At 42.4% G+C, this 288358-nt stretch overlaps 6 protein-coding genes across 6 annotated transcripts in view; 4 read left to right on the top strand and 2 right to left on the bottom strand.

Moving 5' to 3' along the window:
- Positions 1–6534: 6534 nt before the first annotated feature.
- On the top strand, positions 6535–7322 carry LOC308109546 (C-X-C chemokine receptor type 2-like; the record flags this gene model as incomplete). Its single annotated transcript, XM_080463160.1, is given in 2 exon segments — positions 6535–6937; positions 6940–7322. Coding segments are annotated over 2 exon segments (786 nt in total), but the record flags the coding sequence as incomplete, so codon positions are not given.
- Positions 7323–27628: 20306 nt separating this feature from the next.
- Positions 27629–56996, top strand: adcyap1r1a (adenylate cyclase activating polypeptide 1a (pituitary) receptor type I; the record flags this gene model as incomplete). The annotated part of the gene is made up of 14 exons (XM_080460424.1): positions 27629–27772; positions 36274–36367; positions 41444–41554; positions 41629–41729; positions 41805–41902; positions 44167–44299; positions 47563–47716; positions 47982–48042; positions 49416–49485; positions 50573–50664; positions 51734–51817; positions 53084–53213; positions 54015–54056; positions 56793–56996. Exons 1-14 carry the CDS (start codon positions 27731–27733, stop codon positions 56994–56996), a joined length of 1416 nt encoding a protein of 471 aa, XP_080316550.1. The 5' UTR covers positions 27629–27730.
- A 7494-nt stretch (positions 56997–64490) lies between these two features.
- LOC308115334 (pituitary adenylate cyclase-activating polypeptide type I receptor-like) lies at positions 64491–89750 on the bottom strand. The gene is made up of 13 exons (XM_080472780.1): positions 89498–89750; positions 84854–84956; positions 77267–77374; positions 76608–76708; positions 75840–75937; positions 73495–73627; positions 72168–72321; positions 69520–69580; positions 69371–69440; positions 68565–68659; positions 67805–67934; positions 66454–66495; positions 64491–65347 (listed from the first exon to the last, which is right to left on the bottom strand). The coding sequence occupies exons 1-13, from the start codon at positions 89645–89647 to the stop codon at positions 65213–65215; spliced, it is 1380 nt and encodes a 459-aa protein (XP_080328906.1). The 5' UTR covers positions 89648–89750; the 3' UTR covers positions 64491–65212.
- A 20509-nt stretch (positions 89751–110259) lies between these two features.
- Positions 110260–221006, top strand: piezo2b (piezo-type mechanosensitive ion channel component 2b). Its single transcript, XM_080458208.1, has 54 exons — positions 110260–110873; positions 118219–118314; positions 124558–124683; positions 134310–134352; positions 138377–138539; positions 140906–141173; positions 142747–142960; positions 150148–150322; positions 155273–155389; positions 156506–156541; positions 157861–157978; positions 158823–158992; positions 161352–161582; positions 162630–162747; positions 163844–164037; positions 164556–164704; positions 166077–166250; positions 170601–170899; positions 176061–176221; positions 177349–177525; positions 178006–178128; positions 178840–179040; positions 179108–179312; positions 179775–179876; positions 180915–181080; positions 184363–184606; positions 184724–184841; positions 185591–185747; positions 188642–188731; positions 189323–189447; positions 189661–189729; positions 190841–190944; positions 194312–194432; positions 195281–195361; positions 195451–195617; positions 196747–196940; positions 197014–197181; positions 201347–201533; positions 201711–202141; positions 203352–203610; positions 204962–205141; positions 205700–206006; positions 207315–207447; positions 209484–209631; positions 209721–209932; positions 210666–210824; positions 212175–212322; positions 212842–213030; positions 213193–213285; positions 214383–214552; positions 214735–214854; positions 216411–216490; positions 217332–217539; positions 219145–221006. Exons 1-54 carry the CDS (start codon positions 110810–110812, stop codon positions 219395–219397), a joined length of 8805 nt encoding a protein of 2934 aa, XP_080314334.1. The 5' UTR covers positions 110260–110809; the 3' UTR covers positions 219398–221006.
- A 2649-nt stretch (positions 221007–223655) lies between these two features.
- napgb (N-ethylmaleimide-sensitive factor attachment protein, gamma b) lies at positions 223656–229440 on the bottom strand. The gene is made up of 12 exons (XM_080488446.1): positions 229255–229440; positions 229054–229121; positions 228892–228976; positions 228148–228165; positions 228035–228065; positions 227844–227953; positions 227682–227748; positions 227523–227593; positions 227373–227451; positions 227003–227082; positions 226775–226904; positions 223656–224631 (listed from the first exon to the last, which is right to left on the bottom strand). Exons 1-12 carry the CDS (start codon positions 229308–229310, stop codon positions 224488–224490), a joined length of 939 nt encoding a protein of 312 aa, XP_080344572.1. The 5' UTR covers positions 229311–229440; the 3' UTR covers positions 223656–224487.
- A 26578-nt stretch (positions 229441–256018) lies between these two features.
- The window catches only part of LOC308114709 (ephrin type-B receptor 1-B), a 195261-nt gene continuing 162921 nt past the window's right edge, over positions 256019–288358 (top strand). Inside the window, exon 1 of the mRNA XM_080471806.1 lies at positions 256019–256248. Coding sequence (XP_080327932.1) covers positions 256188–256248 — 61 coding nt within the window. The 5' untranslated portion in view covers positions 256019–256187. The remainder of the gene's footprint in view (positions 256249–288358) is intronic.

Genomic DNA, 288358 nt, shown 5'->3' on the forward strand with positions numbered 1-288358 from the left:
CCTCCACAGGGTTCAAAGCATGTAAAAAAAACAAAAAAAAAACGGCTTATCATCCGGAAAGTACTTTAATCATACGAAGATGAAGTTTTATTGGTGGAGGTAGAGTCTGAGGTAGTGCTGCTGTCTTCCGTTAGTTTTTGCCGCAATGCTTCACATTTTGATGCCGTATGCGGCGGTGCGACTCTGGTGGCTGCTGTTTCCAGATTGGCTGTTTTCCTCCTACATGCTAAAGCCCGTTTACGATGAGCTTTAGCCGGGTTATCACTGGAAGGCTGAGAAATCTGGCAACTCTCTTAAACAACGAACTATGAGAGCGTCGTTCACTAACACCAGAATGAGCGCCGCTCACAGTGACGTTCATCAGGCAGAAATACAGAACGTTCAGTTCATGTTCACCTAAAATATGAACGAGTTCATGAACGGGCGTTCACTGAACTCGTTCAGTCACAACACCGAAGGCAGGACACTGACTCCCGAGGCCCGGAACTATGGATCAAACCAGACACTAACCGATTCTTCACGCTTAATCTTTCAAATCTTGCGTAGTCAAACATGACTTCAGTGTAAACAAACTTGACATGTTAATGTAAATAAACGTGTTGCCAGAAATCAACCAGGAGCCTATGATACCACGAGGGATTTTCTCTTATCGAGGTAACTTCAGGGATTAACCTTGTGTTTTCAATACTGCGGCACAGATTCATGTCTTAGATCATAACAGCATCGTCTCCTGACCAGTTAGATCTTTTGGAAGAGATTCTTTTTTTTTTTTGAATATCCTGACTGGTGAGTGGATTCAGCGCAGAGAGGAGCAGAGCAGAGCCAGGGTGTTTAGAGCAATTATTTTGACAGAATAAAATAAAGTCTTTCCATTGAGGATGGTTTTGCTCTTCTTCTTAACTTGTTCCTTAGTCTGTTTAGCTCCACGAGGTTTGATCCAAAATAATGAGGTTAATAATAATGGTCACGCCTGATATAACCGCAGAAACATGAATTGATGGAGCGCACATCTACTCATGCCATCAAATCGTGGAATTACTGTAATATTCCAACATGAAACTCACTCGCACAAGGAAAACTCAGCCACAAAACCACTGGAAAATACAAACTAGAAGAAGATAAAACGACGACGAAGACTTTGAGGTATCCAATGTCTTCTTTTGGATCCAGAGCAGGGCAAACCTGGAAGACATTGTGAGCCATCCAACAGCTACTGTCTTTGAGGCATGACCTCCTGCGTCATTAGCTTGAGGCAAACGGTATGAACAAGTGTCCATATTATCACTTAAACTCTTCCTGTTCAGTTTTTTATTTAGATGCTGCATTTGAGCAACCATGGAATTATACATATCCGTGGAACGAGGAAGAATCATCTACTCCCTGTAAATTGATTGTGCCTGGATTCAATTCTGGCACAATCTGGCGACTTTTCAGCACATGTTGGCGACTTTTTTGTGAAAAGCCGACTAGCGACAAATCCAGCAACTTTTTCTGGTGTTATTGGTGACTTTCTAGTGTGTTTGGCGACTCTGACGTGAAAGCACGTATCGTTCTGCAGTCACTGTCGTTAATGAGCAGCGGGTCCTGCTGTGAGCCCCTCCTCCATCCAGAAGCATTGACAGACCAGCGGTCAGTCAGACAGTCCCTCCCTCCCTCCTGCAGTCAGACCAGAGGAGACCCTCACCACCATAGACATATACACTTAGACGCCGCGCAGCCTGTGTCCGCCCACCGCTCCGATACGTCAGAGCGGCCGCCATCTTGTGAGGGGCAAGTCTGACCCGTCAGCCTAAACAAGTCTCTGTGACAGTGATGTGTTTTCTGAAGAAAACCACGCAAATATACATTTACATGACTGTGAAGAATCATTGCTTTCATTTTTAATTTATTAAATTAAAAATTATTTCATTTATTTATTTATTTAATGTAGCATACTTATAGAAAGTATTGAGAGGAAATGGAAGAAGTTTGCAAATGGGACATTGGGACGCTGTCCTCTCCTTTTAGAGCAGCAACATGATGGAGACATGACAAAAATATGCAAAAGCGTTTATTTACACACAATGTGACATTTATGTACAATGAACATGTACATTAGGGCACAAGTTATAACTTTTTTGTGTAACAAATTTAGATTTTTTTTTTACATATTTACACACAATAACATATTTACCAATTATACTTTCACTCATTTTTACATAGTTACCTTTAATATTACATAGAAAATAATTGTTACATATTTACCTATTACATATTTATTTATTGTTACATGTTTATCTATTATTCCATATTATATGACATATTCTCTTTCAGCTCTCCATTTATTAGATTTTTTGCTCTCAGTTCCTCCAGAAGACCCCCCACTGTGCTCTTTGCCCTCCGTTCTCCATCTTTTCATTCCTCTTCTCTCTTCTCAGACTCTCCACCTCGGCCATGGCTTCACTGAGTCTGGCTGTCAAAGCATCAGGACATGTGGGCAGTGAATAGGAGTGGTCCTAGTGGGGGGAAAAAAAGGATTGACATGTTCAGAGTTCTGTGTTATTACATTAATGCATTGCTTGTGCAACGTGCAATCAATTGATCTGCTATCCTAATCAATTTATATAATAATAATGTTTGTGTACATGTCAGTATGTCTACAAGGAGTGAGGTGTGACATGTTGCTCAGCTGTTTGAGCACAGCCAGACAGTACTTCCTACTGGGATCAGGCTGAGGTTCTCCTGCTGGAACAGGCGGGGAACAGTACACTGACTGGTTCTGAGCAACTGATTTCTTTTGAAATGTAATATTCTACACACTGCAGCTAAAATAGCCTCCGTTAGATGAACCGAAAAGACGTTGATATTGTTGTTGTTGTTTGAGGGCGAGCTTGAGCCAGGGAATAGAGAGCACCACGGCTCTAGCTCATCTATGTCCCAAGTTAATGTTATATGATCTAAACACAACGACAACAACAAAAAATATGTTTTTCCTCCCTGTGGAAGGTAATCCCACGCTGTCCATTGTCCTTATTTTGTCCGTTTGTACAACCAAAAGCAGAACAGTGATGCGGTATCGTTGCTGAAGTCCCGACAAATGCCCCTCACAAGATGGCGGACGCACTGACGTATGTTCCCGCCAGTCGCTGAGGCGTCTAGTGTTTATGTCTATGGTCACCACACTGCGTCCACACTGAGAAGGAACCGCGCATGCACTGGTTTACTGAGAGACAAGTAAATATAAATATTTTTTTCAATCCCACTGAAACAGATCCAATAAATCACTGCATTTGACTCACACAGTCCTTTTTCAATGACAAAAATAAAAACAAAAACACTAGAATCAACAGCACAAAGCTCATCTGCAGTGCTAAACATTCAAAAGCACCTCAAAAGGCTAGAAGAAACAGATCATTAAAAGCCCCGGAGGCAACTTTGCAACTTTTGAATGTTTTTTTTTTTCCTTTATTGTCTTTTTCAAATAACCACAAGCTTATTTTAGTTTTATGGAACCAATCCATTTTGACAAAACGGTGAATTTGGAAGTTTGTTTGAAATATGTTACCACCTTTGTCTTAGAGACGGGTGTGTGTGTGTGTGTGTGTGTGTGTGTGTGTGTGTGTGTGTGTGTGTGTGTGTGCGTGCGTGCTGGGAGCACAGACACACTATTGCCATGGAGATGCTGCAGCCAACAGACAGGAGCAGAGCTCTGTCAGTTAAGGGGATGTTATCAACGGATGTTGGCAGTGAGAGGCAGGCATACAAAATTGCCTCTGGAATTTTATCGTAAAAAAAAATGTATAACTTCAACTGTGTGACAATGGCAACAGAAAAACGTTTCACTATATTGCCAGTCATGCCTGCATCGCGCCAATCTGCCCCGTAGAGTCTTTCTCATCACCTCCTTGCAGTATTTGTCAGAAAGTCCTGTCGACCTGTGAAGGGAAACAGATGTGTGACACCTGATATATCAATTCACACGCAGACAAAAGCCCAGAAACCTGCCCGTACTTACACAAGCTCTCTCAGCTTCTTTTCTTTGAGCGCATCAATGCGTAGCTGCTTCAGCCGGACCTCCTCCTTCTGCTGGTTGGCCTCTAGGAGGAGCTCTCTGCGCTTCGCCGTGGTCAAGGTTTTGCGATCCTGGATCCTCTTCTGGACGGCCTCCATGTTACGATGGTCTTTCTGATGCTGCCTCTCCTGCTGCTCCTTGTCTTTGATGATCGCTCCTTGTAGTGAAGCTGCTCCAAGCGTGCCGCTCTCAACATCTTATCCTCCTGTAGTTTCTTGGTGGCCTTCTCTTTCTCAGTTCTTCTCCATTCTCTTTCCATAGTTTCTTGCTTATCCTTCAAAACCACACATAGATCAAAAGATTATTACATTAACAGGCCAGATTTTTACATGGGTGACATTCTGAAGTCATCTTTCGGGATGGTTCCTGACCTGCTCTGCTTTGCTGTCCTCGGCTCTTGTTTGCTTGGCCCAGAGTCGAGCAGTTTTCTGTTCTTTCTGCTTCTTAATTCACTGTTGCTCTGCTTCATACTTTGCCTTCCGTTCCTTTAAAGATAAAATGTAAGCACAAAGAAAACATGACAAAACATGTTCCTCTTCTGTGTCATAAGGTCAACTTTCTGATTTGCTTTTCATCGGACCATTTTCTTTTGAATATATTTCAAATCTCTCAGATCAGCCAGCTTCTCCTGCTCTTTCTTCAGCTTCTTGGCGCTCATGGCCTCAGCATTGATGGGCTTGATCTCCTCCTGCGGGAGCTTCTGCTCCTCTCTTTTCTTCTCTTTTTGGGCCTGAGAGTAGATAAAGTCATCGAAGAAAACTCAATCCAAGGTCAACAGTAGTTGGCACATTTATCAATTTGCCTATTGGTACTGTCTCAGTTTATTTCAACATACCCTTAAATCTTCCAGCTTCTTTTGCTCCAGTTTTTCTCTGAACTGCCGTCTCTCTTGGTTATTCATTTCTTCTTGCTTTTGCCTCTCCAACTGATGCTGCTGGATCTGGTCTTTAATTTGCTTCCTTCCCCTGTAACAAAAGACATGCAGGAGACAATGCTCAGAAATCATCTCTGCTCATCAGTTGTCTATCAAATATGACAAAGGTCTCAGGGGATAGAATAATGGACCCTCCTGAAGGCTCCTTCAGCTGGACCCTGGCACAATCAACTCAATTTTACTTACAAAAATAGAAACAATAAAAGACAAAACAAGAAGATATTAAAGCTGCAAGGAGTGTTGGTCGGGACCTCGGACCTGGCGGGACTCTGGCCTGTCGGGGTTGGCCCAATCATACCCTCTGGCCCCTTTAAATATTGATAAGATTTTGAAAGTTTTACCGAAAAAGGAGTTTTATTTTGGAAAATTGGGGGGGGGGGGGCTTTTATTTTGAAAGCCAACTAAACTCTAATGTAGCTTGAGGCATATAGGCCACCACCTAACCCCCCAACCCGAATCCTAAGTTTTCTGGCTTCCATAGATAAGGATCTATTAAGCCACTTTCAGCGAGGGTTGGCAGGGTACAAAGTGGGCGGGACCCACCAATTGATCCATAACCCTATCTGCCCCATTAGACCACCCCCCAAATATCAGCTCAATCGAACAAACTTTGTTAGCATGTTAATTAGCATGCTAGGCTAATACCTGTGATCAACCTGAAAATCACACAGGTTACTTCCCAGATGTCCCTGACCTGGAATCTGGTCTTATCTCACATGCTAATCTGCTAAGCTAGCTAGCCTAGCATTAGCATTAAAAGGCATCAAAAGAATTAGCCTTATGTCACAGTGCATATTAGCATGTTATCTGGTCCACAAAGCACACATTAGCCTGTTAGCTTGTTAATGTCACAATGCACATTAGCATGTTAGCTAGCCCACAAACTGCATGTTAGCTAGTTCTTAAACCGCATATTAGCATGTTAGCTCATCCACAAAGCACACATTAGTACGCATGGTAGCTTGACTATGTAGCACATGATAGCAGGTCAGCTCATAGACAAGGACTGTCATGGTATTGTGCAATCTTGGGTGTGAATTACACAACACTGATTGAACATTCCGGAAGTTATTGCACAATCCTGGGTGTCAAATTACACAGCCGGGTCTGATCACCTGCAATTAGTGGTGTGAACAGAGTGTGAGAAGATTGATTTTATGAAAATATTTTGGAAACAACTCTTCTGAATCCATAGTTTTCGGGCAAATCTTTTGGTAAAACTATCATTTCTTGAGAGGAAAATTTGTCGTCTTTCAGTCTGTGTGGGCAATCAGACGTAAACTTTAGACACTAGGAGTCACTGTTTGACGCAGCCGCACGATTTTGCTCCATCTGATCCAATAATAAATGTGGCTTGAAATCATGGGTGAAAAAAATATGACAGCATTGTTCTCTCTCGTCAAGTAGGCCACGTTGTATGGAATTCGACAGGTTCTTAATATGTCTTTGAGACATTACCTCCTGTGTCATTAGCTTGAGGCAAATGGCATCAACAAGTGTCCATATTATCACTTAAACTCTTCCTGTTCTTCCTGGGCATGCTGATCATCTACACATCATTGTGTTTGTTGTCAGCCTGGTGGGCAACAGCATGGTTGTGTATGTGGTGTGTAACATGAAGAAAACTAGCAAAGAGGTCTACTTGTTGCACTTGGCATTGGCAGACCTCCTCTTCGGTCTGAGCCTCCCATTCTGGGCTGTTGATCTTCATCATGGTTGGATCGTTGGCGGCTTCTCGTGCAAGCTTCTCTCAGGATTTCAGGAGGCGTCGGTGTACAGCGGCGTCTTCCTGCTCGAGTGCGTCAGCGTGGACCGTTACTTTGCCATCGTGAGAGCCACTCAGGTCACGTCCTCTCACCAGCTCCTGGTGAAGGTGATATGTGGCGTTGTCTGGCTGATGGCTACCGGGCTGTCCTTACCAGCGATCATTAAGAGGGAGAGCATGTATGATGAAGACCTGAGTCAACAGGCGAGAGCAGCGGCCACTGGAGAGTGAGCATGAGTGTCTTGCAGCACTCCACGGGCTTCTTCTTGCCACTGCTGGTGATGACCGTGTGCTACGGCTGGACCGTTGCAACGCTCTTTCAGACGCGTAATCAGCAAAAGCACAAGGCCATGTGTGTCATCCTGGCGTTGGTGTTGGCTTTTATCCTGTGCTGGCTGCTCTATAACGTCACCATCCTGATTGACATGCTCATAAGAGGAGAGTGGCTAAAACTGGAGTCATGTGAGACTCACTACATGGTGGAGATGGTTCTGAACGTGACCCAGCTGCTGGCCTTCATGCACTGTGCAGTCAATCCAGTGCTGTACGCCTTCATCGGCCAGAAGTTTTGAAAGCACCTGGTCTTGGCTCTCTCCAAACATGGTCTCTGCCAGATGTTTCAGACAGCTAACAGGAAGAGCAGTGTGGGGAGCGCCAGATTTAGACAGATTTGTGAACAATATTTGACATAAATACATCTTTTGTGTATATAGAAAATGTTTTAGATCTTTGAGTTCAGCTCATGAAAATGGGAGCAGGAACAGGGGTGTTGCATTTGTGTTTTTGTTCTGTATATTTTAAATCTATTCAAATGATGTTGCCATCAGCCATGTTTATCCATTTTTTATTAAGTCCCCAAATAGCATGGTGAAAACATCCCTTCATCAATTCAGATATTATAAGTGGTGTATAGGCTAACAACGATCCGCGGGGTGTCCGCGGGGTCTTAAACAGTATTAAAAGTTGATAAATCAATTGTTAGAAAATTCAGGCCCTTAAAAGTATTAAAACAAGTCTTAATCGCGATTCTATCAGGTATTAGATTTTATACGCTTTGACTCGGTTGTGTTCTCGGACCGAGATCGCCTCGTACGGGTTTGACGTCATCACGTCACAGCGAATATTCCGGCGCAAAAACAGACGAGAAGAAATTTCTGATCCAACCTGCAGAGATTTCTGATCCATGAAGCCTCGTCTGCTTCACTGTTACTGAAATGACTCCACAGTGTTTTCCCTGCTGCTGCTCTGCTCGCTGGCTACAAACTGTGCACTGGATTTCCTGAAGGGAGGCGGGTCTCAATGAGACGAGGAGGAATGAGTCAGGAAATCCATTCCACAGTTTGCAGCCAGCGAGCAGGCTAGGGAAGTAGCACTGTGCTATCCAACTTTTCATGACAACATGTTGCTGTTTGGACAGATTTTACGCTCAAAGCATTGACGTGGATGTTTCCAAAGCCGTGGTGCAGCGAGGCGGTCGCTCTGCCGCCAGACGTCACAGCCAGCTCCCCGAGGAGAACGGCACTGACCGCGGCATCAAAACAATGAACAGTAGCTCCTCCGCCTGAGCAGGCGAGTCACACCTCCATAATGCTGCGTCCTCCTCCGTGCAAAACTCATTCTGTTGGTGCTGCCTTGCTAAAGAATTTCCCCGGGATTAATAAAGTCATTCTGTGGTTTTAAAGATAGAACTAGTTTATTATGAGATGATGACGTCACAGAGACCCCCACATTGTCCTAATTGAACAAAAATAGTTGCTGCTTCCTTTTCTGTCCCGATACTAACCTCAAGTTGTCCTTTGAGAGAGTACATGCATACATTAGTACATTTGATACTTTACTGTAGAGAGGAGTTTATTACAGCCTCATATAAAGTCAACAATCATGATAATAACAATATTAAAGCAAACAGCTCTGGTATCAGAATCGTATCGGCAGATATACAAATTTGGGTATCAGGATCTGATTCGAAGTGAAAAAACATGGATCGGTGCTTCCCTACTGCAGTATAGATGAAGCTGTCCCTCCATCAGACACCTGGAATAAGAATATGTTAATGTTCATGAATTGTGCTTCAATACGTGTTTTGAAAATATTTTAGTGACAAACTGGATACACATTTAGTCAGGTTGTGTTCTACATTACTGGACTCCGTCATGCATCAGTTTTGTGTCTTTTTATTGGTGTACTCTAGTCACTGAATAATATCAGTTCATGTTTGATACTACAATTTATTTTGTGTCTAAAACTAGTCAATAATTCTATGGTATGCACAAGAATTTAATTCTTCCCTTTAAATCATTAATGCAGTACTTGTATATAATACAGTTGTTTTCAACTATTCTAAGGTAATTGAAATTACTCTGTTAATATGTGAATACATTAAATATGTAAATGAACTCTGATAGGCTAAATGTGTAAATGTTTCAGTACTATGTCAGAATCTGCATGGATACTCTCATGGAAAGAATTTAAACTGTAAAAATAATTTGTGAAATTATGTTTGTCTAGTCATTTTTAATTGAAGTCAAATATACCTCAAGTTTAGTCAAACAATTACAGAAACATATGACAATGTATTTATGGGTCGAATTTATATATTACCCAAGCGTATAAATTTCCATTAAACTTTGGGGAAGAAAAATTTGTCCGGGAAAGTAAAAAGTTGAAAGCACTTACCCGAGCATCTTTCTGTGGTCCAGCAGCAACACCACCACCTGGTAACGTGACGGGTGAGCTAGCCAACACAGCTACGACCGCGACCTCCGCTTCATCCTCTGCTTTATCCTCTGCTGACATCAGGGTGACTATGGGCGGAACACCAACGCTGTGTTCAGAGGTTATCTGGTGTCTCAACACAGCAGCAAATCACCCCTCATTGAACTCAAACGAAGGTAATGCGGTTGAGGTTGAGGTTTTTAAGTCGATGTTTCCGGATTGGGACATTGCTAAGACATTCACCTGTGGTAAGGACAAACTGGATACGTCATAAGATTGGGGTTTGCACCGTACTTTAAGCAGCAGCTTGTTGACAGCATCAACAAAGCTGGACCCTTTGTTTTGATGTTGGACGAGTCTTGTAATAAGTTCTTGTTTTCCGCCAGTTGGCGTTGAATAGCTGTTGTTACTTGTTGTGACTGAGGGGAGCGTCAATAAACCTGCCGTTAGTTTAATTCATTCTTTTGAGTTTTATTCCTTCTCAGCTTACCTCATTTCTGTTCAATTGTAAACTACAACTGTTAAAGATGTGTCGCTAACAACAACTTAAAGTGGCGATGAGGTCTTAATTTCTTTTGAAAGGTTTTTAAAAAAGTCTTAAAAAGGTATTGAAATTAACCTCAGGATTCCTGCATATACCCTAAGTTAGTATACTTGATTTTTTTTCAGACTTCTGGGACCTTTAGAAAGGGTGGTACCCACAAGCCGTGTTGGGAAAGTTCAGTTTCTACATGAACTAGTTCAAAGTTCAGTTTACAAATTTTAAAATGAACTAGTTCAGTTCATAGTTCATAATTCACAGTTCAAAAAATTAACTAGTTCATAGTTCTTTTTTTTTTTCCCAATATGTTTCTGCAAGCTATTACCCTCACAATACTGGCATTTCTCCATTGTTGCACCCAGTCAGTCCACACTAGTAGCAGCTGCAGCTCCCCACCCCGACAGCATATTCTCAAAAACATGAGGAACAACTTGCTGCTTGAATGGTCTTTATGAATGAGGAATTAATAAAACAAAATAAAAATGGACAGTAATCCTTAAGATGCAAAGGAAAATATACCAGGCAGGTTCTACAAAAAAATTACAACTTAAAATAGTAAAACCCTCAAGGAATATTTTAGTTACTCGCACATACCTTGAAAGGCGAGCCGGGTTCAATGTGCCGTCTCAGGTTTGATGTAGAAGTTGGTGATGTAGAAGTTGCTTCTTGAAACCCGGCGGGCAAAGTTTACACAAAAAGGTAAGATTTTCTTCACCGACTTTTTCATAAAATAATTATAAGTACTGTAATTTCCGGACTATTGGGCACACTATGAGCTTCAGCCACCAAATTTAAAAAGGGAAAAGAAATGATGGAGTTACGTGATGTACCTGAACGCATCACCCATGTATCAGTGGCATGAAGCTCATTAACCCTTAAACAGTCAAGTCTTCCGCTGCAGAGTTCAAAGCATGTAAAAAAAAAAAAATAAATAGTGGCTTATCGTCCAGAATCTACGGTAATCATACGAAGATGAAGTATCAATGGTGGAGGTAGAGTCTGAGGTAGTGCTGCTGTCTTCCATTTGTTGTTGTCGCGATGCTTCACATTTTGATGACGAATGCGGCGGTGCGACTCTGTGGTTGCCAGATTGGCTGTTTTCCTCCTACATGTTAAGGCTTGTTGACGGAGTGCTTTAGAAGGGTTTTCGACTGGAACACTCGGAAATCTGGCACCCTCTTAAACAACGTTGAACTGTGAGAGCGCCGTTCACTCACAGTAACATTCATCAGGCAGAAATCCAGTACGTTCAGTTCATGTTCACCTAAAATATGAACGAGTTCATGAACGGGCATTCATTGAACTCGTAGAGTATAAAGGCCAATTCATACTCCATAAGGAACAAGACGAAAGTTCTGCCGAACAAAATGACGTCATTTTCTTCATCCAGCTCCCTCTGGCCGAACAAATTTCTTTCAGCTGTGCCAACCGCCTCGGCCGAACAATGTCGGTGCTGCACTGCCCAAAACTTCTGCACTGCCATGTGCTGTGCATGCATGTTCCAGTTCGATCATGACTATCAGTCATATTTTAATCATATTTAGCTTGTAACATCGCTACTGTACGAGCGCCGCAACTCGTTAAAATGTCAGAGTGCAGGCTTACGTGATGCACCTGAACGCATCACGAACAGCTGTCAGCTCCTGCGGTTAAAACCAGACCAACATGGCGCTCTGACAGAAACTCTCTTTTATTACTGAAACGGATCAGAGAAATGTATTTCTGAAAGCACTGGAGGCCAGAAATAAACTGCAGTTGAAAAGTTTAAACGCTGCATCACAGACGTGTGGCTGCTACGAGGGGGCGTGGCCTGTGGTGAGGGGGTGTGGTCTGCTTCTTATCGGAGAATGAACAGTCCTGCCAAAAAAGCTTTTTTTTCGGCAGCTGGCTGACATCACTGCCAAATTTTCTTCTTGTTCTTATGGGTTCTAAAACGGAGTATGAAGGGGCCATAACTGAGCCATCAGAACAGCTGAACGGTCACTGGAACACACTGAAGGCTCCAGCTGCTAGAACAAAGCCTGCAGGTCATACAGCTGGCTTCCACTTGCCTTGTAATTAGTTCTGTAAAGCAGGATGATGCACGGCAACTGTTAATCAACCAGGAAACGCTGCAGCCATCAGGCTCAGAGACGCTCCAGTCTCAAGATATTTGGGGTCGATCGTTTGCAAGGCCCACTGCCCCAGTCTTCATGTAAAATGATAAATCGAACAGACTTTTAAAAAAAAATTTAAAGCCAAGTGATGGTAAACATCATGTTGTGAAAAACAAAAAGGAGAAATTTTGATTCAACACAATATAGATTATCTGAATGAAACAACTTATTTCCCACCAACAGTGGAAATTCAGGTGCACTTGGATCCATTATTATGAATTTACTGATTGCCTGTCTGGAAATATAGACGGTCTGAAACACATTCTACACAAAACACCATTTAAAGAAGCACAGGATGACATTCATTTTATTCAATTAATTCATTTCAGGCATGTGGCGTTTGCAAACATTTGTGCAATCACATACCAAGACAAGCCATATCAGTCATATTAAAGCTGCGCTGAATAATTAGCTCTGTGATAAAGATTTCGCTGTCTTCTTTCAGCTTTGATTTACCACTGAATAATCTTATAATTATGTCTACTAAATGAATAGATTTTATCAGGACTTCCTGAGCTGTGTTGCATGTTGTGCTACGGTCCCGGTGCATTATTTTGCTGCTGGTGTTTTTCTATGAAGTTAACTGATGATTCGCTTTACTGAACCGTAAAAAAGCAGCAGAGACCGGAGACATAAAGGAAAATACTAAAATAAACAGACACAGTGAATTAAAATTAGAGATGCACCGATACCAGTATCAGGTATCGGTCCAATACTGCACGGAGTCAACGCACAGCCTCTGCGTTGACGCTCCAGCAGCAGCAGTAGCAGCAGCAGCTCCAGCAGCAGCAGCTCCAGAGCGTAGCATCTGTCTACACGCCGTGCTGTGCTTACTGGAGACTGAGGGGCCGAGCTCGCTGTGTACCTCCATACACTCTTTAAAGTATGACGTAGCGTGTAGCATTGCTGGTGTGTGAGCCTGCGAAACTCTTCAGCATGTAGCATGTAGCATGTAGCACGGTCGGAGTTACTGAGCAGTTAATCTACTGAGGGACATCGGGCGAACTCTGCTGCTCCAAATGTCTCCGGGGAGTTCTTATTGAAACTGATGAGCATCAGCAGTGTTCAATTAATGTTATCGTAGATGTTTTACTGCTGTTTGTTTCTAACCACTAACATCTACATTATAAAGTGATGAAGTTACACACACACACACACACACACACACACACACACACACACACACACACACACACACACACACACACACACACACACACACACACACACAGTAGCAACAAAAATCAAATGAAGCCTTTCGGCTTCTCGTAATATTCTGCATCGATTGGCAATAAAACGTGATTTGATCTATATCAAAGTCACAAGAAAACACAAATATGAAGTGGTTAATAAAATATCACACAAAATATGTCATGTCCTACATTATATCCAACAAAAACCTCTGAATTCTGCCAAAAAATCACATTGACCCTCCGCAACCCTTCTGGTGATCTGTATTGTAAACAAATGAAACTATCTGGATATAAAGTGTGTGTTTAGAAGTGACTGCCTGAGTTTTACTGCTGGGGGCTTCAGTGCTGCTCTACTGGGAGTGTAAAACAGATGTATTCCTTGTGTGTATTGTTCATTCTGCTGGTCACTTTTTTCACTTTAAGGTTGGAACAACAAGCTCAGATTGAGCAATCATCTTGTTTCCTTCACTTTTTCATTGTTAATTATCAATGTTTATCTAAATCAGAAGGCGCTACGCTTCATTCAGTTCAATAAGATATTGATCCTTGTTTGGATATTAGACCCCAAAGAAAAGTGTAAAAGTAAAGACCCTGAACTTTAATAAGTTGCACATGTTGTTGTGATTTTCAGCGACAATCTTGAAACCAGGAAGTTTCTCATTTGGCTCTTTGCTGAGGGAATCAGGAAGACGTGACAAAGCAGCACTGTGCAAACACACACACACACACACACACACACACACACACACACACACACACACACACACACACACACACACATACACACACACACACACACACACACACACACAAAAACATCTCTTTGTTTTTAAGGAGTCTGAAATCGCCGCTAATTGAAAGCAGCTTTTCATCGGATTGAATCAGCAGAGAAACATCTTGGTAGAGAAGATGAAGATTCTTCTGTCTTCTTCACACACACACACACACACACACACACACACACACACACACACACACACACACACACACATACACAAAGAGTCTTGAGGGCCCCCTGCGGAGCCCCCGCCCCCCCCGGGTGTTCGTCAGCCTTTGCTCCCACACTAACTGAAGCGCTGCATTACATCATGTGTCATCTGCTGCAGAACATTCTCACTGAGCTGCTCCTGTCTCCCTGCAACAACCTGCAATTATATCAGCACGCTCACTCCCGTCCACCGCCACCGTCAGTGTGGCATTAAAGGCAATCAGGGGCTTTTCAGAACATTCAGGAACAAAATCGAGGTCTTGGTCACTCGCTGCCACACCGACAGACTCCCAGATCACATAAAGGTACTTTTGGTTAAATATTTACTATTTAGTAGCATTTGCTAACTACTCTGCATAACTGTAGTGAAACTTATTATCAATTCAACCCAATTCAATCTTATTTGTATCGCGCCAAATATAACATCGTCATCTCAAGACACTTTTACAGAGAAAACCAACAATTAAACATGAGCAGACATAGAAGATGGAGGAAAGAAAAACAGCCTTTAAAAAGGAAGACACCAGACTGAGAGGTGGAGACTTTCTGCACAACTCGACTCAAAGAGAACGGTCCTCCAGTGCACAGGCAGCAGCAGGTGAACGTCACTGTGCTGCCCTCCGAGGCCTGCAATTAGTACTTCCGAAGCAGAAAACTACAGCTCATCCAGGCCTTTATGTCTAAAAACTAATATACTTGCCCTATGACAGAAGCAGGGCCATTGGTAGAAATATGATTGTAGTGTGGGACCAAATAAGAAATATCAGGGACATGTCCTCTCTGTGTCTTCAGTCCAATGTGGAGCAATGACTCGTTCTCGACCGGAACAAGCAGCCGGGGGGATTTTAATGTTGCTTTATGGCAAATAGATCTTTATAACTCGCACGAGGTACTGAAGACATTTGAAGAAATAGTTGAGAAATTTTGAATTACCACTTCTTTAAATACCTGCAAATCAGAAGCTTCATTAAAGCACCACATTCAAATCCAACAGAATAACTAGAGACCACGAATTGTTCGGGGAGGAGCCTGATTTCCAAAATATATAAGTGTGTGGTGGACAGATGTATAGAACATCTGCGGAGAGGCTGGAGGCATGGAGAGAGGACCGAGCTGAAAATATCTCTGTGGAGGAGTGTTAGGAGGCACGTCTTTAAGCACATTACAAAACTAATACTCGCCTGAGATTAATGCAATATAACTGGTTGATGCAAACATACATGTCTCCAGAAAAACTCAACAGATATAAGAGAACATACTGGACATCTGCACCAAATCTGAGAGGGAAAGACGGAGACTTTTTCATTGTATAGCAGAGGCGGATTTTTCTATGGGTAAAGTGGGTATAACTGCCCAGGGCGCAAACTCAACAGGGGCAGACCGAGCACCGGCTCAGACCCCGCCTTGTGACTCCGCCCCCTGTCTGCGCAGACAGCTGTCAGCTCCTGCAGTTAAAACCAGACCAACATGGCGGCTCGGACACAAACTTTGTCTTTTATTACTGGAACAGTTCAGAGAAATGTATTTCTGAAAACAAATAAGCCAATAAACAGTTTTTCACACAAGGCCATGTTGTTTTGGATTTTTTTTTTCTTCCTCATTAATGAAACCCTTCATTTAAAAACTGCATTTTGTGTTCACTTGTGTTATATTTACTTATGTTTAAATTTGTTTGATGATCTGAAACATTTAGGTGTGGAAAACGTGCAAAAAAGTAAGAAATCAGGAAGGGGGCAAACACTCCATCACACCACTGTATTATTGGCAAAAAGAGTGAAATCACATGCTTATTGGTCAAGGTGTCAACAACTCCCCCTTCACAGAAAATGACATACACAATCAAACAACAGCAGGATAAATTCCGTCAAATATGGAGCCTTTTTATCGACTACATATCAGGAACAGACTTATTACAAGCCAGTGACACTCCAAACTGTGTCATACCAACGTTTGTCCACAACATAGTCATTTCACAAACTGGCTCAAACCGGCTCTGAAAATGTAACTTGGGAACATTTTATCTGCCTCTTCTTTTCTGCAGACGGACTTCAGGTCACATGACTGTTGAGTTCCTCCTGACAGGAAGACAAAACATGGCGGAAATCCATTCTATGTTCAGTGGAAATTGCAATATAATAACATAGTTTGTGGCTTTAGCTTCATTTTGAAAGCTTTTCTTGATATAAATGTCACTTTATTTTGAAAGTGTCCTTTCGGTTTAGGTGTACAAGATGTGTTGAGGGGTTTTTTCCGCCCATTTGTCGATCCAGAGGAGCACAGACTATGTTTCTACCTCCAACTCTGGCTCAGGTGGTCGAGTGGGTCGTCCTCAGGTTGTTTGAAGTTGTTTTCGGGAAAGACTGAGGGGAAAATCTCAAGTTGCTCCTGAAGCTGCTTTTTCAGTTTTTGCGACGAATCATATTGAAGCACAATGAACAAAATAGTCAAAACCGATTACAATGCACAGTGAATCCTCACGGCATTATTGGGGTTTTCTTTGAAAAAAATCCTTGAGATGATCGTGTTGTATTTAGAGCTATGACAGTAAAAGTATCTCAATATGTGAAAGAAACAACAGGAGTGTGTATAGATCAGTGTATGAGCAGCATAAAATAAAATCTGTGCACAGGGACAATCTGAAGGCAGATCGTGTTATGACAAGACAATTGGTCCTCATATGGATTCTTGTAGGACGGTTGAACGACTGAAAGCTGGATTGTGTCACCTGTCTCTCTCCTACAGACGAATAATAATTTAAACCTAATCTGGGTCCTCTGCTGGAGTGTGAAGCATGTTTACATTCACTATAAACTGTTTTCAAGGGACAAACGTGTCAAATTCAAACTGGACCTTCCTGTTGGACAGTGACGGTTGTCGTGCAACAACACAGATTACTACAATTAAATCGACAATGCAGTATTTTCATGCAGTAATAAACATGGTGACGCAACTTTAAATATTAATTTTCTAAAGTTGTTCATGGCATTGTTTTGTAACAACTTCTCCACCACTGGAAGTGTACGAAATGGTCTCAGCAGATAATACCATCACTGCTCTGCCTGCAGTGTTTCCCAGGAGTGTGCTGAGACACAGGAGGTGATTCCACACTTGATTTTATTTCCAGGGGAAAACGATGTTAAGCTACAATCCCGCTGAAGGCAGAGCTGAAGATGTTTTTTTATTTACAAAACGGTGCAACTCAGCCGGACTGCAGGAAGGATCTGACATGATCTGAGGGGATCAGAGCGGCCGGGGGTCGGGGCCAGGAGTGAGGGGGGGCGGGCCACGGGGGTATCAGGAGGAGAAGGCGGGTCAAAGGGCAGAGCAGGTGAGCATGGCAGGACGAGGAGGAGGCAAAAACAATGTGGTTAGAAATAGCTTTCATGAAATTAGACATCCAGACTGGCTGGTCCATTAGTTACCACTGGAAGGTCAACAACACACTGAGGACGGACGGAGGCAGAGAAACAGTCCTCATGCTGCAGACGGTGAAGGTGGACATCAGAGCTGATGATTTGCGGGTGTTTTCAGGGGCTGAAGAATGAGGTGACTCCACCGAGCCAAACTAAACACAGGAGAGGGAAAAAACAGAAACACATACCAAACCTGCGTCAGCGCTGCTCACTTCAATGCTACTGTACAACACTGGACTTTTCTTCATTTGGCTTTTTGGGCATCGTATTTTCCAAAACCATTCATTGATTTTTTTCATCCGTCTTTGCCCATCCTCATGACTGACGAGATGATCGATCGCCCACGAGGGAAACACTCAGTGGGGGAGAGCACATTGGACCGGAGTGAGGACGAAGGCCTCGCTGGTTCCCCACAGCGGTCTCTTCGAGTCGAGGTTGGTGGGTAGGCTTTGCGCTCAAACTACTCGATGCTTCCCTCCCACGTGCTGTCGAAGACGAGTCTCCATGGTAATCTGATGGTCTGATCAGTGTGCGATGGCAGACGGGGTGAGAGAGACGTCCTGTGAAGAGCTTCGTCAAGTGCTTTTCCAATGAAGTAAACACACTTTCAGGAGCATGAGACTTTGTGTGTGTGTGTGTGTGTGTGTGTGTGTGTGTGTGTGTGTGTGTGTGTGTGTGTGTGTGTGTGTGTGTGTGTGTGTGTGTGTGTGTGTGTGTGTGTGTGTGTGTGTGTGTGTGTGCATGCGCGAGTGTTTGAATGTAATTCAGCAAATCTTTGTGGTTTGCGTGAGGAAGTAGAGAAGCCAGTTACCATTTTTTCAAATGCTTTCTTTTAGACAAAGTCTTTGAATGTCAAGCAACATCTTCATTTTCCTACAGATTCTTGACAGTAGAACCCAGTTTTACCTATTAGAACCAGGGTGTCATATTTTAACAACCTCCTGTTCAATTTGATTCGATACCATTCATTTCAATTCAATTCAGTTCAATTTCACTTCTCCAGTACTAAATACAACACACTCATTTCAAAGAAGTGTTATAGAGACTCATGACATGGCAGCTCATCCATTGTTCATGTTGGAAAGACAGAAACACGGAGAAAATGAAAACAACTGTGATGCAGAGCGTCTGTGGTGCTGAAACCACTCTTGCACGTCTGCTCTCCAACTTCACAAGAAAGTAGGAACAAAGTTCTGAGCTTTCCTTTGCTGGAGGTCTGGTAGCTCAGGTGTTGGTCTCCCATCTTTTAAAAGCTGCTGTTTGTCCTCAAAAGAAAGTTGTGAAAATGTCTTTGTCGTCTGTAGCGCTGTCATCCTGCCTGTTAACCCGCCAACTAGCTAGAGAGCGTAGCAGCGCGGTATCAATTCACTAATGCACTGTGAACGTACGTATAGCATTTAGCATAGCACGGTTACGTCCAAAGGCAGCGTAGCGATCTGCCTTTTTATGTAAATGATTTTCATATTGGGGAACTGACTGCACATGGGCAAACATTCATACACTGGATATCAGTGTTGGGAACATTCAGTTTCTTCACAAACTAGTTCAAAGTTCAGTTCATAAATTTTAAAATGAACTAGTTCAGTTCCTAGTTCTAAATTCAACAGTTCCAAAAATGAATTAGTTCATAGTTCTTTTTTTTTCTTTCAATATGTTGCTGTGAGCTATTACCCTCACAATACTGACTTTTCTCTATTGTTGCACCCAGTCAGTCCACACTAGTAGCAGCTGCAACATGCACCTTAACGCATCATCCGTATCAGCAGCATGAAGCTCGTTAACCCTTAAAAAGCCGAGTCGTCCGCTGCAGGGTTCAAAGTATGTAAAAAAAGAAGAAAGAAAAAAGTAGCGGCTCATCATCCGGAAAGTACGTTAATCATATGAAGATGAAGTAAAAATGGTGGAGGCAGAGTCTGAGGTAGTGCTGCTGTCTTCCGTTTGTTTTTGCCACAATGCTTCACATTTTGATGACGTATGCGGCGGTGCGACTCTGTTGGCTGCTGTTGCCAGATTGGCTGTTTTCCTCCTACATGTTAAGGCCCGTTTACGATGCGCCTTAGCCGCGTTTTCGACTGGAAGGCTCAGATATCTGGCAACTCTCTAAAGCAACGTTGAACTGTGAGAGCGCCGTTCACTAACACCAGAATGAGCGCCGCTCACAGTGACGTTCATCAGGGAGAAATACAGAACGTTCAGTTCATGTTCGCCTAAAATATGAACGAGTTCATGAACGAGCGTTCAATGAACTCGTTCAGGCACAACACTGCTGGATATGACTGGCAAAGGCAGAGCAGCAGTGTGCCTTCAGGAGGGGGTGTGGCCTTTGGGAGAGGTTGTGGCCTTCACAGTAAGACAGTGCAGGGAGTGACTTGTGCAGCCTCTCTGCCATACCAGGAAATAACGGTGTTGAGTCATTTGGGCTATGAAAAGTACAAAATGCTGACACTTTCAAACCTATAGGTACTGTAAGCTACCAGAATTCGAAAAATAAATGATAATTAATTATATTATAATTAAGACAAATAATCATAATGAATACTTCATTCATTTCAATTAAGCCCTGGGGAGGCACTGCCTACCCTTGACTGCATGCCACTGCTGAGTGTCTGTGTGTTTTCGCATTTTTTTTATTTTTCATGATTATTGGTTTCTGAACTCTGCTTTGACATGTGACTATGCCTTAGAGATCATCCACCTCTGCTTCACACATCTTTATTAAATGTCGTCAAGGACTCTGAACTCAGTCCATGTCTGCTTCTGGGTTCTCCTCTGCACCGTGACAGTGGGCCCATGCAGCCCAGGACCCTCACGTTGGCGACTTGGTTTCCAGGCGCTGGTTGACGAACTCCAACAGCAGGCCTGGTCCAGCAGAAGGTCCTGGTGACCTTTGTCCTGACAAAGTACCTGCTGGCTTGTGTTTCCGTGCTATGCGGGAGTTTTGGGCATCTGGGCCTTCACTCCAGAGCGCTAACCACTGCGCCACCATGCGACTATTATCATTTTTATTATTATTAGGGGCCGAGCCCAAAAGGCCTGGAGCCCAGGACCCTGTCGTATTTCGCCCGTTTCTTATTCTTTTTTCTTTGACTCCTGACGCCTCTTTGAGCCCAAATTTTATCCACTAAACACTCAAATGTTGACCAAATTTGGCACGTTCATCAAAACTGGCAAAAAATGTATGTAGTAGGTTTATGTAATAGTAGATTTATGTAATTTCTCTAAAGATTAACCCCCGGAGTGCCAAAATGTGCTGCCATCTGTCGTGAATCTGCTTTTGGGTTCATCGCTCGCTCTGGTACCTTCACATGTATGTGTTTTTAAGACCTACTTTGGAAAAGATGAAAGCAAAATACTTTGAAAGAAAACTCGAGGTATAATGAACTTAATCGAGTCGTATCCAGTAGCCGAATCGTAACGATTACATTTGAACACATGAATCTGCATTATTTAACTGAAAATCCTTCTGCATCAGTGTGTGTGTGTGTGTGTGTGTGTGTGTGTGTGTGTGTGTGTGTGTGTTTGTGTGTGTGTGTGTTGACGTCAGAAGGCGTTTACTAGCCTGAAGGTTGTTGCTTTGACCTTTGACATGAGCAGATTCCTCCATTAAGCATCAATCTTGTCCTTGAGCAAACACTGGAAACCTCAACCCGATGATGTTGAGCTGCGACCATCATACAGGCGCTGCAGTGGAAATAATGAAAAGAAAATGAATCCACGTATTTGTGAACCACATCGTCTTTTGATGCTGCGCTCGCACTCATTGGTCAGATTGTCTGTAGAAAGCTTGAACACTGGAAGCCTCTTGAACATGAAGCTGTTTGCCATGGAAACAAAGCTTCAGCCGTCACCGTCACCTGCAATTATGCTACAGAAATAGTCTACAAACTACCGACTGCAAATTGTACAAGTCTCTGTTTCCGTGGATGTCCTTGAGGCCGATCTGGTAGCAGCGTTAAAATGCTCCTGAGAAGCCGCAAACATCCGTGGCTCCCGCCCAGCCGCTGTTTCAGACCATGTGATAAGACGAGTAGCGTCACTCCTGTTAATGTTTATCTGTTTCCTGCAATTTTTATTTGTTTGCAAATACTTTGTGTTTGTGTATTTTCATTTTGCCGTTTTGTATCGATGAGCATCGCTCCTGCTTTTGTGTGTGTGTTTTTTAAATTGTAGTATTATGTTTGATCATTGTTCATCTTACGTTTGATCAGTATTAAGTTTGATTATTTTTCTTTTATTCATTTTGTATTAAAGAGGACCAAGTACGATGACAGAGAGTGATGCAGTAATGCAATAGGAAGATGTTTTTCCTATATTTAAACATTCAAACATTGTACGCCAAGCAGAATTTCAGACATTATTGTGACTAAGCACTGATTGTTCTGATTTATTTGTTTTGCCGTCCAGTGTCACTGATGCTGCTCATGTGATTGGTTTTCCTCAGTCATAGTGGCATGATGGAGTTGAGGTGAATTGGGCTTGAACATGTCTGAGGTTGGTGAAGAGATACTTGAGCCTCCACGGAGCCTGTCTCGCGCAGCAGGGGGCCGGACGAAGCGGCTTCAGGCGCGCAGGCGCACAAAGGTCAGAGCTTTGAACACTTTTCTCTCTGGAACAAACGTTCATCTGAACACAAAGCATCTCTACTTCCTGCTGAGTCGGAACATTTCCAGTCCAAATGATTTCACTTTATCTCTGATTCTGGTGCGACTCGAACCCGCGAAGGACCGGCCATCTTTATCTTCCTCACCTTCTTCTCCCCCCTCTCCACTCCTCCTGCTTCTCCTTATCTTTCTCCTCCATCCCTGCTCTTCCTTCATCTCCTCTCCTCCTCCTCCCTCTCTTCCTTCTCCTCCTCCTCCTCCACTGCCCAACCCCCCCTCCTCCTCCTAACCCCCCCCCCCCCCTCGCGGTGCGGCAGCAGCAGCATCGCAGTGAGTCCTGCAGCAGCAGCAGCAGCAGCAGCAGCGTTAACGACCGACCCGGGTTGAAACGACACCTGTCGTGTCCAGGAAAAGACAGAAGTGTTTCAGAAGTGGCATCAGGGAGAAGCTATGCGGGCGATGCGGGGATGGCTTCACGCGTAATTTGCGCTTCTGGGAAGAATTACGCATCGGTAAGTTGCTTTGACTTGTTCTTTTTCACGGGGCGCTGCGCTCTTCTCCTTGCATGTCGGAGCGTTCCTTTAGGCATTCCTTTATAAGTCCAGTTAAAACCCCGTCACGGTTTCCTCTGAGACACTTAAACATAAAATGGGTGAAAGAGAAGACGCATGGAGAGGCGAAGGTCACCCAGAGACATGATGACTGGAGGAAGAGGCTGATTCTGCACCACCAAGGCGGGAAACCAGCCGAGGCTTATTGATTACGTTAATTTGACGTTACATAAATCAGATGTGATTGGCTTTATGCTGTGATGGACTGGATGTACCTGCAGTCAGTCAGCGGGGAGCGGACTCAGCACCCCGAGATCCCGCTGGGCTGGATGAGGCGGTGTCGATCATGGAGGGCTGAAAGAGCCACCCTGGACTGAAGCAAAGGAACAAGGGAACAACAACCGAGCGGCTCTGGACGGCCGCGGTGCACCGACACACACACGCGCTCAGTTTGTGGCTGATCGGAGGCGCACGCCTGCGTCTCACCGCAACCGCTTCAGTCGTGGATGAATATTAATGCATGGCAATGTGGAGAGATCCGGCGCAGCACTCGGGAGGAGGAGGAGGAGGAGGAAGAGGAGGAGGAGGAGGAGGCTGTGTGGAGACACATCTTTAAAATTCACTTCACAGCGGACATGAGTCATTGACGAATCGGCGCGCACCTCTCATTTCTTATTTTCTCTGCGTATCTGCGCGCGCGCAAACACACGTTGTAAAATCTGAAATGTTGCTTTGCAGAAGAGTCCATGTCATCAATTCGTTAACATGAGCATGACTTCATGTTTTCTTCTAAAATAACCACACTGGAGTACAATATAGGAAGACACTGTTTGTCTTCTTATTCACATAGGTGTTATTGTGATAGTATTTGTAGTAATTGCAGAAACAAGGGAATGACTCACTTGCTTTAACAAATCAGCACCATTTCCCAGCTTGTGACCTGATTAATGCAGTCAGTCATATTAGTGTTTTTCTCAGATGCCACATTGCATAAACAGCAGCATTCAACACTATATAACCCATTTAAAGTTATTTTGATGTTGAAATACATGTGGGAAGTCAGTTTTACGCCACTTTGAAAAAGATTGTTCACTTTAACATGGGATGTATATTTAGACCGACTTTAAGCTTTTAAGCATATATATGTTCTTGAACAAAACCTTGAAGTGGCTTCAAATGTTCAGTCCACCTGTTTCACGTGGACTGCTCCCCTGCCCAGGTGAAACTGCCTTCACTCACTGTTAGCGGGATGAGATTACATGGTGATCAATCTGACCTCCAGTGAATGACAGCATAATAACCTCCTGATCCCAGGAGAAGCTGCAGACCTGCTCTGTGATTCATGACATCACAGTGAAGCTGAACATCAGTGGACGCGTCCACAAAGCACAACCCTTCACAACGAAAGCAAATTCTGTTTTCCCAGATCTGCTCGAGATACTACAAAACCTTCATTGTGTTGTTTTCTTTTTCATGTTTAGTTTCTCCAAGATACCCAACACTTGTATTTGAGAAGTTTTCATCAATTCTCTAACCAGAAGGCTGGATTCCAGCTGTGAGTCCGGGATCAAACCAGGGTATTCTAGTGGAGCACTGAGCTCTCTCCACATTTAAATTGCTGCTGAAAAACTTTTCAATTGAAGATATTTTGGAGACTGGCTCGACTCCCTCTAACTCAGGGGTGTCATTCAGCTCAGGTCCATCTTCAGTGGACCGGACTGGTAAAAAAGTGTCATAATAACCGTTGAATTTAAACTTTAAAGGTTTTCTTTGTTGTGGTCCAGGGTATAGTCTTATATATAATATATATACTATTCTCCTTGTAAATAGTGTCTGTGTTGCATGTTAAACTCACTCTGCTCTGCTACAGCATCACTACTGAGCCTAACTATATATATATACAGTATATATATATATATATATATATATATATATATATATATATATATATATATGGGCAGTTACCTTTATATTACTTATATATATAATTATTTCAGCTATCTGTTTAATTCTGTGTGGAGCCATGTCATAGAATTTTCCCCAAGGATTAATAAAGTGATTCTGATATATATGATGAATATTTCAATATTTACAAAAAATTACTGCAGAAAATGACTCCAATCTCAACATGAAGCCAATTTGACTGAAACCTTCTGGTGTGAAATACAGTGAAAGGTCAGAAAACTTTTTACAAACTCACCCTGGCAGCGTGGCGTTGAGGCTGACGCTCGTTTCACGGCAGTCTGAGCGTTGTGCTCTCTCTGCAACTCATAAGAAGTGTATTAAAATATCCTTGTTTTCTTTGAAATTCTTAGCATTTGATTGGTGGTTTGGCCGGATTGGAGCCTCTTGTGGGCTGGTTTTGGCCCACAGGCCTGATGTTTGACACCCCTGCTCTGACTGACACACAGCGCCACCACAGGGCCTGAGACTGTGTGTTGCCCTGCAGGAAGGGGTAACAAGCAGCTGTTCTGCTCTTTCACTATGGAGCCATCTGGATGTGTGTGTGTGTGTGTGTGTGTGTGTGTGTGTGTGTGTGTGTGTGTGTGTGTGTGTGTGTGTGTGTGTGTGTGTGTGTGTGTGTGTGTGTGTGTGTGTGTGTGTGCCTGCGTGTTCTTTAAGAACATTTAAGAATCCATCCTGACAGTCGAGTCTCAGCCCTTCTTGAACTGTGTCGTTCAGGATGTGTGAGCTTTTCCTCTGAGCTGCGACTCTGAACCGTCAGCCACTTCTTAATCTCTTAAATTTATATTAGATTATTGGCTTCACAGGTTAAAGTCAGATGATTTTTTTAAAATCACATTTTAAACCAGATATCAGTTGAAATGACTCTAAATTACTGAGTTACCGTGTAATTCAAGGTAAAAAAAAATGTCTCAAATGCAGTCATGTTGTTTAAATTATAAAGATAAAATTGAATCTTTCCATGAAATGAGCCATAATTCTCATGAATCTTGTGTTCGATGTGTAATCAGGATCACGTTTTATTCAGTTGATAATCAAAGTTGCCTCTACTTGCCATACATGAACTGCTTTTGTTCATTTTTGAAAAAATTGGTTCTTTATTTCTTTAAGATGCGTCACCGCCACACGTCTGTCTGGAACAGAGAGAACAGTCGTGACCATTAGTGGATAAAATAATATGAAATGTTTAACATGGCATGGAAATCTAAACAGGTAAATCAAAGTGGAAAGCAGCACGATGATGTCCTGGAGGAACCAGATAGTCAAAGATGTTTCAGTATTTAATGTTTTTACATTTTTCATTTTATTTATTTATTTCAGTCAATTATGTCTGACAAGCGGTTCAACATCTCCAGCAGATCCATCATCAGACAAAACTCAGTCAACTGAAACGTGTGTGTGTGTGTGTGTGTGTGTGTGTGTGTGTGTGTGTGTGTGTGTGTGTGTGTGTGTGTGTACTATGCTGTGTTACACTGTGTTACGATGTATTATGGTACGCACTCATGCACACACACACACACACACACACACACACACACACACACACACACACACACACACACACACACACGTTATTCCAGGTTTGGTAAAACCTGCTCATATCTCTGTTTTGGGGTTACAGTAGTTTTTATATTTATGGGATGTAACAACACCATCAGTGTTGCTGTTCGGATCGGCTCCAGTTTGAAAAGGTAAAACCTTTTTGTGTGTATTTCTTGTTACACACCACAGGCACAAACACAAAGTACAGCCTCGTCTCATAGAAGTAGAAATAATTAGAAAACATTAATCAGTTAAGTTTCTATATGGTTTAAATTTTTCTCAAACATTATTTCTTTTATCAATGTTTAATATTTCAAGACCTTTTGAAAACCTATACATTTTCTCTTCTTTAAACCATACACCATAATCTCAAATTAAAAACTGAACATTTTAGAAATAACTGACAAAACAATTCATACTGTAGTGATATTCTTTTTTTTTAAATGTTGCATGTTTTTAATACTTCCAGTTGCAATCTGTTATGATTTAACAACTTTATCCATCAATATGAAAAGTTCCTAACTAAAAATTCATCTATTGAAAAAAAAAAGAATTATGTGAAAATAATGTCAAGTATGACTGTTTGACAAAACAATTAAAGATGTTTTACCATCTGATGAGATTCCTGCTTTCGTGGATAAATGATAATTGTATTTGATTTATTCACTGAAGAGCTGCAACAGTCATTTGATTTGATTTACGAGACGTCAGGTTTCATCAGAGAAAACAAGGTGAAGGACATGAAACTAATCATTCATTAACCTTTATTTATCCTATCTGCCTTTAAAGCACATCTCTAACAAACAATGACGCAATGGTAAATTAAATAAATACTGTTTAAAGCGAAATAATCAATATATTAATGACAAAATTGTGGATTAAAAGTTTTGAGCTTTGATTTTAATTGTGACTCAGCGATGACGTCTGTACAGAGGTGAGGTGGATTACATTTTGTAAACTGAGTAAAATTACAATTTTAAAAAAGCCTAAAAATATTTTCTATCAACAGCTTTAGTTTCTGACACCCTATTCAGGCATTATATAAAACAACCAACTGTTAATGCTTCTACAGCATTAACATCATGTGTATTAAAGGTATTAAAGAGGATTTTCTGTGTTTTTCATTATAATAATAAGAAACTCTGTTTTCTGTGTCGCTCCTGTCTCTTTCTGACCTTCTTGCTGACGTTGAGTTTTCCTGTTTCCACTTCAGGCCAGGAGCCGCTGAGCTGAGCTGAGCAGAGCTGAGCGGAGTCACTGTGAACAAACCCCAACGTTCTGGAGTTGTGAGGGTCTGAGCGCCTCGCTGGAGACCATGAGAAGCTTCCTGCTGTCTGCGCTGCTCCTGCTGCCTCTGGTGAGTCTGGACACTGAGCCGGCCCTGAGGCCTGGAGCAGCCTGGATGGACACTCCTCTCCGACATGGATGTTTTACACGTCACATAATAATTCATGCTCATATCATTTATGTGGTTTATAAATTTCCTGTCTTTTCCAAAGTGAGAGGCTCAAACTTCTTCACTCTATAATTAAATGCAAACAAAGAATTAGGAAAATAAATGTTTAGATTCGACTTTTCCTCATTCGTGGAGAACTTATCTATTACGTGACCGGCGATATTCCCACGTTTTTCACAATAAGACGATCCTCTCCAGTGGGTGGAGGCGACGTGGTGGTGCAGTGGTGAGCACTCTCAGTGAGAAGACCTGAGCTCTTTATTGTTTGTGTGTTAATGATGCTTTTACTGAGTCTCCATGTTCTTCCTGAGGGGAAAATGTGTGTCCAGGCTGGGGTCGGTCCTTCCCACGTGTTCAATTTTCTTATTGTGAGCCGACTCTCCATGGAAACGGACGTATGTTGGAACAACACAGCAGCATATGCTAGTGATCCTGACTCTCCGTGTGTTGTGACTCACTTCTGTCGGTTCTCATCGGAACCAGAAAGCAGAGTGGAGCAGTTGTGCGAGCTGCGTGGGAGGAGTGATATTGAGCATAGCGGCACACCACAGCAGCACTCTCCTCAGGGAAGACACACACACACACACACACGAGAAAATAAAACACCGTTGGCGATCTGAAATTTCCAATTGTAGCGTTTATCTGCAGCTCAGCATTGATTTCTTCACACTTTCATAACTGCCAGAGGAAGGAGGCAGCAGCAGCTGCTGATGACTGCGGCGGAGGTGGAGCGACCTTGTCGTCACAAACATCCCGCTAACCTTTTAGCAGCTTCGCCGTGAACGTACGTGGCGCTCTGACGCGGAGCGCTGACCTTCAGAGGCCGATGGGCTGATATGTCTGTGATGTACTTATTGTGGGATGGTTGTGTGTGTGTTCCGGCGCTCTGCGACATCAAATGGGAGTTTTATCATCTGCTGCTGCCGCCGTGTGCAGAGGGAGCGACTGAGTTATCTGCTTCTTGAAAATCGCCTTGGGGAGAGTGAAAGTGTGCAGCCTCGGAGTCTGGACGTCTGTTTCAGGGCAGAACGCGCCGAACATTGTTTTTTTTATTGATCTGCTCTGCGTTCCCCTCAGTGTTGTCATGGTGCCTGTTTTTATGCTGCAGCTCTTCAGTCCTCAGACTATTGCAGCAGTGGTTCTCAAGCTAGGCGAGTGCTCTGCCTCGTGGTGTATGTTTGTGTTTGTTTGGCTTCACTGTGACGTTTGTGAACAGGAGCGACACTTTCTCCAAAGTCGGATGAGACGGAATCTGTTTTCACCACATTCAGTCCTTCACTGACCTCAGGTCCCGTCCACACGAGACAAATACATATTTTTTCTCCTCGTGGTTCTGAATAATTTTCCCGTCCACACGAAACCATGAAAACACTCAAAAAGATGTAGTAAATATGCCAGGGCTCTAGGGGGCACTGTAACTCTGCCACAGAAATACACCAAAAAATAGAGAAGAAAACGCGGAGCATACAAACATCCTTGTATTCGACAAATCCAACATGGCCTTATTAAAGTGACGAGCATCAGGAGCTTCTGCTGCTCGACCTGCAGCAGGTGGAGTTGCCATTGTTAGGTGACGTCATGGCCTCTCAAGAGGCGGGGCGATGACGTCGCTTTCAGCAAATTACATCTGGTATGTACATTTACAATGTACAAATGAAATGTTGCATGAAACAGCGCCCTCCGGTGGACAGAAGTTCAGTCTGTGAGCAGGAAGCTGGAGGTCGGTGGCGTTGGAGTGGATGTGGTCAGACATCGAGATAGCAGAGAAAGAAGATTTAAAAATAAAAACGTTTTTATTGAGCTGAGGAAGAGTTTTCATGAAGAGAACGAAGCTGGTGAGGACACATCCTGTTGGATTGAGACAAAAAGATGTATTTACATGTCTGCTGTGGACATGGAGACAGGAGTTCCACACCAAGTGGACGGAGATGTTTCAGTAGAGGAGCCAAACAGGAAACAGGAAGAGGCAGAAGGACGGGTAGTGTGTGTGTGTGTGTGTGTGTGTGTGTGTGTGTGTGTGTGTGTGTGTGTGTGTGTGTGTGTGTGTGTGTGTGTGTGTGTGTGTGTGTGTGTGTGTGTGTGTGTGTGTGTGTGTGTGTGTGTGTGTGTGTGTGTGTTGAAGCGCTGAAGCTTCCTGGTGTTTCTTCAGACCTCTTTGGTAAGATCTGATGCATCTGATGCTCCTGATCCTTCAACACACTTTGGTTACTGGCGGAGCAGTGCACAGACGAGCAGGACCAAAAAGAGCGACGGAGACAGAACAACAGGCAGATTTCTTAAGAACCCAGGAAACCGTGGTTTGTTCCACATTTTGAGATTTTGACCTGCTACTTATTTCTTTTTCACAATCACGTTTTCTTCCTAGGGTCTTGTCAGTTTATCAGTCTGCCGTCATCCTTTTTGCTGCCTTCCAGGTCAGACGAGTCACTCACTACGCCACCTCATGGTTGGTGTAACAAACAGCAGGTTCGTCACCGATGTAATCAGTAACGACACTCTGCACCCGGCACTTCCAGGATAACACGAGTTCCACATATAAGAGATTACACACGGGTGTAACTTTAAAAGTATTTATTGGAAAGAGTTGTTGTTGCCGTTGGTCCAGTCGGGGGACGTCAACAGTCTGGGGAGACAACAAGACAATGAGTGTGGTGCAATGTATGTGATATGAGAGTAGCTGTGTGTTTTCGGTGTTGATGGGCTGAATGTTTTCAGGTGTGAGTGGAAGGTTTGAACTCACCTTCTCCTCTTGTGATGAACAGACGCCTTTAAAATGGTTCTGGGCTGAACCAAGAGGGAGAACATACTCAGGGGTGTTGCACTTAGTTTTAGTGGGGGTTTATGATTTAGTTTATTATTTAGCTGATTGGTTTTGAGGTTTAGTTGTCAATATGGGCTTTCTTTACATTAATCCATGGTTATGGTTTTGTATGGGAGTATTTTAACAAAGGTGATGTTTCTGGTTTCACCTGTGGAGTCTTTATGGTTTTATCCAATTGAGTAGAATGGATTTAAGGCGCCTCTCAACATCATCCTCTGTTCTGCTGTTGGAGAAGCCACACTCCTCTTAATCCTCCGCTGCACTTTATTGCACTTTTTGTTATTTTTGCACTTTTGGAAATTGAAGACAAAAAACCCCTAAATACAAACATGGACCACCACAAGCTGTCTCGTTCGTCTCCTTTACTGACCCAACCGCTCTCCGGCCAGCGTGGGCCACATCGGGGAACCGAAAGGTCACAGTTAAGGTTCGGAGAGTTGGTTGTCATCAGCAAAACAAATCTTATCGATGACCTGATGACTTGTTTCAACATATCCTGGAGTTTCTGTCATTTTTAATGATTTAATTTCACATTTTTCACCTTCAGAATCATTTTTCATCCCCTGGATGAAAGATGATATTATTCATATTATATATATTTTATTTTTTACTTAAAGTTACTCGACCATAAATGAAAATCTTTAAACTTTACTTCTCATAAAAGGAATCCCCTCCATCTCACCAAAGTCCATATGTTTACAAACAAATCAAGTTTTTATCCATCAAACTGTGTTCATGTTTCATTAAGTGACGTCATCTTGGGAAACCTGCCCAAAGGATTCTGGGATATCAAAGATGTCGTCGCGGCAGCTCAAGTGAAAATATCAACATTTGGCAGATTTAGCTTAAAAGAAATTCAGACTTTCCCAAAGAAAGAGTCTTCAAGCAACTAGAACCGTCTGAAATGTTGTGAAACGGACTGTTAATTGTTTTTCCGGCGAGACTCGAGATCTCAACAGATCCAGTGTACAAACGGGATCTTGCTTCTGGAACCTTCAGGAGTCTCCGTGACGCTGAGACGTTCCGCGACGAGGGATTCCTTTTAGAAAGGTGTTGACGTCATATTAGAGGTGGACTTCAACAACTAACACTGGATCCTAATTGTCTCATTTTTCCCGTGTGGATTCTGGGAGAGTAACTTTATGAAGACAGTCTCTGGTAGAGTGAACTTTAGAATATGTGATTGAAAAGATGACTTTGATTTATTTTAAACCGTTAACATATATTACTTCTATATATACTTCTTCTTTGGTCTTCATGAAAAAAGCAAACATGTTGCAAACTGCCAGACCAGCTGTCCCTCAACATGTCCAGCAACACTCTCTAGCCTGTTTTGACGAGACATAGTGGGACGTCTGTGCTGTCGTGTTTCTGCTGCAATGTTGAGGTTCAGTGACGACGTGTCGGTTCCTCTTCTTCTGTGTCACTTCAACGAACCACGAGAGGGAGTTGGCCTGTGATTGGCAGAGTGGAGGAGGGGGCGGGTCAGACTGCCTCTGTGTGTGTGTGTGTGTGTGTGTGTGTGTGTGTGTGTGTGTGTGTGTGTGTGTGTGTGTGTGTGTGTGCGTGCGTGCGTGCGTGCGTGCGTGCGTGCGTGTGTGTGTCCGGTTGGAGGAGAATGAAGGAGCGGCAGGTTCAGTTTTATAATAAAGCGACTCACCCGCCCCCTCCACCCCCACCCCCTCACCTTCCTTATCTTCCTCACCTTCCTCATCTTCCTCACCCTCCTCACCTCCCTCACCTCCCCCACCTCCCCCACCTACCTCACCCTCCTCACCCTCCTCACCTTCCTCACCCTCCTCACCTTCCTCACCCTCCTCACCTCCCTCACCTTCCTCACCCTCCTCACTCCCTCACCCCCCTCACCCTCCTCACCCTCCTCACCTTCCTCACCTCCCTCACCCCCCTCACTCTCCTCACCTTCCTCACCCTCCTCGCCCCTCTTTGTATCAGCAGGCTGCTGGTAACATTATTATACATCATAGCTTTTGTGTGTAAAAGCTATGGAATTATTTATTAACATTAGATATAAAAAACAAACATAATATTTACAGCTTTTTAATTTCTTTGATGGATTCATGATGCTAAAAGGAGATGATGAAATAATTTATCTACTGAAGTTAAAAAACAGAACCAATGTGAACCAATGACAGTTCTGGTCTGAGGTGATTTATAACAGATATTTATGCCTACAAAAGGTTCACTCGTGTTTTTATGTTTCTTTCTTGATTCAAACATTCATTTATCCAGGAGGGCTGCGGTCATTCATGTGCTAAAATGCTGCAGACCTGAGGAAGTGACTCATGATGAATAAATTAATATTGTTCGATGTAAAAATCTCCCTCACAAGCTGATTTCAGATCAACAAAATGGTTAAACTCGTTGGAGCTGAAGAAAAGGTGAAAATTAAAAGTAGAAAATGTAATTATAGAAGAAAATCAATACGTAAAACTACGTGAATGAATCACTCGTCTGGTCCTGTCATATTCCAGGCTGTCCGCATTCACGCCAAACAAATATTATTCATCCGCATCCAATTATGTTCTTCTTTCTGGGGAGCTTTGGCGACTGACTCCTGGCTGGTTACCTGCTGCTTAGCAACATGGATCCTCACTGCGCCGACAAAAGACGTCTTTCTTTCAAACAATGCCAGCACTGCTCGTATCAGACCGTGCCCGCGACAACATGGAGACGAAGAGGCGGAGGAGGAGGAGGAGGAGCCGCTGTGGTCCAGACGCTCTAATGATGTCTCACATGATTCCTGTTTTAAAATTCAGTTCATGTCCGGCCAGAAAGAGAAAAGAAGTGAATCCAGGACGTCTCCGCAGTCATTCCACGCTCTATTTCATCTATTGAGCTCCATTCATATCAGGATGATCGGAGTGATGAGTCAGCCAAAGCCTGAAATACATTACAGACGGTGGAGCGGCGGTGGAGCGGCGGTGGAGCAGTGGTTAGCACGCTCCACTCACAACCAGAAGGTTCCCCTGCAGGTTCCCTGTGGGTACTCCGCTTTCCTCACACAGTCCAGAAACATGCATGTGAGGTTAACTGGTGACAGTAAATTGCCCGTAGACGTGAGCGTGTGTGTTTGTGCGTCCCTCGGTGTTTCCACTGCACAGGACTGAGCGCTGGAGACGAGGGATGGACACTCAGCAGGGTGCAGGAATTCTCAGGGTGCAAACATTCAGGCAGGCTTGGAGTAACTCCATTACCTCCAGAGTAACTGCACCCTGCAACCAGACGGCGCTTTAAATTCAATTCAGTTTCACTACTACTTCACCAAATACAACACGGTCCTCTCAAGGCAGTTTTACAGAGAAAGACCAACAAGTAAACATGAGCAAGCAGAGGAGCCGGAGCAAAGAAGAAAATCTTCTGAAAGAGACAGAAGTTTAGAGACATGTAATAGTGAAACAGTCTGTGGACTGAGAAAGGAAAGAAGCTCGGTGCAGTGAAGGTCTCCCAGCAAGCTAAACCTACAGCAGCTTGACTAGAAAATGTTCCAGAAAGGTCCTGCACCAGCTCTAACTGTGAGCTTTATTAAATTAACCCTTTATTGAATTAAACAGAAAAGTCTCAAGTATCACCTTCAAAGTAGAGACAGTTTCAGCCTCTCAAACTGAAACGAGGATCTGGTTCCACATGAGAGGAGCCGGAGCGCTGAAGCTCCGCCTCCATCGTCCTTGTAGTAAACCTAGGAGCCTCAAGAGGGCAGCACTCTGAGAACCAAGTGTTCTTCTGGGTCAATATGGAACAACCAGGCCTTTAAGATATGATGAAGTCTGGTTGTTAAAAGCTTAACAGGTTCAAATAAGTAGATTTAACAGGAAGCCGATGAAGAGAAGCTCATATTGGAGTGATGTGATTCTGCTAGTTCCTGTCGGGACTCTCGCTGCAGCATTTTGAATCAGTAACAGATTTTTCAGGCAGTTACTGAGACACCCTGATAATAATAAGTCGCAATAGTAACAAATGTATGGATTCGTTTTTCAGCATCACTCCGAATCAACATCTTTCCAATTTTAGAAATATTATGTTTGAAAAAAAAGGCAGACTTGTTTAATGGGTTCGGTGATTTAAAGGAGTTAAAGGATCAATTCTGGTCAAAAAGAACTCCCAGGTTCCTCACAGTGGCACAGGAGGTCAAAGCAATACCATCCAGTGTCCCTGTATCAATACCTTCTGTTTAATCTGAGTTCAGAAGCAGAATATTACAGCTCATCCAGGCTTTATCTCTATAAGACAAACTTGTAACTTGACCGGTTGATCAACATCATCAAACCAGCACACGTGAGAAAACATGGTGTCATTTCAGACATTTGTCAATTAGAAATATTGACTGAAGTTAACAGCCCTGATCTGGTGATTCCGACTCGATGCTGTTGTTACTCGATACTGGAGGTTTCTTCTGGCTAAAAAAGATGGCGGTGTTAAGAGGTGGACTGAGGACAGACTGGATCAGACACATCCACCATGTGGGAGACCAGTGAAAACATCTTGTACCGTGAGAAAAGTTCTGTGGAGCAGAAAGCTTTCAGTCACATCAGTTTGAAGATAATTAATGTGGCTGCGAGGAGTTCACATTTTGTTGTTTTTCCTAAAAGTTGGACAAAATACATTTAAAAATGGCATTGAGTGCAGGTTCCTATAGATTATTGTGTTTTGCTGGTCCGAGTATCAAGGGACAGAACGTGTGAAGAAGTACAGGACCTAAAGTGTCTCATAAGTCAGGCTTTGAATATCCCAACTTTTATTAAATAAATCATACAGTTACTGAAAAGAAGAAATTGGACAGTGTGAGAGCGGTCTGTGTGGAAATGGTGAAGAAAATGACTTTTGTAGACCTGAGAGTATTTAAATATAGAAAATGCAATATTATTGTCATCAACACAAATCTTCACATTACTGATATAATGTAAGGAAATAACATGTGTGTATTAGGTTTTACAAATATTCACTACATCTATCCTAGCCAGTAGGTCCAGATCTGTAGTACCAGTTCTCTCCACAAGGTGGTGGATCGACTCGGAGTTAGCAGTTAGTCCTGAACAGAAAGTATTACAATACATATTACTTCTGTGCTTAGCATTTAATGTTTGTATTCTCATTTTATTTTTGTATTTGTAATATTTATTGACATTTTCACTTCAGAAAATAACAAATGACAGCAATTTGAACAAAAACAGAGAAAGAAACATTAGACTAGTAACAATTTAAGTTTATTTTTCATTCAGTAAAAAGTAAAGAAATAAATGATTATTATTATTGTTATTAATAATAATGATGATAATAATAATTTGATAAATAATAATAATATTCAATAAATATGAATAATATGAAATATTGCACATGGTTAACTTTTATATATTTTACCTATATTACATGTAATTATTGATCTTTCATGTAGTATTGTGTCTTTTCTGTCTTTTCTATGGTGCTGTGTTCTTTAATGCTGTGCAGATGTTTCTGTGTTTATGTTGAACACTCTGAACTAGAAGCTGCCTCTTAAAAAGAGGTTTTTACAGTTTTTGGCTTCCGTCAGAGTTTCTCATCAGTGTTTTGTTTGTGTTTCCTGCAGGCGGCCTCGGAGTCCGAACACTGCATCATAAAGCGAGAACACGAGAAATGTATGGAGAAGATCTCCACACACAACCTCGAGGAGGAGGAATTCAGTAAGTGTGTGTGTGTGTGTGTGTGTGTGTGTGTGTGTGTGTGTGTGTGTGTGTGTGTGTGTGTGTGTGTGTGTGTGTGTGTGTGTGTGTGTGTGTGTGTGTGTGTGTGTGTGTGTGTGTGTGTGTGTGTGTGTGTGTGTGTGTGTGTGTGTGTGTGTGTGTGTGTGTGTTTAGACTAACGTGGCGTGACGCTGCATTTCACGGCTCATCTGCAGACTGTGATCAGTAAACAGGTCGGCTGATGAGAGTCGTGCATCATGTAAAACCTGCAGGACTAAACAGGCGACTGGCCTGTTTTCACACCCGACGTTCTTCAGATTTTTCAGCTTTGATAAAACTCGTAACGTCACACTGCACCGTGCAGGAAGCCGGCGGTGTGGTTTTCCTGGAAGCGGTGATTTTCTTGGCCGGGGACTGTGGCGTTCATTAGTGACTGCTGCAGGACTCCTGCTGCTCACATTGACTCAGACGGGAGGTGACTCACTGCTGACAGAGGAAAACAACTGGAAGACGAGTGCAGCTCACGTCTCACTCTTGAAATGTGTCTTTAGTCTCCTGTGGCCCGGAGGGAGTTAAAGAGAAACTGCTACAGACATAAGGATCAGCATCCGTGCGTCCACTGTCATGGACACTATCATGCTTCTGGTGGTAAAATTCACACAAATTCTTTAAGGTAATTTACTCCGGCTGCCGAGCGTAAAGAAAACCTCTTCTAGGACGGAAACATGTATGTCTGTGAGATAACGTTAAATCAGAGAAGACTGGACACAGATTAAATTGTGGTGAATAAGTTTTCAATGTGTGTTTGTGGTTAAATTTACTATTGTAGTTTTAAGAGTCGTGACGATGCATCAACTTCCTTCTGGCTCGTCGTTAATAGCTTCCATAGCAACGCCATAGCAACCACAAAAAAACTGAATGAATGTATGTTGAAATGAAAAAAGTATGAATCGTATACATGAACCGAATGGATACTAGGAAAATAAAGTTATATTTTTTGCTAGAAAAGCGAATAAAATGAAGCTGAAGCCACAATCGCTCTTCAAATACAGTAATTATCACTGAAAATCGAGGGAGTGGCCGCCAAGTTTGGTCTTCCTGTCGGAGTAACTCTTCAGTCACGTGACCTGAACTCTGCCCGCAGAAAAGAATCGGCTGATGAAACGTTCCCATGCTTCATTTTCCGAGCCGGTTTGTGTCATTTCGTGAGACAAAGACAATACGGTGTGAGACTGGGTGTACATGAGGTTGTTGACTGTTACACGTTACGCTCAAACATTTTGTTGTGACGTTGTTCAGCGTTTTGTAAGAAAACAAAAAATCTTCAAAAGAAAACGGCCGATGTGGTGGGAGACATGGGTCAAACCAGAATCTGTAAATGTTAAATAAAATCTCCATTTTGCTGTTTGAGCTGGTTTGTTTGGCTGTTCTGGCCATTTTTACCTATATATTGTTAACTGTTTTATAATTATCTTCAAATTAAGTTTCATACTTTTCATCTTTTTTTGTTCAGATCTTGGTTTTACATGGTTTTTTGGAGGGGGAGGAGCTTGGAGAGGAATCGTCCTCACGTCCCTTCATAGGGACTTTGTGCTGACAGAAAATCACTGGGGGGGAAATAAAAAAATGCCTCGTCAGCACAAATCTGAAGCGGGGGGTGCGAAGAAGAGGCAAAAAAAGAGGAAGGTCAAAAATGAGAAGAAGAATATAAGAAGTCAGACAAAGGATAAATAAACTGTCAGTTGCTTCTGCTTTTGCCTGATGAACATCCGGTCCAAATCTAAGAACATTTTGTGATTCATCAGTTTCTCTCCCTGTGAATCTGTTTCATGATGAATTACTGTGATTCCCACCCAGCTGATTCCACCTCCCTCAGATTGAACGTGTCTCATTAGTTAACGTCTGAATCGTCTCCCCGCAGCAGATTCTACCGGCTGAATGAGGATGAATTTGACTGGAATTAGTGGCTGAGATTAAACACTTGACCAGACTGTCACACAACATGAAACAGCCTTTTATCATCTCAGAGTGTGTTTTAATGTCAGCTTCAGTAAACGGAATTCAGCCGGTTGTGATTAAAACAGGCGAGATTGGCTGCCTCTTGATGAGACGACAACATAAAACGGTGTGATTCTGGAATGTGACGATTCAGGGTTTTTTTTTTTGTGTTTTAAAATGAAAAGAACATTAGCGGCCATATTGGTCCTCCTGATATGGATACTAGTAATAAGATACTGTGTTTGTGACTGCCTCAAACTGTGAATGCATAAAAGGTTTTAGATCAAAGAAGATTTAAATATATTTAAGATTTGAACATATTGAAGATGATGCCCTGACTGGAGTTTGAAATGAGGAGTTTTATTGTCTATTCCTGACCAATGAAAACATATGAGATACTGTATTAGACCCTAAAATCTTTAAAAACAAATTTACCTGAAAAGAGATGATGCATCCATCCATGCATCTATCCATCCATCCATCCATCCATCCATCCATCCATCCATCCATCCATCCATAGAGAGCACTGAGAAATGTTCATTCTTAAAGGTTGGACATTAATCATAATTAATTAAACTTAAAATCTAATCTCAGCCCTAAATAATCCATCAGTGAGACTCTGCGGCCTGGTGAGATTCTCCTCTCTGGGATGAGTGTGATGCAGCTTTATTAGGTCTGTTGCTCTGCAGCTCGCCGAGGCTCATTTAGCTCCGACTTGCCCTTTAAAAGGTAATTATTGTCCTGGTGTCCAGCTGGCCAGACAGAACCAAAACAGATTAGAGAGTCCAGCACAATCCACACACACACACACACACACACACACACACACACGCACACACGCACACACACACGCACACGCACACGCACACGCACACGCACACGCACACAGCTCTATAAAACCTCCTGTGTAGAGACAATGATGTAACCCGAGGGGGGGGGGAGCCCCCTACGCTCTGTGTGATTTTCAGCCTCACGGGTGAAAGGGAGTCGTGGCAGAATGTTTGGTCGCGTCTCTAATCGGTGGTCGTTCGAGGACGGACGACGTTGCAGTCGTAACCCTGCGACCGAATTCAGACGGTGTCAGATATCTGAGGCGGTCTCGCTGGTGCTGCAACCTGCGTTTGTTTGTTTTACGTGAAGTCTGTTTTTGTTGGGAAGTGAAAGACCACCACAGTAAATGCTAATGCATGCTAATAGATGCTAACAAGCGTGAACTTCGAGCTTTCTTTGCAAAATGAGCATCCCAGGGTGTCCTCTCTCTCCGAGCCGCGACCACCACATATTCTCCTTCTTTTACTTTATTTTAAATTTGTCTTGAAACAAATTAATTTAAATGAGTTATTGCTGCGCAGTCACACGGACTCACATCGTAGGCTGAGATTCAGCTCACGCTCATCGTGCAATCTGCTCACAGCAAACCTCATGTCGTGGCGTAAAGGCTGTGACTTATAAGATTGTTAGAATCCTGCAGTCTGCAGCAGCTTTAAGAAGCAGACAGACGAATAGTAAGAGATTAAAGTGAAACAGGAGGTAAGAAATGAAAGTGTGTTGGACGCTGTCGCCTAAGAACCTCTAATCTTTATCAGTTTGTTAGGAACAATGGTTTAAGTTGCTGTACAAGGAGCTTTAATGTTGTGAAGAAAGCTATGATGAGCAGTGGAGAAAGATGTTCACAGTAAAATATAAACAAATAAAATAATTACTTAGAGGCAGAAATGTGTGAAAAGTGAAGGCGTTTAATGGTGCTTTATTGTCACACTCGTGTGTGAAGATGTGTAAAGAAGAACATGTGTGATGAAAACAGATGAGAGTGAGATCCCAAGAAAATCAAGTCTTTGTATCACTAAACACTAAACACCAGCGAACGCCGAGGTTATTACTGCCGTTTGGTTTCAAATACACAATGAGAAAACTTCAATAAATAAAAATGACTTCATAGTGGAAACAAATGTAGGTTTATTAATTCAGTCATCGGTTACACTGAAGTTTAAACTCCATCCATCCATCCATCCATCTATCATCCATCCATCCATCCATCCATCCATCCATCCATCCATCCATCCATCCATCCATCCATCTATCATCCATCCATCCATCCATCCATCCATCCATCCATCCATCCATCCATCTATCATCCATCCATCCATCCATCCATCCATCATTTCAAAATTTCAAAAATAACTTCATGAGTCGATAGTGGCTGGGTGATGCTCTGCTATTATTTAATGAGCATTCAGCAGGTATGAATGAATCGACAATCTGCAGTGAACTTCTTTCTTCTGACCCTGTGTTGCTTTGTATCCCGTGTTGCTTTGTATCTTGTGTTGCTTTGTATCTCGTGTTGCTTTGTATCTTGTGTTGCTTTGTATCTCGTGTTGCTTTGTATCCCGTGTTGCTTTATATCTTGTGTTGCTTTGTATCCTGTGTTGCTTTGTATCTTGTGTTGCTTTGTATCTCGTGTTGCTTTGTATCCCGTGTTGCTTTATATCTTGTGTTGCTTTGTATCCTGTGTTGCTTTGTATCACGTGTTGCTTTGTATCTCGTGTTGCTTTGTATCCCGTGTTGCTTTATATCTTGTGTTGCTTTGTATCCCGTGTTGCTTTGTATCCTGTGTTGCTTTGTATCCCGTGTTGCTTTGTATCTCGTGTTGCTTTGTATCCCGTGTTGCTTTATATCTTGTGTTGCTTTGTATCCTGTGTTGCTTTGTGTCCCATGTTGCTTTGTATCCCGTGTTGCTTTATATCTTGTCTTGCTTTGTATCCTGTGTTGCTTTGTATCCCGTGTTGCTTTGTATCTCGTGTTGCTTTGTATCCCGTGTTGCTTTATATCTTGTGTTGCTTTGTATCCTGTGTTGCTTTGTGTCCCATGTTGCTTTGTATCCCGTGTTGCTTTATATCTTGTCTTGCTTTGTATCCTGTGTTGCTTTGTATCCCGTGTTGCTTTGTATCCCGTGTTGCTTTATATCTTGTGTTGCTTTGTATCCCGTGTTGCTTTGTATCCTGTGTTGCTTTGTATCTCGTGTTCCTTTGTATCCCGTGTTGCTTCATGACTTCTTGGTGGTTGCTGTCCGTCTCGCAGGCTGTGGCTGGATGTGGGACAACCTGACGTGCTGGCAGGCGGCCGAGGTGGGCGAGGTCGTGGTGGTGAACTGTCCGGATCTGTTTCATGAGTTCATGACTCCAGATGATGGTGAGCGAACGCATCAGGGGACGGCTGAACTTGGTGCTTCAGGCCAGTTGCTTGACGTCGGTTTTCTCTTCCAGAAATGGGTAAAGTGAGTCGTAACTGCACCGAGTACGGCTGGTCGGAGCCGTTCCCGCACTACGTGGACGTCTGCTTCTTCTACGACAACACCACCAAACCCGTATGAGCTCTTGGTCACTTCATGTTCTGCTAACACGTGTCTGCTGATGACTGACTGTGTGTCTCTGAACGTCAGGACATGTACTACGCATCGGTCAAAGCTCTGTACACGGTGGGCTACAGCACGTCGCTGGTGTCTCTGACCACTGCCATGGTCATCCTCTGCAGGTTCAGGTGAGTTCTCCTCCGTTCACGATCTGCTCACTCCAAAACCACGGCGATACGAAGACATTTGTTCTGCCAACAAATGAATCTGGTTTTCACCTGCAGGGTTTCCTTCACTCAGCAGCACGTCTTAGAATTATCAACTTTGATAATAAAAGAATCAGAATGGAGGTTAGAGGAGCAGACTCCGGATTGGACGTTTGCCAGTTTGAATCCCAGAGCTCACCACTGTGACTCTCGGAGAAAGACCCTTGAGCCTCAGCATGAGGACGAGCGGATGAATGCAGAGAAACAATCCAGAACAGGAACTAATATGATTTAGAGCTGCCGACTGAGAAAATCAGCCATCGGATGGAAAGTTGAGGTCTGCGGATTTTCAGTGGAACTTGCAAACCACATAAAGTCAGTTTTTATGTACTGTATATGTAGTACAGGCGTCCTTCTCTAAGCAAAATATATGGGTATAGCCCAGTAGTGGGCGCTATAATACCAGCAGCTTAATGAAAATGGCCTTGCGTCATTATTACAGAATCGAGCAAAACTTCACAAAACAAATCCAACTTTTTCAGGGTGGTAGAAAGTAACTTGTGTAGAAAGCACAGAATGTGTACTTTCCAATGATATATTGGTTGTTGTTACTTTGAAATCCCTTCTGGATATGTTCCTGAGAAGACTTGAATTCAGAATGTTCCCAGTCGCACGGGAGCCAAAATATTGCAGACATCATGGTAGCTTGTTTCCATGGCAACCCAAATATATTTTGACGAAAAGGTACTTATTTTTGTCCTAATTCATCGTAAGAATCAGATATAAAAAGTGTAATTGCATGGTTTATGGCTGATCTTCTCAGTCAGCAGCTCTTAATTTGAAAACCATTTTAATATGTGACACTGTGGCTGTGATCAGAAACTGAATGGATTCAATTCAGGGAAAAACATTTAAACCTGAATGATCAATAAAGGGAACAAAAAGCTAAATAACAGCTATACTGGAATCAAGCATTAAATGAAGCTGTTAGTTCAGGAATGAATTATTTAATCATAATTTAAAAATTCATTAATAAGTGACACATTTAATATTTTGTTATTAACACCCCAAACCATCACCTGAGAAAGTTCCTTTCACTGGAAGGAAAGCTTCTGTTTAAAAACTGAGATAAGAGCATATATCCATGAAGAATTTACGATTCACCAGCAGGCGCTGGTGAATCGTAAATTGTAAATATTTTTTTCTTAATGTACCTTAAGTCCAAATGTTGAAATGATGCAGCTCAGCTGTGCCTGTAGCTTCGGCCACAGTGAAACCAGGAGAAAGCTTGGAAAACCAATCCAGACTCATTTTAATGATCCTGAGTGTTTTAATGTCTTCTATTATCTGATATGGACGCGGTGAAGCACGTTGTGATCTTTATCTGTGAAAGATAAATACATTTTACTTACTTACTTACTTACTTACTTACTTACTTACTTACTTACTTACTTACTTACTTACTTACTTACTTACTTACTATGATCAATACATTCAGATTGTTTGGGGTGAAGTTGATTTTGAAATATTTTATAAGAGCGACACTAAGATAGGCCTATTTGAACGTTCACTGAGGTTTAGTGGTGAGGACATGAAGACTCACAGTATTTGAGACTCTTATCCCTAACCAAGGGGTCTCTAACCCTGGTTCTGGAGGTTCTGGAGGTCGTGGGGGTTCTGGAGTTTTTGAGTTTTGAAGAAACACAAAAAACAATTTCTAGAACTGAAAAAAACAGGCCAACTTTTTCACATAATTTATTTATGTTGATGAAGTAAGATTGTTCTTTATTTGAACTAAATGAGAACAATAAAGGAGAATAATGAAAATTAAAATCCAAGTGAAGTGAACTTTGTGTTTTTCCTGCCTCAGATCCTGAGATAAAGTAGAGTGTTTCTTTGATAGATTGTTCGTAGTCCATCTTCCACTCATACAGCAATATCCCGCCTCTAATTAGTATTAGAGTATTGTAGTATTTGGTGTTTTGAAATACTGCATTAAACAGTCAAGATAACAGGATTTAGTTTTGTTGTGTGGACGAATTTAAAAAGTTTGGGTCACATTACTTAGATATTCATGTTCAGAAAATCAACCCCTCAGAGTGTCTTGTATTTTGAACAGTTATTTATACTAGATATATTTGGATAAAGATACTAACTAGAGTTCCTATTGTTGCTACCAGATTGAGTGAAGTTGACCGTACCCGGAGTGAATGTGTTGTGACGTCTGCTCTCTGTGATCTCGACAGGAAGCTCCACTGCACCAGGAACTTCATCCACATGAATCTGTTTGTGTCCTTCATCCTGAGAGCCATCTCCGTCTTCATCAAGGACGGAGTGCTGTACGCCCAGGAGGACAGTGACCACTGCTTCACACACACAGTCAGTAACCACAGCGTCTCCTTCTGCTGCACGTGTGGACGTGACGTCACGTTTCACACTTTCACACCGTCGACCTTTTCTCAAACTTTCGTTTGTGAAAAAACTTTGTTGCAATTTATATTTCTGAGATTTTTTTTTATACTTACGGTCACATTAAGAAAGTTTAGGACATAGCAGATAGAAGTCCTTTTTTTTATAAAAATTTATTACTACTATTAAGTTGTGAATTAAAATTTCCGATTGTGTTTGAATATCAACTTTTATTAGCAACGTTTGCCTGTAAAGGGTCAGCTGTACATGTTTAGTTATGAATACTTGAAGTAATCAATTTAATCAAAATGCCAAGTTACTTAGTTTCTTTAGCATGGTGAGTATCCACAATCCTTCAAGCAGTATAGATGATGGATGAACAAATATTCCTTATTCATTAAGGCAAATATACTGAATGTAAAGTGTGTTTTATTTTGCTATGAGACTTAGTCCTCAGTGTTTTACATTTATAAATCTTACTCTAATGTTTTTAGACGCAAACCACAATGAGTGAAGCAGCAAAAACAAGCAAATCCTTTCAAATGTCCAGAAATGTTGCCAAATGCCTGCACGTATTGATAATAATAAAAATAACTTTATTTATATAGCACTTTTCAGAACACATGTTGCACAACAAAAAAAGGTTGGGTGAGACGGAGAAGATGAGCAACCAAACAGACGGGTGTCAAACAGAAAGATATTGATATTAACTCACGTTTTCTGACATCGTGGCTCTAAAACCAGACGTGAACCAGGTCTCATATTTTCTGTGTTTGCTCTGTTAATGGATTTATAAACAAAAAGAAAAACAACGGGACTGTTTGTTCAGTTTTCAGTCAGAAATTGGTCAATCTTTCAATGTTAATTGTTCTAATTTCAATTTGGAAACTTCTCCACTGTTGACATGAGTCATCAAGAAACAAACAGCAGCACGAAGACACAGACCAACAAAACAATTCAAGCAATATTTTACTTTGAAACGCCACGTAAACAAAGTTGTCAGTGATTGGGCGTCCTGCTGACGAGCAGAATCCAGACGAGTGTTGAGGCTGAGGGTTCACGGTGACGGAGGCGCTGAGACGAAGGACTGAAGCAAAGTGTCGTTTCTGAATATGAGAACATTCGCGTAAACCCTGACGATCCCTGCTCAGTGCCAGACGTGTCAGGCCCCGCCTCTGCTGTTTGATATCCAGCTTTAAACAATCTTCAATCACATGCAAATTTTGACTAAAAGCAAACACGCTATTAGATGACTAATACGGCCCGATTACAAAGCAGAAGAAGCTCTTGGCCTTCGTCTCTGCTCCCGTCGTCAGGCAGCCATGGTAAATAAACCTAATCAGGAATGCTAATGTCTCCGGCGAGGCCGTGGAAGTCCCCTCGCACAGGTCCATTAACATTTCAATGGGGACGTTGGCCTTTTTGGCGGTGACCGCTGACACGCCGCCGTCGGCCCGCTGATCACAGCTCTTTGTCCCGGCGGCTCAGAGGATCAGATCGCTGCTGTTCCCCGTGTGGACGCTGCTCATTAGATTACACTCACCTGACATGAAGGTGGCAGGCAGCTGCTGTACGCTTGTCACACTCAGCTGAACTTTTCTGGTAATTAGAACATGACGCACAGGCGGTGTCGCAACCCCGTGACGCCTGTTCACGTCCTGGACGACCAGACGAAGAGACAAGAGGACGGAGATATGTTGTCTCAAGCTGTCAAATTTGGATTTGTTCCATAAATGCAAATACAAAAAAATATTAAATCGTATTTAAAGTGCGTTGGATTTAAGAAGCGTATTGGCTGAGCGGTGAGTCTCTGTGGTGTCCAGTCTTCTGCTGTGTCCAGGCGTGCTCCTGCCTGCTGCTTCATCTTGTGTCTGATTACACCACCGTGTGGCACAAAGTGGAATTACAAGTAAAGACGTGCTGGGCCAGATCTATTAGCATTCTAATCTTTGTGAATCTCTGTGCAGCACAGTGAGACCCTTCATAAGGTTTTAGGTCAGTAGTTTCCCTTCTGTTTTGGTTGTTTTCTGTTAAATAAGGGTCCGTTCAGACCTGCGTTAACACGCGGTTCTGGTGATCAGATCACAAGTGGCGAGCCGTAAAGAACAGCGTGAACCAAAGCGATATCACTCAAACCGCTCCCTGAGGCGCTCTGGGACGCATCTGACCACGGAGGCTTTGTAGTGTGAGCAGAGTGCATCACGAATGCGTCTCAGGAAAATACGTGCTACGTTAACGACATCAGTGTGCGTCGTGTTTTGGTTTTAAGAAAATGCACCAGTCTTACAGTCTTTCCAACTTCCCAGAGAAGCTTTGGAAAAGAACATGGACGTCCGTGCCTGGAGGTCTACAGAGACACGGCGCCTTATTGCAGCCTGGGCGGAGGATCCGTCTTAACCTGTGTCCCTGGACAGACTGAGGTCATATCTAGGTGCCAGGCATGGCGACGTTTTCGTGGAAGTGACGGCGAGGTAGTGATACAGTCCCAAATCAAGCGGTTAGCCCGACACGCAGGGTACGGACTAGTGTAAACAGTCAGGACTCGCCACATGTGACCGGATCAGCGAAACTCAAGTTAACGGCAGTAACAGGCCCTGGCAGGAGCAGGCAGACTAGATGGTAGAGTGATTCACCACGCCATCCTGTGGTGCAGGGCGGGTATGACGCTCCACTCTAAAGTGAGTGACTCACTGCGACATCTTGTCTCACAAATGATGAGAGACAGCGCTCACCAATCCGTCACGCGTTCTGACAGTTTTATTGCCTCTAATTGTTTCACTGCCCCTGTTGATGCAGGACAGAAGACTCCTAATGAAATCTTGTTTGTTGGGCGGATCCAGAATCTGGATCAAACCCTTCAGTCGACCTTTAGCTGCTCTTCAGAGGAGACGTGGGCTCTGAAATACATTCACGGGTCTTTGACATGAAAACACATGTTTCTTAGAAGAATCAGCGAAATCATTTGTTTGGGGTTTGAAGCGGCTCAGACAAGATGCATCCTGATATTTTGCAATCATGAATTTCAAGCGTTTCATAGATCACATGAAAGAAAAAGAGGGAGACTCAGGGACCCAGAGTGACTGGCCGTACAGCAGTCAAACAAACACCAGCCACACCTCCAAACAGTAAACATTGAAATACAGTCCACTGCATTAAAGATGCCCGACGTCAGTGTTCCAGATGTGAAACCACAGAATAAGCCCTGATGGATTGATTCCTCCTCCCGCCTGCAGGTGGCGTGCAAAGCAGTGATGGTCTTCTTCCATTACTGCGTCATGTCCAACTATTTCTGGCTCTTCATCGAAGGTCTGTACCTCTTCACTCTGCTGGTGGAGACTTTCTTCCCAGAGCGGCGTTACTTCTACTGGTACACCATCGTGGGATGGGGTGAGTCACTTCTGCATCAGACTGAGTTTTCTAAAGAGTATTCAGCAGATATTTGTTAATACATGTAATCCATAAAGAAGAATAAATCCAGTATGTCACAGTCTCTACCCAGTGAGTTAAACATTTTGTCTGTTTGACAAGTATTTTTGATACAAAGGTTACAACCAGTAAAACATCAATACAGACTTTTTAAATGAGAGGTTCTGTACACTCTGTTTTAATTTAATTCTATTCTATTGCTTACTGATTTTATTTTTTGTTGCAGGAACTCCCACGATTTGTGTGACAGTCTGGGCCGTTCTGAGGCTCCATTTTCACGACACAGGGTATGTATACTCCAAACTCTTTAGAAATACCTTCAACTCTTTAAAGATACTCTCAGGTCTTTAAATATTCTCCCAAATCTCTAAATATACTCTGAACTCCTTTTAAATATATCCTCAACCCTCTAAATACACACTCAACTCTGTAAATAAACCCCAAATCATTTATTATGATCAAATATACTCCACTGCTTTATGTCTTAAGCCTTTGGAGTATTTTCTCTACATGTATTAAAGGTACAGTATTTACACTGTAAAACACTGTGTTAGTCGACACCCTGCAAACACACAGATTTTTGGTCGTGATGTAAAATCTTGGTAAGCAGCGGCTTCGTTCCATGTCGGTTAAAGATGCACCGACACCAGGGTTTTAAAGGAGAAGTACGAGTACTAACCTCTAGTTACTTACCGATACTGAGTACCAATAGGTACTAATTGATTTCAAAGTGTTTCATGCCAAATCCGTTATTTGTCACAAACAACAATTATACATACTCCAATGGGCAGTGAAATGTTTTAAGTACCTGTTCCGCACCAAAACAAGAGTTTTTATGGGATGAAAGAATATAAATAAAAATCTAGAACACACACATAATAATAATAATAATAATAATAATAATAATAATAATAATAATGATAATAATAATAATAATAATAATAATAATAATAATAATAATAATTATAATAATAATAATGATGATGATGATGATGATGATAATTATTATTATTATTAATATTATAGCACACAAAATAACACACTATATGACAATAATAATACATTTTTTTGATCTGATTAAACTAAATTTTAAATAACATTTACAGTCATTTGCAAAAGTATTCATCCTCCTTGAACTTTTCTACATTTTGTCACATTACCACCACAAATGTAAATAGATTTTATTGATTTTATGTGATGGACCAACACAAGGTGAAGTGGAAGGAAAATGATACGTAGTTTTCACATTTAGTTGACTGAGCGTCACCTCGTGTTTACAGTTTGTTTATGTGTAAGTAAGTCATCAATACTCAATACTACTGATCCGTGTCCATGAATACCGGCCTCATAAATCCTAACAACTCATTCGTAACAAACAACCATGTTTCTGTACTTTAACATGATTTAACATGATTTTAGCGATAACAAGTACACAGATACAGTATATTATATTAGAATAGATATTAAACACAGACTACATTATAGTAACCGAGTAAAATATACTAATATATAATTTGATATAAAACAGAAGTTTAACCTGTGTATCATTGCAGTAATAAGTTGTAAATCTATTTCATGCCTTCAAACCTGTCCTTGACTAATGGTGAGTAACTGTATTGATCTCCTGTGATTATTAAAAGTCCCTGTTGTCCTCGTGCAGATGCTGGGATACCAATGAGCACACTGCCCTCTGGTGGGTGATCAAAGGACCTGTGGTGGCCTCCATCATGGTAACGAACACCATCACGTCACTGTGCAACACAACACACTGAAACACACTGAAACACACTGAAACACACTGAGACTCACTGAGACTCACTGAAACTCACTGAGACACACTGAAACACACTGAAACACACTGACACACTGAAACACCTTGACACACTGAAACACACTGAGACACACTGAAACTCACTGAAACACACTGAAACACACTGAAACACACTGAAACACCCTGACACACTGAAACACCTTGACACACTGAAACACACTGAGACACACTGAAACTCACTGAGACTCACTGAAACAGCCTGAAATACACAGAAACAAATTGAAACACACTGAAACACCTTGACACACTGAAACACACTGAGACACACTGAAACTCACTGAGACTCACTGAAACAGCCTGAAATACACAGAAACAAATCGAAACACACTGAAACACCCTGACACACTGAAACACACTGAGACTCACGGAAACACACTGAAACACACTGAGACACACTGAAACACACTGAAACTCACTGAAACCCTGACACACTGAAACTCACTGAAACACACTGAGACTCACTGAAACAGCCTGAAATACACGGAAACACACTGAAACACCCTGAAACACACTGAGACTTACTGAAACTCACTGAAACACACTGAAACTCTCTGAAACTCACAAAGACTCACTGAGACTCACTGAGACTCACTGAAACACCCTGAAACACACTGAGACTCACTGAAACACACACACACGTTGGTTGAAGAAGTTGTTAAAGGATTTATTTATTTATTTATTTATTTATTTATTTATTTATTTATTTATTTTAAATGAATGATTTAAAACAGTGTGGGTTGGTGCTCTACAGTCAGTTTTCACCCTTTTATCTTTCCCACCTTTAGAAAAAATAAATAAAAATGTATCGCTGGTACAATTAGCTGCTGCAAAATATGTTTGGTTGCTGAAGATTTCCTACAATTGGATTGTGAGACACTTCACACAAAGTGGCTCTCAACCACTGATTCAGTTTGTCTGCTCTGAAGTGCAGATCTGGAAAACTGCGGAGGAGATAGTTACTGTAAATACCACTTTGTTTTGTGCAGATCAACTTCGTCCTCTTCATCGGAATCATCATCATCCTGGTGCAGAAGCTGCAGTCTCCCGACATCGGAGGAAACGAGTCCAGCATCTATCTGTAAGTGAGCGTCGGCTCGTTCAGCGTCACCAACCTTCAGTCTGAGTGTGACGACTTCAGAGCTGCTTTTCTTTATGTTCTGCTCAAGAATTAACGTTTTGATGTATTGTCAACAGTTCCCCTCACAATACTAGAATACTAGAATACTCAGTATAGATACACACATACTGTCCAAATACTGTAATGAACCCTGTTAGAGGCAGAAATGTAACAACATCCCGAATTGTTGTAACATTTAATGTAATAAAACCCAAAACTTAATAAAAGTGCTGAGCCTGAGATGTAATAAAAAAAAAAATATTTAAAAAGATTAAACAAGAATTTAAATGTAATCTTAATATGTTTAATGCTCATACATTATTTTCTACTGATGATAAGGAGAATTAGATTACAGATTATAAAGAACAGACAGTAAATATAAGACTATAAATGACTTGGAAACAGCAATCTTACATAAATACCACAAACTGTATGTACTGTAGATATATGTATAAACAAATAGTCCAAACTTTTAGAACTTATTCTTTCAATGTTATTCAAGTTGAAGCAGGTCAAGTTCAAGTCCAAACCAGAAACATGATGTAATAGAATGATTACACTACGAGGGGGAACATATATTTTCTGCTCCACAATGTGAGAATCAAGGTTTTATTACATGATGGACCACCTGTTACGTTTCAGGTTTCATTCCATTATATTTCATAACAGTTCGGGTCGTTGTTACATATCATGAGAAGCCACATTATATTTAATGAGTCATGGGAACAAATGTCTTTTTGGACTTTTTTAAATGAAGCATTTGAAGTGAAAAAGCTTTAGAAGAAAAGTGTGTTTTGAGAGATGAAGCTTGATCCTGCTTCACTACATGAGGGAGTCACTTCAGCTGGATGCTCCTGGCTGAGCCTCGCAGACTCTCCTCCTGCAGGGCGGCGACGTCCAGCAGATCATCTCGATCTGCTGCTCAGACCGAGCGTGTGAGCGAGAGTGAAGCTGTGTGTGAAGCTGTGTGTGTCTGTGTCCCTAAAGGCATTGTCTCTGTTGTGTTGTGTGTTGTCTTTGTGTCGTGTAGCAGCTGTGCTCAGAAATGCTTCAGTGAGCCCACTCAGGCTGTTCAGCATTCGTGCAGGATGTCAGAGTTATCCACCATCACACTGTAAGTGTGTGTGTGTGTGTGTGTCTGTGTGTCTGTCTGTCTGTCTGTCTGTCTGTCTGTCTGTCTGTCTTGTGTTGACTGCCTTTATACATGTGTGTGTTTGTGTTTTGAGGTTTATTTCTATTAATATCAGTGGTTTAAGCTCCCGAATGTAAAATGACAGAATAAAGAATTGCAGCTTTTAATTTTGACCGTTTTTAAATGATTTACCAGCAGAATTCTTCACTTTGGTGTGTTTCTGTCTCTTGTAGGAGATTTAAGATTTCAGTGTTTCCACAAGTGTTGGTGCAGTCAGACTCTTCTCTGGGTGGGAAAAAGGCTGAGTGACACTCTGCAAAAACTTATGGGACAAATGACGTATCTGATCTTCACAATATTAGATTATATTTTACTTTGAAGAGATAAAGTCCAGTTTTGGGAAGAAAAAAACCAAACAGAAAACAAACATTTCTAATAATCCTAAAAAATATTTTTAAAGAATTTCCCTCTGGGATTGATACACTGTTCTATTCTATTCTATTCTATTCTATTCTATTCTATTCTATTCTATTCTATTCTAATAATAGGAGCTTCTGTTCTATTTTAATTTCAGGAGCTCGTCTGTGCTCAGAAATGTCTGTGTTTGAGATTCTGATGGGTTTATGTTGTTTATTACTTGAGACTCATGAGGGATTTTTACCATTTAAGAGTTTTAATGAAGGAGATTGTCCCGTTTGCTTAAATAAATTGTAGCTGACTGTCGAGGTATTTCCGTCATCTGGGCCTGTCCGGGAAAAGTTTTATGTGTTCATGATGTATTTCTATATTTCCTCAAACTTTCTCAGATCAAACTGAAAGTTGGTTCCATGTACAGGAAATATGCACCGACCAAAACAAATAAGAATATTTTATTTTGAAAGCTGCTCTACTGGTCTGACGTGCCTCGTGGCCGTCAGCCTCGTCACATCAGACCAAACGTTGTGTTCCTACGAGGACGATTCAGATAATCGTCGTCTGACCAGCGCAGCTTTGTTCTAGGGAATCTGGATCATTAATTGAAGATCGAAGTTTGAGTAAAATTATTTCCACGTTGGTTTGATTCAAACTAAACCAGGACGAAGAAGCAGCTCAGTGAAACACTTTATGGGTGACAATCAGAAAAGGAGGAGTCCTTTCAGCAGCCTGGTCCCTGAAAAGTTGATGTTTGACCCACATTGATTCCAAACTGTGAAGAAGAGTGTTGAAGCTGCGTCTTTAAAGCAGATTAAAATGTCCTCCTGTGTCCAGACGTCTGGCTCGCTCCACCCTGCTGCTCATCCCGCTGTTCGGGATTCACTACACCGTGTTCGCCTTCTCGCCCGAGGACGTCAGCCAGAGGGAGCGGCTGGTGTTCGAGCTGGGACTCGGATCCTTCCAGGTACGCTCACAGTCCACATCCCTGGTCCAGGTCCAGGTCCAGGTCCAGGTCCAGATCCAGATCCAGACAGCAAGTCTTTCAACTGGATCCAGCTTCTGTGAATATGATTCTAAAACTAAATCCAGCTCCCTGTCCACACCTGGTCTCATTGGACTGGATCCAGACTGGATCCAGACTCTTTAGATTAAAAATAAGTTTCACTATAAAATCAGCAGTTTTTATAGTGAAACTTAAAAAAAGAATAAATGGAGTTAAAAACCAAAACTTATTTTTCCATCAGGAAATGTTTAGAATGACTGATAATCATTATAGTTTATGTTTGAAATAATCCTTCTTCCTGTAGATAAACTAAAATGTTTAAAGAAAGTGAGAAATGAAACGTTTCTCTAGTTAAACGTTCCTCCTGATACTTTCTGTCTGAACGACAGAAACAAGTTTGATATTCGATGTTCAGCTGGTGAAACTTTCTGAGATATTTTATAAATCATCTTCTGATCAGTATCGGATTGAAGGAGTCAGACCTCCTCTGATGTGTTGCTCCTCCTGTCTGCTCCTCCTCCTGCACCTGTCTCCCCATCCTCCTCCTCCACCGCCTCCTCCTCCTCCTGTTTCCTCCTCCTCCTTCTTCCCCACCTCCTCCTGTCTCCTCCTCTCTCCTCTTCCTCCTCCTGCCTCCTCCTCCTCCTCTTCCTGTTTCCTCCTCATCCTCCTCCTCCTCCTCTTCCTGTTTCCTCCTCATCCTCCTCCTCCTTTCTCCTCCTCCTCTTCCTGCCTCCTCCTCCTCCTCCTCCTCCTCCTCAGGGTTTTGTGGTCGCTGTCCTCTACTGTTTCCTGAACGGAGAGGTAGGTCTCTGATCTCTTTTCTTCCATATTGACTTGTGAAATCACTTTTATTACTCAAGTTGTGACACAAAACAAAATCAGCTGAGACGTCCTGAATCTCTAAACCTTTGAAATAAACGTTAAAACAACATCGTTCACTCAGATGTTGTATTTTATCTTCAATTTTCAAGTTCTAGTGAATTACCTGGCTGAATGATAAATATTAAGCACGTTTCTATTTTCGAGTTCCGCTTTTCGTTTGTCCAGATTGTGAATCACTTGTTCACAATTCATTCACTTCATAGAAGCTGAGAAAAACAATTACAATATTTTATTTAAAAAAAAATAAATAAGATTTGTCCAGAACAGATGACTCCAGTGAAATTGTTCAAAATGTAATCTCATGACAAGCAAAACACTTTTATATCTTATTTTTAGCGTTATAGATGATTTGGCTTCTTTTAAAAGTTGTTTACTTATTTTTAGTCCTTGATTTACAATATAATCTTAAATCAGGATTTAAAAGATTCTTTATCAAGTAAAATGTACTTGCTGCATGGGCAGGTAATTTCACTAGTTTTAGGCAATTTCCTTCTCAAATTTAGTGTTTATGTCTTTTATATTATATTTTGACTACGTTTCTTTAACTTTTTTAATATCTTAGGAATGGGTGAGTCAGTATTTAATTAATGTATGTCACAGAACTACTATATTTAAGTAATCAAAAGTGTATTGTTTGTTTGAAATATATATATATATATTTTTAAGCATTTCAAAGTGTCTGCAGTGTTTAAACACAGAAGCTATTAAAGTAAAGCAGCAGGAGAAAAAACGTAGGAGTGAAAGAGGAAAATGACAGAAAGAAAAAAACAACTTACCAAGAGAGTCATATAGAAAATGGCTTCACTGAAACAACGGACAAGTTTATTGTGAAAAACTGCAGAATGAAAGTTTGAACCGTCAAAGTGAAGCAGCTCCAGATCATAAAACAAACGCTGAGAGTTCCTCCTCTCTGAAGATTTCAACCTGTTCAGGTTATTCAAAGACCATTAATAAAATGAGCTGAATAACCTGTTGTCACTGACAAACTAAGGAAAACATTTGGACTTGAGATTATTATTATTTATTTATCATTTGAACACTTTTTCCTCCCACTGGAGGATGAGTTTCACTCTCTACATTATTAATGAGAAGTGGGCTGCTGTCCAACATGTGTAGGGATACAAAAAGTAGAATTTTAAACTCATATTAACAACGGTTGTAGGGTTAATACTTAATAGTAAAATCTTTGTAAAATAGCAGCCTTGAAAGACAACGCGACAGCACACATATGAGCTGAATAAATACTAATCTCTGGAGCTCCAAGCATTCAATAAACACATTGTGTGTCCCAGCAGAGCTCAATATATATTAATTATATACATGAAATATGGCATTGTCTTGGTATCAGCATTGGAAAAATACATTTTATGTAGTGTGAAACACTACAGAAGAGTTTTAGGGCCACTGAAGAAGAAAAAAAGAAACCTTCATGCGCTTCAGAAAAAGTCAAAAATCAAAGTGGAGATTTATTTTTTTTCAGGTGGAAAAAAAGTTTTTTTACAAAGTCCGTCCGTCCACATGCCAGCGCGTGTGACTGCTTCTACTAAATGGCGGTTTAATGAAGTGATGAAAAGATGCTTCAGGACAGAATGGAGCTCATAAACACGGTCAGTTATCATCAGTATCAGGACCAGAAGAGACAGAGCAGCCTGCTGCCTTGTTCCGTAGAGGAAGTTCGTTGAATACGAAGGACAAAGGCACGGGTCTTGGGCTGCTTATTTAAATGTGTTTTATTAATCAAGGAAATCCTCTGTAAAATCAAATGTCCATAAGCAGTCAGCAACACTATATAGTCAGAATTAAGGGATTTAATGTGATTTTACATCTACATCTAAATGATGAAGGATGGATAGACGTCTCTCCGTGAAAAAAAAAATCTCGACTTTGATTTTCGACTTTTTCTGAAGTGCATGAAGGTTTGGGGATTTTTTGCCTCCGAAATTATTTTTTTTTCTTCAGTGGCCCTAAAACTCTTCCGTAGAAACACAAACGTGTCCTAAAATAAGGAAAAAAAACTTCATGTTTGGTTAAAATTAGGTCTCAGAAGAGAAAGAGAACTGTTATTTATCGACAGAGACATCGTGATCGCTGTTCTCAACAACATAATCTCATGTTTCATTGACTAATACTGTGCAGCTATATTATTAATGTTTATAAATAGCACATGTAACTGATTTTAAGCTGTTTGTTTTACAAGCAGACAAATAAATAAATGTTGTCGGATATGATGATCCATTTAGTGCTTCAACCTGTTTGTTGCTTTTATCGTCGTCTATTCAACTCAACCATCAGTTTCAATACTCCAATAAACTAAATAAACTGTGCATCCGACCCGTTGCCACGCTGACACACAGTCACACCCCTGGCCTCATCACCTGGAGCTTTACTTCCTCCTGACAATGACCCAACCTCCACCTAGTGGCTTAACATAGGAACTGCACATATGGCCAGTCTCTACGGTAAACAAAGAAACTATGGATAACCAGTAGACTTCGTGGGCTCTACAGCTGTTTGCATGGTGTGACCGTTGGAATGCTAATGCTGTCTCTTTCAACAGTGGTCCGTTGTCCGTGTGTGAATTACACGTTACCTTTTGGAGGAGCTAGCGCAGCTTAAAGTACATTAAAAATGACCTTGTGAAGTTTCTCCCTGAAGGTGCAGTCGGAGATCAAGAGGAAATGGCGCAGCTGGACGGTGAACCGGTACTTTGCGGTGGACCTGAAGCAGCAGAGGCATCCGTCGCTGGCGAGCAGCGGCGTGAACGGCGGCACTCAGCTGTCCATCCTGAGCAAGAGCAGCTCCCAGATCCGCATGTCCAGCCCGCTGGCGGAGAGCGCCAACATCAGCCTGCCGACCTGAGCGTGTGACAGCGCCGCTCCACTCCACGGCGCCATCCCTCACATCAGACTCGACGAGCAGGCCAGCGTGACCCCGCAACACTCCCATCCTCCAGCAAACCTCTCTGAGAGCATTTAGCGCGCATCCATGGACGTCACACGGTTATTTCACCACTTCACTGTTGCAGTCGATCCTGTCGGTCGCAGATGTTGTGAATGAATGAATGACACTTGTAGATCATTTAAACTCCCTCTGTGTTACTGTGAATCATCTTCAGATGGAGCCGGTGTCAAAAGCTTCGACGCCGCTGGTGGAGGAGCCGAACCGTGGGGTCACATTTGGTCACATTTGTTCACATTTGGTCCTTGGTGTCAGTCAATGTGCTTCAAAGTGCCGTCCAGAGTGTGTGCCTGCAGCTGAGTGCAGCCCAAAGCTCACATCCAACATCCAACATCCAACATCCAACATCCAGCAGCCCGCCGACGCCTGTACAAACGCTCATCTGTGTGTGTGTGTGTGTGTGTGTGTGTGTGTGTGTGTGTGTGTGTGTGTGTGTGTGTGTGTGTGTGTGTGTGTGTGTGTGTGTGTGTGTGTGTGTGTGTGTGTGTGTGTGTGTGTGTGTGTGTGTGTGTGTGTGTGTGTGTGTGTGTGTGTGTGTGTGTGTGTGTGTGTGTGCGTAAAACAGCTCACGGATTGTGTAAATACGGTGTCTTCTTCAGCATCACGCAGCATTATAACAACCTTTTTTCAAACAAAAGGACCTGGAGCCCAAATCTGTAGATGTCATCACAGAACATCCTGGAAAATGTGTTATAGATAGATGGATAGATAGATAGATAGATAGATAGATAGATAGATAGATAGATAGATAGGATGAGTTCTGTAGATGTGTGAGGATCAGTTAAACTTTGTTTCCTGTGAATTAAAACCTTTTCAGTGGTTTTCTCCTTAAAGAAATCCTGACGATTTGGAAGTGCCACTATGAAGAAAAAAGCTCCAAACTCTGCTGATTTTTAACTTGTTTTGCAGACTGTGAAAAGAATCGTGGCCCCTGGGTTCCTCCTGACCGGCCCTCAGAGGGTCGATGAAAACACAACCAGTCTGTGTACATGATGCATGCAGCGCCACCTCTTTCAGGATCTTTATTTCCTCATGTGTACAGCTTGTTTCTTAGCGATAGAAAGGTGCAGAAGTATTATAGAGACGAAGGACTTTTGCACTGCTCTCCAAAGTACCGGTGTGTGTTTATCTAGTGGAGAACGGGATTATAATCTGAGCCCCTCGGACTGAAGCGGGGGAGATTAATTTACATAAAGAGTAATAGAAGCGAAGTCCTGTTGAGTCGCTCCTCATCTTTTCTTTTGAAGCAGTCATCTCCTGTGCTCATTCCCAAAGTGCCTTGTCCGTCACAGCTTCACTCCATGTCCATCCAGCCATCAGCTGTGAGAATGTACAGAGTGTGTTCATCGTGTGACAGCCGACTTCTTCTGAGCTTCTTTTTCACGCAGTGTTTGTAATATTTTAAATATATTTGTGCATTATTGCTGTCGTTTTATGTTGTTGTTGTTTTCTTCTTTTTAAATCTTTTTGGTTGTGTAACAGCTGATGTAAAAGTGTGACGGCTCTTGACAATCCCAACCGTTGTTTGCTTTTCTCTCTTCTTTTGCAGCCGTTAACAGAAAGTGTAAAGTGATTTTACTAAGCGAGCTGTAACGCTGTGTATTCGTCTGAGAATGTAGCGTCTTAAAACAATGAACTCTGAGCAGAAAAGGATGTAAACGTATTTATTCTGAAGCAGTGCCATGTGTACAGTGGAGGTGGTTTTTCCTCGTGGTGCCATTTCATTGATATTGAATCTTTTGGTGAAGTGCCAAAAAAAAAAAAAAACGTGTTGTGAGAAGCTGTGGTGCATTTTGTAACTCTCAGGAAAGACGGAAAACACTAACTGCTGTCAGAGTGGCCGAAACACTGGAAAGGAAAAGAAAACCCCAATAAGGAAGCAGAATTTGTTCCCGGCATTTTGGTGTTTTGGAAGAAGAGCGACAGGTTAAAAGTGCTGCTCTCGTGTTTCCATCACCAGCTGCTGAGATGGAAACAAAGCTGGTATCTGTGATCAGAAGAGAAGAAACTTCTTACCTGATCATCTCTTTAGTTCTACCACAAGGAGGCAGCGAGGGTTGACTGGAGCCTCGGTTTGGATTCTGGGTTAAAGGGGTGTGGGATGGTTCATCAGAGGCACTGGATCGTTTTCTTTATCTAATCTTAAGATTTTATCACATATTAGTTGAGTTTTTTTAAAACAAATCCCAGCTCAGATATTCAAAATTGGACAAGGACCAGCCAGATTTAGTCACTTTACAACTTCAGTCAGAGAATCAAAACTGTGAATTTTCCAAACATTTACTGTGGAGCTGAGAGGAAATCTAAGGAGTCGGTTGCACTTCGTGCCGCTAAATGACTTCGTCGTCTCTCCTCACAAGCAGCTCTTGCACTTATCGGAGCATCACGGTAACACGTTCATTAACCTCAAAGGCAAAATGGGATAAATTACCGATAACTACATTTATTTACTTTCCTGCTGAGATTCATGTTGGAAGGTTTGATCTGTGCTGGACTTGTTGGCTTGAGAAGCAGCTGCTGGCCCTGCAATGAGAGAACAACCCCTCAAACGGACTGAAGCAGTTTGTTCCTCGTGGCTTTGTTGGCGTTAATGTCGGGTTTCCAGTCGCCTCAGTGATTCTGAGCCTTTAATGAAACAAACCGCCGCTTCATGTGTTTAGATGATAAACAATGTTGGCACACGACCGTCAAACTCATCTCGGTTCTAAACACGAGGTCTGGTGTGGAGTGAATCTCAGTTCAGTCACTCAGTCATGTTTTGTCTCTAAAGATAAAACTGGAGAAATACTGTTATAAAAAATCTCCTAATTTAATCTAATTTCTTGCTACAAATCTTGAAAATGATTTTGTTTTTGTTAAATTGACAGTGTCAATAAGCAGCTTTTGTTTACAGATTGACTTTTCTTTTTGTTTTGTTCTTTTGCAGTGAGAAATAGCACAAATGATTCCTTCAGTTTTTACAGATTCCCCTCCACAGTCTGGCTGACGGTCAGAAGCTGTTGTGCTCAGTGTGTTTGACTGATCAAAATGAATCACAAACAGCAGGAACATTCAGAGAGAAATTAAATACGATGGTTATTTTATCACTATCCAACCTGTGGAGCAGAATGGACCTTGTTGGAGGGCCACATGTTTGACTCCCCATTGTTAGGATGAACATTATTGGAGTTCTTTAATGTTGGTACAGCTCCGCCACAGCATGTATGTATGAAACAATCTGTTGTGAAAGAGGCGACGTTTTGATTTGTAAACACTGAAAGCAAAGACTGGAAAGGTTTTATTAGACACAATCGGGATGTCAAGGTATCAGCTTCACCGTCTCTCCCACATGTTCGGGGTTACAGGTACAAACCTCCACATCTGGATCTCAGCAGGAAGAGCCATTAGGTCTGTTCATGAGCCCGTCTTGTTCCCGGGCGGCTCGTCTCTGTGGTTAGGTGCCCGTAGCTGTGCCTGCTGGGTTGGGTTTGAACCCCTTTTCCTTGTGTGTGACTTCTATTTATTGCCAATGAATCTCTGGATGTATCGTCGTTGCTCAGCTGCTCCTAAGTGTTGCCTGCAATGGATTTGCCATGATGTACAAAATGATGTCTTTTCCTTGATCATATATGAAGTATTTTTTGCACACAGGCGGACCTCTTGACGACGACCTGTAATGTTTTGTGACTGTGTTTTTGTATCTTCATGTTCTCCTGTACCAGTGTTCAGCGTGTGGAAGCTTGAGAGTGGGTTTTGTATGCATGTGTTTGCATTCATGAGGATAGAACTTAGCTGGTCGTTATAAGAAAAATGTATAAAGTTTCATCTGAACCTCGTCCTGTGTGTGACCACATGTCATGTGCGAGAAGCGTCCCGGTGGTCAACATTCATGTGGAAAAAAAAGTAATAAATCTTATCTGTGCTGAGTTGTACTTTGTGGACACTGTGATTATATTTGAAACTGTTTTATTGATGAAAAGTGAGTTAAAGAAATCTATTTGTAGGATGGAACCCACATTGATTTGTCTAACTTCGATGTGTATTATGCTGCTTCATCAAATGAACACAAGAACAAAGGAAATAATATTCATGACTCAAATGGGAATTACAGTTCGTTTTTTTAAATCACCTGCAAATATGAGATGAATCTTGTGCCAGCAGGAGGGAATTAAATGTATTGGTTTCAATGTGTATCACAATACAGTTGAAACTATTTCATTCAATTGAAAAATGCAGCTCCCAAATTCATTCAGTATAAAGAAACGCAGCTCCAACAACCGACAACTGCAGTTACCCCCGTCCCATTTCTAATCTATCATTTCTCTCTAGAATTCTGGAAAAAAAACTGAAGCATTACAAACTCACTCTCACCTCTCCAACAACAATCCCATTCATTTCCTTTATTAATTTGTTTTAATGGGACAGTGCATATTGATGAACAGACACCCGGTGCTGTAATTATGCCTGATTTAGCTCAGAGCTCATTTCCATCGGCAGTCCCATGGGATAAACCCAAACCACCAAACACAAACATACACAGGCACTTTTATACATGTAAAACATACCACTCATACCCTCTAAAGATGGTTCGTAGGACATCTTCTCCGGTTAGCGTTATTTGTTGTACCCACATCTGAGATGGTCGGGCATATAGGACTGAAACAGTCTCGGCCTGGTTTCTGTCCTCACCACAGAACAGAAACGCCTCTCATTAAAGTCACTAATGACCTTCTGGTGGCAGCTGACTCTGGACTTTTATCCATCCTCCTCCTCCTCCATCTGAGTGTAGCGTTTGACACCATCTCTCACTCCACCCTCCTCCACAGATTAAAAACCATTGGCCTATCTCACACACTCCTGGACGGGTTCAGATTTCACCTCTCTGGTCGCTCTCCCAGCTGTCTCCCCCTCTCCTCTGGAGCCCCCCAGGGCTCTGCCTGGGGCCCCATCCTCTTTATCAATTACCTCCTCCCCCTTGGCCATATTCTTTAGACATAGAATGTTCAAGTTCACTGTGATGCGGATGACACCCAGCTTTACTAATATGTATAGTAAATATGACGTGTCCAGTGGTGAAGTGGCCAGCTGGCAAACTGGGACAAACCCTGGGGGGACAACACCATCACTCTCTAGTAACAGCAGCTGTTGAAGTAAGACTCACGAAAGGTAACTACAGGAAACCAAATGTTGTTCCCCTGAGACATTTATGGATTCCTGTCAGGTTTTCAACAACTGCTCTTACTGGTCATAACAACAACACTGAAGGAAATTGGTCACCAGTTAACAGGGAAACCAGTTGATCCATAACACCGGTCTCCGGTGCCAAAAGACTAAACTCCAGCCAAGTTCCCCTTTTGTGAAACGATCATTCAGTCAAATGCTTATGAACTGAAACGTTGCTCTGTGTTCTTATTCGTGTCAGTTTGCACTGCAGCTGGACGTCTCTGGTCAGTAGGACACTGCAGGTCCAGAGGAAGGGGGAACATACTTAACAGGTGTCTTGCTGACCTGACATCCTCAGAACTGTCTCCCTGTCAGACATAAAAATAAAACAGTGTGTTTGGAAAGCAAGAGTGTAGCTCCTCTAATTGCTCTGTCTGCCCACTAACTATACTAACAGGCCAGTACAACACTGGGAACATTGTATTTCCAATAAATAGTTGTATCAGAGGTGTTTACACCAGGAAAAGAACATAAAGTGTGCTGCTGTTGTAAAATTGTCTTCCTCCCTTCTGCGTTTAACTAGTTTTGCCTGAAACAAGGTTCTGCATGGCACAAAACATTGAATCGAAAAACTGGATTCGAAAGAAGAAAATGAAACTGACTGGTTATTATTATCAACATACTATTTCTCCATATTTCCACACCATAACTCAGACATGGAAGAATGAGGGAGTTATATAATAAGCTGAGTTTATTTTGATCTACAATAATTCTGGAATCGGATTTTACACATTATACCAATATTTTATATGCGGTTATATGTGGCTTCCAGCCGAGCTTTTTATCAGAAGTAATTCCTAGAAATGTATTTATAGTATCGTCATGAATGCGTCATGAAGATGAAAACAACACATGAGTTGCTCTGGACTATGTTGCGTTTATTTGGAGATGTAATAACAGTTTTCTTTGTTTGTTTTTTTTTAGTTTGAGTTTTTTAGTAAACTATGTGTCTGTGTGTAAAAAATACATTACTAATTATCCTATGTCACTGAAATGTTATAAATAATTCACTGATTATAATAAGTCTTCTATCTGGGAATCGTCTATCTGGAAAAACTCACGTTCATCGCTCTTGCGCGCACTTACAACATACGAGTGAGCAAGGACACCGTACGTGAGCAGCACGTGTAAGTACGGCCTCCGTACGATAATGTGGCAATCGCACGGAGATAGTACATTGTAAGCACGTTGTAAGCATGTACAACTCACTTACCACGTGTGCAACGTGCAGCGCACGCAACCGCTCACAGCCAGGCGTGGCATGCGTACTTACACCTTGCGCGACCCTGCGAGTGACATGTGTTGACGTAGTCCCTCCCCACGTTTTCAGAAAAACGTGGCAGTCGTGGCCTCCCCAAAAAACGTAGAGACTAAAACACTGTGGGTTGTGACCAGGCCTTAAGACACATCTGTGCAATATTCATGCTGTCTAATCAGCACCTTGATATGCCTCACCTGTGAGGTGGGATGGACGATCTTGGCAAAGGAGAAGTGTTCACGAACTGAGATTTAGACAGATTTGTCAACAATATCTGAGAGAAATAGGCCTTTTGTGTTTGTAGAAAATGTTTTCGATCTTTGAGTTCAGTTCATGAAAAATGGGAGCAAAAACAAAAGTGTTGCGTTTATATTTTTGTTCAGTAATATTAAGAGAAACCAGGTAGATTTCTCATTATAGGAAAGTTTTATTGATTCTTAGCAGAAATGAACATGCGATAAATCCCCAAAGAGTTTGGACTGGTGGTTGAACTGTTATTTACAGGCGTGGAGTCAACCCTCTGGTTGAGTGAAGAAACAGGAAACTGATCTGATGATCCTTCCCACTAAACAGGAAAAGGTGCCAGGATGTCAGACTAACAGAATTAAAACCATGCTGAGTTCAATCTGAAGCAGCGAGTCACCCGGTGAGAGAACAAACGTTTTGTGACGAGACAAGGAGCTCATTCTTACGGTGACATTTCCTTCAGATGCTGGCAGATGTGCTGATTCAGTGTCACTCTGCTTTCTGTGTCCATTTCAAACACATTCCCTCGTTACTCTCATCATGAGAGGACCAGTGGAGGAAGGGTCTACGAGGATCGTTCTCTTCACTGAGCTTGGACAGCAGCTGCTGGAGGGGTCGTGGGACCAACTGAACTCATGGTGGCTTTGCTTTCATCCGTCCAACTTTAAATATCTACTCAGACGCTGAGCGGAGGAAGAGAATCAGTTTTATTTCATGATTTCTTGTTGCAGAGCTGCTGAGTGTCGCAGTCTGGAACTCTGCAGCCACATGTGGCTCTTTATCTCCTCTGCAACACAACAGTGTGTCAATAAAAACTCAATAAACAATTAAAGGAAGAAAGGTTCAAATGGAATATTCATCACATGCTAACATGTCGCCTGCATGCTGCTCCTCATCACAGTTTCACGGTTCGATTCCCTGCCTGGACCCGTCCTAAGTCCTTGAGCAAAACACTGAACCCTGAGAGAACCTGTGTGTGTGTGTGTGTGTGTGTGTGTGTGTGTGTGTGTGTGTGTGTGTGTGTGTGTGTGTGTGTGTGTGTGTGTGTGTGTGTGTGTGTGTGTGTGTGTGTCCAGCGCCCTTGAACAGGATAAAATGCAGTCAAAACGCTGAATGGATGAAAGTTTCTCTCCAAGCAGTTGTTCAGCCAGTTTCTTTCTACTCTCTCTCTGTTTCCAACCTGTAAACTCAAACATGTAGAAACCTCCTTTTCTCCGGTGGTTTACCACCATGAGAGCAGAGACGTTCCGATCCGCAGACATCTGATGTTGATCTAATGCCTCCTGGCATGTTTATTTCCCACTGGTGATGTTTTTCTCTTCCCACAGAGGTTCTGTTGGAGACTGTCACCAGCTGGTTGGATTGGAAGCTTTGATTCTGCTGACGTCCTCACATCAGGTCCGGTCACACGTCACACTGAGGAGACGTTGGCGCTGGACGGAGGCAGTCTGAGAGGAACGGCGGTCTGAGTGAAACTCCTCTTGGCTGGCATGAGGCGATTCTGATGGTGACACGTCCACATCCACCTCCTCAGCTCAGCTTGGACCTGCAGACACACACAAGGGGAGGAATATGAGCCCTGAAGCGAGGAACCACAGATATCTGGACACGTTAGAAAGCAGTGATGATGCCTTCTTATTGCTCTGTGTGGTTTCGCTTTCCTGTTCCCATCATTTCTCTCTTTGTTCAGTCCTGCTGGTTCTTCCTCCATCTCTACTCGCCTGGTTCTTGTGTTTGGTTCTGTCAGTCTGTTGGATTTCTGATTATTGTACAAACATTTTTCTGTCCGTGACTGTTGAATCTGACAAAAAGTAATAATAATAATAGCTTGGATCTATATAGCGCTTTTTTCGCGCTGACTCAAAGTACAGAGACGATTATTCATTCACACCAGTGATGCTAAGCTACGTTGTAGCCACTGCTGCCCTGGGGCTGCTGACAGAGGCATGGCTGCCATTTTGCGCCAACTCTGACCACCACCAACATTCATGCACCATTCATACGAGGCAATGTGGGTAAAGTGCCTTGCCCAAGGACACAACGACAATGGCTTTTTGATAGAGTGGGATTCAAACCGCCAACCCTCCGGTTATTGGACGACCGACTCTACCACTGAGAGTAAAACCTTGTTAAGTTTGACCAGGTTCTGAACGTCTCACTATCCTCCTAAAAACACGTCTGAAACCAAGTTTAAAGTTCAAATCATCACACGAATGACAAGGTGAGGAAACGGTGACACTGACATCAGTCAATTGGTATAGAAGTGTGTCTGCTCTCACAGATTACCAGATTATTACAACCTGATGTTTATGTGTGCTGCCGTCACTCAGTTCTCAGACTTTTAGAAGATAAATTCATGATTCATCCATTCATCGACCTTCTGTACTACTTTATTTGGGTTTGACATTAAAAAAAACATTAAACAAACAAGAAACATATAAAATCATGTAGCTCTTAGAACGGTTGGCGCTTGCGTGCACATAATCCGACATGCTTTGGAGGAGTGAAGGAAAAGGTAAAAACAACACACACAGATCAGTGCGACTTCTTTCTGATAGAAATATTTGTTCGAGAAGTGGCTTATTCCTGGATTTACAGTTTGACACAAACTGTAGATAAGACAAGGAGGTTACAATATAAGTTGTCACCTACCTCTCCATTCATGAAACAGTAGAGAAGAGCCACCACGAAACCCTGAAACAGACCACAGCTTTAATATAAGAGTAGAAAATCACCATTGTCAGCAAATTACTAAGAAAAACTGAACTCAGCTATTGTAGAAAAGAGAATAAAAGTGAAAGATCTGCACTGCATGAGGTTCACAGTTCTGATTATCAAAGAAAAGCTCAGCCGGTTAATCTCTCGTTTCAATGAGGAGAAATTCAGCGAAGAAAGAGTTTGGATTCAGGACACATGGTGCAGAAGAAAAGAAAAACCTGAGATGGAGTATTTTGATTACTTTAAGTACTCTGTTGTTGCTCACAGACTCTGCTAAAGTGGAGTTTGGTTCAAAACTAATCTGCAGGTCAACATCGGCTCCCCGGACGTCTCTGTGGTTTTATCCACAGCTGGTTCCTGCTTCACTTCTCAGGCCAATACACACTTATCCTTTCTATTTCGGGTCCAGCAGGCGATGACATGATCGACAGGTTAGATCTCGAGTGTTTTATTCAGCAGTTTTTAAGTGTCATTGTGTGTTTGTTCCTCGGCTGCACTGAGTTCTTGTTACATAACAGATGAATATATAATTTCACTAATTAGACGCTGCAGCAGGGCTCCAGGAGGACTCAGGTAAGCTGAGTGGTGATGTAACACCCGGCCTGTTTTCATCCCGTATCTGATATTTATTTGATCACTGTGACGTGTTTATTTCAGCTTTGCTTTCCGAAGTGAGCGGGACTAAACACACGTGATGTGAAGGCCATTCAGTCGTCAATCATGCACGTTCATTCTTCCTCTTTCGAGGTTTTACTCTTGTTTGCATGCAGCCGCTCCGTTCTGAGCCGGTCAGTTTTAGGCTCCGTCCACACGAGCCAAAATAACCTTTTTTTCTCCCCGGCGGTCTCAAAAGAAATTCCGTCCACACATGACCATGAACACGGCTCAACATGATGTAGTACATGTGCCAGGGCTGTAGGGGGTGCAGAGTGTGAATGATCGGCCAAAACAACGCACTTTTTGTGAAACCGTGTTCTCGTGTGGACAGGCCCTGAAACCTGTATAGAAATCCACAATGCACAAATAAACCATGCTAACAATAAAAAAAGATGACAAAGGTGAATAAAATCCACTTGAATATTTCCGTGGATCGAGCTTCTTCTGAGGACGAATGACGAAGAGTTCTGGGAGGAACGTTTGGTGGGAAGTTTGAGAAGTGCATTAAATTAAACATGATGTGGCAGAGGTAAAGAACAGTAACAAGAAAATCAGCATCAGTTCTTTCCCTCTCAGAAGAATCTTCTTTACGCTCTAGTGAAGCTGGTGTGTTTTGCCGGGCTCCTACCTGGAAGGATCCCAGTCCCAGCTCGATGTAGAGTCGGGCCGAGACTCCGGTGTTCTCCGGCAGGAAGGCGAACACGGTGTAGTGCATCCCGAACAGAGGGATGAGGAAGAGGGTGGATTTAGCCAACCTCCTGAAAGAATCCACACCACGATGTGACGGATGAAATACATCTGAGCTTCAGTCAACTTTAATCAAGGACAAACTTTTAATGCGCCGACCTTTAAAGCAGCATCGTCATCAGGCCAATCAAAACAAGTACGAAGAACAAAACTGCTTTCCGGACGCCTGCTGAGCTCGTAATGTCATGGAAATGTTGACATTTATTCATTCAAATGAAATGATGGTGTTTTCAACAACTTGCTTCATTGACTAAAAGCTGATTCACGCATTCTTTTGTTTTACAGTTAGACGGTTTGAATTGTTGAGATTTCCAGTAAACTGCAATAGAAATGACTCATGCAATGACAAAAACTACAAGAGAATTCAAATCTGTGTTTCAGGCATGTGGGGCTGCAGGACAGACCAACATGAATTTACTACCAGACTGAAGATTTAGGATTTACACTGATTAAAAACATCAAATGTAACACTGCATTATGAAATAAAACACATTTTATAAAAACTCAACAAAAAGTCACAACTCAGTAAAGCCTTTATTAGAACAAACTGAAGAAAGCAACAGAGAACTGAAGCTCTATATATTATATGTCTATATATTTCATTAAAGTGGAGCGACTGAAACAGTTCTGGTTTGACTCACATGAAGTGTCCAGTGTCGTTGTTTCCTGCCATGGCTGAAGATTTGAGCTTCTGGACCAGGATTCGGATCACGTTGATGAAGATGATGATATTGATCTGAGAACGAAGATATAACCACACAAATATCACACATCCGGTCTAATCTGTCCAATCCAATCCAGAGAAGGGACAGGAGCTATTATTAGACCAGCGATTAGAGGGCGGGGTCGTGTTAATTAACCTTTCGTACATTCAAAGTCGACACAGCACACGAGGAGCACCAACTCATTTAAAACGTCTTCAGTTATTAAAGTGACAGAACGTTTTCCTCTTTCTGTGTAACAAGGTTTGATATTTTACATCTACACACACACACACACACACACACACACACACACACACACACACACACACACACACACACACACACACACACACACACACACACACACACACACACACACACACACACACACACACACACACACACACACACAAGACAAAAACTTAAATGACTTGCAGATGGCATCTATTTTCCCATTAGTTTTTTGGTTTTGTTTGTTTGTTTTGGACGGTGTACATTCCCTCATAAAGTGGGAAACTAAAGGGAAGAGTTGATGCATGTAAGTTTGTAACATCTCATTATTCACATGTTAATATTTCCTGGCAGTGCAGTAATCAGAAAAGGACCAGAAGCGGTTCAGTAGATTCACCTGGATGTTTTCTCCTGAAAACAAGGACTTCAGTTGTAATATTGGGTAAAAAGTGAACCATGTGGACAGAAAGCTGGACAAGGTCAGTAAAACGAGTGATAAATGTCTGACTCACCAGCAGAGAGACCGTTATTGGACCTTTGATAATCCACCAAATACCAACATTGTCCATGTCATCCCAACAACTGTAAAGAAATCCACATCAGAACAAGAATCAGCGGCATGTTGAGTTAACACTCTAAAATATCAAGAAGTCTCTCCTACCCTCTGTCATCGTAGAGGAATCTGGTTAAAACCCAGAGGAGCAGGACGGTGGACGGGAGCCCTGAAAACACAAACACTCATTATGTTCATGTGACGGAGGCTCAGTCTGACACCACAGCACAGATATTCAGGCCCATTGTGGAAATCTTCATATTATTGTTGGTTTTGTTTTTTTTTTCTTTTTTTTCTTGTCAGGGAAAATTGTATTACATGGCCTGAATGTATTGTATTGTATTTCATGAAAGGAATTAATAACCCTGTTAAAGAAAGTGAACCCTCAAGTCACTGCAGGTTTATATCAGTTTTAATCTATTTTCTATATAAATGAATTCCATTTATTTACGTTTTGTTCACTTTTTCTCACATTTTATCGACAGTAATTTACACATTAGAGCTACAGATACTATTAGATACTACAAATTATTTGGCCAAGATATAAAAGCTTGTTTTTAGACGTGATAGATATTTTGCCTTGTTTGAAAAGTTATTTACTAATTTCTTTAGTACTTGATTTTACAGTATACTCATAAATCTAAAAAAGAAAAGGGTTAGGGTTAAGATTTCTTATCAATTAAAATTTAATCACTGCATGGACAGATAATTTTAATCATTTAAAAAATTTTCTCCTCTGATTTAGTGTTTATGTTTTGTATTTGGACTATCCTTTTTTTGCAGTTTAGGTGTTAAAATCACATTTAATAAAGCCTCATTTTAGAAAATAGCTATTTCGGGACTGTGTTTAATGTAATGGAACATGTAGTTTTCTGATAGAAAAGATAGAACTCATATCGAACTCTTTAAAGGAAAGACACACACACACACACACACACACACACACACACACGCACGCACGCACGCACGCACGCACGCACGCACGCACGCACGCACGCACGCACGCACACACACACACACAGAAGACACAAACTTAAATCTATTTTCCCATTAGTTTTTTGTTTTGTTTGTTTGTTTTGGACGGTGTATATTTCCTCATAAAGTCGAAGAGCTTTGAGAATTTTCCCTCGGGAATGTTCAGTTTGATCTCAGAAACTTTGAGGAAATGCAGAATAAACGTATAAATACATGAGGTTTTCTTCTCTGCAGTTTCCTAACATGAACAGAAGACGAAAACTCGACTCTGAACAGGAATAAAATCCGGCACAACACAAAAAAGGAGCAAACGGGAATAAGAGGACCACGGCACCGCATGGTGCCACAGAGGGAGACGACATGAAAAATTCATAGAAAGTTCACACAAGCAGAAGATTTGGGACACAAAGTGAAACAAACGCTGATCCGACCAGAAGAAATCAACTTTCGCTATTTTAGCAGATTCACATGAATATCAGAGGAGATGGAGGAAGAATACTGAGAAAACCCTCTGATATCTCGTACTGTAATCCAAACATAACGTTATGACCGCTGTGAGGTGAACACTGAGGGTCTGTTACATCTGTTACACTGTAGAACTATAAATGTTGATGATCTTTGGTTCATGTCGTTCTCTGGTATTGAAGGACATTGATCGTACCATCAGACTGTCGTTATAGTTTCTGTTGTAAAACTCTTTCTGGGTGTGTTTGGGTTTTGTAATGTCATGTTTTACAACAACATAACAACTTGTTTATTACAGTGCTGGAGATGTTAGGTCGTTAAATATTCAGTTTGACCCTGATTTTGAGGATTTGGTTTATTCACTGACAAGTAGTGATTGCTAACATGGCTTCTGTCTGATAAATATGATCAGAACCAATTTAGTGCTGTACCTTTAAGCCCGATGATGTGTTCTAGCCTCTGTAATAGGATGATATGATCAATAGTATCAAATGCAGCTCTGAGATCTAACAGGACCAGAACAGAGACCAGTCCTTTGTCTGAGGCCGTGAGAAGATCATTAGTAACTTTGAGGTGCTAAGACACCTGGGTCAAGGGTGGGTTTTTAGGAAGAGGTTTAACAAGAGCACATATCCTGTTATTAGAGATAGGTTGATCTGATCCAGTATTGATTACTAATCAGGGGGAAAATGTCTTTAAACTGTTTAGTCAGGATTGGATCTAACAAATCCACATAAAAGTAAAAACTCTCCACTGTGTGATCATGTGACCTGATGATTTTAATTGGACTGGATTTGATTGGATGACTGGTGTGTCCTGATGTTTCCACAATATATTTAAGACTTCATGCAGCAGCTGTACAACAAAGTAGGAGACAATGAAGCTGATTTAAAGAAGCAGTGATGGTTGTTGTTGTTCGTACAGACATGTGGAGCTGTTTGTCTCTTCTGATTCTCCCTGGACTCATCCTGACACTTTCACTTCAATCTATTTCAGCTTCACACAGTTTCACAGGTCTCATAGAGCGAAGCTGTGAAAGAAGACAACCAGGAGAAGACCAACAACTCAAGAACAAATAAAGAACAACTTCATTTCATTCTTTACTTGTATGCTATTTATTCTGTGTTATATTCTATGTGGAGTTGTGTTACAAGAATTTCCCTTTGGGATTAAGGAAGTATTTCTATTCTATTCGATTCTATTCTATTCTATTCGATTCTATTGTTGTTTTAGAGGTAGGTTTATGTGTCTTTTTTCTTGTGTTGATCCTGTACGTGCTCTGCAGGATCGATATCCCGAGAGTCACAGTTACTCACCCCACCCGATCAGGATGTACCACCTGAAGTATTTCCTCTGTGAGATGAAGGTCAGAGCCAGCAGGGTCTGCAGGTACATGCCCTCCACCAACAACCAGAAGTAATTGGCCAGGATGCTGAACTGGAAGAAAGCCACGGCCGCCTTGCACACTGTCTGAAACACAAAAGTACAGTCCTATCATGAAAGTATGAATTGGATGTTTGTGTCTAATTCATATTCAAGATTCAGTTATTGTTTTTAAATAACTGTACTTTTAATAATCTTTTGATTATTCATGTTTTTATTGAATGGTGCAATATAATATTCATGTTTTTATTGAATGATGTATCATAATATTCAGTTTCATTCTATGTTTTATCAACTTTAGTCTTGTATTTTTTAAAATATAATTTGATGTTATTCAACGTTGATGTTAACTTTGATATTTTTACTTTTTTTAGTTTGGACCAATATAACCAGTGATCAACCCACTGACATGTCTGGAACAATAACCCTGGAACTAACTTTATTGTAAAGACACATGGCCAAGAATGGTGGCAATATGTTATATCACATTTTATCAAACCCAAATTCCAAATACATCATGTAGATGACTCATCAGGTCAGTATCAACAATTATGTATGCAAAGAAGAAAAGTGATAGAAACAACATGGAGAGAAAGCTCTTATCTGTGGTCTGAGGATTTAAACATTTGCGACATCGTTTGTAGAAGAAAAGAGGAGGGGGACCATCCTTCATGTTATTATCACACAGTTGATGGTAAGAAGGCAGCATATTTGATAGTAAGTTACATTAGTGCAGATGATATGAATGATTTCATATTTGAATAGTGTTTTTTAATGCTGGACATTTGCAATAATTTGCAATGTGTTTTTGGTTTGTGTGTGTGTGTGTGTGTGTGTGTGTGTGTGTGTGTGTGTGTGTGTGTGTGTGTGTGTGTGTGTGTGTGTGTGTCAGAGTCATCACAGACATCTAGAACCGCCTCGAGGCCCGGCGTTATGGTCAGTTATAACGTTATAGTTCAGTGCTGTGTTCCTGCTGTCGTTGTGTTTCATGTTGTGGTTTTAGTTTTCTAGTAATTGTCCATGTCTCCTTTCATATCCTGTGTTCTGTTCAGTGTCTAAAGCTTCCATCGTCTCGGAGCTGCTTCATCTCTCCTGAGTACCACCGGTTGTTTTTAGCTGTACTTCCTTATCCCACTGTGTTCATATGTGACAAGTCGACTTGAATACAAATCTTCCATTTTACCTGACCTTCCCTCTTCTCATCATCACTCAGACATCGAATACAGGATTCATGATTCGTGTTGACTGTCGCAGGCTCACCGTGGACATGGAGCAGTGGTCCAAGGTCTCATCGGCGAACAGCACCGTGTCTTTGATTAGCACTGCACTGGCTCTCAGGACAAACGAGGAGAACAGGTTGATGTGGATATAATTTCGGGTGCAGTGGAATTTCCTGAAAAAATAAGAGTCCATGTTATCTACTGACCAGCATCTTTTACATGAGTCACATGACAGTCAGATTTCTCTCTTTCTGATTTCACAGCTGCTCCCCCTGTGTTCAGGGGAGATGGGTGGCGGTGTGTCTGGCCTCCTGAAATCCACCACCATCTCCTTAGTGGTTTTCATCTTGATGCAGAGTTTTTACTGCACCAACTCTCCTGATGTTCCACTTCCTCTCTGTATTTGGACTCATTGGTGGTGATGCGTCCCTCCATGTGAAAAGGAGGGGGTCGGCACACATCCCCGGGGGGATCCAGTGCTGAAGCTGATGGGGGAGGAAAATATGTCTAGGAGCCTGATGGTCTGTGGCCTGTAGGTCAGGAAGTCCAGGAACAAGTTGCAGAGGAATGGGCTCAGTCCGAGAGCTTCCAGTTTCTCTACCAGGGTCTGAGGGATGATGGTGTTGAAGGCCAAAGTCAAGTCGAGGATGCAAAAACAAACGGATGTGTTCTTATTCTCCAAGTGGGTGACGGCTGTGGACCACTGGTGAAATAGCTCATCAGTGTAGCAGTTCTTCCTGTAGGTGTACAGGTGAAGGTCCACAATGATGTTGATGGACTCTTTCGTGTGGAACATAATCAGCCTCTCAATGCACTCCATGACCACCGGGGTGAGGGCTCCCAGCCGTTCGTCAATCAGGCCATCACTGTGAAGCTCTTAGTGATGATGGAGGCAGACGTGAGGCAGGTTAGACCAGCTGCCTGTGAGGAGAAGGTGTTGTAGATGTCTGTCAACACCTCAGACAGCTGGTGAGCACAGTCCTTCAGTACCCGCCCAGGGGTGTTATCAGGGCCTGCAGCTTTGTGGGTCTTGATCCTCCGTAGGGTCGTCCTCACATCTGCTGTGGGTGTCTCACCTGTTGGTTAGGTGAATTTGTTTGCTGGGGAGGTGCTCTGGGTCTTCAAAGAGGGCTTAGACCTTGTTGTAACTGTAAGGCAGAGAGGAGTGTCTTGGGCATGGTGTGATCCTAGTGCTATAGTCTTATGCTCTTCCACATGGGTCATTGGTGGCAGAATGACCCTGGATTTTCTGTGCACATGTGGCTTTGCCATTCTTAATGCCTGATCACCGACGTGAAGGCAGCATCCCTGGCTCTCAGCACAGCTCTGACCTCTGCATAAAACCAGGGTTTCTGGTTTGGGTGGGTGGTGACATCATCAGCATATTCGGAGGTGAATCTGATGACAGATGATGTGTAATCCAGGAGCTCCACCTCTCCCTGCCGTGTGGCTGCCTCCATGAAGTCCTGCCCGTCTTGGCACTGGAAATGTCCTGCAGCACAGGGGCAGAGTCACTGGGCCACACGGTGATGGTCTTCTGTGTAGATTCACTCCGAGTCAGCAGGGGGCGGTAGGCAGGGACCACCAGGATGGAGGTGTGGTCGGAAAGGCCTTGCCGCAGCTCCTTGTTTCAAAGTGTTGCTATGGTGACGTGCTTGTAAAACCTGGGTTGAATGTCCGTCATTTTTACACGATTGAAGTTTCCTGCAACCACGAGGAGCACCTCATGGTGGTTATAATGAAGTGAGCTGATCGTATCATAGAGCTACTTTAGCGCTTCCTTGCCATTTGTGATGTAAACAGTAATGAAGTACACTGCCACAAACACATGTGGCAAATAGTGTGATCGATATCTAACAGTCATATACTCTGTTGGCTTGGAGCAGAGGCTCTTTACCAGGCTACAGTTTGTAGACCAACCTTTGTTAACATACGCACAGAGTCCACCTCTGCAGGTTTCCCCGACTTGGACGAGTTGCAGGCTGGAGATCTGAAGGACTGAGTGCAGCATATGGTTGTTTCGCCAGGTGTCTGTGAGGCAAGGCACCGCAGTTTCTCACCTCCTGATAAACCTCCAGCCTCAGACGTAACAGGTCCATCATGTTGTCCAGGGAGAGGACATTCTCCAGGAAGACTGATGGAATTGGCAGTCTTGTGGCGTTGCGCTGGGCCAGCAGTCTGACTCACTTGTCCTGCTTAGTTAGTTCACCTGAGCCGCATCAAAAGCCTGTTCATCCCTACACTATCACATAAACTATGACTAAAATTGGACATTGTCCTGGTAGCTGGAGAATCTGCTGCTCTGGTGTCCACAGTCATCCCGTATATTCTGGGTGTTAACTACAAAGAGAACAAGCATCCTTTTCCACATTTTATTGGTCTCACCTGAAGGCTGCAAACACCACGATGGCGGTAATGAGGGAGATGAGCGAGGTGGCATACCCGACAGTGTAGAGCTGTCTGAAGGTATGAAGGTAACTGGTCTGGAGACAGAAACAGGCAGAGAGCCAAAAGCAGTGCAAAGGAGGAAGAAAAACAAACCATGACTTTAATCAATTCAAGCAGTGAACCTGCCTGATGATACAAATAAGTAGTTAAGAGCTTGAACCTTCTCCACATGAGTGAAAGTTTGGCTTACACGTCAGTAATCACATTAGCGGCGGTAGATACAGTGAACCATTCTTAAAATTTTATATCAAGACAAAAGATCAGCGTGCATTTCCATCAGTGTCATGCATCAACTAAAAGAACAAACTACAACACAAATACAAAAAAAAAAACCTGTTACAAGCGAGAGAAGTTCAACAAAAATGTAAAAGTTGGACTACAAACATGACTTCTGAATTTGTGTTGTAATCCTTGAATCTCTGTTGTAATCTTTTGCTTTGTGATGTGGACTTCTTTGACTTTTCAGCTTTTCACTGTGGTGACTCTTCTGAGCTTCCTCAGACTTAAACGTTGCATGTTCCAACTTCAGTTTTTCAGATTGAAAGCCGTCTAGCACTGCACATATCCCCCAAACGTTTATTGATTTATATTAGAATTGGTCATTGTTAAGTGCTGAGACAAGTTAAAGTATTTCAGCTCTAAAACGGTCTTTAACAGAGTGTAATCCAAAAAGTAAAGAGTTACAGTGGAAGTGTGTGTGTGTACCTCAGATTCATACTTGCTGTCGTTGCTGAACAAACAGGCGTCCTCGTAGGACGGATACATTTCCGACCAGCCGTTAACCGTGCAGTTCCTGTAAACATATCCTGACGTGTGAGCAGACAGAAGGACACAAGAAGCAGGTCAGCTTTAAGTCAACAGGCACACACTTTTCTGTTTCTGAGCATGATGACTGACCCAAACCTTCGTGTTCAGACTAATTCGAAGAGACACTGCTGCTTTAAGTTTTTTCAATGACGTAGCTCAAACTGATCTCTCAGCGATAAACACTGTTTGCATCTTCACTTCAGTTGTGGTGAAACTGCAGTTCAATGACATGATCTTTTCTCCACAGATGATTGTATTTGCCGTCAACACCTCAAAGCCGAGCCAGGGTTTTAGAATATCCCCACTCTGGGCCCCGTGTTAAAAAAAAAAACTGTTTTCGGCCTTCTAAAACGCCGCCTCGTGTGGAGGATTGGCCAAAAACGGTGCATTTGCTTGAACTGGCGTTCTCATGTAGACGGCCCCTAAGTCTCTTTTTTCTTCTTACTTGTGGATTAGCATATTCCACTGAATTACAGCAAAGAATGGAGCTTCTACATAATCTTCTTGTATTTTGATAATTCTATGAAGTTGTTGTTGAATTGGACACAGGAATGCACCTTGATTGCTGGAGAAATGCTGGAAGACTTGTGAGCAGGAAACGTTTGCCAACTGGCCGACTTCTGCACGAGGCCAGCAGCCGATCTCGTCCCATTCTGTTTTGCAGACTGCGAACACAAAAAAAGCAGTAATGTTAAAGTTAAATTACTATCTCAGTCGCTCCTTCCTCTTAACACATTAACGGTGCTTTGTTCTTCGCCTCCATCACTGGAGGTTTCTCAGTAGGAAAGTTTCCTTCAGGTCATCCGATCACCCTGGAATGACTCTATAATGTTTTCAGAGTTAACTAAACTACTAATCATGCTTTATTAATCGCCTGGGGGAAATTCCTTTTTCCACATTAACCCATCCTTTTTCTAGGATGGCCCATGGGCATCATTTGACGTGGCATTCATTCATTCATTAGGGCTCCTGTGGGGGGGTGGGGCGTGCCGTCCCTGTGCGTTGAGCCTACCAGATGAACCAGTTCTTTCCAGAGCTGACGGTCTTGTGCTAGCTGCTCTGCATTCTCCACAGCAACTCCATGTTGTTGGAGGCCGTCCGTAACGACGTCGAGCCATTGGGTGCGGGGTTCGCCTCGTGGTCGTCTCCAACCTGCGGCCCTTGGGTCAAACTGGAGATTGGCTCTCGTTTGATGGTCCGGAGGAAGGCGGAGGACATGGCCAAACCAGTGGGTGCGACGTTAGGCAGCCAGGCTGGATGCTCTGGGCTGGCATGTGCGGGCTCTAAGCACTTCGTTGGAAACCCGCTGGGGCCACCTGATGTTCTCGATGGTTCTGAGAGCCCTGCTATCAAAGCCATCGATTCTTGCAGCCAGAGTCTTGTTTAAGGGCCAAGTGTCCGAGCCATGAAGCAGGATGGAGAGTACTGCAGAGTTGTAAATTCAGAGCTTTGTTTTGCGTGAGATAATCAGGTGCCGCCAGAGTGGTTTCCAGAGAGACAGCAGAGCTGATGCAGCCAGGGCTCTTCTGCGGATAATCTCTGTTTTTAGGTCCCCGTTGTCTGTCACTATGGATTCCAGATACACAAAGGACTTGACAGGCTCCACAATGTTGTTACCGAGCCGTAGGGGAGGTGGATCCGGTCCATCACCGACATACATGAACTTGGTTTTCGTCCAGCTCACTTGGAGGCCAAGTCTCTGCCGTTAATAAGGACACAGCTCTGTGCATTGCTGTAAAGCAGCTTGAACTGGGCAACGATCTTAGATGGTGCTCCAAGGGCCGGTAGGATACTCCACAGTGAAGCATGGCAGACGGTGTCAAAGGCAGCCTTCAGATCTATGAACCCGATGTAGAGATGGCGGACTATACGGACTTCATAGGTCCGCTCTATCAGCTGACCCATAGAATCGAATCGAATCGAATCGAATCGAATCGAATCGAATAGAATAGAAAACTATGTGTTTTTTTTAAGTGAAGTTTTAACTGGAGTTTCTGGATTCCTACATTATGCCAATAAAGATGAGGTTTTGTATTTTAGACCTTCCGTCTTACATCTGATTTTTGACCGTCTGTGGTAATAAAAAGCTTCTGTGATATGTGTAACAGTCTTGTGAAGATCAGGGGGGAAGAGGATAACTTATTGCATTGAAAATAACTTATTGTATATTGAATCTGACGAGGATTAGCCAGAGGTTGCTGATTGTCAGCCAGAAACACAGACTGGTTCAAAACATTGTACATTTAACCATCACGACAGCTCTCTGACGGAAACCTGATACTTGGTTTACTCTGGAGTTTCCCTGATTCGTCTTGTAGCTCCATACTTGTGTTTTTGAATGAAAGATCTCAGCTGTTGGTCTAACTTTTCTATAATGAACCAGTGAATATTTATTGGGCTGACAACAGAAATGCTGAGCCAACACGAGGCATGAGTGAGGGAACCTTAAAGATAAATACCAGGTGTAAAATAACAGTTTTCAGGCTATTTCACTCATTAAGTGGCCTTGTAATAACATCAACAGTCAGTCGATCAGAGAATTAATCAGGGAGAGTTTGATGTTCTTCTTAAAGCACCATGATGGAGGTTTATAGTGGAAGAGGACAGTTATATTGGGGGTATTTTGTTTGCTCATTTCTTCCAAATGGGGAAAATACAGATAAATATAGTTGAAGCATTTAAAAGAGTCGGACACGTGTAGAGCTCCTTGTGATGCTGGTGTTGCCCTTGTAACTACTCCTATATCTATATGGAGGACATTTCAACCCTGAAGGATTTAAGTAACAAATAAAATGAAACTTGAGTATAAGATAGCAGCACATTCAACTAAACCACAACAGGGAGAAATGAGAAATTCAACAAAAGAACTAAAGGTTGAGGTACATTTCAGCCACAATACTTGACAGCGATGGGAATTTCAACGAGAACGATGAAAAATGAAAAACATTGAACTGTGGTAATATTGGGGGACAGAAATGTCAACTGTAATATTGCAGAGCGACAAAATTAAACACAACAGAACAATAAAAACTACAACAGTGAACAGCATTCAAAGAGGAAAATGAAAATCTGAAGTACAATTCCACTAAAAGGAGAGACCACTGTGGGGGGAGCAGAGGAGAGGAGGTGTCACCAAATAACTTCAAACGTGTTCTTGGACTGTAAGAGGAAGAAAATCCATTCAGACTCAAACCCATGATCTCCCACAGTGCTAACCACTGCACCACACACACACACACACACACACACACACACACACACACACACACACACACACACACACACACACGCACACACACACACACACACACATACACACACACACACACACACTGTGTTGTCAAAAAGCAGAAATTCATCTGCGCTGTTTAAAAAGACATGTCCTGTGAAGACATGATGGGGAATTGAACTTGGTTCAATTTGTCTTCTTTACTTTACACGGTTTGAATGATTTAAAAGCCCTGTAGTCATGATCCAAACAACAAACCAACTGAACTTCAATTTATCTTCTGTTCTGCTTCACTAGGTTTCGGATATGTCTTTCTCATGCTTTATTTAGGTCAGGACCTGCGGTCGTCCACGTGGGACATGAGCCACCTTTTCATCACCGGTTGATCGGTCGACAAAAGAACATGAACTCAAACACTCCCACAGAGAAATGAGGTGTTTTTATTCATCCACCATTTCTGCAGGTATGACTGCTGTCATATCAGCCATTAATTCCTCTATGATCTAAATCTACTTTATAAAAGTAAGTTCAGATCCCAGACGACTCAGGACGAGTTGTCAGTTTAGTCTCATCATATGTGAGATTTAACATTAATGATCGGCTGAGTCAAAGTCAAACTTTATACCAGGGGAGTTTGAATACTTCAGTCTGTATTTACTCACTATATTGTTCCAAACTGAACTCTTACTGTCTCCCAGCTTGAGGAATATCACCAACCACGAGTTTCACTTTCCCACTCAGATGTTTGAAGACATAATTAGAGCTGTGATGTTCTGCTTGAGAAGGTTTCATTTTGAGCTCAATGTGAGAGGCTGGTTTATATGATGTGTGCTAAGAAAGTCTGTGTTCAGTCTTCCACATCACAATAGCAGATCAGCGAAAGCCATGAATTATGGAATCTGATCCTCCTTCACTTGGACTGACAGCTTGAATCACAGGGGGCTTTGAACAACCGTGGGGGGAGTGGGGGTGGGGGTGGGGGGGGCTTCCATTATCACCTCACGACTGGTGACACGTCGAGCCTCCATAATTCATTACATGTCACCAAGTAAACCATCCAACTGCTTTAAAATTCAGTCCACTTAAGCGAGTACAGCTCCCTGTAACTTTCTTCTGCTCCGGAAAGACGACAAAGTTTGTTCAGAGACTGAACTACAATTAATGGATTCCTGTTCAGTTTCAGACTGCCGTGTTTGAATTAATATTTAAAATGCTTAGTTTTGTCTGAAAATCGTACCTAAATTTCTGTGTATGATCAATTCAATGACCTTTATCTTTCACACATTTACTCCACTGCTGTTTAAATCCCCAAATATTACAAAACGTTTGAAACATCGTGGTCGCTTTAAAATCCCATCTTAAACTCACATTTTTAAACAAGCATATGTATTTCAAACAATGTTGGTCTGCTGCAAATACCTGAATGTTTTTTTACCACAACTAATGTGTTTTTAACTGTATTTTAACATGTTTATTGTACAATGGCAGGGTGTCCTGAAAAATAATAATAATTATTACTATCTTTCTTCTTCTTCTTCTTCTTCTTCTTCTTCTTCTTCTTCTTCTTCTTAGTAGTAGTAGTAGTAGTAGTAGTAGTAGTAGTAGTAGTAGTAGTAGTAGTAGTAGTAGTAGTAGTAGTAGTAGTAGTATTATAACATATCTGCTGTAGCTGTTAGTATTATTTCAACTAGATGTTACAGTAAAGTCTCTCGTTGAAATATTTAAAATGTTAAACTTTAAGAAGAAGAAGAATTAAAGACATCTCGTTTTCACATGTAGAGTAACACATATTAACATGTCAAACATATTGAAAACCAAACTTTTACTTTGCTTTAGATTTAATTAAATTCCTCTCAGCCACAGTCCTGAAGGACTGAACTCTGAAACCTAGAGTCACAGTTTTGATCCTCTTTTTACATGAAGTTTCTTTCAGTTCTGTGTTAACTGTGTATTATTTGCATGTCACCTGCACAGTTTGCTTCCCTGTGATGGACACACAAACACACCTCCTGTGACAGAAGCTCATCGCTGGACATGTATCTGCCTAATGGGGATAACGCCGCTCTGAAGGGTTGTGACGCATCTTCAGAGCTGATTACAGTCAAATTAGTCTGAAAATATTAACGTTCGTCACTCTCCCAGAGGGGATCTGCTGGATAGGTGCAGTCTCTGGTTAAACATCCTCTGCGGGTTCATTAGTCCACGATACTGTGGTGGAGTCAGGTGAGAGCAGCGGGCTGACCGGGAGGACGAGCAGGAGAGGAACAAGGTGAACTCACACACATCTCAGTCACCGTCGGCTTCCTCAGGCTTTCAAAGTGAGTTACAGTCAAATTAAAGCTGCTAATTCAGTTACACACTTATTCTGTTTGTTCATTCGCTACGATCACGAGTGAAACGCCAAACTAAACAGGTAAAATAAGAGTAAAAAGTATTAAAATCTACACAGAAATCCAAGTAGAACAACTCATCATTCAAACGGTCTTATTCCAGTTGATAATAATTTACAAGTTGTTTCAAATGAGAAAAAATAACGGCCGTTATGTTTTGGACTGAAGCTGTAAACAAGCCCATAAACAACCTCATAGTTCTGTAAAAGTACATTTTGTATTTACATTTTCCAGTGAATCATCAGTCTCTTGTTTCCATGCAACCTGCTGTTATCAGATTCAACTGTGATTTTTACACTTCCTCAGGAGAGTGAACAGAAATATTGTTTTTCTCAGTAAAAGTAAATGGATCTACTTCATTTTCAGATTCTTCTTAATAGAAGAAACATTGTCCTAGTCTGGTTCTGCAGAAAGTCTCCTGGTTCTGCAGGTTTGTTCCAGTTAAGGGAGATTTTCTTTTCCATCGTCTCTGAGTTAATGGCTGTTACGTTTGAAGCTATATGAATAAAATGTAATTGAATTAAACACGTAAAGCAGCGCAGAGTAACAGAAATAGACATTTTATTTAACAAGACTGGTAATTAATGCTATGATAGTGCAATTGTACTTTCAAATTCTAAAAAGCAGACACTGGACCTGCCGATGCTTAAATAATAATCAAAGTTACTCAAAGTACTTTTCTGACTCCTTTACTTGCACAGTAAATTCAAATATATGAAATATATAATACAGGCAGATCTTTTTAACCAAAGTCAGAAAAAGTCAGAAAAGCTCAACATTTTTCTTCATTTTGTTCATCTATTAATCCAGTAAGAAATGAAATGAAAGCTGTTATTTTGTTCTTCTTTGATTTTGAACAGAGGAGGAAATAGCTTTCACCTTTATATCACGCTGGAGATTTAAGGTTGTTTTTGTTTTGTTGATTTTAGACAAAATATAACATCTGAGAAGATCATATGAATAGATTTTTTGGGGGTGAACTTTGAATAGACTTCCTCTATCATTTAAGTCTCTTGTGGTCAAAGTGTTTGATTGAAATGAAAGTTTAGTGAAGATATCTCATGACGTTAGAAAGCGAACCATCTCACCCTGACTCCATTGTTACTCTCTCCCTCAACACCAAACGTGAAGACACTGGAAGATCCACCAACACTAAACACGATTAAAACTGGTTTCACTGACTGATACCAAACAAGACATGACAATGAGGAGTCAGCGCTCTGTCTGTCCCGTCCGATCCCCTGTGATCGTGTGTGTGTGTGTGTGTGTGTGTGTGTGTGTGTGTGTGTGTGTGTGTGTGTGTGTGTGTGTGTGTGTGTGTGTGTGTGTGTGTGTGTGTGTGTGTGTGTGTGTGTGTGTGTGTGTAAGCAATATGCAGCAGATTATTACAAAACGTGTCATGACATAATGAAGCGAAACTATGACAGCTTGAGTTCTTATCTAATTTGGTGTCATTATGCATTTTGTTCTGTCCCTCAGATGTCGGCACATTTATATATATTAAGTTTTTAAGTTGATTTATTTGGAATGGATGTGTAATCCTCTGTTTGTTCATAAGAAGTCACTGGTTAGTCAATAATTCCGTTTTTCTAACTTCTTCTATGGTATTTACTTTGTTTGTGTTACTGCCACCTATTGGCCTCCACCTGTAAGCAGCAGGCTAAGGACACCATTTTGAGAGCAGCACTGAAGGAGTTCATATGCAAATCGCTCCTCTGTGCACTTTTTCCTGAGTTACCTTGTCAAGGCATAATCTGTAAGTTACCAACTACTTTTAATGTTTTGCAGTGCTTTATCACTTGTTGTAAATGTTTATTTACTTGATGTCTACAGAAATGGTTTGCTATGCTGAGTTTAAGCTAAGCTGTTTGGATGTGTGTTGGCTGTGTTATGCACATAGGTTTTCTGCTGTGTCTAAACTAAGCTAAGCTGAGCAATTTTGAAACATGTTATGTGTGTTATGTGATATGTGACATGTATAATAAGTTATACACTCTTTTATTTGAGTTTACAAATTTAAGAGATGGTCTACGGACATAAAAGACACCCTGAGTCTTGTCGTTTCTGGGGCCATTTCTTTTGTGTTAAGCTCGCTGTCTAAGTTAAGTTAAGAAACACTTAGCTGATGGCAGAAGACATTTATAAAATAAAAAACAAAAAACCTTCAGTAAACACATCTTCTTACTTTTTTGTTTGTGTAGTGCGTCTTTTATTCTAAATTTGGCTCAATGAGTAGCGGCAGAGTGTCGACTCCTCATGTTTTCTGCAGTGATGTCAGGATGCAGAGAGACTGCAGCTCTGTTTTCTACCTCAGTCACTTCACCAGCAGTCAAATACAACAAAGGACGTCTGAACCCAAAATAGATGAGAAAATATCACCTCTGTGCTGATTTAGCAGCAGAGATGAAGCTGCTAGGGAACGGGAGAAAAATGTTTGAGAACAGAGAAGGACTAAGTCCTTAAGAGATCGCCTGTAGCACTCAACACACACACACACACACACACACGCACACACACACACACACCTCCACCCTGGCTCAGGTTCTCGCTCCTCCGGGCCCGGCTGCACTCCTCTCGGGTCCTCAGGTGCTCAGAGATGATGGCGCAGTCCGGATGAATGGCTTCCACCTGGAAACACCACACAGGAGTTTTTATTAGAGGCTGCAGCTGCATGCATAAATTAACAGTTCTTGAAGGAGAAAAGCAGATGTTACATGTTCCCTTCTCTGATCATCACCACTTGGTCCAAGTTTAATGTTTGTGCCAGGAACTAAAACGTATGTTTTGGTGTCGACAGTGAGGTGCAGTCAGTCACTGCCTGCCCGAGGCTGAAAGGAACTAATGATATCATTCCTTTTTTCTAATTTAATAATTACTTCTGATTTTATTTATTCATAGAAGACCGCACCCTGTTCTGAAGTCCACGCCCTCTCCCAAAGACCACGCCCTCTTCTGAAGGCCACACCCTCTCCTGACGGCCACACCCTCTCCTGACGGCCACACCCTCTCCTGAAGGCCACCCTCTCCTGAAGGCCACACCCTCTCCTGACGGCCACACCCTCTCCCGAAGACCACACCCTCTCCTGAAGACCACACCCTCTCCGGAAGGCCACACCCTCTCCTGAAGACAACAGCCTCTCCTTGATGCCACACCCTCTTCAGAAGGCCACACCCTCTCCTGGATGCCACACCCTCTCCTGAAGACCACACCCTCTCCTGGATGCCACACCCTCTTCAGAAGGCACACCCTCTCCTGAAGACCACACCCTCTTCAGAAGGCCACACCCTCTCCTGACGGCCACACCCTCACTCTCTCTTTACCTCTCATATCATGCCAACAATGTTGGTTGGCGCATGCGCAGTCAACTTCCCATGTGATAACTATTCAGGTAAAAAGGTAGTTGACTAAGTCCGTACTTTTCAAAGTGAATGTAAAAAAGGAAGGATTGACTCTGTGGATGTGTTACACTGACAAGGTCTGGATTAAAGCCAGATCTTGTGATTTGAACAACTTGCCGTAACCATAGACAAACATGAAACACCGTTGGTCCACATTCGGAGCCAGATTGCTCTGAAAACATTTGGCCGCAGCAGAATGGACCTGGCTTTGGACGAGCAATAGTGGCTGGCCATTAGCATGCACAATGGTTGAGAAGAACAGTCACATGTTGTGTGTTTCCTCGCTAAACAAGAGCTGGCTTCCAGTGGGAACAAAGACAATGAAAGTTCATTAAACCAGGGAAATTACACTGAACGGCTGCACCTGCCATCCAGACGCAAATCTTTCCTCCCACTTGGCATCATCTATGTTTTCAAACAGATCTTCAAACAGAATTCCGAATGACTTGATTGAGACGATTGCAGATGTTCTGCGGGACAACATAAAAGAAGGACTGAGTGCGGCACAGCTGTGGAGGTAGGTGAAACTACAGACGTCACAAATATGACTCAACTCTGTTATTTTGAGTTCCTGGCAGTGAGGTGAAGGAGGGCAGTGATGACAGGAGAGTGAATGTGATCACTGACTATGCCTTCGGTGTACTGGACATGTTAAACTGTGCACACAGGTTGGTAGCATAAACACACAATGGTGCATCAGTTACGACATCGCAGCGAAATGAAATCGGGCAAAAATCTGGTAAAAAGTACCGGAAGCTTTGTTTCCTCAATGTTACAGGCACAACCTGAACAACCTGAAGTATTTTGAGGCTCTAGAAGGCCTTGAAGCTTAATTCAGCAAGTCTACAAAACGCAGCAATCTGCTGTGGTGAAAAGTGGTAAAAAGGCACGTTCCACATGCAGCAGCTGCCACACGGAACTCAAACTCCAGGCTTGTTCAGACCATCATGTTCTACTAGCCAGAGCTTTGTGAGGTGTTCAACCTTATTGGAGGAAACCTCAGTGGCTCAGGTGGAGCTCTGACTGTGGCCTCAGGATTCAGCATCTGGTTCTGCAGAGCGGTTTTCACAGAGACAGACGCATTGTTCCAAGGTCCTCAGGCCAAGGTGATGGACAGACAGTTCTGCTCCCTTTGGGGCAGTGACACCTTGAGCGCCTTGAGCTACCACCTGAACTCTTTCAAGAGTCATGCAAAGCGATAAACTTGGGCCCCATTTACACGACAACAAATACGAGTGTATCCGCAAAACTTTCTTCACTGTTGGGGGGTCCGTTTACACGACACCGGTGTGCGGATCCACTGTATCCGTCAAGTTTTCATCTCGGCTCCCAAAGTGGAAAGATTCTTTCATGGTCACGATTCCCTCCTGCAGAGACTGATGGAGGTGACGGCTGTTACTGCACATGTGCATCCCTCCCCCTGCCTTCCCGTTATGAATAGTCCCTTCTGCTCATGTGCCTGTAAACAAACATGGTGGACCCGTAGTTTCTTTTTTTGGTATTTTATTGAACAAGAACATTTACAAACTCTCGTGGTGGCGAAGCAGCAATCATCCATCACAAAGAGAACATAGAAAAAGCAGATAAACAGAAATACAAGGGGGAGAAGCAGTCAAATATGCGTAAACAAACTAATACAGGTTAACAATCACAAACATATTAATCTTGGCTTTTTACATTCAAATTAAATCAAAAGAGAAAGAGACATGTTTTTGTATAGTGGAAACAGCTCTTTCCACTTAAGAGATGAAAATAGAGTATAAACTCATTTTTAAAACATTTGAAGGAGGGTTTCTTATTCCTCCATTTACTACAGTGTAGTAGATGATGTTTTCCCAACAAGAGAAGTATTTTAATAAAATTAGATAATGCAGGGTCTGAATGCTTTTCCTAGTACAATATGTCAGAGAGTAGTTAACATCATTAATCTTGAGAGGAATACAATCTTTAATTTCACCCCAACATTTTTTTGATAGAGGACAAAAGAAAAATAAATGTTCTAAGGATTCTGGCAGACCCGTCGTGGTTTGACAGGAGGTCTGTATTCTAGTTTCATCGTCCATATCAGAAGTTTTACAGTTGAGATTCTCCCCTTATAGCATGGGATTCGTCATCCGTCCATGCAGATGTCGGGTTCTCTCCGTTTCGTTCACATTGATAGCGTATGGTTCTCTGCACACACGGCTGTGTGGTTTCATTGCAAAAACAACCAACAGCGCCCTCCCTTGGCCCGGCATACTAACTACATTGTTGTCAGTGTGTCCGCTGCTGCAGTGTAAACCCAACACTTTTTTTTAACAGATTAAGTGTCACATGAAACTTTGCTTGGCCCTTGGTGAATAGCAACCTGCCGGCCGCAGAGGAGAGACAAAAGCTGTGTTACAGAATCCTGGACAACATCAACTTGTAAATAGAGGAAAGAGTCAAGAACTTGGTAGAGTTTGAGCTTTAGCTATTGTAAAAACAGCCCACTGTGACGATACAAACCTGCAGAGCCTCCATCAATATGCTGAGCGTTGTGGTTTTGTGAGGCTAAAGGTCGACCTCAGACTTTATAGCTCACAGACAAGCCAAAACAAATCACCTCATGAACTTCTTGCTTTCATGGATGACAACGACCTAGAACAGACGGTGCCAAAGGCAATGAAACTGCTGAAGTTGGTGATGACTATTCCAGTCAGCACAGCATCGGTGGAGAGATCCCCTTCTGCCTTAAAATGCATGAAATCATCCAGGACAGAGCAAGGACGACTTTCATCTCTCGCTCTGATGTCCACTGAGGAAGACAGTGTCTCTCTCTCTTTCTCTCTCTCTCTCTCTCTCTCTCTCTCTCTCTCTCTCTCTCTCTCTCTCTCTCTATCTCTCTCTCGATGTCGGTGTTCATCGTATATTGTGTAACCTCTGTGGTGATTATGTTCAAACATGTCAATGTTGTTTTCTGGTTTGAAGTACTCGTCATTTTTCATCAAATGTGTATCAGCGATGATGATAGATAGATAGATAGATTGATCGATACCATAGCGGCATAGCTCAGTTGGTTAAAGCGGTATACTCCCAGTCGGAAGGTTGCAGGGTCGGTTCCCATCTCTGCCTGCCTTTATGCCTAAGTGTTCTTGGGCAAGACACTGAACCCCAAACTAACCCCTTTGGAGTGACAGTGCCTTTCATGGCTGCAGCCTCCAATGGTGTGTGAATGTGTGAATGTGATGAGCTATGTAAAGCGCTTTGGGGCTGCTGTCAGCTAAAAAGTCAGTCCATTTATTTATAGCGAGACGCCACAGAGAGCTGCGTCCCAGTTGTGATATTCTCTGTCTTTATGTGTCTCAAAGCTCTGAAATGTGTTGTCATCCCATATAAAGTTAATGGGCAGAGTCTGGGGACTACACTTGAATCATTAAGCTTTTTGATGCTGTCTTACGATGTTGATTTTGTTGTCCTTACCTGCCGACATATAGAAATTGTCATTGCTTTGTCCGTGGCAGTGTTCGACTGCCTGCCTCCCTAAACCCAGAGCCCACAGCACATCACTGGCTGTCTGTGGGTGTAAACCTTTGGTAGGCAGAATTATTTCAGGGTTGTTAATGTCCACACCTTAACCTTAGAAATAAAATGCCCCCCCCCCCCCCCCCCCCCCCCCCCCCCGTAAATTCATCAGATTGATTCATTCTGGACCTTTCCCTGCTCTGTAGATGTAGATGATCTTAGCTTTTGGACCCAGATGTGACGTGAAGATTTTGCAGCATAAATAAGAGAACGAAGTTGCGGCTCACCTCATATCTGGAGCACAGCTGGAGGTAGAAGATGAGCAGGATCAGTTTCTCATGTCCTCTGAGCCGCTTCACACACGTTTTCAGCTCCATACGTGTCTCTTTCAGATCCCTCACCTGAATGTAAATCCAGCTGTGTCCAGTCTTCTGCATGTCCCCAACACACACCTCTTCCTCCAACACACACTTCTTCCTCCAACACACACCTCTTCCTCCAACACACACTTCCTCCTCGGTGAGAGCACACTGTCAGAATGAATGAGAGAAAACCGAGATTCTCTGTCTCTCTCTCTCTCTCTCTCTCTCTCTCTCTCTCTCTCTCTCTCTCTCTCTCTGAATACAGTTGTTTTTTCTGGGGGTTTTTCTGGAACTCTGACATCTGGGTCACCAGACAGGGTTGCCAGATCTGACATATTCCAGCAGATATAAAAGCTGCCTCGCTCAATAAAAACAAATGAAAAAAACAGCAATGCAATGTTTAAAGGACATGTCAGGAGCGTCACAGCCGCATTAATAACATGAAATAAAAGTCAGCAGCAGGTCTTCAACAAACTGCAATCATGCAACCAAACAGCTCTAAATAATCTTATAACATCTAAATGAACTCCGTGGCTGAACACGGTAGCCGTTTGTCTTTTATAAAGTTCAGCAGGAAGGTAGAGGAGCATTTCTACATCCGACTGAAGCAAATGATATTTTATTACACCAACAGATAACTGACACTGAATTCTTAATAAACTTCATCAATGTAAAAAAGTTTCTCCTGCAAAATTGAAATGCTGTTGATTCAGTAAAACTTGAAAACAAAACAGAAAGAAAGAAAGACTTGACTTTATTCAAAACACAAACATCAATAGTGAACGACGTGTTTATCCATCCTCACAAAGTGAACAATAATATGTAGATAGGTAGACATGTAGAAACCAGAAAACGGGTTGTACACAGTGACCAGGTATGAAATCAACACAACCTCACATACAATGTTAAATATTCATGATGAGACGGTCTCCCTTCCCGAGGAAGCAAAGAACCGGCCTGATTCCCCACAGCAAAATAAAACCAGGCAAGATTTTCCTGAGTGCATAAAAGCTGCGACCAGACCTCTAAAAACATGCAGAGGACCATTAAAACATCTTATGAAACCTGCTTCGTATGGTTTCCATAAGGAGTTACTGAGTTTCAATTTGATAATATGAGTTTTGGGAAGTTTTACTCAAAGTTGTAAGCCAATTTAATCAGGTGGAGATTTCAATACGTGAAGATAACTTGTCCATATACAAGGCTGCAGCCAGGTTTTTGTAAGGGTGGGGAGGGTGAACTCAACATGTGGTTTGCATTATATGTGCGTTAGGTTTAATGGTATTATTTCAAGAAAAAGTTTACTCAAATTCTAAATGTTCCAGTAATGGACGTCCAGAACTATCAACACATACAAAATGAGACTGAAGGATCAGGAATATAAAAGGAAAGTAAATCAAACGGATTTTACTGTAGAGTAAAATCCTCCTAAAGATGAGCACAAGGTAGAAATGTGACGTGAATTTTAAGTTACCGTCCAAAGTTTGACCAGAAAATCACCACAGAGAGATTAAAGATGGTATAAAGTGAAGTTCGTTTCAAAATTGAGCACAAATAGATGCAATCAGCCCCAAAGTTTCCTCGTCTCAATGTGTCGCGTCCCATGAGAACAAGACTCGTCACAAATCTGTGTTTTGAGTCAGAGGATTTCTGATGTGTCCTTTGAATCTCCTCATTCATTCATGTGACTCTTCAGGTATTAATCAGCCTAAAAAGAGTCTTTTTCTCACAAAGATGCCAATTATTCATGACCGTATTAATTTAATTATCTGGGATGTTTCCAACATAACCTAGTTTCAGGAAATTGACTTGACATTTGGTCAGGTATTTACAAAAATGGATCATTTCCCCTCTAACATCATACAGTTATGAGTCATTCATCTTGCGCCGGATGGTAACTTCTGCCAAACTTTCAGCCAGGGACTTCATTAAACTTTTAAAATCTGTGGCATGTGAAAACTTCTTTTCCCTGCCTTATACCAATTTTAACCTGTTGGCATTCATTATAACAAGTAATAAGTTTGTTGTGTTTTTCTGTTTGTTCAGATTACCATACAGAAGCATCGGTTTACTGACATTTATATCATACATTCTGGAGCCATATAAAAGTTTGAATAAAAAGATTTGTAATAATGATTAAATAAACAAATTATTCAAAATAGAAAATATGTACCACCTTAAAAAGATTATGAAAATATTTCTTTTAGATTATTATTCCATGATAATGTCCTTTAACTAACTACAAATATGACATTTCATTGTTCATTTTCTTAAATTTATAACCAGAAATTATAAAACAAATGGTTAATTTAAAAAAAAAGGTTTTGATGCCTGTATTTTCCACCAATTCTGGAATTATTTGTAAAAACCTGTGAGCAATGTTTAACAACCAATAAGGGCAAATGAAATATTGTTCCCAGTTAAGAAAATTAAATTGAACAAAATTCAAACAAAAAAAATTCTTTCCAATAAACAGTCTTATTTTTAGCTACTTCAATAACGTAATAAAACCAGCCAATATTTAGAAAATATTGTGGTATTGTGTGAAATATTTCAGAGCAGTTTTGATAAGTTTTTGGTTTAATTCCTTTTGGATGAGAGTGAGTGTGGTCACTAGGGGGCGCCAGCTGCAAGGCACAGCCTGCTTTATCGTTCATTAAACACAAAAATGAACGTTTGTGCTTTTTCCTTGAATGAAGAATGAATAAGAGATGACTGGGAATAAAAACATCCACATTCAGCAGATTGACATGGAAAAATGACACATATATACCGGAATAACAAGCTTTTCAGTGCATTTATGTAAAATAGTTGTGGGTTTTCGTTTACTATAGTGAGAATATAGTTTATTTACTTGCTTTAAAAGACACTGTGTGTGTGTGTGTGTGTGTGTGTGTGTGTGTGTGTGTGTGTGTGTGTGTGTGTGTGTGTGTGTGTGTGTGTGTGTGTGTGTGTGTGTGTGTGTGTGTGTGTGTGTGTGTGTGTGTGTGTGTGTGTGTGTGTGTGTGTGTGTGTGTGTGTGTGCGTGAATAAACACTTGAAACTTACAGAAGAGGAGTCAGGAATGAAGCTCATGTCTGAAAACACAAAACTACTTTCAGTCACCAAACCAGCCAAGCACTGTTTTTAATTCATGAATTGTTGATACCACTTTCTAAAAGGATGGGTACAAGTACTCTCCTATCCCTGTCACAGTGCACATTTCTGTCCTGTCTGTTTCCTGCTTTATTTTGTAGTTCATGGTGTCTCTCTTTTCAGGCTCCTTGACTTCCCGTCCTCATGTGTGAGCGCTGCTCCCCGCCCTGGTGTCTTCCTGATTGTCTTCACCTGGTGACGGCTCTTTAAGTTGGGCTTCAGTTCTGTGTCTTGTTGCCAGTTTGTCTGTGTGCTTCCACCTTTTAACCTGTTTCTATTCTCATGGTGTTTTTTTATCCTTTTTCTTTTTCTGACTTTCAACGCTTCAGCGTGTTCCACCTCCCCTTCTCCCTTACTGTCTAATGAAGAGACACCGTCTCACAACCTGCTGTGTCCGGTCTTTGAGTCCACACTTCACCGGTGACAATCCCGAGTACCGATACAAGCACTTATCAGATGCGATCCACCCATCTTCTAATCCGCTTATCCAGTTCAGGGTCACAGGGCACTGGAGCCCAGTCTACTGTGGGCGAGGGCAGGTTTCACCCTGGACAGGTCGCCAGTCTGTCATAGGACAAACACATAAAGACAAACAACCACACACTCACATTCACCAGGGGACCTCACATGTATGTCTTTGGACTGACTTGAACCCACAACCTTCTCGCAGTGAGGCGAGAGCTCAGACCAGATCTGTTGAAATACAATCTTTTCAAATACAACACAGTCATCTCAAGGCTCCTTTATTATACGAACATGTGTTTATTAGTTTTATGGTTTGCAAGTTACAGCAAATCAAACAGCAAGATGCAATAACCTGTTAATACAATGAAAATCAATCAATCAATCAAATCAAGTCAAGTCAAGTCAAATCAATCAATCAATCAATCAGTAAATCAATCAATCAATCAATCAATCAATCAATCAATCAATCAGTAAATCAATCAGTAAATCAATCAATCATCTATATGACTGAATGAGTGTGAAACAACTATTGGCATCAGGGCTGTGATAGTTCACGGTGAGGCGTCGTTCCAGAGGCTCTCTGCTGATGGTGGCAGTAAACAAGCACAAGAGGAGGGTGAGGTCACACACAATGGACCTGGAGGCCGGAGGCCTCGGCTCTAACACTTTGGTGCAGCTGTCTCAGCTCAGGTGTGTGTTGAAGCTAAAATCAGGCCTGGAAATGTCGTTACAAAGCAAAGCCGCTATTCAATAATCATCTGAAGAGTTTGCTGGAAAATTCCAGGAGATGCTGATGATTTAGACGACACCTGCAGAGATCATCAGCTGAGTGGTGAAGCCCTGCAGGAGGAAGTGAGGAGGATATTAGGTATATATTCTGTACAATATTTATATTTATTTGATTATATGTATTACATTTTATTGTTTTACATATTTAATGTTTTTCATGAGAGCACTATTTTCACCTTATTTAATAATAATAATAATAATAATAACAATAAATCCTTTCTTGTTGGTTTGCGAGTATTCATAAATATACATATATAATAAATATAATATGTTTAACGAACACACTAGAATTGCCACCGACATTATGAAGGCGCTTTTCATAGGTGTAATACATAGAAACAGCCAGCAGATGTCACTATTTGGGCTTTTTTTCAAATGTTTGCGAATGAATTGGAGGGAAAATGAGTCTCAAACTTGTTCACAAAGCTTCAGTTTTAGGATCAGACGAGTGTCCTGTACTAGAGTACAAACACAGGAAATTACAAGTTCTGAAACACAAAGAAAAGCTGAATTTATTCCTCAGCCACTTCATCACCAATCATAAAAGTGTGTGGCCACGTCTAGTGGACAGCAGAGCTGAAACAAAATATAAAGAAAATCATACAGAATATAAAATACATTGTAAAATAGACAAACAATATATCCCGGGCAAATTCAGATATTGTGAAATGTTTTCCACACAAAGCTCATCCCAGCCTTGTTATTTATTCTGGTGTCTCATCCTTTATTTATTAATCCCAAAGTCTGTTATCATACAAGCCTTCTGTCTCCACCATCACGTCCTCATATGAAGTCTGATCTCAGGGTTGATAGTGATTTTACACGTTTTATTTCAGGAGTGTTTACCTACAAACATTCATTTGCACCCGTCCACAGAACAGGACAGAAAGAATTAGGATATTTCACCTGAGCAGCTTTTTCCAGATGAATCCAACAACCCAAGCGCTCCTTGAGAGTCTGATCCAGATCAGATGGTTCTCCAGGACTTCAGGTGGTTTGACCCGACGCTCTGCACACTCACACACCAGGTGAATTCATGTGTTCACGTCACAAACGCTGCTCACCAAAACCTGGACTGGACAGGACATGGATTCTCGTCCCTGAGCTCCACTGCAGCTCTCTCAACGCACGGTCCTGAACCCTGCTCCGAGGAATGTTCTGGTCACACCCAGACAGCACGGAACCAGAACCGTTCTGCAGCGGGTTCTGGAGCTCAGCTGGTCCAGTGGGTGCTCTTTCAGTTCTAATCACTTAATCACTATAATCTGCTCTTTAACTCGGCTTTAACTATATTTTAGGCTGCAGTAACGTTAACGCTCCTTCTCTCCTCTGACAGGCCAGCATGTAAAGAATTTAAAATACAAACGCTTCTAGTTCATTTTAGATCAGAGAGGCATTTAATCCTGGTCCTGGATTTATTTTAATTCATATGGGATGGTCTCCGTCTCTCCCGGGTGCAACACACCTGACTGCCAAGAGGAGCTTCTGTTTGGGCTCTTTGTACAGCTTGATGAAGACTTCATGATTAGATTGAGGTGGATGAAGCAGGAGACAATCTGTCTTCAGATTATAAGTCAGATTGTGTGTAATTATGTGTTGTTTTATTTCATTCGTTTTGTTTTGTCATTTTCAATCATTTTCTCTACTCCTGGTTGTGTCACAATGCATATAATGCAACTGTATTTTAAAAGTAGTAAATAAAGATATCTTTAAAACCTCCTGTTTTCTTGTTGCACCTTCACAATAATGTGAATTTTGTTTAAACGTGATCCGGTCCTCTGATGAAAGTGGAGCATGTGAGCAATCCTGTTGAATTGTACCACTCACAAGTGATTGACTGAGCTCCTGGAAGAAACGTGATCATGTTATGACATGTTTGATCAATGGACAGACGTGGACTAAACACAAGGAGGGGACAGGACGGAGCAGACTTTGCATCCTCAGCAGGAAACTTTTGAAATAACTCACTTAGTTCTGGGTTACAATCACATTAAACGTAATGCAGTGCAGGTTATCGGGGAGAACTCGCAGCTCTTAACAAGGTTATTACGTTAGAATACAACTTCAATCAGCCTCTGTGTTGTGAGTACTTCACTTTGTACACACACTGATGAGAGATTCGACGTGCATTAGGCTCCTAATGAGTCTCCAACTGGAACTATAACACTGGATGTTTGCTGCATTACCCAGCTTCAGTCCGTGCTCTTCGTCATGATGATGGTGATGATGATGATGATTTCATTCGATTTTACTTATACAAAACAGACATCTTACAGCCCTGTTACAGAGAAAATCTAACAGTTCCACACAAGAAAGACGATGGAAAGAAAAACGACCTTTGAACAGGAAGAAACCTGCAGAACCAGACTCAGAGGAGGAGACTTCCTACAGAAACAGAGTCAGAGGAGACTTCCTACAGAACCAGAGTCAGAGGAGGAGACTTCCTGCAGAACCAGAGTCAGAGGAGAAGACTTCCTGCAGAACCAGACTCAGAGGAGAAGTTTCCTGCAGAACCAGAGTCAGAGGAGGAGACTTCCTACAGAAACAGAGTCAGAGGAGACTTCCTACAGAACCAGAGTCAGAGGAGGAGACTTCCTGCAGAACCAGAGTCAGAGGAGAAGACTTCCTGCAGAACCAGACTCAGAGGAGAAGTTTCCTGCAGAACCAGAGTCAGAGGAGGAGACTTCCTACAGAAACAGAGTCAGAGGAGGAGACTTCCTGCAGAACCAGACTCAGAGGAGGAGACTTCCTACAGAACCAGAGTCAGAGGAGGAGACTTCCTGCAGAACCAGACTCAGAGGAGACTTCCTACAGAACCAGACTCAGAGTAGGAGACTTCCTACAGAACCAGACTCAGAGGAGGAGACTTCCTGCAGAACCAGACTCAGAGGAGACTTCCTACAGAACCAGACTCAGAGGAGGAGACTTCCTGCTGTTCAGATTGGACACTGGAGGATGGAAATAGAAAAAAGAAGAAGACAGACTATCATGAATCTCTTCGCTACAGACGTGATGGAAGGTCAAACCAGGAACTTTCAGTTCAGAGAACCAGCAGGAGGAGACGGCCTGAACATGAGTTTAGAATATTTATTTATTTTCTTAACGATAATTTATAAAGACATTAAAAGCCTGACTGGATTTCTTCTGCCCCCATCTAGTTAGTCATGCGTCTTTGATTCTACATCACTGGAAGTACATTTTAACTGTATGTTTATGTCTATATGTGTTTATTTCTTGGTTTGTATGTATGCATCTAACCAACTTTTCGCAAAAACTATTAACCCGAATTGCATGAATTCTTTAGGGATGATTTCTGATCATCCAAGTACCACCCATCCCTTCTCTCCTGTTTCTCCAGGTCACGGCGGTGACAGTCTGAGCACCGTCACCGAGATCACATTGCCCCAATTAAGAACCTTTCCTGTGGGTGGCGAGCCCTGGGGAAGGTAGCGCCTGGCGTGGGACCTGAACCCACTACCATGAGATTGAGAGTCTCATGCTCTACCAACTGAGCTAGCCGGGGCCATCCAAGAACCAATTGATTAGATTTTGGTACGTTAACGCCTCGTTTCCAAATAAATCCCCAAAAACTGCGAAAAAATGTCCCATACAAAGAACCTAATGGAAGAGATTGAAGGAGATCAGCTTCTGTTGCCATGGAGACATACTGAGAACTGCAGCTGCAGCACACTGCTGACTCCGCCCCCCAGCCCCCTTTTCCACTCTCAGCCAATCACAGGCCAACTCCCTCTAATGGTGCCTTCAAGTAAGACAAAAGAATGAGAACCAACAGAACATCATGTAACCTTAACATTACAAGATGGCGTTGGAGATGGTATGTGCTCCGCCCAGTGATCGTCCCGTTCTAGTTCTCTGCTGTCTTTGAAGATTCATTTAGTTTGACCACACTTGAAAATATTTACAAATGGAGAAATATGAGACTACCAAAGATCAAGCAGAACCCCCCCCCCCGACTTTGAACAATAATTCAATTGGTTTGATTGATAATAACCTGTAATAATGTACAGCTCTGAGTTCACCTTGTGAAACACATCATACAAACAAGAAAGTAGTGGTTGAATTCAGATTTAGGGGAATAATGCAGTAAACTGATATTTCTCCCGTTGACCTTTCACCCCTGACATCACTGGTACCACTTTAAACGCAGAGCTCTTTCTCCTTGCCGTGGGATTTCTTGAAAAGCACAAACATCCCTCAATAATGCAAAGCCTTCCAGCACGAGAAAGACGCTCGGTCAGGCTGCTGTTAATTTTTCAGGATGCGATGCGATGTTTACCAACAATCTGTCAACATGTCAGTTCTTTACGACGAGGCCGACATCCTGGATATGTGCATTAACATGAGCATCTTCCTGCCTTTTAATGCTGAGACGATAGAAGCCTTGATGACACACTAAACAGATGCAATTATCCTGCATCAATCTGCAACGATAAAACGGAAGCTGCTCTCCTGCACACAGATGGAATGGAAGCCATGTTGTTGTTGCTGCTGTTAGATCTTTTCTGTCTGTTTCCACTCTGCAGAGTTCAGGTGTCACGTCTGTAATGGACGCAGATCGATTGTGACGTTTCCCTTCTTGAGCTAAACATGATTGCTGCACATTCGATGTTGACTTTTCTAACACTTCTGTGACGGTGACAGTTTCAGAAGCTCCAAAGTCCAGAAAGATGTTTCAACATGACTGTTTGACACTTTGCTTGAATGTTGAACTTAAAATAACATCTGGGATTTTATTTGCTTTTAAACTTATACTGCTTTCATACATTTTAACTTTAGATCCACTCAGAGTGTTTTGTTGAAATGTTTTTTTTATTCCAGATGCATGTTATGGTGCAATGGTTTCAATTTGTTCTCAATCAATCAATCAATCAATCGATCTTTATCCCCCGGGGAACTTTTCATACGAAAACAAAACGACACAAAGTGCTTCACAATACAAACGAGTCCGTAACCTCTCCAACCAGAGAGGAGGCGCTGGAGCTGAGTCAGGCATTGGAAAGGTCAAAAGGTCAGAATGAAATGTCACGGTCAAATACTAATCTAATAAAGAAATATAAATAATTGAGCACAACAAGGCGTTCAAATAAAGGAAATAGAAGAAATCAAGACTAAAAGCAAACTAATCATATGATACTGGTAAAAAGTATGAAAAGTGAGTGAGATAAATAGTTAATGAATAATGTAAAGAAATTTAATTAATTTAAAAAGTTGGAGCTTAAGTTTGATTTTAAATGTCTTGATGGTTTTAGGTTCCACAAGGTTTTTACATTGAGAACAATAAAGGACAGTAGACTGTATCCTATCAGAACTATTGTATAATTACATAGATAACATTTTAATACAGACGTTTAAGAATATGTCAATAACTTTTTAGAGTCACCTCCTAATAGGCAGAATTGCATTTTATCTCTGTGTCATAAAAATCTGTGTTGAAGTGTAAAACCTACCAGCTGCATCGTATTTCCCAAACTGTGACTGAAAAAATGTAAAAGTCACACTGGATAAGTTTTCACCTGTTTACTGATCACCACATGGTGCTAATGTCCTTTAAAAAGTGTGTTTTAATTACTTAACGCTACTTAACTACTTCAAATTGTCTCAAACAAGAAAGTTCAGGTGTACCGTAAGGTTACATGTTATTGTAGAAAAAACTTTAATGAGCCCAAACCTGCGATAACAGACTCATCAGCAGGATTTCAGATGACCAGAGTTCTGCTGAGGGGTTGATCACTGAACCGCCAGGATGGTGTCGCACAGTTTTTGCAGTTTTATTATTGAAAGGTTTCTAAATGTTAAAATGACTTTAATGAATTTTTATTTCAAACATAAAAAGAAAAAGAATAAGAAAAGCAAAATAAATGTAAGCGATAGCACACTCCAGTTTTCATACTTGCCACCTGATTTAAATGTTTAAAAGCAGGTAGGAAAATGGAAAATTCTAAATAGTTCAAACTCTTCTGATGCGTTTCATTTGGACGATGCTTTCTATGAAATGTCTGCTATACTAACCGCTTTGCACTAAATTTCTTATTTATTATCAATATCAAACTGAAAGACGTTGGTACTACATTGTTTGTATGCATGACACTTTTCCCTCTGACGGCCCAGAAACCATGTGGTGTGATGAGATGAGATGAAGCTGGAGACTCCCCAGCAAGCATCCCGTCAGGACACAATCAGATCAACTCAGTCTGTCGCTGTTCTTCTCATCTTCATCTTCAGAAAACACCGAATCCCCAAAGAATGAAGACGTTAAAAACTCCATGGGATGAAGCGACTGGACCACGTCAGACTGAGCAGATCCAGACTCTCCTGCTTTTGCACTGCGATCACAGTTCTCCTTCTGAACAAACCTCCCGGAGGTGCAGAGACACTTGTGCCAGTAGAAATTGGATTGAACCCTGGAGCAGGTTCCCGCAGGACGGCGGAACTAGACGTCAGTCTAAATTCCTAAAGAGGCGCTTTGCCACAGCCGCCACACAAAGACAGTAAAAAGCCCACTTAAGCTGAGGCACCTTTAGAGTGCATGGAAAGTGCATCCATGTAAATATTGAGTGTGCTTACAGTTTGGATTTCACTGGCAGATCAATATTGAAGTAATCTGGACGTTAATCTCATTTTCGCTGCTGTTGCCTTCTTGACCGAAGCAGCTGCACACGAACAGCAGAAGATCTCTGGAATCACAACCAAATTTCTGCTTTTGCTCACATGAATATTTTATCGCGGCAGAGTTTCTGTGCTATTAGATTTTAGAGAGCGAATCAATACTCTATTTATACATGTAACTTTCTACTTTTACAAGTATCCGTCTGACAGACTGAACGCCAAGGAGAGAGAGAAGGAATCAATCTGCTGATGACAGTCTGATAAAGGTGAAGCCTTCAGTCCACTGATCAGCCAGAACATTATGACCGCTGACAGTGGAAGACAACATCCTGATCACGGATCCTGTTGATGGGTGGATACGCAGTATTTGGCAGTACAGGTATTTGCAAGCTTTACAAACAGCTGGATGTGGCTCACACATTACAGGACATAAAGATCTGATGTGAAACATCACAAACACCAAACGCCACAGTGCAGCTTCAGAGATCCAGTGGACTCCAGTTTCACGGCTGGTCGATGTGTCTAAATGGTCAATGTGTGCGATAAATCTAAAGACAATTTTAGCCATAAAACTTCAACCACTTTGACAGACAGAAATCTTCTGTGTAGAATCCGTCTCTGTGTATTTCAAAGACTCGCGAAAACTGTTTAATTTAAACACTTTTCTATTTGGGCAGAAGTTTCATCATCAAGAAGGAAATGGAATTTTACATCGAGTAAACACACACACACACACACACACACACACACACACACACACACACACACACACACACACACACACACACGTTCAAAGATTTAAAATCACATTTTTAGACATGATGCTTAATTTGACTTGTTTTAAAGGTTATTTATTTCTTTTTAGTCCTTTATTTTGCAGTATAATCTTGAATCCAGATTACAAATCTTATTTCAAGATGTCTTCTCTAGTAAAATGTATTTGCTGCATGGACAGAAAATTTCACTAGTTTTAAATATTTTTCTTCTCAAATGTAGTGTTTTTACTTTATATTTGGGTCTTCAGATTTTGCAGTGCACTGTTATCAAGTGTATGCTAATCACATATATATAGTACTGTAATATTACATTGCATAAATAGAAAAACAGAATTGGTCTCTTTTCTTTATAAATAAATTCATGGGGTTATTATATTTGCAGGAGTTGTTTTGTTTCTGTCCTCACATCATAAGTGTAATAACCTGATAAATATCAGTTATTTGTTATTATTAGTTTGTATTTTCAAGTTAAATCCTGCAGTTTAATTTTTGGGGTCAAACTAAACAGTTAAAAAAACATTTTGTATTGACAATTTAAAGATGTGAATACTGTTTAAATATATATATATATATATATATATATATATATATATATATATATATATATATATATATAAAAAGTCAGTTCTATTGATTGTATTTTTTTTTTTACCAGGTATAGATCATCTGTTGTTTATTTGTCCCTGACGACGCAACAGGGAGGGACTACTTTGTTGTTTTAAGGGAAGTGCGGATGGATACGGTGTGCGCATGGAAAATATGGCGATTTATAGATAAATAATAATAATAACATTAACATATTACGTAGAAAAGAAAGGGTACATAACTACATTTCAAAGTGGTTTCAGAAGAGGGAGAAGTACTTTGGATCCAGCGGTTTGTTTACAGAATGAGTTGAGAAAGGCACAGATAATCCGACAATGTGTGGTAGCAGTATTTTTAGATGGAGAGAAGGTATATGATATGATGTGGATGGAGTGCTTGTCAATAAAACTTTGGAAATGAGGGATTAAAGGTCATATGTGCAGGTGGGTCAATTCTTTTTTATGTGGGAGAGGAATACAAGTTACAATAGGAAATAAATATTAAAGGAAAATTATTATTGAAAATGGAACACCTCAAGGGAGCATAGTGAGTACACTGTGGTTTTCTGTAATGATAAATGATATATTGATGAGGATCGGAAATGAAATGGGGGTATCACTCTTTGCAGATGATGGGGCGAGTTGGAAGAGGGGAAGGAATGTGGGAGTTATTGTTCAAAGCGTGCAAAGCTCAATCACAGGAATGGTGGAGTGGTCCTATAAATGGGGTTTTAAATTCTCAGTGGATAAAACAAAGGTGATAGTTTTTACAAGGAAAAGAATTGGGAGCACAGTTAAATTGAATTAATACAATCAAGAATTGGAAAAGGGCAAAGCACTTTAAGTTTTTAGGAATTTGGTTTGATGAGAAAGTCGCATGGGGAGTACATGTTCCAAAGGTGGTGGACAAATGTAAAACAGTTTTATATGTGATTTGGTGTTTGGTGGGATACGACTGGGGAGCAGACAGAAGTGCACTAAAGGCAAAATTATATTGTGGATTGATTAGGTCAGTGATTGATTAGGGGTGTGTAGTATATGGATCAGCAGCAAACACTCTCCTGGAGAAGCTGGACAAGATCCAGGATCAAGCTCTGAGGGTCCGTACAGGGGCATTTAAAACAACTCCAACAGCAGCACTACAGGTGGGAATAGGAGAAATACCATTAGAGAGGAGGAGGGTGTAGTTATCACTGGTGTATCGGGTCAATCTACAGGGGCATAGTCAAAATCATCCAACAAAATGCACTTTAGAACCGTGTTAAGAAAAAGGGAAAAGGAACACAAAAGGTTTTGGAAGGACGATGACACAGAAAACTAAACAAATTGAAATAGCGCTTCTAAGTATCAGTCCAACGGTGCCACTGCCAATTATACCACCTTGGATACTGCCAAGTACCACAGTCGACCTCACGCTGTTAGAAAAAGAGTAAAGATAAAGAATTTGTTTATAATCCTGAGAGAGTATAGTCACACATCGATGGACGTATGATTGGAACAGTTACATCCAGATATATACAGACGCATCAAAGAACAGGGTGTCAGGGGGAGCCTTTATTGTGCCGGAATTCCAGGTCACAGTAGGGAAAAGGATCCGTGGGGAAGTGTTGGTGTATACTGGGGCACAGTGGGTGGAAGAGACAAGACCATGAAGAGCAGTGATTTGTTCTGATTCAAGTACATCACTAAGACGTCTCCAGCTCAGTCACTCAAACAGCAGCCAGATAGTTTGATAGAAGTACAACAAACATTAAACAGAATTCAAATGATGGGGATCACAGGGGTGTTTTTCTGGGTACCGGCACACATTGGGGTGAAAGGGAATGAGGCAGCAGACAACAGGGTAATTGATTTGGTAGTCGACATTAGTAAATCAGAAATCAAGAGCATAATCAAGCAAAGATTGAGGAGTAAGTAAAAGCAATGAGAGGAAGAGAAGTCAAGATGTTGGTTCTACACAATAACAAAGGAAAGTCGCGGAAATGCGAAGCACAAGATGGAGCAGAAGAGAAGAAGCAATAATATCAAGACTCAGGTTTGGACACACGGCACTGAACTACACCCGAGCCAGAATAGGGAAACATAATACAGGCAATGTGGGATGTGTGGGCAACCGGAAACAGTGGAGCGTGTCATGGTACATTGTCAGGGATATGAAACAGCAAGACACAGGTGGATTAGGAATAAAATGAAATGGACTAACTTAACTCCAGTGGGGGCAGTATGGGGTTCAGTGTCTTGCCCAAGGACACTTCGGCATGGAGGCAGGCAGAGATGGGAATCAAATCAGCAACCTTCTGATAAGGAGACGGCCGCTCCACCAACTGAGCGATGGAGTTGCTGCGGTTCTGAAACTTGGATGAAGCCATTTTTCTCTTCACGAGCGCCAACAAAAAGCCAACGAAGAATAAATACTTAGAGCGTGCACTCTGGTTGATACAGACTCCTTTCTGATGGATCTATTTTATTTTCACTCATTTATTCTTGGTTCATTGAAAGTGTTTATTCAAATCATTGTTTCTGTGTTCAATACAGAGTTGGATTTTCTTCATTGCGATTGTGATATTTCTATTTCCTGCTTAATGTACCCACATGGCTGAGAGTAAGTATAATTTAAATATTACTCCAAGGTACACCCTGGTAGCCTCAAAGTCCCTATATTGTAAATGAGACTCATATGTTACTTTACATTGAGATGTCTCTTCCATCAATGAGTTAATAGTCTTCATTTAAAGATGTAATTACTTTATCAATTTATTCATAAAGTTTTCCTCTTACTAACGAGCCTATGGTGAGAGGATTACATAAGATTAAGATAATAAAACAGACCAGTGAATTTATTTCTTGATTTATCTGAAGACATAGAATAATGATGCAGCGATGGAAACCCGACTGAGAAGGAAAAGCACCAGGTGTTGGTGAAGATGTGAGGAAACACTGGAGTCGAGGGCCGAGCCTCTTCGGAGGCTCAGCGTGTTGAAGGAAGCAGCTTGAAGAACATTTACAGTTTGAGGAGATTTCTAAGGTTCGTATTAATTCTACTTGTGCAAACATGTTGAATGAGTACCCTAAAAGCATATTCTTCCTTCAGATGTGTGTGTGTCTTCGTCCTCCATGAGAACAGGGGTGTGTTGATTCGAGGCCGGAGCGTCGACGCAGCTCGACCCGGCGCCCCAGAACGGTTGAGTTCATCGATACCCCCGCTCTCAACGAGCGGATGAATAATGGAACAAAGACAAACGTTACTTAAGATTGTCATCCATCTCAGGGATTAGATCAGCAGGTTGAGACTTCAAGCAGCAGAAACAAATCAACATGTTTTGAGGTCGGGTATTGATTGTTTCTGGCTGCAGATCAGGAGCGAGTCTCGCTGCTCCATCATGGCCGCCGCCGCCGCCGCCGCCGCTGCACATCATCTGTTGTGGATCTGGTCTGAAGAGGAGCTTCAGGCGGAGGCAGAGCGCAGCTGTTTACTTTTCTTCTTCTTCATAAACTGAATCTATTTCTGGTGATTGAGCCAAACGATGATTCATCCCGTCACGAGCTGCGTTCAGGGGCTGGACTCGTTTCCACGTGGCGGTCTGAGCAGGTCGTCTGGCTCGGCCCTGCAGCTCCCATGATCCTCTGCTCTCCTCCTGCATGATGCACGTCGGGGGATCCCACATCCCGCTTCATTTCCTCGCCGACGGAGTCATTAGACTAATCAAGGCATCCATTGATTGGTATGATTCTGATGTTTGTGATGCACAACAAACAGGAAGTCAGCGTCCTTCACTCGACCCGACAGACACTCAAACTGCCCGTGGGCATTTTCATGTTTGGGATTAACACAAGCTTTATTAGATTTTGTTAAAAGGAGAAAACTGAAAAAAGACATACAGCTTCATGAATGGATCAATGGATAATTAACATACAGATCATTTAGCACTTTTAACAGCCTGCAGGAGATTAGAGGATTATCAAAATAAAATCTGAGCTCAATCTGGAGGCGCACTGTCTCATGTTGCTCTAGACTCGGATCGAGCGTTCTGCGTTCAGATCAGTCTGCATGTTCTCCCTGAGTGTGTCTGTGTGTCTTACACTCAGGCTCATCGCTTACGACTCATCAATAACTCATCCATGAAGATAATGAGCGAGCAAATGTGAGGAGTTCAGGTGTTTCCACACAGAAACAGTCAGAAAGGATCCATCAGGCTGAAGAGACGTCACATTTTTTTGTGGCCTTGTCCACTGAGCAGAACCATTTCTTGAGCCTTGAAGTTCCATCTGGAGTTTTTGTGAGGAGCAGCGGAGCAGTGTGTCTGAGCCGGTCGTCTCACTGCTGTTTCCTTTAGGAGGTCTCATTCATGCACTCACTCCTTCACACTGTCATCACCACCACCGCCCTGCAAATGACTGGTACCTGCACTACAATCACCTTTTAAATGTGCATTCTGTTGGGATTCTCCAAGTGTGAGGATAAAAATGTGAGACATCATAAAAAATCTGTTTTTATATCCACAGTTGAACCAAAGGGAACTGAATGATCGATTTGTTAAATCTAGATATTAAGAGCCTGATGTGTCTTTCTCTTCTAAAGATTAAGAATCCTGGTTGTGATGAGGTTTTGTCAACTTTCCTTTCTATGTTTGGAAGTGAGAGGACGAAGAGAGTAGAACTCAGTTGTTCATATTCATCCTCTGCTGGTCATGGTTTCACTGCACCTTGAAGCCTGAAATAAGCCGTCAAGCAAACCTCCACAATATTTGCACAATTGAAAATAGCAGGAGTTCTCCTGTCTATTCCCCCTCCCTCTAAACCTGCTGCAAACGTAACGTTTTGTCACTTTCCACCAAATCAAATCAAAGTGGAGCCGCAAATCATGAAACGCTTCAGGTATAGTTTTGATAAGATAAGATAAGATATCCCTTTATTTATCTCACATGTGGTGAAATTTGCAGTGGTACAACAGGATAGTAAAGAGAAAGAAGCACACATAGCAGGAACTAAAAAAGCAGATAAAATACAATATACTAAGAAAATATGCACACGGTGCCTATAAGTGTGGACATGTACAGAATATGGGGGTGGATGTATTGCACATAGTAAATAGTAAAAACGTTTTTATAGATTATTATTGTTATTGCACCACTTCTTGCCCAGTCTGAGTGGAGTGATATTGTCCGGTGGTGGTGTGCAGTGGTCTACTGGGAGCAGGCTTGGTTGAAGAGTCTGACTGCAGCAGGGAGGAAGGACCGGCGGAGTCTCTCCTTCAGACACCGCGGGTGGAGAAGCCTGTCACTGAAGGAGCTGCCCAGTGATGTGACGGTACCATGTAGGGGGTGGGAGACGGTCTCCATCAGGGATGAAAGCTTCTTCAACATCCTCCTGTCTCCCACCACCTCCACAGGGTCCAGGGGGCAGCCCAGGACAGAGCTGGCCTTCCTCACCAGTTGGTTCAGTTGGTTCCTGTCTGCAGCCGGAGTGCTGCTGCTCCAGCAGACCACTCCATAGAAAATGGTTGATGCCACCACTGAGTCATAAAAGGTCCTCAGGAGTGCCCCCTGCACTCCTGAGGACCTGATGTTTTCATTAATGAAGTTTCAGTTCCAATTCAGGAAACATTTCATGACATTTTCTGTTTCTGGATTTTAGCAACTTCACTCTTTGATTTCAGACTTTTTTATAAAGACAATCTTGACATTTCAGCTTTTTAAACATTTTGCTTCTCTTTTAAACAGTTGTGCATGTGATTCCCTCATTTTTTTCTTTCTTTTAATACTTCTAGCCATTTTTGTTTTGTTAAGAGCTGTCTGAGCATTTTACCCCATTAATGGTGGTTTTAGCTTAATTTCTTTTAAATCTTTTTTCTTTTTTCTACAGCCCAGACAAGAGTTAGTGTGTAAATAGGCTAAAAAATAAAATCAAATGTTTATTTAGGTCTAATTTTGCTGAAAGCTTCAGGGAGCCACTACAGAAGAGATAAAGAGGCACTGAACCTTCCAGCATCGGGGAGTCATCACAAGACAAGCAGGAGGGACACACATTTACATTTTAGAGCGCCTGTTCACATCAGATCCATGTTTCTGCACCGTGAGAGGAGAACCTGGAGAAAACACTTGAGCTCACAGGAAGAACATGCAAGGCACTGAATCCCGGTGTTGAACCTGAGAGACTCTCACCTCTGCACCAACTCAGCTCCTGTCGAAATCAGGGGTTTCAAACTCACATGAGATTCAGTGTTTAGTCGAACAATCATTTCTCAACAGGCGCAGGCCTTTTCATTTATTCTTCACCTCATTTAAAAAAGTTTCTCACTGTTCACACGTGACAGCGCTCATATTTTCTTCCCATTTAACCTGTTTAAAGTGTTTACACATTATTCTATAACAGCAAGTGTATTTTTTTAAAACCTCTTCTGTTCTTCTACAAACACTTTAGTGTCTGCAGTTTGCTTTTTTTTTATTGAGATTGTAAAATAAATGGTTATTTTGATTGAGGGGTGAAATAAACAAAGTACCACACCGCTTTATGTTTGCATATTTTTATGTGTGGCACATTAGATGGGAATTAGCCTTGTGCTACGGCCGGTTTATTTACAGCCTCCTTGTGAAACCTCATGAGATTGTTTGTATATTGATATGCACTGTCCCGTCCAAATAAATATACAAATCAATAAGATCACAGGCCAGTTGTGTGCGGGCCTCTTCTGGTCCACGGGTCGGGAACTTGAGACTTTCCGGGGACAAACAACAAAACTCTTAGACGTGTTTTTGTCATTGATTCATCGTCTTCCTACGTTCACATAAAAACTTCAATGTCGTGGTTAACAATCCTGTTTTCCATGTTTTCATCTCATGTGTTGGAGGATAAAGCTGCAGACAGCTTCACTAATGGCCTCTCAATCTGAGCACAGTCACAAACTTTGAAGTTATTTCTGAATAAGAGACAGTTTCTGTCCTTCGTACCACTCAGACATTTTAAAGGGGAGTTTCATGGTTTTACTTTTCAGTCTGTGCAGAACAAAATAAATAAATCCTCATTAAAGAGCTCAACAGTTGCTGTTTGGCATCAATTGATATTTTGAGTTTGAAGAGAGTTTTATAAGCTGTTTGCTCCTGTTTCTACACTTATTGCTATGAGCTAAACTAAGTTCTGTCTGACTGCAGCTCCGTTGAGGTTGAAAAGAAATAACGAATTATACCAAAATGTCATTTTGAATAATTTGGGCTTTTAAAATTCAAACTGTATGCTTAAATGTATTTTTTTGTTGAAATGGATCTTTCTGCTTTACTTTATGTTCTGCTTATTTCTGACTGATAAATTACTGGACCTTAGTCATCTTTTGGGGTACGTTTACTTTTATCCAAGTTCTGTAATCTCACTCATTCTTTCAAGTTAAATGCGTCATCCTATCCATCATCTGTGTGGCTTCTTTTTTTTTTTAAACATATTGAAACTGAACATGATGTGAATTTATAACCAACTATTGTCTAACTATTTTTCAAATAAAGTATCTGCTTCAATATTAGAATTAAATCATTAGAAATGTTAAAAAGTAATCAAGATCTTCGAGTTCTCTATAGTTACTTTTCTGACAACATTACTTGAACTTTTTACTGAGTAAACACAGTAACAGTAGTTTTACGCTTGAATCTAAACATCCAACATGTAGAGGTGATGATGGTTCACCAGCTGTGGCGTATTTTTATTTACTAGGATTTGATTTCGTGTCCTTGCTTGTCATCGAGAGCCTTAATCCGAAAGGATAAACTCAGGTGGAACTACTTTTTTCCAGATCAAACATCCTGCTGCATTTCCAGGATGTTAAAAACAGAACTGGGGCCTTTGGCTGGAGGTTTACTCTGTCAACAGCTGGATCTCATGTAAACACAAAATATGCCTCTTCTGCGTCATTCAGAATTATTTCAAGAAGCAAAAACAGAATAAATTTCGCTGCCTCCCAGCGGACAGACAGCTGTGTGTAGCAGACGTCCCGCCAGCAGGCGGCGCTGCTCCTCTCCAACGCATCTGGACCAGAAGGATCCAATAACATGTGAGGACTCATCAAACCCTCCTGCTGCCGGCTGGAGGTCCGGGGCTGTTAGTTTGCAGCTCAAAGTGCCTGTTCCTGCAGGAAGCTGTCCGAAACAGCAGTTTGGGTCTGTTTTCTTGGAGGATTTGTGTTATTCCCAGCATCTCCGCGTCCCGCCTCTTTCTTCCAATTATCCCAGTGGGACGGTCCGGCTCCGAGACGCTCTCTCCTGATTGGCTGATACCCGTGTCAATCACTCCCCTGTCCCGCAGCCTCCTGTTGGTGAACACAATCTACACCAGAAGTCAGAAAGTCAAAATTTCACCAAGGGGGTAAAGGCGGCAGGACGCACTCATTCGGTCCTTTCGCAGTTTTTATTCCGGCGATGCCCATTTGAAAGGTGTGATTTGACGTCAGGTGTGCATACGGATGTGTTTTTGTAGTGGAAAGGTTGGTTAATTGGACTTTAGGACTTGTTGGCTGCTTTGTGCAGCTGTTTGACGCGCTGTGGCGGCGCGAGGCGGCGCGGCGCGGCGGGGGCGCACCTGAGTCCGCTGCGCGCTTCGTGGAGCGTCAGGATGAGTCCGGCGCGTCCGAGCCGCTGAACTACCATGGTGACATTATCCAGCGGCGACAGAGCTGCTGCTGAGGCGGTGAAACCCGGCGGATCGCAGCCCCTCACTGTGGAATAACGGGAGCCCAGGTGCCACCGGGGGGGAGCTGATGTGGCCGCTCGGAGCAGCCAGCCTGGATTCGACAGAGCGCAGGAGTTTGGGATGCCAGAGAAACCTTAGAGAGACAGTCCTCGGCCTCTTTCACCTGGATCCGACACGGCCTGAGCGCAGCCATGGCCTCTGAAGTGGTGTGTGGGCTGGTCTTCAGGTTGCTGCTGCCAGTCTTTCTCGCAGCTGGTGAGTTTTCCTCATAAAAACGAACTTTTTACGCGTCTTGATTGGCCTCGGCTGTTGATTTGGCTCACGGATCAATCAACAGTTCATCCGTCAAAGGCGTGAAATTTTGATTACTGCTGTTTTCTTTTAACTTGAAACAAACACGGCCAGAATAATCAATATTATTTGTCACATTTCTCTCTGATATAAATCTCGCGGTGACATGAACTTGATGTGAAAAGCAGTTAAATTCAGAGCTGTGTGAAACTTTGATTGATTTTATTTTTATTATGGTCATTTGTGTTTGACCTGGCATGCTGGAGGTCATAGTTAACCCCTCATCACGGCTCTGAAAGACACACACACACACACACACACACACACACACACACACACACACACACACACACACACACACACGTTCTAATCCTGTTTAAGACTCATCAGTGTTGGTGTTTGACTGTTTAACTAACATTCTTAAATCCTCTTATTCTTTCTCTTGCTACTATTTTTTCAGTTCTTTCTTTCTTGTTTGCACTAATTCACTGTTTTTTGCATCGATCTCACCAGAACAAATTCCTTGTATTGTGAAAACTAAAAAACCTGCACTGTCAGCTGACAGTGCAGGTTTTTTTTTTTTTTTTTTATAAAATAAACTCTGACATGGCTTTGTGACTGTGTCACTTCCCCCCCAGTTACAGTAAGCAGCGGGTTGTTCTCCCAAAGTTTGGGTGTGTTTACTGAAATTGTGTCTTTGTTAAGAGACGTGCTCCACACAGTTGAGATTGTGGTCACGGTGTTATTGGACGTGTCGGTTTGATTCACTCCTTTGCTATGCAGACGCCCAAGAGGATTCTCCCCGACGTTTTAGGTGCTTTCAGCATCTTCGGACATTAAAACCATGAGAATGTTGATTCGCGGGGAGTGGCGACGAAGCCTGAGGTGTGGTCTTCAGATTAAATGCAGTTTACTTTTAGTTTTCAGCTGCAGTCTTGTGGTCGGCCGCAAGTGAAAGATGATTAGTGTCTTACTGCCACTGAGGTTCCAGTGTGGTGTCTGTCTGCGTAAGACTTACGAGGTCGAGGTACTTTTAAAGCTAACAGCATGCTTTCTATAGATAAGACCCACTCAGTCCCACCATAATGCATCGCTTGACAGCCTGACGCCCCCTTTATTTCCAAAAGCAACCGTGAGGCCATGCATTGTCTCCATTAATTCGTGGAAAGTCGTTTTAACAGTATGAATTAATAATGCGGTTGTGAGGGAGAGAAGAACTGCCTTCCCTTTTATCGTAAACATACCTTTTAATATTTTATGTTTTTTCAAAGTGCAAATGAGCACTTGTCATTCACTGCGGCTGCACACGGACTCGGACAGGATGCAGAAAGTGTAGCGAGGAGGACGTGTGCAGGAACATCACCTGATCAGCGGTCGAGAGAAACCTTCCAACACCTCGCCAGGGCGGCGGCTCGTCCTCACAGGAACAGGATACCTGGTTTGAGGCCAGGCTGAGGCAGAGTTTGCATGTTCTCCCCGTGTCCATGCAGGTTTTTACACGTTTGTCAGTGTGAAGTGGTGAAACTAAAGAGTCCAGTGTGTTTGCGAGTGTGTGCTGAGGTTGGCTGCAGCGCCCCACGACCCCGGACAGAACACAGTTTGGCTTCTCGGCGCAAAACAGAGGGAAGACAGGGCAGAGCAGCGAAGCGCCGCGTCACTGCGAATGTTTCAGTTGTGTAATAACGGGATGCAGGCTGCTTCTCTTCTCGCGTCCTGGTGAAAGACGTGGTTGCTGACGCTACAGAGTCTGTGCCTCCTGTTGGCCATCTGACAGCACCTCTATTGAAACACTGCAAACCGCTGGGCACTCATGTGTACACAACACACACACACACACACACACACACACACACACACACACACACACACACACACACACACACACACACACACACACTGTTACAGTGATCAAACAGGCCCTCTGTTTATGTGTTTACGGGCAGCGTTCGAAGTGGCTTCATAATTGTGAGCCTGCAATTTCCCAAATGTCTGGTGTGGAAGTTGTGGCGTGAACGCAGCGAGTCAACAGTCAAACAAAAGCAGGTGGAGCTGCCGGGAACGTCATTGTAACCTGGAGGCTTTTGACCAAAACCAAATGGATCCAAAGAAGCTCTGCTGTTTGAATATCAAGCTTTTTACTTAAACTCCCATTTAAAGACTGAACTGATGAGATTTAATTTTTTATTTTATATAAGTTTGAGGGGGGAAAAGTTTATTTTAAGTTTTACAACTAAATAAATTCAGTCTGCCTGGATTTGTTTTGGAGTTTATAACTTTGGGAGAAAAAAAAAAAGAAATGGGTGCTTCTACCTCTTTCTATAACTTCAACATTTATTCCTGCTGTGTGTTTTTATCTCAGTGTTGCCAGACGTAGTGAGAATCTCGTGATTGTTCCTGTCGTTACTGAAGACTTTATCGTTGGTACTCTCAAAGAAGAGAAGGTACCTCCTCCTCCTGTTTCAACATCCTGTCCCTCCGGCTGTCCGGAGCTGAAAACACGGCGGTCCCGATGCTTTCTGCTCATGTCAAAGTCATGAGGAGGAAACGGCTGCAACTCCTCAGACATCATGGAAGGTCTTGTTTCATGCATGTTTCAGCCGTGACAGGGTTGAGGTCAGAGAGAAAGAACATGCCGCAGGTTTTAAGGTGGTCGGTCCATCCTCGGCTCGTCACGCCGCCTGAAGAAGCTTCTGGAAAAGTCCCACACTCGTTGCTACTCACTCACAGATGAGCTGATAGGAGGCGGTGTGATCCTAACACACTGGGTTTGGCTCAAGATTTCCAGCTTCTTAAAGGGTTGAAGGGTTTTACGTCGCTGAGGTTTGAACACTTTACCTCCCATCCAGAGCACTGAGGTCAGATAACGAGCTGCTCGCACATCCCCCAATCAAAACACACGGTGATGGAGCGTCTTCAGTTTCTGCCCCCAAGCTTTGGCATAACCTCCCCTATCAAATCAGAGCTGCCGAGGCCACAGATCAGTTAAAACCAATGATTAAAATCCCCAGTTGATTTCTGCCTTTAAACATTTAACACAGTAAAATCCCATCCTGTTTTGGCGTCGGGTTTATGTTTCTATTGTGAAACCCGATGTGCATTTATTTTTATTGCATGTGATGCAGGTCGAGTTTAAATGTTGATGTGAAATCGAACCATATTTATTTAGTGGAATTATGCTAAAAATCTGGAAACTTCACACTTTGCAAATATTTTGTAAGTCAATTGGGAAAAAAATGTGAAGTTTTGTATTTTCCAGTTCATGATGCCAGTTTTTTTCATGTTTGGCTCGTCATGTGACTTTAATTCAGAAACGACTTGAATTTGAAAATATCCGGTATATTTCATCTGTGACCACTAGATGTCACTGTTTGTCAACAGGAAGCTGCCGCCTTACCCTAGAAAAACCTCAATTACGTCTCGATTTAACTAAGAGAGCAAGAATAACGTCCACAGTGCACACAGACACAGAAAGCAGAAAGAGTTCGGAGTGTGTGAGAAACTTTTTAAAAGAAACTGTTACCGTGATGAAGAAAACAAAGAAGGCGAGTCGTCGGCTAAAAACTGTGGAACAAATTAGCAGAAGTTTCTGGAACAACTGGAGCAGAATCATCGTCGATCCAGACATGGAGAATAAATGTTCTCACACGCCAGAGAAACTTCTGTTTCTTTGTTATTCGTGACGTTTTATTTTTCCTCACCTGTGACTTATAGTCCAGAACTTACGGTAACTTCTGGTTGGTTCCAGGCCTGAATGTGAGAAGCTGCTCCTGCTCAGATTGTTTGTTAAAACATCTCCAGAGCTGCTGCGAAATTAATTTGTCTTCTAACTTGATTTCGGCGGAGGTTAATTTATTGACCACTTTGACTTTAGTTTCCTGCTGTGATGGAAACGGTTAAATTCCTGCGTTATCTCCAAGCCCTCCCTAGTCCTGGCACCGCTTCGTGCCGCCGTCCGTCCTCGTATTTAAACGTATTTATGAGCTCAAACCGTGTCGGCCTTGACCTCGCATTAGAGGAAGATCTGGGTTTCTTGTCTTCGGGCTTTGAATGTTTATAATAATGGCTCCAACCGGAGAGACAAAAGAATGATTCAGACAAAAACAGAGTGTTTTTCTTTTTTCTTTTTGAGAAATCTGATGTCTGAAAACAACTGCCGTTTATTTTCATTCCTTGTGTAAAAATCCTGGGATGGTGAGTCATGCAGCGACGGGTGAGGGAGGCTGTGGTGAAGCGTCTGCAGGCGAGCGGCGGGAGCCGGGCCGCGTTCACACAAATACATTTCCTGTATCCACAATGGGTTTAGACGCCGACTGCTTCAGGTTTGTCAATGGCTGCAGCTCGCTGTGTGCTGCAAATATGCAGAACTGCTGAGATCAATGGCTCATTATCAGAGATGAAATGAGTTGTTTGGGGAATATGAATGTAGTGTGAGAAGAACGGCCTCACCTACACTCTCATGGAGGCCGAGACAAATGACAGCTGACGTGGTCGCTTTAACCTTCACACACGCTTGACGGTAAATCCCGGAGATTCTCCAGATGTTTGTGATTTCCCCGGTAAGATGACAGCCCACTAACGTGTGTTAGTTTGCTTTGGTGTGGATGTGAGTGCAGAGGAAATCAGGAGCTGCGCAGTGCGGCGCACGCCGAGTCCCGGCCAAGTCAAATGTCAATGAATGGCTCCATTGAACGTGCAAAGATAAATAAAAGCACCAATTTTAGCGGTTAAGTGTAATTTTTCAGTAGTTCAACACTTGAAGCTGCTGGTGCCTGTGACTGCGACGATAAGTCCTGCAGCCGACCCGGTTGTAAACTCGGAGCATGTTGACATAACCGCTGGGGAAATCTAGGAGGTCAGACTCCTCGTCCACATTTCACACAAAGTCACTGTGTCTCCTCTTCCTCCTCCTCCTCCTGATCTAAAAATGTTTACAGACCTCTCTGAAGATATGGAGCTTCAGGAAACGTTGTAAAAACTGTAAATGTTGATCTGGTGTAGCTCTTCTATTGCTGTCATGTTGACACAGTTAAACATGTACAGATTATGATCTCTAGAAAACTCTGAAAGTACCACAGATCACAGCTTTGCAGACGTATCCATGAGTCCTCCCTCAAATCACAGGTTCACCTCAGAAACAATCACAAACAAGTTATCTTGATTAACTGAAGTTGAATTTCTCTTTGAAATCAGAAGCACTCACTCATTGACAATTGATTTGGCCGTGAAATCAAAATAAACCCGGCAGCTTTCTTATAAATGCGGTTGTAGGAGAGTTACTGACTGAAGTACTTTTAGGAGAGACTGCGGCTGAGCTCCAGCGGCTCATTTTGGACGAGTTAATTGATGTTTGGTGAGCCGGTGATGTGAGCTCTTTAACTGGTAAAAGCTCTGATCGGGGCGGATGGTCAGCCTGACGCGGGAAATGAGGTGTGCTTCAGATCAATACACCAATTAATGGTTTTTGGAAGTCATGTTTGCTTTTAAGTGTTTCAACTTTCACCACAAGTCCACAACACTTCCTCTGTGTGTGTGTGTGTGTGTGTGTGTGTGTGTGTGTGTGTGTGTGTGTGTGTGTGTGTGAGAAAAGACTCTATATCTATTAGGGCTGCTCCATTATGGGAAAAATCATAATCATGATTATTTTGGGCAAGATTGAAAACACGATTATTTACACAATTATGTCTTTGAATTTGGAACATCATTTATTGAACATGTTTTAAAAAAAAAAAAAAAAAAGACTCTCCTGTTAAATATATAAAAATATCTTGTAATGTAGTAGTGAAAAATAAACTTGTACTGCACGCAATCTTTTGAAAACAATAAATAAATAAAATACAATAAGAGATAGATATACTTCCACAAATAAATCCAACATAAATACTTTGATAAATAAGGGGAACTTTATTTTGTAGAGAGGCGGGGTTTCCGGTCGGAAGTATTTTGGCGTTACACAGCGTGTGCGCTCTCATGTTGGAGAGAAAGAGGAAAGAGTTACTGAGAAGTTTGGTTGAAGGGAGGATAAAGTTTGGAGTTCCTTGCTGCCCCGACTCCCGTTCATCGGCTCTACAACATCATCGTTTTTCCTCGATTACATGAATTTTGAGATCGTCTGGAGCCATAAGCGTAATCACGATTAAAATTAAATTAATTGAGCAGCCCTAATATATATATATGTATATATATGTGTGTGACCCCCTAGACTTCCAACCACAAACAGGCTTCACACATCTGTAACAGTCAAAAGCACAAAGTGATGTTGGATTACTGCGTAATGTTGAAGTAGTCGTGGACAACTTCACAGCTTTACAATAAAAAGCTGCCTGAGTACAATGGACCTGTGTTCATCATTAACTGACCGGCCAGTGGACAAGTTGTCTCTGTTCAATCAGTTTCAACACAAAAACTATCAAACTGTAACTGTATTACCGACACAACTTCAGATACATAAAAAAAAAAATCCTGCTCTTTAATTTTTCATTAGGCCTGTTTTGTTTTAGATCAGAGAAATAATTCCAGCTGCTCTGTGGACGATGTTAATGACGTTGAGGTTTGTTCCTCCCGTTAACAGTGCTCTTTCTCTTTCCTCTAATCCACAGCAGCTGGGACTGGGCCGTGCCGGTTTTCCCCACATGTTCATTCACTTTTAGTTTTTTGTTAGTTTTTCTGTTTTTTGGTGAAAGTTCATTGATACTTTTGCTTCTGACTGGGATTACCTGGTATGGAATAATTAGGGCTTTCATGATCGTTAACAATCCGTTTGTGTCATCTTCAGAATGTCACAGTGCATAAAAACACAATTTCTCCCAGCTTAGTCTTTTATATGTTTAATGCACGCAGTCGCAGTACATTCATTGTATGTGTGCTGCGTTAACACATTTAAACTGCTCTTGAAGGACGTCTGATGTGGGACTTTTAGAAGAACTGTGTTGAAATGATTAAAAGATGGTTTAGTTTGAGTTGAGACACTGATGGTTCCACAGGTTAAGACCCTGAGCTGCTTGGAGGGACACAGATCCAGTCACAGGCTGCTCGCACTCTTTTCAGTGTGAGGAGACGATTAACTCGGGTCATTACTGAAGTTTAAAACAAATGTCAGCTCCCTCAGAGGCTCCAGAGGAAGAGCTAATGAGCTTAGTGAGTGTGAAGTTCACTTGCAGGAATGTTCTGGTTTTTAACGGCTTTCACCACATTCTTCTCTCAGATCTGTTTTCACGTCATTCTGTCTCTGCTGCTGAGTGTAACGTGACGTTTGCAGAGGGACGTCCTGCTCATCCTGCCTCTGTGTGTGTGTGTGTGTGTGTCTCCGCAGCCTGCCTCTTCAGGTACAATGCCCTGTCCTTCGTCTACCTCATCTACCTCCTGCTCATCCCACTCTTCGCAGAGCCCACAAGCACAACCATGCAAGGTAAGATCTCCGGCTCACTTTAAAGCCTGGCGCTTGCCATCGCGACCCCCAACGTTTCCCACTGGCCTGCAGCCTCCTAATGCAAACCATCCGTCCTCCAGGAGACTTGAATTTCCTTGAGATGAGGATGGATTTGGCACAAAGTTCTGCCCATGAAAGGTAATATGGATTAGTGCGGGCACGAGTCCATCTGTAATAATAAAAATGATCCACGACTGGTCAGATCGGCGATAGAAAGGTGTGTTGCATCAGGCTGAAAACTCACCTTTTAGCTTTATTTGCACAAATAATCGCCTATAAACGATGAAAATGGAGCCCAAGTATCTGCAGAGTTGAGGAAGAGAAGCCAAGAGAGCTTGTAAAATGTAAAACTCAGGATGAGGGCTGTTTTTGATAATAACCACTTCAATTACGGAAAGGGGTTATAAAGATTTCTCCCAAGGCCTCACTGATTCCTTAAGTGCATTTTATACAGTAACGACAGGATCTGCCAAACGTTAGACAAGTTCAGGTAGTTAACTCAACCAAGCTGTGGTAAAGTCCCTTTGTTTAACCTTTTTGGTTTTTAGATGAGAAACACTTGAAACCTGCAGAGGAGCTTCCGCTAAACACATCCGAACCACAATGCAGCGCTGCGGCTCAGCCTGAACGGCCCTCACCACAAGACACTAAACAACACACCTTCTGCAGGAGACCACAGGCACTGTTTAATAATACATGGAGCTGTATGCGTGGAGGGAACAACTTCCAGTCTGAGCTGGTCTCTGCTCATCTCCAGCTGAAATAACAATCAGGAAGTAAAAGGGGGAAGAGGAGTGGACCACTTACAGCCTCATCAATAGATAAAGAGAGCGGTCTTCTAGTAAAGCTCCGTGTTCGTGCATCTGATGACCGTCGGCTTCAAGTCGTCGACACAGAAACGTCTCCGTCGGGTCGCCGGGGACAAACTCCACCTACTGAGTTGATTCTGATCTCGCGCTGACAGGAAGTAGAAACCCTGCAGGCCGACGCTCATACCTCTGAGCTCCAACTGAAACCCAATGATTCCATTAGTATCTTCACAAAGAAATTCTTTAAAACCTGTAAAATTTTATCCAAATATTTACACTGGAGTTTTTCTTTTTTTTTTTTACTTCCAAAGTTAATCCCATGTAAACATGCAGTGACGGTGTATCAATGACTTTATTACTGTGTATATTTACAATACAGAAGGATTATCATAACCTGACTGTTGAATATTGGAGAAGGTTTATTGCATTAAATACGTTTTACTTCTTTCAGGCATGTTAGAAATATGCCTCATGTATGTAAACATGTATTTATAGGTGTAGTTATACTTGGATATAGATTAGTTATTTGTGTGAATATATGTTCATAAAATACAAATGTAATTCTTTTTATAGATGATCAACAAAGGGTTTATATATGTATGTGTATGACTATATGTGTATCTGTGTATGTTCTTGCACATACGTTTAGTTTTGACTGAAATGAATGAATGAATTAAAACATGGGCAGTTTGAAGTTGTACGAGCAGAAACGACAACAGGCTCATTCTTAAACTACCGAGTACGACCCAACGAGGGAGGGTTTCTTTGTGCGCTGAACGGTTATTCAGACGCTTTCTAAATCAGTCAATCCAAAAAAACCTTGATGGCTGGAAATAGATTAGCGATGTCCCGATCGGATCGGTGGACATCGGATCAGGACCGAGATTAGCGTTTTTTGATCGATCGGGTAGCGGTAAATCCAACTTTTCTTTTCACGTCGCTTTAAGGTGGAATTGGGACTTTCTGGTCAGTTTTATTGATTACTGTTTATGTTGTAGTAAATTAAAGTTTGTGTTTTAAACAAACTTTCATTCTTAGCAGGTTCATGTTTATGAACTTCTTGTCAGAATTCAGGTGAAGTTTCCTAAACTGGTAATGAGATTCCATATCTGGCACCTTTCAGCTGCGTGAGCAGCCCCGAAGCGCTTTACATAGTTCATCACGTTCACACACACATTCACACACACATTCACACACACTGCCACTGCAATGGCAGAAGTTTGGGCTTCATTGTCTTGCCCAAGGACATTTCGGCATGTAGACTATATAATAAACACGTCCTCTTCTTTCTGAGACGGCACAGAGAGGAATAGTCAGTTTGGTTGTTGTGACTGAATAAAGTTCTTCCATAATTCTGAGAAGAATTTAGATTTTATGAGTGAGTTTTACAATAAATCTAGAAACAAAGCTTCTTCCAATGAAGCTTTTAGCTTTGGCTGTAATATAATATAAATATATTCAGAGTGAAGCAGTAGCAATGGAAGTATTGGATCAGGAAAAGATTGGTATTGGCCGACACTCATCTGAAAACTTTTATCGTTATCGGGGCGGGGGAGGGAAAGTGTGTTTGGGTAATTCCTAATGTAGATATAAGTATAAAAGTAATCTGGGTATTAATTAGAGCATCAAAATCTTCTTTCTAGGACTTAAATTTTTTGGTTTAAATTACCAGATGTTATTTGTAATGAAGGCGCACGTTACAACAGTGTTTCTAATAAAAAAAATTATTATTATTGGTCTATAATTCTTCTTGTGATGTGTTCGATGTCTTTATTTAGAGATATCTCAGTGTTCAGACTGCAAGTGTCAGAACTGTTTCACCTTATTTCATGATTTTAGTCTCGTTTCAGTCTCCAAATGTGTTTTATCTTCTTCTTCCTTTCCATTCAGATTTTATGATCCAGAGTGCAGGCTGTGCGGAACCAATGTTTTTCTTTCCGTTTCTGCACATTTCAGATAAAGAGATTTTAATCTGATTAGGAAATGAAAACATGATAATATTATGTTGCATGATTAAAAGCTCATAAACGAAACATAATGTGCAATTAATATTTATTTATATTTACAAGTGATGATTAGATAAAACTTTAACTATAAGAATGTTAAACTGTTTGTCATCTTCATGACTGATCCATGTATACGTTTAAAAAAAAAAAAACTCAATTAAAACTTAAAGTTTGTTGTTGAAGAGCAGCAGAGAAACACACCTGGGAGGTTTCCGCTGCTTTCAGAGGGATTATGTCGAGCTGAATTCACTGCCTGGTTTGATGGTCTGCTTCATCCTGAACCTTCGAGGACATGTGGCAGTTAAATCTGTGAAGTTAATTCAAACCAAATGTTGGACGTGAATAATTCATTCGTGGTAATTTGCTTTCGAAAGCCGCCTCGGCTCGAAGGTACGTCAGCACAGGAGACTGCACTTTCAAACCAAGACAACTTGTTGTTGTTTGCGATTTACTCTCTAATGTTGTAATTGCAGTTTTTGGCCCCTTCAAGGGATTTAATTATCAGCGGAGGCGAACAAAATATAAACTGTTGCTGTGGTTTGGAGGCTCGCAGTCGATGCTGCACACCTGATTGAAGGATAATACCATGAAGAGTCCTCCAGGGCTGATGCATCAATTAGATCTTATGATTTTTATTTAATTCACATTTCCTCTTGCAGACATTGGATGTGTGGTTTCAGCATCTTTGAGAGGTTTTGCTTTTTATTTTTTGTTTGTTCAAATCGACTTTTGATGCATTTAGTGCTTCAGTGACTTCCTCATTCACTCAGTCATTCACTCACTGGCCTCCAATAGTGACCGCGCTCATACAAGGTGGGATTGAACCATGAACTGCTCTGCTCTTTTTTCATGTTTTCATTCCTGTTGGTTGGTTGTTTTACTGGACACATTTTCATCAAAAGTATCAGGATAATAGAAGAACTGACAAAACATTGATGGAGATTTGGATCAGATTCTTGATTCAGAGGAAAAATTGATCAGCAAAAAAGTTTAAATGATCTAGATCCATATGAATACGATCCAGTGTACATATGAAGCACGGGTGGAGGTATAAACTCTTCTTTATGTTGAGCTTCAGTGATCTTGTTGTCCATTCTTTGCGTATCATTGTTCTCAAATAGAATTTTTTATTTTTTTTTTGGGATTCTTTTTAGTATAAACTGAACTATCTATCGATAAACCCATGAATCTCCTCCGAGGTCTTCCTCAGCTTCTTCTTAATGCTGCTTCACATTGAGATTTTCCACCGTTCCCGACAAAAGATGGCAATCGTGGGAAGGTGGTGGCGATATCGTTGTTCTTGGCTCTGATTCGTGGGCCTGCGACGCACTGAGATGGTTCAAGGTCGACATTGTCATGGTGACCAAAGATAACCTGCCATAAAATTCAGTGTCAGATATTTGAGGTGGATGGAGGTGACTGCTGCTGTGACCTGTTTATGTTTAGTTGGAGTTTGTCTTGATGGAAAATGAAAGTCTATAGCAGTAAATGCTAATGCTAGTTGACGCTAACAAATATTTACTTCAACCTTCTATTGCTAATTTATCGTCTCAAGTTGTCCTCTCTCCCCGAGCCGCGCTCGCAGCCATGTCCTCCTCCTGCTCCTTTTTTTTTGAATTTCTCTCCAAACACCTAAACGCCACAGCGGCGAGGCTCCGTCTCTGTTTCTGTTTCTGTTTAGGACGTGTCATTGTTGTGCAGTAACACATTCTGCAGTCTGCACACAGCAAACCTCATGTCGTGGCCCAACCTTCACTAGATCGGTGTCATACAGTGTGACGAGCTGTGAACTTATACGATTGTTAAAATCACACCGTCTGTAGGAGCCTTTAAATCTTTATTCAACATGTCCACCATCTCTCCTCTGCAGATTTCCAACCTGCTCGGCCTGATTCTGTCCCTCCGATCTTCTCCTGGTCAATCAAAATCACCTCCTCAGGACTGAAAGCCGTTTATTCACAGTACTTTTTTTTAATAGTTTTTGATATTCACTCTGTCTGATTGAAATGTTAATGTTAAAGTCTTCACTTTTCTAGAGACACACTAATTTGAAAACATGCCGCCCGCCGTCAGCTGGTGGGAGCTGCAGACTCTGAATCACATAAATCTGCAACAAGGATGGATTTTCATGCAAGTTTCGAAAAAACTGATCTGTGAGGCTCAGAACTGTGATACCAAACCGTCTCATCCTGGTCTCTTATTACTTTCAGGCTGTTAATTCAGGTCCTTATTAACTCAACATCTTCACTTCTGCCACCGAGGAAATAAACTGAGTGAGAACTTTTTGTTTTGCAAGCGTTTAAAAAGCACTCCCGAGACGTGGTTTTGAGCCTGAATAGTGACGTAAAGTGAGACTTTCAATGCGGGGGTCGGGCAGCTACGACAACAGAAATGTTATAAAAGGTTGAGAATGCAGGACAGAGCCAGAGCGGGTGCTTTGTTGAACGCCTCAGGAGCGACTGTGGACGCGGGAGCTTGGTAAAACTTCTCGAAACTCGCGTTTACAAGCATTCTTCACCCTGGTTGTGAAAGCCCGGGGAATTGCAATGGGAAATTAGCACAAATTGTTTTCACTTCAGCATTTAATGAGCCTGATGTGGCGTGTTGTTGTGCACATTGTGATACCGTGGGCTCTTGGTGGCCCCCAGTAGGGCCTCACCTTTGCCAGGATATTGTGTAGTACTATTGTAAGTAAAGTAGTTGTGGATGGCTGCAGTGAATCTAATGAGATGTCGCTGTTGAACACATGAAGGATCTTTCACCAGACTGAGCTGATGTGGTTTGTTCCAGCAGAGCTGAAGCCTCAGCAGGAGACACTTTGGTGATTTTGTCATCTGAGAGTTCCTCCGCCCCTGAGGAAGAATATCTTTTATTTTTCTAGCAGGAAGTGGTCCGAACAGTCCGACTGTGGAGGATTATCTCCATAACAACTCCTGAAATTATCCCAAATACCTGAAGGTGCTCTGTAAACAGTCCATGTGTGGAGCAGCTGTGGCGCTCCTCCGGTGATCCGCTGCCGTCTTTACCTGCTTTAAAGGACGCCGCCGCGCCGCTGCACAACGAAAAGCTCCGGCCAACAAAACCAAAGGCTGTGGATGAATTAGGGACTTAAAGGTCTTGTCGACCACCAGAGTGTTTATTTGGCTTCTCAACAGAAAGAAGCTTTGTTCTGAGGTCGTGTTGCCAGCTCCTCTCCAGGGAATATCCATGTTATGATCCATTGAAATCCCTCCTCCAGTCACATTCACTTTCCTCTGCAACTTATTCAAAACGCCGCCTGGCTGAAGTGATCATGACTTGTTGCTCGCTGAGTTTTCCTCTGACTCCCACCATGTTTTAAGTGTGTGGATGGCAGAATAACAGTGTGGGAATCTCGTGAACTGACTGCGTCTTTTCCCCTCCTGCAGGCCACACAGGGCGTCTGCTGCAGTCCCTCTGCTTCACCAGTATGTCCTTCCTGCTGCTCCACATCATCTATCAGATTACCGTCAACAGCCTCCTGGCCGGGAACTCCATCACCTCCGACTTCAACTGTGAGTACACTGCAGCCTTTATGGCGCGGCTCTCGGGGTGGGGAGGCTTGTTGTGCGTGGAGAAAGCAAAACGCCTCCAAGGTCAAGAATCGGAGGGGCAGGAGCGGAGAGGATTGATTGAGCCTTGTTGAGTTTTTTTAGAAACCTAAAAAAAGACGTAGAAGCAGCGTCACTGAAAGTCACTACTCCATTACATTATGAGATCAAAAACTACTTTGACAAGCAGTGGACACTGAAACTGAAATATTCTAATAAATAGTACCTGACATGCATGACATATCAGAGCTTTATATCATGATATCAACGTTCACAAGATGCATGAAACTGACTGAACGTCTGTAAATTAAGTTTCTGCATCTCAACATGTTTGACCAATCAGAGCCAGATCTTTTTTAACATAAACATTACATCAAAACTGGTGGCAAAAGCACAATCATTCTCAAGCGTGCTCATTCATTCGTGTTCATTTTATTTGATTATTATTATTTGAACTCAAGGGACATGCCATGACAAATCTAAACAAAATAAATTAAACATTACCAAATAAATAAAACGAAGCAAAATAAATACAAAATACAGATACTGTATGTCAATAAGAAATCAAACATCTATAAATACAGTCGGCCCCCTGTCTTAAAACATTACTCCCAAACAGTCTAAATAAAGTTGTCGTTCTTCTAAAGACTTAATAAAAAGTGCAGACGATCTCGCTGGACTTTGGCCTTCGTTCAAAGCAGCACAGGAACACCTTTTTCTTTTTCTTTTTTTTAGAAAAAGTGGCTTGTAAGACGACTCTATTTCGTGAAAATCCTTCCACAGTAAGTTGCTCATTGTCACATGATTTTGGTTTAATTCAGCAGTTAGTGATACTTTGTAAAGACCCGTCCTGCTCTGCCTCTGATTGGCTCGTCAGCCCTCATGCTGCTGTATGAGCCAATCAGAGGCAGAGTGGGCGGGTCATGACTTCATCATCCTATAGGGGAAAAAACTAATTTGTGGATAAGGCCCAGTGGTGCATTGTAGGATTTAGAAGAGGGTTACGCAATATGTTGTATACCCACATATCCCCTGGACTACTCCTCTGCTCCCGTTGTCTTTTCCTTTTTCATGAGCGCGTCTTCAACAGCCCCTGTTTTCTTTTCGGATATTTGTTTTAGTTTTACAGAGTGTTTGTCACTGGTTGACCTGAAGTACTCCTGTACTTTAGACACTTTTGGACTCAGTCTAGGACTAGAGCTGGTCTCATTGGATACCGTGCTTGCTTCCGACTCACCTGCCGGCGGCATTTTAATATGAAAACGGTGAAGGGGGAGAAAGAGGACAGCGGGTTTAACCAGCAGTGCGAGCACAGCGCAGAGGGGTGTGGAAGAGAATTACTTGAAACCTAGTGAACCGTTTGAGACGGGAGACCAAATAGGAATCGGCGATCTATAAGTAAAATGATGAGTCGACAAAAAAAAAAATGCTGTCAACAAATTTTCAACTTTGACTATCCAGTTCTAGTTCCAACATCCTTCATCAAAGAACAACAAGGGGAAACTTCAAGTCTTGTTCTCGGGTTGTGTTGTATTCCTGTGGCAGTGTCACAGCGCCCCTACAGGCCTGGGATCAACACCTGGTACTTTAACAGACAGTCACAATACAGCCATTTTATTTCTTAGAAACCATGTTTGTGAGTAATGTTGTCCTGCAGGACGGCACAGAGCAGAGGTAGCTGTTGGCCAAACTCTTAACCACAGAGCTAAAAATGAAGCGTGACAAACTGTAAAAATATTAGCTCTGCTTTATTTGCCGTGAGCAGATTTGTAATTGGAGCCCTGTTCAGCAAACAGTGATGTACAGCAGCAAGTCCTTCTCCTCGACAGAGCGACGGGACCGAAGACGTCTCTGCTGGTCGGCTGATGTTTGTGAGGTGTTGTGCCCACGTGTGTCCGATCACACCTGAACTCTGACCTCAGGAAAGCTTTCACCCAAAACACTCCGTTAGCAGGAGCCGGTAAAACATGAGTCACAATTTGTAGAAATATTCTCGGTCACATTGTGCAGATTTCTGAATTCGACACATTCCTCCATGTAATTAGCTTCCTCGCGCCACATGGCCCAGCAGAAAAATCTGATGCTGTCTGCCAGTAAAGCAAACACTGAGTCAGTACCGGGAAGGTGTTAATGTTTGGCCTCGGGCTTCAGCTGTGAAGTTTGAAAGTGTCCATACGGGACAGACCCCGACCTTGTGCTCGAATGACTTTTTTAAATGAATGTAATTCACTTTCCTCCAAGCGCAGCCGACTCAAAGGGCAGAACCAGCGCTATCGCCCCGGGCTCAAACAGCTCCAAACACTCAGGGGCCAAAGGAGCTGCGGTTTATTACAGCCCAGATTATAAAGTGACAAGATCCCAAATTCTTCCATTCACTCTTTTCATCTACTAATAAAATCCAAGAGTTTTATCTTTCACATATTTTAGCTTTAAACAAACTGACATTTTGCAGACTTTTTTGTGCTGTTGTTCTAGATATATAGTGGTAATGATTAGTGCTGTCAAAAATAACGCGTTAATTTAATTAATTGATTTGAAACGTTTAATTTGTAAAAAAAATTTTTTAACGTAATTAACGTAAGTTTGTTTACTTTCGTTGTTTGTTTTTTAAACTCCCTTACCAGAGCAGCAGCATGTGCAGCTTCTCTGTGGGCAGCACCGCGACGACAGAGCAGCACAATACAAAAAGTTACCTGACGGCTGATTGAGAAAGTGAAAGTCATTAGCTTTACTTTGAAAAGCCAAATTTAACGACCACAGAAGTAATTCTGCAGCAAAACAACAGGTTGCCATGTTGGCTGACCAGCAGCCACCAAACTGCTAAAACTAGAGGAAATACTGGTAAAATATAAATTTCTCTTTCTTTCTTTCCCTGGCTGTCCTGTATTGGGATTGTGTGTGTGTGTGGGGGGGGGTGGGGTTCTGTGATGGACAGCTGACCTCAGCAGGATGTGACCTGCCCTCCACATTGTTCCTGTGTTTGCCTGCAGCCCCCTGGGACCCCAAGTCATCCTCTGCACTATTCTAGTGGGCAGACGGCCAAGTTGGATTGTTATTATGGTGACTGTCAAAATTAAAGTACCGAGTCCCAGGAGAATAAGGACTGGGAGTCATGACACCACGGAGGAGACATTGTCCTTATCGTCCATCTACTGAGCACGTGCAGAAAGAACTATTGACCATGTCCGTGGTGCACATGAGCAGTAGCAGCATCTTCAAAAAGGTGTTTTCTGAGCTCTGCTGTTCTCGTGTAAAAATAAAACACAACAGAAGTTTTGCTTTTGTGCTTGAAAACTTTGCACATCCTAACACAAGCGTTCTAACTCTGCCGAAATGGCACAAGTGGGAGACGAACAGAAAGCTTTGCCATAAACAGCCTGTTTTTAAATGATTGAAGTTTTAAGTGAATGAAGTTGGACATGCTGCAGAACTGTTCATGTCTTAGGTGAAGCTGCTCTGTTGAAGATGAAATGAACCTTTGTGGTGATGATCTGTGACGTTTACCTGCAGGGCTCCTGCAGCTCATATAAAAAGACCTGATGAAAGTTAATTTAACAAAGTCGAACCAAACGCTCCTATGTCACCAGCATGATTACGAGCTGCAGCTGTCATTTTCTATACAATGGATTCTATTTTCCTCTGCGTGTGGTTCTGTGTACATATTGTCTAGAGGTTCACTTCCTGAAGTTAATGTCCTGTTTTCCTCTTTGCTCTTGGAAGTGAGGCATCGCTCCATGTCGCCTTGCTCTGCCTCTTCCTATCTCAGGTTTCTGTATCTGTATCCAGCGCCTTCAACACCCTTTTCCTTTTGGCAGTCGAATGTAAACACGGAGAAGCGGCGAACCCCCCCCAGATAACTTCATATGATTTCCTCCGTCGGTTGTAGCCAAATAGAGCATTAGTGCCGTAAACTGAGACCCGTTTGGAGGAGCGAAGCGGCTCCAGCTGTTGCGGCGGGTCAGTGAGTGGTCACCAGATGAGTCGTCGTCTCTGCAGGGCGGGACGCTGAGGAGCTCCTGTATGAACCACCAGGCATCTCAGTCACACTCGAGACAGTCTGGAGGGACTCAAGTCATCAACTTTCCTCTGATTGTTGGAAGTTTTGAGCCATTTTTTATCCTGAGTGACATGTGGCAACAAAGTGGGTTAAAAAACCTAGAAAAAACAAACAAACCCCAAAACACAATAATTTGGTTTTTCACCAGTTCAGAAGAGGTACATTTTTCTTGAACAGATTTCTATTGCAAACTCCTCGCAGATTGTTCCCATTCTGTCACCGCCGACAGAACCAGAACTCCCCAACACAAAGTTGAAAAAACTACCAGACAGCAGCTCTGTGTCCACGTTCTCCTCGGTGCAGACGTCTAAAATCCTTCAGCCACAGACAAGAGTCACACTTTAACGTAAAATCCACAGTAGAAAACACAGTGAAGTTATCCTACAGAAAGATCTCCTTCAGAACATGTATTATACAACCCTACAGCCAGCAGAATGCCACAATGTCAGATTTTTTCTGCCCTTATTCAAAGTTTTCTCAGCTTTAGTTTGTAGATTTTGTTGTTTTTGTTTATTTTTCAATGATTTCTGCCCCGTCACCACCCGGTAAGAAATAATCCAGGCTGTCAGGTACACTTCTCAGTTAATTGGGCTGGTTTTGTGAATTAATCATGAATAATTCAGACGTTACTCTCATATTGAAACTCTTCTCATTTTGAATTTGCATAGTTCTACGGAGACACAATTTATCACAACTCAGGCAGTTTGGCATCCTAATATGACAAGAATGACCTGAATATGATTGAACCCATGAGAGGATGAAGACTTTTCCAGTCTGCTGCTCGCCTGACCAGCAGACGGGTTCTGAACTCGCTCAGGTTTTGCGGTGTTGGTTATGACGAGGTGAAATGTCGATACGGCTTCTTCTGAGTGTGTCGGCCGGCCAGAGGAGACGGAGGAGAGGCTCTCGGAGGTTCACGGCCCAGCAAGTACCGAGGCTGTTTTATGAGGCTCTCATAAAGTGTGAGGAGGTATTTCTGGTGCCCAGCTGGGTGAAATGTGGCCTCGCCCCGACGGGCAGCGGCTCTTCATCCACCAGATCAGGCTGTTACACAATATTCCCTCAGAGTGCAGATCTCACTGGCCTCACTTCACCTGCAGCATTCCTCCAGTCTGGCCTCAGGCTCCTCTTCTTCTTCATCCTCCTCCTCCTCTTCGTCATGCTGCTCCTCCTAACACCACCATCCTCCTCTGCCTTTCCTTTTCCTGCTCCTCCTCTTCTCTCTTCCTGCTCCTCATCACTCTTTCTCCTGCTCCTCCTCCTCCAACTCCTCCTCCTCCTCCTCCTGAGAATCTGCAGCAGCTTCTTTTCTCTGTAGAGTCTCTGCTTTTGTGTTTGAAGATTTAAATGGACCCTGAAGTGAGTTGTGACCTTTCTCCACCTCTGTGAGAGATTATGAAGGATTACATCAACACCAGTGGTCTTTATCTCCTCCTGTGCAACTTCCTGACACTGCTGCTCTTCGTCTGATACTCTGACATGTGGACGGTCCAAACGCACCGTGAGAAGCTCCCTGGTCTCATCACAGATGTTTGGGGCGTAGACATGCCCTGATGTCGGTGTGTGTTTCTTGTTTTGACTCTGGAGCTGTACCGGCCGTTAAAAGGTCTTTAGACCAGAGGAAAATAAAGGTTTTGGGGTTCAGGTTTGACGCGTCGCCCCCAGTGAAGGACCTGCGTTCAGGGCTTCTCTGCGTCTCTGCTACTGAACGGCTGCTTTCTCTGAGCCTTCGTGCCACAAGTGGCACATGTTTCATATCGAGCAGCGGCTAATGAGAAGCAGCCCCGGTCTGTGGTTTACAGTCTACAGTTACAGCGCCGCAGATCTGCGAGGCTGTAGGACACACACTTTACTTTCACAAAGCTAAATCAACAGATTTGCTGATGTTTGTAAAATGTCACCTTTGATAATATTTTTTTTTAACAAGAAAGATTCTGTGTTTGTTTTGAATGGACACCTCAGACGTTTACTATTGGACGAAGTAAATGACTGCTGGGGCGTGGCCTGTCAGAAGCCCCGCCCCCTCAGCTCATAAATATTTCCTTATTTATAACTTCTTAATATCAATAGAAATACAATAAACTTAAAGGCAGAATCACTAAAATGTTTTTTTTTTTATGTTAAATGTATTTGGAGGCCATTTTGGTAGTTCATTTGTAAAATGTGAAGATAAAACAACTAAAAAACATTGTAAAATTTGGTTTTGGTTCTTAATTGTCATTTTTCAATTTGAAATGAAATTACTTTTATATTCATGCCATTATAGTCCGACCCGGAGGAGATCAAAATCAAATGAAACTATATTAATATTGCACTTTTTGTACAAGTTAAAAACCAAAATAAGAAAGGAGTAATTCCTAACCCCCTGCCATTGTATATACAAGTAGAAGAGGCTTAAATGAAAATAAAAGACTCCAAAATCCTACAACAGGTTAAAAACATTAGTTAAAAGCTCTTAAAAACATGAACATTGTCTCCCAGGCTGTTCCATAGAGGAGGAGGTTCTTGTTGACTGTGGGAATGATTCAAAGGCCAGAGCCGGAGGACCGGAGGGTTCGTCAAAGTAAATCTGTAAGATAAGACTTTGAAAGACTTTGTATTGGCTCGCCATGTTAAGGTTGTTTTTTTTTATTGTTTTTAAAACTGCTATCATGTGATCCTGCTTTCTGGTCCTCGTCAACACGAGCAGCTGAGGTCTGGAGAAGATGAAGGTGTGAGATGGTGTTTTGGGGGAAAGATTAGAAAGCAACACATTGCAGTCGTCAGTCTGACTTGAGAAAAAGCATCAGATTGTGTTGGTCCCAGACAGAAACAGACAGACTCTGGATATATTCCTAGGATGACAAAAAACACGCCTTACATGTGGAATAAAACTTCGCTCAGTCGAAAACACTCGGGTGCTTTACTTGATCTGGTTTTTTTAAAGATGGTGCCTGTAATTTTAACAAAAGTTTCTTTCTCCCACCAAAAACTACAACTTCAGTTTTGTCCTCATTGAGCTGAAGGAAGTTTTCTGCCATCCATGATTTAATATCTAAAATACAGTTAAAGTAAATCAATTGGCTGCGTGTCTTCAGGAGACATGGTATTGTAGAGCTGTGTGTCGTCAACATCGCTGTGACAATCAACGCCATGTCCCCTGATGACATCACCAAGGGGACACATTTCCAAGTTAACAATAACCGGACCTGCGATTGAGCCTTGGGGCACATCAAATTCGATTTCATGAATCTCTGAGGGGCATGTAGGTCAGGTAAAGACTCCAGGTCAGGCCTGGAGGGGGTCAGGCCTGGAGGGGGTCAGGCCTGGAGGGGGTCAGACCTGGAGGGGGTCAGACCTGGAGGGGGTCAGGCCTGGACGCATCTGCATGAGTCCCCTCACATCCTGAGCGAGGAGGATGTGTGTGGAAGTGGACAAATGAGTGTCCACACAGATCCTCCTCACCCAGGGGGAGGGCAGAGCCAGAGGAGGGAGGTGGTGGGTGGAGGGAGGTGGTGGGGGTATCTGTGGAGGTGGACAGATGAGTCTCCACAGCTCAGACGGACTCTGGTTCAACCGTTTGAAGTCAGAGGTTAAGTCAGAGGCCAGTCATGCAGCCTCCGCCCTCCACACATGTTTTTGTCCTTTCAACAATTCTTGCTGTCGTCTGTGTGAACATTGTCTCTCCTCCACGCACTTGAAGGAAACATTCTTGTAAGCAAGAGCATTTTTAGGTGTATTTTTGTAGATTTGCCAAAACACAAAGGATTTGGAGGAGTTCGGTCTGCTGCAGTGAGATAACTCTTTTTAAAACAGCAGCATGCGAACAGTTTTTTTAAGTCTTTCATCTTTGATACTCAGATTATAAGTGAAGCTGTTTCACTGCGATCGTGTGTTTTACACCAAACCTACGACTACCCCACTCCACACCACAGAAATATGGAGTCGGAAGTGTAGAGAAAGATTTCAATATTGTTTACACATAATATCACAAATGTTTTCATACATGCAACCGTTCAGTTTGTTTTATTCTATTTTCAAATGAGAACTGTTTATATAACAGTTTGTATAAAAGATAAAGGATTTATATAGTTATATAAAATTATTATTCTCAGGAAACTGGACAGCGTCTCTTTCTATCCAGAAATGTGAGACTTTACAAACTTTGTTGTACTTGAAATATTGAAATTGTTCGGACTTGTACATGGTTGACTATAGTTCCAGTTGGAAGTCGTCTTTCTTCTCCACACCACCACCCTCTGCAGCTCATGAATGAGTCTCCCCAACAGGCAGAAAAATGGTGGCTCCATCAACGTGTCGCTGAGTCGGTCCTCATGTCTCAAACGTTTCTTTGGCGGTCGAACAAAGGACCAAACAACCTGAGAGTTGAATACGTGGAAACCTCTGTGAGGCGCCGGAGCGATGTCCAGGAACACTTCAACTGGCCAGAGCGAATCAAGTGTTTGATTTTGTCAGAGCGCAGAAAGACGGATGGTGTTCTTCACGGAGGAAATGCTTTGTATGAATTGTTACTGGAACCTGAAACGTCAGCAGATTTAGTCTTTGTGGAAGTAGCAGTGAGGACGTCATCAGATGTTGAGATAAAGACACAGAAAGATCTTTATGCTGGGCTTTTCTCTCCACTGCCTCTAATGCCTGTTTTATAAATTCATTCTCTAGCTACACTTGTATTTCCTGTATTTTCCAGACTATAGGCTACATGTTTTTCTATGTTTGGCCGCTGAGGAGACTTGCATTAAGAAGTGAGTTATATATCAAAATGTCCTTATAGATACCCTCTGTGACCACTAGGCGACGCTGAAGTTGGCTTCAGATTCACGGCTTCCCGTTCAGCAGTTAAGGGAAAAATAACTTGACATGCGGAGCGACTATTTGTCTATTTCGTGTTTTCTACTTTCACAAGTAGAATAAAGGTTTCACAAATCTGAAACTGTGTTTTAATGAATATTCAGCCTCTGCAGGATAAACTACTTCAGAGTTGAGGAGTCCAGGAGGAATGGTGTTTCATCTGGACCTGGTCTAATGTGGTCTAGGTGTGAAAAGAATGACCTGTGATATCTCCCCTTTAGCATTTTCCCAAATAGAATAAATGTTATATAAATTCAATATTGGTTGTTGGGCAAAGTTTGTGTGTTCGCTGAAATGTTTTTACATCAATACATTACATGGTACAGAAAACATGATGAATACAGTCAAGTCATTTTCCACTTAACTTTCTCCTTCAGTGCCGAATTGGAATCATCTGGTGACTCTGCATCAGAAGTCGTTAGAGACGCATATAACTTCATAGTAAAGTATCTTGTGTGCATAATTTATCTTGTTCGCACAAGATAAAAAAAAATACCACCTTATGGGACATGAGCAGCTCAGTAGCGGCGCCTCCTAGTGGGAGACCGGTCCACTCTTCAGAGACCACGGCTTCATTTGAACTGGTTTGATCTGAACCAGCAGTAATAGTTCCACATTTATCTGTTACACCCTCTCTGTAAGTTTTAACGACTTGACTAAGCTGGGATTTTGTTTTTTCCTCCAGGTTCCACGTGGGAAAAATCCATTCGGCAAATTGGCTTTGAGAGGTAAGATAATGTCTCTATATTCAAATTATACAATTTTATTGATTCCATCATCAACCACAGTCAGTAAAGGAAATATCTGTACCATTTAATTTAGTCAATAAATGAGACGGATGTGAGAAAAAAAGTTTTAAAAAAGAATGAAATTCAGCCATTATTATTTTCTAACTTTATTCTCGTCTCCTTTAACATGGCTACTCATTGTGAAATTCCAGACAGAATAGATCGGCTCATGATGATAACTTTGTGGTTTAAGATCTTCTGTGAGATGGCTGAAAAGTGATTTTGTTCCTCGATCGCAGTCACAGCTGCTTGAAAAAACATAGAAAAATACCTCAAAATGAACATTGAAGGGACACATGAGAAAACCGTGTGCATCTATTTCCATATTGATCTTTCTCCCTGCGTTTCAATGAAACAATAGATTGATTCTGGGTTATCTTTATTAGTCCCCTGAAGGCACCAGCAGGCTGTAAATGACATTCATCAAGTCCAGGTCACAGTGTAGCAGGTCACACATTTTCAACAATAAGAAAATCACACCGTCTGAGACGACAAAGGATATTCAATATAACATTTTATTCAAAATCAACAGTGAAAACCAACAAAGCGTAAATTGCGACATGTTCTTTGTTACCGTCTGCTGCAGGTAAAGTTACATTAACGCTGGCCAAAGTGTTCTAAATAAAGAAACCACACAACAGCATTAAGCACCACTTTTTGCCTTCACTACGGCGACGAGCTGAATAAATGCTGCCGACGTGTCCCCGTGTGGATTCCTGATGAAGCCTAAACCCAGTTAGTCCTGACAATCAGTTGACAGGCCGATTTTTCAAAGCTTTTGCTGTTGTGTGTGTCTGCTCACATCCACATGATCATATTAGATGTGGTTTCCTGAGTACGGGAATGTCCGAACTCAGCCACGTCCTTTTTCCAGTACTCAACAGCCCTCCGTGGATCGTATACTGTAAGTGGAGGAAGTGGAGCCATAAACATTTATCCCGCCTCCATTTACCTGTTTGTGTTGAGGATTACACTCGGTTAGTGTGTGTGTGTGTGTGTGTGTGTGTGTGTGTGTGTGTGTGTGTGTGTGTGTGTGTGTGTGTGTGTGTGTGTGTGTGTGTGTGTGTGTGTGTGTGTGTGTGTGTGTGTGTCTTTGCTAAAGCCTGAGTCTGTGTCGACATTTTTAATGAAAATCTCATATCAAAAATACGTCCTTTGTTGGCTGCAAAATAAAGTAAAAAGTTAAAATACTCATATTTTCTCTTTGAATTTTGTTGCATTCAAAACGCAACAAATTACTTGACTGCTTTATTTATTTATTTATTTATTTGATTCTGTTATTTTTTATTTTCTGCTTATTTTCTTTAGTTTAATTAGTTGTTTTTGTTGTTTTTATTTACCTCCTTTTTCATTTTAGATCAAATGTTTTTTTTTTTAGTTTCAGATTTTGGTTCTTTTCTTTTTCAAGTTCTGATGCAAAGTTGTCTGACAAAGCATCAGGTGGAGTTCAGAGATCAGATGGTCAATGATCAGTCACACAGTGGAACAGTCGGTAGAAACCGACGAAGCGTTCAGGAAACACAAACGTTAAACTGAGGACTTTTGGTTCTTTAACAACTGAAGCAGATCGACAGTCCATTTGATGCAGAACGACACAGAACCTGATGTGAAGGTGATGGAAAGTGAACCCAGAGGATTAATCAGACACGTTTAACATTCAAGATTTGCTTTTCCACTTTAAATATGTCTCCATATTTATTGTCCAGCAGGTTTTTGGTCGCCCGTGTTTTACCTGTGTGTTGAGGTGTAAAACTGCTTGAAAACTTTTTAAGTATTTGCAGGATTTTCAATTTAAGCTTTAGTTTTTTATTCCAATAAGAAAGAGAAAGTGTGGAACAGATAAATGTTCTGATCAGTGTTTATCTGTGTTATACCTTAGGTTATTTTTAGTTTTGCTCCCGTTTATATTTATATTTTTATTTATATTTTAATGAGGAAAGTTTTCTTGTTTTTTGTGACTTTGATATTCTTGGTTTGTCTTAAGCTGGTGTGTTTTCACCATCAGTGATCTGAGCGGCTGCAGAGGAGGAAGTCAGTCTGACTCTTTGCTTTGTCTTCATGTGTTTGTTTCTGGAAGCTTCTGACCACCAGCAGAACTATGAAGCAGTAAAAAGTAAAGTCATTTGTTTTTCAGCAAAACATTTCTCAGAAAACGAAAGATTACTCCAGTACTCTCAGATTATCAGATTACCCTCCTGTCATATGTTTTTATAAAAGTGAGTAAAAGTGAATCATTAAGCTCTGATGGTTTACTTCTCTTGTCAGAGGAAGTAAGTAAGTATTTATACTTTTTTCATTTGTGTGTGCGTGTGCGTGGCCCCGTCATGAGTCATCATGTTTGAATAAACTTAAAATTCCCCTTTGACTTTAGTACTCGAGTAGTTCTATATTTTTACTTTTCCCCGGTGAAGAAGTGAATATCTGATTTTCTCACATTAATGAAATTAAAACTAGTTTTATCTCGACGTGAATCACATCCGAGGTCCGACCTGCTGTTAATGGAAATATGTGTCTAACTTTGTGGATTTCTAAATTTGAATTTTAGATTTGACATTTCCAATTTGTATTTACATTCTGAGTTACAGAACCGGTTTGTGAAAAACGTCTGTGGTTTAAAAAAAGGAAGAAAAAACTTTTCCCTGTTGACGTTTCATGAATTTGTGCTTTGAGTTCAGAGGTAATAAAGAATGTCAAATAAAATATGTCAACACAGTCACACCGAATGATGAAGTGCAGTTTAAATATGAAGCCAAGAATCAAAAGCAGTGAAAAAAGAGCGTCAGGTGAGGAGTGTTGGTGTTTTTCAGATTTCCTTCGTGTGACTTCGTTTCCACGTCCCGACTGAGCTCAGATGTTTTAAAATGAGCCGTTCCTTCACCAACACTCGGCCTGCTGCTCCTTCAGAACATGTCGGGTCGACGGCAAACGGTTAAATGACCTTATTCTGTTGCTCAAAGAAAGGATGCAGAGTGGCCGCTGTGAAGCTGAAATAGAATCGGGTTCGGATGATAAAGGAGAGTTTGAAACCTGTTAGCCATTTCCAGGACAGCTTTTATTCGCTGTAATTGTACGAGCAATCATGACACCTCATAAAACGTGTCCCCGGGCTGCATAAACACATCACACCAGGTTATATGAAGCTGAACGTTGCTGTGGTCGTCATGGCAACACTTCCCCGCCTCCGGTCAGCTTCCTGGTTTTCTGCTCCGGTCCAGATCATTCTGTTCCACCTGTGTGTCAGGTTTAGTTGAATAAAAAGCTCAGCTTGTGCAGAACCGAGGTAAACGTGTTGTATATGATTTGTTTCTTTGAGTTGCTCCAGGTTGTAGGTAACTCGGATTAATTAATCTGTGAACTCAGAAGGAGGTAAAACAACAGGAGCGACTGCGTCGGCGGGCTCGTTATGAAGGATAAACCTTTCAGAGGGAGTAAACATGTTGTTCACGGCTGAGGTCAAAACAGGAGAGAAAAAAAGATCTGAATGGAATTTCACTCACTTCTTAATAGCAATACATTAAACCCGGCAGGCCTGATTTCATTAAAGAGGGTGGCGCCCCTTATAAAAGCTGAGGCCCTCAGCGCAACGCGTATTAAAACAACGGTGGAGTAACGGAAAAGTCCAGATTCCCAGGCGCTCCTGTGAGCAGGTGGAGTTTTCTGAGTGATATGACTAATGAGTCCTGTTCTCATGAGGCGGAGGGAGCGGGGCGGTAAAGCTCCTGTTGTTTGAAACGTGGCAGCGGCGGAGGGATCTGGGTCACGGGGTCAAGCTCAGGACAGCACATGTCTCCGTGGGCTGCTTGCCGCCGCGGTTCCCAGAAGAGCTGCTTCATGTTAGAAGTGCCAGTTTCGAACAGCAGGTTGTGAGCCCGTCCCGCGCCGCCAACCAGGTCACAGATTTGGGAGGTTTTGGGGTCCGTCTGCTTTCTGTCAAGTGCTTCTTCTCTGTTTCGTTTGCCTGCAGTGTGATCGGCGCAGATGCAGGCAACGGCATCCGGGTCTTTATCCCGGACATCGGCATGTTCGTGGTGGGTTTGGCCATCTGGCTGCTGTGTCGCAGTCTGGTCCAGAAGAGGCCGCCTGAGGACATGGCCCAGTACAACGCAGACTTCGACGCAGAGGAACAGGTGGGTTTCATTCCCATCGACACGCGTCCGTCCGTCTGATAAACTCTGCTTACCCCCATTTGAATGGAGAAACAAGCTGCAAAATCCGTTTCGCCTGTCTTGGGACCCCAATGGGCCCTCCGAATAACCCCCAGTGGGCCATCTGATTGACCCCCTGGTGGGCCCACTGACACCCCCCCCCAGTGGGCCCCTGCTGGATCCAGTGAGAGGAAACAGTGACGGCCTCGGAGGACACGAGAAAATTGTCACATGCAGCTGTTTTGATTTAGTTTTGTCCTTCTGAAATTATATTTCACTCAATAAAAACGGAGCCAGATTTGCTCTCGCTGGATAAATGTTTTTGTTTTGAGGCAGAATTGAGAAACAAACCGTGGAAACATACCGCTTCATCTGTTTACAGTCGCTCACACGAGAAGGTTCGTGCTCATCACTGCTCACAGTTTCCAGATGAAACATCGAATCTCTGAAGGAAAGTGATGGAGGGAAGCTGAACAATGTCATTGTGTGCTGCACCGACTTAGTGTTTCTCTTCCTTTTAGGAGCAAATACAGACTAAAACACTAAAACAGCTTTCCCACTTCAGTCTAAACTGAAAATGTCACTGGAGCGTAAAGAATAGTGGTTCTGTGGAGAAGAGAACAGATTTTGGGATCAGTGTGAGTTATTCATATTTTAGTCCAGGACTTTCAAAGTTTATGTTAAGTTAGACATTTTGTTCTGAAGTAAAATAAATAATTTAGTTTCAGACTGAAAACTATGATGGAAGTTAACATGGGGATGTTTTTACACACACATAAATACACACACACACACACACACACACACACACACACACACACACACACACACACACACACACACACACACACACACACACACACACACACACACACACACACACACACACACACACACACACACACACCTCCTCAGTAATGAAACTTTGAATTAAAAAGCGGTTCAACCTGGAATCGTATTAAAGTGCGTCTGTGGTGTCTGAAAGTCACTAAGATAAAAATAAACTCCAGTTATTTCGATTAAAATCTGTGGGAAAGTGTCAAACCAAACTCATAATCCCACTTTATTGAAATTCCAGACATATTTCACTGGATTCCTTTAACGATGAATAAAATCCTGCTTTCCACATTGTAAAAATAATTTATGAGCAAAACCTCTATTTTTAATAACTATTTGATGATTTGATTGTGATCAACATACTCTTTGTTAATTGGAGGAAATTTGATTAAATGCAGTTCACATAAAATTACTCATTCATTGAACATAAATGATTAGAGTCAGTATTTATATTATTTAAATAAAAACCTTTCAGACAATGAAGTGCTACAGGTCAAAGTGTTTCACAGAAACATGATTTCAAACAGAAAAATCCAGGACAATAAAGACAACAACCAAAGCAGGGTTGACAAGATTTCACTCAATATGATGTATTAATGTATTTGTTTTGCTAAACTTGGAGAGAAACAGCATTCACTCAAAGCTAAAAGGTTAAGTTATAAAAATTGTCTTTGAATTTAAATATAGTCTCTCTGTGTTGAGTCAACATTAATTCTGTAGTTTTCCATGAAAAAATTCAGTCTTAAGTTAAAATATGTGATTAATCACAATTAATTACAGAACACTGTGCAATTAATTAGTTTATTTTTGTAATTGTGACAGTAACTAGTTTTCTTGAAGGATTAACATAATTAATAGATATACTGTATGCATATAGGTGATGCTATAAAAAACTAATCAAGAGAGAATAAAATACATGATTGTTTCTAAAACATATTGACATATAAACAAATACTAAACACTTAACAGGAGAATTCACTGAAATATTTAAGAAACTGAAGTTAATAAAAAAAAGTTACCTCAAAATAATTGTGCATACAGAATAATTGAAATACAACACACAGTTTAGGTTTATATAGGGACTTTATTAAGCCATTAATGTGTAAAAGTGAGTCTCAAACGGCTCAATTAATCCGGGGTTAGTGGAGCAGCTGGTCTGATCTCCAGCTGGATGCACAACTTGCTGTTCACACTGAGCTTCTTGGTCCTGCAGGAGTTTGAAGAGATTTCTCTTTATGACTCTGTGTTAATTAAATCCACACTCAGTGGCGCTTTGCTGCTCAGGCTGCTGCAGCGCTGCTCCTCCTTGCCCGTTTGGTGTCCCTCCCGGTACCGTACTGGAGCCTGACTGCATTCACAAGAAGAAAACACTTGAGCATGTGCAGACATGTTGAAACGCTGTCACTCGGTCAGGTGTGGAGGTGACGGAGGAGTTGTTACTGTGACCTGCTTTAAGGTGTCTTCAGCACCACGGAGAGCTCTGACCTCTGTCACCTTCTTCCTCCTCACAGGAGGAAGAGGAGAAGCTCAGCCTGGACGACAACATCCTGCTGGAGGAGGACTTTGAAGCCGGGTACGAGGCCGAGGAGGACGAGGACGATGAGGAGCTGGGAGAGGAGGAGGAGGAAGATGAGGAAGACGAGGAAGAGGTGAAGGAAAGTGCAAAGATGAAGGTCCTGCGGTTCGTGGCTGAAGTGGCGTCCAAGGTGAAGGAGATCATCGGCAACCTGATCACCACTGCGGGGAAGGTGGTGGTGACCATCCTGCTGGGAATGACTGGTGAGCTTCCTCTTCCTCACTCTCAATATTTACAACAGGCAATGACACGGTCCAGCTAACGGTGACTCAGCACTTCTGGAAATTTTTTATCATGAGCGGGAAAATCAATTCAAGTGACCCGAATCCATTACTACGATAAACAGAAGGCTTATGATGAATAATCCAGCCTGTTTAACTGCTGAGGCGTCTCCAGTTGAGTCCAGTTGGTTCTGCTCAGCACTTTCTGGTTCTGAGTCGCCACCTCGCTTTATTTTGGGCTCATTTATTGAGCACAGGGAGGCTCCTGCTCTCTGCAGTGTGGAAGCACTCGTACAAACACAACCTCTCTTACATGATCCGTACGAGTGATTCAGCAGAAAGTTTTCTGGTGTTTTTCATCTTCTCGCTAACGGATTTGTCCAATTGTTTTGGTTTTATTCATGTTTTGTATAATGATTTTTATTTAAAGGCGCCTTTCTCACGCTCAAGGACACTGCACAACACAACAATTTACAGCATTAAAACAATACAAGACACAGCTTTCTTGTATTGGCGTCAAATGGAATATGCAGTTGTGAAAATGTGTTTTGAGTTGTGATTTGAAGTAGGGAAAAGAGGGGAATGAGCTTTTGGCAGTCTTGTGCTGATGAGATGTCTTTTCGCATTATTTTCATCTCAAACTCTCACATTTAATACTGTGACCGAAAGGAGACCCGGTGTAGGTTTTGTCTTTCAGTCCTGCCGATGCTGCTAAAATCCAAATTCCTTTTGTAATCGCCAATAACTTCCATCTGCGAAGCAGTACATACATTTATTCTTTGTTTGATGGTATTTCTGTGAAAGAACACTTAGTGAAATGTGATGTAGTCCAATATGGAGTAGGCAGGGGGTTTACGAGTGTCTGTCATCAAGTTCAGGGATGGGAATCGAAAACTGGTTCCTGTTGAGAACCGGTTCCCAGTGTTTCAGATCCTTCAATCCTTTATCGATTCCTGTGGCCGTCATTGTGTGGCGACGTCATTCACCAGGGCAGCCGGCAGGAAACGAGACGCCCAAGCGGCACAAACACTCAAAAGTTTGGTTCCATTTCAGGAGAAAGAAGGACAACAGAGCAACTTGCAATACCTGCAAAGCGAATATTTCCTCAAAGGGTGGAAATACGACCCAATATATCACGCAGTTTGTGATAACTTTGAATGAATGTTGCTTTTCGATCGGCTCAGCAGCGGCGACGTTAACATGTCCTCTGCTGTTGATACTGCAGGTTTCATTTCCAAATGAGAATCGATAAAGAAGCGAATCGTTAAGCAGAATCGAAAATTGGAATCGGCATCTAATAAATCATATCCATTCCCCTCCCTGTCCATAAGTTCTCCTCAGTTCTGATCCATATCTTAATGAATTCTGTTGCTGCTTCAGACACTTTCTTATATTTAACTCATAAAGCTGATTAAAGTAGTTTTCTTTTTTGCAGGAAAATAAAGCTGCAAGCTGCCACTTTTAAAATAAAGCAAAGCTCTCAGGCTGCTTTCTTCCCCCTGAGGTGTTGTGGAACGAGTCGTCTGCTCACAGTCTCGTCTTCTTTCGTCTGCAGGAGTCATGTTGCCCTCGCTGACCTCGGCTGTTTACTTCTTCATCTTCCTCTTCCTGTGCACCTGGTGGTCCCTCTGCCGGACCTTCAACACGCTCATCTTCAGCTGCATGTGCGTCCTGATGGCCATCTTCAGCGCGGGACACCTCATCGTGCTCTACCTCTATCAGTTTCAGTTTTTCCAGGAGTCCATCCCACCGGATGACCACTACATCAGGTCAGGAGTTCAGCTCTCTCACATCCTGTCGCCATGCGCACGTCTCACAGCCATGACTCTGACTTCATGACATGCAGAGAATCAAAAAAGCAGCTCACATATTTGTACCCGAGTGTGGACGAAAACAAAGTTTTCGTCCGATAACTGGCATATATTAAAAGTTATTTTGAAGATAAAGCATCAGAAGTTACTCATTAAACATTTCAAACAGTCCAACAGCCATGACATCCAAATAAATCTTTTCAACATAAAGAGAATTGTGGCCATAAGGGAACAATCTGATTGGTCACAAACTAAAATGTTTTAATTTGGTAGGAGTCAACACTTCTGGATAATTTTCTCCAGTCTGATTTGCATTAGTCTGGCTTGTGTGTCTAAACAGCAGTGAATGAAAGTTAAACTTTCAGTTATGTCTCTGTTGTCAGTGTGACAAATGCTTGTCTTTTTATCGTTACGCAGCACAAGCATCAGCTCGTGCTGCCTGACATCTTAATAATGTGAAGACACTTGGTCTGAGCGTCCAGAGCTGCTCCAGCAACACAATATTTATCGCGCCCGAGGCAGGTTTGTTTAAAGCGAAGTAAATATTTAGTATTGTAACAAACAAGAAGGCAAAAGAAAAGGCAAACGCAGCTGGAGGGTGGATCTATCAAACGCCTACTCACAGCTCATCACTTCCTGCTTTATTATGCATGATAAAGCGGGAGATCAGCGGTCTGGCTGCGGCGCTGAAGCGCCGGCGGTCCCAGCGAAGCCGCGTCGCTCTGCACGTTGTTGGTCACAGATGTAATGAAATCTGACTCAGTGAAGAGTGAAAACACAACAGTTGCTGCTCTACAACTCCTAGATTAGCAACGACCTCTACTTATAGTGTACCTTTAACATTTCAGCAGAGACAAAGTGGTTCACATGAGCGGTCACATTCACCCTTTCACTCACATGTTGGCCGTGCATCGTGGTCACACCACTGAGAACAACTTCAGCTTCAGTTTGTTGCTGAAGGACGCAGCATTGCATACATTCAAAAACAGGGTGAAGGATCAAAACGTAAAGCCACCGAATGACTCACCTATGGTAAGTGGACGTCACTTATATCGAGCTTTTCGACTGTGTCGGCAGTCCCGAAGCGCTTTACATCATTAATCACATTCACACACACGTTCCCACACCAATGGAGGCTGCTGCCATTCAAGGCGCTGTCATTAGGAACAGTTTGGGGTTCAGTGTCTTGCTCAAGGACACTTCAGCGCGTGGAAAGGTGGAGATGGGAATCAAACCTGTAACCTTCTGATTGGGAGCCGACCGCTCTACCAACTGAAATGATCTTTGATCTATGAGCTCCGTATGCACAACAACAGACATGTGTATTAAAGGGTTTAAAGGTTGCTGGTTTCATGCGTCCATGAGTTCAGTGCATTGGAATGAATGTTTCACCTTCACTCCACAAGATGGCGCTGCCCTAAATCAACGTCCAGGCCAAGAAATGACAAGAAAGTGTTAACTATAATTATGACATGTCTACCAGTGGTACTGCAAGTGTTGGTCTGTGTCCGGAGACTATCAGTCTTCTATACTTTTCACAAGGTAGCAGGACGCTGGAGTCGAGTCCAGCTAACGATGAGCGAGGACAGAAACAACGGGACAGATGGCCCGTCCATCCGAGGACACACAAAACACACAACCGCACACGCATTCACACTAATTAACCTCACCTGCATCTTTTTGAACCGGAGTAACCCGGAGGAAACCACACACACACACACACACACACACACACACACACACACACACACACACACACACACACACACACACACACACACACACACACACACACACACACGGAGGGAGAACATGCAAACTCCACACAGAATGGACCCACTGGTATTTGAACCCACAAACCTCTCACTGTGACGTGAGAGTGCTAACCACTACTCCACCATGTGGCCTTTTATCTGTGTCTGTGTCTGGACTACGTATCTAATGTGGAACATAAATGAGCTTTAATTCAACACTTGATCAATGAATCATTAAACTCTGGGTTTTACCTGCAGAGCTCTTCAGCTTCTTTGATATCAAATATCAAGTCCACTTTTTACAAATTCTGGAGTTAGTCTTTTTGACCCAGCTTCATTATCAATAAATCAGCAGATCGTCTTAAATCAGTATTGTGTCTTTCATCAGCTCTGGTCGAAGTCCAGTCCGGAGTCTGTTTACTTTTACTTTGAACAGTGACTTCTTCTCATAGTTGCCGGTCTTGGACAGATGGACGAAGCATCTTCTGGTGGTCTCTTCATCATGGCTCCTGTCCTCTCCATGACCCATCTTCATCTAACGACTGATTTGTGTCCAGAGTCTCCAGCTGCTGAAAGTTTCCGGTTCAATTAGTTGAATTGAGTTAGTTTGGTTGCGGCAGCGCGAAGTTCCCACTGACACGAATCACATTGGAGGGACATTATTCATTTTTCACAATTTGCTGTAAACAGAGCCTCACCCGATCAGAAAGCTGACGGAGAAAGATGAGACCCATTGAGGACTCCTCCTGTCAATTATTTTGTGTGCCAATACTCATCTATGGTTCGCTGAACACGACGGTTACTAACGACAGCTACACTCTGCGTGTCAAACATTCAGCCGTCATCGCTGAAACACTGCAGCTATGTCCACTCCTCAAACACAGAGGGCAAATAGTCTTTAAAAATCAGCTTCGGATACATCTGGAATCTCCTCTCTGTTCACCACGATGTGATTTAATGTCACAAGTCAGGAAGCAAAACTGAATTTAATAGACAGGAATGTACTGAAAATACTGATAACAGAAGTTACACTGCATTTGAACCTTCAGACTATCATGGAACTTTGTTTTTTAACGAAGTTGTTGTAACTTTTTGATTGAAAACTGAATTGACTTTGATGCATGATTAGTTAAAATATATTCATAGATAATGTAATGGCTCTGAAATTAAAACAAAAAATATATTGATGCATTTTATGTTAGTCTTATATTTTATAATAACGTGTTAGACACTGTCTCCAGTTATTTCATCAGTATAAATCTCTGCATTAAATAAATTTGATTCATTATTGTACAAACAGTGCAATTCCACTGAAATTCATTTTAATCTGTATCACATTTATTTGGCATATTAAACCACAATTGTTTCATCACATTCAACATTAAAGTTAAATTGAACCTTCAAATCGAACAATATGGACCTGATAAATCGGTGTCATCAAACTGACGTTTAAAGTGTAAGTCTTTGTACCGATGGGGTAATTACTGTATATTTCATTATTGGTAGAATAATTCAAATTTTCACGATCAATACTACCAACGATGATAATAATAGTAATACACATCACAACGCCTGGTCACAAATGTGCAGGAAAGTAGTGAGAAGAAATATAACTTATTTACTGTCACTGTTCTCCATTTATCTTGAAAATAGTTTGATCCCGAGTGTCTGTGTGAACTTAACTAGATTTGACCTAAACTCACACATTTCTATTCTATTCTATTTGATTCTATTCTATATTCATGTATTCAGTGTTGCTTGCTGGGTCTTGTGTTTTTCATGTCGTTTTCATTGTTGAACTACCAGGATATCTATTTTAAATCGTGTTTTGTCGATGTCACTTTAACATCGATTGTATACTGAGGGTGGCGCATCGGGGGGTTCATGCCGGGGCGTGGCTGTTAAGTCTCTCACTTCAGTTCATTTGATCTGTTTTATATGTTTCATATTGTTGGAGGGGTAGATATGGGATTAGATCTCAAGGTGAAGTCCATCAAACTTTTATCTCAAAACAGCTTCATTGTTTGGTAGCTGTCACAGCAAAATTCTTTATCCACATTGATTCGACACATAAAGTGACTGTAAATCACAAAAAACCTGCATCCCCACCTGCTTTGCAAATGAAACCACAAATAAGTTTACTGGAATGAAGGTCTGAGGAGAGAATCAACAAAAACCAAACCTTGTGAAATGTAAATGAAAACATGATGTATGTTGCCGTTAACTTCTTCTTGACGCCGCCTCAGGCGGGGCACCAGCTCGGGGCTGAAACCTCCGTGCCCTTGGTGTTGCAGGCTTGTATTGATCTCTGGCTGTGTGTCAGGAACGAAGCCATTTACAGCCCAGTTTAACTGAAGCTGCCTTGAATGAGCCCCACCTCCACCCCCCCGCCTCCGATGGCAGATAAGGAGGTGATTACACTGCTCCACTGACACCTTTCACATGAGCAAACTTACTCATTCGAATGAATGGAGCCCTGTCACTGTTTCTGCAGGGGAAGTTTGTTCAGCCTCTGCTCCTGCAGTTGCCCCGTCGTTAAGTAACTGCCCGGACAAAACCCTGTGTGACCAGGCAACATACTGGGAAACTCAGTAACTCCACAATATATCGAAGGGTTTACAGGGATTTTTTTTTTTTTGTCTTTTCCAAAATGGTGGTGTAGTTGTGAGGAACCTATTTTGAATCTTTCCCAGTGAGTGAGAGAAGTGAAATGAGGCTTCATTGTGTCCGTCTGCTCTTTAACCAGCAGCTTCTGCTCTTCCTTCATGAGCTCCTTCCTGTTTGACTTCATTATTTTTGAGTTTAGTACGTCTGTCCACTGCTCTGTCGCCACAGGTGGGAGATAAATAATGCTGGATTATTACTTTTTTATAATTCACTATTTACAGTTTATTATGAATTCATCACAATCAGGGTGATATCAGGGTCTGTGTTGTGTTGGGTCTGTTAGTTTCAAAAAATCTATTAGAAAAAAAATCTGTTTTCTGTGATATTTCATTTCGGTGGTTTTGCCGGATTGGAGGCTCTTGCTGGCCGGTTTTGGCCCACAGGCCTCATGTTTGACACCCCTGTTGTCGAGAATGAGTGCATTCAAGGATTCTTTTTTTTTTTTAGTTGATCGCAATTTAATGATATTCATGCATGTTGATAATGCATTTGCAATAATTTGCAGCCCTACAGGATACTGTTATTTTCTCTGGTGTTTATATTTAACATTGTGGGATCAGTGGACGCTTTCACTCATCTGTAAGATCTTACATGAACAAAAGAGGAAAAATACATTTAAGTTAATCAAGTTTTACATTATCTTACAAAACTAAATGAGAAGAAACACGTGAGAAAACCTCAAACCCTTGTTGTCTTTCAGGCAGTTTAATACTTTAATAATGAAGGACGCAGCTTCTGGTCTGGCATGATTTGAAGTCTGCTTTAGTGAATAATGATAATTGTCCCCACCAATGTTATGCAAGTTACTGTGGAAATAGTAAGTCGTTTCTGATGACTGATTACTTCCCTGCAAAAGTAATCCAGTTACTTTACTGATTATTTTCAAAATTACTTAGTTACTTTACTTCTGTTACTTTTAAAAAACATGATGCACACTGTACTTTCAGCCTCATTCTATTTCTTCTGCAGAGTCCGTCATATAAAAGTGAATCAAATGAAAAAGTCTATTTTTTAAACCTGCTTTGTTCATTTCAGTCATTTAACTTTATGCACACTGCATCAAGCAAAGGCTAAATCAAATGCAACTGTCTCCAGCTTGAAGGAAATTGTTGAACATTTAAACCTATTTTCTGCTCCATATTTTAATGAAATATATAAAAGTATTTCTTCTGTTAACTTATGTTTTGTCATATTCCAGCAGACAAAATAAAAAAACTTTTTGTGTATGTAACGGCCCATCAGTGCAGACCACACGATTCTATTTTCCCCAACTAATGGCAAATATGAGCCAGTTGTTTACCTAAACATTCATTAAAAACAACAAAAAAAAAAAGCAACTGTTTACTGTCATACTGAGCAGATCTTAATATCAATAATGCCTGTCTTATTTCCTTTTTTTTAACTTCTCATTTTGAAAAGACGCTGTTGTTCACATTAACGTCTACTTTTGGAACACACACACACACACACACACACACACACACACACACACACACACACACACACACACACACACACACACACACACACACACACACACACACACCCTCCTGTTTGATCGTCTCCTGACACGTTGACTGGAGGTATTTCGGTGTGATGATAAAAGTGAGCCGCTCTCCTCGAGTCTTCCTGCCCGCCGCCTTCAGCCGCCAGGGTGAAACTCGTACCATCGTAAACTCGTACCATCGTAAACATGCGGAGCGGCGACCGGACAATGGGGCCGTCTCGGCTGTAATTGTCCCTGTTGACAGTGGGTCGGCCTTGCCGCGGCTCTGGTGCTGAGTGAGGCCGTTGAGAGGCCGGCTTCCACTCCACTTCCTGCCTCCACACCTTACAATGGGCGACCCGTCACGTGAGCCACCGGCTGAAAGAAGAAACCCTCCAGGAAGTGTGCGGGGTCACTCCTCCACACAGCACGGAGGAAAACAAGACTCGGGAGGCTCCTAAATCTCAGCGTTGTCAGTGGAATATGTCAGTTTGAGTTCCTGAGAAGACGACCTTTGTCCTTCTCCGGAGGAAACGGACCTCCAAATGTGACCTCCTTTGTTTTCCAAACAGAGTGTGACCTCCAGGGATGGTTCAGACCAGGTTCCCCTGCCAGGAAACACATCGACTACAAAGCCTGTATTAAACATTTGAAAACTAATCACGATCAAGCAATTGTTTGATTTTGCTTTAATGAATCTGATTTAAATTTCATGACTCAAGAGAAGAGAAACTAAGAGTTTTGATCTTTTCGGGCTAAAATGGGTCAAAGTAAGAAAATACTGACATTTGCTTATAAAAATACAAATAAATGTGCTCAGTAATCCCCAGTCTAGACGGTCACAGATTGACAATCACAGATTCTTTAAACCACAGACAATAAAAGCTGCCTTGAAATGAAGATTTTAATTGAAGAACGGGATGCCCGAGGCCAGCGGAGTCCAGATAATGAAATGTCCTCCAGGGCCGCCTCAGATCCATGTGTCAAACTGGAGAAGCTTTTGAGGAAGAGTTTCAGACCGCACTGGATCAATCAGTCAATTAGCTTTACGGAGGAAGTTTCACACGCTGACGGTGGAGATACGAGACACTGACTGACGCGACTCCACCCGTCTGTCATTCTTAAACACATTGACTCTTATTTAATTTGTATGAAAACACTTGGAACATTCAGGTTGTGATCACTGATTCTGGAGCTGCGTTTCCCTCTGACACCTTTGTGTTTCTGTCTCTCCGCAGAGTGTTTGGCATCTCCCCCATCGTTCAGACCAACTGCTCTCACACGTGGAAGCTCATCGTGCACCCGGAGCGTAATTGGTACCACTTTGTGAGCCCCATCATGCTGCTGGTGCTCTATTACACCCTGGCCACGCTCATCCGCCTCTGGCTGCAGGAGCCCATCGACCAGCTGATGGTGAGCACAGAAACAAAACTCACTTCTTCTTTTTCCTTCTTTTGTTTTCAGTGATTGGTCGGCTCCACATTGAAAAACACTCGCAGAATAGAGAAAAGCTTTTCAAGGAAATGTGACATTATTTTTGAGATTTTCAGCAGGATGAGAGTCACAGTGTTTCATCCATCAGAAATAAGATGGATTCTTTATCTCTTTTATTCACATCACTTCTCATCATGTGTCCATATCAGTCCTATTATTAAAACAGAGGCTAAAATCTGCCTCTGCTTTGTCTCTACCTTCCATCCTCATGCAGGTTTAGAATTCCAGGAAGCTATTACACCCCAAAACAGGTTGAATGATGAAATTAATACCTTTTGCAAAAGACTGATTATCCTTTCATTCATTTTGCATTAATAATAGTAGAAGATTGAAATATGAAAAGAACAATGTATTGTGCTTTTCTAGTAAAATGACAAATAATTTTTTAAAAAGAGGCCTCATTTATCATCAATGTGTAGAAAAGGTTCTAAAAACGATGCTAAATAGAGCGCTTAGGTCTGGTCCCACACACCGTAAACCTGCGGTGGCAGTGCATTTGAAGCTCTTCCACTTCAGCTGAGATGTGTCGACTCCGGTGGTACTTTTATTAAGCAGCTAAAAACATTTGTGTCCAGGCAGGCCTTTGACCTATAGCTGCTCAATTTAAACTTTTTTGTACAGCTATGTATGTTTTTCTTATTCCTATACGTTAAATGATGTTATCTCTGATTTATTTTTTCAGTTTTCAGAGCTGTAAAGCACCTTCACGTCTGTGAAAGGTGCTATATAAATAAAGTTCTGTTCTATTCTGTTTTAAATTCTGTCTTACAGATTGAATTTTGAGTGTCTTTAAATACAAAAATATGTTGATAAATCCTACTTGTTCTTACACACCATGATCGTGCTCTTGCGGGATCATTGGCCTTCAGAAACACGTCCAGTTAACCAATTATAGTGACAATAAGCCTCGTTATGAGTATTTATTTTTTCCTCATCATTCATTATCGCGGGAAGGAGGATGAAAATAAGGACCTTTTCTCAAACTGAAATTGAGGGACGAGTTGGAGAACCAACAAAAGAAAAAATGCTGCACGGGATAAGGTAACCATCGCAGTTAACTCTGTTAACTCTGTTAACAACTCTGACAAATCACGGCTTAAATCCATTGATAATCATCTTGGGAAGCACAACCAATAACGTAGGCGCCACCAGTCACCAAAAAAATTTACAAAACTGAGGCTTTGCTGGGAATCGAACCCTGAACTCCTCGTGACAGACCAGAGTTCTACCGTCGGATTATCAGCTCATATGTGAAATGAACTCTCACAAGACTTTTGTAAATAAACTGAGTGACGCTGAAGCCGCTTTGCTCTCAGCAAACCGATCAGAGCACTTTGAAAAGAGAACCCGCTTCCCCAAATCTTTCAACAGCACAAGGTGAGCCATAGAACTCACGTACATTTCAAATATATCTGTCTTCTATAGCCTTTCACTCCACTTGCAAAACGTCTTTCGTCTAACGTCGAACTAGATGAAATTGATCATTTTTATATCAATTCAACGGGGGACATGTGGTGTTTGAGTTTGCTGAGCACCTGCTGTGACTCAGAGTTGTGCTCGAATTTACGCACATTCCTCAGTACAAGTTGATCAATTCTATACTTTGTGTGGGAATGTTTGTACTTACCGATAATAACCCTGAGCCACAACAGTCCAAACAAACAACAACAAACACACTGCTCCAGTTTTAAAATATGAAAGGGTCATTTATTTACACGATTAATTCACAAAATAATAACAAGTCAATGAATAATGCTGTATTAGAGTGTCTAGGGTGAAGTAATGCAGAGAAACGGAGCGCTTAGTATTTAATGTCTTTACACAGTTTCTGCTGTGATGATTTGAGATGATTTGTTCTGTCAGAGACGTTGAGATGAATTCAGAAAGCATCAGCGGACGGTGACCTGAAATAGATCCAGATTGAATTAAAAGAGCAGGCGGTGGCCTCGTGATCACACAAACTTTATTGATGGAAGATTTCAGGACAATCGATGGCTGGATGTGTGTGTGGCTCAGGTTATATTTTTGGTCTAATTTTGGAAGAGTGATGTCATTCTGGACGTTTCTGCACAGTTAGTATATCGGAAACTCCGAGAATCTGAACAGGTGGAAAACATACAGAAAGTTTTTATTTCAATTAATTTAAATAAATAAAAAATATTCAAAGCACAATTCTTAGACAGTCGATACAATATATGAAAATCATACTGTGGCAATAATTTTTCTATTAATAGAATAAATGTATTGGCTTCAAAAGGTTTGAATGTTTATTTTTAAATGTGTTTATTTGTACATCACACATGTACACACTCATTTACATGAGCGAACGCTTAAACTTTAAATCTACTGTTACTCAGGACGGCATGGTGTGGGAAGTGGGAAGAAGACAAACTTATTAAATCCTACCACTTCTCCATAAACAACCCAATATATCATTTATGTATGTATTTATTTATTTATTTGCTTCCCGTTATTTAACAATCTATTAATTTAAACATGTTGGGCTATTATATTCAGAAAATAAATTACATATATTTTTGGGATAATTATATATAATATACGATAAATGTAATAAAGTATAATCATGATTATGGAAGGACATTATTGAAAATATATACATTAATTCTATTACAATAGTCAAAATAAATCTATATTTGGTCTTCATCCATGTGTGATTTCTGATCGTATCAAAAATATACATACGTAAATAACTTCAAATATCCAAATATACCATTTACATACACAGAAATGTTTATACACATATACCCCACATTTAGAAATATACAGTATGTGGGATCATACTTTTACACTCTATGTTTGGAGCGGTCTGAAAATGAAAACGTTTGGTAAATTTGGACATACTGACAATGTTTATTAATGGTTAGATAATTTTAGATGTGGTTGATAAGATCAAAAGCGTGTCCAGGAACAGAAATCAGAGCGTTCAGTAGTTTTGGCTCCATGATCTCAATGGATGTAGTGATGTTCAGCTTCCGTTGTCAGGAGCTGCAGAAGTTGTGTAGGAAGTGCGATTGACCTCGTGGAAGAAGAAGACCCTCTTTTTAGAAAGCAGCCGGCCTCCTCGCAGCTCCGGGCTCTGCTCCTCTGCTCCTCTGCCCTGTAATGGAGTTATAGATTAGTGTTTTTATAGAGGGGTCAATACTTCCCTGTAAACCTGTAGGCCTGTATACATTATTGATCTGTGTGTGTGTCTTTGTGTGTCTGTGTGTGTCTGTGTGTGCGTGTGTGTGTGTTTTCACCTACTCTTCCACTTTAGATGACGCTAATAATAAAAACAGATTGCAGCTTAAATCAGCCGCTGACAGCTTTGTTAGATGGTGGAGATGTTGGATTATTGAAGTTTTCCCAAAATGCAGGATGGATTGAAGGAACCAGAACCATTTCTCAGCAGTTAACCTTCACTTTTTTCTTAGTTTTTGTTTATTAATAAAACGAATGAAGCTTCAGAAGCAGCAGTGTAAATCCAAGATACAATTAAAACAAAAACAAAAACTATGAAGCTTCAGTTAAGTGAAAACCGATGAGATTGGATAAAAGTAATCATTTACTTTAACAACCAGCGCTAAAAGGCTTTTTAACCCTTTTTCAAGAAATTTTAAGATGCTCTCAAATTCTACAACTTTCTCACATATCACACAATTCTGTTAATTCTAACAAATTATCAATATTTATAACTATTGTGAATTTCTGTTTCATTCTGTTCCGACAATTATCCAATTTGAATTGTGAAAAAAAGATCCATCCATCTTCTATCTCGCGTATCCTGTTCAGGGACGCTGGAACCCAACCAAGTGTACTGTGGGCAAAGAGGATATCATGTTTAATTAATCAATTAATGTAATTAATATATATGCTTTAATGATATTTATCAGATTCATTTCGATTAATCAGTATTAAATATAATGTTTGTATTTAAATGAATCCTGTTTCATTTTGCATTAACATACAGACTCAAGAAAGACGACAATTTATTTGCATTTAACATGTCACTCAGGGTTCGTCTGCTCCGGGACTTCAAACCGGACCAACATGGCATCTCGGTCACACACTTTCCCTTTTGTTTCAGCGAAATGTATTTCTGAAAACATTTGAAGCGAGAAATAAGCAGTGAACTTGTTGAATCCGTCCTCGTTTTGGCTCCACTTCAGCTAGTTTTGACTTTTTGCAGAAGCTCTGCGTTGACATGAGCTCCCTCAGCCTCATTTGCATAGAATTGGCTGGATTCTACTTGATTCAAGGACGCGTTTCCTCTGGATCCTGAAAATTCCCACATCCCATTCATTGTCTATGTGAAACTAACTGCAGTGCGTGCTGGGTGCGGTGCGTTTTGAGCTGCGTTGTGTCTTCCTGGAGCTGCCACCAGCTCATTTGCATAAAGCAGAATGTCCACAACATTATGCAAATGAGGTGCTGAGCTCCGAAACGTTGTTAAAAAAAAAAAAAAAGATTAAAATCGATATATGCAGTGTTATCTTCATTATTTTTGTGTTAGGAGGGGTTTGTGGCTCCCAGTGTTTCTGTTCAGTGTTCAATGATCCAAATGGCTCTTTGGGTTTTGAAGGTCTCAGATAAATACAGTACCTTCATTCTGCGCTGCAAGATGTTAAATGTTAATTGGTTAGTTGTACATACTTGCGTATATACATATATACACACACACACACAAGCAGTTGGCTCATCTTTGTGACTATTTTCACCAGGAGACTTCAGTTTCCAATCTGATGCTATTTCCAGTAAAAGATTGTTCTTGCCAGAAGCTGATTAAAACTGCACCGTGTTGGACAGAGCTGAACGTGGAGAGAGTGAAGTTGACATCAAACGCTGGACGGTCTATCTCTGTTTTTCCAGGACGACAAGGAGGATGACGTGTGTGAGGAGGAGGAGGCAGGAAACCGGTCCAACAGCTCGGCCAACAGGAAGCGGCAGCTGTGGTGGGAGTCCCGCCAGGGCACGGATGAAAAAAATGTATGTATCTCACAGTGTGTCCTCCAATCATCATTGTTAATTTAGTAAAAGAAATCTGAGGTGAAGCCAACGGCTTGAAAACATCTGATCATTTATTCTGTTTAATATTTACAAATTAGACTATTAGAAAGCAGGATATTTCTACCTTCAAGAGTGTTTTTGAAATAATTTACTCCTTTTTATTTTCGACAACGAAAAATATGTTTTTGTCCGCGTGTATTTATTTATTCATTTATTTATTGGTTTGTTTGTATGTACATATTCAACCAACTTTTCGCAAAAGCTATTGAATTGCATGATTTGACTTTGTCCAAGGATGGTTCCATTAAATTATGAGAGCGATTGGGTCAAAGGTCAAGGTCTAGGTCTGTTTTAATCCCATACATGCCAAAATGTTCAGTTTTTAGTTCCCTATCCTCTGATGTGCCACATGATGAGGTGACGTCATTACCCTGGTTAGTGGCTGGGGGTCAAAGGTCGGGGTGGGGGGTCACACAGAAATTGTGAAATGCATGTACATCAGTGTCAGACAGTGACAACATGAAGCAGTTCAAACAACCATGACTAATGATGGAAGTAGAGGTGTGGTGGATCAAATAACCGTGTAATCCATCGGTTTCCACGGTGACAAATGCAGCGTTGGCGAAGGTATTCGCTCTGCTGAGTGCCCATTCTACTTTTCTGCTGTTTTTACTCCTTAGAATCTATTTCAGGACTTTAACATCAGGAGTTACTACGAGTGTTGGGAGTTTTCTCACAGCTGAGGTCTGAAGTGAAGAGAAACCTCAAGCTGCAGCTGTTCATTGTTTTCACAAGGTTACATCTTCTTTTACCAGAGCTTTCATCTTTGTAATAGACTCATCACACACACACACACACACACACACACACACACACACACACACACACACACACTGACCTTGTAGTCTGCCTCCTCCTGAGGTTTAAAAGCTTTTAGGTGTGCAGACACAGATGAGTGATGAGCTCGATTTACAGAGTAGTGCTGCTCAGCTTTGTTCCTGCTTATCAGCGACTATAAAGACCAAGACGGCCTTTGACTCCAGCAGCTCATCGATAACACACCTTGCCTTCTTTGCTGTTTTTGTTCCTCCCCAGCTCCTCTCCACCCTGGACGGGATCAGTACGACTGAGGTGGGGCTTCTGTGGATACGTCCTAAATCTGTGCATCCCAGTCTTGCTGCTCGATACTTTTCACGCTGCATACTGATTGAACAATGCTATCTTCAACCTGTGTGTCCATTGGGTTCAGTTAATTACGAGCTCTAAGCACATGTATGCACAGCTTTTGTGGCTCATCCACTTCCAAATGGCCTCTATCTGTTCATGCTTATCAGCTGATGTCTGATTGAAACCTTTCTATTCCGCAAAACAGACATTTAGAAATTTCATTCCTGTCCCTAAACTTGTTCATGTATACGCAGACGGCAGCGTTTACTGCATCAGTGATTCTGTTGCTGAATGAATCCCCTTCTGCTGTGTGCAGGATGTAAAACAAAACTCTTGTAAAAAGCCAGATTAAGAGGATATCCTTTAATTTTCCAACTTATGTGTGTGCTTTGTTTGGAAGGGAAATGCCGTTGGGAAGAAATCAAAGGAAAGAGAATTACACTGGAAGGAAGGAAGATTTAGAAACGTATCACTTCATTTGTCCAACACAGGCTGTATTTTTGTACAGAAAGTGGATTGTGGGTTTTTTTCACCCAGCATTTAGATTTTAACCCCGTCATAAACGGATTTTGTCAGGGGCGCCACGCTATGAAGAAGGAAAAACTTCAGCCACTACAAACTGTTCTTTTTAGCAGCTCGTATATCTGAAGAAAGCTCCAAAACAATACGATTTTCTTTGAATTGAAAAGCAAATTTATTCAGAACAGTGGTTTTCAAAGTGTGTAGGCTTCCACCTGGCAGCAGGAAAAATCAGGACTTCAGGGCGATGCCTTTTCCAAGCATTATTAGAAATATCACAAAGAAATGGAGGGGGAAATAATATTAAAACATGTCAGAGAATTGTCTTTAAGTTAAATTACTCTGAACGTAACACCTGCAGACGCCATGTAGAATCTTAAAATGTGTAAACCATGAGGACGTCTGACATTCAGCACTTTGAAAACCCTGTTTGATTGATAAAATGTGCAGTGTGAAAACTGAACCTCTTCAACCCCACAAAGTCAAGTTGTGGTAATTGAATGATTTTTGAAACCAACCAAAGACCCTGATCGCTGCTATTTTCTGATCCTGTTGATGAACCAGCTGAACATCAGTTGCCCCTGTTGGTCTTTGTGGGGTAGTTTGTGTCTGTATGTTTGTGGAGCCTTGCATTTTGCTTTTAGGCTTTAAAATGCTGTTTTGTGTGTTGCTGCTTTATTCTACTCATCCCTATTCATATGAACTTTCCCTTTACGTAAATGCATTGATAAACACATTTCCCTGTATTTTACTGTATCTTGCAGGCTGTTCCGACCTCAAACGGCACCTCGTTTGAATTTGTCACGACTGAGAATGGACCGGTCTGTCTGGACTTGTACTCCACCCCCCAGTACAAAATGGACCATCCCGGTAACGGGACAGGTGAGCGCGTCACCGGGACACTGACACATGACAAACATGGAGGTGATGTAAAGGTTGTGTTCTAAGTTTACAAAAATGACATTAAAATGTGAACTGCTTTCGCAGTCATTTATAAAACTGTTTAAACTAAAGAGCTTCAAGCATTTAAAAGAGTTTCAAGTCTGAACCCCCCCACCCCGCGTGCCACTCACATCACCTAACGCCGCCGCTTCACTCCCACCCTGATGTGATACAATCCCCCAAAGTGCAAACCACAGTGGGTAAAGTGAAAGCTTGTTCATGATTCCTGCGTTTTTAGCTACAGAAGTTGAGTGAAAAACCTTATAACTCAATATCAATTGGAAAAAAAAACATTTTTCATACAGAAAGTAACGTACTATTATGTTATATAATACATTTTCTTGTTTCTTAAACAGTGATGATAAACTATATTCTCACTATGACTGTTAGAATCTATTAGATCCAATAGAATATTTTTTATTTTCTCTGTCTACTGCCTCTTTTTAGTTTCCAAGCTGCGAGTAGAAGATTTTCTCCTTCATTGTCACTGTGTTCAGAGAAACGTGTTAAAAGTGCTTCTCACCAACTTTCCAGTCACGGGGAGTTTAAGAGTCTGAGACTACAGCTGCTTAATGTCTTCTGTGGCATAAAGAAACTTTAGAATGTCCAAGAAAACTATTAGCTACGTTGGAAGTGTGATCTGGTTTTGGTGGTTTAGCTCAATGCTGCATTAGAAACACTGCAGAGTCTTTCAGGCTGGTGGGGGTCGAATGATGGTTGATGGTGAGCTGCAATAACATCTAATGAATGTTTTAGATAAAGTTAATCTTCTTTGTCCAAACAGAGAAGAAAGAAGAGTGTGTGTATGAAGTGTGTTTGCCCCCGGAGGATTCACCACTGAAGGAGTCTGAGAGTGAAGAGAACGAGATCAAGAAGAAGGGACTGGGTGCCATGGTGAAAGCCTTCCACTTCATCATGAAACAGAGCTACATCTGTGCCCTCATCGCCATGATGGTGAGTGACCACATGATGGTGAGTGACCACATGATAGTCAACATGATCGTGAGTGACCACATGATCGTGAGTGACCACATGATGGTGGGTGACCACATGGTGGTGAGTGACCACAGGTGATGAACATGATGGTGAGTGATGAACATGATGGTGAGTGATCACATGATGCCGAGTGACTACATCATGGTGAGTGACCACATGGTGGTGAGTGACCACATGTGATGAACATGACGGTGAGTGATCACATGATAGTGAAAATGATGGTGAGTGACCACATGATGGTGAGTGACCACATGATGGTGAACATGATGGTGAGTGATCACATGATAGTGAACATGATTGTGATTGATCACAGAATGGTGAGTGACCACATGATGGTGAGTGACCACATGATGGTGAACATGATTGCAAGTGACCACATGATTGCAAGTGACCACATGATGGTGAGTGACAACATGGTGGTGAGTGACCAAATGGTGGTGAACATGTTGGTTAGTGATCACATGACAGTGAGTGATCACATGATAGTGAACATGATGGTGAGTGACCACATGATGGTGAGTGATCACATGACGGTGAGTGATCACATGACAGTGACCATGATGGTGAGTGACCACATGATGGTGAGTGATCACATGATGGTGAGTGATCACATGATAGTGAGTGACCACATGATGTTGAGTGACCACATGATGTTGAGTGACCACATGATGGTGAATGACCACATGATAGTGAGTGACCACATGATGGTGAGTGATCACATGATAGTGAGTGACCACATGATGTTGAGTGACCACATGATGGTGAATGACCACATGATGGTGAGTGACCACATGATGTTACCACACTGGTGAGTGACCACATGGTGGGGAACATGATGCCGAGTGATCACATGATGGCGAGTGACCACATGATGGTGAGTGACCAAATGGTGGTGAACATGTTGGTTAGTGATCACATGACAGTGAGTGATCACATACTAGTGAACATGATGGTGAGTGACCACATGATGGTGAGTGACCACATGATGGTGAGTGATCACATGACAGTGAGTGATCACATGATAGTGAACTTGATGGTGAGTGACCACATGATGGTGAGTGACCACATGATGGTGAGTGATCACATGATAGTGAGTGACCACATGATGGTGAGTGATCACATGACGGTGAGTGATCACATGACAGTGAGTGATCACATGACAGTGAGTGACCACATGATGGTGAGTGATCACATGACGATGAGTGATCACATGATGGTGAATGACCACATGATGGTGAGTGATCACATGACGGTGAGTGATCACATGATAGTGAACATGATGGTGAGTGACCACATGATGTTGAGTGATCACATGACGGTGAGTGATCACATGACGGTGAGTGATCACATGATGATGAGTGATCACATGATGGTGAGTGACCACATGATGGTGAGTGATCACATGATGGTGAGTGATCACATGATGGTGAGTGATCACATGATATGGAGTGATCACATGATATGGAGTGATCACATGATGGCGAACATGATGGTGTGTGGCCACATGATTGTGAGTGACCACATGATAGTGAAACATGATTGCAAATGACCACATGATGATGAGTGTCCACCTGGTGGTGAACATGATGGCGAGTGATCACATGATGGCGAGTGATCACATGATGGCGAGTGATCACATGATGGCGAGTGACCACATGATGGTGAGTGACCACATTATGGTGAACATGTTGGTTAGTGATCACATGACGGTGAACATGATGGTGAGTGGCCACATGACGGTGAACATGATGGTGAGTGATCACACGATGGTGAACATGATGGTGAGTGATCACATGATGGTGAGTTGATCACATGATGATGATCATCAAAATGCACATTTGCACCATTTTTCATGAAGATCAGCTCTTTAGTATTTGAGACATCTTGATAACTGACAAATAAACGTGGGTGATTTTATAACCTCCTTGGCAGAGGCAATAATGTTGAGGTGCAGAGTTCTGGTATAGCGGTTGAAAGGAAAGCGAAAAGTTTCTAAAGTTATTTTCTGTAAAGTTGTATTGTAGGATCCAGACAAAATCCAAAGCAGGACCATAATAAATGTTAGCAGTGTGGAGGTTACAGTCTTCACAGTCAAAGCCTTTAACCAGCGCTTGTTTACTGAAGATCAGCAGAAATGCTGGAAATCCGACATTCAAACTAAATTCACGGCGAAGGTGTGAGACGACTCTGCTTCTCATTAAATGACTTATTATGCCTTACAGGTAACTGTGAGTAAAGATGATAACATTTGTTATGCACAAACATACGCGTTGTCCTCCCGGGTTTTCATCGCTCCTTTGCTGCGTGTCGTCCTCAGGCCTGGAGCATCACGTACGTCAGCTGGCTGACGTTTGTTTTCCTCATCTGGTCGTGCACGCTGTGGATGGTGAGGGACCGGCGGCGGTACGCCATGCTGACGGCGCCCTTCATGGTGGCTTACGGCAACCTGCTGATCGTCCTGCAGTACATCTGGAGCTTCGAGAACATGAGTGAAGTGTCAGGGTTCCTCCTCAAGAAGGATAACCCCTTCCACTCGCTCTCCTCCAAGGTTTGGAAGTGAATCTGATCCCTGAATAGAGTAGATTAAATTATTCTCTCATAAAAAGAAACTTTTAGGTGATGTTCAACTTGCGGTGCAACTCTTAACAATTAAATTAAATTTAACTTTATTATATAGCACCACATACAACACGGTCATTTCTAGGTGCTTTTAACAAAGAGAAACCCAACAAAACATTGGACAAAAAGATGTAAACAAAACACAACAGCGTTGTTCTCAGGGATGAATGCAATTTATTGCAAGTTGCATCACTGATAGATTATTTCCTTCCTTTAAACTGTCAAGCAGCCTATAAATAACAGTTAGTGTGCAACGACTTTACTCATGTTTATTAGTGAAGCTTCACCAGTCTTCTCTGTGTTGACAGATTTGATCTTTTATATTTGAAGGCAGAAGTAAAGACAGATGCAGGAACATGCTGTTTTCATACCACATGTGGTCACATTGAGTAGAATTAGGTAGTTTGTGACTCGCCCCTCCACAGCAGTCCTGGCTTTTTGGCTGAATTAACTGACAGTCTTTGCTTTAATGCACATAAACAAGTCTAAACAGCTGCAGGTATTCCTCTGCTGAGCACATCAGTTATAATAAAGTGCAAGGAAACAGATCTTTAACACTTCCTCGTGTCCTCTGTTATGAGCTGAGTTCATACTGGCATCAGACATGAACTGAACTTCATCTTTGCAAACATAGTAGTTTTCATTCATTCTGCTCATGTCATCAGGATACAAGAATACAGCATTCACTCTTCCAATAATGTAATTTATGAGATTTATTTGTTTTAACTGCACCAAATGTGACAGCTGTGAGCTGAACATGAAGAAGAAATGTGGGGACACACGTTAGGAAAACTGTTAAAACAAGCTTCAGTTCCTGTTCTGACATGTTTAGAGACGCTCGCAGCCACTGAACTGCCACTGATATACACTGTATTTAGTTGCGGTCAGACAGCCAAAGTAAACTGTGTCTCAAACGTCAGTTCATATTTTCTTCCTGGCCAGTCGTGTGTAAGTAAGCACTTTATTTTGTGTGTAGATTCTGTGTCTGCTGAGCTTCTGGTTGCTGCTGAGACAGACGCTCACAGAGAAACAAGAAAAGCTCAAGGAAGACAGCGCCGGACTGTCTGATGTTCACGTGGAGGAGGAAAAAAAGGGTAAGCTCGTAATCTCCAGGTTATATCAATAGATCCAACACTACCATTTAGTTTTGTCTGGGAATATAACAGCCAATAGAGAAGGACAGTAATTAAGTATAACCTGGGTCCACGACTCTGTCCTCTTACTTTAATCCATCCAAATAAACTCTGTTGGATGTGGTTCTTTTTGCAATAGAGGCTGATGATCGCTTCAATAGCAATTTATTAAAGATTGTAACAAATAAATACATTTGGTAGACTCATTGTTAAGACTTAAAAATAAGATGATTCAACATTTGTGACCTGCTGGAAGTCGCCATCACAACAACACGCTGCTGCTTATTTAATGACGGCCTTGTTCAGCCTGTTTTTGGCAATAAGGAGCCGGACAAGCTCTCACACCACAAATAAATGTTTCCATGCTTTCTTGTTGCTTGCTCTGAAAGGTGACTCTCCCGACTGAATGTTACAGCAGAAATTTAGACGAACCAGACCAGGAGTCATGATGCAGTCGTCCTCTTCTACACAGGCGTGTGTTTGATGCTCTGCCTCTGGAGCTTGAGGGTTTCATGTGTTGTGCATTCTGACATGATCTTTTGCTCACCTTGGTTGTAATCAGTGGTTATTTTAGTCTTTTTTTTTTTCTTTTTTTCTTTAATAAATTTTTCAATATTCTACCAATAACAAAAGAATCATCTCAATACATCTTCAGATTTTTAGAGAAAATCCAATTATTCCTCATGAGGATGGAATGCTCAGCATAGAAAAGGTCTCCCAGTAGTCTTACAGCAGCTTCACTAGAAAATGGTCCCGGGTGTCCTGAACCAGCCTGTAAGCTGAATTAGATAGAAAAGGTTTAACCTCAAAAGTCGAGACTGTGTCAGCATCCCTAACTGAAACTTGGTAGCTGGCTCCAATTTGACCTCTGACCTAAAGAATCTGCGTTCTGTGAATGTTTTCATGTAAACCCAGGCGACCAGCAGTCTGGCAACAGGAGTTGATGAGCTTGTTTATTAGTGTGGATACAGAAGCTGCATTGTCTTCATGTCTACACACACTCAACAGAGGAGTTTTTAAAGAGAAAAAACTGAAACGCTAGAAACTGTTTCTATAGAGGAGGAGGAGCCTGAGGATGGAGGGGAGCCGGACGTCATGCAAGTTCTGGGCAACCTGGTGATGGCGCTGCTGGTCAAATACTGGATCTACATCTGCAGTGGCATGTTCTTCTTCGTCAGCTTCGAGGGAACCATCGTCATGTACAAGATCATCTACATGATGATGTTCCTCTCCTGCGTGGCGCTTTATCAGGTAACTCATTAGAGTTAGACACTGAACTTTCTCTCTTTTAAATTCTCTACATTATTACTAAAGTTGAGAATCATGACTGTGCTGATGTGATAAAACTCATAGATATTTACATCAAGGCAGGTTTATAATCTGTGGCACATATTATGTGTATTTTATTTTCAAAGCCTGTTAAAACTGAAGTTTGTGCTCAGAATAATGTGTCAGGTAAAAAGAAAACTGATTACTTAATGTGGTTTTGTGTGTGTCGCCCCAACAAAGTATACGAGCCGCATGCTGTAAAGCTCCCAATTCGATTTTCCAGTGACAGGACGGTCATAAAGTGTGTGTACCGCAGGCGCATAACACACAACATATTCTCAGCTCGTTTATGACCACGGCCACAAACAAACTGGGAAATCACCCAAATCCAAACGTCCCCCGTGAACCGTCTTTAATTAAAAAGCTCTGGCCTGCTAATGCCAGATATTACACAAGCAGGTAAATCACAGATATTGTAATTGCTCCACTGCTCTGTGTAGGTGCACTATGAGCGCTGGAGGCGGATACTCAAGTACTTCTGGATGTCGGTGGTGATGTACACCATGCTGGTCCTCATCCTCGTCTACACCTTCCAGTTCCAGGGCTCTCAGAACTTCTGGTCAAGAGCACTGCGCATGGACAAGAAGAGGTCAGCACACACACACACACACATATATACCGCTTAGTTCCCAATAGAGGTGCAGTGTGCTAATGTAAGCCTCAGGGTGGTCATCTAATGGGAACATGTATAGTTTTATGCAGCGAGTCATCCAGCCGTCATTTGAAGGACAAAATAGTGCAGAGCTGCTCAAAGCCGTCTAGAATATGTGCAGAGTAGAACGTCGGACGAGCGGACCGGATAAGAGCAGACACATTGTTGTGCACGAAGAGGTTTTAACTGTTAACGCACCTTAATGAGCGCACAGTGGACAGCACGATGCTGCTGTAAAGATTCACTTTACACCAGGGTGTCAAACATTAGGCCCGTGGGCCAAAACCGGCCCGTTAAAGGCTCCGATCCGGCCCCAAAAACTACCAAGCAAGTGAATATATAAGATTTTTTTACATTTCACGTTTTTTTGCACCAGAATGTTTCGGGAAAATTGACTTTATATGAGATTGGAATCAGTTTCAGGAGTAAATGTTTGATCTTGAAAAATTATAGTTATTATACATCGAGTGTATTGTGTCGCATAATATTGTTTTAAATCGGAAGCTTCTCCATTATGTGCACGACTGCGGTGTGCGCATATTGTTGGAGCTACAGTAGAATATTAACACGAGATCCCCAAAAGCACCGTCACTGAAAGATCGAGTTCCCCCAAAGCACCAGTAGAAACAAATCTCTGGCGCCGCCCCTGAGTTCAGACCTGGACATGCATAGCCCTGAGGGCCACGATTAACTGGCCTCTGACCGTCCTTTAGAAAATCTAAGTCAAATAAAAGTAAATTTCACATAGTATATGCGCTTAAACTTTTTGGTTGACTTAAAACTCATCTTGAATGTGTTGAATCGTCATAGAAAACCTGCAGAAACACGGAAGAAGCTCACTGATTCAGAGGACCAAAGTCACTTTGTAACCACGAGCCTGAACCAGGGAATCGCCTGTTTTTCAGAATAAATTAAAAGTATGAATTGAAGAGATTTGATGAAAACAGCAACAAAACAGTTGAGGTAAACCACCAACAGGCCGACTGCAGGAACAAATTGATTTTAAGCTCGATTTATCTAACTGCAGCAAATACAGGTTGTAGTGTCCTTTTTCTTTCTACTTAAGCTTTCTGCTTTATTTGTAAGTCAACAGATGATGAAAATAATAATAATAATAATAATAATAATAATAATAATATCCACATGCAGCCCTGATTTTTACAAAAAATTGTTACTATTATGAAAAATGTCTGCAGAGAAATGATTTTAATATTTTCCTTGAACTTTCCACCCTGTTGATGTTACGAGGTTTGGATTTGGGTTTTAAGAGGAACTCAGACCTTCTCTTTCCGTGTGTTTTGCGCTGCAGCCTGAAGGACCTGGGCCTGGAGAGCTTCAGCGTGGCCATGCTGTTCACCAGGGTCTTCATCCCCACCTCCTTCCTGCTGGTCTGTATCCTCCACCTGCACTACTTCCACGACCGCTTCCTGCAGCTCACCGACCTCCAGGCCGTGGTGGCTAAAGAGGAGAGCACCATCTACAGGTGAGGCATCACCTTGACTGACCGACTAACCTGCAGCCAATCAGCTCCTCGCTCCCTCAGCAGAGCTGCACAACATCAGACAGACATGCAAAACTGTTGAATATTGCAGTAACTATATGATTATGTGACAATTTTTTCATTACATGTGCATCTGCAGCTTTTATTTGGTTTATTTGGTTGTTTTTGGTATTTTTCTTCTGTTTTTGTGCTTCTGATTTTTGGCCCTGTGGCCAAAAAAATCATACCTGTCAGTCCTTTCACATTCCTTATTGATTTTACTATCTTTCACTACCTTAGCAGAATTTGCAGAACATGAATGCACATTTCATTAAAACATAATCAGTCTTTCATGATGTGTATATTGAGTATGTTGGTATCCCTCTAATGATTTAATAATATATCCTGCAATTCCAGAAAACCGTGATTTCTTTAAACAAATTTCTCGAGAGTAGCAACACAACACAACGCTGAGACTCCAGCTGAGAAGTCGCTGATGCTGCCATAAAAGCTAACTAGCATTAGTCTTAAAGCCATGCTGTCGGAGGGGTGATTGTACATTTTTTGTACATTTCGCTGCATTTAGCACAACAAGGTTTCATTAAAATTGGCTTCATGTCATCGTCTCGTAGTAAATGTTTGGTTTTGTGAAAATATGGACATTTTCATCACGTATACTCACATATACAAACTGAAAAGATAAAATTGAAAGGTTATTATGGCACTATTTTACTGGTCCAGCCCACTCGAGATGACATTGGGCTGAATGTGGCCTCTGAACTAAATACAGTTTGACATCGCCGACAGAAACACATGAAGGTTGTTTATTGATTTGTTTTTTCTCACTTTTTTCATTCTAAACTCTTTCACTCAGTGACACTGATGTTTGCATGTTAGACCTTGGTTAGTGTGTGTGTGTGTGTGTGTGTGTGTGTGTGTGTGTGTGTGTGTGTGTGTGTGTGTGTGTGTGTGTGTGTGTGTGTGTGTGTGTGTGTGTGTGTGTGTGTGTGTGTGTGTGTGTGTGTGTGTGTGTGTGTGTGTGTGTGTGTGTGTGTGTGTGTGTGTGTGTGTGTGTGTGTGTGGCTCTTCATTGTGGTGTTGTTGTGAATCTTTTCACGGCTGCTCGCTCAGCGCCTCTCCCCTCTGCTTCTCTCTGTGACCCGCTGCCATCTCTCCTCCATCACAGCCATGCTAAAGTCAATGGGCGTGTCTATTTGATCATGAATAGGTGGGTATCTGCTCGCTTTCTGTGGCATCCATCACAGCCCCACCTCACCTCCGACTGTCGGCGTCTTCCTCCTGTCGTCCCCGTACTGACTCTGTCCTCTCACCCTGTGCTTTAAGACAATGATTGTGTTTACATTGAGACTCTTCTGAAAGTGTTCAGGTATTCTATCTACGTGACACGATTGGCTCTCCTTTCCAGGTTTTGTGTGTTTTTGTGTTTTTGCCTGAAGCCTCCTCCAGTCTGGATCTTTTTCTTTGAACCTTTTCCAAAGACAACCTGTCTTTTTCACACAGACAACTATTTAGTCAAGCATGATTTAACCTACAGGAATTCTTTTATTCTCACATTCCCCCACAGAAACCCCCCCTCCCCCTCCTCCCCTAAAACACTTGGGTCCGGTTGCCAGTTTTTGCACATTTTATTGAACCTACGTGGATATTTTTTGACGTGCTTTTAGATTTCAGGCTTCCTTTGTCAGTTTGTCTCCACACTGTTTATTTTTTACTTCTGTGTAACTTTATTGTCCTGAGCAGCATCAAAGAAAAAATTCCCAATCAACCGAGCAAGTAAGTGTTGAGCACTGGACAGAGAAATGCTTGCTTTGATATGCAGCCGGTTCGTGCAAGCCAAACCCAAACTTTGTCTCCATTGCTTGAGAGGACGTGAAAGGGTTAATGCTTCCCTTCAGTTATTATTTATCTGCTGCAAGGAGAGACACCGTAAAAACCTCCACAGATTGTTTCAGGAATGCAGAAGGAATGTGCACTGCTTTTGGACCACAATGCCTGATGAAACATTTGCTCTGCTGTTCGGTTAGCGGAGAAACGGAAAGACAAGAAATGATGATCCCCATCCTAACGTTTGCATCGGATCCTATTGTCAATGACCTGGACCGTGTGTGTGTGTGTGTGTGTGTGTGTGTGTGTGTGTGTGAGAGCGTTTGCACTATTTATATACCTATGAGGACAGAAGGCTTTGAAAAAGAAGCACAGAATTGTGGATTTCTTTGCCCGTGTTGAGATCAGGGAAAATTAGGAACCAAAACGTGTCGGGTTCGGTTCCAGCTGGTTCGTCGACTGTTTAGGGCAGAGGTCTGCAACCTTTATCCAAATCAAATTTACCAGGCGCTGCAAAACACGTTTAAGCTTTAAAATGAGGGGTTAGACAGCTCTTAAAGTTTCGTTTATCGTTTTGATACCCGAACATAAACTGTGCCGTCTGTTGCAAGTGAAGTTTCAATTCTGATTTAGGTTGGTAAAAATGGCTTTACATTTTCAGCTGTTTTTAAAGGTTTCATCCTTCTTTTTCTGCATTTTATTACACTATAGATAGGGACACCCAAATAAAAGAAATGTTTAAAAAAATGTTCACAAGGTGGACTGACCATTGAAGCTGTGACGATCATGATGATTCTGATAATATATGTAGAACATTTCCAAAAACTTTACAAGCAGCTCAACAGTCAATGGTGAAAAAAAAATTTGAGACACAAAACTAGAAATGGACGGAACAATTAATTGTTAAAACAGAATAGAAAATTACATCTTTTTTATATTCTTATCTTTGAGCAAAAAAGGGCAGGAATGAAATGAGAATTAAAAAACAAAAACATTCACTTTGCAGAAATCTAACAGAAATATACTGACCAAATGTGTTAGTAAGGAGTAACACAATGTGAAATGAAAAATGTAATCCATCTATCAAGTAAAATCTAATTAAATATTAGTCTTTAAATAGATTGCAGTCAAAGTAACAGCATAAGACTATAGAATTATGTTCAATTGTTTAGTTTTGTAGAAGGAAAATTCATATTTAAAAAAAATTCTAAAAACCTTTAGTTGCAGAAAACCTGGTCTGATCCTTCATAAAGAAATGTTCACACCACCACACTGCATCAGCATTTACATAAACTTCAGCATTAGCAGCAAAGACTCAGGTAACGGAAGTTATTATTTGCCATAATCCTTCATAGGTTTGGCAGCTCTTTAACAACACTGTGCTGTTCCAGATAATTTCTCTTTAATAAAGCCAGAGATGAGCATCAGAGCAGAATCATGTCTGACTGACGGGGTTAAAGCAGCAGTGACGGATGTGCAGATTGAATGAATGAAGCTCTTTCTCTTCACATCAGGGACTCCACCTTAAATTGCACTTTTTTTTGCTTCATCAGATTAGTTGGACGTGGGAGAGTTTATAATTGCTGTAAATTGTTCGGTTTTCTGTCTACACAGAATAGGTGTGACTAACTTTCAGAATTAAAAGTCAGAATTTGTGGTTTTAAAGTCGTCTGCCGGGAGAATTGTGGGATTCGACGAGAAAGAAACAGACTGAAACTGTGACTGATGTGTTGTGTTGGGCCAGGCTTTGCTTGCATTTATCACAAATCATATAATTATCACAATGCTCAGCCCAGATTAATACATTTTAAATACTGAACGGACTTTAGTGTAATAAATTGATTTTACTCCCAAAACTTTCTGATTGAATAAAGCCAGTTTAAACTATTAAACCAGTTTTGGGGTATATATGACCATTATTTCATAATAGTAGATCAAGGTGCCTGATGTAGTTTTTCTCTGATGCTCAGCAGCCGTTAATGATTATATTTTACGATGTGGAAAACATTTGGAGGTCCAGGTGGGATGCTGGGAAAGCACAGTGTAGTTGAAGATCTGTGGGGGGTTTCTTCATCCTAACACACTTTAAAAAACACTCTATTGTTCAGTTTTGTACTGATTTCTGCCACAGGACTTTTTTCTTCTTCTAATTTGACATAAAATTCTGTGTTTTTCCTCCCCCTGTGAATGCCTGTTAAATTTTGGATTACTGCATCTAAATAGAAAGTGAAGGACAAGCTTCCTCTAGTTTTCAGTGTTATTGTAAGGAAATGAAATGGCTCCTAGAGAGGGTGATTGTTTCTATTCAAAATAATTCAAAGAGGCAAAACGTGTTTCCTGAGTTTTACTAGTTTCAACAGTGGATTCTAAACCAAAAGAAGAGTCCCTGACACCATTACGCCAGATGTGAAAAGTCATTAAAGGTCCTCATGAGTATATGAATAAGAGTTTTGTATGTCTGCATGCACCAGGGTCCTGTCCTGTAATAACTAACTGTGGTGTCTTCAGGCTGGTGCACCAGGATGGCAGCCTGGCCGACCTCACTATGCTCAGCGCCTGCTCGGTGGACACAACGCTGTCCAGGAGGGAGGAGGAGCTGCAGGACCAGGAGGAGCAGGGGGGGTGGGGCACGGACACCGAGAAGGAGAAGGAGAAGGAGAAGGACGGGGCTCTGGTGGTGATGATGGACGACGCCGACGTGAACAGAGAGAAATCCAAAAGCCTGTCGGACCAACGGCAGTCCAGTACTGAGGAGAGCCACCGCAGTGCAGCGACAGAGCCCGAGCCCAGCACAGAGCAGACCTCAGGTACAGAGCAGACCTCAGGTACATACAGACCTCCGGTATAGAGCAGACCTCAGGTACTTACAGACCTGAGGTACAGAGCTGACCTCAGGTACATACAGACCTCAGGTATGGAGCAGACCTTCGGTATAGAGCAGACCTCAGATACTTACAGACCTCAGGTACAGAGCTGACCTCAGGTATAGAGCTGACCTCAGGTACTGAGCAGACCTCAGGTACTTGCAGACCTCAGGTACAGAGCTGACCTCAGGTACAGAGCTGACCTCAGGTACAGAGCAGACCTCAGGTATAGAGCTGACCTCAGGTACAGAGCTGACCTCAGGTACAGAGCAGACCTCAGGTACAGAGCAGACCTCAGGTATAGAGCTGACCTCAGGTACAGAGCTGACCTCAGATACAGAGCCGACCTCAGGTACAGAGCTGACCTCAGATACAGAGCTGACCTCAGGTACAGAGCAGACCTCAGGTACAGAGCAGACCTCAGGTACAGAGCTGACCTCAGATACAGAGCTGACCTCAGGTACAGAGCAGACCTCAGGTACAGAGCAGACCTCAGGTATAGAGCTGACCTCAGGTACAGAGCTGACCTCAGGTACAGAGCTGACCTCAGGTATAGAGCTGACCTCAGGTACAGAGCTGACCTCAGGTACAGAGCTGACCTCAGATACAGAGCCGACCTCAGGTACAGAGCCGACCTCAGGTACAGAGCAGATCTCCGGTAGAGCAGACCTCGGGTCTCGACAAAACAAACCCATTTTTGAGGGCCTAACCGTACAGCGTCAGACCAGGTGATACATTTTGTATTTTTGGGGAATTACAATTGTGAGTGACAAAATGGCTCAACAGCGCCCCCTGCAAAAGAGCTATGAAACTTTGTACACACATGTAACACCCTAGGACGCACAAAAAAGTCTCTTACATGCGCACCGAAAACTCAACAGGGAGGCGGCTATTTTGAAAAATATACAAAAAATAGGATTTGGGCTCATTTTAGCCCAAATTTTCTGAACCAAACTCATCCTGACCTCAAGTTTGGCAAGTTGATAGAACAGCCTGATTAAAAGTTCTATTGTTTCATAGGATCAGACTTTGCTCCTCCTTATGTAATGATATAAACAAAAGTTGTTCCTCAGCGTTTACTCTCGACTTGAGTCGGATATTCAAACACTTTCTAAGTACTCAAGTAACTTTGGAACCTACCCTACCTTTACTTAAGTAACAAATTTATATACACGACCCACCTCTGCTTGAAATGTACAGAACGAAGCAGCCCTGAAAAGATATTTCCGACCAGCATGTGGACTCTGGAGTTCCTTCAGGGGTCCAGGACTTTAGATCAGGAACCACTGATCCAGTTTGACTGTCGACACACAGACTTGATAAATAAGTAGATGATGATAATGTTTCTATGCCAATGAATTAATCAAACTTTGCTTCCACTTTTAAACTTGCACAGTGCAGGGTAACATGACTGATCTGTTGTTTCTCAGGTCTTTTTCGTCTCTTTTCCCATGTGAACGGATGAATGTATGAAGTGGTTTGTCTTTTCTATGTTTCTCCTCACTTAGGTGAAAATCTTAGTTGGGATTAACTCAGTGATTCCTCTAAAATGCCAACCAAAATAAGAATAAAACAAGTTTATTTTCATCAAGTAAAGCATAAAGAAATATTGTCCATAGCTTTTTAAATCATTGTAACACAAATGATAAAATACTAAAATAGCTCAAAACTGCTTTAAGAGATTTATATTGCTCCACCAAGTTGTTGATGATGATGATGATGATTCAGTTAAATCTTCTTCTCAATGAATTAGAACTGTACATGCAACGGCTTAAATGTATGAGAGTTATTGGAGTTTATTTATACTTTAACATGTTCATATGGCCGTTTGCAGGGTTTTCAAAGTTTCTCTTTACAGAGGTGATTTTCAGATCTGCCAGCAGGAACAGTTGGAAAAGGACAAAAGTAACTGCTATTTGTTAAAAGCTCAATACAATATAAAAAGTCAAGCAACAATAAATCAGTTTGATTGAACGCGGGTTGACGGCTTCGTGGCGGATGCCGTTTGTTCCAGTCACTCAAACCAAGAAAACTCAGATGAAGACGTTTCCACTAAAAGCGACGGCCTGAATCTCACCTGTCAGAAACTTCCAAAGCACAAACCCATGACCGTCTTCACATGCAGTCACACTGAAATGGTTCTAGGGAAATGTTGCACAAATCTTTCCAGAATGTGGACAAACATTCATCTGGACTTCACATGGATTCCTCTCGATTTTCACACTTCGACTTGATTCGCTGAATGTTCACCAGGTGAAATATTGACTTTCTAGAGGTTGTGACAGTCCTGTGTCTGTTACTACAGATGTACTACAGATACTCCCTCCTTTAAAAAGGTTTGACATTCATGCCACTTTCCCTGTGATGAAGACTCTTCCTAACACACGTGGCATTCGTAAACCCACACAGATGTTCAGAGGAACGTTTTGTTGCTGAAATGCGGTTTGAGTTTGGAGCAGCTCATCACCATGAAGACGAGTTTGATATCGAGTTCGAAATGAGTTTGACACCTCATGTGAATTTAATGTGACGATCAATCATTCAACTCATTGCAGGTGGAAATCTTGTGTTGGTTTATAACGACACGTCAGCTTTATCCCTCTCTCTCTCTATTTCTGTTTCTCTCTCTTGCCTCACTGTCTGTCTTTCCCTCTAACTTCCCCTCTCTCTCTCTCTCTTTCTCTCTCTCTCTCTCTCTCTCTCTCTCTCTCTCTCTCGCTCTCTCTCATCCACTCCCTGGGTTCTCCAGCCAGCCATTAATCACTGTACTAGGAGGTGAAAAAACAAACTGGTTGTATTGCAGATTTTTGGTTGAGAAGATTTATCTTCAGTTCTTTTATTTGTGACACGACTCATACTCACTTTCACTGTCCAGCCGGAGCAGCGCCATTAGCATATTTACACCAACAGTTAAGCTGGTCTTAAATTAAATTGTACTTTACATATACAGAAAATAAAGTGGGTGATAAAACGGCCGTCTGCAGAGCCTCTGGGTTTATGGAGAGCTGTGGGCTGCTCAGACCTTCTAGTCCAAACAATGAGGTCTCTATTAGGACCTGAGATAATCTGACTTTTGTAGCTCAGCACAGCTGGAGCTTTTATATCCTTCATGAGAATATAAAACCGTATGTTAAGTCCTCATTCTCGGCTAATTAATTTAACATTGTAAAATTTGCTTGTTAATACAAATTACCTTGATTCCAAAAACTTCACCGTGAGCAGAAGGTGAATAAAACCAAGATGCGTTGATTTAATAGGAAAAGCATGTCCGAAGTGTTGGAAATGAAACATAAATTATAAAATGTTTTCTAAAGGTTTGTACTTGTGGTGAGTTCAGGTCAGTCCGGCAGACAGACTCTTGATCCAGGTTGTAGTGACGGACGCAGTCTGTGGTTCACAATTGTCTCACTGAAGCATGAAGATCTTTTTCAAAGAGATGTTGTCTGAATGGCAGTTTATGTTGCTTAACACCAGAAACACTATTATGAACCACCACCATTATTACGACTGTTGTCATATTTGGCTTCATAACTTGTGTGGAAGGCATCTACTGCAACTGTGTTCACAGACAATGGTTGTCAACTCAACTAATCATGCTGTATTGAGCTTCTACAAAGGTGTGGCCACATTAGGAAGATTTATAAGGGTGACCTTGTGCTGTCGGATTCGAACCCGTGATCTCCTGATCCCAAATCCACTTCTCTACCCTCATGCAGTGCTTCCTGGATTGGATCATTGGATGATAACGATATCATGTTGTTGGGGTGACGTTTGTCTCAAATCAATGCTCAATATTTAGACGTCTTGAAAACTTTTCATGCTCAATCATGTTTCTAGACCTCATCCAGTCAATTCCAGTCACGTATTTCAACAACTTTTATACTCCAAAGGCCTCGGCATCCTCCACAAGAAGCAGGAAGTGTTTCTCTCTGGTGTCCGGGTGAAAAAACTGTTTTCGCTTCTCGCGACATCGATCTGTCAGAACCCGAAGGGAAGAAGTTGTTCGCCGCATTGTTTACCAGGCTGCAGAGGCTCAAGGGAATGTTAAACTCTGTGAATCGGCCACAAATATGACTGTCGTCCTTACATCTTTAAAAAAAAAAACTGGAAAATCAAAGCAGAAACTATCAACATTCAAATATATTCATTTTATTACTGCTCTAAATTCAGTTCTATTCTATTTCTATAGTTCCAAATACATCACAGTCATTTCAAGGCACTGTTACAGAGAAAAACCAGCGATTCCACATGAGCAAACAGATTATAGAACAGACAAAATCTCCTCTTTAACAGGAAGAAACCAGCCAGGTGGAGACTGCTCAGCTCTGCTGGTACTCGGGCCTTACAGCCGCCTATGTCCGCTTCTGTTTCCATCTCCTCTGCGGTCAAACCTTTTAAAACAGAATCTTCCTCCTCAGCTTCAAACACGTAGTTTTCAACCCGCTCCCCCTTCCATCGACTCTAAAGCTGACCTCCTCACTGTCTCGTCGTCGTTGGGCTTTTTTCTCGTTTCCAAAAATCGAGGGAAATGTGTCTCCCGAGTTCTCGCAGTCGGTTCCCACCGGGTAGGAAAAGCCTCGACCAAAACAAACAGTTTTTCTTGTTCTTGCTGATGCCAAATAGAGAAAAAAAAAGTTCTTCTTGTGGAATACTTACTTCCTCCAAAGTAAATTTAGAGACGTCCTGATTGTCCTCGATGCTTCTCCACTCTGCAGGTACCTGCTTAGGATTTAGCTCAAAGTTGACCTTGAGTGGAAATAAATGGTACAATTGATGGCAAAATGCAGTCAGTATGATTTTCTTAAGAATTTTTATGAGCTATAAAGACGCCCAGCAAAGTGACATAAACTTTAACAGACTTGGATAATAACCAGATGTGTTATTGATCCCTAAAGAATTATAATTTTATTTCACATTGAATCATAAACTTCAGAAAGCCCAAATGAGATCGTCAAAGCCGATTTTAAATGATGTCAAAGAGGATTTTAAAAGACGAGGTGTGACTTTAATTCTGAAGTGAAACCTGGAGACAGTTTCTATGACACCTCTTTGCTCTTTTAGTCTGTTGAAGTGTTTCTAGTTTGCGTTTCATCTCTTTCTCCAGATTTGAAGAATAAATGGCACCTGGTGGTCGACCGCCTGACGGTGCTCTTCCTCAAGTTCCTGGAGTATTTCCACAAGCTGCAGCTGTTCATCTGGTGGCTGCTGGAGATCCACATCATCAAGATCGTCGCCTGCTACATCGTTCTGGTTTCTGTCCGAGAGGTGAGACGCCCGAGTCCACAGTCATGAAGAATCTGCTCGAAATCATTCGTCCAAACATCGTCGGTGTGCAACATCCACAATGTAACTTTAAAATAAAACGTCTCTATTCCTTTATTTACCACTATTTATTTTTATTTTCATGGTGTTCACTTAAAATAATTGGGACGCACATTTTTAAGAACTTGCATCTCTAAGACCGACAAGAAATCCTGACGTCACAATCTGTTTCCCCACTTTTTGGAAGTAGTTTTAAAGTTTTGAAGGTTGTTTAGTTAGTTTTAGATTAGTTTTTTTTAAACCTGCTTTGTTGTTTTCACTAGTTTCTCCTTGCTGCCCCTCCTCTTCTTCACACTGTTTGTTTGAAGCGATTCTTGGCGCGTCATTTCTGTTGATTTTTCTCATTAATTTGCAGTAAAATTGGATTTCTGGAAAATTTTTCAAAATACAGATCAACCTGAGAAGCAAACTCATTCCGCTTTTTTACTTTTCACCTGTGTATACAAGTTGTGCTTTTTGCCGTCATAATGAGTTAATCAGTGTCATATGACCCAACTCCCATTGTTTTGCTCCTATCTGACTCAGATCAGATCTGCTTTTAGAGAACGTAAGCAGGAAAAAGAAGCATGCGTTCAGATATTTTCAGTTCGGAGACAAGCCTCATTCATATGTAGAAATAAGTTTAAAAGTGAGGCAGCAAATCCGATCAGAGCACCAAGACTTGTTGGTGTAAATGCAGCCTTGGTCTGGACCAGCTCCTCAGTCTGATTCTGTTTTAATCGGTGTCAAACTTTGTGACGTAATGATCCTCCACTAACTGTTTCTGAAGTTTTTAAAGTGACCTGATGGTGCCTGTGGTTGTTTGAGGAGGAAACAGGCGGTTTTTAAAGGGGTCATGTATGCAAAATTGTCTTTCTAATGGTTTTCCAACAGTAATAATCGTCCCCATACCTGGAACGACGCCCCAGAAGTGAAGAAAGTCTGTCCTCTCTCTCCCTGGCTTGTTTCAGTTTGTAACGAGCCAATCGGAACTCAGACCCTTCACACATGTGAAAGTGTTGAAAAGCTGGATAACATGACATGATAATTGTATTCCCTTTAAGTCCTCATTGCCTGTATTGTGTGTGCAGGTGTCTTTGTTCAACTATGTTTTCCTGGCATCCTGGGCCTTCGCACTGCCCTACAGCCAGTACCGGCCGCTTGCCTCCAGTGTTTGCACTGTCTGGACGTGTGTCATCATCGTGTGTAAAATGTTGTACCAGCTGGAGTCTATAAACCCCCAAACGTACTCCCTGAACTGCACCATGGTAAATATGAACAGCTAAAAATGCTCACATTACTTAATCTTTGTTGTGCTCTCGCTTGCTGCTGTAAAATAAGTATTTCATCAAAAGAGAGTCCTGGACCTCACGCAGGGCTCCGCTGGTGCTCGGTCTCCACAGCATTTATTTATTTTATTTATTTTATCTGTTAATGTTGGGAAACATTAGGAAATCTGGCATTTTACCAGAGTACAAATTGGCTTGGTTTGATTTTAGAGTTAATTGCGTCCTGATTAATGTGTTCAGCTGGCAGCTCTGCCTCGCTCCGATTTTAAAATGCATCAGTTCGATGGGTGAGTGAGGTGGATTTTATTTCCCCCTGCAATAAAAATACTTCAGTGAAAGTGAGGTGCCAGTGATGTGCCTCCAACATACCCACGTTTACACTCACCTGATTCAGACTCTTTCCTGAAGCTTTTGATAGGGAAGAGTCATTTGATGAGCAGTTTGTGTGTCTGTCCACAGTTAGACGGTTACTCCACGGACCAGAGGAAGGAGCTGGAGGAGTCGTTGTTGTACAGAGCGCCGGTGGATCCGGCCAACTGGGTGGGCCTGAAGAAGTCTAACGACCTGCTGGGATACCTCAGGGTGAGCACACGCGTCCACAGCTTTACAGAACTCAGCACATAAACACAAAGTCATTCATCTTAGCAAATGAGCCACAAGGACACAGAAAAGAGATTAGAAAGAGGAAAGAGGAGGACAGGAGTTGTCCTGAAGCAGTTTGAAGTTTGGCTAATTTAGTTTCAACACAATAAATCAACAACTTTCAGATACATGTGGCAGCAGGTTCATCTTTCAATTTGACACAGTCAGTGAAAGTTTAAGACTCACCGTGAATACACACTGTTGTTTAAGAGCACTGGTTGCTTTAAATGATTCATCCATCCATCCAGCCCATTTATTCATCATCCCTCCATTTATTCATCATCCCTCCATTTATTCATCATCCCTCCATTTATTCATCATCCCTCCATTTGTTCATCATCCCTCCAATAATTCTTCGTCCGTCCGTCCTGTGAATTGGTCACAGTGTGACTTCTGAGCACCGCATCACCATTTGTCCTTGTTGAGAGTAACATTTTCTCTGTGTGTGTGTGTGTGTGTGTGTGTGTGTGTGTGTGTGTGTGTGTGTGTGTGTGTGTGTGTGTGTGTGTGTGTGTGTGTGTGTGTGTGTGTGTGTGTGTGTGTGTGTGTGTGTGTGTGTGTGTGTGTGTGTGTGTGTGTGTGTGTGTGTGTGTGTGTGTGTGTGTGTGTGTGTGTGTGTGTGTGTGTGTGTGTGTGTGTGTGTGTGTGCAGAACAACCTCATGATGCTGGCTCTGTTAGCGTTCGAAGTGACAATCTACCGCCACCAAGAGTACTTCAGACTGAGGAACAAACTGTCGCCGCCCGCCGCCAGGATCATCTTCCATGACATCACCCGGCAGCACCTGGACATCGGCATCGTCTGCTTCATCAAATACTTCGTCAACTACTTCTTCTACAAGTTTGGACTTGAGGTATGGAGCGTGACGAAGAGCCGGACTGTGTTCTGTGGAGAGCTTCACTGCTCGGTGTTTCCCTCAGACGTGCCTGCTGCTGGTGGTCAACGTCATCGGGCAGAGGATGGACTTCTACGCCATGCTTCACGCCTTCGCCCTGATCACCGTCATGTATCGACGGAGGAGGAAAGCCATCGCTGAGATCTGGCCCAAATACTGCTGCTTCCTGGCCTGCATGCTGACGTTCCAGTACTTCGTGTGCATCGGGATCCCGCCGGCAGCCTGTAAAGGTTCGTGTGCTCACGTGTTTCTCCTTATTTTTTGCCTCATTTACCTTTAAAATGTCTTTAAGATCTTTAAATGAACGCCGCAGCTCTATGAGGGATGTTGATCGCCCCAGTTTGGCTCAGATATGCAGAATACAATGGATTAATTGTCATCATTTTCTAACAAAGCAGTGCATCCTTTAGTTTATTACTATACCGTCCAACATCAGTTATCTGTATCTGCGTTGGTGTTCTGGTGGTCCAGACGTGGTCTCAGATTTTAGACTAGAGGTGTTGGAGATCAGTTCTCCAACGTTTTTTGCACCACAGAAGCTTTTCATTTTTCTGCTAACAGCAGAATGGAGTACGATCAACAAAGGCTTAATCATGTATGAACAAACCTGTGAGAGTTGAGTGATGTCCAGGGTCATTTGAAGAGAACATCTGGTTTCTGTGCCATCTGAACTCCCGATTCGTTTCTTGCAGAGTATCCCTGGAGGTTTCCTAACTCCACCACCGATTCCAACGTGGTCAAGTGGCTCTACGTGCCAGACTTCCGCACCAAGCCCAACCCGTCCTTCCTCATCTGTACGTATCGTCCTGAAGCCTCTCGCCTCTGAACCTCCTTATAAACCTCAGTCCTGCACAACGGAGATTTGCAATGGTTGCAATTTGAAAGTGATCAATGTTCCAGATTTTTCTATTGGGTGATGTTTTGTTTCAGCGAGAATGAAAGTCGCCAATGAAAAGTCGGGGAGATCAGTGACTTGAACCTCAATACGTGTTTGTAGACATAACGCTCCATTTCTCTACTTTTCATTCCAGTCATGGAAGATCTGATCAGCTGAGACGCTGCAGGAAGCAAAATGTTGTAGAAAATTAATTTAATGTTTTTTCAGGATTTGCTTGAACTTTCTTGCAGTAAAACTAAAGGAAACGTTTCATCGTCAGTGTTTAGAGGTTAGAAATGCTGTAACTTCGTGTGTCTGGCCTGATTGAGATCAAATTGTTCTGTTTGTGGCCTCTGGACTAAAATTACTTTGATAAACCGAACCACTCAGGTAAAAGTGACTTTAAAAAATAAAAGGATAATTAAAATGTCATTACAAAATGTAAATATTTTACCCATGAGAAATGTTGTTATATCATCTGATCATTGTGTTTCAAGTAAAACGTTTCAAGTTTCTTCACTTTTGAATGAATGAATTAATTAATAAGAGTTTAGTTATGTAGAACCGTTCAAGAGTGAAATCAGATAAAAATGGTACCACAAAAACAAAAAACAGACACAAAATTAGATAAAAGCCGGACAGAAGAGACTCTGGAAGCTTCCTCCATTCATTTTGGATGGTTCTGTATTCATTTTGGTATCCTCCTTAATTTTATTTCACTTTGTCTTATAGCTGTCAATTTGCTCCCTTCTTTTATACTATTGACGTATCTGAAGTATGTTGCCATTACTCAACAGGTTTTTTCTTGATTGAAATACCACAAATAAGTAAAGTCCATCAGAGAAGTTCTGGTTCACCTGCATGTTCACGATGAAGACGTCTGTGGTGATTGACTGGTTGTCCTCTCCTCTCCTCTCCTCTCCTCTCCTCTCCTCTCCTCTCCTCTCCTCTGCAGACGACTTTATGTTGCTGCTCTGCGCCTCTCTCCAGAGGCAGGTCTTCGACGATGAGAACAAGGCGGCGGTCCGCCTCATGGCCGGCGATAACGTGGAGATCTGTCGAGACCTGGACGCCGCCTCCTTCAGCGTGCACAACCCCGTCCCCGACTTCATCCACTGCAGGTACGACCTTAACAGCCTGTTTCAGGAAGCGTCTCGGCTCCCCATCCAGGTCTGAGAGCTTCTGCAAACGTGCTGCTGCTCTTGTTTATTTTCACATTGCTCAGCAAAATGTTGAATTAATGTGTCTGTCTGGTTATTTTATTTATTCATGCAAATTTGTTTTGTAAACACTGCTCATGCTCGCTGGGCTCTATAGGTGTCATTAGGTGTTAAGAGTTAAGTACAGGGGTCTTCAACCTGCGGCTCTGGAGCCACATGTGACTCTTTGACCCTTCTGTAGTGGCTCCCTGAACCGCTCACAGAATTATACCAAAATAATCATTTTATCTTGTTTTTATTTCATTTATGCGCGCGGTCATTTTCAAAAGGACTTTTACTTCTGAAAAGGGCTTTTAAAAAGTGCACAACTGAAAAGGATCAAATGGGGGAAAGTTGCTAAAACCATAAGAAATGGGGACACAAATCTGCTAAAACAGCTTTTTAAAAATGACGAGGATTGCTGAAAGAAAAAAAAGATGAAAAATGAGAGGAATAAACACAAAACTGATTACAAAAGAACCAACATGGTTAAAACAGTCGAAATGTAAAATTGTCTAAAAACCGCTGAAAATGATGGTTGAAACCTCTGAAATAAGGTACAAAACATCTGAAAATGTAATGAAATGTTCACCATCCTAAATTGCAACATAAGACACAGTTTATGTCTATATATCTACAGTACATTGAACTGTGCTGTGTTAACCTCTTTGTAAAGGGATAAAAAGGTTCTGCTGCTCCAGTTACATTTGATTTGGTGGAAAGTGACAACGGCTCATTTGGTCCTGAAGGCTGCAGACTCCTGCTTTGCGATGTTGTAACTGTAACAATATTGTCAACAAGGTTACTGCATGATAACGTAACCTTGTTGACGTAACCCCCCGTCCCCGTCCCCACCCCCCACCCCCCCGCTGTCTGAGCCTTCCCACCCCGCTCGTGTCCGGCAGCCATGCCAGTTTCCAATAAAGACAGCAACAGGAGGAGAATCTCTGTCTCCTTAAACGACCTCCTGCACGTCTTGTTTTATACACTAAGTTACCGTCTGTTGTTGCATTTGGCCGCACGCAGCGTAACTGTTGAAATCTAAAGTGGGGCGGTGCTGAATAAGAACCGTCTCACTCAGCCGATCTCTTATCCCGGATAAATAATGGTAAGAGAAGGCTGACAGACCTCAGTAGCTCATGTCAGAGGCTCAGTGAGGGATGTTATTGGATCCCCACTGGATACATTATTTACAATTTTGGCCAAAGTGCGGCGTTTGGACCTGGAGCTGAAGACTGACTTTGCAGAAGAAGAAAAAAGAGTGAACGGAGGATTTTTAGCTGCAGGAGAAGAAGAGAGCATGCTGACCTGTCGTCATTGATTAGCTGCGCTTCACATTCCATTGTTTTGATGCTCTGAGTGGACGAGACTTTTATTAACGCACTCTGTGTCCAGCAAACACTGGCAGAGAGAGAGAGAAAGAAAGAAACAGAGAGAGAGAGAGAGACAGGTTCAGCTCGTCTGTCCACACAGCTCTGCACTTATTCCATCGTTTCCCTCCAGGATCAAATTACGGATACCGGGTGGAGGAGAAATCCATAATCCACAAAAACACTCTGTCCGTCACTCCGCGACTCAGACGCTTTTGCCCTGTAGTCTAACTCAATAAGTAGCTTTTAACTATGGAAAAGGTATTTTGGCCTGCTGATGAAGGAGGACACTCAGTCAGCTGTTCTGGCCCATCAGCCCCTCTTCACCTATGTTTCCCCCCACACACGTCACAGTAATGGGGTCTGGTGTTGTAACACGGCGTTCATGCTTTTAGCATGTTAGACACGCTACAGCAGCAGCAGCAGCAGCAGCAGCCTCGTACCTGCGGAGCGACAGGATCGGGTTTCTCTGGTTCCCGTTCATCGATCAGACTCTTACTGCTGCTCTCACGCTGAGTGTGATGGATGAGTGGATCACAGCAACACGATGACCTGAAATGTTGTTTCTTCTTCGAGTACGTGGTGAACGCATCAACGTATGTCCACTTCCGGCGCCCTGGCTCTACATTGTGCTCATAATTCCTCCTGTTTCCTAGAAGCGATGGACTTTAGTTGGTAACGTGTCATGCAGGGTGCAGCTCATGACCAAACGAGGGATTCTGAGTGTTTGGAATCTAAAACTGATATTTATTTTATCAAGATTCCATTTTTAGAGCTAAATATGGTGCATGTGTAATGAAGACACATTAGAATGGTGCAAAACCATAAATAACTGTTGCAGGGCTTCATACTGAGAGTGGAGGCTTTTCTTTGATTCTTTATTGATCACAACAGATAATATCTTTTATTGAGTAAAAGTACAATGTGGAGCACTCACCTAAAAATGTCTCTGAAGTATTTGGGTGAGTTTCAGTATTTTAAAAGACATTTGTTTCACGTCTTCAGTCTGCTGGTGATGTAGCTTAGATAATTCCCTCCAGCTGAAAAATCTTTTAATAAATAGACCAGTGGGGGTAAATCCTTCTGCTCTCCTCCAGTAAATTAAACCTGAAGCTCTGTTTTAGAACGGTTAATTGTGATTTTACTCATTCTTGATACTAATACACACACACACACACACACACACACACACACACACACACACACACACACACACACACACACACACACACACACACACACACAGTTTATTTCCCCAAATCCAGCCTTGGTCCTGAATTTCAGTCTAAAATTCCCTCTTGTGGCTCTACTGAGAACAGGCTGTTTCTGTGTCTGTACCTTTAAATTCTAATGAGCTGTGTCGGTAGCGTTTGCAAGGAGAAGTAATGGCGCCTGCTTGTAGTTTTAAGGCTCTTCCATACATTCCACATTGAGCGTCTGCAAACTGCTTTGGACTTGATCACGGACCAGAAATTTGTGTTTTGTCCACACAGTCACAGAAATTGGGCTCCACGTGGTCCCTTCAGGCAGGCGGATGCAGAAATTATGAATTGGCCTTTAGAGGGCAGAGCTCATCTACCTGTGGGACGACAAAAGTGAATATCCACTACCAAAGGGAGGGGCTATTTCCCTGCATGATGTCATGAAGGGAAAATCTCTGAATCGCCTGTATGAGCACATGTTCACTGGAAAGTGGCACAAGCAAGTGAGGCAGATGACAGACCTTCACTTCTGGGGCCTCATACACAGGCTCTGGTGACAAATATTACTGTTAGAAAACCATTAGAAAGTGAATTTTGTAGTCATTTGTTTCCTGCTGGCGTTTCCTCTGCAGGTCCTACCTGGACATGCTGAAGGTCATCATGTTCAGCTACCTGTTCTGGTTTGTCCTCACCATCATCTTCATCACCGGGACCACGCGGATCTCCGTTTTCTGCATGGGCTACCTGGTGGCCTGCTTCTACTTCCTGCTATTCGGGGGCGAGCTCCTGCTGAAACCCATCAAGAAGATCCTCCACTACTGGGACTTCCTCATTGCTTACAACATCTTCGTAATCACCATGAAAAATATCTTGTCGGTGGGTAATCTATTACAAAATGTTTTATTCTTCATATTGAATTTAGTGTTATTTTTTTAAATGCTCACGACATTATGACATCTATAGATGTTTACTAAAGAGGCTTTTTTATTGCAGATCCTGGCTTGTGGGTACATCAAGTCTCTGGTTGAGAACCAGTGCTGGTTGATCCAGTTGTTCAGTCTGGCCTGCACCATCATGGAATACGACACCGACATCAACCAGAAGGACAAAGGTTTGTTGTTCAGTCGCAAAAATGAGGAGATTTTCCCACAAGGCCCAGACACAAGCAAGAACCTTAAACATAACAGCAGTGGACATTTTCACTTTTCACTTTGCTTTAGATCCTAGAAAGACTCGTATTATTATTTCGTTTAACTCCCAAAAAGATCCTGGTCAAAATTATTTTGTCAAAATTATTTTGTCAAAATTATTTTGTCAAAATTATTTCTTTCAGCTTTGGAAATTCCATTTCTTTAAACTGTTCTGCCGCATTTTGAAAGCTTTCCTGAAGGGAGTCACACAAATCTACAATTCCAAACTCATCTTTCTAGTCTTTCTTTTTTTAGTTTTATTTGTATAATCCCAGAAAAGTTGTGAAGGTGAAGGCTTTCTGAAGATGTGGGAGACGACGTTTTCACCTGGAGAGTTATTTAGTTTTTCTGGGTTATTTCGGAAGTTATGCAGATTAGAATGAAAATGAACTATTTCCTCTCAACGCGAGAACACTTCTGTTTATTACTACTTGAACTTATTTATTTGAGGAAAATGATGAATAGTAGGCAAAAAATGTGTCACGGGATATATAACAGTTTTGAGTGTTAAACATCCTCACACTCTTCTGAATTTAACAAGATATGTTTAAGTCTTGATGTTTAGGGTCAGTTGTACTGCTGTCGACACACAGAGGACTTTACTTAATTCGTCCTTAGGATGCAGATTCAACAGGATTTGTTCATGTGTGTGTTTCTATGTGTTTTTCAGGCATTGATGAGCAATGTGAGCTTCCCAGTAACGAGGCCGGGATCATCTGGGACAGCATTTGTTTTGCCTTCCTGCTGCTGCAGCGACGAGTCTTCATGAGCTACTATTTCCTCCACGTGGTGGCGGATATCAGGGCGTCGCAGATCCTCGCCTCCAGGTACTCCGCCGAGCCTCCCACAGCCCCAGAGTGACAGTGGCAGCACTTTGTTTTAACGCTGCAGCCACAGCGGACGCTGCACAGGCAGGACAGGTTTCTCTGCTGGATTTACATTTATTCTTGGTTTTAGTTCCACCTCTGTCATCTAACCGTGCTCTAATCTGAAAGAGTTTCTGTATAAATCTTTTAAATAACAACAAGAAAAGAATGATTGATCTTCTCAAAGTAGAGACCATGTTTGTTTGTTTGGTTGTTGTTGGTTTTGCAAAAATAAAAAATCATAAAACACAGAATAGAAAGGTGGTTGATGCTCATCAAACAGACACATCATGTTTTCTTCTGGAGTTAGCTTTTTATGGGACCAGCAAGTTTTATCTAATTCCAATTATTCAATTGTCCAGAATCGTCCTCCTCTAGGTTTGCATCACTTTTCTCCGAGTTCTGTGGTTTCTGTGGTTATTGTCATTGTACAAGTGCAATGAAAGTTCATGTTAAGCTTGGGGGAAAGCGAGACAGCAAGAGGTGAGGAGAGGAGAAAAAAAGTCAGATTTCAGACTGAGCTCTGAGGAAAAACAAAACTCCTCAAGCACATTTAAAGCATCAACACAGATTACAACATATCTTCGAGGCAAGCACATGAGGGCACAGGAGGGGAAGTGTTGCAGCCCGCCGCTGGGTTAGGTGTGGGAGCGCGCAGCCTCTCATAGGCGGCAGGCTCACCTCCTCCAGCTGCCTCTGCGTGGGAGGGGGGGATGGGGCCATCGGAGGTGGTGAAGCAGTACTGTTTGCTTATCTTTGCGGTGTCAGTCCGGCATCTGTTCTCATGAGACGGCCTTGATAGTCCTGGTCAGAGACAAGTTCCTAGTGGGGCGGGTGTGAGGGGTTCTCAGGGGAAGGACTTTTAGGGTTTTTAGGCTGTGGGTTTTTCACCCACATTCTAAAAACATGTGTGAGGTTAGTGTGTGGCTGTGAAAAGATTAGAATAGAATAGAATAGACATGCTTTATTAATCCCTGAGGTAAATTCTTGCAATATAGCTCCAACAGAAATAATACAGAATACAATACAATACAGCTTTATTTATATAGCACCTTTCACAGACATGGAAGACGGCATGAAAAAAATACAGTTATACAAACAAAGTAAAATTGAGCAGTTACAGGTCAAAGGCCTGCCTGAATATAATATTTTTTTGAACTGCTTCATAATAGTAGAGAATAAATAGCATATAAGTTAAAAAATGCCAATATGACAGGATAAAGTTGAATAAGAAATATTAAGTATTGATATATACAGGGCTAAGCAGGGACTGGTATTTAGCATAAAATAATTTGATTACCAGAAAAACATTACTGACATGGAGGAGTTATAGAGTTGTATGGCCACAGGAATGAACCGGGCTCTCAGTTCAATCTTTTAAAATGCAGCGAGTTCATCAGGCCTGTCCACAGATCCATCCACTGCTCTGCTGGTGGACTGTATATATCCTGTTGTGCTTCTCATGCCCCTCCAGACCTCACTCAGCTGCCCCTCCAGCTTCCTGCTATATCTCTCCCTCGCCTCTCGGATCTTTATCTTGAGCTTCTCCCGTATTTTTCTCACCTCCTGCTTGTCACCAGCCTTGAATTTCCCTCTTCCTATTGAGTGTGGCCTTGATATCCCTTGATATCCACGGCTTGTTGTTAGCATAACAGAGAACAGTCTTGGTGAGGGTGATGGAATCCACACGGAAGTTAATATATCCTGTGATGCATTCGGGGAGGGCTCCCGTTCAGACCGGGCCTTAACGTGCGTTTCGAACGTTCCGCTCACAAGTGACGAGCCCTAAAGAAGTGTGTGAACAGGCACCAGACTGCTTCCCGAGGTGGTCAGGGAGCATCTGACCACAGCGGTGTTGCAGTGTGAACAGTCATTCATCTCGAATGAGTCTCGTCACAAAATGAGCATAAAGTGCATGTTTTCAATAACATTCATAGAAAAACATGAAGGGGTTTATCATCACTCACTCTGAAATAATGTTCATCTGACAGTGAAGACAATTCACACACGTCCTCTGAAAGTGCATTCAGAAATCTACACATGCTTCATGAATATACACTAATCCTAACACTTTTGTTTTTGCTCTCATTTTTCATGAGCTGAACTCAAAGATCTAAGACCTTTTCTATGTGTGCAAAAGACCTATTCCTCTCAAATATTGTTTACAAATCTGTCTAAATCTGTGAGTGAGCACTTCTCCTTTGCCGAGATAATCCATCCCACCTCACAGGTGTGCCATATCAAGATGCTGATTAGACAGTATGAATATTGCACAGGTGAGTCTTAGGGTGGCCACAATAAAAGGTCACTCTGAAATGTGCAGTTTTGTTTTATTGCGGGGGGGGGTTGTTGTCCATAACATACGCCAGCATGCCTATTGCATGCTCCCTCAAAATGCACTGCGTGAGACAAATGGTGGTCACACTCCATTGGGGAGGTCTGGGTGGGAGGGGTCAGAAAACCAGTCAGTAGACCTCCCAGACGCCCCGATAAAGCAAAACTGCACATTTCAGAGTGTCCTTTTATTGTGGCCACCCGACGGCACACCTGTGCAATATTCATGCTGTCTAATCAGCATCTTGATATGCTGCACCTGTGAGGTGGGATGGATTATATCGGCAAAGGAGAAGTGCTCACTAACACAGATTTAGACAGATTTGTAAACAATATTTGAGCGAAATAGGTCTTTTGCACACATAGAAACAGTCTTAGGTCTTTGAGTTCAGCTCATGAAAAATAGGGGTAAAAACAAAAGTGTTGCATTCATATTTTTGTTCAGTATAGAAATGGTTCATTCAGGACATGTAATATGAATATGTATGGTTTAAGCTGTGATGTTCACGGGTGTGTTTCAGGGGGGCGGAGCTTTTCCAGGCCACCATCGTGAAGGCGGTGCGAGCCCGACTGGAAGAGGAACGCAAGTCTGTGGAGCAGCTGAAGAGACAGTGAGACTCTAAATGTTTGGCTCTTGCTGTGTGTGGAAGCAATACAGTTCATCTAGAAACAGGCCACAGTGCAGCTTTGTTGTCCTGGATCAGATAGGAATCATTCTTAAAACGTACAATATGTTATATTTCAGTTCAGTGTGTAAAAGAGAATCACCTGAAATAACAGGCAGAGTGGCAAAAACGAACAGAATATTACTTCAAAAGCAGTTTTAAATCAGCTTTCTTAGTCTTGCAGTGTAAGTTTGCACCACGATATGTAGTATTTATATCATTTATACAGGTATAACCAACCTATGGTGTAATGATGCTTTCAAGTGTTTCTAATTAGGCATTAGTAGAAATATCTTAAAACCTTGACTCAGAATGACCTAATCTTCTCTCAGCTCAGTTGTTATTTCCTGGGAGAAAGTTGTATATACTGTACCTAGAGGCAGTGTCTTCCCACCGCTTGTAGTTTTCATCCCAGGAGGTCATCATGAGCTCTCATGATCTGACATGAACTCGTTTCCATATGAAGCCTGAGATGTGTGACGATGTTGGCCTGTGTCGATACTCCATGTCTCTTCACCATCTCTCTGATCTAATCAGGATGGAGCGCATTAAGGTGAGGCAGCAAAAGTTTAAGAGGGGCAAGGAGAGGATGCTGAGCATGGCCCAAGAGTCTGGAGAAGGACAGACACTGGTCCAGCCTGAGGATGATGATGATGATGACGGTATGACAGAGCCCTCCACTGCGGCCGAAACACTTCAATAATAATAATGATATTGCAAAGGTTTCCCTGTGTGCTCTGTGAGCGTTGGAAGCTCTCAGGGAAGGATGATTCATGTTTGTATTTGGTATAAAATTGCAGCTTCATGTGGTGGAAATATGAATATTTGAAGAATTGATTTTCTTATGTTGCGTTGATGTATTTGTGAAATTTTAGGAGCACAGCGAACGAAAGCCAAGACCAAAAAAAAGCAGTGGTGGAGGCCGTGGGTTGACCATGCTTCCAGTAGGTTGACCCCTCCAAGCCCTTTTTTTATCTCTTCCTCCACTCTGATTGGCCCTTGTGTCCTTGACCAGAACGCTGAGGATTCCCATACTGCCCCAGGGCTCCGAAGGCGCCACGCTGCACAGTAGCCCGGCTTCCTCCAGTCTTTATTCCTTTTCTGTGTCTATTTAAGGGCCCTGCTACCTGAAGGCCTCCAGTAACTTTACTTTGCATGTGTGGAGAAGCACTTCAGCCTTAAGAAGCTCCATAAAAAAACGGCTCCACGGGGTTGCCTTATATAGACACTGGGAGAAGATGAAGTAAAGAGAAAATGACTAATGGCCGGAGGTGTGTGCTCGACTTTGTTAAAGACACGAATGTCGTCGTTGGTCTGACCTGAGGAGTCCACAGTAGAGAATCGCTCTGTTGTAAAACACACAGAAGCAAAGATATGAAGGCGCCTTCATTTTCAGAGCTGGATTAAAAGATGAAGGCTTTGTTCATTCTTTGCCTGCAGACATGATCACCAAACAGGTGTTTGCAAGGAGAATCAAACTGCAATCAATCATTTGAACTGTTTAACGTGGTGAATCTAAACGTCATTGAGTCAGCACAGGTTGCCTGTTTGGTTCCAGCTCATGTCTCGTGTCGTACTCCACCCCCCACATGACATTTTCAAATAATTTCTCCATTTTTATCTCTTTGTCATTTGATGTTTCGCCCGTCCATTTCCCCAGCATCCTCCCGAACATCTCCTGCCCACCGCGGCTCTGTTCAAGGACATAAGTCAGCCTTGTCTGTCCCATTGTGTCTCACACTGACCTGCTGCAGAGTCGAAAGGACGTCCTTCATTGTGCTTTGTGCTCATAGTTATTTCAGTTCTACTAACATTATTGCACTCTATGCTTTGTGTGTCGTCCTCTCATGTGTCTTTAACGCAACAAACTGTGACTGTCTTGACATGTGTGAAAGTTAGTGAATGAATGAGAAGTTAAGGACGAGCACTTTGATTTTCTTCCTTCTTCCTTTCAGCCAGGAAACCTTTTCTTTGTACTTTGATGTGATAGAAATGACGAGTGACTTCAGTCTGAGTGTGACCGGATGTTACAAGGCTCTGCTCTCTGCCCCTCAGTGGTCAGAAGTGGAGACTATTACTTGTTTGAAACTGACAGTGAGGAGGAAGAGGAGGAGGAGGAGAAAAACGACGAGGAGCCGCTGAAGAAGTCTGCGTTTCAGGTGCTCAAAAAATAAATAAACACTTGATTTTTTTATCCCTGTAAAATATTACTGTTTGAATTGTGAAACAACGAAGCTCTACAGAACGTGGAAATGTGGTACTTTGCTTACATATTGATTGACTTTGTACTTTTTCACTTGGAAATAATATAAGAAACGGAGTTCATTTGCTGCTTTGAAATTATTCATGAGATTTGATGTTCAAACTTACAGATAATAATGCATTGCTGGTAAAATGATAAATAAATAAAAGTAGATTCGACACAGACTCAGTTCGACAGTCACTCACTGGATGTCATTGAAATCAAGAGTAAAACAGAAATACATAATCAATAGTAATAACATCAGTTGTTGTAAGCACCTAGAAATGACTGTTGTATTTGGTGCTAAATAAATAAAGTTGAATTGAATTGTGTAATACTAATATAAAAAAAAGATTAAAGTAATGTAGACATATGTAAAATGTTGATTTTTATATAGTTTGATAATCTGTAGTAATACAATGTGTATGTTTACATTAAAAATGGGATTATAAAAGCAATAATACAAACAGAAGGAATGAAATTTTACCGAACTCCAGACACATTTATTTACTATGAATGGATAAGAGAAAATGTACATGGTGTGAACGTGGGGACAGTGAAGTTCTGTCACACAGGTGAGTTTCTGTGTAGCGTGGCAATAAATGAAGTCTGTACAATAGATTAGATGACCTGAATCTGCCGGAGGAGGAGCTCCACTGATGCTTTTAGCTCAATAAGAAATGTTTTCTTTGGTGTTTTCCCTTCATAAGCAGACTGTCACTGTCTCCAAAACCCAAGCTGGACAAACCAAACGGACCTGTTTACATGTGTTTCTTCAACAGATTCAGTTCGACTTGGAGCCCTGAAGGGAAATGAAATAGCTCTGTTAAGTTTCAAAGTAAATGATTTGCGGTGTTCAAACCAAACCAGGACTCTTTCAAATAAACTTTGAATTTGACTTTGTCCCCCTGGATTCTTCAAAAAGACACTTAGGGTAATTCCACTGCACTTTAATTGTTTAAACACCTGATCAGGGATCTTTAAAACAGATTTAGGTTCTATAAAAAGTAAAGAAACTTTTGGATGTAGACTTGGGAGTCGGGTTGTTGACGTTATTATCTGGACATATGATGCTGTTTGGTATAAATATATAATATCACAGTGCTCTTTCTCTTTTTGAACAGACACGACTGTGTAGCATTTGTTTTTAAATTCTTCACGCGTGTGTGTGTGTGTGTGTGTGTGTGTGTGTGTGTGTGTGTGTGTGTGTGTGTGTGTGTGTGTGTGTGTGTGTGTGTGTGTGTGTGTGTGTGTGTGTGTGTGTGTGTGTGTGTGTGTGTGTGTGTGTGTGTGTGTGTGTGTGTGTGTGTGTGTGTGTGTGTGTGTGTGTGTGTGTGTGTGTGTGTGTGTGTGTGTGTGTGTGTGTGAGTTTAACTTTGTTGTTTTTTTCTTATTTTTGTCTGACTTCTGTCCTCTTGTTTCCCGGTTTGATGTTGAAAAAATGAGGTCAGAATCTTCCAGATAAATGTCATTTTGGTTCATAGCTGATCTGGACACTATAAACTAGACCCTGGTTATATGAGGTACACACAGAGTTTTTCTAACCCTTCCAACAAATACAATTCTCAAAAGTAAAAATAGTGATGCAAAACTTGTTTTACCAAGTTGTAAACATAAACATCAGGTTAAAGGTTTGCTTGACATGGTTTCTCAACTTGTGGATATGAATACTAACATTCAAGCATCTGAACTAAACCTAACAGCCTGAATTTGCATGTTTTCATCCTCACATGTCTCCTAACCCAGCGAGTCTCCAGTGTTTCTAACGGGTGAAATCTGAATTCTCTCCCACTCTGTTTCCTCTCTTCAGCGAGCAATTGGAAAGTTTGTGTCTGCTGTTCTGGCTTTACCCAAGTCTGTCATTAGACTGCCTAAAACTGTGCTGCAGTATGTAGTGAAGGCAGGAAAGGTACTCGCCTCCTCTGCGAACGTTCAAACTACCAGCAGCTCCTGTTCAGTGCTTCTCATGTGACTCGTGGACGTTGTGCTGCAGAGACACCGATGATTTCGTTCTGCATGTTTTGACATTAAGTTGAAAAGTGCTGCTGCTTCCTGTCTGTTTTGTTTGCATGCGGTGGTTTTTGATTCATCATGCATCTTTCACAAATACACTGAATACTAAAGAACAATGATTTTACAAGAATTCCACAGATGTTTTCATTTAATTATTATTGATGGCTATAGGCGCATCTCAAAAGATGAAATCGTCTTTTTTTTTAAGGGGTCATATTGTGAAAAATTCACTTTGTGAAGACAGTCTGTCCTCTCTCTCCCTGGCTTGTTTCAGGTTTTAAAAAGTGTGTTGCTCCAACCAGCCAATCAGAAATCAAACCCTATATAGTGTCATCGGGGGTTTAGCCAATCACAATCAAGGTCGGCCCTCCCTTTGACTCCTCCCACAATTACGCAGCTCTGCTCTGGCACATGGCACCATGAGAGGAAGTACTTCCTCCTCTTCCCAAGATGGGCATGTGTGGGTGGAGCCAGTCTAGCTCACACAGACACAGCAGATTCTGAATGCAGCTCCTATGATCCAAGATTCTAATGGAGGAAAATCAAGGAAAAGCTGGATTTGGGGCAATAAACTTTGAATATAACGTTCTGACAAACAAGACCATGTGAAAGTGTTGAAATGCTGCATAGTATGACTCCTTTAAAATGCATTTGTGTGTGAGTAATGTAAACGTTTTTTGACTTGACATGAAGGTTATTATAGACGATGTTCCACCTCAGACAGAGAATCATTGAAAGAGATGAATCTAGTCCTGAAACAATAGGACAATTCATCATTACGCTGAAAAATCTAAAGCAAGGGGTGTCAAACTTCTGGCCCGCTCGGCAGAAGGTTCAGTCCAGCCCACTGGGGAAGGTTTTGCTGTGTCAGTGAGAAGTAACATTTAAAACTCACACAGGAAACTAAAGTGAAATGATGTTTCTGCACGTGAAGCGTCAGACTTTTACAAACTTTATAGACATTAGAGAAACATTCAGAAAAGATTCTGATTGCACCTTTTAAAAAAAGATAAATAAATGATAATAATTTCAGATGATTCATGTGGACTTTTGCATTAAATGGAACATTTGTCGAAGATCCTCTCACTTCTTGCTGCTATTAGTCCGACCTAATTAAATGAAATGTGTTTGGCTTCTCAGTTGAAGTGAATTTGACACCCCTGAGCTGAAGTTTGTTCCTTCATGCTTGTTGCTCTGCATCTTTCATCCGAGTCGCTTCCATCGCCTCCCACCTTTGTCGCAAACTAAAGTGCTTCCCCTCGTTCCTCCAGTTCCTGTACCAAGCCTGGATCACCGACCCAAAAGCCGCCCTGCGGGCACGGGGCAAGGACAGGCGCAAGTTCTGGAAGAAATACACCAAAGGCGTGAGGCACAGGAAGTTCAAGAAAGACGGTAAGAAAGTCCCACGTACACCTCTTTCATTAGGGTCTGAGCACCGTGAGCCTCCTGGAGCCCCTCACAAAAATAGGAATATCCTCCCAACAAAACACACACATTGTTGGGGTCCTAAACGTTCACAAACAGTTACCAAGCCTGGTACACACGTCTGACCCGGTGAAAAAGTCTTCATATTTTGGAGTGTCAAAATGGCTCAACAGCGCCACCTGCAAAATTTAGAAAATCAAGCCCCCGCATCACATTTCACCTAACCCTACAAAATTAGGTACACTTATGTAACACCCCCAAGAAGACGCACAAAAAAGCCTCTCACACACGTCCCAGAAACTCAACAGGAAGCCGGCCATTTTGAAAAATATACGGAGTGGATTTTGGCAAATCTTTGCCCAAATTTTCTAGAGCAAATTCGTTGTCGGTGTTTTTTCTAAATCACTTCAAATTTGGCCAGTTGATACAACTGGCATTGCTGAGCAGTAGTTAAGAAAATCTTCCGCAGAGTCTTGAGGCATGGGCTGAAGTTTGATATTCGCCATGAAAGAGGAATTGCAGTGGAAATAGCCTGAACATGGTCCCATCGACCTGAAACACAGACATATGACGATAACAACCATGGCCCATCATGCCACCTGCTGGAAACAGGAAGTGGAGTCTACATATCCTGTACATGCTCTGATCAGCTGCAAATTTCACACATTTGCTCAAACTCTGGCCCTGAGGCCATACATATGACGACTGACAGTCTCAGTCGCAGCCCCGCAAGGAGCGAGGACCCGTTCAAGGCTGCTTGCAGCTTCAGTTTCATTTCAGACTTAAATGAATGAAACGTCTTTACTGCACCACAGCAGGTCATGTGACCATCGATCTCGGGGAGATGTATGACGGACAAGAGAAAGGAGATGACAATAAGAAGTCAGATGGTCCAGGTATGTGTAAAAAGAAATAAAAAGCATTTCAAGATATTTTAAGAATCATTCTTGAATTGAAGATCTTTTGTTTGCATGCTCTCCCACAGACAACATCATCAAGCGAGTGTTCAACATCATAAAGTTCACCTGGGTGCTCTTCCAGACGACCATCGACAGTTTCACCAAGTGGATGAACGACATGTGCAGAGAGTACATCGACATCTCCACCGTGCTGCGCATCGAGCGCTGCATGCTCACCCGGGAGGTCAAGAAGGTCGGCTGTCCTCCTCCACACACACACCCACACACACACACACACACACACACACACACACACACACACACACACTTTCTAGAGTCACAGAAGAACACAACCCTTTATACTTTTACTTCCTGGATGTTTTTCTCTTTTTATTCTCCAAACTGGTTCGTCTCTTTTAATCTGGATTATCAGGATTCAGAATTACAGTAAATATGAATGACATCTTTCATAGGAAACTTAATGAAACAGAGGCTCAATGATGAAGTTAGTGAAAATATTATTTTAGTTCAATCAGATCCACTTTTGACAAAAATATTTTTTTTACATGTACATGCAAAGAAATGACTAAGTCAAAGAAAGTAATTCATATCAATAAAGAGTAATGAGATTACCTACAAGATTGGAATTCAGAGTGTTATAAATAAAATCCCCTGTTTTTATTCAGGAAATAATATTTGTTTGATTCAAAACTGAATGCTGATCATTGTGTCTGTCTTTATACATGTGTAAATAGATTTTCATATGAGGCATTATGTGTCAAATTAACTTTGTTTTAGTATTTTCAGTGTTTTGTTTTCAGAACTTTACCTAGTTTTTAATATCTTAGCCGCGGGGGATGTATACCAGCGGCTTCTGGCTGAGTTTCCTCAGAAGTTGAAACTTGTTTTCGCAGGGACAATGCATCTTATACCTGATTAATTATTTTAAATGGTGTTGCATTTCTCATTTCTTCAACCATCCAATCCAACAAACAACACGAAAAACAGTCAACAGCAAACAGAAGCTGTTTGTTTATGCTCAACCCACAAGTGCCCGTTGGGGGTTATACATTCCCAACTTTTTCCGAGTAACCTTTTTAGAAATAAAGCCTGTCATCCCTGTGGCATCGCCTGAAAAATCAAGATGCAAATGAAACAAAAATTCCACAAAGAGCCGGCAGACCAATGTGTGTTAAGTTACATTTCACTTTAAATATATGAGGAACTCAAATGTTGTAAATTTTGTTTCAAATCTAATGAAAAAAATTTTTTACATCGTAATGCCATTGACATTACAAAGTTGAAATTATTAATTTATTTTTTTTGCTCAAGTGTCTAAACTTCCAGTTGAGAGTAAGAAAAGCTGAACTGTCCTCCGGCAGGGCAATGTTCCGTCCAGAGAAAGCATCCACGTCTACTACCAGAAGGCCATGAGGCTGAACATGTCCAGGCAGGCCAGCATGGACCAGCTGAGCGAGGACGAGACGGCCTCGGGATCGATCCGGGTGCCCCGGAGGCGAGCAGGCTACCGCATGGAGAGCCAGGACTCCACGGCGTCCAGAGACAGCATGTCCAGGTAACACTTGCTCCTGTGTGCATGCTGGCTTCACCATCTCATCCCGCTCACCACTTCATCTCACGGCCCTCAGCGCCTTCACCGAGGCCACCACGCTGTTCTCCCGCCAGTCCACGCTGGAGGACATGGACGCAGAGAGCATCCCCAAAACCAGCGAGCGAGCCCGCCCCAAACTGCGCAAGATGTACGGCCTGGACGTGTCCACGTCCTCCATGGACAGTGGCAGCAGCTTCATCTCCAGGTGGCCCCTCACCCTCATCATCACCTTCATCACTCACTTCAATCACTGCATGGCTTTCCTCTCATAGCAAAGCATTCGTTTGCAACTCATGATGAGAAAAATCTGAAAGGTTTGGAGATACAGGTGCAATTAAGGATCTCCTGTTATTCAGCTTTTCAACACTTTCACATGGTCTCATTGGTCAAAAACATTGTATTCAAAGTTTATTGTCCCAAATCCAGATTTTTCTTGGATTTTCCACCATTTGAATATTGGATCATAGGAGCTGCATTCAGAATCTGCTGTGTCTGGGTGAGCTGGACTGACTCTGCCCACATATGCCCATCTTGGGAAGAGGAGGAAGAACTTCCTCTCGTGGTGCCATGTGCCAGAGCAGAGCTGATTGTGGGAGGAGTCAAAGGAAGGGCCTACCTTGATTGGGATTGGCTAAACCCCTGATGACACCATATAGGGTTTGATTCTGATTGGCTCGTTGAAGCAACAAACTTTTTAAAAACTGAAACAAGCCAGAGAGAGAGAGGACAGACTGTCTTCATTTCTGGGGCGTCAGTCCAGGTATGGGGACGATTATTACTGTTGGAAAACCTTTAGAAACAGAATTTTGCCATAATATGAGCCCTCTAATTAAGGAATATGAATAATGTATTACTTTGAACTGTGAAACTTCTGTATATTTAAGATTTAATACACATAAACTGAAATATATCAGGTCTTTCTTTGTTTGCATTCTCAATATTTTCAGCTAAAATTATCTGAATATTTCTGAATAACTCTTTTTTGAATTGGATGTCATAAATATCACAAATTGATTAAAATAATTGGTGAAACTTTGGAAATGCCTTTATTCTTATGACTGAAAAAAATGACTAATAATGATGTTTGGAGTTTCTCACAGGTTTGGAAGTGAGGCGTTGCTTTCTGTTCTGTTCAGAACAAGTCTGTTCGTGGTCAGAAATACTTCATGAAGAACTTTACTGTATTTAAGAGGGACAGTCAGCTGGTGGGACGCCAGCAGGTTTTCAGTGTGACAGAAAAAAAAGGAAATGAACGTGAAATCTGGATTTTATCTACTTTGTTATGAGCTGTTAATTTGAAAAACAAATATCAGAACTGCTTGATCGGGGAAGTGAAATGAAAATAATTAGGAATAAAAATCGAAATCTTCATCTACAGTCCAGTGTAGCATGAGCATTAAATAAAGTTACTTATTTTTCTTTTCTTTTTTTTTTTTATTTGCACAAACACAGAATACCAAACTGCAGGATAGGAAAGAAGCCCGGCAGGCATCCTCCCCATCGATAAACAATACTGTAATGGAAATAAAACTAAAGACTGAAGCAACAACAATCAGAACAAACAAACGAAGAGTCAATAGAAAACAGTCACACAACATAGCAGCACAGAGTCAGTGGGATCCTATTTGATCAACAGATCGTTACATAATTTAGCCTCAAAGATGGAAGCGTTTTAAGTGAATTATCCAGAGAATTCCAGAGTTTGGGCCCACGATATTTAATAGAAAGTTGATGTTTGGATTTGAGACAGACTGGCAGCTGTGAGTCTTGGAGTCGAGGAATCGTCTGCAGTTCGAGCAGCTTGCTCGGGTTGAAGTCAACAAACAGCATCCTGACGTGGCTGTTGGGGTCTCCAGGTGGATGAGGGCTGTGGTGAGGAGAAGTGAGATGGCGTCTGGAATCGGTTTGCTCTGGGGGGGTGGAGGCCTTGATGTTGTCCAGCGTCGGCATGTTCCTTTCTATTACTGAAGGTAGAAGTACTGAGACGACAGACTGTTATGTTGTTCTGCTTCATCAGTGAGCCACGTTTCTGTCAAAAGTATGTAAATTGGTCATTACTTTTTGGCAGACTACATATGTTCAGATGTAACTCCGATTTTAGATGATCAGTTAAAGTTTGAATCTCTTCCTCATTATAGTAACGACATGAATTTGAGTCACTGTTTATTTTGTTGGAGGAATTACCTTCTGGCTCATGTTGGCCAATTAGTGAATTTAACATTGTTTGCTGCAAAAGGGTTAAAGGTTTCTGTCACGATAGAAAGCAAACTGAAACAGATGTGTATTTGATTTGATTACACTAGATGTTTGGACGAGGTTAGTCCTCTCCAGGCTGTCTTGGGGTGCTGTTGCGTGGATGGACCATCAGTTTATCATGGCGAAGAAAGCCTTTGCCTCTCGTTCTCGAGCAGCTTTTCTTCTTAGGGAACAATTCCTTTCTCTTCAGTCGGACAGCATCTGTACTGTATTCAATTATGTAGATTTTAGTACCTTTGAGACATTTTGCCCTCTGCAGCACTGCTGATCTGTCATTATATTTCCTAGACTTCACTATAATAAGTCTGCCTGCTGCTCTCCGGTGTCGTTCTCCCTGTGCTTCACTTCCATTTCTCTTAGTCACTTCCGTTTCTGCCCCGGTCTCTCCTGCTGTTTCCTGGTGTTCATCAATGAGGATTGGATTGGATCTCCAGATATTCCACAGATAAAGCGATGACACGTTCACATGCCTTGTAGATTTCAGCCTGCTTGTCATTGCAGTGCTTGGATTGTTTGCTGAGTCTGCTCTTAATGCCGTCCACCTCTGTCTGTGTATATTTAAGGCTTTGGTTTTTTTTTCTTGAACTTCTTTTAAAGTTCCTCTACCAGATCTTTAAAGTAGACTTCCTAGGTATTACATCTGCTAAGAGAATAAACCAAGACACGGAAACAAGACCATCGCCTCTCATTTCCACAAATCGCTAACCTGCAGTTTCCCAAATCGATCACACCAAAATCAATATGTTAGCAAACAAACCAGAATTTGTCGCCATCAAACCGTGTTTATGTTTAACTGAATCATCTTTGGAAACCTGCTACTGGGATATCAAAAATGATGCGCAGCAGCTCAAGCAAAAATATTTGACCCATTCAGCCTGGAAGAAATCTGGACTTTCTCAAAGAAAGAGTCTTATAGCCACGAGAATAGTCTGAAATGTTGTGAAACTGATCGTTGATCGTGTTTCCAGTTGCAAATCGAGATCTCGCAAGATCAAGTGTACAAAGGGGATCTTGTCCACACCATACCTCGGGAATGCCAAGATGTCAACCAACCCGGAGAAGTTCCACGAAATTTAAGTGCTGGAAATCCGTGTTTGTAGTGTAATGATGAATTTCCATCAGAAACGTATTGACAACATATTAGAGATGCATGTCAAGGTCTAAACCTGGGTCCTATATTTAAAAAAAAAATTGTGTGGATTCTGGAAGAGGAACCTTAATATCTTATGTACTCTTGTGTTTGATGAGTCTAGGATCTGTTTGATAAAGCCCTTGAAAACAATGCAGTCAACATATCTTTCTGTTGTTGTAGTAGTTCATTCACCTGTGAGAGTGTGACTCTTTCCTCATCAGGTTTTATGTCCAGCTTTGGTTTTGGAGGCATGACACAAGATCTAGAGCTGCTCTGTACCAGACAAGACTCTCTGGGGCTTTAGAGTTTGTCTCAACTGGCAATCCAAATCCTCCACATGGTTGTAGGGAATCTGATGTTTGTCAGATCACCTCTGGGGTACCACCTAGGAAATTATTGATATTTTTTCTTATTCTTATGAAATATGATAAATTATTGATTTGTAATTTAAATTAATTATAATTATCACAATTAATAGTAAAGCCTGAAGAATTTTGGGATGTTTGATACAGAAGAAGTCGACATTTCATTCACCTTTGTGCACATTAATAAAAACTTGTGCTCCTAACGCTGCTCTGAGAAGGTGGTGGTGCTGGTGGCAGACTGGCTGCTGGTGGCAGACTGGCTGCTGGTGGCAGACTGGCTGCTGGTGGCAGACTGGTTGCTGATGGCAGACTGGTTGCTGGTGGCAGACTGGTTGCTGGTGGCAGACTGGTTGCTGGTGGCAGACTGGTTGCTGGTGGCAGACTGGTTGCTGGTGGCAGACTGGTTGCTGATGGCAGACTTGTTGCTGGTGGCAGACTGGTTGCTGATGGCTGGGCCTGGTGTTGACTATCTATCTGCTGATTCTGGCGGGCTAGTTGCTGGTCGTACCTGCTGGTGGTGGCAGGATTATATATGCCAATAACTGCCTTTGTTGAAGTTTAATGACACTTGAACGAAGTTGAACTCGGTTTTCTCTTCTTGTTTTCCTCCTTCGCAGTGAAGCGACCCAGTGTGTGATGCTCTACTCCAGACAGGGAACCACAGACACCATCGAGGAGGCGGAGGACGAGCAGGACCAGGGGGAGGACAAGCTGGACCAGGGGGAGGACAAGCTGGACCAGGAGGGTGACCAGCAGGGGCAGGACGAGCTGCACCAGGAGGATGAGCAAGACCAGGCAGAAGATGAGCTGGACCAGGTGGAGAGTGAGCAGCACCAGGGGGAGGGCGAGCAGCACCAGGGGGAGGGCGGGCAGCACCAGGAGGATGGCAAGCAGCACCAGGGGGAGGGCGAGCAGAACCAAGAGGAGGACGAGCAGAACCAGGAGGAGGACGACCAGGCAGTTTCCTGGCAGTTCACACAGTTTGAGGAGAGTGATGGAGAACCCAGGGAGAAAGAAGAGGAGCAGGAGGTGGAGGAAAGACAAAGAGTGGGAGTAGCAGAGAAGGCTCCCTGGGAGTCCTTTGGCCCCGATGAGGGCCCGTCCCTCAGGCGGGACGCGGAGGATTCTGCCGGCTTCATCACAGAGAGCGAGGACTTCCTGCAGACGAGCTCTCAGGGTGGGCTGCTCTACACGCCCGATACCGACGCGTCCAAAGCTTCCGACGCCGACGTGCCTCCCAGTTACAGCAAGGCGGTCAGTTTTGATCGTCTGGAGGTGAGCGACGACGAGAGCGACACAGACAGGAAGAGGCGCATGCTCATGACCTCCGACAGCCGCTCAGACAGCCGCTCAGACATCATGCTGCCGTCCATGACCACCGAGCTGACTGCCAGCGAGCTGCTCCTCAACAAGTGAGTCCAGACACTGTTCAGGCACGTTCTGACCACAGGGACCAGTTTCTAGTGTCAGGTCCAATACCGTGCAGGATAATCTCCTTGCTCCATTACCTGAAGCTCGACATGATATCTTTCCTGCCTCCATGTTCAGTTGATTAAAGAAGTCAACAGCCGGTATTCTCTCATGTCCATTCTCCCTTAAATTGTCTTTAAATCAATTCTTACAAATTATCATGAAAAAAAAAAAAACATCAAACATAGATCTCGTTCTCGAGAGTCGTAGGAACATTGTTGTTGTAGATAAATTTAACAGCGGAGAGTTTAAGACATTAACCTCCTGCAGAGAAGACAATCAAAATCTCCTGTTTTGGGGTGCGCCCCCTTGTGGACAATTCTGGTTTGAACAAAGAAGCCAAACAAATAAACTCCAGATTTTCAGGCAAGTTTCAACTGAGGCCCAGCACCAATATGCATGTTTTAACAGAGAAAATGTTGATTTCAGGGTGATGACTCTGTGGTTACATTAAAAAGCAACAGCAAAAGTAAAATAGGCTATAAAATATGGGTGATTCAGTTGTATATTAGTGCTAGAAGGGACAGGAAAAGTAAGCTCAGTGATGCAAAGTGGCAAAAAGGAAAAATGTGGTAAATGCGCAGTGGCAGTAAATCCTGATTTCCATCAGGCATCGATGTACTCGCTGCCATTTTTACACATTTGTGGTGTTTCCACCAGAAGCAGCTCTCTGACCTACTCTCCTGACTGTACAAAGCAGGTTGGAAGTAGAGAGGAAATCAGAGCAGTCAGGATTTACCTACACAGAAGGGAAAGTGAATCTGGTGGTTTATATACTAAAACAACTGTATTTCACTTTATTTGAGGAACATCATAGAATGGCAACCAGCTAGAAGTCTGTAGTGATGTGTGGTGAATGATCGTGAACAATTATTTTCATCTTATTAAAATGCTTCTTTTTTTTTCAAAGTAATTCTAAGAATAAGAATTTAAGATTCAAGGATTCTTTATTGACACTGTTACATGACATGGTATGAAATTCTGTATTCGAGGCCCGGTCGACACGAAACATAAATAACTAAAGAATGCAATCGAATAAAATAAGAGAGTCACATAGAATAGGACAGCATTAGCTGTATTTCAATACTCAAACTCGTACTTGGTCTGTAAATATAAGTGGTATGTGCACAACAAGCCTCTTCCTGTGTGCAGGATGTTTTATGACGAGGAGCTGGACCAGTCCGATAAGTTCTACCAGTGCCAGCCTCTCATCCTGCAGCTCTGCTACGCCCTCTACAACATGCTGGTGGCGCACTCGGAGCAGGTGTGCTACCTGGTCATCATCATCAACCACATGGTGTCGGCCTCCTGCGCCACGCTGGTCCTCCCCATCACCATCTTCCTCTGGGCCATGCTGTCGGTGCCTCGGCCCAGCAAGCGCTACTGGATGACCGCCATCATCTACACCGAGGTGACTGTTTCTTCAAAGGATTGCAATCCTTGGCCCCATTGTTCAGATAAAATACAAGTCACACAATCTTTAAGACATGTTTCAGTCAGGCTTTAGTAAACGCCACTCCACAGAAACTGCACTTCCTCTCGGTCGGATAATCCAGCACTCCAGTCCTGTCTCATACCATCTCTTTGCTGAAGACCTTCAGTTGTGCTGTTTGTTTAAGGCTTCTGAAGCATACAAACTGAGCTCTTTAACCAACTGCTTGGCACCAGCTAAACAGTGGCGAAGCGGCAACAGCCTTCAACTGAACTCTGAAAAAACGGAGGCACTTCTTATTGCCCCAGACGTGCAACACTTGGGTGAACTCAGCCTCTTTAACAAAACGAAACTGAGGATTCTTGGGGTGACCTTTGATCAAACTATGTCACTAGAGCACCATTGAAGACAGCTGGTTAAAAGCTGCGCAACATTGCTAAGCTCAGGCCCATGGTGTCTAAGGGGGAGCTTGAAATGATCATCCATGCGTCTGTTTCCTCACGGCTAGACCACAGCAACAGCCTGTTCACCTGCCTTAACAGGAAAGAGTTGGCTCGCCTTCAGTATGTCCAAAACTCTGCTGCAAGGCTGCTGACCAGCACCAACAAGAGGTCCTACATCACACCTCCATTAAAGTCTCTTCACTGGCTCCCTGTTGTGTATCGTGTCCAATTTAAAATCTTGGTCCTGACCTTCCGAGCCCTACATGGCCGGGTCCCCGCCTACATCACAGAATTAATTAAGTCCTACAGCCCAGCTGGAGGACTGAGGTCGTCTGGGCAGTTCCTGCTCGTGATCCCACCTACCCGCTTTAAAACTCGGGGAGGCCAATCCTTTAACGCCACCGTACCCCGCCTTTGGAACGCGCTTCCTTTACACCTGCGCTCCCTGGCCTCAGTCCATGCTTTTAAAAAGCACCTGAAAACGTTTTTGTTCCAACAAGTATTTTAGACTGAGCTGACGCTGCAATGTGTCGCTGCACTCTAAGCATTTCATACGTCCCTATTTGAGCACAGTTGTTTGAGTTTTATGTACCCTTAGTACTGTGAAGCATTTTAGACCAATGTGTTGAGTTACATCCTATGCATTTTAAGCTTTTTTAAACTTTGTACTTGATCGCATGATCTTTTAGATATGTCTACGTTTGTGAAGCACTTTGTGACCACTGTCTGCGAAAAGCGCTATATAAATAAAGTTTACTTACTTACTTACTCATTAAGAAATAAAATGTTAATTTTCATAACATATAAACAAAAGAAACAAGCCTGTGAAATATTCTAATAATATGAAAACTGGACGTTTTTTCTTCTTCTTTGTGTTTTCCCTGCAGGTCACCATCGTCACCAAGTACTTCTTTCAGTTTGGCTTCTTCCCCTTCAACCAGAACAAGATGGAAAAATCTAAACCGTATCACCCTCCCAACATCATCGGCGTGGAGAAGAAAGACGGCTACGTCCACTACGACCTGGTTCAGTTACTGGCCCTCTTCTTCCACAGGTCCATCCTGAAGGTGAAGAAACTCAACAATATGTGAAGTCTGTCAAATCTGAACATTATTCTAAACACTGACCTCACATCAGGTGTGAGGGAATAACTGTCAATCCCTTTTCAAACTTTATTATATTATATGAATCTTGGGAAAAGTACTTCCGTCCAGGCAGCTTGATCTGGGCACCTCTGGGTTTTTTTGGTGACCCACTGTCTCGGTGCGCTGCTCGCCATCTGGACTTTAGTTTCACTTCCGAAGCCGTCATGTGACAACATCACATCCCGAACTTTTATTAACTGTCATCTCCCGGAACAACACTTAAGAAAAACATTTTAGCTTCCAAATAGTTTCAATAGTACTGAATGGAAAGCTCAACCATACACACACAGATGCTGGACAATCATCTTATTTAGGCATTAAAGACCAGTATACCAGTTTACCGATATATCAGCCCCCTACGGGCCTGATATATGACAGTAATGAAATTGATATCGTTGCTATTTTTAGAAACCGCAGGATACCTCATTACCATATTATCAGCCAACTTTAGTGTGCATATGTTCTCTCTCTGGTCATCAGTGTCACGGTCTGTGGGACGAAGACGACCCCAAAGAGACGAAGGAGCCTCCTCATCAGAGTGAGTCTGAGGATGAGAGGAAAGACAAAGAGGAGAGTGAGAAGGAGTCGGAGTCTGCCTCCTCATTCATCAGTGAGCGGCGGGGCTCCGCCCACACCCTCAAATCCATCAACTTCGGGACGTCCATCGACTCAGGACAGGTCCAGGTGCAGTACCCGCAGCCGCAGACCTACCAGAGACGCAAGAGCTCCAGTGGAGGCTCGTACATCTCCCATCGATCCCTCCATTCTTCTGCAAGGTCCAAGAGAGGTGAATACCCTCCTCTCCGAAGCAGACATCATGCAGGCCTGGTCCAAACCAACACATCACACCGCTTTCTGCTTAAAAGAAGCAACACGACGACCCGTGAATAACATAGCCAGGATATCTCTCGGTTACCTGGGCTGACTTACACAGACATGCAAGATCCTGATAAGCAGTAACAGGAAGCAGGTTAACAACTCGCTTCTTTTCCTCCAGCATCAGTGCACATGATAGGGGCGGAGTTTGCAGCGTCTGACCAATCACACACACACACGGAGAACCTAAGCAGAGCCTCTTACATTACTATAGAGGAGCAATTACTCTCTGAAAATATGAAGAATAAAACACATCCACCAGGCTAAAAGTAACACTCTGGCCGGGTTCATTCATGGAACAATATAAACGGACAGGCATGGCACTGTGATCACACAGTTTTACTTTATAATGGCAGGAACGTTTCAGAAAGAATTTCATCACTGCTCTTCTTTTATTTAAAATTTTCTGTGTGAGTGTGTTTTGAGGCTGAGTTTGTTTTGTGTTGGAATATTACTTCATCACCGCGACGGCATGACCAGTTTTGGTTCCATAAATTCCTGTTTCTGCAGTTCTGTCAGGCGCGACATTATTATTAAGCTCATTATTCCAGATCAACCTTCATGGAGCGAAACAGACTTGGAACAAGTCAAGAACTAAAACATCCCTCAAAACCTCAGGGACAAGGCTTTATTTTATTATGTCAAAAACTCTTTCTCCTCTCTGCTCCGCTGTGCTCAGCTCTAAACTGTCTTGTGTTTGGTGCTATACAGTTATAGTTGAATTGAATTGAAACAGTGCACCAATCACAATCATCTAAGAATGGGCAGGTCCTTTTCCAAGTGATCTGATTGGTCAGGAGACGGAGCTCTCACCTATTATCAATGACATAACCTCTTTCGGAGCAGGTAAGACATTCAGAGTCAATTACCAGGGTGATTTATCCTTTCAATAAGTGAAAGAGTATTGTAGTATGAAAAACGCAAGGTTAATCCTTGAAGTTCTCTTAATAAGAGAAAGTGCAGTTGTCAATAGTGCCCAGGACATTTAGAGTCTCCATACTGTGGGTGCAAACTGGAATATGGCCCCACACATGCACGAGGAGAACCTGCAAACTGCAGTGAAATACCACCAAGATGATGATGATGAAGTATTTGTACTTGTATCGCACAAACCTCCATCCTCTTCTGGACTTCTGGTTTGGATGTTTTCTGTGTTTTTGACTCTCAGGCTGCTTCATCACAGTTCATTAACGGGCTGAAATGTAAATTGCTTCCACAGGAAGTACCACTTCCCACAACAGCAGCCGCAAGTACGGCAGCGAGGCCGGCGTCCACCAGAAGACCCGCAAACAGATGATCATGGAGAAACTGAGGGAGCAGCTCATCAAAGCAAAGGCTTTCATCATCAAGCGGTGGGAAAACGATCAGCGGAAGCTGAAGATTTTGTGTCCGGTAGAGTCCACTCACTGGTGTTTCCAGGCTGAGACGGTCCAGGTGTAACGGTCTGGGGGAACATGAGGACACAAGCAGCTCAGACCTGTTTTTAATCCAGTTGAAATCCAACTGGATGGTTTGGTTTTTGTATTTGTATTTGTGGATTCAAGTTGCATACAAAAGATTTTAATGCTTAAAAAAGAAATTTGACTCGAGAAAAATCACTTTTCCACAATAATACTTATTAGTATTAATACTTAATAGTACTATAAGTATTTGTCTTCATCTGGTCACTTCATTGATCTGATTCACTGCTTTAAGTGCCGGTACTCCCCTTAGTGACCTGCTGTCGGTCTCTCATACAAATGTGAGACAAAAACATAATATTCAGCGACTTGCACAGACATTTTGTGCCGCTGGTGCTCAATGTAAAATATGGGCACCTTGTACAGCGTGTGGATACATGTAAGATATTTATTTAAATATTGGCAGATTTAAAAAAAATTCCCTAAAAAGAAAATCAAAGGAAATATTGGGAGTGAGCGAGAGATGAGCGGAAGTTACTATGCACCATCCTGAATGAGTAAGGATATACTTTTATTGTCCTTGTGGGGGGATTTTGGATTTTTTATTTATTTTTATTTTTTATTTTTTTAATCAGCCTGTACAGCATTACATGTATTGGGTGTAGTTTAAATGTGTAATTGTTTAAAAAAAAAATAAAATCTGCAGTGAATCCGTTTGAAAATTGACACAGAGGTACCTGAGGGAAATGTAGAACAAGAATGTGGTGCAGTTTGCTGAAAACGATTAGATTTTTTAGGGAATTTAAAAAAAAAAACCTGCCATGACAACAATATTTCAATTAGGTGTGATTGTGGGAAAAAAATGCTGTCGTGAATCTACTTGAAAATTGACACAGTGGTACCTGGGGTCGTGTAGGAATGGACAGGACAGGAATGTGGTGCAGTTTGCTGAAGTCTAGTTGAATTGGATTTTTAGGAAATGTCCTGCCTGTACATTGATAGAACGTTTTGTGTGTTTAAGGTGTTTAATTGTGAAAGATGTTGATGTTGTCGATGATCACGTCAATATGGGCCACAGACAGTAGAGTGTACACTAATTTAAAAAAAATTATATAAGCTGCACCACCAAATTACAGAGCACAGGTGTCCACGTTGTAACGGGGCATGAATTTCACTGCGGGATTGCAGTGTTTCGTTTTTTTAAGAAAAAACGGCTTCCATGGTGGGGCGACGGATGGGCGGGAAAGAGAGAGCAAGGGCAAGGGAATAACTGCAAAAATACACAAATACTGAGGGTTTTTATTTCTGTTCATAAAGTATTTTCTGAGGAGGAGGTTGCTCAGCCACGGAGCGCAGCAGGTTGGAGTTACGTGATGCACCTGAAGGCATCACTCCTGTATTATCAGCATGTAACTTGTTTACCCGTAAAAATCCATAAATTAGCATCATTTTTTGAGCAGGACAGTTCCGGTACGTGCCGTATACTAGAAAAAAGTCCTGGTACGCTGAGGGGTAGAATTTAAAAGTGCCAGTTCTGCGTAGCAGTGCAGACCGGCCCACTTAAAGAACTGATCTGAGTGAATCATTTTGTCCTGTTCACATGAAGACTGAATCAAGTGATCATAATATCCTCCCATTCAGTCAGCGCATTGGTCCCAGAATGCTTTGTGGCATGATCACATCCTCGCCCAGCTTCAGCAGGAAGTGTTGAAGATGACTCGTTGGCTGTTTGTGTTTCTGTAGCAAGTCACTTTCTCTTTGTTCTGTCTGATCAGGAAAAGGCAATTCTATGTTTGAGAGCAGCGTTTCTTCTTACTTTTCTCCATCAGTGTGTGTGAAGCATTAGGTTGAGATGTTGAACAGGTCATGGGCACGATTACGTCACCTCCTCCTAATGTCAGCCCGATAGAGCCGATCTAATGGGATTCAAGTGTTTCACTTGTCCACGTCATCGCGGGTGAAGTTAATAAGTCGTGTTCTTGATGCAGGTTTTTGGAGATCTACCTTCCCATGAAGCAGTTCTTCTATAACCTGATTCATCCAGACTACAGCGCCGTCACTGACGTCTACGTGCTGATGTTCCTCGCTGACACGGTCAACTTCATCATCATCGTTTTTGGATTCGCTGCGTTTGGTGTACGTTTCACCCCGAAGTCACAGCTTTCCGCTGAACGTCACGCAATTTTTGTTTATTGAATAACTAACGGGCCCTTTTTAATCCACAGAAACACTCGTCGGCGGACATCACCTCGTCTCTGTCGGAGGATCAGGTCCCGGGACCGTTCCTGGTCATGGTTCTGATCCAGTTTGGTACCATGGTGGTGGACCGCGCCCTCTACCTCCGAAAGTCTGTCATGGGGAAGGTCATCTTCCAGGTCATCCTGGTCTTTGGAATCCACTTCTGGATGTTTTTCATCCTGCCAGGCATCACAGAAAAGTAAGAACCAAGACCAGTAGAGTTCTGTCTCTATTGTTTCTCTCATTTGATTTACAATTACCGTGTTTTCTAGAGTAGAAGTCGGATCTGTTAAAAATGCATCACCTCCTTAGTTTTCTTCTTCACGGTAACAGTTTCTTTTCTCACTCTGTAGTTTCTCTCACACTCTGAACTCTTTCTGTTTTCTTCCCGTTTTCTAGTTTTACTTTAAATTCAGCTGTGGACATTTGATTTTCTTGAGACATTTCGTCGCTCTGTCACTTTAATTGAATAGTTATGGAGGTTTTTCTGTGGTGCTGTAGCAGCTTTCTGTGGTCATACAGTGACATCTAGTGGTCAAAGGTGGTATGTACAGCTCGATTTTGATGAATAAGTTGCTTATGTAGTAGACATCATATGAGCAACTCTACAATTAAAAGGAGTGTGATTCGTAGTCTGGAAAATACTGAATTTATTTTATTTCTGCATTTTAAGATTTTCTGATATTTGGCAGCATGAAGCTATTCTCACTTATAGTGTGCATAAGATACAGACCTCATGACCTCTACTGTGTGTTATTCTTCTCTTTAATTCACCTTTTTTCTTGGTACTGATTCTTAAAAAAAAAGATTTTCTTTAGAACAAATCTCTGAATGTGCCTTTGTATTTCCTTCATATCCACTTCAGCAAGTTGCTCCTCACTGTGTCTGGAGGGTGTAGTTTTGAAAATCTCTGTGCCTTTCTTCCCTCTCAGGCGTTTCAGTAAGAACACGGTGGCTCAGATGTGGTATTTTGTTAAGTGCATCTACTTCGGCCTGTCGGCCTATCAGATCCGCTGCGGTTATCCCACCCGCGTTCTGGGGAACTTCCTGACAAAGAGCTACAATTATGTCAACCTCTTCCTGTTCCAGGGGTGAGTTTCATTTCTTCCAGCTGGACAAACAGGTCCGAGGCGCCGCTCCTTTAAGGACGCTTCACTGCTGCATGTGCTCGCTTCCAGGGCTCAGGATTAATGTCATTACTTACCAGGAAACTCTTTTACAGTCAGTTTGTTAAAGTGGGCTTCTATCATGTTTTCTCCTTTTTACTGAAAAAAGGTTTTAATCTTTAGAAAACTACATCTTATTGATTACATCATTTTTAATATAGACTGTTTGTTCTCAATATAGCAGATATTTAGAGAAAATAGTACTCCTAAATTTCTACTTCAGTCGAAGTCTGGACTTGTGTAAAAGTAGGATTTGTTAAACTGTTTGTCCCTATGAATTCTCCAACTTGATCAGCAGCAATAACATCAAACACAATCCAACTTGTATTATAGTGAAGAAACAAAAGGGTGAAAGAATTTCCCTCTGGGATTAATTAAGGATTTATATTCTGTTCTAACTTTATTCAAACATTTTATAATGTCATTGAAAATGTTAACTTTGAGACGCTTTATGGTTTGAATTAAACTTAATGTCACGAGGACTGTAACATCTTGAAATAGAATCTAAAATGACCAAAACGATCTCATTAAAAAAAAACCTTTGTCACACTGGCTTTAAATCACTGTATTCTATTCTCGTGTTTATTGGTCTCTGTCACCAAGTTCTACTTCTGTCTCTCGTGTCAAGTCGTCATTCAAACAGGTGGAAACAAATATCCAGCTTTTGGAATGAAAGGAAGTACAAATATCTAAATTGATTTAAGTTCCATCAAAGTATTCAATCTCACATCCATAAATTAATATACAAAAGTTATTCAAGCATTCTGTCACGTTACTGCTTTTCTTCCTCACAGTGAAATTATTCCCTGTCACATGATCAGTTTCCTCGATGGGGGTCTTTTTTTAGGAAGTTAAGAAATTAATAAAATCTTCATTTGGTCTCAAACAAAATAAAGGTGTTTTATTAAGTTGCAGACACATTATTGTACTTTATTCCAGAGTCAATCTACTTCAATGTCAGCATCAGGTTTATCTATAAATATCGATATACATACTTCCATAATGAATATATAAAAAAGAACAATATCGTACTGATACACAAACTTTAATTCATTAAACCTATTTTTACAAACCTGGTTATTATTTAATATTTCAGCATTTTTATCTAGACTGGATTGAATAATTTGTTAGATTTAATATATTCAAGCCGCTTTCTCCCACAGTGTTTAATTGTTTTCTATATACAAATGAAAACACAGCCAGAATGATGCACGAGTGTTTATGAAGGAAGTCCTGAATGGACGGAGATGAATGGAAGCGTTGTGTCGGTTCCAGCTTCCGCCTGGTTCCCTTCCTGACGGAGCTGCGAGCCGTGATGGACTGGGTGTGGACGGACACGTCGCTGTCTCTGTCCAGCTGGATCTGTGTGGAGGACATCTACGCTCACATCTTCATCCTCAAGTGTTGGAGGGAGTCCGAGAAGGTTTTTCTAAGCATCCTGTTTCCCTTCCGCCTGCTTCAGGCTGAAATTCACTCAGATTACTCAGATTACTGCTTTTCTCCTCCACATGAACTTTTATAATCCCATTCCAATCCCAGTCTCTCCCTGTCTTCTCCTGCCCCCTCTACACACACACACGTGTGCGTTCAGCACACACACACTCACCTCTCTCTCGCCTCGCCTCGTTTTCCTTCAGTTGAGGGAAAACTGAATTCGGTCTGGAGGTTTTATCAATAAGATGAACGTGAGTGACGAGGTCACATAAACCTTTTAGGAAACCTGATCGTCATTGGCGCTTAGTAGTAGTGTCTTTGACACTGATGCAGGAGGTTGCGGGTTCGACTCCCAAGCAAGACACTATATTTATTTATTTTTGATCGGCGAGTTCCCAGGTAACGACGGGCAAAGCGTGGCATGCGGCTCGTCCACGCCTGCCGTAGATGTGCTGATTTGCCTGCGGTAGCGAGCGGGACGTTTACCGCCGCTGTGGTGTCCCTGCAGAAGTACCCGCAGCCACGAGGCCAGAAGAAGAAGAAGGTGGTGAAGTACGGCATGGGAGGGATGATCGTGGTTCTGCTGATCTGCATCGTCTGGTTCCCGCTGCTCTTCATGTCGCTGGTCAAGTCTGTCGCCGGAGTGGTCAACGCGCCGATGGACGTCTCCTTCCAAATCACACTGGCCGGATTCCAGGTGCCCGCACTTCTTCTCTAATGGAATCGTTCTGACAAAGAGGGACGTTTACGGCTGCGTTCACTGCAGGGCGCAAGAATTTTGATCAGGAGAAGAGGGACAAGCTCCAGAAACAAATCTGTGTAAACCTGATTGATTCTAAAAACCCTCCTGTCCCCACAGCCCATCTTCACCATGAGCGCTCAGCAGAAACAGCTGCAGAGCGTGGAGGCGGCAGACTTTGAGAAGTTCAAGTTGTCTTATTTTCAGTTTGATGTAAGTACGACTCAACCACAAGACGGATTGAAATACCATCAACTCCCTCGTCAATATGATAGAAACCAGTGGACATGACTCGTTAGACGGTGGTTTAGTGACGCTCCTTTAACTTCTCACACAGAAGCTGAACATTCCCGTCTGTGAGCTCAGCCTTTATTCTGCTTTTTGCTCATTTTAAAGTTCCTCAGAGTAAATGGGACTGAAATCTCTTTTATAATAATGTTCTAATTGTTTCTGTTGATATGACAAATGAATTATTTTAAAGTTTGATTTAATTCATATAATATATTATGTCTTATTCTTATTGCAACTTATACAAATTTGATGTTATTCAAATACTTCCAGTCAGACTCAAAGTGTTTCCACAGGAAGGAGCAAAAAGTCTGATGAATATCAGACTGTCCTGGGGGTTCGACGGGGAGATAAAGTTTGATCGATATTCTTAATGTTTGTCTAATAATGAAGTTGTTCCTTTATACTGAAGGTTTTCCTATTTCTGAGCTCTTCAGAGGTTGATTCCTTCCTTTCTAAAACTGGAGACACAGTTTCATCAACAAAAGTCTCAGCGTGACACTAACATGATCGTTTCTCAGTCCATCACCCAGAAAGTCTCATAACTATTCCTTAATTAAAACAAATTCAATTATTACTGCTGTTGATATTGTTTTTCATAATTGATATATATTCTTGGTATTCTTTTCTTTTGCACCAGTTTTATCACGGTCCTGTCTTGACTTCAATGTTTGAAGAACATTTTACAGATTATTATTTTTTTGTTGTAATCTGTCAAAAAAAAAAAGGTACCAAATATTAAGTCTAAAGGAATTTAACCCTTTAAACACTAGTGTGATTATTTGAGTTCACTGCTGTTTTGAATAACAACCCCACCAGAAAAGGATTTATTTTCCAGAGAGCATGTTTTGGTAATACAGCATACGGGCTCTGATGTAAATGTCTCATGAAGACACATTTGTCGATCACTTCGCCATGACTAAATGCATTCGTGTGTTTTGCTGGTGAAGTTGGTGACATTGTGCCAGACGTCCGCTTGCTGTGGATGAATAAAGGGTTGTTGGGTGGTGTGCTGCCTGCAGGTGGCCCAGCAGTGGCTGGAGGGCTACATGCCGGACGACCTGGTCATCGCCGAGCTCAAAGGAAACTCCAACTCGCTGTGGACCATCAGCCCCCCCAGCAGGATGAACCTGATCGAGATGCTGAGCTCCAAGGAGAATTTCCCCATCACGGTGTCCTGGTCCGTGCTCAGGTCTGAACGCAGAGCTTCCTCCCTCTGCTCTCTGCGACTTCTTGAATTTTCTAGAAATCACAGAAGATCTGGGAGTTTTTCGTCTGAGAAAAAAAACCCTCCATAAACACAGAGCAGCAGTTCTACCATGCTTTTGTCTTACTTGTGACACATTTTAAACGGTAGAATGTTTCTTCTCTTAGAAACCTCACTCTTGGTGCCAAGGCAGAAACAGCGTCTTGGAAGCGAGTGACAAATCTGACCAACGAGGCCAAGCGGGACCTCAGGAGGCTGCTCACCGGAGAAGAGGACAACTTACAAGTGTGAGTCTCCAAACCGCCGTCTCTGCTCTCCTGGCTGAATTCATGGATTTTCTAATGCATCCAGTTCGGCTTCATGTGGCGGCTGTGTCCTGGAATGAAGGTGGAGGACAGCTCGGCAGTCAGAGACTCACTCCACCTTCACAATTAGCACATTACGTGGCCTCCAATGCGTGTCTTTGCACTGCAGGGGGAAACCAGTGGAAACCAGTAGACGAAGGGGGGGGTGCAAAATATACCGCGGCTTTCGTGGGACACATCCACATCTATTATAGCAAGCCTGAAGCCTACTGGCCTTATGTCAGCATATAGAAGCACCCCACTGAGGAAAAAATGGTTCAAAACACTTCCTCAGAGGAGCCCGAATGAAGACTTTTTGTACGTATTTGCTGGACATTGCATGGATGTCTTGTCTGGACGTCTCTGACTCCCCTGGGAATTGAACCAAACCTTCTGTGTCTGGCTGCAAGGAATCAAGTCTGTATTAATATGCGCAAAATACTTCAAGACTCAAACCAACCAGCATAGTTCAGGCTGCTGAAAAGAGTTCCCGTCCTCAGCATCCTTAAAATAAAAATGAAATAATACTATACTATAAATAATAATGAATGACCTTCAGACAGAAGCCATCACAGGCCTGAGACCTGCTTCCTTTGCTGAACCCGCCTGTTGCTGCTCCTCAGAGTCCGTCCATCTGATTTTTCTTTGTAAATCTGAAATGTACGAGTCGGTTTCCCTGTTTGAAATGCAGCGGGTGTCTGATCGAAAGGGACGTTTAGGACTCGCGCCCCCATACTTCAATAGTGAGGACAAGAATTGCATGCAGGTCGGCAAATTTATCAAAGTCAAAGAGTGATGATTCACCCTCATGCACCAATCAGACAGTAAAACTAGACTCATTTTACACATGATCATGACAAAACTATAAACAAACAAAAAACAAAAAGAGCATGTTTGTAGAAAAAAATCAGCATTTAGCCAATATTTTAGAACCCCCACCAACAATTTCAAAATTCATGTCTTCAGGGGGGGGCTCATGTCTCATTGGGGGGGCTGTCCAGGTTTACCTGTCCTCACCTATCCAGGTGTACCTGTCCTCACCTATCCAGGTGTACCTGTCCTCACCTATCCAGGTGTACTTGTCCTCACCGTTCCAAGTTCATCTGTCCTTACCTGTCCTCACCTATCCAGGTGTACCTGTCCTCACCTGTCCACGTTCACCTGTCCTTACCTGTCCTCACCTATCCAGGTGTACTTGTCCTCACCTGTCCACGTTCACCTGTCCTTACCTGTCCTCACCTATCCAGGTGTACCTGTCCTCACCTGTCCAAGTTCACCTGTCCTTACCTGTCCTCACCTATCCAGGTGTACATGTCCTCACCTGTCCAAGTTCACCTGTCCTCACCTGTCCAGGTGTACTTGCCCTCACACATTGTATCACGGGGAACAGCTGATTTGGACAAAGCTCTCGGTTATTAGATCATTTATTAGAGTTGCTGTCGCTGTGAAACACATCAGGAGATAAAGTGATAAAAATGTCCGTTTTTTCCTCCCTGCAGGACACTGACTGAAATCTTCCCTCGATACATTCGAGCTCCCAGTGACTCCGATGCGAAGCCCGTCGAACAACTTTACAAGGGTGAGAAAAACCTTTTTCCTCGTCGTGATGTGCTCGGGTCGGACTGGTGCTGCTCGTGTCTGGATGACTCCAAAGCAAAGCAGCAAACTCCAGATTAGACTGGTTCTTCAGACTTTAAACCCAACTGAGACTGATTTTTCTAGGGCGGGGACTGGATGTACACTGGTTATCTTTACTTCTGGACTCAATGTGGAGTTTAGGGTGATTTTATGTCAATTCAAATAGTTTTAGACTGGTTTTCTAAAGTTTACGCCAGATTTAGACTGGTTTTCTAGTGGTTCTGGCTGGTTTTAGACTGGCTTCAGGTGGGTTTTGTGGAATTTAGACTGAATTCATGTGAATGAAAATCGTTTTCAACTGGTTTACTGAGGTGGGGACTGGCTTCAGACTGCTTTTATTTACTTCTGGACTTGTTTCCGACAGATTTTTTGGAGTTTAGAATGAGTTTATTTAAATTTGAATTGGTTTTGGTATAAGTTTTGACTTGTTTTCTATCATTTAAACTCCGTTTGAACTGTCTTCTGTGGTTTAGACTGGGTTTATATTTAAACTCAACCGCATAGCTCAGTTTACTGACACTTGTTCTGAACACACATATATCATGTTTAGAATCACATTCATAAGAAATAACCCAGTATTCAACTTTTCTCACTTAATTGTTGACTATCAAAAAAAAGTTCTTCATCATCTCTTCAGTGTTATGAAAATGTTATTGTCATTAGATATTTCTATATTGTTAATAAGTTATGTAATTAACTTACTGTGTTTGGATGTGAGAGATGGATTATTTTAATTATTTATCACGTATAATAATGCTCATATTACTTAATTTTGTTTGCAGATGACAAGATGTTTGACCTGAATTTGACTCTGAAAAGAAACCAGAACGCAGATTCCTCGAAACAGATCCAGGAATGGTGGATTGTGACACAGACAGAGCCGGGCCTCATCAATGTCAGTAAAATATACAAGAACGAAGCCGGACTGGAACTGTACGTGTTCAGCGACCAAGTTAGTCCGCCCAGCCTGGGCTTCCTGGCTGGATACGGGTACGTATGACTCGCCTGTTTCAGGCCCAGAAATGTGAAAAAAACTCAATTTGATCAAATGTTGAGGCTTTAGATGTTGAGTTGGGAGGTCCAGTGAGGACGAGTGGGAAGATTAGAAGTAAAGTGAGGCTGCAATAGAGAGCTGTTAAAACATTTAGGGTTTTCTTACACCTTATGTAAAATTCACTCCATGAGACATTTCTATGACTGGCATCTTTTACTGGAATGGAAAGTAGACTTTACTTCAACTCCATGTGGAACAGCCACGAGGCAGAGCGATGATGAAGATCAGCCCTCCTATGTGGACGTACTGGAGCTCAAATCTAGAACAGTGAATCTAGAACCAAAGGTCTGTGACCTTTATGACCAAAAGAGACGCAGAGCTTCAAAACACGTTTAAATCTTTGAAATGAGGCAAACACATAAAGTTTAATTTCTAGTTTTGATATTATAGTTATGTTGCATTTAAGTTTCAATTACTGTTCAAGGTAGGAAACATTTCATTACATTTCTATTTTTCTAACTGATTTTAGTGGTTTCACTCTACTTTCAGCATTTGTTTTTAGACAATTTTAACATTTAAGCTGTTTTTACCATTTGGACTCTTTTTAAACACTTTACATGTTTTTTTTTCCACTTTTAGTGGCGTCTCCCCCGATTTCTTGTGGTTTTAGCTCTTTTTTCCCCATTTTACCTTTGCCATTTAAAGCCAAGATATAAAAAGTCCTCTGGAAAGTGATTCGTGCAAATAAAAATAAAAATAAGTTGCACATTTTGTTTAGGTGTAATTTTGTGAAACCTTCAGGAAGCGATTCAGCCACGTTGTGGTTCCAGTGCCGCAGGCTGAAGACTCCTGATCGAGTCTTAACCTTCACAGGAAAATCCACATGGGCCAGTGACAGTTACTCTGCATGACCCCAACACCACACTCAATGATGAATATTTACATGAAACCAACATGAGTTTAGAGTTAATGGGGAGAATCTCACACTGGCTGAGAGAACGGGCAGCCTGTTTTACTTTAATATAAATGTATTGAAGGTTTTTAGTCTGATATGAAAAGGGAAAAGAAAGAAGGGTTTCAGTGTTAATGTGGTATCAGGTCAGTTGAGGCAGAATTAAAGGAGAATCACGAGATTTTCCGGGGATTCTCTTTTTAATGTAATTTAAAAGAAAAAAAACTGTATTATGAAGTCCCTTCAAGCTCTGATGAGGCCTTAAAACAGGCTTGGTAATGAGGGCTGAAGTTTGCTGATCTCTATACGCCAGTGATCATTTGGTTTTGAAAAAGAGACGAGATTTAATTTTAAATCAATTTAAAGAATGAGTCTCTCCTTCATAGAAAGTTGCTGCAACCTGGTAGAATGTTTAAACTTGAAATATATCGTGCTTACTAAAATAGCCCAGATGTGTTGACATTAATTAAAATAAGTTTTTGATCTAGTTTATTTAGGCTGTCATGATGGTAGAAATATAGCAGCCTTTTATTTCCTGCATGTTTCTGCATGTCAGGTGTTTTCACTTTGTTTTTTCTTCTTTCTCTGTTTTGTTTTCACTTTCACTTCACGTTACTTGAATCCGTTTCCGTCTGTCTCGCCTGTTCAGGATCATGGGCATGTACGCCTCCGTGGTTCTGGTCATTGGAAAGTTTGTGCGCGAGTTCTTCAGCGGTATTTCCCACACCATCATGTTCGAGGAGCTGCCCAACGTGGACCGAATCCTCAAACTCTGCACCGACATCTTCCTGGTCCGAGAGACGGGGGAGCTGGACCTGGAGGAGGACATGTACGCCAAACTCATCTTCCTTTACCGCTCGCCAGAGACCATGATCAAGTGGACGCGGGAGAAAACCCAGTGAGGACGAGTCGGAGCCTTCAGGCCGCTCTGCTGCTTCAGCCTCAGAGCTGTGGAGGACCAGCGCTTCCCTCCTCAGCTGAGCTCGGATCACAGTGACACTGTTTGGGCTTTGTTTTTTTTAACTCTTTGCTGATGTCTAACAACAACAGTGACAAAACTAGAACGTGAGCACAATTTGCAGGTGCTGTATTTATCAGTGGGGTGAAACAAGCAGCTCCCGAGATCTTCTAGGACGATTTTCTTAACTTATAAAAATGACTCATGCTCAATATAAAAGGGGATTTTTAAACAGACTCGTTGCTCTCCACACCTGCCTCCAACATTTTCACCATGGCCTGGTCGGGGAGGAAACACTCAAACTGGCTACAGCATTACTCTTTAAGGGCTTCCCACTCGTGAATAAAGTGCACAATAACGACCACACAGGCACAATCTCATATTTTCTCCAACTGGATTGTGGGACTGTGCAATACCGAGCTCCTTCTTCCATGTTTGTGAAGAACACGTGGGGCGAATAAATGGACCTGAAGACACGAACAGAAAAGACTTCTTCTTTTTTTTAATGTCAGAAGCCACGCTGGAGCCTGAGAGTACAGAACATTATCAGACAATCTAACTTGCCTTATTTTGTTTTTACACCAAGAACTGAAACTCCTATGAACTACATATCTTTCTCAGGAAGAGCTGTTTTCACATATATTCATTGTACGCGTTATGTGTTGGAACATGTAGACTTTGACGGATCCGTGATGAGACTGTAGAGAAGACGAGAACTATTTAAATGGCATGATCTATAATGTGGCTGTTGTTGAGAAGGACTGAGTTTGTTCACTGCACAGTTGAACCGTGTTTCGAAGTAGGAAATCTTCCACCGTGGACTTTTTTTCCTCACAGAGAATGAGATTATTGCCAATCTTCCTCGCTCTTCACACAGGTTGGCTCGGGTCTCGGCCAGCAGAGGGCCGTTTCTCAATCAGGGTAAAATGCATCAGGTGGGAGACTCTTTGCTGTTTCTAACAGTTGTACTTGGGAACACTGGCGCCCCCTGCTGTGCATCCAGGAAGGAAGGAGCAGACAAGAAGATTCCTCACACAAAGGGCTGAGACACGGAGCCCTTTGGTCCAAACTATGCATTAGAGGACATTGTAGCATGAGTGAAAAACTTCATTATTGCCATGACTTAATTTTCAGTACATGTACATAGAGGTTACTTTAAGGCGACGAGTCACTGTGGAATGAAATGTGAAACTGTAGTGGTATGATAGAGGTCCAGAGATCTGCAAATAAAAGTGTCTGGAAAGGTGTGCAGTGTCTGTGCAGCGGCTTGCATGTGGAACCGGAGTGTGAGTAGGGGTGGGAATCGGTTCCTGGTGTTTTTGGCAAACGATTCCCTTGTCTGTTCCGCCAGCTATGCGACGTGCATGATGATGTCATTTACCAGTGCAGCCAGCAGGAAACATGGCGGCCCACTGGCAGTTTGGTTCTATTTCACAGGAAACGATGACGACAGGGAAACTTGCCAAGTGGATGTTTCATCAAACGGAGGAAATACGACCATAATGCAGAACCATTTCCTCACACAGCATAAGATATCTTTGAATAAATATCACATCTTCTATCCGCTCCGGAGTGAACTTCAATCCAGCAGTGTTGACACGTCTTCTGCTGTTTATACTGCAGGTTTCATTTGCAAATGAGAATCGATGAAGTGAATCGTTAAGCAGAATGGAATAATGGCTTGGATTTATACAGCGTTTTTTTTGCGCTGACTCAAAGCGCGTACAGAGACCATTATACATTTACACCAGTCCCGTCAGTGATGCTAAGCTACGTTGTAGCCACAGCTGCCCTGGGGCTGCTGACAGAGGCATGGCTGCCATTTTGTGCCAACTCTGACCACCACCAACATTCATGTACCATTCATACAAGGCAATGTGGGTAAAGTGCCTTGCCCAAGGACACAATGACTTTTCGATAGAGTGGGATTCGAACTGCCAACCGTCCGGTTATTGGACGATCGACTCTAACACTGAGCCACGATCAACCCAGCGTGGAAAATGGAATCGGAATCGGAATCGTAACAATCTTATCAGCTCCCATCTTAAAGTGTGAGTGAGCGGGAATTCTCCGTACAGCCGTCAAAATGGAAGTTTAAACAAGTCAAAGTGCTTTTACATCAATAAAAACACAACGTGGCAGGCATGCAAAATAACACAACTGTATAAAAATACAGCTCCGCAATAAATAAACATGGAAATATAAAGGGAATTTATCAAATCTATACTCACAGTTTTTAATACATAAGTGTGTGTGTACAGCTTGGCTTTGAGAATCCGTTGATTTTTCAGGTATTGTTGATTTTCTGCCGTCCTGAGCTCGTCTTCTCACTGCCTCTGCCTGGACTCGTGGCAGTGGAGGGACGAAGAGGCAAGTTTTTTTATTCATTCATTCATTTGAAGCCTGATAAACTCGATAATGATGCGATACAGAGTTTGAACACTGGTGCGCCAGATTTCCCTGTCCCTTATTGTATATTTACCACTGAAGGAAGTAAAGTGCCATTCACACACCTTGATGATTGGAGGGATTTCTGATGTCACATCTGTCCAAAATATTCCCTCACTTTGACACTGATGCTCTTTTTTTTTTTTTTTATTGAGAATGTTGAGATGAGTACAACAAAGTTAAAAACATTAAAGTATAGTGCTCATCTCGCAGGGGTCAAAGTTTCAGTATCTTGGAGAGAATGAGTGTTTCATTGATTAAAAATAAATGTGCAGGAAACTTTGAGTGGAAAATAGTAAAGAACGTTGGGATCTGATGACCTGGGGGACAAAAGACTTATTAAAAGCAGTCGACAGTCAAAGAGCTGCGGAGTGGGTCAGTTTCTTTGGAAAAGCAGCAGCTGGAAGGTGACGTTGAATAAAACTAAAACATAATAAAGCGCCGAATACAAAAGGTATGAAGATATCAATGGGATTAAAAAGGTCTTGGGATTGATGTACATAAAAATACATGCCTAATATATGTGTTGATATTTCCCATATCAACACAGACATCACAATATATACGAAGGCTCAGAGTCCATTTCTCCACCAGCAGGAAGATTTCTATCTGGATCGTAATGTGGATCGCCATACTTTCCTCTCCGGGATATAATCCTGATTTCCACATTATACAATGATATTAAAAGGTTCTCAATCCTGCATCTGGATCAACTCCCTTTGCATATGATGCGTTATTTTTCAAATTTGATCAAAATCCATCCGGTTTTTGAGTCTTATTGTTAACAAGACACCAGTAATGAAAATCGATCACATCCCAATCATGAACATTTTTCAGTGTTCAATCCAGGAAAACTAAGAATGTGAGTCAACAAAACCTCCAATAAGAGCGAACGCCAGGAGGAATAATGAATAACAAGGTGAGGTTATTTATCAAAATGAGCGAATTCACTGAAAGTCTAATTATATTTGACTAAAAATCCAAAAAAACTGAAATGTCTGAAAAAGAATTTAAAACACACAGAATGTTAGTTAATTCCTGTTTGGTGGATTATTCCTTGGTTGTAACGAAGCTTCGTGGCAATAAATGTTAAAACCATGACAACTTGAATAAGTGCCATTCTTAGAAGAGGGGGCATGCATTTGTGGGATGTGCAGCCAAGTGAAAGTTTTCCACTTCTCTGCACGTCGAATCAGTTCAAGGGAAAGCAGTGAGGCTTTCCTGTGCTGTGAAGTTGATCCCAACTAAGAAATGATCCAACACACATTCACTTACTGTTGAAAATAATTCAACACTTTTTTACTTTTCTATGAAGTTTTCTTCCCATAAATTTGCAAAACTTCACTGGATATTTAACATGCGATACTAATGATATCATTTAATTTATATTTGCTCTGTCTGTGATACATAGATTTCTTAATTGACATATTGGGGGACATGGTCGTGTCGAAATAGCTTGATTTGTAGGAGATAATGTGTCGTCACTTTAGAGGAAAGACCAAAATTTAGAAAAAGTATCCAACATTTGTGTCCACATCCGTCCAGCGTTCATCCTTCTAATGCACAGATGCACCGCAGCCTTCAAGATTTTTGACCTGAACTATCGCTTAACGGGGAGAAAGCATTACTCAGCGGAGAGAAGTCCGGCTCAGGAAGCTCCACACGGTCGGTACATGTCTGTCAGAAGCCGCAGCCAGACGGACTAATGTGGAAAATCTGATCACCGCTTTAAGAAAACCAACCCAGAGCAGAAGATGCCACACAATAGAAGTATTTATTGATAGATGTGCAAAGTTTGGAGATATGCTTTTGAGGAACATACAAGTAGGTAACGGCACAAATAAAATAAAAAAACAACCCATGTAAACAGTCCCTTTATTACCTTTTTATTAAGATCAATTTAATTCGCAGGACGACGTGCTTGTTTGCGGAGTCTTTACCCAGAATGCGACACAGAAGGAAGGAAATGACGGAGCAGACACTGAACGCCCGCTGATGCATGGTCCCTTTTATTCCCTCGCATCAGGGTTCAACTGGAAACTCAAGACACAAGCAGGAAGTTTGGAAGTTTAAGGGAAACGGGAGTCTACACATGAAAAACCGAGCGGAGTGCTCGTTTCGTTTTGTTTCGTTTCCTTCTGAGGCCTCGGAAACAGCAGCCATGTTTAAGTTTGAAAGCAGATAAATTCCTCTGAGCCCTGATTGAATATTTGCACTCATGCATGAATGAAGGATCTGATTGCATATTACTCCGTTCTGATATTTCCCAGGAGGCCGCAGTCACAAATACTGAATAAATTACCTCTGTACAAATAAACACCTATACAATGACGAGTCCATCGACATGTAGATTTGAATATTTCTATAGTAATCTTACATTTTACCCACAAACAATAAGAGCTATATTTACAGCAGCTTCACAGAGAAATGATAAAACGTACACAAACACCAGGCTGAGGATCCGCCTCAAAATAAAACCAGGTGGGTTCCGGAGAACCTCCTGGAATCCCCTCTGATCAGAACGGGTATCTCTTCGGGGCGGCGCTGAGGGGGCTCATGACGGGTGGCAGCAGACTCTCCTGGAGGTTAACACAGCCCGCCCTCGTAGTCGTCGTCCTCCTCAGCAGGAGCAGCCGCTCCGCCGGCGCCCCCTGCTGGAGCCGCGGGGGCCTTCTTCTTCTTCCCTCCTCCTCCTCCAGGGACCCGCAGGGAGATGGCCAGCTTGGCGTACTGCCAGGGAGAGAAGAGGCATGAACTTTTCATTGAGAGGGTTTTTACACTCGGGTTCAATCTCAGGTCAGTTGTTTCTACAGGAAGAGCTACAGAACTCTTCCAGGAAGAAGTTTTCAAAAATGATTTTGCTAATCTGAGAAATCCCCTGGGTAAAGGTGACTGGCTGAGATAATCTGTTTCTGCTGCAGATTTACCTTTTTGTCCTTTACGTTTCATTTTTAGTGACAAAGTCTAAAGGCGTTGTTCCACTGGTACTACTCAGCCCTACTCGACTCGCCTCGACTCAGTTTCCTTCATGTTCCATGACAATATAGTACCACTGCAGCGTGGGTGAAATCACCGTCATGCACTAGTAATCACCCTGATATGATGCAGAGCGAACATGCATTGGATATCAGCTCAAATAATAAAATAAATAGTATATATTTGAATATATTTATTAATATTACAAAATGTGGATTGTTACGATGGTGCTTCACTGCCCGGTGTTTTGGTTTCACTGGTGCCGCTGTTAATTAGTGATTCCGCCAGCAGCTGATGTTAAAATAAGACAAACAAACAATGTGACACTTTAAACTTTAATGGAAATGTGGTTAAACGGCATTTGCCAGGACTTCTAGGAATTTGGTCCGGTTTTTAACATCTGTTGTGAAAAGGGGACGGACGCTGGAGGAAGCCGGTCACCAGTTAACAGGGAAACTGGTTAATCTGAAACACCGGTGACTCAGAGACCTTCCAATACCCGTAGCGTGTCGCTCCGTCAGGCTCCTGTATCCTCCGGTCGCCACCAGACAAAGAAACGTCTGCAGCTCGTCGCTGCTCCACGGGGTTGATTTCTGTGCGTCTATCTCTGGTTGTGAGCGTTTTTGTTGTGATCGGGTTTAAAAAGTGGCGAGTTTCACACTATAAGCTGCAGGAAAAACTCAGAAGTGTATACTGCAATACTAGGCTCCCACCTAGTGTCACTATCTGGTGCAGGGGGATCTTTAATATCCTCCCTCATGAAAGGCTACAAGCTGCAGTAAAGGGTAAAGATCAATTCTCTGTAACAGTTTGGACACCTTTCCTCAATGATAAACCTGCAGATCTGAGAAATCTGCTATTGAGGGGCAGAAACTCTCAAACTGACAGAGTTCAACAGCCTTTTGATGACCGGCTGCTCTTTATTACTGTTCTGGTGAATTGGACTATATTTTGTATTTGTTTTTGTTTAAATATAAATAGATAACTTGCTGTTTGGTGGGGTGGGGGGTTGTTTTTGTTTGTTTTTTCTGTGTGCATAAAAACAATAAAATGTGTTCTTTAAAAAAAAAAAAAAAAAAGAAAAATGGCAGGTGAATGAGCCGCCTTCCAACTCATCTGTGTTGTGACGCGGCCTGCCGGCGGCCTGCCGGCGTCAGTTCGAGTATGGCTGAATAGGACCGAGTGGAAAAGCGCCTTTACACCTGTGACCTGAGGCCTTCACTGCAGAGCGGCGAGAACTTGAAGGTTCATGGTCAAATGACGCCAGCACGGCCGGCCCAGTCGGTAGATGACTGTGATCTGACAGACAATTTAGATTCTTTTAATATGACCTGTAAACCTCCAACACCTTCCTGTGTGGCCTTTTCAGGTAGACTGGAACTCGCGAGCTGCTAAGACACTCTCACGGTCACGCTCATGTTACGTCACTTCAATCAAGGCGATACTAAAACATTTTAAATTCCACGTACCAATATTAAAAAACAGAAACGACAGCCGTACCAATTACTGGTGATTAAAATCATCTGTGTCGGAATTCTTCAGAATGGCCTGACGTTCGCCAACATGTGCATTTACATGTTACATAGTAAGTATTAGTATTTTACTTGGATTATTCCAGTGATATCTCCTGGTGCCGCCCTGATGAGGACTCATTATGAATATTTAGAGCTGGATCAGAGTTGTCTGGTAACATGTTTACATGAATCCTGCTTCAGGCCACAGCTGTGATGCGTCTCTGCTTCTCGTCAGAGCAGGACGGAACACCAGCCCTTATATCTCAGTGGATCACTGTCAGGTTACTGGCCACAGCCAGCGGTAATAAAAGAAAGGAAACTCACGGGGAAACAAAAATACTTTAAATGTTGGGAGTCGGTTAAAGCTGAATGTGTAAACTCACGTCGTTGTCCATGTACTTCAGTAGAGGAGAGTTGCAGACGCGGTAGACCTGGTCCTCGTCCTGCTCGTCGTAGCCCTGCAGGAGCGTCTCCATGGCAACGACATCCTCACTCCCGCTGTAGCCCGGCAGACTGTTGGGAGATCAGGCAGCGCAGCATGTAATGGTCCTCGGTCTGACGACCTGCAGAGCGTTTCATGTCATTTTCTTCGAGTACTTTAATTCTCCTACCTGTAACTTTCTCGGACACATTTATCGGCGGCCACGTAGTCGCCTCTGTGGAGATGAACCAGCACTTGGGCAGTAGTTTTCTACAGAGTGAAGAAAGCAACACTTTTGTTTTGGTTCAACCTGAGATCAGAGGGAATCTGGCTGATTTGGATCCAGACTGATAAACATGAAGTCCAACAACTCCTGACTGATAAGTGCTTATTGTAGAGTCTTTAGAGAAACTCGGTGGCTGGAGTGTCAGTAAGTTTCCGTCTTTCCTGATGTGATGTACTTAAAGCTTTAAGAGGAAGACAGGAAGAAGGCTGGGACCTGTTTGTTTTATCTGCGTATATAAATTCATTGAAGTTACTCAAAGAAAAAAGTGACAAACCTTGAAGCACATAGGAAAGTTTTCAATCTCTTTGTACATGTTCTTCTCTTTCTGCAGGGCGACTGCAGCCTCGTCCAGCCTGGTCACAAAGACACAAAGAGGTTGAACACACGGTCCTTTAACAGAACAAAGCTAAAGTCTTTCATTTACCGTTTTAACCTGACCAGAAGCCTCGAGGCTTTGCCCAGCAGCTCCACCGCCTGGCGCAGACGATCCTCGTTCTGCACATCCAAACCATAAACAATCGCATTATGTTTAATCTGACAAATAATTGTAATCCAGATATCCAGCGTTGGTTGGCCTCTTCACCTCAAATACACCTGCAGCCTTCTGGTACAAGTCCACAGCTTTCTCCAGGTTAAGTGGTTCTATAAGCCTGAAGGAAATCCAGAGTGTAAACAAAGTCTGAGTAAAACGTCACCTAACAAATGATCTCTGAGCACACATGAGAAAATGAGTGTTATTTTTTACTTTCCAGCCCGATCCAAAGCCATGGCAGCGGTGTCAGGAGTCCCGTTCTCCATGTACATCATGCAGGCTTTCTCGATGTACTGGATGGCTTCCGGCATCTTCTTTTGTTCCTGTGGCGGCAAAATCCAGCAGTGACATCTGTACTGTGGATAATAAACTCATGAGTTGACTCTGTGCACCGTGGTACTCACCTTCATCATCATACCTGCTTGTTCGATCGCCCTGAGGAAGAAGACACAAGTTAAAATAAACCCTCTGTCCTGGGCTGTGATTCACTGCTACTATGATATTAAAGGATACTTACTTTGCAGCATGGAACAGCCTGAGAATCAGGTTAAGGAAGCTGGCGTTCACCTGGGATGTGTTTACAGCTGACCTGCCTCTTTCTTCTTCCCTTCCTCATTACATTATCAAGGGTCCCAGACTGTACGTCCAGCCTTCACATGAACAACAACACTATTGCCTCATCTGAGTCTGGTTTCGGCAAAGGTTTTCCTCCTGTTAGAGGGAGTTTTTCCTTTCCACAGTCGCAAACAAACCGGCCTTGCTCATGTGAATTTGTTGGGTTTTTCTCCTTTCTCTGTTAAAAACACCTAGAAATGACTGTGTTGTGTTTGGTGCCATATAAATAAAGTTGAATTGAATTGTAGAACAGAAATCTACTAAATGATGCCGATATGAAAACAATCCTCTTGCTGCATCTTATGTTGCCTACAGATCAAACAACCTGAAACTGGTGACGAACAAGATTGAGGTGAAAACAAGCTGAAGGTTTGAGAGTTTCTACTGGTCAGGTCGTTCTCGTTAATCTCCTGCAAAGCCTCAGAAACCTTTAAATGATGTTTTATTGACTGCAGTGAGCGGTGGCGTGCTGCAATACATTCCATGGCTCTAGTAAAAAGGTTATAAACACAGTCGGGCAGAGAGGTTCATGATCTTATCAGCCTGGGAAGCAGGAAAAGCTTTCTTTGCTCATCAGGGACTAGAAACTCTGGATTTGCTGCCTGACGTTCTGGTAAATTCACTGATGTTAGCAGGAGCAGGATACGTCTTGTTCTCCGTGTGGTACTCAGCCTCCTTCAGGTAAGCATCCTTCGCTTGATCGTACTGTTTGGCATTTTTAAAACACACCGCTGGAACACAAATAAAGAGCAGATTAGATTAGATTACAGTGATTCTTCTGCGGTATTGTGACCGTGGTACTATTCACCTGCTTTGGCGTATTCGGACGCAGCACTGTCGAAATCAGGTTTCCACTTCGTCAGACCAGTTTTTAAGCTGCAGAGACACGACGGTGGGAGATGGAGACACAGTTTCAGCTGTGGTGTGTTTCTGTCGCATCACCTTCCCTCTGGCCTCTCGGCTAAAGCTAACATCACCGACGCAGCGCGGCGGCTTCACCGACACTCACCATTTCTCCGCCTTGGCGATGTGCTCGTGAGCCTCGTTGATCTTCTGCGCGGCCATGCTGCGCCTCAATCCGGGCGACAATGACGAGTTATTCGAGATTAAGAGGTTTTCGATGAGCTGCTGTGGACGTCGCTTCGTCCCTGTTTGGATTAGCAGGAAGAGACTCCGCCCATTCCTCTACGTCATCAGATGTCGCAGGCGACGGCGGCCGCTGAGGACCAACTGACTGGTGAAAAGGGAAGCGGAATCTCGCACGCAGCAAGGAGATTATGCAGTATATTGTTACAGTTTTAATGATTTCATGTTGTCGGGAAATGTAGATGAATATGTATATATTGGCCAACAGATTTAGTCTTTGGATTGAGAAATTGATACATCCAGACCAAACTGGATTCATACAAAATAGGAACTCTGCCTGCAACCTGAGACGCCTTCTAAATAGTATGTATATAAAAAAGAAAGAAGATGATCTTGTGGCGCTCACACTAGATGCTGAAAAAGCTTTTGAACCAAATTGATTGGCCTTATTCATTTGAGGCCCTCCAAAGGTTCAATATTGGGAAATGATTCTTGTCTTGGATCAAACCTCTTTATAATAAACCAACTGCACAAGTTCTTACTAATCAGATTATCACCCTCTTTTGAACTGTTCCGATCTACTAGACAAGACTGCTCACTTTCTCCCTTAATATCCGCGCTGGAAACAGAACCGATTGCTCAAATCATAAGATTAGATCCCAAAACTCATGGCTATTACACAATAGAAACATCAAACAAAATCTTGTTATATGCTGATGATATTCTCCTCAATGTACCTAAACCAAAATTTACAATCCCGATAATATTAGACAAAATCAATCTATTCGGTACATTTGCAGGATATAGAATTAATTGGGATAAAAGCACGATGATGTCAATCAATCCTTCACTGACAAACACTTTCACACAATCTCCATTTAAATTGGTCACAGATAGATTTAACTATCTAAGGGTTGAAATTACAAGATCATATTCTCTCTTCCAATATAATTTCCCCCAGCAGAATAGAAGATGCTTTAAAACACTGGAGAACTCTTCCTATCTCACTGCTCGACAAAGTAAATGCAGTGTTTTTGTTTTTTTAAGTACAAATCCTATACTTGATTCAGAATATCCCAATTTTCATAACCAAGATCTTTAAGAAAAAGCTGGAATCAATAATAACTCCTTTCCTATGGAACTATAGAACTAGGTTGAATGTTAAACAGCTCTCCAAACCCAAGTTAAATGGGGCCCAGCACTTCCAAATTTCACTCTCTGTTACTGGGCGTCAGCCATCAGATCTTTTGCATTTTGCCTGAACCCTCCAGGTCGCCCACCTGCATGGTTAAAGATGGAGCAAGAGGATTGTCACCCCTTTTCCATCGGTGCTGTATTGCTCGCTCCAGTTCTAGTTGATAAATCTATATAAAATCAGAATCCTGTAGTCCATGATTTTCTAAAAATATGGAAGCAAATTATATCACGCTTTGGCCTCAAATCTTTATCGCCTCTGTTACCCATTGCTACTATCCCCACCTTTCCCCTGTCTGATCTGGATTCAACATTTTCAACTTGGAATAGTTTGGGAATCCGAACTATTAGGGATCTTTACTTATTAAAATTAAGATAAATTTGGATCCTTTGAACAATTACAAAGGATCTCCCACTTAGCAATTTGTTTTAGATACCTTGGAATTAGGGATTACACTCGGAAATACATGAGAGGGTTTGAAGTTGAACACAAATCATTTGTAGATAAATGTCTCTCTCTGTCTCCACATGAGAAAAAGTTTATTTCTTACGTATATGATATCTTACTTGAATCCTCCCCTTCCTCTGAAAGATATAAATTGAGTTGGGAAGTGGTCTTAAACATACACACAAGTGCTCAAACAACAGTAGGCACTGCCTTATACAATACAAAATAATTCATAGACTTTATTTCTCTAAGAAAACGTTAAACAGTACATATCCGAATTTATCACCTATTTGTGACTAATATTATGTCTTTGAAGCAGACCTCACTCACAGCTTTGTTTCATGCCCAAAGATTACTTTGTTCTGGCGGGAGGTGTTTCAAATCATGTCCGAAATCATTAATAATACACTAGAACCCGACCCTTGTCTGATCCTCCTTGGAGGATTATCCAATGAATTTACACAGAGCCAACAGATATTCATGCTATTCACTCTACTGCCTAATTACTGCCAAAAAGCTGCTCCTTACATTATGGAAAGGAACTTCAGTTCCCTCTGTTAAACTGTGAATACAACAGTTAACAGAGACACTCCACCTAAATAAAATCAGGTAGGTCCAGAGAGACAACCTACACAAGTTTGATAGGATATGGCAGCCTTTCACCTTTTGGCTTCAGAAAGAGGACCCTTTCTCGCTGGGCAGAAAGGGTCCGGGAGGGAGGGGTACAGTAAGAAGGATATTTAGTTAGGGGTCCTGTTTCCTGTTCATTCTGACTTTGTTTTTATGTTGATATTTGTATTTTTATGTTTATTGTTTTATTTCAGAAATGGGTATTGTATATTTTTATACTGTATTGGTGTACACTCCATGGCCCAATTCAAATTATTGGAGAAAAAAGAAGAAAAGAAAAAGAAAAACAACAAAAACTTTAATAAAGTATGATTCTTCTTCTTCCTCTGTAAAGAAAACTATCAAACTGAAAGGCTCACAGGTAAAAATTGGGAGGAGATCGAAAAAAAATGTTTTCATACCTGGATAGAGAACAGACGCAGCAGCATTTTTAAAAGTCTTTAGCTGAAAGTATGGCAACGTCACCTGGTGTTGAAAAGTGAGAATTATTTTTGTGCTTTTCACTCGGTTCCCATCTGCTTGGAATGGGAAATTATTCGTCATTTTTCACAATTTTTGGGGAAACGGTTAGGCGAATTGTTAACAAAAGTCATAGCATACTATTCCCACATTTTCTGCACATTTTGATATTCTTTGTTTGGACGAGCTCCCAACGGTGCGGGACTAGTGACATGGCGACAAAGCTGCGGAAGAAGAAAACGATTTTTAAAAAAATAAACACGGTCCTAGGAATAGTAATGTTTGTGCCTTGCCACAGGCAGGCACAATAATTAGTATTCATTTCAGTTTGTTCTTCATAGAAAATATTTTCAATGAGTTTCTGTTTGTCTGGAGAAGTTACACAAACCAAACTCTGCAGTGTCAAGATGCCTCTGAAAGTAAAAAAAGTTTTGGGACAGCTCATGCAACATGGAATATATTCTCCCTTCAATTTGCATTTTTATTTACTGCAGTGGCAGGTTTTGCTCTGGGCGAAGTGGGCAGCTGCCCAGGCCGCAAACTCTACAGGGGCGCACCGTTACCGGAGTCACAAGACTCAGATACAGTCTTGTGACTCCGCCCCCTGTCTGCTTCTGCAGTTAAAACCAGAGCAACATGGCGGCTTGGACATAAACTTTCTTTTTTATTACTGAAACAGTTCAGAGCAATGTATTGAACCGTGTTGAACCTTGTTGAACACCGGAGCCAGGTCATGATAAGCTTTAGAAACCAGGGAGAGGTCCGTAATTTTAGGAGGTGCAGGCCTGGGGGGAGTAGACGGAGTCAGATCAGATTGCAGACAGTGATTCAGGCTGTAGGACCTCCAGGAACTAACCTCCTCCTTCACTCAGTCGATTCGAGGATTGTGATGGCGTAACCAAGGGTATCCCAGAACTAGCGGGGGGGCACGAGTGCTTTATGAGGTGGAAGGAGAGGGTCTCCTGGTGGTTTCCTGAGAGGACCAGAGTGACAGGGACAGTCTTATGGCTGACACGAGGCAAATGAAGACCGTTGAGAGACCGGGCTTCTAACTGGGTTGCTAAAGGAACAGACGGAATGTTCAGTTGCTGGGCTAACTGGAAAACCATGAAATTGTCCTCCGCTCCAAAGTCAATGAAGAAACAGGCAGAGTCTAAAAACAGAGAGTTCCGGATAATTGGAGTCGCTGGGGGGCATCAGAGAGGGTTTGGCTCCCTTTGCTACTGGGGAGTCCATCCTTTTCCCGGGCGCATATGGCAGCGGGCAATGTAGCGCCCAGGTTCTCCACAGTAGAGGCATGCGTTGTTGGCCTGGCGAAGTCGATTCTCCTGTGGGGTGAGCTGGGCATGCTCAAGCTGCATGGCTTCAGGCTCAGAGGCAGGAACTGAGGAATCCATCCGAGACTGTCTGGGGAAAGCAGAGAGGACCCAACGAAGAGATCGCTCCCGCCGGCGCTCACGGAGACGGTTGTCGATCTGGATGCTGAGGTTAATGAGCTGGTCGAGGTTTGCAGTTTGGTCTCGGGTGGCGATCTCATCCTGGAGATGATCTTGCAGCCCACGATAGAACGCGGACTGGAGCGAACAGTCATTCCAACTTCTCCCGGCTGCCAGGGTCCAGAACTCAATGGCGAACTCTGCCACTCTGTGGGTACCCTGGCGAAGGAGGGTGAGTCACTGGCATCCCTTCCCTGTACTGGATGGTCAAACATTTTCCTCATCTCATCTGCGAACCTCTGGTATGAGTGACACTCAGGGGCCTGGCTCTCCCACAACGCTGTCTCCGATGCTCTGGTGGCTCCGGACAGGAGTCCAATAAGGTACGTGACGATCCCGTGAATCCAAGCCGGCGCTGAGCTGAATCAGATGAGTGAACTCTGTGGCGTCGAGGAGGTCCAGGGACGGGTGATTTGTCGAGTCGTGTGATCCAGAGCTGAGAGGCACCGGAGCTGAGTGTGGAGCGGGACGGGGCAGAGTGGACTGTGGCTGCAGTCTGATGGGTGGCGGCCGAGGCGGTGAGAGGAGAGCGGGTTTTACCGGCTGGATCTTTGGCGTCAGAATTCAGGCTGGTTCGTGTCCGGACAAACAGATCCGGAGAGGCAAGAGCTTTAACAAGAGGAGAGTGCCGGAATTAGTCAGGAGCATGTAACCGATCTTCAGAGAAAGCCAACTGATCAGATGACTGACTGATGTGGATTCACGTCCCGCGTTGAGTGGAGTGAAGAGCCCAGTTAAATAGTGGAGCTTCTCATCATGAAACCACCTCCACCTGGTAACCGCAGCCAGATAGTTACCCAGCCGGCGCTCCCCTCTCTGAACACAACCGCTTGGCGCTCCCACCTGAAACATGCAGCAGAGGAGAGGGAAACACTCCTGTAGCACCACAACCCTCCTATAAAGCTGTAGAGAAGCAAGACATGACAGCGGCCCTCCGGTGGACTGGCGGCGCTCTCCAGTGGAGCATCGGCGCTCTCCAGTGGAGCATCGGCTCGGTACGTTGAAGGATCGGCGGTCTCCGGTGGACTGGCGGAGCTCGCCACCTGAGGCAGCGGCTCTCTCAGGTGGCGCAGTGACGCCATCCGGTAGAGCAGCTACGCTCCCCGGGGGACTGTGGGAGCCCCCCCCCCCGTCCACCCCTCTCACCGACCACATCGATAGTCGGTGATTCCATAATGAGGAATATCCATTTTTTTTACTCGACCACTCTCTGTTTTCCAAGAGCCACAATTCTAACTATTTTAGATAAACTCCCAGAACTGCTGGAAAATCTTCTACCCTCAGTGAAACGCATCATCCTCCATGTTGGAACCAATGACTCGGAAGTGTCCACAAAGCATTTTAATGAACTGTTCTCTTTTTTAAGAACTGGCTTGTTCATTTTTTGGCTTTTTTAAGACTGGCTTGCCCTGTCCCCACTTTCAGCCATGGAGATGAACGTTCCAGCAGCTGTTAGACCTCCACTACCGGCTCCAGGCAGCGTGCACATCACAGGACTTTGCTTTTATCGATAACACAAAACAGGTCACAAAAAAAATGTTTTTGTAAATTGTCTGTTTTTTTGCACGGCTGAATCCAAAAACGACGTCCGTTTCTCTCCTTTAGGTCAGGTTTTTACGCAAAGTTGTTTTGAAGAAAGTCTGATCTTCTGATTGCATCGATTCTATTTTTTTGTCATTATCGGTTGACTTTTATTAATATTTCTCACCAGAAATAGGTTTCTGAGAAAAAATCTTTTTCTAACACAATGTTTTAATTATATGTTACAAACTTACATTTCTGTAAATTGAGTAATAGACAGTGATAAATCATTTAGCTCTTTATGGGAGAAAGGATGTGGAGCGTCATCATTGAGAATCAGTTCTTCTTCCTCAATTACTTGTTCACTGGAGGAACCTTCCTCACTCATTAGACTTTAGACTTTAGACTTTGCTTTATTTATCCCTTGGGATGACTCCGTCAGGGAAATTTTACTTCCAGCAGCTTAGTAGAAGAGGAGCAGCACACAGAGGACAACAAAGACAAGTTACAGAAAAAGGTACAAAGTATAATATAAACTCTTAACTAACCTTAACTTAACTAAATATAAAATGTCAGGAAGTTCTCCAAGACAGGAACTGGATAACGTGCTGATTCAAGATCAGGATAGTTGAGGCTGACAGAAAAGCTGCTATTTTCAGTTAAATTTTCAACTTCAGGTCACTTAAGGCCTTGGAATTTAACTAACTCCTCCAAGGGATTTCTTCCAATCGACTTGAAGATTGGTGGAGGTCGTTGACACGCAAGCTTCATATCGGTGCTATCAAGCTGTTTATAAGTTATAACTTAAGGGCACAGGGTTTGTGCAGACTCTGAGTATGCAGATCTTTCTGTGTCGTTTGCATGTTTGATATTGAATTAATAGACAAGATGTGTTCAGTCCATCACGCTGAATGGTTTTCAAAAGATTTCAATATGTAGACGTGGCACAGAAGAACGTTTATACTATGACTGTTACACTCTGGTGGTAAATTTTATTTCATTTCGTTAACCTTTTTTTATTGAGTGAAAAACAGAGAACTGTTGCTGCCTGGGCAAATACAAGCACCAGAATGCAGAATGAAGTCGTTACAATGATTAACACGATTGGTAGAGGCAGTTCCATATGGCCCAAACTGTTAGGGAGACGGTTGGTGTTGGTCCAGACAATATGATGGGATTAATGGTGTCGAGACCTGGTCCTGCAGGGTCTCTGTCCTGCATGTTTTACATCTCTTCTAATTTTAGGGAGGCCCCTGTTTTCAGGTGAAGTTTGAAAATCGTCGAGATGGTCCTGCCTGCAGTCCCCAAGCTCCGCCACGAGAGGGCGCTGTGGCCTCAGGATAAGGCAAAGCTCAGCAGGACTATAAGGGAAATATCAGGTCTTCCTTAGTGCCCCCCTCGTTCTGTGCTGCTGCTCACAAAAAATGTAAAAATGAATAAAAACACAAATATATAATTAACACAAATGCTGCAGTGTCAACACAGTTTCCCAGCCAGCAGCTTGGAAGAATTCCCAGCGACGCTTCATGAATCTGGCTGACATTTGAACAAACCCCTGAGACTTTGGCCAGATTCTGTGAACTGAAACTTCTCATCACAGAGCTGTTCTGTGAGCAGGTACCTCATGTATATCACTCGACGGTTTATCCATCAATCACGTCCCAGTGAAGAGGCAGTTGACATTAAAACGTCTCAGAGGGATCATTTCAGGGTGTTATCAGGATCCGAACAGTGGCTATATGTGACACTATTACACTTTAAACGGGACATTTAGCCAACTGTTTTCATGCTGACCAGCACTGAAGAGACTCTCAACTGGCGGGTCACAACCTGAAGGTGGTCTTCTTCATTCTCTTTTGGAGCATCAGCAGGACCTGCACACCTTCAGGACCTCAACAGGAGAAGCTTCTGGGCCATCAATAGACATTTAGAGAAACTCAGAACCGAACAGTACAAGCACCCTTTAAAAGACTCGAGGCTCATTGTTTTTCACCTTTTTTTGGATTTGTTTGTTTTTTAACCTTCATCAATGTTTGAAATTTGAGTTGAAAACTTAAAAAATACATTAAATCCACGCGACCATGAGATGGCTCCAAACATAACATCACATGTAACTAATAGCAAAAGAATTGAACATTTTAAAGAAGGAAAATAAACATTTGTAAAAAGGGGAAAACATCTGAATTTATAAGAATAATCAGTCGAAAGAAAAAAAACCTTCAAGGTATTTTCTGTTTTAACAGGTAGCAAAACATCTTGATGAAAGTCAAATACAAACAACATGAATAAAGTTAGAATTGTAATAAACTGCAATAATAAATAAAAGTCTTTAAAATATTTAAAATAAAAATTCTTTTAAAGATTGAAAGGACAGTATATACAAAGAATGTAAGAAAGGAAAAAAAACGTAATAAATTCGAGTACAAAAATAAAATATCACTAATATAAAAAACATTGTTCAGAAATGATAGGAAACCATTTATGACAAGTTTTCTGTGCTTTTAATGCTCATTTGTCTCGGACAGTTCAGCTTTGAGATTTGTAATGATGTGATTATCAGGACGTTTTTCTATGATCTTAAGTTTAGTCATTAACTGAGCGTCACAAAACAGGAATGATGCAGAATACTAGATGTGCTTTTTATTTCATCGGGGACAATGGAGGACATGAACATCAGAGATCTTTGTGGATCTGAAACTATTTCTGAGTGGAAATTATATTTATTATTAGTGCATCAAAACATGTTGAGTCTGAAGTTGCTGAAGTGAACAGTTAAAAACCTGCTGGTGTTGTTCATCATGAACATCTTGTTTATTTTATTTGTGTGTTGGCATAATGTATATTCTGCTTAAGCTGTGTTGTGTTTTAATTTAATGACTGAAAAGTCGAATATGCTACTTGATTTGGGCCTCAGCTTGTCCTTGAAGCGTCCTGATGAAGAGGAAACAGTAAAGATCAGTGAAAACTGACTCATTGAAGAGCAGGGCTTTTCCTTTTACTGCAGTGCACTCTGCCAAACATTCCTTTTTGGTACTCGTCATTAAGGAAAGGTCAGAATCACATTTTGCATGCTATCTCATACTGTTTTCTGTATCGTCTCAAGGCTCTTGAGTAACTTATTAATTCAATAAAATCCAAGAAACTTTTACATTTTATCTGCAAAATGCACAGTAGGAAGATGAACAGCAGTGCTCTACTCAAGCTGCTTTTTCACTTTATTTAAAGCATTTGACTATAATGAATTCTGACGTTTTTTTTGCATGAACAGATGCTCCACACTTTGAAAATTCTTATCAGGATTAGTGAGGAAGTGGGAAGATGGCTTTGGGCCTCCAGTTTATTTTGGAGCCTCATTATTTATATCCCAGCGTGTTATAATGAACAGCTCAAACTGCACAGCAGCTCCTTTTGTGATATTTGATCTATTCCAGGGGTCTGCAACCTTTACGACCAAAAGAACCTTTTTTTTTTAGGATTTTCCATCAAATCAAATTTACCTGGAGCCGCAGAAACATGTTTAACTTTTTAAGTGAGGCCGACGCAGCTTCTACAGTTTCATATATAAAGTAGCTTAGAAACAAAAACTGTTTCTTAAGTTGCATTTATTAAAATTCAAATACAATTCAGGATTGTTAACATTTCACTACATTTTCAGCTGTTTTTTGTATATAATTTTCAGACAATTTGTAAAATAGAATAGAAATACCTTATTAGAAATAGAATAGAATGGAAGTTGAATATCAGTTAAGACAGAATCTAAATTAAATAAGTAATGTTGAACATTAATTAGTTAAGACAGAATCTAAATTAAATAAGTAATGTTGAACATTAATTTGAAGAAGGCTGAACAGAGGCTAATATAAGTACATAAAAATAAAAAACACTATTTACAGGGAGGAGTTATAGAGTTTTATGGCCACAGGAAGGAAGGACATTTTAGTCATTTTAACCATTTTATCTCTTTTCTAACCAGTTTTGTTAGTTTTTTTCTTCCATCTTTGACGTATAAATAAAATGAAGATAAGATAAAAAAAAAATGTTTGTTCAGTTATAATTTACTGAAAGCTTCAGGGAGCCACTACAGAAGGGCCAATGAGCCACATGTGGCTGCAGAGCTGAAGATTAATTCAATTCAACTTTATTCATATAGCAGCAGATACAGGAAAGTCGTTTCCGGGCACTTTTACAGAGGAAATCAAACAAATCCACACGAGTAAGCATAAGGAAAGGAAAGGAAAGGAAAAACTGCCATTTTTATAGGAGGAAATCTGCAGAACCAGGCTTTCTGATATTCTGGTTGGTTTGAGGGGACAGAAGGAGAGAAATGGAGAGGACAGACAAATAAGACAGAGATCCGCTCAGTGAAGGATCAGAGCAGGAGGCTTCAGACCACCAACTTCAGTTCCACTGTCAGAGAGAGAGAGAGAGAGAGAGAGAGAGAATATAGAATAATACAGTCAGAGAGATGGAAATTGGACTGTTAATTGCTTTTCTCACTTGTGCTCAGAGCATCTAGCCACAGAGCACAAACTGCTGATTAACACTGAGTTCTGGTCAACGGGAGCCGAGTGACCGAGGGAGTTTTCTCTGTGTGCGATAACAACTGTTACTACGATCACACACGTCTCACAAGCAGAGCCTGGCTCTGACATTTAGGATTCGACACAGACTCGGTGTGTGTGTGTGTGTGTGTGTGTGTGTGTGTGTGTGTGTGTGTGTGTGTGTGTGTGTGTGTGTGTGTGTGTGTGTGTGTGTGTGTGTGTGTGTGTGTGTGTGTGTGTCCTGGTGAGCCTGCAACATGCCGATAATGCTCTGAGCTTCACCTGGCAGCCATGACTATCGATCTGCTGCTGCATGCTGGGAGAAAAGATTGCTTTCAAAGGTCAGTGGGAATATCAGAAGGTCAGTATGTTCCTGCTGTTGTTTGCATGTGTATCTCCCTGTTATATACATATGTGGATATTCTAAACCAAAGTATTTTCCAAAAATGGAGAGGATTTCTGTCTCATGACCAAGTGTAATTGAAGACATTTTGTCCTCTGAGCAGGAAGCAGAGCAGTGCTACTTTGACATTTATTGTTTCCGCATGTGTGTGTGTGTGTGTGTGTGTGTGTGTGTGTGTGTGTGTGTGTGTGTGTGTGTGTGTGTGTGTGTGTGTGTGTGTGTGTGTGTGTGTGTGTGTGTGTGTGTGTGTGTGTGTGTGTGTGTGTGCGTTTTTAATCTCTTTTCTATCACAGATGTGTTGTGATGTCTTGCCTCATAATAATCACGGTGTACCATTTATGTTGTGTTTTAGTAGTTTGGTTATCGATAATGATTAATAATTATCAAAGATCGGCATTAATTACGTGAAGTTTTAATCTGGTCTGTATCAGACTCCTCGGGAGCGCCACCTGTTTAATGGGAATTATAGCCAGTTCAGTTCTATCAGTCTCATAAGATATACTAAACAGTTAATTAGGAATTTGAATTAATAATTAAATTAATTCCAATTACCACAATTAACAGTAAAGCTTGAAGGATTTCGGAGTTCTTGACACAGAACATTCATTCACCTTTATGCTCATTAATAAGACAGCAAGTATGATTCCAAAAATTATATTTATTTACAATGAAAACAAATAACTGCCTATATACAATAAATATAAACAAACATATACTAGAAACAATAGAACATAGAAGCTGGTCTTTAGCGTTGCTTCCTGTGTGTCTCTGTTAAAGGAACATTTCTAGAATGAGTTGATGTGAAGGTGATTTGTCTTGTAAAACATCTGGAGTCGTCAGACGGTGTTCAGTTACTGTGTGATGTTGTCTTTGATGTGAAATGTGTAGGATTGTGAGTTAACTAGTTAGTAAAGCAAAGATTAGCATGCAGACCCTGTGTGTGTGTGTGGCACAGCTAACGTTGGTTTACAGGTTGAAAACTGCTCCTGATATCATCAATAGAACTCAATCACTGTAATAGAATCAACACATCTTCATCAAAGTTAAATAGTTCTATGCAGAGCATCAGGTTTAACTAATCTCAGGTATTTGCCCAGTTGGTTGTGACCACTTCCTTGACGTCTCTTTAGAAGGAGTTTGGTTGTTGTCCAGGCTGGAGAGAAGCTGCTGCTCCTGTAGCAGTTAGCACCTCCTGCTAACTGTAGTTGCCTCGAGAAGAAGATGAAGTTGATGATTCAGGAGAGTCTTCCTTTGCAGCCTCCTGGTTGTTCGTTTGTCCAGACCGGAGGATCCGGTCACTCGGGTCTGTGGTGCTTTTCCTGCTTGTTGAGGAAAAAGCACAAAGAGGTTCTGTGAGGTGTTGTTTCTCAGGTCTCGTCCTGGAGAAACCGGTTGGTTTTCCCTGGTTGATGGGAGATCAGATGCTGGGTGCTGGTTTCTGAATCCGGGGGAAGGTCTGACCCTCGTGGTCGGTCAGAAGAGGAGTTGAGGCTTCCGGTTGCAGGCCTCTGGTGTCACTGTTAGCAGGCTGGGCTCCAGCTGAGCTGCTGGGATGCAGCTCCTTTCTCTCCAGTGTTCACAGAGCAAGAAGACTTGGAAGAGAATCTCTGAAAGGGATTTTGATGAGAGGGGGTATTCCTAGTCTGCAAGACCCCCTGCTGGATGAGAAGCTCAGGCAGATTCTTTGGAGATTTTTTGGAGAAGATATATCCTGTACAATGTACTTTTACATATTATTTCCAATTGATATTTTATATATGTTTCATATATCTCGTATATGTGCATATATATTTAGTATAGTATCATATGACTTTGTTTCTCACTAAGAAAGGTCTTCTTTGCACACTTTCTTTACACTGTTATAAAGATACTTTGAAATCCAATCCTTCAAATCAATAATGCTGAAAAAGCACGTAACGTCACTACTATGTGAGCCCCGCAGCTCGTTAACGTGTCGGAAGGCCGCCTTCCGACACGTTAACATCACTCAAAGCCGTCATCTATGAAGCAGCGTTTTAACTTTACAGCTTATTTGTTTTCAGAAATGCCTAATCCTTCCAAATGTGTCAAATATATTTTGAAATCCAAACCTTCAAGTCAATAATGCTGAAAAAAATTGTCGTGGACGAGTTGTCTGGGTTAGCAGTTTTGTGGACGAGTTGTCCGTTCACCATTCCTGAGTCAGACTCCACATTTCATGACCTCATGTCATGACAAATGAAGATTGTCTTTCCTTAGAAATGATCCACTTTTCTGTGGTCAGATCCCAACAGATGCATAATCACATCCCCAACAGTGGGGCCACCTGCGTCTGTTGTTGAACTCACAGAATGTACACAAACACTGTAGAATCTCCAGTGCATTGAGCAAGTGAACCCAGAGTAGGAGGAAATTTTCATTTTCAAATTTGCGAGTGCCTGGAGCAGCCTAAAATCACAAACTGGATGAAGTGGAAATACAAAATCACAACAACAAATTGAAAAATAACTCAATTCAATCACAAAATATGACAGTCTGCTGACAGAGCGATTAATAAGAAAAGACTGTGCAAGATCTGAAGTGAAAACAACAGAAATCTAATTAAATAGAAGCAGTCACAGATAATGGAATTAATGCAGAGGTAAAGAGATGCTGAGGCTCCAAGGAAAGAAGACAACTTTTACTGTTATTAAAATTCAGAGGTGTACAGAGGAGAAGTGGTGAGCGTGCTGACTTCACAGCTGGAAGAAACTCGTTTTGATTCCAGGTTTAATTCTTTTCTGTGTGCGCTTTGTATTTTCTACTCAGGAATATGTAGATTTTCCATCCATACATTTTCTGTGCTGCTTTGTCCTACTGGAGGTCACATCAAACACAGGTTTCTGGACTAGAGTAGAAAACACACACACACACACACACACACACACACACACACACACACACACACACACACACACACACACACACACACACACACACACACACACACACACACACACACACACACACACACACACATACACACACACACACACACACACACCAAGGAAAATGCAAACTTTGCAAAGACCTACCTATACAAGTTAAATACATTTTTATTTGAAAAGCTCCAAATACAACGCAGTCATCTCAGGGCACTTTTGCAGAGAAAAAACAACGAATCCACATGATCAAGTAGAAAAGACGGAGGAAAGGAAAAACTCTGATTAGCAGGGAGAAACCTGCAGAACCAGGCTCAGAGGTGGAGACTTTCTGCAGTTCTCGTTGGGGTTATTATCCCGTGTCTTCAACTTAAGGCCTGAGCAACACTTCTCGATCTACAACTTGATTTAAAAAGTATAATACAATATTCTTTAGATTTGCTTATGATATCTAAACTATTCTACTCTGAAAACCAATTTTATAAAACATGCAAACTATACAAAAAAGGAAGTAGCAGCAGACAAAAAATAAAATGCAGCAAGAAGACACAGGATGATGAGTAACAATTCTTATTAATTATTTTATTGAAGGGATCATATGGGTTCAATAAGAAAAAGGAAACAGTAGTATTTTGTCATTTTCTCTAAAAAAGATTCAATTTTAAGAAAAAATTATTGAATATTTGTACGACTCAAACACAGAAGCATGAGGTAGCGAGCGAATCCACTTCCTGGAGGCCAACATGCAATCAAATTGCTCAAACTTCCTTCTACAACCAAGATAATACTAATACTAAATGAAAGTGAAAGGACGTTTCCTGCAGCTCCGAGGCTTTTACTGTCTAAGTAATACAATGTGGTAGCTTTAAGTAGAACTTGTACTCATTAAATCCCCGGTGGGATCTTCTGCCGCTTCAAGGTTTGACACCTCTTGTTTGCAGGCAGCCTCCATTTGAATGACTGTTGTGCCTCTTTTACCCGAAGCCGGTCTCGTCCTTCTCCTCTGACCTCGGGCGTCATCACACACATTCAGAGCTGCTTCGCTCAGACAGCTGCCACTCACTCAGGATTTTCTCTTTTTCTCTGTGAAAACCCCCGGGGGTATCAGTGTGAGAGAAGTCCATCAGCAGTATTTCAAATATTCACACCTGCCCTGTCTGGAAACAAAAATGTCACATGAATTTGTTTTGTAATGCATCAGTTTGTTACCAAACTGATGCTCAGTTTGAACTCCAGCAGTCAGTTTCTGCCCCTTCAAGATGATTGAGGATATTGATTCACAATCATAAAGCAGTGAATAATCAAAAGAATTCACTTATACATCACATTTTCATCACTCCTGAGCAGCTGAACTGGTGTACCTAATGTTGTGGCTGATGAGTGCATGGTGAGGGTCCTCTTCGCTCACCACCCGCACAGCTAAGATGTTTCTGGTAAAAGATTTCATGATCACAAGTTTTATCGTACGGAAAAGACTAATGAACATATGGTGCAGAGTTTTGTTTACATCAGAACCGAAACAGTTTATAACGCAGGGTGTTGTCATATTAAGGTGAGTATTGACAGTTCTTATTGTTACATCTGTTCCAGCAGCTTTTCTAATGTACTTAAGAAGCGACCGGTGAGTCGCTTCCCCCCTCCTCTACTGTGTTTAAGCCGACTGACGTGCTGCACTCTTTGTATTCAAATGCATCACTGCAGTTTGATTCGGTGAGGTTTGGTGGGTCGGCGGGGTCGGCCCCTGACAGCGGATCAGTGTACGGCAGGCAGAGGGCAGATTGATTTGACCTCTGTTTTTTCTCCACACTCTGCAGCAGCAGATGTTTATCCCATTTAGTGTGACAGACTCGGGGATGAGCGCTGTTGTGTGCTCACTCTGTCCACACATGGCTTTTACAAAGCACTGGGCCTGACTGCGGCAGACTGAGGTTGATAGATTGTACTCGAGTATCTGTCACAGGCCAGAGGGGGGATGGAGACGGGCCGGAGGAGGCGGAGGGCTGCATTTTGATAGTGTCCCTGGGAGACAAACAACTTGGTGAAAATGAACAGGACAGACTGTCACAGAAAGCTGACATGAACGGATGAGCTGCCATCCTAGTTTTGTTTCTCCTCATTAACAAGTCCACCTCTGAAATGTTGCTTTTGCAGACGAGAAGCTATGTGGTGGAGTCGCCCATGATAACATGTTCAGCAGTACAAAAAACAATTTACCATGTGTCAAATGTTGTTGTTGTCACGGCGCCTCTTTTGAAGGAGGTGCCAAAGGTTAGTGCATAAATTGAAATGTGTGTTATGCCAGAGGAGGCTGAGGCCACACGGTTAATAGGAAAGTTTCTTAAAAGCTGTGGGAGAAACAAAATAGGTGAGTGACTGCACAACCCCATTAACCTCATCTGTGATTAGAGAGCTCTAATCCCAGGCTAATGGAGGCATCCTAATTACCGCGGCCATCAAGTAAATCAATTAATCAGTGATTTGTTTTAGGGTCTGTGCATGCTTTTTTCTATGGAGTGAATATGTGTCTCCTATTTTATGCTTCTCTCTAAACCAGAGGTGGGCGATTACATACAAAAAGAAGTTAAAGGTCCCATATTATACAGTTGTTCAGCAATATCAAACAGGTGTCAGAGGTCCAACAATAATGATAATGATCATACAATTTATTTGTCAGCAGCTCAAAAACGTCCAAGGTCACAATACAATACACGTGTTAAAAACAAGGAACAAAAACAAATTAACCAACTTTTTAAAATGAAAAAGAAAGAAATATATTTACAGTATATACAGGTAAGACTGCAGTATATGTATAACGTTTATATATACGTATATACACATACATTGTTCTTGCACCTTTCCTGTTCAGACTTTTAAAACAACACAGAGTCCTGCCACATGCCACAATACTCAGATGATACGGCTATGGTGGCTTGCATCAGGAGCGGTCAGGAGCAGGACTACAGGGACCTTGTGGCTTCCTTCCAGGACTGCAGCACTGAGTGTCTCCACCTGAACACAACCAAAACTAAGGAGATGGGGGTGGACTTCAGGAAGAAGAGGGCTCCCTTTCTGCCAGTGTCCATACAGGGAGGGGACATTGCCATGGTGCATACCTACAAATACCTTGGTGTCACCATTGATGACAAACTGGACTGGTCCCCAAACACCGACGCCCCCTACAGGAAGGGGCAGAGCCGTTTGTTCTTCCTGAGGGCTCTGAGGTCTTTTGATGTATGTGTGGAGATGATGGTCATGTTCTACCACACGCTGGTGGCCACTGAACAAACTCAAAGCTATAATGGACAATAGCAGACACCCCGTCCACAGTCTCCTGGAGCGACAGAGAAGCAGCTCCAGTGGTCGGCTGCTGTCACTGCGCCGCAGAACAGAGATTCAGGAGATCCTTCGTCGCCGCTTGCAATATAGTTTTCTTTCAAATCCCATTTTAACAATTTTTTAAAATTTCATTTATATTTTAAACCTATTTTGGCACTTTCTTAACTTATTTAACTAACAGTGGAATCTTCCTTCCTTCTATCTATCTATCTATCTATTCAATTCAATTCAATTTTATTTGTAAAGCGCTAAATCACATCAACAAACATCTCAAAGCGCTCTTACAATGATAGAGTACAACAGGACCCAACTAAACCCTTCCAAAGCAAGCAGGTGTAACAAGCAACAGTGGCCAGGAAAAACTCCCTCGCATGGAGAGAAGTTCAAGAACTCCCTCTTCAGGAAGAAACCGTGGGGCGGACCCTAGACTCTGGAAGGACGGCCATCCGCCTTGACCGGTTGGGGGGAGAAGTACATGGGATAGGACAGGGAGAGAGAGGAAAAGAAGAGGGAGAGAGAGAGTGGCAGACAGGCCAGATAAGTACAAATACTAAGAAAAGTCTATGATGAGCGTTGGTCTGATGATGAGCCAATCTCAGTCTGGAGTTTAAGGGCCGTGCCGTTGCGGTGGGGTCCCGGTGCTGTGGGGGGGGTCGGGTAGTAGGACCGTCGTAACTCCACTCTGTGAGTCTTGGGTCTGATCCCCTGGATCCTGCTCTCCTCCTGTCAGGGATAAAAAAAGACGGCGGCAGTGTCTGGTGTCTACAGTAATGTTGTTACACAGAGAGAAAGAAAGAAAGACAAGAAACAGAACCTCCAAATGTAGAGTTCCTCCCTTTAACGGGAGAGAAAAAAAATCCCCTCAGCAGTCTAGGCCTATAGCAGCTCAACTTAGTGCTCCTATTTTATTCCTATTTTATTCCTAAGGATAAGCTTTATCAAATAGGAATGTTTTTAGTCTACTCTTAAATAAACTAATGGTGTCGGCCTTTCGGACCGAGGCTGGTAGTTGATTCCAGAGTAAAGGAGCCATATGGCTGAAACTCCTGCCTCCTGTTTTACTTTTATGGACTTTAGGGATTACCAACAGTCCTGCATCCTCAGAGCGAAGGGCTCGTGGAGGGTGATAAACTTCTAGAAGTTTCTCGATATAGGACGGAGCCTTCTGATGAAGAGTTTTATATGTGATCAGAAGGATCTTGAATTCTATTCTAGATTTAATTGGAAGCCAGTGTAAGGATGCTAAGACTGGGGAGATGTGCTCTCTTCTTCCAGTTCTGGTTAGTAAACGTGCAGCAGCGTTCTGCACTAGCTGTAAGGTCCTAACAGAGGAGTTTGGACATCCTGACATTAGGGAGTTACAATAATCTAATCTTGAAGTCACAAAGGCATGAATAATTTTTTCTATCTATCTATCTATCTATCTATCTATCTATCTATCTATCTATCTATCTATCTATCTATCTATCTATCTATCTATCTATCTATCTATCTATCTATCTATCTATCTATCTATCTATCTATCTATCTATCTATCTATCTATCTATCTATCTATCTATCTATCTATCTATCTATCTATCTATCTATCTATCTATCCACATTAGGGCTGTAAAAACTAATTAATCTATCATCATGGCTAATCCAATCATTTTATTTTTAAGCATTTAACCCATCTGTAGTGCAGAAATCACTGAAAAGTTTCTCGTAACGCATTTCAGGCAGTTTGTCCAAGTCGACTTAGCGTAGCGCATGCCGCCGAACATGGCAGTGACAGAACCAACTCCATGTGCATGACGCTAAACAGCACGGTGGCATTTGAGTACAAAAACCCAGAACGAAGAGTCGACTGACACAAAGTATTATGCACAGCTTGACTCTGCAGGACGGAGTTTTCTTTTCACCAAAGCACTTTCAGCTTTAAATACCACATTAACGCAAAGCAAACGTTAGTCAGGGATTCCGTTGACTGTTCTCAGCTGCAGGCAACGTAATAAATAAGAAGAAGTCAGCTCTCCTCTCTCGGACAACGTCAACAAGTTAGTTTGTCTTAGTAGCTGGTTGAAAAAGGAGTAACAGGAACATATCAACTTGGATAAATGTTTGTTTTGAAAAAACGACGTTTTTTGTTATCATAAAAAGTTAAAGGTTTACAATAAAGATGTTAATTGCACATCTCTCTCTCTGTCTCTCTCTCTCTCTCTCTCTCTCTCTCTCTCTCTCTCTCTCTCTCTCTCTCTCTCTATATATATATATATATATATATATATATATATATATATATATTCACTTCTTTCTTGTGTTTGCTCATGCAAAATGAATCACGATTAACAGATTGTGGAGTTTGCATGGAGTATGTTCTCCCCATGTGTGCGTGGGTATCTATATGTCTATATGAGTGTCTATATGTTTGCCCTGTGACAGACTGGCAACTTGTCCGGGGTGAATCCTGCCCTCGCCCACAGGAGGCTGGGATCGCCTCCTGAGCCCTCCGACCCTGAACAGGGTCAGCAGGATAGAAGATGGATGGATGGATGATATTCAATTGTGATTTATCAAAATTAATCCACAGCAACCCTGTGATTAATCTGATTAATATGTTAATCATTTGACATCATTAATAAATACATAAACACCTGCATACAAACATATCTGCCTACATTTATTGCACGATTGAACAGTAACAACAGGAGTACTATTTCACAGGAAACATTGAAAGGTAGCAGCACTTATGTTTCACAGTGAACAGTGGAGCCCAGAAGGATTACTGGGAGTTTAGGAGTCTGATGGCTTTGGGGGTGAAACTATTGCAGAATCTGGCTGCTCTGGCTCTGGAGCTGCAGGACCTCCCTACAGAGAGGAGCAGGGAGAACATCCATGATGTGGGTGTGTGGAATCTTTGATAAGGTTTGGGGGTTCTGCTGGGACAGTGCTTGTGTGCAACATCCTGGACGGGTGGAAGAAGAAGTATCGATGATCTTCTCTGCCATTCCCACCATCCTCTGCAGCAACCTCTTACCGAGGCCCTGGAGCTGCCAAACCAGACGGAGATTCACATGTTTGATCACAACCATATTGCAATGTCCATTCACAGTCATAGTGCCACCTGTTGGCTTGGGATATAAGTCTTGACATGTTGGTCATGACTCATGGTGAAAATTGTGCACTTACGTTAAACAGCATGTCCGTGGGGACCTGGTGATTGTAAACTTTTCGCCATGAAAAGTGAAATGTTTATATCTCACCTGCAGATTATTGACCCATCTGTCCATCCATCTTCTACATTGCCTATTCTGTTCAGGGTCACTTGGCGCTGGAGCCGATCCCAGCTTACAATTGGCAGGTTACATCCTGAACAGGTCACCAGTTTATCACAGGCCAAACAATCACACCCACACCCAGGGGCAATTTCAGGTCACCAATTAACCTCACATGAATGTTTTTGGACTGTGGGAGGAAACAAATTGAATCTCGCTCAAATTGCATGTGATTGACAAGAGTCTATGCCTGAATACATCCACACCGTAAAATTCAATCATAGTCATAGCGCCACTGACTGGCAACAGGAAGTTTGAGGCATTACACTTGCATGTGCCACTGCAATCATGTGTCATCTTTGAAATTACTCAGCTAAGCCCCCTTTTACATGACAACGTGTAAAAGGGGCAATACCTTGTCCGTTAAAGGAAAGTGTCACCTTTCCATCACAGCAGCAGACACTGACTGATACTCACTGACAATGAAGTAGTGAGTATGCCAGGCCACAAGGGGGCACTGTTGTTTGTTTTGTAATGAAACCACACAAACATATGTGCAGAGAATACGTTATAAACATTATCACAATGGAGAGAACCCGGCATCCCTATTTACAGATGAGGAGTTTGGCTATAAAATTAGAATACCGACTCTGAGTCATACCGCTCCGGAGGCTGTCATGTTTATTACTTGTGCATGAGCAGAAGAACTATTTACCACGGTAGTGGTGCGCCTGCGCAGTAACAGCGCTTTGTCGCCTTCAGCTGTCTCTGTGGAGGGGAATCGGGAGTGTCAAAGAAAATCTCTGTCTTGGGAGCCGGTTTGAAAAAGGGACAATTGCAGGGACTCTGAACTACGCTGTCCTATAAATGGACTGTTCAAATGGGATGAAAAATGTTTCCAATTTGTAAGACCTATGCAGCACGTCGGGACACACAAAAAAGCGTCTTGCTGTGGATCGACGTGCCAGAGAACAACAGGAACAGTCCAGGACTCAGAGAAATGCCTTTTCCCACCATGTTTTTATCATTATTTATTTATTTATTTATTTATTTATTTATTTATTTATTTATTTATTTATTTATTTATTTATTTATTTATTTATTTATTTATTTATTTATTTGGTTGTTTGTTTGTTTGTTTGTTATTTATTTGTTCAATTAATTTCTGAAAACAAACCATGATAAAAAGAGATAGGTGCAGGGTAAAAGTACTTATTTAACTACACATTTTTATTACTTTAAAAAGACAAGTGTCACAACAATGGCAGTCTTTATCTAAAGAACGAAGTAATAAATAATTACAAATCTATAACAAGGACGAGAAAGCCAGAAAAGTGATGCTTTTTAATGAGAATGGATAAAGAGGGACTGCACAGTGAATAGTTTCATCTCCCTGGACATGTGTACTCTGGGTTTCTCTCACAGACTAAAAACTTTTTTTTTTCTCTTTTTTTTTTAGATTAGTTGGTGGTAAATGTCCTGTGTGTGGGACTGTGTCTTTCTGTGTGTGTGTCTTTCTGTGTGTGTGTGTGTGTGTGTGTGTGTGTGTGTGTGTGTGTGTGTGTGTGTGTGTGTGTGTGTGTGTGTGTGTGTGTGTGTGTGTGTGTGTGTGTGTGTGTGTGTGTGTGTGTGTGTGTGTGTGTGTGTATGTGTGTGTGATGACTGCTCTCCTGCCCAGGACTGACTGCAGTGCACTATGAGCAGAAACCGGCTCCAGGACATTCAGACCCTGAACTGGATAAAAGGATATAGAATTTGGGTGGATCAAGATTAGGAAATGTGGCATTCAATCTTAAATTAAAACTTGATGTTGGAGAATACATGCATGAACGTTGGGCAGTTGCATTCTGATTCAAAGCCTGTGGGTGTCGCCCTTCCTTCAGACTGAGCCACAGCGCTGGCCGCTCAGGTAGTGTTAGAGGTAGAACAATATAATATGCACACTATCAGGACATGCTAAGTAGTTGTTCCTCAGCTTTTAGCCCACAATAAAATTTCTTTGTATTCATCCCGGAAACACTTTCTTTTCTCCAATCACTCACAAGTTTCTCTCTCACTCTGAACTCTTTCTGCTGCTCCAGTTCTGTTTTAAATTCTGCTGTGGTCATTTTTCTTTCCGGGGACATATTTCTCGCTCTGTCCTTTAAATCCAGTTGTAAGGGAGGTTTTTGGTTTCTGTAGCAGCTTTCTGTGGTCATACAGAGACATCTAGTTGTCACAGATGGTATTTACTGCTATATATTGATAAATAACTTGCTTCTTAATATAAGTCGCATGAGCAGCCAAACAATTTTTTGATTTGATTGTTATTTTTCAATTGAAAGCCGAGATCCATTGTAGAACATCCATCCATCCATCCATCCATCCATCCATCCATCCATCCATCCATCCATGTGGAAGGTGGTTCCGATGAGAAGCTGGAGAAGATGCCCTCAGGTAGAACATGCACACTCTTCCTCACTGGGTGGCGAGAGTACAACCCGCAACACCACTGAGCCTTCAGCTGAAAGCACTCAGGCAGCTGTCAGACAATAAGGAGGACGACGTGGCATCACACACACACACACACACACACACACACACACACACACACACACACACACACACACACACACACACACACACACACACACACACACACACACACACACACACACACACACTGCATGATGCTTTTGTTTATTCCACGCTGTGCAGAATCCACTCCATGTATTCGTGGGATTTACAGCGAAAGAGCTGAATGTGTGTTATCCACTTATTAATCAAACTGTGGTAATTAAAAACAAATAACACAGCAAGTCTGTGTAGGAAGATATGCAGTACAATTCAATTTCTCTTGCACACAACATAATACAGAAACAAGGACACCTATTAAATCGATCCTGAGTGTGTGCACGTGTATTTTTATATCTGTTTGCATGGATTTGCATGGCTGAGTCTCCTGCATCTGCAGAGTTTCTGTGTCAGAGGAGAGTAGTGGATGTCTCTGAGGCAAGTGTTATTCAGATAGCAGGGAACATGTACCATCGGTTTTGGCATCATTGGCAGTAATGAGAAAGCTGAATTTAGCTCTTGCCATGTGTCCTTGTGTGACCTAGTGTTGGAGAGTTCTTCTATTTTCAAGACTGAGAAAATCATCTTTTAGTCCATGCAAAAGTTTTTTTTCACCCACAAGCAGCACATTCAACTTTTTTAAAACTTTTTTTTTTAATAGAAGTCTTGCTGAATGTGGCTGGTGGATACATTTTTACTCCACTGCTGCAAACAAGCTCTTTATTTTCACTTTGCAGTGTAACTCAGAAGAGATTTTGCCTTTGCCGAGCAGCCTATGGAAAATTTTAAGAACCCCCCCACACACACAAAAAAAACCCTCTCTTGTGTGTGAAGCAATGAACCTTTTTCACCCCCTTGTCCCTGGAGTTGTGACCCAGAATGTCTGAGTGAAGCCGGGACACACCATTGAGTGTGGACCCTCTGTTAGGGGAACACCGGTCCAGAGCACATCTGTATTCAGCCCGGCTCTGCACTTGTGTTGTCAATGACCAGAGCACAGGCTCTTGAAGATGGATGAAGCTAAAACCAGGCCTAATAACCAGTCTATACCCTCAGGATGGGAGTAGCTCTCCCCTCCTTTGTCACCTGAGTCCCTGCACTGTCTCCATATTGACTTAGGCATTTCATTTTTACACATTCATATTCATCACCAGACAAATCTTCCCAGGTTCCACGGTTTCTGCAAAACATTTCTATTTTCTTTTTGTCTGTTTCTGCCTTTCTCATTCTCTGCTATTATAATCAACCACTGTGTTTTTTGTGCCTGCCTACTTGTCACCTTCGTACCACACATCTAAATAATGAGTGTGTGTCTGAGTGAACATGCCTGTGAAATGCATTGCTTTTTCATCCTAAAAGGTTTTTCCTTCCCTGTGTACCCACTGGTCCTCTCTGTTGTTCCTCATGTTCTTGTCACTGTGCAAAACAAGCTCCACACCACTTTGTATTTCTTGTCTGACTACATGGAGAAAACAACAGAACTGCAACTTTTATTATTCCGTCTGAAGAACCAAACAAGAGTCAGGAAAGAGGAGACGGAGCCGAGAAAAGTAAAGGTCATGGCACATTGGTCATGGAGAGTCAGATGCTGCCTGCATGGCTGTTTACTGGACAAAAGCTCAATAAACTTTGGGTCAGCTCACAGAACAATCATCTGGTCAAAGATCTCGGTTGAGGTGCACTCTTTATTTTGTCATAAATCTGATCTGGGAATAGAGAAATGAAATGACAGGCTGAACCAGGAAAACCATGGCGAGGAGAGAGTGAGAGGCTCTCTCTGCGACGTGTTTGGGCTCTGGATTGGTCCTGGCTCAGGCTCTTCAGCTCAAGTAGGCGAGTGCTTGTGTGGCTTTGTGTGGATCATTATCAGAGTGCTGTGTGGGTGAGCGACTGCACACATGTTTGTGTTATCGTATGTGCGTGTTTGTCTGTCAGTGCATTGTGAGGGAGGATGTGCTACACCAGCAGAGCCATTGTTCCTGCCGCCCCTCTTACTCTTCCTTCCTTCCTCCTCCCCAGGGTGTGGACAGCAAACTGGGACAGATTCCTCCCGTGTTTGGAGATGACCCGTGGAGGCGTGTAGGTGACGGTGGCTGGCCTGCTGAAAAATAAGGCCAGGTGGCTGCGAGAGCCCTACAAAGCAGCCGGCTCCGGGGGGCGCGCTGCGCTGTGCCACGCCACATGATAGTGCCACTCCTCACCACACCATTAAAAATGACAAATGCCCTCGTCAACTGGTTTCCCAGGTTAGCAACCGCTGCCTGATGCTCCTGAAGCCGAGTGTCTGCCCCAGTTCATCACTTGGCCTTTACCACAATTAGAACAACCATTTATTAAGTGTGAGTCATCTTTCATTTAGACACAAGTTCAGATTTGTAAAAGTTGGAATTATGTGGCCAAAAATAAATGTAGTGAAAACTATTCAGTTTTAAGAAATACCTGCATATATTTACACCTAAACGCAGGCATTATCTTGAATCATTTTTCTTTAACCATTTTTTACTGTATCATAATTATAATTATTATTGTTATTATTAATATTACCATTATTATTATTATTATTATTATTATTATTATTATTATTATTATTATTATTATTATTATTATTATTATTATTATTATTATTATTATTATTATTGTTATTGTTATATTATACACCCCCACCACCAACAAAAATTATCAAAACTACTAGCACAGAGTTGTTGTCTTTTCAGTAAAGGAAAAAAGGGAAATAGAAAAGAAAGGGGCAACAGAAGAAAAGAAGGGAAAGAACAAGGAAAAAGAAAAAAGAAAAAAAGAAGAAAAAAAGAAGAAATTGCTCCAACCACGACCAAACGTACAGTGATTATAAAGAGTTGAAATTGTGAAAATGGCTGTTTTGGTCATAAAGGTTACAGACCCCTGGTCTAGATTAAAGCGTTTCATTTAATGCACAACAACAGAAACAGGTAAAACGTATGTGGGGCAGTGTGCTTTAAAGGGACGACACTGAAGTATGAGGCCAGCCAGTGGCCCGAGGTGAAAGCAGGCCTGCTCAGGCTGCAGATTACCAGCTCAGTCCCAGTTCTTCAGCTCCAGGGACATGCGGGGGACATATCTAGCCCAGGACAGGTGTATGGTTGGGGGCTACAGGGCAGATACTGGCCCTTCTCTGCCGAGGTAGACTCAGGTCCTTTGCTTCCCTGCAGGGAAAAGCCCATTGTGTGCACCATCTGTTGCAGCACATGCCCGCACAAAGGGGGCGAGAGGAGTGAAGGGGGGTGAGCTGATGTGCAACGCCTGTTTAATATCATTAGGAGGTGCAGCTGAATTTGTCAAAGCTATTAAAGAACATTTTCATTGCAAATGGGCTTTGCACTTGTGTGAGCATAATGGGAGTGAAGGTGCCAGACCGCGGAGGCTATGGATCCTTAAGGCTTAAAGAAAAAGAGGAAGGTTTTGAATCAACACAGCTGAGAGCCTCACTGTGCCTCTCAACTGTTTCTATGGAAGACGATCATAAACACACTGAAGTGGGATAAAATTAATTGACACTTTCAACGTCCAAATATTTTGAATTTGCATAAGGGAGATCCTTCAAAGTGATAAAGCGTCTTGGAAAATAGTTCCTTAGAAACCTAGACAGTGAGCAGGTGATGCTCGATCTTCTCCCAGGGGCGCAGCTCATGCAGTGGCAGCTTTCACCCGACTGGGGGCGTTATTCCCCTTCAGTGCAGCGGACGCCGCTTCAACTAGGTCAAGGAAAAGTTTTGTGTTTTGACAATGTGAGGTGGGCGGAGCGGCGGCTTGGCGATTGGCTGGTGAGTTTCCTCTCCCGGCCGGTGATTGGCCCCGGTCCTCTAATGGGACCGTGAGCGAGCGATGTCGGGTCTCCCCCACCTCCTCCCACACCTCCTCTTCCTCCGGCTCCCCCATCCTGCTCCTCCTCGCACCCCTCGGCCTCCACGCTCCACTCTTCCCATGCGCTGATTGTCACACATTGTTTACCGGGGCTGGAGATGTGACTCCGGACCGAGGCGACCTGCTGGAGCTGCGCTCGGAGACACTGAGGGATTCTTTGTGACGCGCGCCGTGCGTCTTGGTTTATTTGGGGACAGGCTGTGGAGACTACACTTCTGCCATGACAGTGGATTTGTTCTCGCTTCTATGCGTGCTGGTCATCACATGCTCCGCAATGGAAGGTAAATAAAGCGTGTCCGGTGCGGGTGTGGTGGTCTCGGGAGCGGGAGCGCCGTGGGGATGCTGCTCCGCCGGGCTGCTCTGCGCCTCTGGCGCGCGGGGACGTTACACACACGTGGATTGGTTTGATTTTCCCTCTGTGTAATCCTCCACTGATCTCACTTTATGTGATTTAACAGGTGTCAACTTTAAAGTATTAGTGTGTTTTCAGGCGTCAAAATGTATTTTCCTCAGTTTTCCAGTCGTACATGATGGGAGAAGTCTCTTCTGTTAAATGTGGCATTTTAGATTCTTGTGATCCCACAAGCTATTATTTTTTTCCCTCCTCTGTGGGACACATTTAAAGGCTTTCTTTCGCATTTAATGGTATGTATAGATTACTCCTGAAGAGAACCTCAAAAGCATCAGTCTGTGGAATTACTGAGACAAACTCCAGATTTTGAAGTGCGCTGATGGGATGTGGTAAACGTTCCCATTTTACTATTGAAAATCAAGCACTCTCATCCACTGTTGGAAACACTTGCGTGCCTCTCCCCCTTTTGTTAGTTCCTCCCTGAATTTTTTTTCCTCCTCATCCATCTCCATCCTTGTTTTTCCTTTGTCTGCATCTCTTCTTTCCCTGCTTTTTTTTCTTTCTTTTTCATTTTTCTCTTCACTGTCATCTGGACAAGTGGTGCCACTAGTACAGTAGCTAATATCTCCCCAGTTAAGCATGTTTTTCATTTCTGCTGTGGGCCCTGGGGACACTGAGCCTCAGATGTGAGCTGCTGGATGTTATATTGAAAGAAGCATTGAGATACAGGCCTGTTTTTGTGTTGTATGGTGGCTCTCCCGCTCCCATAAAAAGACACACAGGGACACAGCAGCCTCACTTAGGATTTGTCTGTATCCACTCCCACAAAACAGTCAATTGCAAGCACAATTAAAATGTTTTTATATTTTGCCTGTTTTTTCCACATGCACGCTTCCTCTTTAATCATTTACAACTCTGGTGCTGGACTGCTCCCAGCGCTGGCTGTGCTCTATAATTCAGTGGTGGCTTTCTTGTTTGTGCTCATCTGAACACAGTTCATAATACCAAGCCCGGGCTCAAATTACTACCTCTGCCAGAATGCATATTATAAATGTTTATACCTGCGAAATGACAGCATAACCCCTATTTCAGAGGGATGGGTGGATGATGAGAGTGACGGGGAAGTTAAATTTTCCTTCCAGGGAAGAGGGTTTGGTGTTTTCGGCTTTTAAGAGATGTGATAAGAGCAGAGCAGCTGTGCAGAGAGATGGCCCCTGTGTTACCCCAATAACAAGGATAAAGCAGATTTCCTTGTTTGTGTTGCTAATTGAAAGGAGTTTGCCCCATGGGAAGGTTACATCTTCACTGAACTGAACTCCAATCTGTTGCTTTCACTAATTTTGGTTTTTGTTGCGTTAGAGACAGTAAGTGAGGCCACTGACCAGATGACGGCGGCTCGTCCTGTCATCTCTGATTTGATTAAGGCTCCAAATTGGCTGATAAACACAGAGATATGTCTGCACACATATGCCTGGGTGTCTGGATGTAACCCCCCCACCCCCCCAACCCCAGAAAACTAGTTGAATCCTGGTTGAATCCGTCTTTAAAATGTGGTTTAGTTAGAAAGCATCTCTCCACATTCTTGATTTGGTAAAAGTCTGCAGCTGTTTTGCACCAGAGCTCATCTCATAGTATTCACTGTTACTGGTTGATATGAAATGTTTGTATTGACAGAATAATGAGCAGTTTTAGCTTTTTCTGAGCACCCCAGCCCCCCTCCCTTACTTTTTAAACCACTGCTTAGGATTGAGGGGCACCTCTGGCCATATGGACGCGTCGTCATGCTGAAGTGAATGATTTATTTGACCCCTCACAAACACATATGTTCACATTAAGCTCCACACACATCAGTGATGAGCTGTACGATGAAGATCATGAGCAGGAAATCCTCCGGGTGTGGACGGATGAATGGGAGACGTCGAGTTTCATGCAGTGTGTGTGTGTTTGTGAAAGTGTGTGTCTGATAGCGTGTGTTTCTGAAAGAGTGTGTGTTTCTGAGTGTGTGTCTGATAGAGTGTGTTTCTGAAAGAGTGTGTGCCTGATAGTGTGTGTGTGTGTGTGTGTGTGTGTGTGTGTGTGTGTGTGTCTGAAAGAGTGTGTTTCTGAGTGTGTGCCTGAAAGAGTGTGTGCCAGATAGAGTGTGTGTGTCTGAAGGAGTGTGTACCTGATAGTGTGTGTTTCTGATAGAGTGTGTGTTTCTGACAGTGTGTTTGTGTCTGAAAGAGTGTGTCTCTGAAAGAGCGTGTGTGTTTGATAGTGTGTGTTTCTGACAGTGTGTGTGTTTCCGATAGTGTGTGTGTGTCTGATAGAGTGTGTGTCTGATAGTGTGTGTGTGTCTGATAGTGTGTGTGTGTCTGATAGAGTGTGTGTCTGATAGTGTGTGTGTGTCTGAAAGAGTGTGTGTGTCTGATAGTGTGTGTGCGTCTGATAGAGTGTGTGTCTGACAGTATGTGTGCGTCTGAAAGAGTGTGTGTCTCTGATAGAGTGTGTATCTGATAGTGTGTGTGTGTCTGATAGTGTGTGTGTGTCTGATAGAGTGTGTGTCTGATAGTGTGTGTGTGTCTGAAAGAGTGTGTGTCTCTGATAGAGTGTGTATCTGATAGTGTGTGTTTCCGATAGTGTGTGTGTGTCTGATAGAGTGTGTGTCTGATAGTGTGTGTGTGTCTGATAGAGTGTGTTTCTGACAGTATGTGTGCGTCTGAAAGAGTGTGTGTCTCTGATAGAGTGTGTATCTGATAGTGTGTGTTTCCGATAGTGTGTGTGTGTCTGATAGAGTGTGTGTCTGATAGTGTGTGTGTGTCTGATAGTGTGTGTGTGTCTGATAGAGTGTGTGTCTGATAGTGTGTGTGTGTCTGAAAGAGTGTGTGTGTCTGATAGTGTGTGTGCGTCTGATAGAGTGTGTGTCTGATAGAGTGTGTGTCTGATAGTGTGTGTGTGTGTCTGATAGTGTGTGTGTGTCTGATAGAGTGTGTGTCTGATAGTGTGTGTGTGTCTGATAGAGTGTGTGTCTGATAGTGTGTGTGTGTCTGATAGAGTGTGTGTGTGTGTGTGTGTGTGTGTGTGTGTGTGTGTGTGTGTGTGTGTGTGTGTGTGTGTGTGTGTGTGTGTGTGTGAACAAGGTGCAGTGACGAAGTGTGCGGCTGATGAAGACTTGTGATTGATTAGTATTGCAGACGTCTGGCCCAGCACACGCTCTGGTTCAGACAGAAGCAGGAAGTTGTTGCAGGCAGACAGAAGGACGGTCGGACCTCAGCAGAAGGCGAGCAGAGAGGAGAGTGAACACAGGGATTTGCATGGCATTAGAGTGGAAGCAAGTGGTGCTCTGTTTCATCCCTATTTGTCTTCGCTCTCCAGCCCTCTCCCGCCTCCACCTTCACTGCCTCCTCTTCCTCATCCTCGTCCTCCTCCTCTCTCAGCCCTGCTCTGTCTTCCAGAGTTTCTCCACTAATCTTCTCATTCCACTCTTGTCTCCCTCCTCACTTCTTCAACTCTCCGTGTCTGTGGCGTGCGGATGGTTGCTGCCAACGGCGGCAGTAATTCTCCCCTACTTACGGAGCCATTGCTTATTTCTGTTTGCCCTTAAACCAATTAGGCTCCGATAAGCCCGCTCATTTAACAGCGCAGGGAGAAGGGATGATAGACGGGGACTGAGGGAGATAATAAAGATGAAAGGAGCAGAAGGAGGGAGGTCAGTCAGATCCAGGAAAAATACAGTCTGCATGTTTTACAAATGAGTAGTTTGAAACTGAACGAGGCCCAGAGAGGGAACACGGCTGTCTCCGGGGTCTGACATGCGGTGGATGCTGAAGCCACGGTACACTGGTGTAAAACAGCGGTGGCATTCAGTGCAGGGATGATCAGGAAATGTTAGTAATGTGCTACAACCGGTATCCCACACTGCACTGTGGTAATGCATCATCCTCAGAGGACCAGATGCAGAATATTGAAGCTTCCTGAATAAACAATAATTGCATCTGGAACAATAGATGATTGCTATGGAGGTCAGTACGGCACATTGTTGATGTACATTAATCTGCGTTAGGCAGGCATATCGATTAGAGAGGTCAGAGTTTCAGCCCGTCTCAGCAATTTACTGCTCTGCTGAAGTGCCCTTGAGCAAGACACTGACTCAGCTCTGCTGGTGTTGTCCTGTTGCTGACCTGTTGCGCTGACCTCTGCACCGAGCTGCTGGGAGAATTTGCTTTCTGGTGTTCATGCTGCTTTTTCTAATCAGAGCAGTGAGGCTACGAAAAAGTTGTTGGAACATTTTGACTAAAATGTTTAATAAAAACTACAAAGTTAGTGACACAAGCTTGTTTGGATGAGGAGGGAACCTTTGCTTATGCACTGGAAATATTATGAACACTGCTCTGTGTTTATGGATCTAATAATAGTTCAATTTGACTCACATCATAATGTTTATTTTAGATGGTTTAACCTGAAATGGTTTTAACCTGAACTGGTGTATCGAAAACGTTTTTTTTTTTCAGATGTGTTGACCTCTCAGTCATAGTTAGAAGCACAGGCAGTATAATTCAAATTACCGTAAGGATTTCTTATCCCTGCACCGTTTGAGTCTTTTAGTCAGTAGCAACAAATTAAGAGATTTGATATGCACAGGAATCAAAAAAGTCTGAAATCAGGAAGTCTGAGTCTGAAATCAGGAAGTCTGGTTAAAAAACCTCCTTGTAAAACCCTAACCCTAACCCTAACCACAACAAAATGGAGAAAATGCTTCTTTAAAGTGCAGTTTGGAGCCGCTGGTCCTTCCTGTCGGAGGTTTTAAAAGGGGCCGTGCCGTGCTACCAGGTTTATGGGTTGTGTACCTTGTTCTGTCAGAATCAAGTGATTCATGGTCGTTCCCCAGACTTCAGGTTTGCAGTGAAAGTGTGTGTTGATGTGGCTCTCTCAGGGTGTGTAGAGTTGAAAAGTCTCTGTAAGATATGTAGAGTTCACCAGCTGAGAGGAGGCAGCTTGTAGAAGGATTCCTGTAGAGTCGCTAATGGATGTGAATGTGAGATTGCCCCTCTCCTCTGATCTCTTGTTTAAAGTAGTTTGCAAAAGAACAAATGAAAATATGAGTGTAATGTAGACGCATGTGGTGGGGCGCCAGGCCTGGAAAGAGTTGAAGGATTATAAGTGCTCACATGAGTGCCAGGGGCAGTACTGCTGACCTGGGAGCACCTGAAGTACGATTCCATTTTTCACTTGTTTTGTAGCAGCCCTGTGTGTACTGTACTTTTGGGTGCGTGTGGTGTGGTGTGGTGCTAAAACCATTATGGATGACAGGTGCAGTAGACGTGGTCTCATCCAGTAATGGAGGCTTGGTTTCACCCACGGTGAAAAGACCGGTTGGTATTAAAGCACACGATCCTGCTCAGCAATCACAAACCTCAGCCTGCAGCACAAATGTAAATGTGATGTTATTCTTTTTCAATGAAACTATTACATGCATGCAGTCTGTGGTCTGTGTGAGAAATTTACAGCAAAATGTGTTTATTTAGTTTTTTTCCATTTTTGCAATATCTTGCATATTGCATATTTGGTCTTCTAATGTGATCACAGGCTTCGGTTTGTCTCTGGCTCTCTCTCTGTCTCTCTCTCCCTCTCTCTCTCTCTCTCTCTCTCTCTCTCCCTCTCTCTCTCTCTCTCTCTCTCTGTCTCTCTCTCCCTCTCTCTCTCTCTCTCTCTCTCTCTCTCCCTCTCTCTCTCTCTCTCTCTCTCTATCTATCTCTCTCTCTCTCGCACGCACACACACACACACACACACACACACACACACACACACACACACACACACACACACACACACACACACACACACACACACACACACACACACACACACACACACACACACACACACACACACACACACACACACACACAGAGTCTCCCTCACAGCTCACCTTACCCCAGAGACATCTGAGCCTTGGGAAGGCCAGATGGTGGATGCAGGTTGGGAGCGTATGCATGTGCACATTTCTGTGTACGTCTCAGTGGGAGACTTCTGCATCGAGGCACAGTGGAGAAAATGAGGAACACAGCAGCGTGTGCTATGCTGAGCGTGTGTGCTTTGGTGTAAGTCTGGCCGTGGGCCTTGTGGGTATCTTCTGCTCTTTACTGGGCACATTCCTGGGTCCAGAGATTTACTGCGGAGATGCTATCTGCAGTGTTAGGTTCCACCCGTCTTGCTTCATGCCTGGCCTTTATCAGAGCAGGTGGCCGGTTGTGGGATGAGGGGCTGCGGCCTTATCTGTCCAATCGCAGGGACAAACAGACCCGCTGCGTCCGCAACATACGAAACACATTAGAGCGCAGGAGCGAAAAGCAGTGACGCTCGTGACACAGTTCAACCTCAAACTGTGTGAGTCATCTGTTTGCTGGTAAAGCCAGTTCTCTCAAATGGTAAACACACACACACACACACACACACACACACACACACACACACACACACACACACACACACACACACACACACACACACACACACACACACACACACACACACACACACACACACACACACACACACACACACACACACACACACACACACACACACACACACACACACACACACACAGCACCAAGGCTCGATGTGCACAGGAGAACAAACTACCCGATAACCACCCGAGCCACACCTAGCGGAAAATGGCAATGTTTGTAATTGATTGGCCGCAGTGACCCAGCGACCAAACCACTCAGGGATGGTGGTGTGAAAAATGTGCTTTTCCTCATTCTTTTTCTGTCTCCGAGGCATTTTCCCCTCTCCATTATCACCTGTCCTAAAGATTGGGTGACAGTTGTTCAGTCAGCAAGAAAGAGGAGCCTCTTCGATATTTGTTGGGTTGAGAGGAGAGAAGGAAAAGCATTGATTATCGAGTCTTATTTCCCACTGTTCACGCAGCCCCGGCTCCTGGGGCCTCTATACTTACAGCAATATTTCCACCACCTCTTTTGACCCCATGGCCCCTTAAGCCCTTCATCCACACCAGCCCTCTCCTCCCCACCAGCTCCTGCTTCTGTTTTCGACTGGACTTCCTGACGGTTTCATCTCGCTTGCTGGATTGTTCTTTTTAATTAAATCCAAAAGTAGTTGCGAGGTACATCCTCCCCGGTCTCTACCTTCCTGTTCCAAGCCGTGCTGCAATAGAATAATCAGTTGTCTATTTTAACTTCTCTCTCTTCCCTCCGTCACCTGCTTCTGTGCCTCTGGACTGTTTTGTTAGAAGCAGATGTATTTATGGAGAATGATGGAGTTTACCACGAGGAAGAAAAGTGAAACATGAGCCTGTCCGGCTGAAGATGAAATGGCTGCTGCATTGACAGGAAGAGGAAGAGGGTAAAAAGACTGTTGGGATCGTAGGCTTGTGAACAAAGACTTTCATTTATGATCGTTATAATGGGATCTGTTTTTTTCAGACCCAGAATACTTTAATATGACTTCTAAGCCTGTAGGCCGAGGGCTTAGGGGCAGCGAGGCAGGCGGGGCAGAGGCTGACTGAAGAGTCCAAGAAAGCAGGTATTGTGGTGCTGCGTGTCTGGGAAGTGTGGGAAACTTCTTGAAGTCTACAATCAAACTGATAAGAATATCAATTCAACTCGCTGTGCACTCTTGATAAGAGCGCACCGTGTTTATTTAGCAAATCCCTCGTCTCTCAAACTTAAATGTGCAATATATGAAGTTGCCTCTGTGCAGGGGGGAGGAAAAAAAAACTTGTGGTACATTTTGCATTTAAAGTGAATTAGCAGCCCAGAGGATGCTGCGTCTCCAGCGCTCAGAGGAATTAAAGGCAGAACGTTAATAGGGCTGAAATTACGGACGGTGGTGGAAGCTGCTTCTCTTCTGATTAAATAAAAGCCGGCTCCTCCACAGGCTGTTTCTCATAGGGACTGACACACACACACACACACACACACACACACACACACACACACACACACACACACACACACACACACACACACACACACACACACACACACACACACACACACACACACACACACACACACACACACACACACACACACACACACACACACACTTTGACGCTTTGATGTGTGGAGAGGAAATGAGCAGAGACTGAGAGCTGAGGGCCCGGGCCCCAGGCCTGTCCCATTATTAATGAGTAAGTGCCAGCGCCTCTCTCAGGTTCAGGACATGTGGACATATTTCAGCGTCCGCCTGCCCTTCTCCTCACCATAAATGTAATCTCTTATTAAACATTGGTTTCTTGGCAAGAGAATGGCAGACGAACTGTGCTTGGGTATTTGTGTGTGTGTGTTAGAATGACAAATGAAAATGTGTGGTAGAAAGAAATGAAGTGGCTGCAAAATGGAGCTGCAGCTCTGGAGAGCGACAACGATGGTCCAGTTCGCAGCGGCAGTAGAAGGAGCCGGAGCCCTCTGCCAGGCTGCCCTACTCAGCCCACTGCTCTATCTGGATAAGAAGAGAGCCTTTTTGGATGTAATTAACTATTGATCCGAAGCACAGGGTAATGATGAACGAGTGGACGGCAGCAGTGGCCTGCTTGGCTCGGCTGCCACGAGCCAACTGACAGGGTGAAAGTGGCTTTTTCCTAAAAAGAGCCAAAGTCTGTGTGGCATTCATCTTCAGTTACATGTTTTTTTGAGAGAAGGAGAGTGTTAAGGAAAAACAACTTGTCTAGCCTTTAATGACAAGCCATGACCCGCACCATGAAAACTAATCCATCAGTCTTCTACAGTTTTCCACACACATCACAAGGTGCTGTCACCACCGTCGGTTAAGGCGTGTGACAAGAATATGCATACATTCAATAAAGAGTTTTTCCCCGCGACCCTCTGGAAACAGGCCACTTTTGATTGGAGACCCACCGTTAAAGAATCACCGCAGTGGTTTAGAGCTTTTACTCAGGGTCAAACCCTCATGCTTCATCTCACACCCAGCAGTAACAGTGTAGTTTTTTCCCTCAATATTAATCACTGCCAAAAGATCCTGGTTGGTTTCGGTCAGGGTTTTTTTTTTTGCATGCAGTTTGCATGTTCTCCCTGTGGCTGCATGGGATGTGTCCAGATTCTCCAGTTTCCTCCATAATACTTGTAACACAGCTAATTTGAGTTACTCCACGCAGCAACCAATAATGTATTTGACAGCATCCTCTATGAATAAATGATGACTAAGTCATCCACTTTATCTATTTCTAACAAGCAAACTTATTTTTTCTAAAACAATCTAATCCTATTCATATTTCATTACATTAGCAGCTACATTTAATCCATTTTCAATAACCAGTCAATACTGTATATTATTGTCAAAATATGTTAATACACAATTGAAAATGTATGTTATTTATTAATGGGTTTGTTAATTCTAACCAACTGTCTGTCTGGTGCTGGCTGATATTGTGTGGCCTGTAATGGTTGTGCTCATTGTGTGATATTCTCAGGACACTCTCTGGTCTCATCACCACTCAATGCAATCAGATCCGAGCAATCTTTAGTTTCTACAGACGTAAATACCTCAACAGGAGGTTTCCCATATAAAGATGTTGTTTTTCCTCCTCTGTATTGTTCTTCTGTTGCTCCGGTTGGAGTCGTGCGATTGGACAAAGATTAAGGCTCATTTGTGCGAGAGAGCAGTGGTGAAGAGGGACAAAGAGACAGAGCAGCAGAGATCGAGATGCCTGTATCTGCTTACAATCTTATTTGTGCAAATGAGGAGGCTGCTGGTTCGGCTGCTAACCCTTGAGCACGTCCAACCCTTCAGAGTGGAAACGCCTGCATGAGTCTCCACGAGAGACAGCGTCCTCCTGGAGGTCTGTGGGGACTGGACTCACCATTTTACAGGAATCGCTACAACAGAGGATGTGGAGGAGAACGGTTGATGTTTTAAATTGGAGTATTTGCTGTGAGTGGGAACATATTTTGCTGCTATATTCATGAAATATGTCTTGATTTAACCCGTTAGCATAGCGGGCTCCGTCACACGCCCTCGTCCCAAACCTCCTCCGTATTGAGGCTCAGTGAACAGTGTAAAATTCATGCCGCTCTCTGATTGTTCCCTTCCTCCTCATCCCTTATTCTTATGAAGTCTGTCCCTTCCCAAGGCTGGGCATTTAAAGCGGCGTGCCTTTGATGTGAGCTTCACACACTGTTAGACACCCACTCAGCAGATTGACGCTGATGTCTGGGCGGAGTCAGCCCCATTCTGAGAGCCGCTCCAACTACTGTACACACACACACACACACACACACACACACACACACACACACACACACACACACACACACACACACACACACACACACACACACACACACACACACACACACACACACACACGGTCAGGTAGTTTTAAATAAAGTAAAGTGGAATAGGACCCTGAATGAGCAGATGTGCTGCACTCAGCTGATGACATGTCAGGATGACAAACACTCCGACTAAACTGAGCTGAATGTAATTGTACAGTGGGGTTTTTCTGCTGTTTTACTTGTGTGACACATCAGTTTTAGCGCTGGTTCAGTTAATAGCACAAGATACATCCTTGACATGTAAGTGATGTGATATTACTAATGCATGGAACACAAGGCCAGATTCCTTTTTTAATCATAAACCCTTCATCTGAATGCAACACCAGTAAACCTTAAAGTCTCTCCTGCAGTAAATAACAAATGGTTTGTAAAACCGAAAGTACCCAGAAAGTGTTTGATAAATGTACAAACAGGGTGTTTGCACTTAACAGATATAATTAGCATGCAATGAATTTCTTGTCCCAGACCTTCTTAAAAAGTCTTTTTATCCCTTTTTTGCAACTTTACATTCGTGTAAGAATGGGTGATTTACTACATTTTATTATTATGATAAGAATTATGCCAGATTGTCAAGTTTTCCATTTCAAACAGTGGAGGATTCAAAAATAATTTAATGGAAAGTGACGTGAAACATTAACAATTTTTTTTAATGTGGTTGATCACTGTGACACCATCACTGGTTGGTTAATTGACAACTTAATGAAAATACAACACAACCCTCATAAAGTTTGTGTCAATCGTGTAAATTTTCCCTAATTTAATTGGTCACTTCTGTTCACTTCCTCTCTATTTCGTTTCGCATGCTAATGACGTCTCAAAACTGCACAGTAAACACAGTGAGACTGAGCAGAGAGGATTCGTGTAAAAAAAGAAAAATGTACTTGCAGGCATATGCAAAACAAGACTGATCTCTGTCACGGAGGTCTCGGGGATCTGTCTGTGTGTTATCACTTTCATGCCAGAGAGTACACTGTGCTTTCCTCTGCAAAAGGGCATCATTTCAGCATTATAGTACTTAGGTTTGAATGAATCACATTACCGAGTTCTTCCTCACTAGTTCAGATGGATATATCATGTTCCAACCTGTGCTACCGGCCGTGTAATACCCAACACAAAACGACTGCCTGGACAAAAGCAGCCGGCCAAGTGGAGTCATGTCGGGGTGTGTTTGAGGGTGACGGTCTCCAGGCTTTTATCCTGCATGCCAGAGTTTTAGTCTTCTCTTCCTATCCAGCAATAAACAGATTAACGCCACAAAGAAACACATTTCCTGTATTTACATGCATTTTTAAAACGTTGCATGAGTCTAAGTAATTTGCAGACTCATGCTCATGTGTACGCTCCTTTTCTTTGTGTGTTTAATGTGTTTATTTTACACATGCATGTGCTTGCAGCCACCGGTATGTGTGAAACCTCCTGTTTTTCTACGCTGTGCATGTGTGTCTGTTTATAAGTGAATAAAGGGACTCCATTAAAACCCTAACAGCCCATCTGTGCGCAGACATGATGTATCTTCTTCTCAGGGTTGAAAAATAAACGTTCTCAGCCCTACAAATTTACTTTAGTGCCTCAAACGATTCGCTGGCCATTTACGTAAGCAACTGGATATGTGAAGTTGCGTTGTGGAAGGCAACCACAGACTTCTGTGGCTGTCTTTGCGTGATGGTTATACTTCCTGACAAGGTCACTGAGCCAGTCCGTGAGTGTGTCTGTGTGTATGTTTGTGTAAGTACATGTATTTAAAAAAAAAACCTCACTCAGCTCCCTCTAAAAGCTCCTCCAGACACCTGTCAATGATTGGCCGAAAGAGGACACCTTCCTCCTGTTATTGACGGCTGGAAACGTAGAGCGAGGAGACGAGAATGACTTGCATTTCTGCACATGTTTTCAATGAATTGCAGGCTCAGATAATGCTTTGAAAATGTGCTCCTACCTTTGATAAGTGCTCCTGAAAGGAAAGGAATGATAGATGCTTTGGATGGAGGGATAGTGTATCTAAAAAAAAAGTGGAAGAGACAAAAAGCAAACAAGAGGCCTCTATCTCTCTCTCTCTCTCTCTGTCTGTCGCCCCGGCTCTAAAGATTGATCGTGAATCATCCAGGATGTATGAGCGCTGCGATCATATCATGGATCACAGCATGTGGAGGGAATGACAGATGTCGTCGACGTCCTCTGTTTATTTGAGTTCGTGCCTGACGGATTGGCTGGGTTTGATGGATCCCGGGATCGTTTGTCATCTTGTGCGTGTCTTTGTGTTTTTGTAAACATTTAACAGGACGGGAGAACGCTGTGTCCCATGTAGAACAACGTCCCAAAGTTATGAAGGACAGAATTATTTGAAATCACAATTACGTCTGAGGCTGCTTTTTGGAAATGTAAAACAAAGGCTTTTGGGCTTGTTCTATTTTGTAATTTTCTTTGGGAACATTATTTCCAGACGTAATACGAGTCAAAGAAATGGGGCATGTCACTGGGGTGTTGGGTTGTGAGGGGACTATTCAAGGAGGGGTTAAGTGTGTTTCAGTCAAGGTCATTTTGAGTGGCATATGCACCCTATTTAGGAGGCCCCGAGACGACTGAGCAGTGTCGACATAAAACAACAGTGACAGGCCTGCAGTGCGTCGCCTGCTACGGTCACACTGGAGATTAGTCACCGGACCAAACACACATGCATGCACACGGTCACACAAGGTGCCTGACTCTCAGCTGGGATGGGATCATTAGTATGGATGACCGTTTCTGTGCTAACAGCTCCTGATTGCTTCGCCTTTCACATGGCAGTGACATCAGCACATTGCTAATTGACAGATAATTGCCAATAATCACGAGATGGATCAGTGTGAGTGCAATTAACAGAGCCTCCGTTGCATGCTGGGTCCTTTAAGAAATCTGAAATTTGAAGTGAACGTTTTGCCCTTGTCTAGTGGAGCAGGTTAATCCGGAATGCTCTTTATTCACAGAACAGCTTCCACCCCAACACAGTATATTTATATGCATCGTCTACCTGAGTCAGGACATTCCCTGTGCAATGTGAGCAGCAATGCTTGCCGCCGACTCCGGGAGATAAAAGCGCGGCGCTTGTAATGGGATCCTGTCTGTTGGGAAAAGATGGGAAATTGCTGGGAGCAGGAATGCGCTTGACTTGTTCGTTTGGGTCAGCGGAGGAAGTGCTGGTCTCTGTTTGTGTGTGTCTGCGTGTTGTCCAAAACTGTGTTTGCTCAGTGGCGGAAAAAAAAGAAAAAAAGAAAAAAAAGAAATGCGATATGAATATCCTCTCCATTCTTCCATGAAAGTACCTGAAAATACCCCTGAAAGGGTCCCATTTAGGTTTGCTACCAGACAATAGACTACAATGCCCCTGATGACAGGCTAACTGCGAGAGGAAATAGCCCCGCAAGTGCCAACATAATAGCAGAATATTCTAGAAGCCGCAGGAGGGATTTATGGAAGCAAATAGTCTTTTTCTAACATCCAATGGAGCTCTGTCTGAGGATGTGTGTGTGTGTGTGTGTGTGTGTGTGTGTGTGTGTGTGTGTGTGTGTGTGCGTGCGTGCGTGCGTGTGTGTGTGTGTCTGACATGTTGACCTTCTTTGCTGTACGATCACCACATTCTGTGATGAGCTGGATGTGTGAATTGGAGCCTTGCCTGGCCTGTCAATCAGATGAAGAGATCATTAGACGTGTCACACTCAAATCCCTCGTCTCTCTAATCAGCTGTCATTCTAACAACACCAACTTCTACATGTGTCTGCGTCTGGCTGCCAAATACCAGTTCAGGAGTTGAAGCTGAGTACAGAAACGAAACAGGAGTTTAAATATCTTACAGTGATTTTTGTTCAGGTAGCTCATGTGCCGATGTGAAACCCCCCCGGTTGTTGCCGAACGCCATGACTCCGTCCTGGGCAGTGGAGGACTTCTATGTTTGAGTCCATATGGTCCTCATGTTGGAGCCACGCTGCTCTCATACACTGAGGGGACAATTAGCACTACATTTGTTGAGGATGGCAGGAACCCAGAGACCTGTCACCTTTGTGTGTTTGTGTGTGTGTGTGTGTGTGTGTGTGAGTGTGTGTGTGTGTGTGTGTGTGTGTGTGTGTGTGTGGAGAGGAAGGGTCGGGGTGCAATGATTGGCATATTGTATGTGATCAGTGTCAGAGCGTGTGATTGTGTGTGTGTGGGGATGTGTGTGTGTGTGTGCGTGCGTGTGTGTGTGTGCGTGCGTGTGCGTGTGCGTGTGCGTGTGTGTGTGTGTGTGTGTGTGTGTGTGTGTGGTAATCAATGTTACCGCAGGTCCCTTTGGGTATGCTAATGTATTCCACAATGCTAATGCATTTCAGCGCCAAACCCCCTAAGTTGTATCATCTGAGCGAGCGAGCAATGGAGCACACAGTGACAATGAGATGGAAATCTGTTGGAGGAATGTCACACAGCATCTTGGGAAAAATCATTCCTGCACGCAGTTGCAGAGAAGCCACATTTAACCAGGAAAGGGTGTCTGGACGTCTTTCCGCGGCCGTGACGGCATCCTGGTTGTTATTGGATCAAAATTTAAAAGTCTCTCTGATGTCTCCGCTGAAGGACTGAAGTGACTCCGATTGGCTCGCGCCCCATTGATCTAGATGGGGAATCTGCATCTGTGAGAGGGTCGGCTGCAGCCGCCCATGGAGGCTCGCAGTCGCATGTCGCTGCTTTGAAATGCTTCTTGATCACAGAACACCTGCGTGTGATCGTGTGAGAGACTGACAACAGAGCCGAAATATAAGCCCCCCTCATCTCGTCTCTCGCTGGGATCTATTTCATGTTTGTTTGGCACACGAGGCCACCGGAGGACTTATTTGTTTTGACCGACCTGAGAGAGACCAGTCATTGTTTAGATGTCCCAACCTTTGTATGATAATCACGAATTGTCCTCAATGAATCTTTGATCATAAAAAGAGCAAAGTGAGAACTTCCTCTGGTCGCCAGTAAAAATTGACAGATCATCAGTGACCGGTGTTACATTAAGGTCTTGTCCACGCAACAACGCCGCTTCATGTCATCACATCTTTTTGGCACGGAGCATATTTGAGGTGAGGACGTAATCGCCCCACCTCTTGACCCCATGACCCCGCGACTTTCTCGGCAACGTCACTTAACAACGACAATGGTGACGACCTGCTCCAGATCGAGCTGCAGGAGATACTCTTTGCTAAGATAAGTAATATATATATAATATAAGGCCAGATATGGGATTTGTCGATTTCTCCGTTTTTGGTGTGTTTCTCCGACAGCATCACAGCGCCACCTATAGGCCTGGCATATGTCCTAGCAGCTTTCATGGTGTCTTATGGACGCAGACGTTTCCTGCACCGGTGCCGTGTGGACAGGAAACTTTTTAAGAACGACAGAGAGAGAGAAAAAGATGGTTTTGGCCCGTGTGGATGAGGCCTTAGAGAAACATCCTTCTCCTGTGAGAAACCTGATGAACAATAAAGCTGCTTCACACACTCTGGATTGATGAAGTCTGTGTTTCACACATTGACGACTTCATTTTCTGTTGTTATTTTCCGATTAGTCTCCCGATCAATATTTGCCCCTGTCTTCTCTCTCTCCCTCCCGGCATCCACACGGCGGAGCTCCAGGTTGTGAAGCTTTTGTTTGTGTTGGCACACAAAGACCTCTGACAGTTGCCCACATTTTTGGGAATTATCTTTTGTGTTGGGTGGGGTGTGCGTGTGTTTGGTTAAATGTGTGTGTGTTTGTGTATGACTAGTGACAGCTGACAGGGCCCACGCTTCTTAAATTAGCCTTGCTGTCTGGCCCCTGGGGAAGGAAGTGGATATTCAGATATAGAAGAAGCTTTAATGGCACATTCCCTGCTTTCCTTCCCTGTGGAGTAACCAGCCACGCTCATCCAGCGACTGTAACCTCACAGTCGGATTCAACTCACCCCACAAGCGGCAGCAACAAAGGGATTTCAGTGTTTATCACGAGGAAGCGTTTGATTTTTTTATTTTTTTATTTTTTTTGAGGATGACTGCAAATAGAAAAAAAAAAGTGGGAGAATAGTGTTGCGTCTCTCCTTATTTGCAGATTTTCTTGAAGAGTGTGTGCTTTCGCTTTAAGGTATTTAGCTTCTCTTTGGCATCGAGCGCTCAAAATATTAACATTCAGCATTCTGGCTGCCAGCAGCCCGGTAATTTATTCACAGCTTAAAGTAGCAAAGAGGTTATTGTCAAAGCGGCTTGATTTGCGGTAACTTGAGAGTCGGAAAGGCTTGACAGTGGCATCCCATCACCTAATGAAGTTCTACAGGCTGGTGGTTTTTAATGGGAGTCCAACGATTCTGGAGCCGCGGTTATGATCACTGCATGTGTGGGGATCTGGAGGCGATCAGTCTCGCAGTGTGTGTGTGTGTGTGTGTGTGTGTGTGTGTGTGTGTGTGTGTGTGTGTGTGTGTGTGTGTGTGTGTGTGCCTGGATAGATAAAGGAGTGAAAGGGTCCCCATGTGACTTGGGCTTTATTAAAGAGAAGTTAATGAGTTCCCCAGTCTGATTCTCTCATTTTTCCTCTCCTCCCAATTTATTCTGAGCTCCATCTTCTTCTGCCTCCGCCCTCTTCAACCTCCCTCTTCAGCTTAGGCTGTTGCTCAAAATATGTTCACGTTTTCAGGAGTGCCGTCTTGCCCTTGTGAGAAAATTACAAAACTGAGCCATCGCAGCGTCGGGAGTGAAAATATCAAGCTGTTTGGTTACATCCCAATCTCGGTTGCCCTTTTCTCTTTTTCTCTTGGCGTGCCGCTCTCGTCTTTCTCCGTCCACCAGAAGAATCTCGATTTTATTGCCGTCTGCTGGTTGGATTTTAATGCTAATTTCAGCAGATCCATCGGAGTAATGCTGATCACAGATGTTCTACGCTGTCCCCCATGTTGCTGCTTGTGTGTTTGATCATTTGTGTTGGTCACATCACAGCCTTTTATTCTTATAATCTATACAACAAAGTACATATTCGTTGCTCCTGGAACTGAGATCTCTTTCAATCAAATAGCTGTTGATGTCGTTCAGGATAATAATTTTCCTGCAGCGACTTTGTCTCCTGTGTTTACCTTGTGGCTCAACACAAGGCATCCTTGCAGTATGTAGTGTTCCAGTGAGTCGTATCGCATTTGCTCCACCCGCTGCCTCCACCCGTGTTGTATTTGCAGTTAGACACGGGAGGAAACTGTGTGTCTGCCGGCAGGAGAAAAGTTGAAAATAATGGGTCTCGCTTTGTAAAACTCGATAACTTCAGGTGGAAGAAAAGCTCGTGGAACGAGAGCAGAAAGCGAACAAAGCATCCGGGGACAGAGACAAAGAGGGAGCCATGTTGGTTTCCTGCCTCCCGAGGCTCAGAGTGCAGCCGCTGACCTGACATGCTATCGAAATAGTGCTCCACCGCCGGAGCATCAATCTGCTTGTCCTCGTGCGGAGGCAGGAAGAGAACAGCAGCTTCCACACACAATGCTTTGTCACCGAACACTTTGTACAGTCGCTGCTTCGCCACGGTCGCTGGAGAAATTACACAAAGCAAGCGGATACGGCGCCGAGCACACGTGCGCACACGTGTCACTCTTTTCACACTGTCACACCGTCACACCGTCACTCCGTCACTCCGTCACTCCGTCACACCGTCACACCGTCACTCCGTCACTCCAGAATTGGAGCAGAGTTTGTGCAGCTTTCAGATAAAGTACAGCAGTAAGAGGGTAGCAGGTATGGCTTGGAGGGAGAGGGAAAAAGTATTTTCTCAGTGTCTGTAAATTGCCATGTTCCTCATATGTTCATTCTCCATCTCCATCTTCAAGAGGCTGTTTAGCACAGTTAATAGTTGGAGAAAGCGGGATTGGCGTCTGGACGTAGGCAGTTAGAGGCTAGGCGAGTTTCCTCGTCACCAGCTAAATTGTTCTACTGAATCCTTCCAGGTATTTTAGATCTGTAGGCAGTTAGAACCCGACCCTAGTAACGGAGCGCTGGTCCGATTCCCTGGTCCGAGGGGACACAGATCGGTGCGACTAAACACCAGCTATCACTGATTTATCCCTGAGTTACTGCGGTACAATTCCATTTTAAAGCCACAGTCTTCCATGACATCTGACTTCATACCAGTTTTGTACTGGAGGCTTTCCCCATCTCTCCCGCTGACTGCAGCCGTCGAGGCTTTTGATCCAGTGGAAATACCCTGACAGGCCGATTTGAGGGGTGAGCAGAAGAGGGATGACATTGTACTGCAGCAAATCCACGGTAGGGACATGCAGGGGGCGCCACCACCAGTCTTAAAAAAGACAGAAAGGAAACCGCAGCCCTGCGAGATCTGTGGAGTGTGACGCGAGTAACATTGTATGCTATTTGTTGGATCCTCACTGGACAGGGTGAGCTGACACATCCGTGGCAGGAAGCCAAATCAACTCTGATTTATGCCACACTGCCGTCGAGGAGGAAGCCTGCCCAGTCACCCTGATATCACAGAAGATGTATTGTGAGGCGTAGCACCGCATCAGAAAACAATCACTCACACAGACACGCATACGCAGCCACAGACACATGATAAAATATGTATGAGTGGCTTCAGGTATCTATAGTTACAAATGATGCCTGCTCATGTTTGACATATATAAATTTACCTCTCATGCAGGCTGAGACACGATCTGAGTCCGTTGGCAGGTTTCTTGAAGTCATTATTGCATCTAAAACAGGTTGTTTGGCCCGGCGCCCTTCTGGACCAGAATTGACTTCATGTTTAACCCTCAACATGTTTCCTTACTTTTAGCCATCGCAGTGCCGCTTGAATACAGAAGCACGGTGTGAAGCAGCAGGAACACAAAGGACTGTTCTTCATATGCACGTTTTTAACACTTCTGCATGATCTATCATATTCATTCTTATACACACACACACACACACACACACACACACACACACACACACACACACACACACACACACACACACACACACACACACACACACACACACACACACACACACACACACACACACACACACACACAAATGGCCAAAGCTAACTTGTAGGATGTTTACATGTTTATATGTTTATTGGCCACGAAATCAAAGTTTGAAGAACAACACAAAGAAAATCTTCTTATAAAGTCCACAAATAAAAACAAAAGTGCTGTTGAAGAAGTGTACACATTGCAAGCATATTCAGATGTAGTAAATCTCATTGCAAAAACTCCTCCCAGTAATTTCAGTGATTTGGAACACACACCTGATATAACATGTTCCTGTGTGTGTGTGTGTGTGTGAGAGAGTGTGTGTGTGTGTGCGTGCGTGCGTGCGTGCGTGCGTGCGTGCGTGCGTGCGTGTGTGTGTGCGTGCGTGCGTGTGTGTGTGTGTGTTGTCCAGGAACACTAAGATGTGGATCACTGCCAGCCTTGGAATTACAAGGCAGCTTGAGTTTCTGAGCCACAACAACAGTGTGGTAGAAGTCAATGGAGAGAAAGACGGGATGAAGAGTTGGGATTGAGCTATAACCTTGTTTTAAGATTTATTATTAACCAGGTAGTGACGTGTTGTCCAATCATGCTTGATTATTACAATAAATAAAGAATAGTCTCTGAACACAAGATCATTATTTTTCCTACCACAGTGTCAGGAGCGAAGTGTCGGGAAACAAACTCAATCTTTTGTTCAGAGCAGCTGTGTTCTGCTTGGTTTTTCTCCATTTGTGACATTTTGGAGTTACTTTTTAAAAAAAACAAAACACTGCTGTCATTTTTATGTAACAAAATCTGTTGTCAAGTTTAAAACTCACTGGACTTAGTCTTTCACAATTTACAATTATATAAATAAAATAATAATAAATAAATCTCTAAATGGGCTTAAATTCTCACTGGATGTGTTGAAAAGCTTTGACAGTCCTGTCGTCTCCTGGTGTCCTTCAAAAAATGGAGAACTGATCTGTTCTGTAAGAGTTATTAACTTAAATCCGTTAGTTGTAGAGAAAGTGACCATATATGGTAATTTATCTCATAAATGATATATACCGTATTTAATTTATAAGCAGGCAGCAAAGGCTGTGATTGGTCCTCTGATGGAAGGAAACGAGTGTTTAATTTTTGTTTAGCCTTTATTTACCCAGGTAAGTCATTAAGAACATATTTTCATGAAGAAAATAAGCAAACACCAGTGAATTGAGCATTTTCTTTACATGATTTCTGTAAAGCAGCACAAAAGGAAACAATGAGCTGAATTAATGCTAATTGAGCAACAACTGGACACAAATGTAAACGGAAGTCTCAACTTTGTTCCAGCTTGCAGGTCACACATCTTTCTTGTAGATTTACTTTGGAGGATTGTTTTCGTAAAGTTTTCTCTCCCGATGTTTCTCCTTTCTCCTGTTTCTTGGAACTTTCGGCAGCCGCCTCCACCATCTTGCTGAAAGCATTGACTGGTGATCACTGACGTGATGCAAAACAAAGCCACCTATTACTATTAGAATACAGCCACAGGCGGCTCATTACTGCCACGCCGTGGTCGCTGCTGGAACTGATTTGTTGAAAATATGGGGGGGGGGGGCAGACTTGGATGAGGAGATGTGGTATTTGGATGGTGTGTGAATCTAAAAAACTAATGACTTTCCTCCAGCTTGATACTGTTGGGTTTGGTTAAGTTCATTACATTTGAGGAGAGCGGTAATTGTGAATCACAGCGAGCAGTGAAACCGACTCATTGATTGTAGCTCTGACAGTGCATGATTCATCTCGCCGGAGAGAAGTTGAAGTAAATCTTTGAAGTCAATTTGCAAGTTTGCCTAAGCTATGCTTATGTCATACTACATTTAGCAGAGTTCAGCAGAAAGCGGCAGCTTTGCAGTTCAGCCAGAACCTCCCTGACGTCTCCGCTCCTTTAGGAAGCCTTTAAACTCGCACACAGACACATGCAGTCCGACATACACATCCTAATTAGAGGCGAGGCTGACAGAGAGGAGGGCTGCTTGCCCGGGGCCATCTGCTGGGTCCTCGCTGTTTCATCTATAAGTCCCTCCTTTGCCAAACCCACATGTTTTACATTGTCTGGCAAACTAAGAGACTATAAGCCACAACTGGTTTCTTTCACCAAAACATGTTTTGTCCCTCAACCTACAAGGTGTAGAAACACAAATATTTTCAGTTTTCTTTGGTCGACTCATACGTTCACTCCCTTGCACTCCCTTGCACGCACGCACACACACACACACACACACACACACACACACACACACACACACACACACACACACACACACACACACACACACACACACACACACACACACACACACACACACACACACACACACACACACACGCACGCACGCACACACGCACACAGGAAAATTAATTAGGGTTGGCACAGCAGCAGCTGCCTTGTTGTAATGAATCTCTCCATTATCTAAAGTGATTGGTGGACACTGCAGCTCATTTCCTGTCGTAGACCTGTGGACAGACGTTCTCCCCATGTTTCCTGTTCCGCCATGTGTCTTCTGTTGAGTTAGTGCATGAGTGTGATGAGGGAGGTCATCACCAGAGAACAATTGGAATTCTTGCATTCCACATACGTACGACTCTGGAGGCTTTTCAAATTCAAATTGATTTTTGTCACTAAAAAGCCTATTTTAATGCGGTCAATGCATTTGACAGAAAGTAATTCAATGCCTGCCTTCCTCCTGACCACCGATTGGTATTTAGCACAAATGATCTGGGGTGTCCCTTTTTGTTCACGTCACCTCATCTGTCAGCCCGGCATTTTGTCAAGCCTGCCTGGAAGAACAGAAAAAAACACTTACTCGATAGTTCTCAATGTCTCATTTTTGAGTTTTTGTCCAAATGTGGGTATAATAGGCTAATAGTTGTCCTGCAGCGCTCAGCGACAGGGCTTTTGTAAAGGGGACTGAGAAGCGTGGTTTGGATTTGTGACCCAGATTTGTGAAGTTTGAAGTCATAACAATGTTGAGGGTAAGATTAAGTACTCCTGTATGCAAGAGCCAAACTATTTCCTCATCCAGGGCCCACTGTGACATTACAGGTGTCTGGGGAGCTCGGTGAGCACCTGTGTCCCATCTTCAACTGGCAGCCTTTGGGTCTGCACAACTAGTGCACGTACATGCACACACCTGATTTGAAGAAAGAAGGACAAATAAATCACACAACATGGCGTCTGGGGTGAGAGCTTCTGATGAGATATAGGGCCTACAGAAATAGGCCATTGCAGACCCCATTCCTCCCAGCTTGCACCAGAGTTAATGGTTTTCAGATCTCTGGGCGCCTCTCTGACTCTTTATGTGTTAGCAGGTTTGTCTTTGTTATCTTTCAGCCATTATCTTTGCTTTACCAGTTCCTTCTTCTCCACTGGATGGCCACTGTAAATGGCTGCTTTGTGCTCTTTCCTAATGAATTCTTTGCAATGTTGTAGACAATTTGTTAACAATAAACCTGGGCCCATTTATGCTGCTCGCTCGTCTCGGGCCTGCAATGTTCAGTTTGAAATGGAAGGAAGAGCCGGAATTGACGAAGGAAGGAGGAAAGAATGGGAGATTCAGGACGGCAGAGTCGACAGAAGTGGGGAAGGGAGGGCAGTGACTTTTACAGTTATACTGGCAGAAAGTCAAGTGAGCTCAGTGAGGCAGAATAATATGGCCTGGGTGTGTTGAGCCGAAATGTGCCTTTCCAAGTGTGAGTGAGTGTGTGTCTTTGACTCTTGCAGAGCCCGTGATTCCCATTGTGAAAGGCTTTTCTACACGTCGTTTCAAATGACCTTCTGTACAATATTTTGTATTTTTTCTACCGTTTGGACTGATTCACTAAGATCCTGCATAAAGAGTGCTAAATGTTCTGCTCCTGTAAAGAGATTTCAGTTTGCTTGCGTTCTGTGTAGGGATGGGAATCGAAAACCGGTTCTTGTTGACAACCGGCTCCCCGCATTTCAGTTCCTGGATTTATTTGCCAAATTTGCAAACGATTCCCTTATCGATTCCAGTGGGCATGAACGATGTTGCCACGCCAGCGTATGCAAGCTATGCAATGTGTGTGGCGACGTCATTCACGAGTACAGCCAGACGGAAACATGGTGCCCAAAGTGGTACAAACACTCCAACGTTTGGTTGCATTTCAGGAGAAAGGACGGCAACAGGGCAACTTGCAAAACTTTCAAGGTGGAAATTTCATCAAAGGGAGGAAATAAGATCAACACAGCAGCGATAACATTGAATGAATGTCGCATTTTGAATCTGCTCCGGACTAAACCTCAACCCAGCAACAGTGGTAACGTGAGCACGTCCTCTGCTGGTAACACAATGTGTTTCTTTTCCAAATCAGAGTCAAGAAGTGAATCAATAAAGAAGCAAATCGGAAAGAAGTAAAAATGTTATCAATTCCCATCCCTATTTATGTGAGCGATAAACTAGGAATAAGTGAAACCATGTGCAAACGGGTCCCGTTGGTTTTATAAGCTCCCGATATTCAGATTTTCAGGAAATTTGTATTGCTTCTGTATTAATTTGCTTACTTTAATCACAGAGTGATTTGACAGAGTGTTTATTGAATCTACAAACACAGTAATAAGTGATTGGACATGTTGGTAGAAGAAGCGATCTCTGCTGCAATGAGGAACTGATTTTCATAGGCACTGAACAGTTGCATTAATAAACATATATTTATTAATATATTTATATTTTCAGATAGTAAATCACAATGTACACTAACCAACTAGCAGAAACTTTTCCTGTTGTTTTGCTCGAGGAAACATCTCCCAACATTCCAGATTCCTGAAGGGAAACACGTTAAATGGATTGCATCTGTTCTTTTTCATTTTTTTTTTTTTAATTTCAGCTTCCACGTGTGTGTGTGTGTGTGTGTGTGTGTGTGTGTGTGTGTGTGTGTGTGTGTGTGTGTGTGTGTGTGTGTGTGTGTGTGTGTGTGTGTGTGTGTGTGTGTGTGTGTGTGTGTGTGTGTGTGTTTGGGCAATATCACATTTGCACAAGTGACCATACAGGCAAAGCTTTAATAGATTAGACCCAGTGTGACGTGACACACCAAACCACTGACTATGTAATGACATAGACTCAATCAAACCTGGAAGACAATATTGTTTAACAACAGTATCTCTCCAGTGTATCTATAGACACACATGCCCTCAATACTCCCCAACCAAAAAGCTGTTTGACTTTTAACAACTGTAAACGTGAACTCTTGTCTCAAAAGAAATCAGAAGGACTAATTGAATGAAGCCAAAGTTTTACCAAGGTAATCCACGCAGGTTGTCATAAGAATGTACTCTATTCACACTCGGCCTATTCATTAAAATTTCAATGTGGAGTTTCCAGGGGCAACTTAGATGCTGCGACATCCTCACATTTACTGTTTGCCAAGCAGCCAAAAATCCAGCACCATTAACCTCATCATTGCGACATAATCAGCTACGGATGAAGCCGCAGCTAAATCGAGGCAGCCTTCAAGGCACAATTAGAAATGTTAATTAAATGTTGCTCTGTCTTGCGTTCAGTTGAGGCATAATGCAAAACCAGCATTTGGTTTGTGCCACATGAGCTTTTCCTCATTTGTGTTTTTTATACATTTATAGTTTTATATATATATATATCTCTATATATCTCTATATATATATATCTCTATATATCTCTATATATATATATCTCTATATATCTCTATATATCTATCTATCTATCTATCTATCTATCTATCTATCTATCTATCTATCTATCTATCTATCTATATCTATATATATATCTATATATATATCTATCTATCTATCTATCTATCTATCTATCTATCTATCTATCTATCTATCTATCTATCTATCTATCTATCTATCTATCTATCTAACTATCTATCTATCTATCTATCTATCTATCTATCTATCTATATAGATATATATATATATATATATATATATATATATATATATATATATATATATATATATATATCTATATCTATATCTATATCTATATCTATATATATATATATATATATATATATATATATAGATAGATAGATAGATATATATATATATATATATATATATATATATATATATATATATATATATATATATATATATAGATAGATATAGATATAGATATATATATATGGTTGTGTTGAAGCTGCTCTTTTTGTAAATGTGCTGGTGTTTGTTTGGTGGCGGAGACCACAGTGCTGTTGATAGATATTTTAGTTGCTGGATGTCTTTAAGAGTGTTCAAACCTCGTTGATCTTTTCTTTTTTTATTGCCGTGTGACTGACACACTGAAGACTTAATAGGGTTTATGTTTGTGTGTGTCAGAGTCTTTCTGTCTGCAGATTTAGGAGCCTTTAGGGCACCCATCATTCACTGGCCCACTGAAAGCACCGAGGTCTCCAAATGTTAGGAGGGCTTTTGGAATGTGAATAAAAACCGTTAATGGCTGATAGAAATGGCAACCACACCACCTCCAGAAAAAAAAAAAATCTTTTTGGTGTAGATCTGTGGGTGATCGAGCATGTCAGTGCGACCAGAGAGAGAGGGGGGGTCGGTGCTAAGCTCGCCTCCACAGGAGTCTCGAGAATCAATCTATATATCTGAAACCCTCTGCAAAGACAGAAAGTGCACAGGCGTCAGCCCTAAATGAATTGGACAGATTGGACAGTCTAATACCGTTTTATTAGACGCTGCCAGTTTTTGCCCATCATCTGTGAAAGACTGCCGGCTTCGCTGTTTCAGTCCGACAAAGGCTCAGCCAGAGAGAGACTGCAGCTTGAGTGTATGTGTGCAAGAATTTGTTTGTGTGGTCTGGTTTTAGCTTTACTCACACATGAAGTGAGGAGACGACTGACAGGGGAAAGTAAAAAGAGTTGAAAATGGACTCGATTCAGGCTGCCAGTGACAGACAAGTCTACTCCAAACAGGTGTGTGTGTGTGTGTGTGTGTGTGTGTGTGTGTGTGCTTGCGTGTCCTATGAACACTGGCTAATTTAAACAGGATTAGAGCGAGTAGTGATGGACTGCTCACAGTCAGTTGCACTGTGTTGTAACACACTGAGCCGCCCACACACATCTCACACCTACATGGAAATCCCGTAGTGACTCGCAGACACGGCGTGCACATGTGCAGACGCACACACACCGGGCTGAATTTGAGTAGAAAGAAAGTGTGAGTTGGAGAAGGGAAATGTAGTCCATGTGTGGGTGAGAATACTTTTTTTCCAGCCTTAATCCGCCCATTCCTGTTGGCATGAAAGACGGGGATTAGCAGACGAAAGGTGAACACGGAGAAAAGGCAGGCCGGAAAAGGAGATAGTGGTTCTCAACCTCTGCAGGATTCTTCCTCAGCTGCTGCGCTGAATGCAGACGAGCAGCCTTTTGTCAGAAGTTAAATCCTCTTATTGATCAGCAGAAAAGGTGATTATTTCAAAACTTGGAAAAATCAGGTTTCTCAGGATTGTCAAGCTTTTTGAAATGATTTTATAGTTTCTCAAAGTTTTTTCAAGTTTCACGGTCATACATTAAATATGAAATGACACATTATCTAACAATGTAAGCAACAGTTACAGTGATGAAGTTTGAGAATAAAGTTACTTTATACATGTCAGGCATATTGCAGCCTTTGCTTAAGCCAAAGCTTTTGTCTTGACAGTCACAGTTTGACTAAACTCCTGTTGACTCTAGACTGAACTAAGCCTGATCTCCTAACATAACCGGTATGAACAGTGCTCCTCCCTCTCCAGATAAACACAACATGACTTTTCAGTCACGTATCTTCAAAAAAGCTCCTGAGCCTTTGTCATCCTGAAAGTACTTTCTCCTCACCTGTGTGCCTGTTGGCAGGATGGCGGCTCTGCAACGGAACCTGGACACCGGCGAGTCTGCTGACTTGTCAACACCTCACATGCGGGTCGCTGAAGTTTTTACCTGTTTAAAGACAAAATAAGCAAACAAGATGCAACATGTCAGTGGCGGCGTGACGCTGCTGTGTGGGCTGGAAGAGAGGGAGCTGAGCCCACACATGATTTATCTCCAGATAGGGCTGGGCGATTTGGCTTGGGAAAGAAAATCTACCATTTATTTAAAAGAAAATTTGAGTTTCGATTCGATTTAAAACATTTTTCTCAATGCACTCAAAAATGACTGCAGACATCATAAATATTGTCAAAAGTGCAACTTTATTAAACTAACTTTATTTTTTTAAATACTAAATAAAACGTAACTTGAGAAGCCACATACAGTCCAGTTTCATCTTGAGTTGCTGGGCCGGTAAAATAAAGCTATAATAACCTTTGAATTTACACTTGAAAGTGTTTCTTTGTTGTGGCCACAGTGTGCGGGATGAATCTTACAACATCACACAATTAGTTCTGAAAATGACAACAACCTCAACATAAAGTCAATTTTAATGAAATGTTCTGCTGCAAAATGCAGTGAAATGTAAAAGAAAAACAAAATCCTATATAACCACCTTGCTTGGTGGTTTCTGGGGCTCATTGGAGCTTTTAGCGGCCAGTTTTGGTCCACAGGCTTTATGTTTGACTGAAGTAAACTTCACGGCAGCGCCCCCTACTGGAGGCTGGCGGCTCATTAAGGTGCGTTAACAGTTAAAACCTCCGTTCTCGACTATTTTTCTGCTCTTACCGGATCCCTCGTCCGAGGTTCTACTGGACACATAGGTTTTTGAAGATTGACCGTCCCAATGACGTCTGGAGGCTCGCTGTTTTAAACTGTGACGTGAAATGGAGCTGCCGTTAATTAAACTGGCTCTAGCAGCAAAAATACTGCCCCCCCCCCCACCCCCCCCATCGGAGGACGAGATGGAAAGTACCGGACCCAGTCTAGGACTGTTGTGAAGACTTACGGTGGTGGTGGATTTGCGTCAATTAAAAAAAACAATAATAAAAAACGATTCAAGCTTTAACCCAGGTTTAAGCAAAAGGGCAACAGCAGCAATGGAAGCCCAAATGATTGCAAAGGATACAAAACATGCCGAAAAACTGGGAAAATAAATCTCCAATTTGCACAATGAAAATCGGTTTTAGCTACAAATTCGATAAATCGATTAAATCGATTTTTGGCCCAGCCCTATATGAAGATTAGGTTTTTCAGGTCTGAGTGTATTTTCCAACATATCCACCTGAAGAAACTGTACCTTTAAACTGTTAAAAAGAACACATTCCAGAAATCCCATTTTAGCACCGATTCCTACCTGATGCTTTTATTTTCTTCAAGTGTTGAAAAGAAACCGCGGTAAGGCTCGATAATGAAGCGCTACACAGGCTGCTCACATCTGTGAACGTGTCTCCTTCTACTTTACGCCCACGGATGAGAATCTCCTCCGTGTGATAAAAGGAAGGTTTTGCATCATGTCAGGGTGATACTATCAAGGTAATTACAGTCAGTGTTGTTAGTTCACAGCCATTTCATGTCTTTGCTTTTGGGGTTGGTTTAATATACCAACTGGCTTTATGCACAAAACAATGAGGAAGTCTGTGACCACAGGAATGGTATTTGTGGATTTTAGTCACTGTTTTGAAAAGACATCACGAACACAGTAAGAATGGTGCTGTCATTCCTGGCTATTTCTGGAGAGCTGGCTCCTCCCTGATATTCATAACTCAGGGTTTATTCTTTCTGTTTCATGGGTTGTTTTTTTTTTAAAGAAAACTTATTTTCAGCGTTGCATCACAATTTATTCAAACTGCCTATCGTGGCATTGTTTTGATAAAAGCCTTCGCCGTTCTCAGCAGGTGTGCCGAAACATTCAACCTGGAAGACTGGGCAGAGATTTGCATCGCCGCATGAGAGCCTGCGAGTGAGTTATCTGAGCAGCCATTGTTGGGAATTGAGGGGCGGATGCTTTTTAGCCCGCTTTGTGTCCAAGGCCTCATCTGTCTGTTGTGTGGAGAGAAGTGTGGCAGACACAAAAATAACACAAAAGGAAAAATGTGTGAACAGAGGAGTGAGAGGACCGCCATCTGGTACGCTGCAGAAATGAGAGAAACAGCACGTATTTTGGAAAGCCTTCAGACTTTAATTAATTATTAATTTGAATCATAAACGCTGTCTTGTCAGGAGCTAAACATGCTAATTTTAGCGTGTTAATATTATATTTGATGTTTGTTCAGACAAAAACAATAGCCAACGCCATCATCATCATCATCATCATCATCATCATCATCATCATCATCATCATCATCATCATCATCATCATCATCATCATCATTCCCCTTGCTATAGGTGTGTGTGTGTGTTTGTGTGTGTGTGTATATTTTTGCATGGATGAGTGTCTAAATGGTTTCCTTTCCTCAACAAAACAAAGTTAATTGCTTCAATTACTGATATTAATTGCAAATTACCCACCATTGCTTGTCTGTGACTCTCAATTTGCGGTAACCATAAATTCATATCTCAAGTCGGTGCTCTGTTTTGTTGTTGTTGTAAATGGTTATGTTAATAAAGTTTCCCCTGACACAAACACACACACACACACACACATACACACACACACACACACTGAGGCTCACCTCTGCTTCACATATCAGGTGTTAAAGGAATACTAATAGAGTATTGCCTCTGTCTCCTCAGTCCACGCTTTGCCCTAAATGTATTTAATTGTACTTAAATTGACATTTGAATGGTTGGATATTCGTCACGCTCGCTCTGTCTCGCCGTCCTTGTCACTTAGCTAAACAGTGTAATTGATGGATCTCCAGCAGATTCACCTTGTGGCAGTGGCGATGTCCACGCGGAGGCAGCGAAAACAGGAAGCCTGAGGATTCGAAACGCCATGTTCTGGAGCTTAACACATTTTGACTTTGCGTGCTGAGACTGGGAACTCATTTCTGTTGCTGTCCTCAGTTGGTATGTGGGCTGCTTATTGAGTCAGTCTTGCATGTGTTTGTTTGCCGGTTGGGTCATCTCTGCTGTGATGTAGGTGTAATGTCTGACAGGTTATTTTTAAGCCCACAGAGGAGTTGGGATTCCAAGGGCAACCGAGCTGAGGAAACAATAAGATATGTTTGTTTTTTTTATTGTTCTCAACGAGCCTAACAGGACAGATGGGGAACAAGAATTTGACACATATTTTGGCTTTAGATCCCCACTTACTTCTAAATGGGATGTTTTAGATAAGTGTTGTTTATAACGTGGAGAGACACCAGGTACTTTTACTGCAGGCCAGCATTTCGAAAGTAGAGAGTACACCATATCATCTCGCTAATCACCTGTAATGAGCAGATGCAACGCAGATGTGCATTGCTGCTGGCACAGGTGCTCCACAGCAAAGGTGTCCAGGATTTGTCTTAGAATCCGTGATAGCCTTGGTACGATCCACCATCCGTCTGTTTTCCAGTCTGCTCCGTCCTTCAGACGCAGGAAGGTACGTGTGTTTCTGTCGACGAGACTGCGAGGGGCAAAAGATAAAGTGCGGCAGAAGGAGGGAGAAAGACTGCACAGTGGAGCCAGAAGTGCTTAATTACGAAAGCACAAGTATTCATGAGCTCGTCTTATTTTCCGCCAGCCCTTTTCAGGACCAAATATGACTTTGAGCACTGGCTTTAGGCCACGGTGAAACCAAGAGGATCGGTTTCACCGCGACACTTGAGTTGTGTTCCTGGATTGAGAACCGTCGCAGGTGGACTCCCCGAAAGCTGTCCTGCCTGGCTCCCGGCGAGGCCGCGGGGGATTTTCACAAAACAGACATATGGCAGCTTATGATTAAAAGTGAAAAGTTTCATGCGAGTGAGCGTACCAGAGCTAAACTTGGTGTCTGTCTGGAAACGCTGTGGATGGATTTGCTACATCGTGACTTAACCAACCCACACAAACACAGATTTATCGCTCAACCACACTGAAAAAATTCAACTAATGGGTTCACTTACACGACCTTATTTGGCTTTTTGAAGTGTTACAGCTCGGCACCCGTTTTCATTTTGGTTAGGGATGTTTAAGTCTGTCATTCAACCTTTTGTCTGATGATAATTTTTCTCTCCTCTGTATGTAGCCAAGAGATAAACATGTTTCCTTGCTAAGAGTCTCCAGAGGCTGCCCACTTGTTCGTTTTACAAGTAAAACATGTGTTATAATGAGGGAAAAATATGACTTTTAGCTTTGCCTTCTTCATTTTCCTTCAAATGGTTGAAAAAAAAAAGCCTCTCTTGAAACTATAAGATCTCTGAGCCCTGGGAGCTCCAGTCAGGTTTTCAAGCCAATTGCTATTGAGATGAATTTGTGCCACTTCTTTCTCGAGGGCTCCCTGGCTGCTTGTATTGGGTACAATGTGCTGCTGACTGGTTAATCTGCATGAAACAAAGCGAATACCAAGGGGGCAGTGAGGCATTTGAGCATAATTAGGCCTTGCAAGAGGCAATACTGTGACTGTAAACAGTAAAGCCGTTTGATCCAACCATTGGGCAGTAGCACAGAAAGCCAGTCAGCTGGGCGAGCGTCCGCGTTTATCACTGCATCATTTTATTTTCCTTTGCATAAAATCCAACAATAACTGGAACATTTACATTTAGCAACTCTTCAAAAGGCCATTGCAATTACAATGAGCAGGAAGTGTGTATTTCTGTGTTGAATGTACAGTTCATGCAAATTGCGTTTGACAAGGCTGCCAGCTCCTGTTGAATTTAATCCCGTTATCCATCTTGGTATTACAAGTTTTCTTTTAATGCGCAGAAACTAAATCTGAAGTCTTCCAAGGCCACAATCTCGAGAGCGTCTCCTTTACAGTAAATTA

Source organism: Lipophrys pholis (genome assembly GCF_963383615.2).
Source record: "Lipophrys pholis genome assembly, chromosome: 1".
Taxonomy (NCBI): domain Eukaryota; kingdom Metazoa; phylum Chordata; class Actinopteri; order Blenniiformes; family Blenniidae; genus Lipophrys; species Lipophrys pholis.

What these genes read in the sequence shown, in the direction of transcription:
- LOC308115334 (XM_080472780.1), bottom strand. Translation starts at nt 89,647, where the DNA reads ATGCAGAAGACTGGACACAGCTGGATTTACATTCAGGTGAGGGATCTG. An exon ending in GCATTTCTCCAGCAATCAAG is followed by an intron (nt 76,709 to 77,266) that starts GTGCATTCCTGT and finishes CTCACACGTCAG; the next exon opens with GATATGTTTACAGGAACTGC. An exon ending in AACGACACTGGACACTTCAT is followed by an intron (nt 67,935 to 68,564) that starts GTGAGTCAAACC and finishes GGATTCTTTCAG; the next exon opens with GAGGTTGGCTAAATCCACCC.
- piezo2b (XM_080458208.1), top strand. Translation starts at nt 110,810, where the DNA reads ATGGCCTCTGAAGTGGTGTGTGGGCTGGTCTTCAGGTTGCTGCTGCCA. An exon ending in CCCGACTTCATCCACTGCAG is followed by an intron (nt 181,081 to 184,362) that starts GTACGACCTTAA and finishes TTTCCTCTGCAG; the next exon opens with GTCCTACCTGGACATGCTGA. An exon ending in GTGTCCTGGTCCGTGCTCAG is followed by an intron (nt 214,553 to 214,734) that starts GTCTGAACGCAG and finishes TTCTTCTCTTAG; the next exon opens with AAACCTCACTCTTGGTGCCA.
- napgb (XM_080488446.1), bottom strand. Translation starts at nt 229,310, where the DNA reads ATGGCCGCGCAGAAGATCAACGAGGCTCACGAGCACATCGCCAAGGCG. An exon ending in ATCGCCAAGGCGGAGAAATG is followed by an intron (nt 229,122 to 229,254) that starts GTGAGTGTCGGT and finishes GTGTCTCTGCAG; the next exon opens with CTTAAAAACTGGTCTGACGA. An exon ending in AAGCAGGTATGATGATGAAG is followed by an intron (nt 227,954 to 228,034) that starts GTGAGTACCACG and finishes TTGCCGCCACAG; the next exon opens with GAACAAAAGAAGATGCCGGA.